At 36.9% G+C, this 230555-nt stretch overlaps 38 protein-coding genes, 1 non-coding gene and 2 pseudogenes across 52 annotated transcripts in view; 25 read left to right on the forward strand and 16 right to left on the reverse strand.

Annotated features, from left to right (window-relative positions):
• UKL2 (uridine kinase-like 2) overlaps window positions 1-1955 on the forward strand; it is a 3859-nt gene extending 1904 nt beyond the window's left edge. Inside the window, exons 8-14 of the mRNA XM_089600736.1 lie at window positions 25-108; window positions 213-273; window positions 720-780; window positions 962-1055; window positions 1146-1218; window positions 1322-1404; window positions 1494-1955. Of these exons, the coding sequence (XP_089456862.1) occupies window positions 25-108; window positions 213-273; window positions 720-780; window positions 962-1055; window positions 1146-1218; window positions 1322-1404; window positions 1494-1640 (603 nt within the window). The 3' untranslated portion in view covers window positions 1641-1955. The remainder of the gene's footprint in view (window positions 1-24; window positions 109-212; window positions 274-719; window positions 781-961; window positions 1056-1145; window positions 1219-1321; window positions 1405-1493) is intronic.
• A 150-nt stretch (window positions 1956-2105) lies between these two features.
• On the forward strand, window positions 2106-5539 carry LOC149406359 (S-adenosyl-L-methionine-dependent methyltransferases superfamily protein). Its single transcript, XM_089630840.1, has 15 exons — window positions 2106-2524; window positions 2617-2731; window positions 2806-2917; window positions 3021-3065; window positions 3147-3214; window positions 3326-3380; window positions 3462-3541; window positions 3677-3760; window positions 3867-3980; window positions 4080-4198; window positions 4292-4409; window positions 4524-4657; window positions 4757-4910; window positions 5050-5129; window positions 5211-5539. The coding sequence occupies exons 1-15, from the start codon at window positions 2121-2123 to the stop codon at window positions 5299-5301; spliced, it is 1773 nt and encodes a 590-aa protein (XP_089486966.1). The 5' UTR covers window positions 2106-2120; the 3' UTR covers window positions 5302-5539.
• CLC-B (chloride channel B) lies at window positions 5303-10615 on the reverse strand. Its single transcript, XM_089630734.1, has 7 exons — window positions 10202-10615; window positions 9890-10090; window positions 9626-9803; window positions 8406-8938; window positions 7328-7757; window positions 6018-6740; window positions 5303-5812 (listed from the first exon to the last, which is right to left on the reverse strand). The coding sequence occupies exons 1-7, from the start codon at window positions 10396-10398 to the stop codon at window positions 5711-5713; spliced, it is 2364 nt and encodes a 787-aa protein (XP_089486860.1). The 5' UTR covers window positions 10399-10615; the 3' UTR covers window positions 5303-5710.
• A 4353-nt stretch (window positions 10616-14968) lies between these two features.
• On the forward strand, window positions 14969-15040 carry TRNAH-GUG (transfer RNA histidin (anticodon GUG)). Its single transcript has one exon. It is a non-coding gene; the product is annotated as a tRNA-His (tRNA).
• A 453-nt stretch (window positions 15041-15493) lies between these two features.
• Window positions 15494-17445, reverse strand: GHS1 (Ribosomal protein S21 family protein). The gene is made up of 2 exons (XM_089600974.1): window positions 17024-17445; window positions 15494-15796 (listed from the first exon to the last, which is right to left on the reverse strand). The coding sequence occupies exons 1-2, from the start codon at window positions 17368-17370 to the stop codon at window positions 15676-15678; spliced, it is 468 nt and encodes a 155-aa protein (XP_089457100.1). The 5' UTR covers window positions 17371-17445; the 3' UTR covers window positions 15494-15675.
• Window positions 17446-25815: 8370 nt separating this feature from the next.
• Window positions 25816-29412, forward strand: LOC149406363 (Galactose oxidase/kelch repeat superfamily protein). Its single transcript, XM_089600853.1, has 2 exons — window positions 25816-26617; window positions 27885-29412. Exons 1-2 carry the CDS (start codon window positions 26112-26114, stop codon window positions 28438-28440), a joined length of 1062 nt encoding a protein of 353 aa, XP_089456979.1. The 5' UTR covers window positions 25816-26111; the 3' UTR covers window positions 28441-29412.
• Window positions 29413-36310: 6898 nt separating this feature from the next.
• Window positions 36311-39446, forward strand: LOC149406364 (SWI/SNF complex component SNF12 homolog). Of its 2 annotated transcripts, none has more exons than XM_089601228.1 (5): window positions 36311-36609; window positions 36692-36788; window positions 36867-37588; window positions 38060-38958; window positions 39052-39446. In XM_089601228.1, exons 3-5 carry the CDS (start codon window positions 36956-36958, stop codon window positions 39125-39127), a joined length of 1608 nt encoding a protein of 535 aa, XP_089457354.1. In that variant the 5' UTR covers window positions 36311-36609; window positions 36692-36788; window positions 36867-36955; the 3' UTR covers window positions 39128-39446. The 2 variants fall into 2 exon arrangements, with proteins under 2 accessions (XP_089457354.1, XP_089457388.1); XM_089601262.1 differs by having other exon boundaries at window positions 36880-37588.
• Window positions 39447-40499: 1053 nt separating this feature from the next.
• LOC149406365 (P-loop containing nucleoside triphosphate hydrolases superfamily protein) lies at window positions 40500-44845 on the forward strand. Of its 2 annotated transcripts, none has more exons than XM_089601084.1 (13): window positions 40500-40855; window positions 41452-41584; window positions 41701-42072; window positions 42204-42439; window positions 42584-42711; window positions 42796-42914; window positions 43010-43102; window positions 43352-43453; window positions 43767-43869; window positions 43965-44048; window positions 44138-44233; window positions 44350-44477; window positions 44586-44845. In XM_089601084.1, the coding sequence occupies exons 1-13, from the start codon at window positions 40560-40562 to the stop codon at window positions 44685-44687; spliced, it is 1992 nt and encodes a 663-aa protein (XP_089457210.1). In that variant the 5' UTR covers window positions 40500-40559; the 3' UTR covers window positions 44688-44845. The 2 variants fall into 2 exon arrangements, with proteins under 2 accessions (XP_089457210.1, XP_089457287.1); XM_089601161.1 differs by having other exon boundaries at window positions 41455-41584.
• Window positions 44846-44963: 118 nt separating this feature from the next.
• On the reverse strand, window positions 44964-47124 carry CYP94B2 (cytochrome P450, family 94, subfamily B, polypeptide 2). The gene has a single exon (XM_089601323.1). The coding sequence runs from the start codon at window positions 46903-46905 to the stop codon at window positions 45409-45411; it is 1497 nt and encodes a 498-aa protein (XP_089457449.1). The 5' UTR covers window positions 46906-47124; the 3' UTR covers window positions 44964-45408.
• A 6628-nt stretch (window positions 47125-53752) lies between these two features.
• Window positions 53753-59089, reverse strand: SOX (sulfite oxidase). Its single transcript, XM_089601383.1, has 12 exons — window positions 58889-59089; window positions 58615-58730; window positions 58477-58539; window positions 58350-58386; window positions 58155-58236; window positions 57770-57888; window positions 57586-57681; window positions 56604-56714; window positions 56408-56509; window positions 56097-56144; window positions 55463-55678; window positions 53753-54087 (listed from the first exon to the last, which is right to left on the reverse strand). The coding sequence occupies exons 1-12, from the start codon at window positions 58961-58963 to the stop codon at window positions 53971-53973; spliced, it is 1182 nt and encodes a 393-aa protein (XP_089457509.1). The 5' UTR covers window positions 58964-59089; the 3' UTR covers window positions 53753-53970.
• A 3595-nt stretch (window positions 59090-62684) lies between these two features.
• LOC149406368 (Emb:.1 protein, putative (Protein of unknown function, DUF642)) lies at window positions 62685-64853 on the forward strand. The gene is made up of 3 exons (XM_089601449.1): window positions 62685-63062; window positions 63177-63692; window positions 64129-64853. Exons 1-3 carry the CDS (start codon window positions 63002-63004, stop codon window positions 64731-64733), a joined length of 1182 nt encoding a protein of 393 aa, XP_089457575.1. The 5' UTR covers window positions 62685-63001; the 3' UTR covers window positions 64734-64853.
• Window positions 64854-65204: 351 nt separating this feature from the next.
• LOC149406369 (Peptidase family M48 family protein) lies at window positions 65205-67525 on the reverse strand. 3 transcript variants are annotated; one of them, XM_089601600.1, is made up of 9 exons: window positions 67205-67509; window positions 66977-67034; window positions 66736-66803; window positions 66453-66632; window positions 66281-66377; window positions 65987-66096; window positions 65733-65866; window positions 65472-65652; window positions 65205-65363 (listed from the first exon to the last, which is right to left on the reverse strand). In XM_089601600.1, the coding sequence occupies exons 1-8, from the start codon at window positions 67418-67420 to the stop codon at window positions 65520-65522; spliced, it is 996 nt and encodes a 331-aa protein (XP_089457726.1). In that variant the 5' UTR covers window positions 67421-67509; the 3' UTR covers window positions 65205-65363; window positions 65472-65519. The 3 variants fall into 3 exon arrangements, 2 of the variants coding, with proteins under 2 accessions (XP_089457726.1, XP_089457652.1); XM_089601526.1 differs by having other exon boundaries at window positions 65205-65368; window positions 67205-67507; XR_016293860.1 differs by lacking the exon at window positions 65205-65363 and having other exon boundaries at window positions 65513-65652; window positions 65733-65868; window positions 67205-67525.
• A 209-nt stretch (window positions 67526-67734) lies between these two features.
• Window positions 67735-69261, forward strand: LOC149406370 (transcription/mRNA export factor). Its single transcript, XM_089601847.1, has 5 exons — window positions 67735-67791; window positions 67879-67966; window positions 68080-68174; window positions 68581-68657; window positions 68940-69261. Coding segments are annotated over exons 1-5 (336 nt in total). The 5' UTR covers window positions 67735-67789; the 3' UTR covers window positions 69014-69261.
• A 2897-nt stretch (window positions 69262-72158) lies between these two features.
• Window positions 72159-73233, forward strand: LOC149406371 (uncharacterized). Its single transcript, XM_089612820.1, has one exon. The coding sequence runs from the start codon at window positions 72208-72210 to the stop codon at window positions 73231-73233; it is 1026 nt and encodes a 341-aa protein (XP_089468946.1). The 5' UTR covers window positions 72159-72207.
• A 787-nt stretch (window positions 73234-74020) lies between these two features.
• Window positions 74021-76957, reverse strand: LOC149406372 (DCD (Development and Cell Death) domain protein). The gene is made up of 6 exons (XM_089601740.1): window positions 76817-76957; window positions 75289-75884; window positions 75091-75191; window positions 74812-74895; window positions 74604-74714; window positions 74021-74502 (listed from the first exon to the last, which is right to left on the reverse strand). Exons 2-6 carry the CDS (start codon window positions 75860-75862, stop codon window positions 74455-74457), a joined length of 918 nt encoding a protein of 305 aa, XP_089457866.1. The 5' UTR covers window positions 75863-75884; window positions 76817-76957; the 3' UTR covers window positions 74021-74454.
• A 4230-nt stretch (window positions 76958-81187) lies between these two features.
• Window positions 81188-84649, reverse strand: LOC149406373 (U-box domain-containing protein 2-like). Of its 3 annotated transcripts, none has more exons than XM_089626235.1 (5): window positions 84441-84649; window positions 83715-83876; window positions 83084-83350; window positions 82466-82582; window positions 81188-81650 (listed from the first exon to the last, which is right to left on the reverse strand). In XM_089626235.1, exons 3-5 carry the CDS (start codon window positions 83123-83125, stop codon window positions 81408-81410), a joined length of 402 nt encoding a protein of 133 aa, XP_089482361.1. In that variant the 5' UTR covers window positions 83126-83350; window positions 83715-83876; window positions 84441-84649; the 3' UTR covers window positions 81188-81407. The 3 variants fall into 3 exon arrangements, with proteins under 3 accessions (XP_089482361.1, XP_089482352.1, XP_089482357.1); XM_089626226.1 differs by having other exon boundaries at window positions 83070-83350; XM_089626231.1 differs by having other exon boundaries at window positions 83070-83350; window positions 83867-83876; window positions 84441-84643.
• Window positions 84650-90752: 6103 nt separating this feature from the next.
• On the forward strand, window positions 90753-93139 carry TOM20-3 (translocase of outer membrane 20 kDa subunit 3). Its single transcript, XM_089602188.1, has 6 exons — window positions 90753-90976; window positions 91109-91187; window positions 91321-91490; window positions 91571-91618; window positions 92445-92534; window positions 92673-93139. Exons 1-6 carry the CDS (start codon window positions 90878-90880, stop codon window positions 92796-92798), a joined length of 612 nt encoding a protein of 203 aa, XP_089458314.1. The 5' UTR covers window positions 90753-90877; the 3' UTR covers window positions 92799-93139.
• Window positions 93140-93332: 193 nt separating this feature from the next.
• LOC149406375 (DHBP synthase RibB-like alpha/beta domain-containing protein) lies at window positions 93333-96364 on the forward strand. 2 transcript variants are annotated; one of them, XM_089602108.1, is made up of 11 exons: window positions 93333-93526; window positions 93629-93802; window positions 93882-93997; window positions 94097-94150; window positions 94239-94263; window positions 94639-94761; window positions 94858-95024; window positions 95216-95285; window positions 95455-95553; window positions 95756-95944; window positions 96037-96364. In XM_089602108.1, the coding sequence occupies exons 2-10, from the start codon at window positions 93746-93748 to the stop codon at window positions 95843-95845; spliced, it is 801 nt and encodes a 266-aa protein (XP_089458234.1). In that variant the 5' UTR covers window positions 93333-93526; window positions 93629-93745; the 3' UTR covers window positions 95846-95944; window positions 96037-96364. The 2 variants fall into 2 exon arrangements, with proteins under 2 accessions (XP_089458234.1, XP_089458163.1); XM_089602037.1 differs by lacking the exon at window positions 93333-93526 and having other exon boundaries at window positions 93551-93802.
• Window positions 96365-96634: 270 nt separating this feature from the next.
• On the forward strand, window positions 96635-102161 carry LOC149406376 (uncharacterized). Its single transcript, XM_089602269.1, has 14 exons — window positions 96635-97234; window positions 97524-97690; window positions 97859-98000; window positions 98079-98215; window positions 98313-98508; window positions 98598-98836; window positions 98916-99027; window positions 99108-99252; window positions 99337-99488; window positions 99609-99781; window positions 99864-100235; window positions 100316-100371; window positions 100481-100680; window positions 100993-102161. The coding sequence occupies exons 1-14, from the start codon at window positions 97165-97167 to the stop codon at window positions 102027-102029; spliced, it is 3198 nt and encodes a 1065-aa protein (XP_089458395.1). The 5' UTR covers window positions 96635-97164; the 3' UTR covers window positions 102030-102161.
• A 3581-nt stretch (window positions 102162-105742) lies between these two features.
• On the forward strand, window positions 105743-107116 carry TSO2 (Ferritin/ribonucleotide reductase-like family protein). Its single transcript, XM_089602374.1, has one exon. It carries the CDS (start codon window positions 105862-105864, stop codon window positions 106855-106857), a length of 996 nt encoding a protein of 331 aa, XP_089458500.1. The 5' UTR covers window positions 105743-105861; the 3' UTR covers window positions 106858-107116.
• A 142-nt stretch (window positions 107117-107258) lies between these two features.
• Window positions 107259-108785, forward strand: LOC149406378 (plant/protein). Its single transcript, XM_089602461.1, has 7 exons — window positions 107259-107464; window positions 107551-107591; window positions 107690-107747; window positions 107870-107963; window positions 108116-108200; window positions 108271-108336; window positions 108446-108785. Exons 1-7 carry the CDS (start codon window positions 107389-107391, stop codon window positions 108557-108559), a joined length of 534 nt encoding a protein of 177 aa, XP_089458587.1. The 5' UTR covers window positions 107259-107388; the 3' UTR covers window positions 108560-108785.
• A 1670-nt stretch (window positions 108786-110455) lies between these two features.
• LOC149406379 (melianol synthase CYP71BQ5-like) lies at window positions 110456-112212 on the forward strand. Its single transcript, XM_089626271.1, has 2 exons — window positions 110456-111343; window positions 111428-112212. The coding sequence occupies exons 1-2, from the start codon at window positions 110456-110458 to the stop codon at window positions 112046-112048; spliced, it is 1509 nt and encodes a 502-aa protein (XP_089482397.1). The 3' UTR covers window positions 112049-112212.
• Window positions 112213-113667: 1455 nt separating this feature from the next.
• On the forward strand, window positions 113668-115684 carry LOC149406380 (melianol synthase CYP71BQ17 pseudogene; annotated as a pseudogene).
• A 14540-nt stretch (window positions 115685-130224) lies between these two features.
• On the forward strand, window positions 130225-132265 carry LOC149406381 (melianol synthase CYP71BQ17 pseudogene; annotated as a pseudogene).
• Window positions 132266-133449: 1184 nt separating this feature from the next.
• On the forward strand, window positions 133450-136414 carry LOC149406382 (melianol synthase CYP71BQ5-like). The gene is made up of 4 exons (XM_089612910.1): window positions 133450-133667; window positions 134491-134542; window positions 134821-135600; window positions 135717-136414. Exons 1-4 carry the CDS (start codon window positions 133450-133452, stop codon window positions 136335-136337), a joined length of 1671 nt encoding a protein of 556 aa, XP_089469036.1. The 3' UTR covers window positions 136338-136414.
• A 1384-nt stretch (window positions 136415-137798) lies between these two features.
• On the reverse strand, window positions 137799-139072 carry LOC149406383 (arabinogalactan O-methyltransferase 1-like). Its single transcript, XM_089602562.1, has one exon. It carries the CDS (start codon window positions 138936-138938, stop codon window positions 138048-138050), a length of 891 nt encoding a protein of 296 aa, XP_089458688.1. The 5' UTR covers window positions 138939-139072; the 3' UTR covers window positions 137799-138047.
• A 717-nt stretch (window positions 139073-139789) lies between these two features.
• On the forward strand, window positions 139790-141250 carry RPL27 (ribosomal protein large subunit 27). The gene is made up of 3 exons (XM_089602668.1): window positions 139790-140186; window positions 140257-140358; window positions 140962-141250. The coding sequence occupies exons 1-3, from the start codon at window positions 139872-139874 to the stop codon at window positions 141139-141141; spliced, it is 597 nt and encodes a 198-aa protein (XP_089458794.1). The 5' UTR covers window positions 139790-139871; the 3' UTR covers window positions 141142-141250.
• Window positions 141251-143868: 2618 nt separating this feature from the next.
• Window positions 143869-144387, reverse strand: LOC149406385 (protein transport protein Sec61 subunit gamma-1-like). The gene is made up of 2 exons (XM_089627864.1): window positions 144246-144387; window positions 143869-144147 (listed from the first exon to the last, which is right to left on the reverse strand). The coding sequence occupies exons 1-2, from the start codon at window positions 144337-144339 to the stop codon at window positions 144035-144037; spliced, it is 207 nt and encodes a 68-aa protein (XP_089483990.1). The 5' UTR covers window positions 144340-144387; the 3' UTR covers window positions 143869-144034.
• Window positions 144388-146050: 1663 nt separating this feature from the next.
• LOC149406386 (nucleic acid binding / zinc ion binding protein) lies at window positions 146051-148195 on the reverse strand. The gene is made up of 4 exons (XM_089625917.1): window positions 147981-148195; window positions 147678-147742; window positions 147370-147568; window positions 146051-146671 (listed from the first exon to the last, which is right to left on the reverse strand). Exons 1-4 carry the CDS (start codon window positions 148101-148103, stop codon window positions 146321-146323), a joined length of 738 nt encoding a protein of 245 aa, XP_089482043.1. The 5' UTR covers window positions 148104-148195; the 3' UTR covers window positions 146051-146320.
• A 341-nt stretch (window positions 148196-148536) lies between these two features.
• LOC149406387 (large ribosomal subunit protein eL8y) lies at window positions 148537-150341 on the forward strand. The gene is made up of 7 exons (XM_089602780.1): window positions 148537-148670; window positions 148784-148825; window positions 148967-149168; window positions 149330-149499; window positions 149588-149716; window positions 149814-149906; window positions 149999-150341. Exons 1-7 carry the CDS (start codon window positions 148668-148670, stop codon window positions 150128-150130), a joined length of 771 nt encoding a protein of 256 aa, XP_089458906.1. The 5' UTR covers window positions 148537-148667; the 3' UTR covers window positions 150131-150341.
• Window positions 150342-151539: 1198 nt separating this feature from the next.
• LOC149406388 (cation/H(+) antiporter 15-like) lies at window positions 151540-154215 on the forward strand. The gene is made up of 3 exons (XM_089612921.1): window positions 151540-151797; window positions 151900-152898; window positions 152980-154215. The coding sequence occupies exons 1-3, from the start codon at window positions 151540-151542 to the stop codon at window positions 154213-154215; spliced, it is 2493 nt and encodes an 830-aa protein (XP_089469047.1).
• On the reverse strand, window positions 154106-156363 carry LOC149406389 (Tetratricopeptide repeat (TPR)-like superfamily protein). The gene is made up of 2 exons (XM_089602873.1): window positions 154646-156363; window positions 154106-154485 (listed from the first exon to the last, which is right to left on the reverse strand). The coding sequence occupies exons 1-2, from the start codon at window positions 156312-156314 to the stop codon at window positions 154250-154252; spliced, it is 1905 nt and encodes a 634-aa protein (XP_089458999.1). The 5' UTR covers window positions 156315-156363; the 3' UTR covers window positions 154106-154249.
• Window positions 156364-156764: 401 nt separating this feature from the next.
• Window positions 156765-161841, reverse strand: ACR6 (ACT domain repeat 6). 2 transcript variants are annotated; one of them, XM_089602982.1, is made up of 8 exons: window positions 161604-161841; window positions 161052-161097; window positions 160642-160756; window positions 160419-160486; window positions 159057-159325; window positions 158092-158389; window positions 157908-158012; window positions 156765-157381 (listed from the first exon to the last, which is right to left on the reverse strand). In XM_089602982.1, exons 1-8 carry the CDS (start codon window positions 161648-161650, stop codon window positions 157031-157033), a joined length of 1299 nt encoding a protein of 432 aa, XP_089459108.1. In that variant the 5' UTR covers window positions 161651-161841; the 3' UTR covers window positions 156765-157030. The 2 variants fall into 2 exon arrangements, with proteins under 2 accessions (XP_089459108.1, XP_089459186.1); XM_089603060.1 differs by having other exon boundaries at window positions 160642-160748; window positions 161604-161840.
• A 9498-nt stretch (window positions 161842-171339) lies between these two features.
• LOC149406391 (uncharacterized) lies at window positions 171340-173118 on the reverse strand. Its single transcript, XM_089603171.1, has 2 exons — window positions 171843-173118; window positions 171340-171741 (listed from the first exon to the last, which is right to left on the reverse strand). Exon 1 carries the CDS (start codon window positions 172812-172814, stop codon window positions 172035-172037), a length of 780 nt encoding a protein of 259 aa, XP_089459297.1. The 5' UTR covers window positions 172815-173118; the 3' UTR covers window positions 171340-171741; window positions 171843-172034.
• Window positions 173119-197772: 24654 nt separating this feature from the next.
• Window positions 197773-205846, reverse strand: ABCI11 (non-intrinsic ABC protein 14). Of its 6 annotated transcripts, XR_016294187.1 has the most exons (12): window positions 205728-205830; window positions 205598-205649; window positions 205414-205493; window positions 205146-205331; window positions 204619-204733; window positions 204436-204522; window positions 204286-204334; window positions 204060-204144; window positions 203620-203727; window positions 199605-199715; window positions 199459-199527; window positions 197773-198271 (listed from the first exon to the last, which is right to left on the reverse strand). XR_016294187.1 is itself a non-coding variant. In XM_089603628.1 (10 exons), exons 1-9 carry the CDS (start codon window positions 205805-205807, stop codon window positions 203649-203651), a joined length of 813 nt encoding a protein of 270 aa, XP_089459754.1. In that variant the 5' UTR covers window positions 205808-205830; the 3' UTR covers window positions 197773-198271; window positions 203620-203648. The 6 variants fall into 6 exon arrangements, 3 of the variants coding, with proteins under 3 accessions (XP_089459754.1, XP_089459680.1, XP_089459610.1); XR_016294217.1 differs by lacking the exon at window positions 199605-199715 and having other exon boundaries at window positions 205598-205643; window positions 205728-205846; XR_016294185.1 differs by lacking the exon at window positions 199605-199715.
• On the forward strand, window positions 200480-203125 carry LOC149406393 (regulator of nonsense transcript protein). Its single transcript, XM_089603288.1, has 5 exons — window positions 200480-200608; window positions 200695-200761; window positions 201315-202033; window positions 202375-202627; window positions 203062-203125. Exons 1-5 carry the CDS (start codon window positions 200603-200605, stop codon window positions 203079-203081), a joined length of 1065 nt encoding a protein of 354 aa, XP_089459414.1. The 5' UTR covers window positions 200480-200602; the 3' UTR covers window positions 203082-203125.
• Window positions 205847-205976: 130 nt separating the features above from the next.
• LOC149406394 (Pentatricopeptide repeat (PPR) superfamily protein) lies at window positions 205977-209322 on the forward strand. The gene is made up of 2 exons (XM_089625566.1): window positions 205977-207750; window positions 208453-209322. The coding sequence occupies exons 1-2, from the start codon at window positions 206000-206002 to the stop codon at window positions 209135-209137; spliced, it is 2436 nt and encodes an 811-aa protein (XP_089481692.1). The 5' UTR covers window positions 205977-205999; the 3' UTR covers window positions 209138-209322.
• Window positions 209323-210012: 690 nt separating this feature from the next.
• On the forward strand, window positions 210013-213732 carry LOC149406395 (RING/U-box superfamily protein). Its single transcript, XM_089603766.1, has 9 exons — window positions 210013-210285; window positions 210365-210399; window positions 210866-211795; window positions 212031-212119; window positions 212232-212334; window positions 212428-212532; window positions 212721-212844; window positions 212944-213138; window positions 213415-213732. Exons 1-9 carry the CDS (start codon window positions 210114-210116, stop codon window positions 213561-213563), a joined length of 1902 nt encoding a protein of 633 aa, XP_089459892.1. The 5' UTR covers window positions 210013-210113; the 3' UTR covers window positions 213564-213732.
• Window positions 213733-215185: 1453 nt separating this feature from the next.
• Window positions 215186-217865, forward strand: GEX1 (gamete expressed protein 1). The gene is made up of 5 exons (XM_089603909.1): window positions 215186-215907; window positions 216167-216754; window positions 216829-217142; window positions 217234-217381; window positions 217468-217865. The coding sequence occupies exons 1-5, from the start codon at window positions 215435-215437 to the stop codon at window positions 217715-217717; spliced, it is 1773 nt and encodes a 590-aa protein (XP_089460035.1). The 5' UTR covers window positions 215186-215434; the 3' UTR covers window positions 217718-217865.
• Window positions 217866-217908: 43 nt separating this feature from the next.
• LOC149406397 (Tetratricopeptide repeat (TPR)-like superfamily protein) lies at window positions 217909-219863 on the reverse strand. The gene has a single exon (XM_089603844.1). The coding sequence runs from the start codon at window positions 219842-219844 to the stop codon at window positions 217928-217930; it is 1917 nt and encodes a 638-aa protein (XP_089459970.1). The 5' UTR covers window positions 219845-219863; the 3' UTR covers window positions 217909-217927.
• Window positions 219864-219998: 135 nt separating this feature from the next.
• TSK (tetratricopeptide repeat (TPR)-containing protein) lies at window positions 219999-228031 on the reverse strand. Its single transcript, XM_089603958.1, has 20 exons — window positions 227635-228031; window positions 226449-227246; window positions 225736-225912; window positions 225487-225578; window positions 224767-224865; window positions 224224-224660; window positions 224078-224121; window positions 223860-223985; window positions 223528-223669; window positions 223048-223164; window positions 222857-222957; window positions 222553-222676; window positions 222332-222444; window positions 221983-222094; window positions 221764-221868; window positions 221616-221682; window positions 221402-221525; window positions 221117-221290; window positions 220741-220858; window positions 219999-220658 (listed from the first exon to the last, which is right to left on the reverse strand). The coding sequence occupies exons 1-20, from the start codon at window positions 227908-227910 to the stop codon at window positions 220231-220233; spliced, it is 3774 nt and encodes a 1257-aa protein (XP_089460084.1). The 5' UTR covers window positions 227911-228031; the 3' UTR covers window positions 219999-220230.
• Window positions 228032-230555: the final 2524 nt, after the last annotated feature.

Here is a 230555-nt window from a genome sequence, read left to right on the forward strand (position 1 = left end):
TATATTGGTTTTTGGATGTCACAGATAAGAGGCATGCACACACTGATTCGAGATATTGAAATATCAAAACATGATTTTGTATTCTACTCTGATCGACTGATCCGTCTGGTATACTCTCTTGTCTACTACACTTCGAATTGTTAGACATTTGTCGGTTAAGTGTTGGATCGTGTTAGGACGGTGTATGTATTAACTCGTTCTCTGACTCGCAGGTTGTGGAGCATGGGCTCGGCCATTTGCCATTCACCGAGAAACAAGTTTTGACTCCAACAGGTTTTCAAATTTGCCTATTCGCATATATCTTTTCCCTTCCCTTCGATTACATTTTAGTCCATTCTTTGTTTTGGGATTGGGAAAACGTTGTTTCCGTAAAGACCATGAGATTATAAGCAGCATCTTTTTGCTGGCCACACGCACAGTCTTTTGCCCTTTTTGACATGGATTATGTCATATAAAAGGAGTGATTGGGAAACGACAAAATTTGCTTTGCTCCTTTAAATGGTCTTTGTTTTGCTTCGTCATTGCTATTATTTTACCATATCATCTATATTTTTTTTCCCTAATGTAAGTGTCAAAGTACTGCCTTGACAAATTTTTTTATGCGAGGCATGGCTTTGCATTAAAAAAAATTATGGCTAGACTGATAAGTAAATATAATTCAAATATTGTTTTATTTATAACGGTTTTTTTTTTTTATTTTTTTTTTATTTTTTTTGTAGGTTCTTTATACTCGGGGGTTGATTTCTGCAAAAAATTGTGTGGGGTTTCAATTGTTCGAAGGTGAGCTTTGTGGCAGGTACCAATGATGTCAGTCTTATTAATCTAGACCAGGAACGTGATGATTTTACCTCAGACTTACCTTGTGCGACATCCACTTGTAACATCATCATAAAAAATTCAGGTGCTTTGACGTATGTTCTTCTCCTTAGCGATTTGATGATATTCTTGCTCATTGTATCAGCGGCGAGAGCATGGAAAACGCATTGCGTGCGTGTTGCAAGGGTATCAAAATTGGAAAAATCCTGATTCACCGTGATGGAGACAATGGGCAACAGGTAAGATAAAATTTGGGAGAAGACATTCAAGTTATTACTTTTCCTGTCTGAAGTAATTTGACGGATTTAGTAACTTCCAATCTATGCTAGCTTATATATGAGAAACTTCCCAACGATATTTCGGAACGCCATGTCCTGCTTCTTGATCCTGTTCTTGCCACAGGTAACTATTTTTACTCCTTTTTTTCCCCCTTTCCATTATCACTGTTTGATTGGAAAACCCTTCGACAAGTGAAAGCTCACCTTATATATTCATCCCTTTCAAGGTAATTCTGCCAACCAGGCCATCGATTTGCTCATCCAAAAAGGAGTTCCCGAATCTCACATTATCTTCCTCAACTTGATTTCTGTGAGTTTGTTACTCAAGGCCGGCTTCAGATACAATATGTTTTTTTTTTCCCATTGATTGTCATTGCTGATCCGAATATTGAACCTCAGGCACCCGAAGGAATACACTGTGTGAGCAAGCGATTCCCGACCTTGAAGATCGTGACTTCAGAGATCGACGACTCGTTGAATGAAGAGTTCCGAGTCATTCCTGGGTTGGGAGAGTTTGGAGACAGATATTTTGGCACTGATGATTGATCGAATTTCCGTTGGTAGGTCTAGAGAACAGTGTTGTGATTGGTTTCTTCCCTTGTCTCTTTTAAGTCGTGGCAAGTCAAAAATCACACAAGGCATGTGTCTACATGTTGTAATTTCTGCCACGCCTGGGTATATTAACTTTTCATTTTCAGTTCTAGTTTTTCATTGCGAAGTTAAGCTCGAACATGCCAAGTTCATAACAAGGATTTTAAATGTTGGCTATCCATGAATGGCTGATGATTCCAGTCTATGGAAATTCTGCGGAAATTCTTATGATGTCGAATTGAAACTTTTACCTGAATTATTTTAAATTTTTATTGATGCTTTTTCGTGAAATTTCTTTGTTGAAAAAAAAAAAAAAAAACGATTGTCGAAATAATTTCTGGTGACTATTTTTCGGTAAAACAATCAACGAAAGACAAATTTTGCAACATTGCCTCATTTTTATTTGCAAAATAAAAACGACATTATATACGCAAAATGAAACGACATTACAATAAAAACGACGACAAGATTCACAGACGACAGATATTACAGAGGCGACAGAGAAGGAAGCAAGAAATAAATAAAAAGAAAACCTGGGAAGAGATATTTGTTGTGCTTTATCCGTTCCCGCCACAAAGCACGGGAATGATTAGCGCCGGGAAAATGGGGGCTCTGTGTCTCCCTCTTCACCTCATTCGCTGCCACGCGCCTCCTTCTCCTCTCCGCACGCGCCGCCGAACTCCTCCGCCTCCTCCTCCTCCTTTTCTCCGTACTCGCCGCCGTTCTCCGCCTCCTCCGCCGCTCACCTCACCGCCTCCGATACCTTCTCTCTCGCCAAGCCCTAACTCCGACCAGCCTCCCCCGCCAAACTGCGCTCTCCACTGCCCTCACTTCCAATCGTGAGCTCTCTCTCTCTCTCTCTCTCTCTCTCTCTCTCTCTCTCTGTATGTATATGTGTATGTATTGAATGAATTGGATTCGGTTCATGTAGGTGCTCTGGATGTACGTACGAGTTCGATCTCCACCGACCTGTCATCGTCGACGATGCCACTGAGTTTTTCCTCAATCTCGGCCTCTCCGATTTCACCTTCGACTCTTGCAAATTGGTAAGTCTTTATTGAATGGCCTGAAGTTGTAGTTCTTTGAATTGAGCTGTTAGCTGGTTTTCGGTCAATAACAGTGGGGATGGAGGTGCCGAGCAAAACTAGCCGTTCGTGGATCCTCCGAAGATCCTTTGATTGGACTCTATCAAGAAGGCACTCACATTGCTGTTGATATTCCCGATTGCAAGGGTATTTTTCTTGTTCAAAATCATTGCTTTTTTTTTTCTTTATATCCAAATTTGTATTTCCGCGCACTGATTAGTGCTTGGCTTCTTTGTTTGTTGTGTATCAGCTCATCATCCTAATATCAATGCTGCCGTGGAATTGTTGAGAAGAGGTCAGCTTGTATGCTTCAAGAGTCTGTGTTTTTTTTGTGCTTATGGTTTTATGTGGTTTCGCTGATTATATAATATTTTAGGTATTAGAGAACTAGGCATTGAGCCTTATGATGAAGATGCGGGGACGGGTGATTTGCGATATGTTCAGGCAATGAAACCGATTTATATTTATAGAATAGTAATAAAAAGTAGGGTTCTTATATATTTATTTATTTATTTCATTATAACTAAACTGATTAAAGCTGTGTGTGGTTTTCAGATGGCTGTGACTACACACGATACCTCCATTACGGCGAACAAAAGATATATGAGTGGTTCTAACCTAACTTTATTCTTCTTCACTTGTTATTAATTTTATTTTTCATGTAAAAAATATATGTGGGTATATTTTCCAGGTAAAGTTCAGGTATCTCTAGTTTGGAACTCGAGGAACGAAACTTCTCCTAATTCAGAAAAGCTTCAGGCTTTGGCTAATGTGAGCAAGTAGATTTCTTTTTACCCCTCTTTAGGTTTTTTTTTTTTTTTTTTTTTTTTTTTTGTGTGTTCCTTTTTTGTAGTCTTTTGTAGTTTTGTTATCACATCATTAGCACTGAGAATTAGTTCTGCGCAGTTCTTATGGAAAAAAGGTGGGCGGTGGAACAATGATCATTTGATTCACTCTGTGTGGGCTAACTTTCAGACTTCCACCAACAATGTAAGCAGAGAGGTCAATCCTCGAGATGAAATCTCGAGAAAATGGGTATATAAATAATAAATATAAACTCCCTAGGCTTCATGTGCTAAATACTTTGTTGGTGCAGATAATATTCGGAAATAGGTGGAGACACCTCCTCGGAGAAGCAGACTTTTGGGAACATGTCGGAGGAATCGATATTTCTTTGGCTCCATCTAGTTTTGGTCAGGCAAACACACGGGTAAGAATAAAAATTCTTCTATCAAAACAGGCTAAATAAAATTATGTTTCTCAAAAGGCAATAGTCTAATTCCTCGGTTTCGATTCCACTGTTTTTCAGGCTTTCGACACCATGCTTCAGAAGTTGCAAAAATACGTTCCTCGTGGTTCAGCTGTTACGGATTTGTACGCAGGAGCTGGTGTGATTGGAGTTTCTTTAGCTGTTGCAAGAGACTGCAGGCATGGAAATGGATTTTTTTTAGAAGTCTCGATCGCTGCGATAACATGCACATAATTATATTACTATTAATTTTTGTTTTCATTATTTGACAGGTCCGTCAGATGTGTGGAGATCAACAAAGAGTCGAAGCTATCTTTTGAGAAGACAGTCGATCGGCTACCAAGCTCCATCCTAAGCAGCATCAGCTGGCATCTTGCTGACACTTCAAAGGTTTAACTTTGTCTTTGCACGTTTTGTCCGTCTCAAAATTTGTTATTTTATTTTTATTTCCAGAAGTCAATAATCTATTCTCACGATACAATCATTTGTTCCCGATTGAACCAGGAACCACTATCGTGGGTCAAAGGATCAGATGTGATCGTCGTTGATCCTCCTCGAAAGGGACTCGACCCATCTCTGATCGAGGCGTTGCGGAATATTAAATCTATAGAGCGTAAATCTCGATCGTCATTTGTAAGGTTGGAAAATTCATCGATCTCATATTATACTCAACGATCTATATTTACTTGTCGTGACTGTAGGAGATTAATTTATTTAATTTTTTTTTTCAACATCAGTCCATCGTCCAACGTCAAAGATGAAAAGAGGCCGTGGGTTTTACGTGCAAGAGAATCTACGGTTCATGTGGGAAGTAAACCAGATTCCGAGGATAGTGACACCGTGCCACAAACCCTCATCTACATAAGCTGTGGATGGGAAAGCTTCAAAGAGGTACTTCCATGGTCGAATTGGTCCCAATCCTATTTGATTGCTTTTCACGTTAGAATTATAATTTTTTATATAATTTTTTCACGTTAGAATTTTTTATATATTCTTTTATTAGCTAATGAGATTGATGATTATCCAACAGGATTGCAAGTCGTTGTTGGATAGCAAGGCGTGGAAATTGCATAAAGCTCACGGCTATAATTTCTTTCCTGGTACCCAAAGGTATAGAGAACACGAGTGTCTCACATGGCCTTTTATAAATCTGTTTCTTTTGAGTTACCTCATTTTGTTATTTTTTTGCAGCATCGAGGTTTTGGCCGTGTTTAAGAGGGTTGGAAGAGTAAGCTCTAATAAAAAGAAGTCAGGGAAGAAAAAGAAGAATAAACAACTATGAAGAATGCAAAGTGGATATTTAAATATATCATTAATATACGTTGTAGGGCTTCTTAAAAGAAAAAGAAAAAAAAAAAAAAAAAATAAGAAAAAAAATGATGTGATGTGAACCACCCGATGGGCATTTCTTCATTTGGTCGTCCTTCTGCCGAAGAAATGTCTGATCTTTGACCTAATTTTTGTGTAGAGAGAATAATTATATAAATTCCAGCAAAAAAAAAATGTAATATTTAAACGTAGTATGTTGGTGTCTTTTTTATGACATTTCATCTGGCTTTCTTACAAAAATCGAACGAAGTTCTCACACCATGTTTGCCTCTTATTCGCCTCTCTCGGGGGGTTCAAAAAACTCGTAAGAAAGAATAAAAAATGAGATATTTTCCGCTCCAAGAAAGCCGATGCCCATCGGCTTAGTGGCCTTTGCGCTTAGACTTTTCGAGATGAGGAAATGCGGACAAAATGTTGTAAGCACGCAAATCCTGCCTCGTCAAGATTCCGATCACCGGAGGCACCTAAAAACCCAGAACCCTTCAGGTCAGTCAAATGCATGTATTTTATATATACTACAAAGTAAATTCAGTATATAGTTGATTTTGTACCATTTTAGTCCTACAATGTTTATTATTTTTGAAGACTACAATTTTACAAAAATCAATAGTTTAGAGACGAAAATGTGAATTGCATGACCAAAAATTATAGACGTAAAGAGAGACTGACCCCGGCTGCTTGATATTTGGGGACGACGAGCAAATGTCGGAGTCCGACGGTCCTGAAGAGGACCATGGCTTTGGCCACGGACATGCTCTCCAAAACCGTGAAAGGCGTGGTGTTGGTGAGCGGATGAAGATCGACGTACATCTCCATCTGGTCCCTCGTGACTGTGACGTCCTCGATCGTCCCCGACCTCTCGGCCAAGTCGACCCACGTGAACTTCTCCTTCACTTCCCACTCCTCCGTTCTCCGCTTCTCCCTGAGGAACCACTTCTTCTGCAGGGCTTGGAGAAGATGAGTCCTCAGGACCAGCCCGTGAAGCTCCGTGGCCCCCATCGGGAGCCCCATCGGGGGGACTATCCCCTCGTCCACCACCGGGAACCCGTTGTGCGTCGTGTTCTTCAGAACCTCCACGAGCCGCGAAACCTTCTCGACCCCGTGGAGAGTCACCACGGGCGACTTCGCGTCGATCAGCTCCCCCACGGTCAGATTCCTCATGAACGGCTCCGGGTTCGCGTCCAAGAAAGGAAGGCCTTTCAGCTCGAGGATGATCTCGTAGATGCTCGGGTTGAAGCAGTCTCCCACGGTTTTCGAGATGAGGAGGACGATCATGGTTATCGGGAGTAACAGAAGGTTGTTGGTGAGTTCGAGGAAGATCACGCAGAGCGAGACCGTCATCCTCATCGACCCCGCCATGAGCGAGGCCGCCCCGAGGACAGCGTAAAGACCCTGCTCATCGTAAAGGTGCACAAACGTTAAACATTTACTTCTGATTTTCGGTCTGATGGGCAATTTTCTTAATAAAATGAAACTCTGGCTATAAACTTAAAATCCGAGTGATTGGCTAGTTGCAACAAATTCTTCTTGAGAAATTGCCTAATTTGCCACCAATTTCATAACATTTTCCCACTTTCCACCAAAACGCTATTTTTTTCCCAAAATGCCACCTCTATGTCAACAATGTTGACATCTAATAGTGAAGGACAAACATAGATGTCAACATTGTTGACATAGATGGTGGCATTTTGGAAAAAATTAGCATTTTGGTGGAAAATGAGAAAATGTTATGAAATTGGTGGCAAATTAGGCAATTTCTCATTCTTCTTCAGGTTAAAAATTCAAATTTTGACAAGAGGGGCTAGCTCAGTGGTAAGAAAAACTGAGAGAAAAGCAAAAGATAAAGAAGCCCGGGGATTGGTTAGTTGCAACGAATTCTTCTTCAAGTTTTTGGTTAAAAATTTAAATTTTGACAAGAGGGACTAGCTGAGTGGTAAGCAAAAATTAAGAAAAGCAATTCATCGGTTTGTTGGTATTACCTGGTCAATCTTGGTGTAGGATCCCATGGCCATGCCGAGGAGGCGGCCATAAGCGGAGCCTATGAGGATGATGGGAAGGAAAAGTCCGGAGGGGACGGCGATCCCGAAGGTGATGAGTCCCAAGACGCAGTAGAGGACGAAGAAGATGAGGAGAGAGAGGGTGTTGTACTCGTTGGCGGTGTTGGTGGAGAAGATGTTCCGCACGGCGTCGTCGTTGGTTGTGAGGAGCAGAGTTGCGAGGTCGTTGTAGTGCCCCGCCGGGCAGTTCAGCTGCTTGTAGTTTCCCGCCCGCCCGTTCGTGGGGCACGTCCCTTCCGCCAGAGACGGGTCGCAGGGCGTGCACGGTGCCATGAACGGCAGCCCGTACAGGCACACCGACGTGAATACCGACACCGACAGAGCCAGAATCAGCTTGTGGAGCTTTCCCTTCCTGCCCCCACACATACACATGCAGTATTAGAAAATGATGAAGAAAAAAAGGCAAAAGAAATTGCAATCTCATGGCTGAAGTAAGGCAGGTAATAATGGGTTGTTCTAGTAGTAAGGGCGATTATTCTTGTGATCATGTCGGTTCCCGGTTCGTTGGTTTTTTCTGGATGCAATAATTGGGGGCCACTGGGATAGTATCCCGGTTGATGATGTCAGAGCCTTGTGGATTTTAGTCAGGATTAAGGACACCACCGTTATTAAAAAAAAAAAGAAAAAAAAAAGGGTAATGGAAGAATGTATATGAATCGGTGTTTAAAATGCCGTGAAAATCTGAAATTTTGGCAAGACCGTTGAAAATCAGGCAAAAATCGGAAATTCTATCGAAAATTTGACGATTCATATTAATACAGAAAATAACCAAATTTCCATCGAAAACAAAAATAAAATTCAGTGAAATTTCAAATTTATTGTCTAGAACACATTTTAGTTATGTAGATGAATGGAGTCCGAAATTATATCATCGTGTATGATGCGTCGTTAAAGCGCGTCGAATAAACCTATTTTTCATCAGGTAGCAGCAATTGAAATCCAACATTAAAAAACACAAAGAGCTAGAGAGAGATGAGAGAAGTTGAGTTATATAGCTTACTGATTGATGAGGTTGTAGAGCCTTAGGACCTTGTGAAGCACATGATTATAGAGACTCCCCAAGAGACCCCCAAGGATCCCGATGAGCGCGACGGGGATGACATCCATTGCGTGGTACCTCACCGTGACATTACTCACATCAAACATGATAAGCCCGCCCCTCCCAAACAGCCCGCACTGCCCCGAGTTACAAATCTCGATGAACGCCCTGAGGATCACCACCACGACGGCCGTCCCGAAGAAGGAGCGCCAGAGCAGCGCGCTCCGCCACCACGTGGCGACCTCCTCGAGGGCGAAGAGGACGCCGCCCACGGGAGCTCGGAAGGCCGCGCACACGCCGGATGACGACCCGCACGTGATGAGGTCGCGCCGGTCTCTATCGTTGTTGAAGTACCTCAGCCACTTCCACTTTATCCGGTAGTTGTCGGGCCCGCCTTGCCCCAGCAGAGAGGCTATGCAGCTTCCGATGTGGACTAGAGGACCTTCTTTTCCCAGGTCCAGCCCCGCCGATACTGCCCCGATGCTCCCCACTATCTGCCCACAATCGATTGTGATCACGATCATCATGATCATGATCATCGGAGAATGTCAGTTTTCGTCGTGTGTTTCAGATTGCTATTTAGTCAACGTTTCGTATATATAATCACAGACTAATAATCCCCAAGACTTTTATGTAAATAATTTTGGTTGATTACTAAAATGCACAATTGACAGAACTCTAGTTATTATGCAAAACTTAAGTGAGTTTGCCATTGGGCTAGTTAGCTATTGAACTCTTTTCTTATTAAGACAAAAAAAAAAACTTAAATAGTTTCAAACAAGCTTTACTGTGTAAAGAAAGTGTATACGCTTATCGAAATTGGGTGATAAGCCAATAAATAAAACAATTTTTTTTTTTAATTTGAACATTATTTGCACATGCTTAACTGTGTGAAAATGAATAAATAAATAAGTTTTTTTTAAAAAAAAAAATATTAAAACAAGGCATTATTGTGTCGAAAAAAGAAACTATTGAGAAGCTGATAAAAACTCGTCTATTTCGAAGGGGGAAAAAAAAAATCTTTATCTAGTCGCCATGTTTGATTTGATCATTGTTTGAATTAACCTTGATTATTATTATTATTATTATTATTTTAATAAATAAGATCACGACACAAATAGTAAGTTGTGGTAATTATTATGTGGATAAGTGTAGAGGAAAAGGCAGAGAATGAAACAGACCTTGACGATCAACGTTGTGGCTCCGAACATATTGGGAGTGTCGATCCCGTTCAGGTAAGCCTTGATCTCCGGAATTCCCGGTCCCGCGGCGGTCGGAGCGAAGAACACGCACAGAACAGCCGCGACCAAAGTCAACAGAAAATTCGCCGCCGTGAAGTAGACCAATCCGATGATGTACCTGGAAAAAAAAAAGCCCCAAACATACTCTTCGTTAATCAAACTCGATTCAATTCAAATCTCAACTGATGAATTGTATTTATATACCTGCCATCGTCGATGAAAGAGAACACGGCGAGGAGCTTGTAACCGGCGATATTCTCGACGGCGAGGTTTATGAGCGTCGCGATTATTCCGGTCAACAGTCCGACGAGCGATGCCAAAGTCCATTTCAGGAATATGTACTGCAATACCTGGACTCTGGATCTGCTTCTCCAATCCTGCTTGAACAGATCGTTCTCGTTGATTCTGTGGTGTGACCACGCCAATCACGAAACGACACGTCAGAGAAAGAAAGAAACGACAACAGAGAAAGAGAGAAAGGAAAGAGATGAAATGAAGGACGATTCTTCTTCTTACTCGTAGTCCAAGCTCTCTATATGCGAAACTTTGGTGCCGATAATGGCGAGTGGATTCGAAGAGAGAGTTCGATTCCGCTTCAGGAGAAGAGGCTCTCTCAGATTGTTGTTGCTCTCTGGCTCTCTCTCTTCCAACTCTCCCTCTGCTTCCAATCCCGCCATTGTTGATTCCGAGCTCTGCTTCGGATCTTCATCCATTAATAATTTTGATTTACCTTTTTTTTTTTTAATGTGGTCGGAGAAAGAATAGTTGCTGCTGATTTTGGTGTCACTTTATTAACAATTAGAACAATGACAGTCTTTTTTTAAGAAAAAATATTTCAGAGAACTGTTGTTAAGAGCTCTGTGAGTATTTGTATGTAATATAATGACAAACGCGAATCAGAGAAAGCGCTTCCGTGTTTATTTTGTATTTTATTTTTAATATTTTACTTTACGTGTATTATTTGGTTGGAACATGAAAAATAGTGGCAATGATTGGTGGTAATATTTTAGAGGGTGCGAAATTACTTGAAGAACCAAATCTTTGGACTCGATTTGAGGGTAGTATTGGGAAAATACATGCTTGCATGATTGAGAGTCTCAGCGCATTTTTGTATTGAATTATACGTTAAAACTTTTACAACAAAATTTAGGGGTATGCATGTGAATATGTGATTCGTGAATCATATTATTCATGAGTGACTTTCTTCCTATGAAATTTTCTTTTTCTTTCTCGCATAATGGATTAGGCATATGAATTATTGATAATTTTTCTTTCAAATATATTATTATTGTAGAAATACAAAGGGTTGAATCTGACTGACATGGCCTCTCCTTGACTAAAAGTCTGGTTCATTGAGCATCAATTTTTTTATTTTTTTTTATTTTGGATATTCTCGACATTTGTGATTGTGAAGCGGAAATTTGAAAATGTCGTAGAAAAAACGTATATAATTTTATTCGGAAATGTGGTACAACACAGACTATAAGTAAGTACTTTTATTCTCTTTCAAATAATAGCTCGTAGTTTTTTGGGGTAAAACGTTAGGTAGTTTTGTTCATCTTCATCCAACAACTAAAACAATTTGTTATAGACGCAAAAAAAAAAAAAAAAAACCCTAAGAATTTATTAATTGATAAAAGAGTAAACCTACTTGCCTACCAATTTATCACGTGTTTAATACTTGTTTTGCCTTTCTTTTTTATTTCGTCTACACTGTGAGAACAATCGAAAAAGAAGAAAATAATCACCTGCATTGGATTTGGACCAAGTCATAAAAGATATGAACTTTTTAAATAATGCATTCACAATTCACAGGCAGGCGTTCACATGCCTGTTTATTACACCTTCCTTCTAGATCCAAATCGATCATTTAATTTTCCTACAAAAAGATATTGTTATTGATATGATAGTATGACGTTATGTAACTCAATCTCCGACTATAGCGGATAATATATTAATATGAATTTCCTTCAATTATTTCCTTTTTTATCTTTAGGAATTTAACAAATGTTATTAATTTAATACATTTACACCTAATCGGTGACTTTTGTGCTGATCCACAACATAATTTTTCTAATCACAATTTACTCTCGTTATGCCCATTTATTAATCTCGAAAGGAAAATACCAAATTTAATCTCATTTTTAATTGTGATTCCAAAAAATTAATAAATTCATGGACAACCCTTCAAGTTAATGCACACTCATATCGTATTATTATATTTCCATACCACTAAAATTCGATTTCACCATATTTATTGCAAATAGAAGTGACACTATTAATCAAATGTATATGATTCCGTCAAGATACGTGTGAGATTATCACTAGACTAAACTAGCTACGACACATGTTCTTGTTATTAAAACTGTTATTTTGTCTACAACTTTGGTTTGTGTAAAAAGGTAAAGAGATTTTCTTTTGTTAGTTAAATCACATTTGACCAAAATTTAGATGATGTGGTCCATAGACTCCATACTTAATATTTTATATATGCCATAATTAAAACGTGGTTTGTGGGTATTGTAAAAAATTAGTGGATAATTTTTTTTCAAGTTGGCATGAAATATTTATAATCTTGCTTACTTCTTGATTTTTGTAAGAGGTTAATTAGTTGATTATTTCATGGAGTTCATGTAGATTAAGAGTCGAATAGAAATCCTCTAAAAATTATGCTTATAAACGATGAATGGTAGCTTTGGTTCTATGGAACTACTTCCGGGCATTTTCACGTCAAATTTAGAGGAAGTTATAAGGATTTTTTCACCCAAATGAAATTTTGTGTAATTACAAATTTTGATGCCGCAAAACTCAAGAATTTTGTTATCATGGCCTTATTTCGTCCAATTCGGAACCACGAAAAAAACAGACATCCCAATATTTGCATGGCCAAATCTCGAGTAGAGAAACCCAAAATACAACTAAACAATTTGTGGGACAAATAACCCACCATTGAAATGTGTGAGCATAAAACCAGAAATACAAACATAACGTAAATAGAACGATGGAAATCAAACACAAACATCTTAATCTAAAAATACTAAACCCAACGTCTCCAAGCTCTTACTGAATTGTAACCACAAAATTATCCCTTCACCAAATCTGACTCGACATACGAAGCCAAACGATAATCCAGCCACGGTTGAGGAATCGGTCCACTGGAGATCGGTATCGTGCACAGCGACCAGATAAAAATAAAGGTTGTGAAGTAAAACTTAAAGGATGAGAGGAGAAGATATGGAACCATAATTTTACTTGCTGTAAACACGACCAAGTAATTTTTCCTAGTGTTTCAAAATGCACATGTCGAACCAACTATAGTACATTATTCGACAATAGTAATCTCGTATGTAAAACTATGAAAATCAATGGCACTATTTGTTTATAATTTATAAAATCAGCGACTAATTCTTTATCATAATTTGTATTTTTTTTATTGCACGACTTCTATTTAAATTAGATTATTCACTTGGGAAGATCTTTTTTATTTTATTAATAAAGTCCCTCTTTATTTGTTTGAAAGTAAAATTTATTTATTTTTTCATATTGTGTGTACGTAAAGGACAACTATTATTTTTCTTTTATGATTAAATAAGGTATATTCAAAGTGGTGAGTATTTCCACCCGCATCAATTCAATTTAAAGTTAATACTAAGAAAATCCTTTACTTTCTGTAACACATTATAATTTAAGGTTTTAACTTACGTTTTACGATCAGATTTTAATTAACAAAATATTAAGATAAAGGAAATATTTTATTGAATTGTACTACGAAGTAAGAACATAAGTATACATGCTGATACTCGGTAAATAAATTCTTTTTCTTTCTGCTTTGAGCACAAGGATGACAAATATGCGTCTACAATTTATTATTTATGTATCCAAAAATAGTTTTATTATTGATAGAAATAGAAAAAAAAAATATTAATTTGGTTGGACGTCGCTGGCTCAATCTTGTCTGACTTGAACAAATTGGAAGGGAGACTCCGCCAATTGCCATCTCCAGATAAGCACCGAATTTATTTATATATTTATTTGGAAACTCAGATAAGCTCCAGCACAGCAGGTCCATTAGATACGATGACACGTGTAATCATCCCAACGGCCTGACGGAGCCGATCCAACGGGTGAGAATACGTGCCTCTTGGAGCCCCTCAAAAGTCCACCTTATCCGCTATTTTAATCCGGAAAAAAAAAAAAAAATCCGCTATTTAAATTGTGATTAATTACTATAATAATCTCAGATCAATTGGGCCCCACTGAAATTGGCCCACATGTTGACGCCACGTGCGAAATGGTATGCCACGTGGCGAAACCAACGTGGTTTCGATCCACAGAGTGAAGAACGAATCCACGTCTTGGAAGCGTCCAGGGGTGTAAAAATCCGCCACTATAGATTTTGTCGGTATTTCCACGGTGGGACCCACGTGTCATGTATGTGATGGACCACCATGTGGATTGTCCATAGCCGTCTGATCAGAGGAAGATGATGTTAAATGGATTCAATAATTTCGACTAAACAAAGAAAAAAAAATATTTATATATTTATTTTGCTGATGCAATGCATTCACGTAGCAAAATCTTTAATATAAGGTTTGACGCAAAAAGGATGGGCATATCTTTATTGATGCATCAAGCTAAAACCTAAAATCATGTGACAAGTATTGTTTGTGCAGTTGGTTTTTTATTTATTTATTTAATATCAAAGTCGTTACCATGATACGACGGTGTGTAAAGTATTTGCTAGAAACTTCCAAGTTACAACCAAATTTTATCCAGCTTATAATTTTTTTAAAAATAAAAAGATAGTATTACTTCTTTTTATAAGAGAGTATGGAATGTTAATAAACTAAAAAGAATCACTTTCCCTTTGACATCACATTCCATAGTGTAGCCGTAAACTCACTTTACACGCAATGAATTAATGTATAAATGACGTTTTCACTCGTATATGATAATAGAATAATGACAGTGGAAAGTGGATCACCGCAATGAAGATAAATATTATAGAAAAATTAACAATTCACTAGCCGGAATAATTAATAATGATTAGGGTCCACAACAACATTAGACCCAAAAAAAAGTTTACAATTATATTATTCAAATAAAAACCCATCATCGCTAATTGCATTTCATTATTACTGGAAAGACTTTCTAGATACTCGTCCTAGAAAATCCCAGGGCCTTGGAGTAGAATCAAACTCGATCCAATTCGAGTATAATAAAATAGAAGATAATACGTAACATACATTATTTAAATATTTTAGTTACAGTACATAACATGTTGTGGCTGTAGTTTAGTGGTGAGAATTCCACGTTGTGGCCGTGGAGACCTGGGCTCGAATCCCAGCAGCCACACTTTTGATCTCTTTTTTTCTTTCTTTTTTAAAAGTTGCTTTCAGAGGAACATATTATACAGTTGGTGTATACATTTATAAAACACAATGCAGCGATTTTGGGTTCAAATATATGTATCTCATTCTTATTTTGACAGAGAGACTATGAAGAACGTTAAGAAGATATAATAGCCTTTTAGAGACCCACATTATTCTTATTTAATGGTAACTTGTCTCCTTCTAAGTGATAGAGAGAACATCTGATCTCATAGTGTCTTCGGTTTCTCAGAAAAAAAGCGAGAACGAGAGACGAGACTCTTTAATCGGCCTCTTAGGCAATTACTTGTATCAAACTTTTTACTGCTCGTGAATTTATTCGCCTCGCCGAACGGTCAAACTGTCTGAGATTATTGCAGGCAAATTACGGAGACAAAACATAGTTGAAGAACAAGAAGTAAAAAGTTCAAAAAAGGAGTCTAGGAATCGAGCCTTGTTATGAACACGTGGTATAACAAATACCGATAACTAAAAACAAAGCGGTGTTGCTGCGCTCAATCAATCTCACCAGAGAAAATAGATTACTAAAATGTTCATAAATTACAAGAAAAGAAAATAACTAACTTACAAAGACCTGAAAAAAGGCCCGGTGATGTGTGATCAGTAGGGAATTTTGCCTTGTGGGAGATCCCAGTTATCTTCATCATCTTCCCGTTTGCTCGAAGTGCTCGAAGACGCTGCCGCGCTCGTGTTCTGCTCCGCGAACTTCGGTGGTGGACGCCTTTATAACAAAACACCATAGTCACAAATACAACATAATATACAAAAATTATAATTTTTGGTTTCTGTCCACATATCCACACAATCATAGACACTCTTAATTCTTGATGATCCAACGTTATAATTATAAATGGACTTATAAACTAGCCAATAAAAACGATGGGCTTGGCAATATAGCCAAGGTTTCCAACGTTTTTTTTAATTGAAGAAATAATTGGATAATAAAAGAGCAAGTACAAAAATAAGTAATTATCCCCAGTATAGACTTGTACGATTCAATTCAAAATTTTGTTCGTTCGGGTTATGGCTACCTTGACAATTAACGGGTGTTTTCTTCTCCCAATTCGACCATAACATAACATAATCCGCAGAAATTATGATTTAGAAAGACAAATATACCCTTTCTAATGTTTGGCTCCAAACAAACGTGTGTATATATTCGATCAAAATTGAAAATTGTTCGTGGCCGGCTTCTAACTTGAGCTGATCGGTTTGGTTGTTCAAGTTTGATCTCTACGCCGACTCTCAAGTTCATTTCTTTTTTTTTTTTAAACTTCAATTTCTCTAATTTCTCTTTTGTTAAGGATTTTGATCTCTTAATTGAAGGTTTGTAACTTGTTTACAAGGTCACGAGCTACTCTTCACATGGTAAACTGGTTTTGACATGGGACATGTAATATTTACCACGATAACAGACCCTATATAAAGTTCAAACAAGCATCAATCCAAAAATAATGAGATCCGTCCCAAGACGAGCTACCATCTCGTCGGAGAAAACCCTTCCTCTCATACACATAATGAAAAAAGACATTCCAAATTATAAAGTCAAGAGTTACACCATTCATTACCAAAAGTCCCTGAGATGAAACCTTGTTCTACTTAACATCAAGAGCAATCATTTTATAAACCAAAAAAAGTAGGTAACTAGCCAATCATTTTTAGACTTAAAACTATACGATTCTATCAAATTTGCCCTCGAATAATATTTTTTTTTTTTTTCAAATTTGCCACCTTTGAAAGTAATTCTTGGCTGCGAATCCTAGAAATAATTTATGCCTCTCTACACATTGGAGCATTTATCCTTTTCGCTAACCCCCTTGGGTCAATACTTAATACGGTGTTGAACATAACATTATTAAAGTTGTGTGTAGATGTAGTGTATCTAAATAACAGAGTGTCTCTCTTGACATACAATAGACAGTAATAAGTAATCCATTGAAGAGTATACCTGCGACGGTTGCGTTTGGCGGCGTCGCGAGTCCTGCGCTTCTTCTCGTCCTGCTTGTTCTCGTGGTAGCGGCGGCGCTTGCACTCCTGGATCACGCCGGCGCGCATCACCTCTCGACGGAATCGGTTCATCAGCCGCTCCTCCGGCTCGTTGTCGTCGACCACCACCTGCACATTGTACGCCGATTTCGCGTACAGCGTGTTCGAGTTCGCCACCGACGGCCACATCACCGCCGTCGCCGACGCTTCGTTCGCGCACCGCACCGAGACTCTCGACGCAGGCGGCGGAGATTTCGCCGGAAGGAGGAAGGAGAGGAGGCTCGTCGTGAGCGGAGATGAGGCTGCCATTTTCAGAGGCTTGAGTTTTGTTTTAACGGATAGGCTCCGCTTTATCTCTCCCCTCTTTTCTTTATTGGAATTATATTTCTTCAATGGATAGGTTTGGGTTTGGGTTTGGGTCCGAGTCTCGTGGGTTTGAGTGAAATTGGCTTCTAAATATTTGATATATGCGCTTCATATCATTGATCAAATTACCCTGATAAAACATGCAATTTCTACATCAGAAAACGGGCTTTCGCTGTCCAAAGCATTTGGGCTTTTAATTCGTCAAGGCCCTATAAAAGAAAAAAAAAAAGTGTTTTTTTGGGACATTTCTACTAATAATTGTAGACTTATATATCTACAATTATTGTTGTTTGTAGATTTATAAATCTACAGTTTATGACAACTATATACTTTCATGTCTGCAGTTATTAGTAAAAGTGTCTAAAAGCATAGTTTGATTTACTTTAGTCCAAAGTATCAAAGTTTCTACTACTTGTAGTCATTTCCTATTGTTTTGTATTTTCGTGAGTGGGCTATTTTACTATTTTAGCGATTATTTCCTTCAACTTATTTATTATTTGTGAATAAAAAAAAAATTAGTGCGATACAACTAACATGTTACAATGCTTTAATCAATGAATTCATTCATTGAATAACATGACCGATTTATTTATTCATACTATCAAAGAACAAAATACGAAATAATATTTATTGCATTTCAACAATCTTATACACTAATTTCATATATATGATTCTCACAAATACAACAAGACTAGCCTTACATACACTAGTAAAAAATTAGGACCTCAACATTTCAAGATTGAGCTAAGTATGAATGTAATCTACAATTTATGACATAAAGACTTTTAGCATTTAAACGGTTTTTGTTTCGAGTAATTCTATGTCACTAATCTTATTCAATATATCAATTTGAGCTCTCTCTCTCTCTCTCTCTCTCTCTCTCTATCTCTCTCTCTGCTAGACATTAATAGCTCTGATAATTATCAATATTGAGATTCGATTATCTTTTGATCCTCAAGTTGCTGCCCATAGTCTTTTTAAACTACTTCACAAAAGTTGTCTTGCAAGTCAATACATGATTCATAATTATCAACATGAATACTTCAACTTTATGATTACTAATTCATCATAGTATACAAATGTCTAAATCAAACAGATTACAATAAGAGTCTTTATCACCCCCTTGTGTGCACAAATTCAACAAAATCGCACTTGACTCAACATAGATGTGAGTTATCCTTAACCCACAATCTTTCTAAATGACCGCCAAAGATTTTACTTCTTAATGAACTCGTATAATGTTATAGGAGTTATTCCGGATCTTCTTTCTTTAAAATAATGCAAGTTGATTCTTTCTTTAGGTCTTATCGGTGTTATTGTTAATGCAGTTGGCAAGGAGTTATTGTTGTTAGGGAATGGATATGCAAGGTTATCTACCGTCTATATCTTCTTTACTCCGCTTCTCCTATTTGAACTACCTCTCAAATGAGATGATACTTTTGTTATATGTGTTTGAAATGCGTGTAGCTTAGAATTTCCTTACAGTTAACCACAACCCCACTGTTATCATAATAAAATGTCAGGCTCGTCGACACTTGGAACAACTTCAAAATACTATATAAAATTTTCAAATCTATCAAGTTTTATTCAGAAGTGGCCACATACTGAGCTTCCATACATGATTGCTTGACACTTGTGTAAATCATAAATACACCGTTCAGGATGAATACATATCCCAAAGTAAATCTCATGTAATCATCATCAGCTTGAAAGTCAGAGTCGACATAGCTCATCATAGTCAAGTCACAACTAGAATATATTTAACCAAAGCCCTTATTTGTTCTAGTGATATTCAAACATTAAATTTCTTATTCTTCGAAGAGATTTAATACAGGTTAGATTGAAAATGGCTCACCACACTTACGACTCAACAAATATATGATTTCGTTCAAAGTACGTATGACATCCATGAGAGATCAATCGTCAAGCAATATTATCAATGTACCAAATTCTTAAAATTCAAGTAGCTAACGAGAGAAAATTAGAGTTGAGTATCAGAAACTAATGCTTTTGTCTACGAAGTCGATGATATACACAAACTGTGACTTATGCAATACCAAGCTTTTTTTATATAGTAAATTAATGTGTTATCGTAGGTCTAATTAGTTAATAATTTCTCTAATTAACTAAATATATAAACTATTATGTATATAAACCAACTTCTTTGTATGGCTATATAATGAAGCAACTTCAAATGTTCCATTCCATTGACAGTAAGAAAAAATGACAATACATATCACCTTATATGTGTAAAACATGTCCATGACTCGCGAATCCTAGAAGTTTTCTGTCTTTTTTTAGGCTTGTTGGTATTCGTTTGGATTTTTTTTTGGCCGTTACTACTTTATGGGGTCAAAATCCAATTAAATTAGAGTTATTGTTGTTGTAAACCGGTCTAAATGGTCGTACAAAGTCTTATATTGACTTTGTGATCATAGTTCGTTCAATTGTTTTAGCGTAATTAAGTAGTGGACATAGTCGGTCCAATATGAAAGAGATTGTACAATGCATTAAAGCGGAATTCAAACTTTTAGTCAAGTTCGTACGCAATAGTGGTTTTCTAATTCAAAGCATTAAACAAATTTAACTTTAAACCTTTGTTATGCAGTAATTTTTAGTAGAAAATTCATCATCTCGGGCCACTTGATGACACGTGAATAGCAACTAAAAAAAGTGGCAAAAATTAGGCATATAATTCTTTCACCGTGTGTTTAACCTATTACAAAACTAAAGTCAAGAAAAAGGGACAACCCATTTATAGTTCGTGCGTGGATAGGTTTACGCTCGACATTATGTTATTATAATAGGGGAAATGTACGTTTCTTGGACTAACTCGCTTAAAGTATTTAGAGAATCGTATTAAAGAAAATTAAGACAAATTTTTTAATTTTTATTTTACATGAACAACTAATCACACACAGGATATAACTAAAAATAACTCGAGCTCCCAACCTCGTCGTTTTCATCGACATCCCAACGCTCCTATCTCCACTTCGGATATGATGCCTTATTTTTTTGTGACGATCACTATTATTATTCAAGCACGTCCTCTCTTCTTCTTCTTTTTTCATTTTCGTCTTCATTTTTTTTTTGGTACTAGTATAATATTATTTTTATCAATAATACCAGTTGAAATAATGCATTGTATTTACAATTAATTATGGTACAATAGCAACATATGTATGAGAAGTATATCGTTGTCAATATCAATATTGTCATTTTGTCGAGAACTACACGCGGGGCTAAATTTGTCAAGAATATAGTGCAAATGATGAGTTGTTGATCAAAAGAGAGAAACACAATTATGTTATGGATGAAAAATGTGAACATTACCCTAAGGCATGTTAGAAAGGAAAAAGAAAAGAACTAAACTAAATATATTTTCTAATACAATATTTATCTCCAGTATTTCAAAGAAAATAAAAATAGATATATTTTCTAATACAATCGGCCAAATAAAATAAGATATCAGCTTCAGACATACTTCTAAAAATTAAATTTCTAAGTAACTAAATCACTAAAAGTTTGTGAATTGCTAAATAAACAACTTTTCGTTAATTTTAAATAAATTATCATTCGGATAATGTTTTATCATGTGAACAATTCACATGTTCCATATATATCTCTGTGTATTAGGTAAAATTGGGTATTCACATAAATTTGACCATGTTAATAAAAAAACATGACTATTTACTTACAATTAACGAAAAATTAGGTATATATCAATTATTTGAACTAAAAATCAAACGCAAAATTCAACAATTATTAATGAAGAGTTATATATTCTATTTTATTTTCAAATTTCTAAGTGAAAACATAAGTTTTAATATTAACATGTTTCTAATTTTTATTATTGTAAAAAAAAAAAAAAAAAACTCATCAATTTAAAAGATTTAAATTATATAAAAGCTCTAAAGGAACATTTTAAAACTCCTTAAAATAGTGGACCACATATAAAATATTAATTACAACAAGAGTTACCATAACATGTACGGACGTACCAATGGTAATTTTTTTTATCTTTTCAACTTTGTGGATATTGTGTTTTTAGGGGGACTTCTTTTGAATGAGATTTTTGAATGAGATCCGCACCCATAGAAATCACTCTGATCAAATATATGGCCGAACAAAAACTAGATTTATTGAAACTTAAAACAACAAGAGATAAGGAAGAAAAAAAGAAAAAGAAGCCCTTATTGGATACATTGACGGCGAAGAATCAATTAAACTCTATCGCTTATGACTCGGTTAGAACTAACTAAAGCAAATTCGAAGCTGGAGTCAAGAGCCCACTACTTCTCCAAATAAAAATTGGAGTTCGGTACCTAGGATAGCCTAGCGGTAATTCAACACCACCTCCTGTGTGGAGGTCGTGGGTTCAATCCCCACTGCAGTTAAGCTACCTTCAAAAAAAAAAATGGAGTTCTTAGGACCTTTACGGAGAAATCTAAACCCTAGGAGAGAGTTTTTCCTTCACCAAGTGTGGTTCTCTTTTCTTTTTGGTGGTCTTTCCCTTTTGTACTTTTCAACAATCCTTTTCTTTTTTAGTTTGAGTATATATATGAGCTGGTCTGATTTATAATTTATTGCATATATTTAAAAAAAAATTAATTGAGGATTAGTTACAATTTTTTTTATCGATCCTATTTTCTGGATTATAAATTTTAAATATGACACGTGCAATATATATAGTGAGATTATTCAAAAGGTTTGTTACGCGTGTCACAAATGCTATATATATATATATATATATATATATATATATATATATATATATATATATATAAAGGATATATAAAGGCAGTCATTTTCATCGTAGGGATGTGAAAGCTGGTAGATTGATAGACATGAGATTAGTGACACCCTAACAAGCTAATTAAGCCTACTATGAGCTTGAAATTATTAAACCAAACCGATCATATAAACCAAATCGCACTTTTTTTTTTTGAGAAATTGCCTCATTTGTTACCAATTTCATAACATTTTCCCACTTTCCACCAAAACACTAATTTGTCCCAAAATGCCACCGAGATGTCAACATTGTTGACATCTATGTCAACAATGTTGACATTTCATAGTGAAGGGAAAAAATAGATGTCAACATTGTTGACATAGATGGTGGTATTTTGGGACAAATTAGTGTTTTGGTGGAAAGTGGAAAAATGTTATGAAATTGGTGGCAAATGGGGCAATTTCTCTTTTTTAAAACGCTCATTCGATGAAGTTAGGGTTGTAACCAACCCAAACCGCAATTGTTTCGGGTTGGTTTAGTTTTTATAAACCTCTATCGGCCGTAAGAACAAGCACCGAAGGAAATAGAAAGAAAGCGTCGAAGTCCATTGGACGACTTCTTTGAAGTTTTTTATCGCCCTTCCACGGGTGCCGGATTACTTGATCGAAAGTCTCCCATGATACAACGACGGAACAAGACGAGCTATGCCCCACAAGACTCGACTTCGGCGAACTAGAATCATGGAGCCAAAAAATATCACCAGACTACAAAAGAAAACACACAATTTTAGATGGAGAGATGAGATCTTAGAAACTTTGATGGTTTCGGTGCTGGTGTGTTTTGATTGAGAGATGGACACTGCCTTTTATAGGCATTTCCATGAACGGCTCTGAACAAAACCGTTGCTCACTAATGCTCCATGAAGGCACCTTAACGACATTCAAATCAAAACATTTTGACATTAAACCATTCAGCCTTCACACGAGCCATTAAGGCTCGGTTACAAACAATAAACCGCTGCACTAAGTGCACGGTTACAACACCAATAATTAAATAATTTTTTTTATTAAAAAGGAAGGAAAAAATAAAGGGAAGGTCCAAGCCTATTCCGCCCGCCCAATTTGATGACGGTGGCGCGCGCGTGATTGACTTGGACTTGCCTAAACCTTTGATCCTCTACAAAATTGAGCCACCTTTGGTCTTCAATCATACACATAATATTAAATACTCTTTAATACTAATATTCCAATAAGAAGTCTTAAAATATTTATAGAAAACTCACTCTTTCATAGTCATTGCCCAGAAAGAAGCGAAAGAAAAGGCAAATCCACCACTACTAATCAGTACTGTGAATAATGGGCAAAAGAATTCTGGAAAAGAAAGTGTCGACAATAGGATGTTTTGTTTTTTATTTTTAACTTTCATTGGACTAGGGCATGACATATTCTTGTCATTGGATGGATATAAACTAATAAAAACAATATGACATTTTTTTAATTAGCTCCTTAATATTCTCGATTAGTACAACCTGAGTAGGACAGTTGTTAATGGTCTCCTTAAATATTAAGCCCAGTTGCTAGCTCTATATTCCAATATATTCTTGGTTTACTCGTTGGTGATTGTCTTAATCTTATTATTCTTAATTTTATATATATATATATATATATATATATATAATATAATATAATATAATAATATGTGTTTGCTTTTTCTGTGTAGACCAGCTCAAAAGCTTTTTTATGTTTTACATATTACGGCACATCTGATATTAAAAACAACAAAGATTTTTAGATGACTGATTACCAATGTATATTAGCGTCACATGATCATATATAGATTTCACACGATCAAAATCAGAGAGATCTGTTTGTCACTAATGACTAGTACATGTCATGTGTTTCCCATTTGATTAAAATAAAACTGTTCAATTAATTATTTGGACGCATAATTTTTTCCCTTTATTGATTTTTTTATTTTAATTTAAGCATAGAGATTGTTGATATATATTTATATACATAAGGATTAAATATGATTATAAATAATAACAAAAAAATACTAATTTCGAATAAGGATGTAACTGCCTTAAACAAATAAGAACTCATTCTTCAAATCTATAGAAGCAACTTGATGTGACATGATGTTATGAAATATCTAAGGTAGAATGCTAAAATTTAGTTGGGGGTTCTCGACTCGGTTATGCAAAAATGAAATGAGATATTTCGTGATATATAATAATTCACATTTCGCGTTCATTGCGAGTTTGCGACACGGGTCATAATCGTGAAACGAGGTTTGAAAAAAGTTGTTCAATTTTAAATTTAATCACTTAAATTTTAGTAAGCTTGAGAGAGCACTTAAATTAGACCAAAAAGTCTAATGAGCCTTGCATTGGACGTCCAATATATAGATTGGTGATTATAGAGTTGTTTTATTTAAAATATGGAGGTTGATATATTTATGGAATATAATAGATTATTTTATAAATTTGATTTGGTAAACAAAATATTTTATTTGATTAAAAATAGAATATATATTAGCTAATATATTTAAATCTAGGTACTTAGTATTTTACTTTATTCCAAGTTCCAACAAACATAATACGAAAAATATGATTTTTTTTTTCTCTAAGGATCATAAAAATGAAAACATAATATAATAAAATAAAGTTATTGCTTAAATATTTGATATTTTTGTTCTAGATTCTAAGATTTGAAAAAATGATTATACTTGGGGTAGAAGAAAAATTCGACTAATTTACTTGAGTTAACCTAATCACTCTCTCTCTCTCTCCACTTGAGATTTTTGAACTCTCTTTTTCTACAAACATAATTTATTGTTTCGACGAATCTCTCCTTAATTTAATTAAATCAAATAATTAGTTAGCTCACACGATAATCCAATTTAATTTAGTTAAAAGATAAATAAAAATTGTTTTACTTCGTTTTTTTTTTAATAAGCCTCAACAAACATATATACGAATAAATTATGTATACATATGTGAAGGGAAATAGTCTTCCAACGTGGCGTCTGATAATCATGCTAGTCAATAAAGTGGTTCCTACTACGAGGAAAAAAGAAAAAAGAAAAAAGAAAAAAAAAATATTCAATTACAAACAATTAATATTTTCCGATCCTGATTAGCGCGTTCTTTGTCACAAAAATCCAGATGATTAAACATGTTAGCTTGTCCAATACCCCCACATGCCGAGGGATTATTATATTCAGTGTCACAAAAATAAAATAAAAAAGTGAATAATTATAAAACGAGCTTGCTCTGGTATTATCGGTAGAGCTAGCGATTGTACTAGTGGTGTTGGTGGTGACGGTGATCCTAACATGTTAATATTAAATTAATGATATAATTAATAATATACGGCTTCAAAATCCGAGCTCCAGTACAAAAGCCAAGCATGGCTGTTTCTCTCTATGCCTTCAATTAGTCTTAAAATCGCTATTATTTATTATAAATAAAGTTTCTGATCATATATTATACTCCCTCTCTCTCTCTCTCTCTCTACATTTATTTAAATTTAATGGACTTCCTTTACGCTAATGCCTGTTAAATGTATTATATAATTATATAACCTTTTATATTTTTTCCTTTCTTTTTCTCTCTTGCTCTTTTCAATAACAACCATCTCCACCATCTTTACTGCTTTGCTTTGACTTTTACTCAGTCTGCATAATTAACAAAAACAAAAAAAAAATGTACATATTTAAGCATATATGCTTTTATTATTTCTTCTCTCTGTCTTTATCAAACCCTTGATGCAACAACACTTCCTTCTTCATTTTTCATCTCATTTCTGAGATTCCTATCATTACTGTTAGAAAGAGACGCTATATATATAGGTTCGTTAAACTTCCACTAAACTCTCTACTGACAACTTTTATATAAACAGATATATATATATATATATATATATAGATATAATATAACAGATCAAGAAATATGGATGAACGACCGGAGCTACTTGAAGAGTTAGAGGCGATGATAGTGGCGAGAGTGCCTCGGGCGGAGTACGGCCGTTTCTCCGTCGTCAACAGACGGTTCTGGTCCCTCATAAGGTCCGGCGACATCTACGAAATCCGGCGAGACGACGGGGTCCAAGAGCCGACGGTGTTCATGCTCGCCGCCGGAGCTCAGATGTGGTGGGCCTTTGACCGAAACTTCCGGCGACTCCGGAACCTTCCGGCGCTCCCCGCCGGAGAGCCCTTCCGGAACGGCGACAAGGAGACGCTCTGCGCCGGGACCGACTTGCTGGTCTCCGGCAAGGAAGACGACGGAGTTCCGGTCGTGTGGCGGTACAGCCTCGTCCAAGACCGGTGGCTCCGAGGGCCGTCGATGATCAACCCCCGCTCCATGTTCGCCGCCGCGGCTTCCGGCGACTTTGGTTATGTCGCCGGTGGGCTCCTCCAGGTCAACAATGAGACCCACAGCCTCAACTCCGCCGAAAGGTACGTATTATATTTAATACCATTTTTCTGATTAATTAATAGACAATATGCTCTTAAGATTGAACTAATGGGTATCTTGATGTTATTATTAGCTTTGAGGTTTTTTTTTTTTTTTTTTGTACTTCTCGTTTCAGAGAATAGGTCATCAATTATCTATTGTGTTATTGGTATTATACACACAATCATATATTATGAGATTCAAAAAAATAAACTAGGTCACTATCTATGATAATCTTTTTTCGAAGTGTTTACACAATTTCTTATTTCGTTTATGTCAATGTTACTAGTTTCGGATTAAACTTCCCGTGCTATTTGAAATCGAATGACATGATGAGTCAATTGTAATTACGGTTGTAATTGGAAAATTAGTTCTCATGTAATGATCTTAAAATGGGAAGATCACTGATATTCAACAGCACTGTGTCCCCCACGAAACCGTGGTGGGTCCCACCAACCTCAAAATCCTTTATCTATATATTACTCGTGTATTCTTAACAAAGTGTTTCTTATTGGTGTTTGTAAATCCTCTACCAATATGAGCTACTCTCTTATCAGAGTTTAGACCCAATAGTCATGTCCAGTTTTAATTTTAATACGTGTTCATTCCTAAGCTATAAATGAGGAGTCTTTTTTTTTTTTTTTTTTATCTGCAAATTCTGCCAATATGCTTCTTAATTACAATCATGCATAGGTACTAAAATGTCACCATCATCAACCATATATTTTCCAGGTACAACTCAAAGAGGCAGTATTACTACTGAAAATTATAACACTAATACAACCAAAAGAAATGAAAAGACTAAAATAACTTTATAATAAATATAATAATAATAAAAGCTAATCCTTTTTTGTTAAAACAAATTTTTGTTGTTGTACATATTTATCTGCAAATTCTGACTCCGTCTCTGGATGTCACTATATATCAACTATAAATTTTTCAGTTACATTACAACTCAAAGAGAAAGTATCACTTTTGAAAATTAAAACTTTACCCCTAATTTTTACACATTTTTCTTTTTTACATGCATACTCACATTTATAATTTCTTTTGGAAAAATAGTACCATAACCAGTTGAGCTTAGAAAATAGTCAAAATTTCAAATTTTCAGCGAGATAATCAAAGTTTGAAAATGTGATTAAATTTTTTGACGATATATACAAGCAATTTAGCTATAAACACTCTTTTTTTTTTTATTATTGTACATATATATATCTGACTGCAAATCCTGACTCTGTCTCTAAGTGTCGCTATCAACTGATTTTGCAGATATAACTCGAGGAGCGGGGAATGGGAGATTCTCCCGAGCATGCGGCGGAGGAGGCAGTACTGCTCGGGTTGCATCATGGACGGAAAATTCCTGGTGGTCGGGGGAAGGAACGCCGAGGACGGGCCCCTGACGTGCGGCGAGGCGTACGACGAGTCGAAGATGGCGTGGGAGCTCATCCCGGGCATCCTCGAGGCGGCCCCAACGACGACTCAGCGGTCGCCGCCCCTCGTCGCGGTGGTGGCCGACGAGCTCTACTCCCTCGAGGTCTCCACCAACCAGCTCAAGGCCTACTCCAAGGCCGAGCGGCGGTGGCGGAGCCTCGGGGCCGTCCCCGTGGCCGCCGGCTGGCTCGGCGGCTGGGGGATCGCCTTCAAGTCCCTCGGGGACGAGCTTCTCGTCATCGGCGGCAGCGAGAACGCCTTCGCGGGCCCCGGGATGATCTTCGCCTGCCGACCCGACCCCACCGGGGCCCACCCGCTCCACTGGAGGCAGCTTCAGTATGAGGGGGACCAACTTAACCGGGTCATTCTCAACTGCTCAGTCATGTTTGCTTAATTAGTAAAGTTTTTGGTTGGGGGTATGTGACTAATTAAGAATAATAAGGGAGGTGCATTTTTGGGTTAATTGAGTAACCTTTGTGGTGTACTGCAATGCAACTAATCAGATATCCTTTAAGGTATGTATATGTTGTTGTTGTTGTTGTTGTTGTATTAACAACTAAGATTTGTGGTAGGGAGAATGACACAAATATACCATGTGTTTTAGTGAAATGTCGAATTTAACTTTTGGTTTTCAAAAATGTCGAGTTCATACCCTCTGTTTAACTAAAATGATGAAATTATACCCTCTGTTTAACTAAAATGACGTAATTATACCATGAAATAGACAACAGCACCACGAATCTTCTTTTTATTGAATTTTCATTGACGTTGACTATAACATTTATATATAAACACCAATTATTTTTATTCATTCACGTCATATATGTAATTTATTTAAAAACTAAAAAATAAACAACAGTCTCTTAGTCGTGAAAAACACAAAAAGATGCAAATGGGTAAAAATCGACAGTTGGTAGTCATCAAAATCACAAATTCGAACATATAATCAAGGATTTAGAGTTGCAATTCGAACACGGAATGAAATAATCTATTGGGAGATATGAATTTTATTATTTAATTTTAATTTAAGACTAATTTTATTTCAAAACTGGGAATTTGAAAATTAGGGTACTGGTTTCGATTTGATACGGTTTTTCTTATATAAGAGTTAATATCAATCAAAGGGAGATTTGTGATACTGTTATCCATTTCAGGGTATAATTGCGTTATTTTAGTTAAACAGATGGTATAATTTCGTCATTTTAGTTAAACAGAATGTATGAACTCGACATTTTTGAAAACCAAAGGTTAAACTCGATATTTCACTAAAACACAGGGTATATATGTGTTATTTTCCTTTTGTGGTATGACTCCATATAATGCAATTTGCAACATTATATGTTTATACTTTATATTCGGGAACTCATTTTTGCAATATACCTACTATTTTTTATAGGATCTTTTTTTTTTTCTTTTTGTCACGTGTACTTTGAAAATTTGTCCATTGTGATCCTTTTAGATAGTTTTGTCAATTTATGGACAGATTTTCAAGTGTACCAGTGTCTCGCGAAATTTTCGTACGCAAGTGGAAACGACGAATTGAACTCAATAAAACAAAGGTGATTATCAACTAATTTGTAAAAAAAAAATAGACAAAGATAGAAATAAACACGGGTGAACGGATATGAGGAAGGCAAAGGTAACAAATTCGCTAAACTCTCTTATGGTCGGGATTCTTAGAATTACGCACTATTTTTCGGTTCTCTCTCTTCACTAATCACACACTCGTAAATTTATCGTTAAATCTATCTCGAACATCTAACAACCTATGTCAATACCGGATTTTTATCTCTCGATCTCAAACTCTAAAAATACGACAAACATTACAATCAAGAGTGTACACACGACTCCATAACATTCTAAGTATCTCTAGCTTAGGAATGTACTACGGTGAACTAATCATTATGCACGATTATCTAATTCTCTCTCGAGCAACTAAAACAATCCTAAAAATCACGAATGAGATCATGAATCTCAAACAAGCATTGAACACAACATTAATTCAAGCGATACAGAAGATGAACCTGAAAAATACTTCAATTAAATAAACAAAAAATTGGCTACGTAAGCCACCTAAACTATATGAATTGTAAATTAGCCAACCTTTGGTAAATAATTTGTAAATAGCCAACTTGCATACGTGGCAGCCTATTAACTACCTAAAATATATGTTTGGTTGTGTTAAATAAGGCTTTTATTAATCTGTTAATAAGTTTACTTGGCTATTTACAAGAAATTAACCAAAGGTGGGCTATATCTCAATCCACTATATCCGTGTGGCTATATAACTTAATAACCCTTAAATAAACACGAATCCACAGCCATATTCAAGTAAAACTAAGCCATCACCCTTAAGGTGTTCAGTTCATGGCGACGACTAGAACAGAAAAACAAAATAATTCCATAAAAAGCATAACAAAATAAATAAATATCAACGGGAGTTTCAAGGAATAAAGATAGAAGGAAGAACGTTAAATTCGCTGTTGTCAATCACGACGAACGATTGTCTTCTTCTCCGATTGCCTCTTCTCTCCAAACAAGCCAAACAAGAAAAGAAAAACTAAAATAAAATATAAGGTGTGCTTTTAGGTCACAAGAGTATATAGCCCTTTAAATTAGATCTAAAGGCTCAAAATTGCTTAAAATCGGGTAATTATCTTTTCTGCACTAGGAGTCAACGCGCCACAGTGAATGTTGTGAGTTTATGTGCTTTGTTTCCGGCTTTTGGTGTGGCGCGCTGAAGGGTTGATCAATGTTGACTTTCTCATATTTTTTTTCGTTTTGACTCCCGTTTTCTTCTAAATGACTCCCACGATGTACCGAAGTTCAATCAAACACCCAAAAACCTGAGATTCACTATGAAAACACCAAATAATCTCAAATATACTTGAGAGCTCGCTACATGCTCGAAAACGATAGATTTATACGTGCAAAATGCACTCATCGTAGTGACTTTAAATTTTAGAGGAAATAGCATATTCATGTAATTTTATTCTTAAAATTCGCATTTTTCTCATTTCAGATCCAAAATCAACCGATCTTAGTATTTCTCTTCAATTTTGAAGTCTACATACGTTTACTTTACCTTAAAAATAAGCTCGGTCACCGAATACTTAAATTTATATCTAAAAATTGATAACATTTAGTAAAATAGTCGCAAAAATGTCTAATTTTTTAAAGTGTATATACATCATCGTAAACAAAAAAGAAACATGAGAGGAGCTGTTAGAATTCGGGTGCCATCAGTATAAATAAACCCATATTTAATGTTTTATTTTTAATTATTGTTGATTAGTGAGAAAATTTGATCGAGTCGAGTCAACAACCGAAAACGACTATATCACTAAACAGTTGACTTTTGATCGAGATAAAGTAATTTAATATTGCATTGACTAGTAGGAACGCTGACCCTTGAGGCTTTTACACAAAACAGATGTATTATTGGTTCTGCAAATTTTTTATTTTTATTTTTTAGGAAGAAGAAAAAAATATATACAAGAGGCTCTTAAAAAAACGCAAACAAAATCTTTTAGTATGGTTATAAAGAGTCTTCAAATTGTATCACTAATGATAAAATGAAAGACTAATTAAGAAATTATGGGTTAAATAATAGTTGTATCCAAATTCAAAAAAAAAAAATAATAGTTGTATCCGAGAAGCACATGATAATTTGTAACCGTGGAAATGGGATTCTCTCTCTCTCTCTCTATATATATACATATATATATATGTATATATATATATATATATATATATATATATATATATATATGGTGAGTTAGCCAATTAGCTCAAAATCATACATCTTTTTGAAAAATAGTCCAAATTCGATTTAATTAAGAAAATAGTCCAAGACATCTAATTTGTCACCAGACTTCCAAAATTACTCGTATGCTCTAAAACACGCTCAAACACTCAAATGCCCAAAATTGCTCAAAACCAAAAACACGAAAACCCTAAAATCTCTCGTTCCATCGCACCGATTCACGCCGTCGCAGCTCGAAATGGTCTCCGCCAGCACGTTCGTCTTCATCTATGACGCCAATCTTCCGACGCAGCTTCAATTCCACCGTTCCGACATGTAAATTTCTAAACTCAAGCAAAATTAGTTAATTAATTAACTCGAGCGATTCACTAGATCTGATATTCGCACCGATTCACGCCGATTTGCTATAGCTTTCTCTGTATGGCTATTTATATGTATAAGTTAATTAATTAACTTACTGGTGATGTTAAGTTAATTAATTAATTAACTGATTGAATTAGGACTTAAGTTGAGTTTATGATTTTTCAGTGAATTGCTTGTTAAGTTAATTAATTAAATGATTGAATTGCTTGTTAGGTTAATTCTCTGCCATCCCGCTCGTCTTCGTCTTCGACGATTCGGAGGTCCAGGTTGACAGGACCACCAATAAACACTGCGGACATCGAATCTTTGTTGTTGATTTGCGACAACTAGGGATTTTGTTTCGTTGTTCGCAAATTTATTAATTTTGTTTTTGCTGTTTGGAATCAGTGATGGTGAAGACTCGGATCTGCACTAAATTAAATTAATTGAATAGAAAAATTAAAATTAACTTCGTAATAAATTCATTGGAAGAGTAAATTAAATTATCTACATATTAAATCAACTTAACTTTTCAGTAAGTTAAATTAACTGTAAAAGTAAATTATATTAACTTTTTTCAAAAGGGTATAATTGTATCTACAAAAATATGTGGGCTATTTTCTTAATAAAATAAAATTTGGTCTAAATCTTTAAAAGGAGGTAGAAGATTGGATAGTTCCGACAAATATATATATATATATATATATATAAGGGATGCATCCTAAATTGGAATATTAATTTAAATAAATAAAAAGTGTTAGCCCTGTAATTAGTGGAAGGACGGATTGACGTAAAGAAATGGTTAAAAAAACCAAGCCTTTCGAGCAACCTAATTGATTCCCTGCACCATCTAAGGCTTAATGGAAGAAAAAATAAAATGTCATATAATATTTAGTCACTTCTAGATGAACTTTAACATATGATGATGTCCATACTTTTTCTAAGGTTTAGTGTCATTTAGCACCGTAAATTACGGCAAGAGCGTCATAAGTCTACTTTTAATTCCGAATAGGAATAAAATTAATTAAAATTAGTCACATAACCAAAAAAAAAAAAAAAAAAAACCCTAGTCCTTGTGACAGATAGGATTACAATATTAGCATATATATATATATATATATATTAGTTATTATTATTATTATTATATTTGTTTAATATTATTTTCCTTTTTTTATTTTATTATATTAGGGTTATATATACCCAGACTATTGTATTTCTCTTCAATGCATTATCATTCAGACTATTTCATCTATTTTCGCAATCCCTAAATCTTCATGGTATCAGAGTCTTAAAATCGATTTTCCACATTCGTTCACCGTTAGATTGTCACAAAATTTTCACACAATGTTCGTGACACACATTCGCTTATTCTGAAGCGATAGACGAATCTAAATAATAGCAAATATCACTTGTATTGAGAATTGTTGGCAGCGATAGTTGCGTAAAAATACGATTTTTGGGGTTGCTTCTCTTCAAAGACACCAGAGCATTGACTTTGAAAGATGATATTTTCTCAATGCTCTCTCGTGATAATTTTTATGCTTAATCTATACGAGGACAATTTGGCGATGCTCATGTTTCAAATATTGCTCATTTAGTTGATATTGATTAGCTTGAAAGTGGTAAGGCCTCAATCAAATAAGTTATTTACAATGTTTGGGTGAGAGTCGTTGGAATTCTTACTTTAAATCAACTTTTAGTTTGATCAAGATGCGTACAACATATGAAATGTTATTAAACATCAACATTGGTGGAACTACTCATAATTAGCGAGGTGATGCAAGTTCAACTTATGAGACAATGAGTTCTTATTACTTTATCTTTATCATGTATCTAGTGAGAAAAATTATGAAAATGACTAGTATATTGTGTGATGCTTTGGAGCTTCAATCTCCATATATTTTAATAGAATGTAGTTTGTTTCATTAACTAAGTTACTCCTTTGGAAGCTTATAGGTGTATGGAACACTTCGATTGAAAATGTGAGATATTTTTTGTGGACGTGTAAATATGAAGTGCCTTTCCCTGATTGCAGTCCTCTTCGTGTTGCACGAAAGGGAATGGCTCGTTAAGAAAATGAAATCACAATATTATAAAGTTAATACTTTTGATACAATGATAGATTCACAATCGGAAGAATTGAACATCAATTTTTTTTTTTTTTAATAATAATGGCGGAGTTGATGATTTCTCATCTTTATATCCTAAAGAGATGTCTGCATCACTCAGATTCAGATTTGAAGATATATGTAAATTTGTTATTTCTGCATAGATTCGACTTCATAACATGAGATGACATTGCTATATATGAAACTCAAAAATTTCTTTTATGATTTATGTCAATAGTCTGTAAAAACAAGAAAATCAAAAATACTTTTTTTTGGTGTATAAAGAGACTACTCAAATTTATTCTCGCGCTTTTTGTTTCTAGTGTACGCTACTAATGAGCAATATTTCTTAAGACTTATGTTAATTTATGAATGTAAGGGGAAATACTAACAAGTAAGGATCTAAAATCAAGTATAAAATAAACACTACCACGCGTTACATGTATTTCCACTTGCAATATTTGTACTTTTAAGGGAACCAAATGATAATGAATTTTTTGGGTAAAGATTGGAGGGACTAAAATTAAATTTACTTGAAATTTGAATACATTTTAAACTTTTTTTTTTGTTGTCAAATTTATTATTAGGGAGAAAGCTAAGAGTCAACAATTACTAAACTTTTTCATAAAAACTCATAACTTAAAGACTATCAAAATATATAAATAAATCAGGAAAGAATAAATTAATATTTGATTATATAACAAAAAAGAGTGTGACTAAGAAGAAGAAAAAAAAAAAAAAGAAATAAATATTTATTAAAATAAATTATTATATAAGGGCTTCGATGATGTCCAATAAAACGAGGGGGTGGATTGGAGCTCCGCGGGAGGCGAGGACCTCATTGGAGTGTTTTGGGAGGAGAAAACCGAGACCACTTGAGTCGTTGGACGTCTTGAAAAAGAAAATGTGGTGTTAGGTATGTATTAGCAAGGATGACCTTGTTACGGTAGGTTCATTAAGGGCAAGAGACAATTTTGAAAATGAGGATGAGGTCGTTGATGGTGTCGCCCTTGTTGCTAAGCACAATGAGGTAGACGCGAGATAACACGTTCTCCAAAGACCTAAGCGTATACGGGTAACTCTAAATTGCGTGGAATTTTGATGGTGAGGTTAGAGATTCATGGTCGATTGCGAGGCGTGTTATGGATGTGGTAACTGTTTTTCACTGTGTATGCGAAATATACGGTTGGAAAGTACTAGGGCCGGGCAACCATTTCATTGACCCCGACTCTCCATAGCGATCTAGACGTAACAAGCTTGCAAGCTCGACTAAATGTAGGATCCAACGAATCTCTTATTAGCTTTGTTGAATGATAAGTCAGGGTAGTATAAGACTTTGAAGACACATGTAATGATGTTTCGAAAATCATCAATGGGGCGTAAAACTTATTTTGCAAAGAGGGATTAATTGAGAGTCTCGAGATTACAAAATTCAAGGGCACCCACCGTCCCCTTTACTCTTGCAAATGAAACTATTTTTTTTTAATTAGAGAAACCCCATCAGAGGTTAGCAATAAGAAAGTGGATTTTATGGATAATTTTTTTGAGCAGGCGAAAACAATTCATGACGAAATTGGGCTGGTCTGGACGATGAACTTGAAAATTTAACACGATAGATTATACTGTAAAAATTATTTCAACAAAACATGTGTAGAAATATGATATTTTCTTATAAACCTTTGAATGAAAATGACATTACGCAACCAATTTACGATACACGTCGAAATTTGGGTACTTATTTTTGTTAAAGATCGTTCGAACTTTTCCAAGACATTTGTTACTTTAGCACCTTGATATTCAAATATTGACTCGACGCATTTTCTCTACCCTTTTTAACCTTGAAAAAGCAACAACTGATTATATTTTTTTGAATCCATAATCATAATTGGTCATAAACAAATATGCTTATTTGTCTCATTTGTAATTATTCAAATAAAGTATATCCTGCCGTGTAAAAGAGATCAATTGTGTCCTTAAGAAAAGCTTTAAATATATATGTTCTTAATTAATTTTTTCATTAAGGATTTGTTAGCTATTTATTTATTATTATAATTATTATTATTATTTTGGAACAGAAAGAAGAATGGAAAAATGGGAGTCTTACTTAGGGGAATGCAATCGTTGCGCTGGGAGAAAAAGGAAGGGAAGATCAAAAGAACACTACAGCACACACACTCGTCGTTTTTTTGGATTTGAATCAGCCTCTTCAAAGCTCAAATCTTTCAAGACTCTTGAACCTCTTATAATTTTGAGACCTAGCATATCTCGCTCTCTTTCTCTCTCTCTCTCTCTATAAGAAAGCCAGACCGGTGAAGTATATCAGAACTCTTTCGCTTCCACGAATTAGGTATTCTTTTCAATCCATTAGATTTCTCTCTATCCCTCCCGATTTTCATTTCCCAATGTGTCTTCTGTTACTGTTTCGGTAGGGTTTCACGCCTTCCAACGGTGCACACGGCGATTTTCTCTTTTCGAACTCAAGTTTTCAAGCCTCGTCCTCTCAGCTACAGAGATCGATTCACCGAGGTTCGAATTTCGCGTCCTTACTTTCTGTTCCTCGGTTGACATTTCGTGAAAAGCTGCAAACTTATTTATAAAATTTAGGCTGTGAATGTAGGGGAATTACGAAGTGTTTCATAGTTAGAGAAAATTTTGGCATCTTTGTTTAAGAAACAGAATTGGGGGAAAGAGGTATGTCTGTGAATAACAACAATAACCAAGGGAAGAGCCTCGGAGGAGGCTCTTTCGGGAACGCTGGTATGGTACCTCAGAACATGGCTCAAAACCCTAACTACCCTCAGTCCCAAACCCAAGCTCAGATCGCGGCCGGGTTTCAGAACCAGTTTCAGCTGACCCAGGCTCAGGCCATAGCCCAAGCCCAGTCGAAAGCCCAGGCACACGCTCAGGTCCAGCACGTGTTCCAGGCCCAGCTTCAGGCCCAAGGTCTGGCTCTGAACCCGAGCCAGGCGATGGGGAACATGGGCTCGTCTCCGCAGGGCAGCCTGGGAATGAAGCGGGTCCCGCAGAAGCCCCCGGTGAGGCCGCCCGGATTCTCTCCGCAGAACATGATGTCGCCGGCGGCGAGGGCGATGGACCTCACCCCGGCCGCTCGCCGGAAAAAGCAGAAGCTCCCGGAGAAGCAGTTGCAGGACAAAGTGGCCGCCATCTTGCCCGAATCGGCTCTTTACACGCAGCTCCTCGAGTTCGAGTCCCGAGTCGACTCGGCTCTCAACCGGAAAAAGGTCGACATACAAGAGGCACTCAAAACCCCGCCTTGTATTCAGAAAACCCTCAGGATCTACGTCTTCAACACGTTCGCCAATCAGGTCTGTATAAAGCTTAAATTTTTTTGTTTATTTTAGAGTTTTTTTTTGTTTTTTTTTCTACCTTAGATTAACTAAAGAACAAGGTAGTGTGTTTTTATTTTTATTTTGGATTAAAAAAAAAGCAGATGATCAAGAGTCTTTTCTTGAATCGATCCTTTTTTCCTGGGGTATCTTTATTATTTTTGATATAATACGTTGTTTTTTTACTATATCGTACTATGTATCATTTGATAACCCAATATATAAGGTAGTGCATCATTATTTACTTTTTTGGATAAAAAAAAAAACAGATGATCAAGAGTCTTTATTTGAATCGTTTCTTTTCTTCTGGGGTATCTTATTATTGTTTTTGATATACGACATTGTTTTGACTATTTCGTTCTATGTATCATTTGATAACCCAATATATTTGGTCCCTTTTTTTGTGTTAAAAAGGAACTGACCATAATTGAACTGTATATTTATCTTTAGGTCCGAACGATCCCGACAAAGCCGAACACGGAGCCTCCGACCTGGACTCTCAAGATCGTCGGGCGGCTATTGGAAGATGGGGTCGATCCCGATCAGCCCGGCGCGGCGGCTCAGAAAACAAACCCGATGTACCCGAAATTCTCGGCTTTCTTCAAGAGAGTGACGATCTCGCTAGACCAGAGGCTCTACCCCGACAGCCACATAATCAGCTGGGAAAACGCGAGGGCTCCGGCGCCGCACGAGGGCTTCGAAGTGAAGCGAAAGGGGGACAAAGAATTCTCCGTCAACATACGGTTGGAGCTGAACTACGTCCCCGAAAAATTCAAGCTCTCTCAGGCGTTGATGGAGGTTTTGGGCGTCGAGGTCGATACTCGTCCGAGGATAATCGCCGCTGTATGGCAGTACGTTAAGGCTCGGAAGCTTCAGACCCCGAACGACCCGTCGTTCTTCATCTGCGACCCGCCTCTTCAGAAAGTCTTCGGCGAAGAGAAGATGAAATTCACGATGGTGTCGCAGAAGATCTCTCAGCACTTGTTCCCACCCCAGCCGATCCACTTGGAGCACAAGATCAAGCTCTCCGGGAACAGCCCGGTCGGGACGGCCTGTTACGACGTGCTCGTCGACGTGCCTTTCCCGATCCAGAGAGAACTCTCTGTTCTGTTGGCCAACGCCGAGAAGAGCAAGGAAATTGAGTCATGCGACGAGGCGATATGCGGAGCAATAAGGAAGATCCACGAGCATCGCCGGAGACGGGCCTTCTTCCTCGGATTCAGTCAGTCTCCGGTGGAGTTCGTCAACGCGCTGATCGATTCGCAGAGTAAAGATCTGAAGATGGTGGCCGGAGAAGGTAGCCGGAATGCTGAGAAGGAGCGCCGTGCAGAGTTCTTCAACCAGCCATGGTAATAATGTTTTCACCATGTGAGCTTTAACCCTTGGTAATGTTTCTTTTAACTATCACCTAATTGTATATATATTTTTGTTGAAAATATTAGGGTTGAAGATGCGGTTATTCGTTACTTGAACCGGAAGCCAATTACGGGAAGCGATGCTCCGCCGGGAAGCTTTTAAGGCAGATATGTGTCGCGAGATAGGGCAGAGAATTATGTTGTAGAAAATTTAAAAAAAAAAAAAAGATAGTTTGTTCTTGATCATGTTTAACAAGTCAAGTAATTTATTGCTCAAGTGTTGTGTTGGTTATGATTTGTGTACAAATTGAGAGAAAGTTAGTTATTTATATACATGTCTTGTCTATTGTGCAATTGTGCTTGACTTGTAATAGTCAATGTTGTATTCGGTTTCCTTTATAGACGCTAGATCATGTTGTGTACTTCATGTTTGGCTTCCACAGTTTTCGTTTTAGTGTAGTTAATTTCTTTCTTTCTTAGTTTTTTTATCTGTGGTATTGTCACGTTTGTATTACATTAATTTATGGAGTGGTTATTTTCTTTAAATAAACCAATAGGGAGGAATTACGTATGACACATTTCACTTTGGCATATTTTTTTAAATAAGTGTCCAATCTCTTGTACTTCCATATAAAAAAAAGCCATCAAAAGAAGGAAAAAAATGAGACCTAGGCATGATATGCAAGTTTTAAAGTTCTAGTACCTTTCTCTCAAAAAAAAAAAAGTCCTAGTACCTTTTTTCACAATCACAACATAATGGATTTAAGTGTTCAGTAAAATTGATTTTTCTAGTGTTTTGATTATTTTAACTAAAAAATTAAAAGCTATAATTTGTAGTTTTTATACGTAGTTTAGTTTTTGGTTTGTAGTTTATATCTCTTAACTTTTTTTTTCTCTTACATTAACCTTTAATTCTAATTATCTTTATATGTTTTTATCAAATAATTTTTTTGACGTCATCAAAATTTATAATTTATTTTTTACATTCTATAAACACTCACTTTAATATATTTTTTATGTACCAAAAAATATCTTCTTATTATTATTATTAATTATATTTTATATAAATAATTATTACTTATAAATATTAATATATATTTTATCAAACATTAAATCAGTTTTTGTTAACAGCTACAGCTATTTTACAATAGTTTACCAAACACTCATCTGTTTTTTAAAACAACAGTTTTTTCGTACAGCTATTCTAAAATCATTTTTTTTAAAAGCAAAGTTATGTCAAACACAGTCATATGCCTTCAAGTTTCAGTTTTTAAAGCAGTTTATGATAATTATAATATTTCTTGTCAAAAAAATGACACGATCAGAACAGTTCTAGATGTCTATTTACTTCATCATTTTTAACACCAGTTTTTTTTTTTTTTCCACATATTAAAATTCTTAAAAATGTTTGATAATAGTATTTCAAGTTGCTTATTCATAAGAAGTTGTCCAAAAGTTTGGGTTTGAAAGGAAAGGGCTTCCAACTTTTAAATGGCTACTACTAAAAAAAAAAATTAAAATTAAAAAAAATTAATAAATACACACACACACACACACACTTGACGTTCTGTACCATTTCGCGAAACAGAAGAAAAATGGCGGGAAAAGAGCAAGCGAGGCGGGACGGCGCGTCGACGGAGGCGGAAGAGGGCTGCTGGCGGAAGCAGGTGGACGACGACCTGAAGAGACTCCATTCCCTCCTCTTCGGCGCCGAAGCCGCCATCGAGAACCGTCACTTCTCCGCCGCCCACATTCTCGGCCTCCGACTCCTCGGATTCCTCCACTCTCGCTCTCTCTCTGACCTAGATTCCGCTTTTCTACGTCCTATCCGAAAACAAGCTCTCTCCGCCGTTGACTCCGCTCGCCGCTCTCTCATCCCCGACTCCGATCGGTTCGCTTCTTCCCTTCTCTCTCTCTCTCTCTCTCGAGCTGTAGCTTCATTTCTCAAGTCTTATTTTTACTTTCTATTTCGAACTGAGTTAATCTGCTTGAAATTGAGTTATATGTTTGCAATCATTGATGATATCTTGAATTTAGAATTATGAGCGTTTAGAATTACGGTGGCTTCGATTCTTCATCTCTCTTGAACTGTTCCTTAAATCAATTCGTTAGGTCTGTTGTTTTTCTTTTAGGACTAACAAATTCTGCTTGAATTTTCAAGATCTTGTTTGGAATCGTGGTAGCTTTGTTGACGATATCTTACATGTAGAAGCCTTATGTGTTACGAACAAGTCTAAGATCATTGATTAGCTTTAGATTTTTATGGAGTTTAAACATTTGATACACGAAAAAGAAAGATAGAGTTCTTCTTGCTATTGCAAAAGTAGAAGTGCTTTGAGTTAATGAACTATGATTCGAGATAAGTGCAGTGTCAATTTGGTAAGAGTTTCTGGCATTGTGTGCATTTGGAAATTGGATAAGGATCAGTTAAAGCTAGATCTTGACGGTGTTTGTATATCTCCTTGTATTAATTGCATTTTCTTTCAGAAGAGCATTCGAGCTTGCAAAAAAAGCTCCAGGATGCGTGTTTGGATCTAGAGGAGAGGACATTGATGTTGAGAAGATCAAGCAGTCAAAGTATTTCCGAGCTCTTCTTAATGGGGCAGCGATAAATGAATCGGTACACTTTTCACAGTTATCACACATTTTGCTTGTCTTTTTTTTTTTTTTTTTTTCCCTTCTTCTTCCTTTTATGATGATTCCATGGCTAAGCATGAGCATTTGTCTAGTACACAGGGTGGTCAATTTGAGAAGCCAGAAAACGTGAGAAATGGAGTGTCCACAACTAAGATTCAATCTAAACTGACATCACCAAGACACAACTTCACGAGGGAAAATAAAGGGTTAACCAAGAATTACTTTGCCTCTGGAAGTAATAGCAATGAGGAGTGCGTAATTGTTGAAAAGCCTCCCTCACATCATAATCAAATAAAAGGTCAAAGCTCTTCGTGCTTTCAAAAAATTGAAGAGGACAGATCTTATGGAACTTTGGTTGGAACAAAACGTGTGCATGTGGATATTCGTAGCCCAAACGTAAAATCCCCTTTAAATGTAGATGAAAATAATGATGCTTCTGGGAATGGATTTGTCACAGCAAGAGCGAAATTGGTACGACTAGCTCTTTTCTAAGTATTTTTTTAATGTTATGATTATGCGCTACTCTTTAGGTATATAAAGGTTCTGTTGACTCTTTGTACATGTTCCTTGGCCTAAATTTCTTTTGTGCACTTCATGGCTAGGAAATGGATGTAAGACAGAAAAAAGGGTTTTCTGGATCACCAAATACTTCAATCTCCCCACAGAGTGATTACAATGACTCAAGGGGCTCTGCTGGGAGATCGTACGGGATTCCACGCCGTGGTGTTCGTGGTAATTTTGTTCCGCCTATTAAATCCAATGGCGGAAACTCTGGCAACGTGACTTCACGAATTGGTGGAAAGAGTGACGACTCTCTAGAAGACTCGACAAAGAGATGGTAAGTGGTGTTGGACGAGAAGCTTTGATCTTATATTCTCACACAGCTCGTGGTCCTGTACTTTAAATATATATGCTGTTTATCCGTCCTTCATATAATTAGTATCAGTGAATTACTTAGCATATTTTAATATGTTGATTTTAGTCTGGAGTTGCTATGTGGTCCTGACGGTGAACTTCCAGAAAAATTAAGGAATTTGGAGCCTCGTCTTATTGAACATGTTAGCAATGAGATTATGGATAGGGATCCAAATGTTCGGTGGAATGATATTGGTAACATACGATTCTCCTCATTTCCTTCTAATTTGCTAGTTTCTCGAGATGTTATGGTTGACACCGTGATTCAATGTTTGCCAGCTGGTCTAGACCATGCTAAAAAATGTGTGACCGAAATGGTGATATGGCCTCTACTACGGCCTGACATATTTAAAGGTTGTCGTTCTCCCGGAAGAGGTCTTCTTCTTTTCGGGCCACCTGTACGTTTCTTCTTCTTTTTCCTTTTGTTTTTATATTTTGCTAACCGGTGGTATTATATGCATTGTGGATAACGTTGTGTCCTGTTGTAATTCAGGGAACAGGCAAAACAATGATTGGAAAAGCCATAGCTGGAGAGGCAAAAGCTACCTTCTTCTACATATCAGCCAGTTCACTGACAAGCAAGTGGGTACGTGCTGGTTTGTTTATGTTAGCCTTGGTACGTCATAGTTCTAAGACAAGATATCTAAAAGTATCGAATATAAAAAATAACTTGAGGTAATATCATGTATTTGAGTTGATTTCTATTATCTAATATGATATTAGCTGTTAAATTAGGCTTAATCCTGACTCAACAAGATGTTGTCGGTCTTGTCCAGAGTGACTGTTTAAACTTTGGAACCTGATTAAATTTTTTTCTCTTCAATCATGTTGGTAGATTGGAGAGGGCGAAAAGCTAGTTAGGGCGTTGTTTGGGGTTGCCAGCTGTCGTCAACCGGCTGTGATTTTTGTTGACGAAATCGATTCACTTCTCTCCCAGGTATGTTTTCTAAATAAATGTTGAAGGATCATATGTTATTCCTTGAGCGTTAAGTAATTTAACGTTGGAGACATCCTCTAAATGTGACGGATAACTATCAAGAAGTTCCAAATGTTCAACTATTTTTCACTACGCATCAAAATATGATGCTTGAAATTACTAGATTTCGTGCATTTCATTTTTTACTCTTTATTTTAAGATCATCCAAGAAAACGCTTGATTTTTTATTTTATTATTGTTTTTTATATGGCAGTTAATTTTTATTTTTTTTATTTTTTTATTTTTTTATTTTTTGTGCTTAATACTACTGCAGCGAAAGTCAGAAGGTGAGCATGAATCAAGTAGACGACTTAAAACACAATTTCTAATTGAAATGGAAGGCTTTGACAGTGGGAGCGAACAAATTTTGCTTATAGGTGATTCTGAACAATAATACAGTCTTCTTATAACCATGTCCTATTAAACTATGATAAACTTGATCAAAGTTTCATGAACGGGTTTATCAATCCAGGAGCGACAAATCGACCCCAAGAACTCGATGAAGCGGCTCGTAGACGACTTACGAAGAGGCTTTATATTCCGTTGCCTTCATCAGGTTGAAGTTTGTAACGGTTAATCTTAAAAATTAATTTTAGTGCTAAAAGAGAAAGTGAGGCTAATAAACAGATATTAATTGCAATTCAGAAGCAAGAGCGTGGATCATAGAAAATCTTCTGGAAAAGGATGGACTATTTAAACTTACAAAGGAGGACATTGATACCATTTGCAAATTAACGGCAGGTATGTCTAGTCGATGGGCAGTCTAAAATCTAATCAATGATATCATTTGCGGTATTATGTTAAATTAAAAAATAAATTAAAAAACTGATGTCTATTACTTTACTTTTTGCACTTAGGATATTCGGGATCAGACATGAATAATTTAGTGAAAGATGCGTCTATGGGACCACTGAGAGATGCTTTGAAACAAGGCATAGAGATTACAAAATTGGAGAAGGATGATATGCGACCTGTAACTCTTCGGGTAAGAAAACGCAAACACAAACAGATGCATTTAATTATATATATATATATATATATGTCAATTTTTGTAGCTGCTCTATTTTTAAGTACAATTCTTTTTAATGTACAGGACTTTGAACAAGCATTGCAAGAGGTTAGACCTTCCGTTTCTCTGAATGAACTTGGTACCTACGAGAACTGGAACAAGCAATTTGGAAGCTTGTCAATTTAAGGTTATATTTTATAGAACACAGACAAACAGGAAACGTGAAAAATGCAAAGATTAGAAAAATAATAAGGAAAGGAAAAGAAATGGAAACAGTAACTGACAGTTTGTTTGCAATTATCAATATGATTGATTGATATCGATCACCTCTTTTTATGGTAAAATATTACTATTATCTATTCAAAGCTGCCTGCTGGTAGCTTATAGAATAATTATTATTATAACATTAGGAAAAAAAATTGATAGATCTACCATCTGCGCAAATTGATTATGAAAGCTGAATAGGTACTCTTTTCTTTAGATAAAAAGAAATGGGCTATTAAACAAATAGCGTGTGACTATGATTAGTACTAACATACAATTTTTTTTTTTTGTTCACACTTTTAAGGAAACATGTGAGACTTACAATAGTTTCAAGCACGCATGTGCAATACCCTCGGACCATGATTTACAGAAAAACTTAATGTCACGGATTACGTCTTCAGTATTTGATTCGTTCCTTTATTATTAAGGCACGATCTCTTCGGGATCTTGCCTAATGATGATTATCATCATTTCCCTCGAGATTTCCTGGGGGAAAAATCATGTATATAAATTATACTGTGCGATTAATATACACATTTGATTCCTTTGACCTTTATACTACCCATCCAATGAGGCATGTGGCATGTTAAGCCCTCCCTAAAAACAAGTATTTAAATTTAGAGCCGTTGACTTTCACTTCAGCTCATTCCCTCCTTCTGACCGTGACCCTTAACCCGCCCGCCATGTGGGCCGTGAGGAGCGGAACGAAAACCGGCGGCTCCGATCGGACCGGCCTGATCTCGAACCGTCTGAGGATCGAAGCCACCACGAATTTCATCTGAATGAAAGCCATCTCTTTCCCGAGGCAGACCCTCGGACCGGCCTGGAAAATCGGAAACTTGAAGGGGCTCACCTTCTTCAGGGGACCTCTCTCCTTGTCCGGCTCGAGAAACCACCGGTCCGGCTTGAATTCGAGCCTGTCCTTCCCCCACAGAGCCTCCATTCTTCCCATTCCGTACGGAAAATAGGTCACCCTATCTCCGGCCCGGACTCGAGTCCGGTCCGGCAAGAGGTCGTCCTCGGCGGCGTGCTTCGAGTCCCAAGCCACGGGCGGGTAAAGCCTCATCGACTCGCAGAGGCAAGCCTTCAAAAGCTTCAGCTCCTTCAACGACTCGTAATCGAGCCTCCCATTTTCTCTCACCGCTCTGATCTCTTCGACGGCCTGTCTCTCCACTCCCGGGTGGCGCGACAGAGACCAGAGGAGCCACGTCATCGCCGCGGAAGTCGTGTCCCTCCCCGCCATTATGAAGCTGATCACCACGTCCCCGATCGCGTCCTCTCCGTGGCCCGCCGCGATCAGACGGGTCAGAAGATCCTGACTGTCGGTTTTTTTCGGGCCCGTCTTTCTCTCGCGGATCATCTCTCGGACGTGCTCTCGGACCTCCCTCACCGCGTCCCTGAGCCTCCTCTCTGACCCGACCCCGAGCCACCTCTTGACCTTCCACACCAGAAACAGAGGCTCCGAGCCGCGCCGAGCGCTTATCGCCGACGCGGCGTCGAAGGCCTTGGCCAAAGGAGAGAGCGGCGAAGAAGGGTCTAACGAGCACCGATCGATCCCGAGCGAGACCCGGCAAATCACGTTGAAAGCGAACCGCCGGAGCAAATCCTGCATGTCCACCACCGCGTGCCCTTCTTCTCCGGCTCCGGACAAAACCTCCATCAAAGGCAAAAGCTTGTTCTCCACTTCTTCCTCGAGAGTGCTCATTATATACTCCTTCAGCGACTTGGCGGCGAACTCGTGACTGAACAGCTTTCTCTGAGCGCACCAGAGCTCGCCGTCCACGTTGAATATCCCGAATCCGAGGAAGTCGCCGAGAATCTCGGTGAAAGGCCTTCCCTTAGGGAAGTTGTTGAAGTTGGTCTTCAATATGTACTCCACGTTCTTCGGGTTGGCTGTCACAACTGTTCTCCGGCCACCGAGCCGGTCAACCACGATCGTGTTGGTCTCCGACTCCGATAACAGACTGGTGTACCAGTCGAGCAACCGATGCCGGTTTCTGTAGAATGAAATCAGGCAGCCGAGAACGGGATAGCTTGTCGGACCGCCGGAGGAATTAGTGGTCCGGCGGAGAATCCGGCGAGTCAAGTAGAGAAGTAGGGATACGAGAGCCAGAAGCAGTGGCTGAAATAAGAGAGACATGTCGTGGAAGAAGCCTTTTTTTTTTCTCTTTACACGAGAGCAATGAAGTTTCTCTCTCAGTGGGTGATTTTATACTCACTCATTTTTGGCGTTTTATTATATGATTTTCAGAGGACTTAGACAAAATGTTGCAGCTATTTTTTTTTTTTGGGTTATTAAATTCTCTTCGAGACATTTCGTTGATTTAAATAGCTAAGTTGGCTACTTCTATGATAATGGGTCCATACATCAAAGATTTGCTTAATTTTGTATTTATATACACTTACTAATATTATATACATATATATATGTATATGTATATATAAAAGTGTGCAGTTGTTGTACATGTACACAAGTCGGTGCATTATTTTCCAGTCATGGAAGAACATGCTGTGCTAACTATTATATTGCTCCATTAATTATTCCTCCATGCATTTTGATTTGTGTGTTTTATTTTTCTTCCTGAAAAGGAGTTATAGATTCTTGATAATTGATCTCATGATCAATTACTTTTATTAACCGGTAATTGTCCCGAGCCCCTAGATTGGGGAACTGATGAATTCACAATCTTATATTTTCTTTAGTGTTTGATTGGTACTGATAGTCTTAATCACTGTTCTCGAGTGAACAGAGACTCCCCAAATAGAGGGGCCAAATTTGCACTTAAAAAAAAAAAATTGCACTTGTGAGAGTAGATTGAATGACCCGTACAGTTATGATGTCTCTTTTGTTATCCAATCTAATCAACCATCACAGGGTCCTTAGATTTAGTGCAACAAAAATAATTGAACAGATTTACTTGACCTCTGTTTATCAAAGCCAATTCAAAAGTCTAGAGAGAAGGATTATGTTTTGGAAGAATTTTCTTATGGGAAAATAACACATTTATACCCTGTGTTTTAGTGAAATATCAAGTTTAACCATCGGTTTTCAAAAATGTCGAGTTCATACCCTCTGTTTAACTAAAATGACGAAATTATACTCCATGTTTAACTAAAATGACGAAATTATACCCTGAAATAGACAACAGTGTCACGAATATTCTTTTTATTGACTTTTCATTGACGTTGACTATAATATGTATATATAAACACCAATTATCTTTATTCATTCGCGCCATATATGTAATTTATTTAAAAACTAAAAAATAAACAACAGTCTCTTAATCGTGAAGAACACAGAAAGAGGCAAATGGGTAAACATCGATAGTTGATAGTCATCAAAATCGCATATTCGAACAGAGAATCCAGAATTTAGAGTTACAATTCGAACACGGAATGAAGTCATTTCTTAGGAGGTATGAGTTTTATTATTTAATTTCAATTTAAGGCTATTTTTATTTCAAAATTGAGAATTTGGAAGTTAGGGCACTGATTTAGATTTGATTTGGTTTTTCTTATATAAGAGTTAATATCAATGAAAGGGAGATTTGTGACGCTGTTATTCATTTCAGGGTATAATTTCGTCATTTTAGTTAAACAGAGGGTATGAACTCGACATTTTTGAAAACTGAGGATTAAACTCGACATTTCACTAAAACACAGGGTATAAATGTGATATTTTCCCTTTTCTTATTGATCTCAAGTACTTCATTACAATCATGACTACACTTAATACCCTCGTTAACTTAGTTACAAATCTAACCCTGCAAGCTTAGCTAGTCAACAGAGGAGGAAGTGGAGTATGGTTCGCAGAGGTCCTTAGTGTTAGTGATTATTGTTCGGTCTCTATTGCGAAGTTTCACTACGTAAGTGCATGTATCGCTCAAATAATGAAGTATTTTGTAAGAATGATGGTTGAACCTACGAGTATTAAATTTATTGCTCACAACTCTAGAAAAATAATTAATTGAATATAAATTTAACGAGTCAATTAATTGCTAAAAAATTAAAATAAATAGAGAATGAATAAAAAAAGATTATATAATGCGAGAAAAATAGGAATCATGATTTCACAACGGACTAGCTATGACTATCCCTAATTCAACTATTCATGCACCGATTCTATGTTGCTAGCCAAATTCGCATTAAACTAATCATTAATTTCTCCAGAATTGTTAACAATTCTAATCAATTATCACAATATTATCTCTCAGTCTCATGTCCTATCAGAATAATCAAAAGTATTAAGAAAGATAATTAATTGGCTACATCAAAATAGAATTTTTTTACAACCATGGATCATCCATGATGATTATAACAAAAGCGTGATAATTTTTTATATCCGGGTATATAAACAATCTTAGAAATACTAAACAATGGTAGCTAAGCATGAAATATACGCTTTAAGCATATTTAAAATCAAGCAAACATAATTGGAAATATGACAAAAAAAAATTAAATTAACAAATCATCGAAGGAAACATCGATCCATAGTAGCCTCAATAAAACTTTGTTCATAATAAATAAATAAATAAAACAATAACAAAAAAAAAAACTCATAATTAAAATTAAAAGAGAATTGAAGAAGAAGACGAGTAGTTGAAGAATATGTAGAACAACCCTCCTAGCTCTCCAACAAGCCAAACAAACTAAAAAAATAATATAAATATGTTAAAACTAATTATTGAATTCAAATTTATAGCATCAGGGTGTGTTTTCACTTTTCAGAGCAATATAGACCTTGAATGTGTTCTTACATTTAGTTAAAAAAAAAAAAAAATTATAAACTTTCAAATTTTCACAAGCTCGCCATGTTCAATTAGTAGCCTTGTGCGCCACGTAACATTTTTCGAAGCTCGGCTCATTAGCCATATTGCGCTAATGCGACTTCTCATCGGGTGCGGCGTGACATGGCCGATGCGCACCGCGCAAGGCTAGGTGCGCAAAGGTGTGACGCCGGGAGATTTTGAGTGTGGCAATAATGCTTGGCCTCTTGTGGCACGTTGTCGCTATTGTGTCAAAAATAAGTTGCGACACTCCGAAATGACTTTGGGACGTAAAAAAAAAATGGTGCCTCGCCTCAAAGTTGTCTGTGCCACGGCAGTTCCATCTTGTATCGCGTCAAATGTGCCTTAACGCGTACTGATAGTTGAACAGACCATAACTTCTTTCTCAAATCAGACGTTTGACATTTGAAAATAAATAATTGTTAAAAAGCTTATTAAAAGCTCCATTTAATTATGCAAATAAATAATTTCGAATCCTTCATTTAGAGCATCGAAATCATATAAGATGACACATCTTTGCTCGTTTTACTTAAATTTGTCCGGAAAGGTTCTTAAGCGTGTTTAGTTAATCCGTTTTGTTCCATTAAGCTCGAAAAGCTATAATCTTGCTAAAATATGAAAAACTAAGAAAATTACTAAAAAGAACATCATAAACACCTAACAACTTACTTCGCTTCAAGTTTAAAATCACATAATAAGTGAGTATATAACGCACTTAGAAAAATCAAAGAGAAAAGAGAATGTTTGAGTGATCGTAATCCTTGATAATCTTGTTAGTAGGTAGAATCACTCCCCAAGCAAAATGTAAGACATTATTTTGTTGGAATACAGGTAAGATTTCCCGTCTCAATTTTTTTATGTCAATTATTTATGTGAAATTTGGAGCTACGAGACTGTATTTTTAATGCTAGTATATTATCTATTATCTGCGTGCAGTCTTACCAAACGAAGAGAATATTAAGTATCAATAATATAATAAACATAATTAATAAAGTTGATGATAAAATAAATGCAAGACAAAGTAAAAATATATTTTTATCAGAAGGTTAGATTTATTTAATATTAGTTTTTTTGTAATTGAAAACGTAATTTGTTTTCATTCACCCTTTCTAAAAAAAAAAAAGCTAGCAACTAGCTGCTGGTGGATCTGCTATGGTCAGTCAACCGCCTCTACCATCCACTAAGTTTTTATTTATTAATTTACTGTTGCTTTCTAATATAGCATGTGATCAAATGAAATTGAAAATAGAATGAATTTATCTCTATTATTGATAAATATTAAATAACAAATATATAAAGTATAAACTGGCAGTCGCTTTCCCATCAAGGTCGACAAAGTTCACTTGTACAAAGTACAAAACATGTCCATCTCACGACAAATTGAAACTAGCAAGACTCAAAACACTTTTTTTTTTTTTGCTAGATAACAAATGTTAACATATAAATCTTCGTTAGATTAATTTTATAATTAATTGAGTAATCAAACTACCAAAATTTAAAAATTTGTTAAATAGCCAATATTTTATAAGTTTGAAGTAAATAGTCATTATTGTGATGTGATATTGTTTGAACATTTTTAAAATTTTATTTATGTTTTTAAGGTCTAATGATTATTGATAATTATTAAAGAATATTTACAATTATTAATGTTTTTTTTTTGCTTTGTTAATAAAAACTGGTGATTATTTACTTAAAATTTATCAAAGATTGGCTATATGACAAAATTTAAGTTTTTATATGGCTATATATTTAGAGAGCTCTTAATTTTACGGCTGAATTAGTTTTAATATTTAATTGACTTTTAAACTTATCACATCATACTATAATCACAGTTTAATTTAAACATAAATTTATGTGGCTGAGTGATGAGTTTGTTTAATGCACACTTATATATATATATATATATATATATATATATATATATATATATATATATATATATATGTAGTATCCTCTGTGGCAGTACATCATATTAGCTTATTTTAAGTTTCAACCCCGTGAAATTTGCTATATATCATTGTCCCGGTGTGGTTGGCTTTGAGAATGACAATCGAAGTACTTCTTATATTAGTTCTCACCAAACGACAACAAAATAAAATGTATTTTAATATTATGTTGGAATCGGATTTAGATAATTACACGTCGACAAACAGTATTATTATTACTACTAATACAGTAATCATCATAAATAAAATAAAATAAACAGACTCGACTACGAATATATATGCAATATAATATTTGGTGAATAACCTTTTTTTTTTTGCTTAAAATATATGGGGAGTGACTTGAAGAATAAAAAATATTGGTGTACTGTACACTTATGATATATTATAGAGATGGCATCATTGTATACGTAAGCAAAATAAAAACATATAGCCCCTGTTTGGTTAACTTTTCTGTTTTTGTTTTCTGTTTTCTGATTCTAAATTCTAGAAAACAGTTTTAGAAAAACTGTTTGGTTATAAATTCAGAAAACAGATTTAGAATCATGTTTCTATTTTCTTTGAAATTTGTTTAGAAAACAGAAAACAATGAAAAGTTGTTTTCTGTTTTATCTCTATACAATTGAATGGAAAACATAACCAAACAACATTTAAAATATTCTGAAACATAATTCTAAATCTGTTTTTTAAATTTAAAAATTAGAATCAGAAAACAGAATTTAAAAACAGAAAACGAGTTTAGAAAACTAAACCAAACGGCCCCATAGATTACATATTATAATAATACTATTACATAGAGAAAAACACAAACAAAAATCACCAGGGCCTACGCATTAAGTTCATCACGTCTGCTTCTTTTAGTTCTTTACCCCTCAAATACATATATATATATATATATAAGACAGGTGTCTTTTCCGATACAAATTGTCGTTGAGTCTTCAGACTGTGATCCACCACATATATAGAGTTTAATAAAGAAATAGAATCAATTTCCGCAATATTTGTGTCCTATTGTTTAAGGCTCATCCCCGCCCACGGAAATGTGCTAAAATCAAATGAAAAAATAATATGAAATCCGTTTGTGATTGCTATTATCATTTTTTTTCTTCTAGAGTGTACGATTACAAAGTGTATGGTAGTAGCAGTACTAGTAGATGAATGGTGAGCAATGGGAACACACGCAATATTTTTTCATATAATATGAATTGATTGGTTGAAGAAAGACGGTAACTTTGACGGATAATTTCAGTGATTCGCCAAGGATTTGATTGACAATTTTATTATTATTCACCGCATTAGAAAATTAATTTCATGCGAACTATACGAGAGAATTACACCTATCAGCGCAATAGATATGTTTATATGAAATCATGATTATGATCAATTGATGATACGATCAATTGACTTTCTCGGCCACACACCACAATGCGTGAAAGTGCTTTCTAGAATAATGGAGGATAATGAAACTTTGAACTGAGCTGACGCGGAAAGTCGCAATATATCATCACATTTCTTCTTTTGGTATAATTTATAAAACAAAAAATTGGCTACGTAAGCCACCTGAACTATAGTAATTGTAAATTAGCCAACCTTTGATAAATAATTTGTAAATAACCAACTTGCATACGTGGCAGCCTATTAACTACCTAAAATATATGTTTGGTTGTGTTAAATAAGACATTTATTAATCTGTTAATAAGTTTACTTGACTATTTACAAGAAATTAACCAAAGGTGAGCTGTATCTCAATCCACTATATCCGTGTGACTATATAACTTAATAACCCTTTATAAAAAGTTGACTGCCAACAATTTAACACGCGCGTCAATGATATTTGGGTTGCCAGTTGTGAATTTGTGGATAAAAAAAGAGAAGGTGAGTGAACTTGCCGAAAATAGCTCATGAAATTGCCATTTTTAAAACGGAGTTGACAAAATATATTACAAAACTTATTTTGTGCTCGTATTAAAAAAGGACAGTGTCTGGGATATCCTATAACCCTAACCCCTCATAGCATCTTTATTCTACACTTCACTTGAAAACACCCCGTGACAAATTACCCACCAACCAACCATAGAAATATCAAAATTGTCAATTAATTGCACTTGCAAATTTTTATAAATGGACATTCGATAAATAAATAAATTAAAGTATTCCTAAATATATTTAAAATAAAAATAAAAAAACACATTTTCCGACAGTAATGATCCATAATAAGTTCAAAGACCCCACGAATGGCCTACGAGTCTCGATAGGGTTCATTCTGAATCTGAACGAGAAAACATGGCTAAATACTTGGGATTCAAAGCAAACCCATATACATGATATATGGAGTTACGGACACACAACACAGAGATATGATTCAAGCCTGTTCTGAAACTGAAACACAACGATTGAATATTCTCATTATTATCTTGTCTCTTTAATCTCTTATTATAAATGTGTTTGAAGTTTGTTCAGTACTACTCTCTATCTCTACATGTTGGAGTGACCAACTGTGACTTGAACTCGATGCCATGACGTGTTCAGTATTCCTCTTAAATTCCAAACGTCTTCAACATTTTCAGGCTGAACATTTGCTGCTGAATCAACCTGTAGAATAAAATTAACAAGTTGAAAAAAAAAAAAAAAAATTGAGTGGGAGAGTTGTAAATAGAAAATGGTAGTTCCAAAAGTCGTATTGTAAATATGAATAAAAAAAGCTGGTGGGCGATGATGAATAATTAAAAAAAATTATGGCACGTGTGACGACCAAAAGTAGTGGGTGAGTTTCAAACTTCAAGACCTCGTGGGGTTACAAGAGACTTTATATATATCTTCACACAATGAGAACTGTCTTGGTTTATTTGTTTCAAGTTGCACTTATTTTTAACATAACTTGCAATATGACAAACTTTACACTACATAGACAGACGAGACGAGTAACCTTATCTTATCTAAGATCTCATCCACAACTTGATTCAAGCGGATATATAATAATTGCCAATGGAACAGTATAACGAGAGCTAGGCATATAACTTATTTAGATCCCCCTATATTAAAATTCTAGCCTAATTATCTAATAAATAAAAAAAATTGCTTAAATAGCCTATATTTTTTATGTTTGAATAATCAAATCATAATTTAGATTGAAAGCAATTATTTGTTTATTTCACACCTGTTTCTTTTTTTTTTTAATTATTATATTTTAAGTATTAACTACAGTCTATACTAATTTTTTAACGTACGACAAGAAAACGTGGCCATATGAAAACGTTCCACACCCTGGCTGGCTCGTTAAATGTAGAAGATTCTTTGTTGAAGCACTAGAAAACAAATCTCTAACCACTCGCGTAGTATGATACAAGGAACTAAGCGGAATTGTTTTCAAAATGATGGTTGTTCCTATCCAACTAATCCATCAATAAAATAAATATTATGACGCCACGTGACAATTGACATTATCATAATTTAGCGACTTAATACTATAATTGTAATAAGAACCAACATTTTGTAAGCCTGTGCTGCGACCTGCCTGAGACACTTTTTTTCCCATTTATACTAAGGACTAATTCTTTATACGAAAAGAGATCATTGTAATTGTTTCCATTTACCAACCTCACGTTTAGTAGCTTCTTCTTTTCTTTTCTATTTTATTTTATTTTATATGTTTATCTTCTTTTTTTTTAATAACCGTGGTGTCCGGGTTAGACCCGACTAAAATCCACGAATATTTTATTTGTTTATCTTATTTAATCGTTTTAAGCAAGCATGAATATTTCATTCTCAGGTTTACTGGTTCAAAACCTACTACATTCACTGAACTAATATTTATCATATCTCTACGCTTCTTACTGATGAACACATGTATTGGTCTTACTTTGTTCTCTTTTAGAATATATAATATACATGACATAATTTTATGATAATATCAACTTAGTTGTACTTGTATTAATAATATAATAAGAAGAGGAAAAGATAAACGTACAGCTTTTGCTATGATCTGAGTGCTGTGTTGGACATGGGCTGTGGCTTCAAAGAGAACCCAGGCCCACTTATCGCTGCTTTCTTCGTCGGACACGTATGGAAGCCCAATCTTCTGGTATCTCGAGGCCTCGACCCAAGTCTTCCCGCCATCAAAAGACACATCTACCCTTTCGATTCCACGCCCGCCTCCAGCTACGGCGTACCCACTAACTGTTATCTGTTTGAAAATCGATGTATATATCATATATTTTATAACTCCGGGAAAATAATGTTAGGACTTTTTAGCTCATATAGTACCTTAACTGCTATGCGAGTGGCATTTTGTTCCCTAAACTGATTTTTGAGCAAAGTGGTTCTAAATCTAAAGATTTTGTAGCATTTTAGGTTTTTTTTTTTAAGATAAAACAAGTTATTTAAGTTTGTAAATATGTTTTAAGTTGTTTAAATATATTCTTTTGAAAGCACTTAAATGCTACAAACTATTGAGTTTGATGACCACTTTGCTCAAAAAAACAGTTTTTAGGAAAAAAAAAAAATAGTTCAGGGACTATTTGCACTGAAAACCCCAATTTTTTTTCACTTTTGATGTAAAGGATAAAATTAGAGCCGCCAAAAAATTTAGTTTTGAGACCAACCTTTCCCGGCTTGACCGAATTGGTATCCTCTAAAGAGCATATGACGCACTGCCAATAGAAATATTACCGGTCAGAATACAGAGAGAGTGAATAAAAGAACAATTATTTGGAAACTTTATTTCATACTAATCATGTTGCTTTTTTTTTTCCTGAAAGAAATCTCCTTAGTGTGAAGATTGATCTACATCCCAAAGCAAACTAATACTTTATCGACAAGAGAGATTAGCTTCCTCATAAATACTCATACTCCAATTATGACAGATCGATTACCATATCACAATAAACCAACAAGAACCGAATGCAAATTATACCTGCACAGGCATATCCATTTGTGGCCGCCTTGTAGACCAATTAATGTTATCCCAATTCACTGATGGTGGAAACATTTTGTAATCTTTTTGCATAAAGAAACCCTGCGTGAATGCAAGAAGGCTCGATCACATACAACTATGTGCCAATAAGGAATTAATAAATCTATCTTTCTAATATATGTACATATTTCTGAACCTGACATTCTTCAGCTACTACTTCTATAGACTCAAGCCATTTGACAGAGCGTGCACCAATAACACCAGGGACAACAACGCGCAGCGGATAACCATGATCCCTATTGATAGTCTTTAGCAAAAAAAAAAAAAAAAATCAGTAATTTGTGCTTGACAATTATGTTGTGAAGAAGCCTATATCAGTAAAAGAAGCAAAGTAAAATTTAGGGTAGTGGACTTTATTTTAATCGTGTGACAATATTAGTGGTTTTTACTTTCCAAGTTTTATTTTTGCCCATGCTAAAAAAAAATTATAAAATATTTTAAAAAAAAACTTAATTTACTAGTACCTTAGCACATGAATAGCTCAAAATCGCGATTACATAGTGAACAGATGAACGGGAAGAATAATAGTGAGAACAGAAGATATATTGGACATAAGACTAGTCACAAGGTGGAGATTGGGGCAAGGACTTGTCACCCACCTCATCCATAACCATACTAAACTAGCAATCTATATTCTATATTACATATGAGCTTTTCTTCAGGTGGGCACTGTTATCTTAAGATTTAAGGGGTGAGAGTGTTCGTAATAAGTAGCAGTTAGTAACGTGGTAATTTTAGCATAATCAGTAATATGTGAGTCTCTCTCTAAACAGAATTTAGAAATAATCATTTGTGAGGAAACAGATTGGATGCAAAGCTAGGCTGTTGGGAGAGTTCCGGGTCTCTTGAATGCCCGTTTATTTTGTGATTCTATCATGTTATCGAAGAAATTCAAGGGTCTTATCATGTTAGTGTCCTTATATCCAAAGAGCCTTCATTACTTAACGTAGGAGGAAAAAAAGTAGCTGTTTTTTTTTTCTTTCTTTCAAAGCGCAGCGGGAGAATCCAAGGAACACAGTAGTACAAATTTACAGCGCATATTGTGCTTGGGATTAAATATATGACAGTGAACTAGAGCTACAAAGCTTCCCAGCATTTTTTGAGAGAGCATTGATTACCTCTCCATTCATCTCGTAAGCAAGTAAAACATCTGCTTCGGGATTCGTAGCCTGAATCAGCGGAATAGAAGCCTTGTACGGACCTCCATTTTCCTCCTGCACTTGTAAATATCAGAGAGAAAATTCATCTATAGAACAAAAATGAAGCACAGAACAGTAATGGAAAGGAAGGACATGAGTGTACCTTACACCTGTCGACACTCACAAACTCAACATGTTTGCCTCCAAACTTACTCGAACTCGACAACTTTGGTACGCCAAGGAGTTCAAGTACGTCGGCCAATCTAGCCCCGCCCCAAACAGCTGTTAAGGATGGCGAGAGTGAAAATTCTCAACAAACAATAGATTGAACTTATATAATCAAATTGTTACTATCAAAACCAATGCTTATTATTCCTTTGAAAAGATAGGAAAGATAAATATGCCTAACTCAGACATACACTTTGATTAAGTTTCATATATCACTGAATGGTCAGAAATATGCGTCAATTCGTGACCAAAAATTCATCCCTTGGTATTAATTTAGTTCTCCTTCACTAATTCCACTAAGCAAAGCAAAGAAAACTGACCATTTCCTATAGCAGAAACATCCCAACCAACGCCCTTCACAGTTCTGGTTTTGCTCATAGCTGTTCTTCTATTACCTGCACACTGTACAACCATTCCTACAATGATCACCGTGTTTACTAGGTTATATAAATGCATTTGGAGAATATTAAGACAGTCTTAATTAAGAGCCAATATTGCCAAGTAACAGAACAAGCCTGCAATGTAGCCGCAACTTCATACTTGGGAAGCGTCCTATTAAACAAAATCAAAGTACGAATAAAAAATAATGATTAAGAAAGAAAAACAGGAAGAAGAAAAAAAAAAGGACTTTCAGACTCTGACCTAATATCTTTCATGGACAAATTGATTGGTTTATCAACCAAACCGGAGATTGAGACTGTGTATCTGATTGCACATCACCAGAGACTCAAGAAATCAGACAGAAATAAGAGGAAAAAGAGCAAATACGAAGTTTTGTACCTTTGAATGTCATCGACGATGGGAATCGGACCGTGGTTTCTCTTGTAGAACAAATCCACGGGAGTCACGTACGATTGAAACAGAAGCGATCGCGGTGGCTCTGCGTTGAAAGGTTCCTAAACACCAATACACACACAAACATAAACACATACAGAAGAAACACATTTATTCCTATTCAGACGAATTTCAAGCAAGCTTCGATTTCAAGAAAAAAAAAAAAAAAAAAAAAAAAAAAAAAAAAAAAAAAAAAAAAACATTGACTGTTCAAGCTTGCCTTGGAATTGATTTGGAGACATGGATGGCGTGACGGTTCTTTCGAGTAATCGGAGGGACCTCGTAGACCCGGCATTCTCGAAGCTTCTCTTGTTCTTCTTCGATTCCGATACGATCGAACCAGAGAAAAAGAGGGGTGTGGAAATGGAAGGTGACAGAAAAAAAAAAAAAAAAAAAAGACAAAATCCCAAAAGCCTCGTTCTTCTCGTCGCCTTAAAAAAAAAAAAAAAAATTAACATTATTTTTTTTTATTTTCCAATTCTATATTTGTGATTTTAAGATAAAGACAAAAACGAGTGGTTTTTCATTTCATCAGTGGAAAAAGCCTAGTCACTTGACACTTCATGGACTAGAGTTTAGACCAAAAGTTTTTCCTACGAAGTACAGTCACTCGCTTCATAGCGGTGCATGATCATAACGGATATTTGGACAATAAATAATATTTTAAAAAATTACAATACATACATATGTTGCCAGTGAAATTAATCGGTTTAGCATACAAATAAAAATTGTTTGATTTTCTCCTAATGAATTCTGATACTTATAAATATTATTAGTATGTTAAAAATCATTTAATATCATTTAAAACATTTACACTTAGAGAGTAATTTTGATATTAATTTGTAAATTATAATTTTTAGAGTAATTTTGATATTGATTCATAAATATTGTACTTTCACGAAATTAATTTTGATATCATTTAGATATTAATTTGAAAATTAAAAAAAAAAATACAAATTACATTATCAAACAGAGTACAAAGTAAAAACCAAGATTATATAAGGGACCATTATATAACATAGGATAGAAGTTAAAATCTAATACATTACCATATACATTGCAACGATTTAAAAAAAAAAAAAAAATCATATGCATAGCAACGGTTTTTTTTTAACTAATAAGAATACATAGATTAAGGAAAAGCCACACTACTAAAATGAGGAGTTTCTTTCTTCATGCATGAGGACACCAAAAAAATCCCACATCGGTGAAGGACAAAGAGATAAACAATGTGGAGTTAGTATAAATACGATGTGTGAGGGCGTGGAAAAAGCATCTTGCGCTTGTGGCAATGAAGCAGCTAGCAGGTACTAAATGGGGCACTTGTGGCAATTGTTGTTACGACGTGGGTAGAGGAAAACTAACTGCTTGATATTGGCCTGCTTTGTTCTAATTTGTATTAGCTCTATAATGCTGCTATTATTGATTAATGATTCATGAATAATCAGGATGGTTCTCATCTTGTTGAAGGCTTCAATGAAATTTTGGCTGAAGAACTTCCTAATGCATAGATTAAGAACAAAAAGAAGGAGGCAAAAAAGAAGAAGAAGAAGAAACTTCCGAGTGAAGAAGGAAATGGTTGTAAGCACAATTTAAACGATACTAATCAACCAAGATCTTAGAACTAGATGATTTTCACAAAACATTAAAGATCAAGAAAGCCTACTTCGATCCATGACGAGAGCGACAACGGTGGCAGAATCACCGGAATTGATTTCTGACTCTTGACCTTTAGACTTGAGAGTTTTCTTGTGATGACTCAGGAAAACTGCGTAATAGGTTGAGAGAGGATCAATCTCTAGAGTTAGCTTTATATAGACTCACCATCAGGGTATAAAGGGAAGTTACCTTTTATTTATTAACCAATAGTATTTATCTTATTTATTATTAAACTAATGGGTATTAATATACTTGGGCCATAATTGTTTCACACGTACAAAACCCACGTACTGGGCTTACAAAACAATTGGGTCTAACATTGTCCCACTTGGCCAATGTGTCGTTATATACCCCGCAGTTTAAGAATAAAACATAATTGCGCGTAGTATAAGATAAATCCATCATAATATCGGTTACATCATAAAGTCATTATCAAGCATGATAACTAATAAGGATCATAGCGGTTGTACATCAATTTATCGACATAGTCCCTTCATGTATCACAATACTAGATTCACACTCAATAAGACACATAATAAGGTATTCATTAGCGGTCCGAATCTTGATCATATAATACATTCATGTATATACTAATCATAATAGAAAACAAGATTCATTACTTCATATCAGAAACAAAATAAACGAGCTCAAAGTGTCAATCACATAAAACATAAAAAAAAATAACATCAAAGGATCCCCATTCTTTCGACATGTTCAGTAAATGTCTTTGGAGACAATCATTTCGTTTATGGATCTGCTACCATAAGCTTTGTGCTAATGTGCTCGATTGAAACCCTTTGTTTCTCAACTTCTTCTTTAACGGCAAAGTATTTTATCTCCATATGCTTAGCACCCTTCGAATACTTGTCGTTCTTAGCGATAGTGTTGACAATTCCAAGCCCCGAAATAAAGTTCTGCAGCCATAATCCATGAACCATAGTCTCAAAGCATGCTACGAACTCAGATTCCATAGTGGATGCAGCAATGACAGTATGCTTCGCACTCTTCCATGAAATTGCTCATTCGGCTAAAAGGAACATATAGCCAAAAGTGGACTTTCTGGAATCCACGCATCCGGCATAATCTGAATCTTAATATCCTATCACCTAGAGGTGATCAGATCTTTTATAAGTGAGTATACGATCATTCGTTCCTTGCAGATACCTCAGTACTTTCTTTGCAGCTTTCCAATGATCTATTCCTGGATTACTTTGATACCTGCCCAGCATTCCGACAGCAAAACTGATGTTTGGCCTGGTACAAGTCTGTGCGTACATCAAGCTTCCAATAATAGATGCATAAGGAATTTGTTTCATCTGTTTGCGTTCCAATTCATTCTTTGGACATTGATTGAGACTAAATTTATCTCCCTTCTGAATTGGAACAGCACCTGCAGAGCGTTTGTCCATTTTGAATCTCTCAATAACTTTATTAATGTATGCTTTCTGAGACAATTCAACCATCCTTGTGATCTATCACGAGATATCTCTATTCCGATCGCATAGGATGCATCACCCATATCTTTCATTTCAAAGTTCTTAGAGAGAAACTCATTGGTTTGACGTAATAAACCAAGATCATTAGTTGCAAGCAAGATGTCGTCAACATACAAAACCAAAATTATAAACTTACTCCCACTTATCTTAAGATATATACATCGGTCAACGATGTTTTCTTTAAATCCTAAAGATGTGACGGTATCATTGAACTTGAGACATCATTGTCGGGAAGCTTGTTTAACTCCATATATTGACTTCTTCAATTTACACACTATATATTCCTTTCCGTCAACCACAAAACCTTCAAGCTGATCCATGAACGCTTCTTCATCTAAATTCTAGTTCAGAAAAGCAGTTTTTACATCTATTTGATAGAACTCTAAATCATAATGAGCTACCACAGTCATAACAATCCTCAAAGAGTCTTTTAAAAACAGGTGATATTAGCTCCATCGATTCCTCCCACGTGGCTCCGCCACTATTTATAGTCCATCTTAGTACGAGCGTAAAGATGAAACAATATGGGTTAAGGCAATTTGAGGGTTCGGCCGGAAAAGTTGACCAAGAAACAAGTCGGTCTTGACTTTTTGGAAAGGCATAACTTGGTCAAGTTAATGCTTCGATACAACTTTGAGCACCCAAATAAACGGACTGAAACAAGTTGAAGCGTCTTCTAGCCAAAACAAAAACAAAAACAAAAAACAAAAAAGTTGAAGTGTTGGTTGTACATCAAGGCTAGAATAGGAATTTCGCACGTGTTTGATATTAGTACTACTAGTATAGTACTTCCTGGTTAGTAGGTATCCTAATTTTGTTTCTGTATTACAGTATATAGATATATATTATAACTTATAAGTATATCAGGCTGATAATGTATGTATCAGCGAAGCCGTCGAGTCAAATTTTTTTATCAATTTTTTTTCTGGGTTTGTCTGTTACATATATCTCGATGCGAAATCATGTTTTAGATTTATAATTTTTAGCTTCTTCTTCAACACCATCGCATTATTCTACACGTTGGACACTCCTCTGCAAACTGCGAGAAGTCAACGCACATACACCACATACATATAAGAAAAAACAACGTATATTCATTCCATTCAAGTAAAAAAAAAAAAAAAAGCTTCAAGCTGCTCTTTTTCCACCCAAACAAAAGAAAAGAAAAGAAAAGAAAAATGTCAACCCAACTCCTCGCTCTCCTTCTTCTCTCAATCGCTTCAGTCTCTGCAGCAATAGGTGATAATAATAATAAAAATAAATAAATAAATATTCACACTTTAATTCACTTCAGGAACCCTCTCAGACACAATAAATCCATATCATTTTTTTTTTATTTTGTTGCCGTTGCAGATCTTAAGAACTCGGACTTCGAGTCGCCGCCGTCGAATCTCCCCGTAAACTCGACGTCTTCTCCGTCCATCGCTCTCTCAGTGAAGAACAACAACACGATTCCCGGTTGGAGTTTCGACGGAAACGTCAGGTACGTGAGTCTCTCCGGCCAAGGACACGGCATTGAATTAGGCGAGGACGGGAAGATCAACCAGACCTTTTTGGCCGGAGACGATTTCTCTGACCACCTTCTGACCTTCACTCTTGGCGTCTCCGGCGAGAACTGCTCTGCGGTGGCCGAGCTGGTGGTCTCGGCGCCGGACAGCAACGGAACGTACTCTTTCAAGAAGGGTTACGGGAAAGAGGGTCGCCAAGTGTACGGGCATTTCCTCGGAACGTGGGGCCAGGGAGAGCCGGTCAACCTTGTCATTAGCAGCAATGACAGCCATACGCCCGAATCCGATCCGGCTAAAGTCTGTTGGCCGGTCGTCGACCAGCTTCGTCTCAAAACCGCGCCAAAGCTAGAGCTCTCTGACGGTAAATATATATATATATATATATATATATATATATATATATATATCTATATCTATCTTATTACTTTCTGATGAGAATCGTCAAGAGACCTGGAACTCTCTTGAATACCATTTTTACCGAAATGTCGGCGGTTGATGGGAATTCCCATGTAAAATTTATAAAGTCGATTTGAAAATCGACGTAATGTTGCTGTAATTTCGGGTTTCCGTCAATTTTAATTCAGCATCTGGGCAATTTTCGATAACAAAATGAAAATATCTACACTCGGTAGCCGGTAGGAGAACCAAATCTTTAAACCTTGATTTCAACCTCTGCTTATAGACTCGCAACTTTGATTACTAATGATATTTCTTACCCTTAAGAACCTAGCTATTTAGTCAGTTATATATCAAGAGTCAAAACATCTCACCTGGTGGTACTTGTTCGAGTCATGCAGGGAATGCGCTGCTGAATGAAGGGTTTGAATCGGGCCCGGAGTTTCCGAGCAACTCTACCGAAGGAATATTGCTCGACTCGACTGCGAGTCCCATCCAATCCCCGCTGCTCGACTGGTCCGTTTCGGGCACCGTTCGGTACATCGACTCCGACCACTTCTTCGTCCCCGAAGGCAAATACGCCGTCGAGCTCGTCTCGGGAGTCTCGGCCGGGATTCAGACCGCGGTCCCGATCACTGCCGGGTCGGCCTGCGTTCTCTCGTTCAAGATCGGAGACGCAAACGACTCGTGCGTTGGAGATTTCGTCGTCGGAGCTCAGGCCGGACCGATGGGTCGGAACTTCACTCTGACGAGTGACGGGACGGGCTCGGCCAAGAACTTCTCGATGCCGTTCACGGCTGAATCGACCACGACCACGGTCGGTTTCGTGAGCTACACGGCAATCCAGACAAAAGACGGGATTCTGTGCGGTCCGGTGATCGATGACGTGTTTCTGAGTGGCAGCGAGTCTCCAGGCTCCGGTGGGACCAAGAAATCTGTTGGGGTTAGAACAGATACGCAAGTGAAGTTTCTGGTTTCTCTACTTTTGTTATCCTTTATATGGTGAGAGAAATTTTTGTTGTAGAGCGTCTGATTTTTCTGCTCTGAGGATTTATATGGATTGTTGGGTTAATTATAACCGATAGATCTGTTGCAAGGATGTCACTTTAATAAGAGAGTATTTTTATCCTTCGCATTCACATTCAATAATTTTAGTGAATCACTAAGAAATGGCATCCAAAAACATCTAACTATGCGATATCAAAGCATGTCATGCTTTTAATGGCTGTTTCTGTATGTCATTACACAGGAGTATGTACGACCCTACTTGAACAGAAACCCAAACCTGGTGTGGACGATTCATGACCGTCCGATCAGAGTCGGATTAACGGTTACTTGATCACCTGGTGGTCATATATTGTAGGGGATCGTTTCAAAAAAATCGCATGTGCTCAAACGCATCCATAATAATCACAAGGAAAGCTAATCATAATCAATCAGATATACTTGTGGGTGTAAACAGGATTTTATGGAACTATTGAGACCAAATACATGTATATTGATTCTTGAATTACTATATCACTCCCGAGAAGAGTGTAATTTCACATGACTGGCACGACCCAACCAGCCATCTTCCCGAATCCGATCACAGTATAAGCCTACTTACTATGTTGCATTTTCTACCAGCGCAGTCGTTCTACACTAAAAAAAGAAAAAGAAAAAAAAAAAAAGCCCAAGTAAATACAGAAGTCGTGAAGGGAAAACAAAATGTATTATTAGGTATGGGTTAGAACTTTAAACTCACCTTCTGGAGCGAAGCTTTAGTATCATCATTCACTTTACAATCTTTTAGTCAAGAATTCACAGCACTGGTCTGTACGGCGCGTTTGAGGAGATATCTATAGTCGTGACTCCGAGACCATTCATCGATTTCCCGAGCACGAAGAACGGGCAGCGGGTGCGAAAGCTGCCTCGTTTGAGCGTTCCTGAATGGCCACAAATAATTTTTGAGTGATCAGATCGGTGTGTTAATGGTGTGATGGTTGTACGCTTTAGTGATAATTACCTTATGTACCACCCAACTGGGCTCGACGAAGCTTTGTCGTAAGAACGAGCTTGTTCCAGAAACGCATCCACGTTGAGTTGGTCGGCCATGGATGGGCAACCCCCAGCTAACTTCATCAGCACAGAGACGACAATCTCTTGTGGCAGCGTAACATAATCAATATCAGATAATCGAAATCAAGACAATGCAAACGTATATTACAGGTTGAGTTCCATGATTTTGTTTTACAGACATACATATATGTGTATATATACCTTGGGGTCTTGGGCCACAAGAAGAGCAGCACGGTCACAAGTCAACTCCGCTGCTCGAAGCCAGCGGAGTAACTGCTCTTCTAAAGTCTGAGCTATCAATGTACCAAGCCCTGAAAACCAACCAGCAGTGATATAAAGACTCGATTTTCATTTGAGAGCAAGTATAGTGAATTGAAAGAGTAATACTCACTTGCTCAGTAAAGCTAGTGGTATTTAATCAAAGAATCGGTTAAATACCTGCCTCGGAAATAAATATAACAAACATTTGGTTTTCCTAGAAAACAAACCTCGTACCTGGTACAGAATGAGCTCCGAGAGTGACAATATTCGCAAAAGTGAGCCAAACACCATGGTCGCATTTCAGATGACCCAACTCATGAGCCAAAACAGCCTGCTTGAAAAACATACCAATTAGCTTTCAACAAAATAAACACACACAAAAAAGCAAAAACAAAACAAAAATAACCTGCAACTCCTTTCGGGTCAAAAGCTCGACAAGGCTAGTGTGGACCACAACAAATGGCTTTTTTCCACTTATGGCTAAAGTATAGGCATTTGGTACGGGGCTTTGCCGAAGGTATAGATCGGGAGGCTCAATATTCAATATCGTAGCTGCTTCGATCATTAACGCGTGTATTTCCGGTAGCTGATGATTCAAATAAAGATAAAGATGTGAGCCAAGAACAGCATATTCGAATTCCAAATGGTCATATAGACGACTATATTTCTTTGATCAGTAAAAAAAAAACCTGATTTTTTGAAACCAGGACCGAAGTTCCTATGTTCTCGAGAAGCATGACTTGTTCGGTAACCGACCCTGCAACGCATAATTGAAGAATATTTTCAGTACACAAGAAAACTGCCTAAATTTATCTTCACATACATGACTAAGTACATATGAATATCCTGACAAATATGTATATGAAGGGCAACAAATTTCAACCACATTAACGTACAGTTCATCTGAACAAAGGAACGTAAATTTGTTACCTAGTAAAGCCTTTCCAAGTTCATTTAACCCCGGAATGGCTCTTAAAATAAGTGTGTTCTGCGCAAGAAAAGAGAAGATTGTGTTAATTGAGAAAGAGCTATCTTTAATCAATCAAGTCGCATTAAAAACAAATAAATTTCCTTCTTCAGGCGTGTCATTTCTTTAAATTACCAAAAACCAAGAACGCAATTCTAAATCAAACAAACAAGCGGTGTCAAATATAAAACCTGCTTATCGAGAGGGTGACGAAAATCGTCGGCGTCAAGATCGCGAAACGCAACGGAGGTCGCTCTGCAAACGAAACGCTCACTCGTCTGACTCTTCCAGGTCTTCGTGGACGACGATCGGAGCCTCAATTTACCTGCACCGGCTGAGCTAAAGCCGGCGAGATTATGAATATTCAAGCCAGCGGAGAAGAAAGACGGCACGGCAATGGAGGCCATGGAAGGAGAGGGAAATTCTTCTCTGAGGTTACGAGATTCGCGGTTCGCAACTGAAATACGTTGCCTTGACTATTTATTTATTTATTTTATTTTATTATTATTTGGATTTTTGAGGCCATAGACCGTACTACTCATGGTGGTCCTTTACCGCCATTTCGTTTTCCGTTCTAGTGCGTGTAAAGGTTAAACACGTCATTTCACTCAAATGGAAACGACATTTTGTTTTATGGGGAAAACGACATTGTTTTTGGAAGAAAACGACATGTCGTATGATAGAAAGCGTCGTCGTCATCTCTGCTCTTTGTTTTATTTCCCATCCCAAATTCACTTCGCAAACTCGCAGTTTGGAGTTCCAGCTTTCACAAAGACATGTAATACGTCGAATTCCAATGATTTTCTTTATTCAATTGATTTTATTATATTTTTTCTTTAATTTATTTTCAATATGAAATTCGAAGGAGGAAATCGGTGAATCGTCCTCCAACACCAGATGTCGCGGAAGATCAAGAGAAAGAGCCCACTCTTCAAGAGCTCATCAACATCAAGGTTGGTTTTTTTTTTTTTAATTTCTTTTTGGATTGATTGATTGTATTTATTCTTCTTGTCTTTCCTTTTCGAAGCTTTTGAGTAAAATATATTCAGTGTGGCGTTTGGTACAGTTGATTGAGAGTGGAGAGAAAGAGAGATTAATGGAGCTTTTAAGGGAAAGGCTTATAGAATGTGGCTGGAAAGATGAGATGAAATCTCTTTGCAGGTTATATTTCTTTTCCTTCAATTTTTTCTTTTTCTTTTTTTTTTTTTTTTTTTTTTTTTTGCTGCTTCCCCAAATTAAAGAAAAATCTGAAGAAAAAAAAAAGCCTGTTAATCATCATGTGTTGTTGTAGACTTGTAGGACTTTCTCAAGATAAAACTTGAAGAAGATGAGAGTTCTTATGTAAAGGAATCTCTGTAACCATGATGTTTACTTTATCTATGTCAAGCAATTGTCTTTACCTTAGTGCAAGTTTGTAGTTAAATTCATTGATGGTGTTTAGCAGCTTTTCTAACAATATCATTGATAGTTTGCAATCAGATTTTAGAATGAAAATCTTCATGATTTTTCATGGGAAATAATAATACCCCAAAGAAAAAACTAATGCTGTTATTCTTTTGAATCATAGGCAGTTTATAAAGAAAAAAGGAAGGACCAACGTTACGGTGGACGATCTTGTACACGTCATCACCCCAAAGGGCAGAGGTAAACGGAAACTATGTCTTCATTAAAATCAAAATTAAAAAAAAATTAATAATAATCACTCTTGTTAGTTGAAATGCTGAACAAAATCTTTCTCTCTTTCTTTTTTTTCCGTCAAAACTTGTTAAGTCCATCGAGATCATCCTTTTTGTATATTGGTGGGAAACTTAGTCAAAGGATGTTTGTGGTGGTTTTTCTTACCTTATATGTGTTTTTTTTTTCCTTTGTTGTCTTTATTGCTCCTCATATTGCTTATGATATGGCTTTGAATATGTTCCTGTGTAGCTTCGATCCCGGATTCTGTAAAAGCCGAGCTTTTGCAAAAGATTCATACTTTTCTTGTCACCGCGGCGGTCTGAGAAAGCATCGCATTGCCTTAGCTTCTGCTTCATAAAATTGTGTTTTACTTTTGTTATAATTAGCTATGCTTGTTACTGCTTCTTGTGTAAAAGTAACAGAAAAATAATTTACTGCTTTGTATTCCAAAATGTCAAACAGTCTTTGGAAGATCATATGATTCTTCTTTGCTGTCTACATTCTCGTCTCGTGTTTGTTTGTATTGGCTCGGCCATTCGCTCCAAGAGAATAAAAAATTCAATGCACAACATATATTTGAATCCAAATTATTTAACTCCATAAAAAAAATTAATAAAATAAAATAAAAAGAAAAATTGTTTAATGCTCGCCAGCCTTGCTTTTATCCTTCTGTTTAAATTTAAGCGTCTGTCGAATAAATACGGGCGCTCTAGCACATAAAATTTGCTATATGATTTATGTTTCGTTCATCTTTTTTTGTTAATTAACCATTCAAACAATGTAAAATAAAATAAAAAGACTCTTTTTTCCCAAACCTATATATTCCCGCCTACTGTTTCACCTTTTTTTAAAATAATTATTATTGACCAGTTGATGTAATCGCTAAAAACAAGAAAATAAAAATCAGCAAACCATATTATTTACTTATTTCACTATTTACATTGGTTTGTTGATTTTTTCCATAAGTAAAGGAATCATTTATTTATTTAGTTATTACGTTTATTTAAGAGAAAATTGTGTATATAAACCACTATTTACACAAGACAAGACGCATACACTATATTATGGAGACGTAACATGAGTTTGACTATTTTTATAATACTTGAATAATTAGGCTATAAGTTTAAATGAAAGTAGTCATTGGCTAGTTATAACCATTTTTTTTTCTTTATTTATGGTTATATTTCTTTAGTATCGATACTTGTAACATTTTAAACAATTTGACGATTATATTTTGCAGAATAACGATTTTTTTTTTTTTTGCATATTAACGACTATTAACGTGTATTTTATGAGCATTTTTGCACTCACTATTGATCGTAGGTTTTTTTTTTCCCAAATTATCATACTTAAATTGCTTACATATACGCTGTTAATATAGGAATTCAAGAATTAACAGTTAATATTACTTTTATTATTAGCAGATAAAATAATACACAACATTTTATAAATATCTTTACTTTTATTAACTATGACTTACAACTATTAACGTATGAACGTAAGTTTTATCATCTACTTGATTTTCTTTACTGGTATCATCATCTTTGCGCCTTTTTCTTCACATATCACCACATATATTTTGTTTACTGTACATAATTATGTTGTTAGTATATATTCACGTGCAAAAAAAAAGCCATAAATTTCATGTTAATGTTATGATTCTGCATGGTTTTCTTCACACGTGTTATCTTCTTTTTCGCTTTATTAACTACTATTAACACACTTAGAAAAACAAAAGAAGACTTTATAGTTAATAGTAGTTAATAATATGTCTGGTAAACTAAAACAAAACTCATGGACAAAACGATGTTCTTGAATTCTAAATTTTTTAATTAATAAAACTGGAATACATGTTTCGACCAAAGAAAAACAAGAATAAATCATAATTATCAATGCAAAAGTCAACACCTTGATCGAAACCGCCGAGATAGAAATATGCCTTGAAAATAGTCATGAACTCACCTGGAAATATAGAAGATCGAAAGTGGCCAAACAAAAACGTGAACCGATAGAAAAGAAAAATTGTTTTTAAACATAAACATAAAAGGTGCTTTAAGGCTCTGCTTCAAAAAAGTTGAAAAGAAAAATAAATTAGCCTTGATTAATTAAATAATAACTAATTTCTACAAATTTGGAAAGAAATCAACTGATTGATATTAATTGATCAATCTTAAATTTTTGTTTAAATTTTGAAATTCAAACCGTGCAAATTATTCAAAAAAGTTGTAGAACACATACAAAGGCCACATTTGTAATTTTACAAGGCTATTTATGATGCACCCTAAATCAAATGGCTAATTTACTTTACATATTAAAATAAATAATTAACGAATTAGTCATATTTATACTTTTAAATTACTATTTAACGTTTTGGTAAATAATCAATTTTTAATACGATTACAATTATTTATAACTATTTTCCACTATTGTCACTACAACAAACAGTGGTAACAATCACAATTTTTATTCTCGGCTTGTCGTGGCTAATTAGCCGCGACTTTTGATGATACAGCCGCGACTTATCGTGGCTGTTGCTATTTTCATCTTTTCATATAAGTGGACTTTTTCTCGCGCTCATTATTTGGTATTTTTGTATAGCCACGACAATTACACGACAATAGCCAGAATTAAAACATGTTTTAACTATTTTAATGTGCGAATTAAAACATATTTTTAACTATTTTACAATTGTTAGTTACAATTATTTATAATTGATTACACAAAAATTAACTATTTACCAAATATTTACTCAACGCAACTAAATAGTAAATCATGCATGTAAATATGACTATATATCTACTAACCCATATTAAAATGTTGGTTAATACAAACGTTGGCTAAATAATTTACGTACGCTATTAAAAATACTTGTTTTTTAATTTGTCCAAAAAAGAAGAAAACTACCAAATATACGCAGAGGTGTAGACCGTGTAATAAAATCAAATAGGGAAAGTGAATCAATCTTCAAACAACCATATCAATTTAAGATCATCACTTCACTTATTTCGGAAACAAAAGTTGTCTTAATTAAAAACCTTAAATCTACTAACACACACCCATTCTCATTCTTCTTCCTTTTCGTTGTTCACCATCTTCTTCGCGCATATATTTCCGCGGCATAATTACGCATTACGAGATTTTCCTTTATCACCAGAATCCACATTTTCCTATTGTGACTACAAACAAAGCACATCAAACAAACAGGTCTCTCGGTGCCCTAAATTTAAGAAAAAAGAAGAACAGGAAGAAAAAAAAAAGCGTAAGAACTTCAATCTCTATTTGATCTTCGCTTTTGATTCTTTGTTCGGCTTCGTTGACCTATATGCCTTTGCATTTCTATTTTCTGCTGTGGGGTTTTTGCATTCATATATATGTGCCACGGAAATAAAATAAGATACCATTTTCCTTTCTTCATATATAGTTCATACCACGCATTACAAGATTTTCAATTCTCTTCTATTCTTTTTTTTTTTTTGTTCGATCATATATCTTTTTTTTTTATATTCTTGATAGGGATATGGGACGCGGAAAACTGCCTCTGCGGCTGATAGAGAAAGAGAGGGCTCGGAGAATAACTTGCGCGAAAAGAAAGAAGGGATTAGCGAAGAAAGCTTACGAGCTAAGCACTCTCTGCGACATCAGAGTCTGCCTCGTCATCCACGATCCCGACGCCGCCGACGGAAATTGCCTGAAAACCTTCCCGGAGAATCTCGGCGAAGTCCACCAGATCGTCGACGATTACTTCTCCGTCAAGGCCAAGAACCCTTCCAACTCGAAGCGCGACAAAACGCTCGCCGATTTCTACTCCGAGCGAATCGCCAAGCTCCGAAACGACGCCGAGAGAGTCTCGTCCCGCGGCGACCCTGTGTGGGACCCGAGGATCGACGACTTCAGTCGCGAAGAGCTCTCGGAGCTTCTCGCTCGCCTGGATCGGAAAATCGACGAGGTCTCCAAGATCAAGGCTGATCGAGAGATGATCAGGAACTTCGACGGCGGTGATTTGAAGAAAGCCACGGTGGTCGCCGAAAATAATGACGGCGCTGAGCCTCATCACCATCACCATCAAGGCTCTTTCTCATCCAACGGTGGTAGTTCCGTTCTGGCGATGTTTGATCATGATCACCAAGCTACGCCGTTCGATGTGAATCAATGGTCGACGACCGCGATGAACTACACTCGGCTTCTAGAAGCGCCGGACTTGTGCGGCTTCGACGCCGTTTTTGAATCTACCTCCGCCGCGGCGCTCGCGAATAATAGTATTATGAATAATAATCAAATAAATCATAATATTAGTGATGGTATTAATGGTAATTACCATTATCATAATGTCGATCACGGGGCCGCGGCGGCTTTGTATCCGATGTATCAGAATGCGTGGTTGTACGGTGGTGGTGGTGGATCGTCTTCTCAGTATTACCGGCCGGGGCAATTCTACCACGGACCGGCCATGTTTGAGTACTCCGGCGGGTCTCAAGAGGACCTCAAGGTTTTCGGAAACCCGAGTCATTTAGGGTTTTTCGGAAAGCCGGGGTCTGGGGTTTAATTTAATTAAGTTTTTATCTCTTAATTTTAAATTTTTTTTTTTTTTTTTTTTTTGCCATTATGTTTTGATGGAACAATAAGTCATGCGAATCCATCGACTTCTTTGTGTTATCGATTCATTTAGCTTTTTTTTTATATAATTATTATTGAAATGTTTTGTTTCAAGAAACGTTATGTGATATTTCAATCTTTGATTGAAGTCTCTCGATTTTTACTTTTCTTTTTCTGTCATGTTTTGTTACTGTTTGGCTGTGCGTTAGTGAGGAGGTACTGTTTGGCGGTGTTCAAAAGTATTATTTTGTCAATGTGACGTGACAATAATACAGGGATATTATTAGACACATTGCAAGCAATTGAGGAAACTTCTCTCGTCTTGAGGAAAAAAAAAAAAAAAAAAAAGATGCTTCTTTCGCTGCTATATTATGGCTGCCTTTTTTATTTATTTTACTTGGTATTGTTGCCATATTTTGATAGACCAAAAACTAAGCTAAAAAAATATAATTCCTTCTCTGTCATGACTCACGACTCATGAGTCATGAGCAGCACATTAGCACGTGGAAATTGATATTAAATTCGGTTATTAACTCGTCGACGTGAATGTTTTTCCTCTGATAAGAATGGCATTAATGTTGTAAATTACTCGAATATGTCTTGATTTATATAAAAGGCCACATTTATTACATAGACTGCTATCTTTTTTTTTTCTTTTCTTTTTTGTCACATTCGTTACGATACGCGGCTAACTTTTAAACCATACAAGCTCAAAATAGAAAAATTATACCGCAAAAGAGACAAATAACATAGAAATTACATAGATAACCATCCAAGGACTTGGTTTAATACAAACACTTCAAGGCCTTCGAAGACCTTCCAAGGCCAACACACACGGCTATCACGTTTCTCTAACAGCATATTGGTGGGTCTATTTTTTATCCACACTTACACATATATAATTATAATTATCATATAATTTATAATAATATTGCCCTTTAAAATACAACTACACACACACGCTCACAAAGTTTCTCAAGAGACTCATCAGCAGCAAAGAGTAGTTATTATTAACCAGGCTCACTCTTTTATATTAAAACCTACTCAAACAAAGATATTTCTCTACCCACGCAGATTTCACCTTCACAAGCTTGCGCTGTATGGAAAATCTGACAATGGCATAAACAAAAACCTACACAGTTGACCAGCTTTCAAAGTCAACGCTTCAGCTTTACGCTGCAGTTCCGGCTTGCTCGCACAGGTCCAACAGATCCAAGGTCTGCAAAGACAATCGAAAATTATAAATAAATTAAAATTTAAAAAAAAATTAAAAAAAAAACATCTCAGCTCCTTCGAGAACTTGATTTCAACCAATAATACCTCCGGGACTGAGAGCTCGAGGCGGAACTTGGGACCGTCGTAGTGATGTAAGACCGGCCTGAAAGAGTCTTCTTCCAGGGCCTTGCAAACTTTTCGGATACGAATCCTTACCTGTTTTCAATAGCAAAGGAAACAAATCGGGGTCAGATAATTCACTCGTATAAAATAATGTTGTCTTCTTTTTATGTTTTTAATTTATGAATTGTACCTGAGCGGGAAACCTCGACTCGCCTTTGCATTTCTTATCTTCCCAGGCAGTTGGGTCGATGTTTGACCCTCCAAAACTAGCTGCCTGTGGAAAAACCCATAAACAAGATCGGCTAATCAGATATTATAAAATCCAGTTGCAAGTAAAAGGGAAAGAAACATGTGATGAAACATTGAGATGAAAGTAGAGAATCATAAAACCAAGAAAAGAGAACAGCATTATATACCCAATGAACCATTAGCAAGTGAGCTTCAACGAATGAATAGTTTCGGAACAAACCTCAAAAATTCCATGCAATTGGTGAGTGGTGTAGTTGTAGAGAAACAGAGGCAATCCCGGGGTAATTGCCCGAACGGAATCCCTATACCTTGGAGGCAAACCTACAAAACTCAATGCAAAAGATACAATAAACAAAAACTGAAGCAACCAAGCAAAGTGAGCTACGAGAGACGAGAATTATGTTTTTTTTTTTTTTACCAAACAACTGTCTTTTCAGATCTTCCTGCATTGTGTCGTTGTTGCAGACAAAGATATAGCCTCCGAGGACTTCGTTTCTCGGGAGAGTCTCTGTGGCCGGCAAGGTCTTGAACCTCTTGTCCACCGCGGCGTTCCCGTTCCCATTCTCAGCACTGTTATTGTTGTTGTTGTTGTTGTTATTCACGCCGCCATTGTTGAACTCCTTGTTCTTCGCCGCGGCGAGATTCGCGTTGTTGCTCTTCGGGTACACGGCGTTGTTCATGTTGTTGTACATGCCGTTCCTCAGCGAGGCCTTGACCGCGTTTTCGCTCATCATTTTGGCGTCCAAGGCAAGCGCGTTGAAGTTGAGGATTTCGCACCTATTGTCTTCTTGGAATCCGAACTTGTTGTTCATCATCATCATCGGCGGCGGTCTCGGCTCGTACGGGCCTTTTGAGAGGTCTAGGTTGTTCATTCGCTCGGATTTCGTGCGGGTTTGCTCGGCCAATTTCGAAGCGGCCAACGACCACTGGTGATCCTCCGAGGCTTTCGATTGGCCGCGGAGCTGATCGCCTAATTGCCAAAAGCTGTCCATCTTAACGAAAAATACCTATGACCTTTGACAAGACAAAACAAAAACCCATATCAAGATTTGTTAATTATGAAACTCTAGGACCAGCAGGATTTCGTTTTGAAGATTCACTAGCTTTTTTGACACAGATTTTATTTTTTTGGTTGTTTTTCCATGAAAAGCTTTGTGAGATTTTCTTTCCCATAAAAATAGAGAATTGATTTTCTACACGCTTGTATCATTTCATTAATAATCCCGTAATGCAATGATGACCAATATATTTCGTGTTTAAAGGTGAAATTTGATATTTTCCAAAGGGGTTCTCAGAAATGTGTGTTTTTTTTACCGTCTCGGCATGCAATTGATTCAGAAATCAAAATAATATCAATAGTAAACTCATTTCTTTTCTTCTCTTTTTTTTCAGCAGTCCAACATAGACAAAATAGGGGACAAAGAACAAAAATTTCAAGGAATATAAAGTCAACGCAGGTTTACGGTTTTTGATTTTCTCTTTAAAATAAAAATAATTAAAAAAAAAACACGGTAAATCAACTCCTTTCTAAACTGATTAATTACCACCACTATTCCAAATCTGAGTCTAAAGCTGAACAAATCAGCCGGAAAAACAAATCCACCAATTTAAATCAAAGATTTAAAGCACGCAATTTGAACAAACCAAAGACATCCAACCAACCAACAAAAATCGAACATTCAAAATCATAAAAAAAAAAAAAAAAAAAAAAAAAAAAAAAAAAATTAAAAATATATACATAAAGAAGTTCACAAAGCTGAGAATTTGCCAGAAAAATAAAAGGCGAAATAAGCAAAGAAGAGAGCTTCAATTACAAGCCCTAGCCAAAGTAACGACCAAATCTAAGGAATTGAATGTCCTAAAATTTGTGCAGATTTACCAGACCTAGATATTGGGAGAGAGAGAGAGAGAGAGAGAGAGAGAGAGAGAGAGAGAGAGAGTGGTACCTTCTATCTGCTGTTTGGCTGTGAAACCCGAAAGACACGACAGAGAAACAAACATCTGCTGGATTTTTCTCCCGTTTTATAGTCCTATATTCCGGAAATACCCTCGTCAGATTTTTGTATTTACTTTGTTCTGCCCCTCTCGAGTTTACAACTTTATTTTTTGTGTTCGACTTCGGTGACTACACAAGTACAGCTGGCAAAGTTTTTGGCATTTTTGTTTGGGTTCGAAAAAAAAAATTATATATATATGCCTCATTTTAGTAAATTTATAATATTTAGTGTGTGTTTGATTTAAACTTCGAGATAGTAAGCAATGTTGACCTATTTATAGAAAATGTATTACTTCAGAGTTCAGACAAAAAAAATTATGACAAATGTATGATTATCACTCGAAGACAAATAAAATTGATGAGTTCATAACTAAAATTTGTCATTAACAACATATTGAAAGTTCAAATTTGTGCAAGAATCAAGTGTTAATAAAAAAATATTCTCATGTGTATAAATTAATATATGAAGGAAAATTTTAAAAGTGTCAATATTTAAATATTTTAATTGATAGTATCAATACGTGTCAAACTTTAATTATTTTGCTTACAAATCTAAAATTATCTATTTGACTAGTTTTTTAAGAGTTAAAATATTATATTTTCTTATCAATTACTTTTGAACACTATATTGTGTAAGATGTTAATTGTCAATTCTAATTACTTTTTCAAGTCTAGTTCTCTTTATTGGTTAATTTGTGTTGTTTTTTTTAACAATATCATTAATTATGTAGAAGTTTATCTCCACTGCAAACTTTGTATTCACTCCTCATTAATATCATCAATAATACAGTTTTCGTTCTAAAAAAAATTATCAAATAATTAGTTTTATTTATAACATCAAATTAATTATTTTAATATTATACAACTAAGACATATAATAACAACTCTTTATGGGGCGTTAGCATGAGCTTGTGTCACATCGCGAGTCTCTGCGACGCATCGAAATGTCACATGATGTTTCAACGGGTCATAACTTCTTGCTCAAGGCAAGGTACTCCAATGTAACCATTACATATATAATTCTAACGTCTTATTGATTTCATTCATTATATTTATATCAAATCTTGCAAACAAAATTGGTATTTATTATGATCGTGAATCTTATGTTCCTGCTTTTATATTCTCTACTTAGATGCCACCAAAATTGCCCTCTGCAAAATATAAAGGCAAATCGAGCTAATAGCAGTACGTATTACTCTAGAATGCTAGTAACTTATTGTAATTGTATTTCTCACTCGCTCTTTCTTTTTTTTTTTTTAACGAGATTTTGAATTTTTGTATTGTAATTTAAGTTTCTTAAGAAATAGGTAAAATATTCTTAGTGAGGAGGCATTTTAATTAAAATCAAAAGATAAAGAATGCTCGAGTTACCAAACACATATCACTTTAGCCACTTCGGTTTAAATTTTGTTTCGAATAGTCAACTCAACACATAATATAAACCAATTAATTCAAATAATCAATTTTATTTGTTTACTATAGCAATTTTTAAAAAAAAAAAACGAAAGTGGCCTGTCCAACTCAAAGCAGCCGGTTAATTGTATCTGTATTCATATTATTATTTTGTACGGGAAGAATACTGGACATATTTTTGTCTCTTAGTTGGGTGTATCACTTTTTTAAAAAAAAGCATGTTCACTACTTTGAGCTTTAATGGTGGTGTTAGATTTTATTTATCTATTATGATTATTATTCTTGCCTGAATAATTTGATACTTTCATCATTTTAAATAATTGTTTATAAGTAACTCAATTATAACTTTAGCAAGTACAACTCACTCCTTCGGCACCACAAGAAAGAACAACTCACACTAAATGAATAGTAGGTTTGTTTTTTGGAAGCTATCGATTGTATGGTCATGGATAACATTTTTAATACTTGAATTCCTTAATCACTTAACAATATGCTTTTTAGATCGACCCGTTTAGATAATGCTTGCAAGAATAAACAGCTAACACATATACTATTCTTTAATAAATATGTTGTCTATATCGTCTTAACTTGTTTCTTTTCAAAAATTGGGATACTCATGTTTCAGTTTTTAACTTATAAATAGATATACAACGGATATATATATATATATATATATATATATATATATATTGATAAAAACAAAATAATTTAATATATTTTAAAACAAAAGGAAAATTCAAAATTTTCTCAAAATAAGATGAAAAGTGGATCACACAACTGCACGTTTTGTATAATACGAAGCACAAAAATCGTACGAAATTTCACTTTGTCTAAGCTTGGTAACGAAAAAAAACCATAGCGTCAAGTGCATATCGAGAAGTATCTAAAGAGAAAAATGCGATGATTGGAGAATTGTCTCGCTTTGAACCAAACAAGAGACGAAATAATTCTATTATCAACGACATACGCAATGATCTTATAATCAATAACCGACACAATGGTGATGAAGATGAAGTGTACAAGGGTGACGAAAATGACGGACACAACAATGACGGAGATGACGGACACAATGGTGACGAAGATGAAGAATTTGTGGACCCCGATGAATATGAAGAATGTTAAAATGTACGTGAAAGTTGATGGGTGTTGTGCAGTGATTTGAATGTGGCAGATTACGGCTTACAAGAGTAGACACTCTTGTTCGCACGTGGTTTGAACAGAGGGTCATCGAGTAGCTGCACCATAAAATAATTGGTCATGTCTTTAATATAAAGTATTCTATTAGCTCTTTGGCTGAGTATTACACTCATAACGTCAGAGAGGAAGTTAAGACACTATGAAGTGTTGACATATCGTACGAGAAGGCTTGAATATCTAGAGAGAAGGCTATTGGGTGCGTGAGTGATATATGCCTCAACAATTTTATAAGAAGTTAATGTCTTGGTTATACATGTTGTAGCAAAATAATCCACATGAGTTTAAATCCATGCGAAAACTTTGAATCCGCGTCAACCACTGTCAAAACTCGTCGGAGCACCTCGTAGTCCATCATAGCCCATCGGATTCTGTCGAAAAAATGAACTAGAGTGAGAGAGAGGAAGACCGAGTGAGTGAGGGAGAGAGACAGTAAAAATGAGAGGAAAAAATAAGAAAAAAACATGTATTTATTGGATTTAAAGCGTATTTTTTCTCCATTTTTGAGATAAAAATATAGTTTTAGATATTTTTTAAATCAATTGGTGTAGTCTTGATATTTTGCCACATGAAGTCCACTTTATCAATTTCTCTTATTAGTAACATGGACGTGATGGATAACATGTAGTATAATATAAAATATAATTGCTTCATAATTCATTATTTTAAATTTGGGATATTATAATCTGATACATCACCTAGTTTATGCATCACTTATATTATATTAGATTCATCTAATTCAATGTCCGACGGGCCAATGCACATGGTTGCCATGATTTAAGTTTTGCATAATTTGTTTATTTCACAATTAAATAAAAGAACAAATAAATACTGTAGAGACCATCCACAGCTTGACGAATTTGAAAAGATAATATTTTATTTACATTATAATAATTTGCTATAGTTATTATTTTGATATTAAAATTGTACACATACATTATATTTATTTAAATTTTTCTCATGACTTCTTCAAATTATATATATATATATATATATATATATATATATATATTTCAAAAAACCTGATTTCTTCTTGTGTTTTTTCTTGATTCGTTTCGTATTTAATTTTGTATTCACATTATATATCTCGGATAAGATCTCGCAAATTGTACGTACGAATCCATACGTTTAAACTTTGCTAAAGCCTGACTTACTTTGAAATTGAGCCTCAAATTATCGTTGAGAGATCCAAATTGCAATGAGTAATAATAATTATAATTTGCAAAATGTTAAATTGAAAAGCAACTGGAAATGGTTGTTCCCTATATAGCCATAGTTAAACATGTGAATCTTATATTAGTTACGATTTCGTTAATAGTGGGTAAATAACCATTCCCGTTATTTAACAAATAGTAATTGACTTATTAGCCCCTATTACACACACTAGTACAAAAAATAGCATTGGGTGCGATTTTTTTCGCACCTAAAAGTCAAAAGTCGCACCCAATGACACCTTTAGGTGCGACTTTAGGTGCGACTTTTCCGCACCCAAAAGTCCGCACCTAAAGGTCTTTGGGTGCGGAAAAGTCGCACCCAAAAGTCATGACTTTCGGGTGCGACATTTAGGTGCGACTTTCCGCACCTAAAGTCGCACCCAAAAGTCACCAAGAAATGATGCTTTAGACGTCACTCTATTATAAAGTGACTTTAAATCTTTGAAAAACGTAATTATTATCAATGCTTTAGTTGTCACCTGATTTAAAAGTGACTTCGATTCTTAATTTATTTATAAAAATAAAAAGAAATTAAATACATGCACACAAACACCAACCGAGCCACAAAACACTACAGAATCATCAAACTAATCTAAAAAATTAAAAGCCCCAAATCATAATTCCTCAACCCTAATTTTTTTCCAATTTTCGGCCAAAAATTCAAACACACGCTTAAAATTCCCAGCTTTAAAACCTTGTTTTCAAAAATTCATAACTCAATCAAATCCATTCGATAAACTCAACTTCGTTCGTGTTTTCTGACTGCTCTGCATTCTCCTTCACCTTTTCCAGCGCCACAGCTTCGATAAGAATATCCTGGTTTGACCTCAAGCCCAGGCTCTCTGCAATTGTCACCAGGATTTCTGAGCCAACTCCACCATCGTCCACTTGATCTTGTGCAGCATCTCTAAAGAGAGTAGACATTTGCTCATATCCCAGATGCCTAATTTTCTGCACACAGTGCTGCAACCAAACAAGCAAAGTTAGGCAGCCTAAATTACCATCCTATCGGTGGTTCTAATACAACTTAATGCTTGTGAACTATCCAGAAATTTGTTTAACAATCAAATAGATGTCTTGAGTTTTAAGACGTGCCTAGGATAAGCAAGCATAAGCCTAAAAGTAAGCCATGAACTAACCTAACACAAAACTATTTAGAATTAATAACAGACCGTAAACTCTAGGGAGTAAATTATATAGGACAACATAACATAAAAGAAAGTCATATTCATGAGGAGAACGAGGTTCTAAGTATAAGCATCATTAACCTCGGAAGATAAATTCGAACTAGTCATGATCAATTCGAAGTAGAGTGAATGATGCATCAACAAAAAGAGTGAACACGGTCACAATAGATGAGAAGTCTGAATCCTGAAACCTTTAGATTTCGGGTCATTGTTTCATAGGAGTAGCCCATGGTCATGGATATCAAACTTACTGATGATATTATTATATAATTGCTACTAAAGTTCATTTCATTTTCCATAATTATTATTATTACTAGCACATTTTTAACGCTGACACCCTTTTCCCTAAGCTACCATTATTATTAGTAAAGCTGATATCCTATTTCATAAGCTACTACTATGAAACTAGCTATGTGTAATCGAGGATACCTTTCATTAAGAAGAAATATTCTACATTTTTTTAGTCCACATATTGCAGAACCTCAAGTTATAAGATGCTTTTTCTCTCATTGTAACATTATGAAATACTAGAGGTAAATACCAATAACCAATGGATATAACGATAATGATAACAAAGTTCTTGTTTGGTACCTCAAGAGACGTAGAATCTAATCCATCAGGAAGACCTTGATCAGAAGACTTAAGAAGCAGCAAGATATCCAAGGCTGCCGTCTGAATCTTAGATACAAGTACTTCACTTTGCAGTACCTGAAAAAACATTCAAAGAAATGAGCTTATAAGCCTTATACAGTTGCTTGAATTGAAGATTTATCACCCTCATATATGTATATATATATATATATATATATATATATATATATTGATACAATAATAACAAAATGTTCTACAACTACTAAATTAGTAAAGCCACGAGTGGATAGGATTCCATTATTCAGTACATGCACCTTGTTTAACAATTTTTTACCTGAACTAGACCCCAACAAGACCCAAAACTATTAGTTGCCATAAGCAATCTTAAGCATTTCCCACTGATTTTTTTTAATTATTTCCATTTCTTGTGACCTTGGAAATCTGGAAATCGGCAGAATCGATTATAAAAATCTATTCTAAACAACAAACAATCACAAGAATACTCACAGATCAAGGTCATTAAACAAAAGAAAATTGCTTCACAATTTTTTTTAAAGAAAAAACGGGTAAAGAAAATTGCTTCACATGAAACCTTGTTACTTACAAAATAAACTTTACTTGACAATTGCTGCAAGTTTTCAAACTGTTCCTTAAGATCATCAATAAAGCAACCTAGATCCTCAAACGTGTTTTTGAGATCTTCGCCGGAAGCTACTTCCGAGTCAATAATTGTATCAAGTACTGGTTTCAATAACTTCAATATCTCTTCTGCCCCGTGGTAATACTTCAGAACTGGTTCTGAGTTTATATTATCACATGAAGCTAAACAGAAAAAAGAGGAGATGTTACTGAGAAGTGCCTTTAAGATCGATATCTTCATTGCACCTGTGCAAATCAATCAAAGACATTAAATTGGTCCCATTAACATAATGGATGGTAGCCAAGAAAGAAAACAAGTGTTTATGGATTCAAGAAATGTGAATAGCAGGAAAGAAAGGATCAACCTTAATGTATTCAATATGTTAATTAAAAATGAAATAAAATCAAAGAGGTTGACTGAATTAGTATTGAACCAAAGAGTCACTTGTGCTAAGATACAATATAAATTATATAATGTCCGATTCCTCCCTAACACTCTACTGAAAATAAATATCATAAAAGCAAAGTACGATTTCCTAACATATATTTTTCCTGGTAAAGAACTCCATAACCATGCCACGGGGTTATAAGACAAAGTACGAGACAATACCTTCTTCCGCAAAAACCAATAACTTCAAAAATCAAGGCAATCTTCCCAACATTTCTTATGCTTGAGAACACGAAGTTATCCGATAAAATACTGGACCCTAACTAAGAATCAACACAAGCTCGAAATAAGCAGGTAGAGCTATCAGTTTTCACCTCAGAAGTCCTGCACAAACAGGTCCAACATATCAATCATTAAGTTGCAAAACCTATATTATTTCCAAAATATACATCACATATCTTCTTAGAAATATACAGGCCAACGTATTCAATACAAAGCTGAGAAAAAACTAAAGCTATTTAATTTATTACCAAAAACGACAGTGAAAGATGAGTAAATTTCGTTCCCGAACTCATATTATCCTGGCGGCTACAAGATTGTTAATTACTATCGATAATACACATATACTATACACACAGTTTTTATATAATCCAAGAAAATTTAGATTAAGGCACGCCAAGATTGGCAAAGACAATCTAAAACCATGATAACAACTTAAGCTTGAAGAAAACATTTTTTTGACGCACAACAAAATGAATACGAAAGACAAAAAGCTACTAAGAAAAAAAAATGGAAATCAATCATATCCATAACCACAAGAATCATCACCGAAATCCATTCCAAAACATAACCAAACCATCAAACTCAATTAAAATAAAAAAAACCCCCAAATTCCTAAAACGAACCCTAGAATCCGAATTAAGAAGTGGGGAAGAAGATTTTCTTTACCTTGCTTCCCGAATTCCAGTCTCCTCGGCGCCGTCTCCCTCTTTTCTCGGCGTCCTCGGCGTGCTCGCGGCGGCGCTCGCTCCTTCTCGGCCGCGCGCGCGAGGTGATGCTCGGTCTCGGTGGCTGCTGTCGGCCGCCCGTCCTCTCCCTCGGTGGCTCTCCTTCTCAGTCTCGCTTTCTCGCTCCCCCTCAATCTCTCTTTCTCTCTCAATCTCTCTTTCTCTCTCTCGGCCACTCAGCCTCTTCTTCTTCTTTTCTTTTCTCTTCTTCTCTTTCCTTTCTCTTCTTCTTCTAATGAGATAGACTTTGGCAGAGTAAGTAAAAACAGGGAACGAAATTTTAGAAGTGAAATAGGAGGGAACAAAATCCCGCTTAATTTTCCAAATGTTTTGGACTTTTGGGTGCGACTTTGTCGCACCTAAAGGTATGATAAGCTTTTGGGTGCGACTTTTCGCACCCAAATTTAAAAAAAATTAGCGAAATTTTTTGGTTATTTCAGTGACATTTGGGTGCGAAAAGTCGCACCCAAAAGTAATTTTTGGTGCGACTTTTAGGTGCGAAAAGTCGCACCCAAAAGTCATCCGCACCGAAAAACTGTATTTGTAGTAGTGACATAAATTTCAGTTTCCTATATTAAAACATCGTTAAATTTGATTAAATATATTTATTGATTTAATTAATATTAATTAGTTGATTTCTTTCCAAATTGTCCTCTCTCATTGTTTTTGTTGATCATTTTCATAAAAAGTTTGTTTCAAATCCTTCTTATTTTCTTTTCAATGTGTTTTTAGTTTCTTAAGTATTTTTTGTCCGTATCCTATCACCGACTATTAAAAATTATTCGTATATTTATAATGTTTATTTTTTTCAATTATTAACATGATTTATTTAGACTACTTGCTTAATTTTTAGATAATTTTATTTAAACTTTACTATAAAAAAGTTTAATTTTATAAACTATGTGCCTAACTTTTTTTAAAAAATTTGCACTTAATGCCCTAATAAATATTAGGTTGACCATGCCCCTATCATAATAATTACACGTCGTACAAACATGTACACGTAAGGTAGCAAACCAAATCCAAAGAAGGCACGTCTTACGTTCATAATTAACCACATTACCATTTAGAGCATCTTTAATGGTTTAGCTAAATGTATTAGCTCCATTTACCACATAGATTTTTCTAGAGCTAAATAGATAAACAATTAGCTCTAATAAGCTAACTTGCTTAGCTAAATCAATAGCCAATATGTAAAACAATGGTTAAGCAACTAGCTAAACACTTTTAATATTTACTAGCAAATCCCTAAATTTGTTAAGCCATAAACCATTAAAGATGCTACCGTAATATGTATTGCTAGTGGTTATACAATTAGTGAACTGATACAACTAATTTGCAACTAGCTGTGTAGAAGTTCAATTTTTTTTTTCTTGTAATTTGATTTGGAGCGTCTAATTTAGATTTGTTGTCATACGGACCAAAACAAGTGATGGATTGGTGTCATCCAAAAACAAAATCCTTGCTTTTTCTATATTTGACTCTATCTGCCGCCATTCACACATTATTTGCTCGTCTTCTTTCATTTTTTTTCCTCACGCCATTTAAATTTTGAATCACAAAATACCACCACAACATAAATTTGAATTCAAATTCGTTTACATATATTTTTTAATTATTTTTATCATATTACAAAGTATCAAGAAGTCACACCGAAAAGCATCATTTGGGTTGTTCCTAATCAAAATTATAGGTTATTACTCTTATCAACTTATCAAGAAGTCACTACGAAATTTTTATTTACCTCACACAAATATTTTTACCAAAAAGTCTAATTTTTACAAGTTTATCATTTAATGTGAACGACTGTCAACAATGACGACGAAGACGTCATCAAATTGATCGAGGACGATGTCACTATTTGGATTTAGAATTACTTTTAGAGTGACTCTATTTTTTTATGTTCTTATAGGCATTGGCAATGAACACTTTGTTATCATAGTTCACGGATGCAATATATATTGCTTGGTAATTTGAGCCATAATAATCTCGTGCCTTATGGAACACTTCTTTTCCTTCACAAGACTCGGCTTTACAAATAATAATAATAATAAGACAACAAAACACGAGAAACTTGATAGCAAATCGCTTTCTTGACAAGCTACAACGTCCATATCCATTGTTTTCTAAGAGGGAAAATGTCCACAATTATATCATTTTGATAAAAAAAAATAAAAAAAATCAAGAAAAATAAATTCGATACGAGATGTTCATGAACCATGACCAATATATATCATCTATAGATTATGCTAAAGCTATACACCATTATATACTTTATTCTTTAGTCTTTTATCTTTATTTTTGTCCCTTTTGCACCAACAAACTTGCGATGTTGATTTTATATCAATCAATAGCATCGTTTTAAATACGGTGGGTGAGTATGGTTGCCTTGTGGTATTGGTTGTGGAATAATTAATATCATTTTGGTTTTCAATATTTTCAAGTAAAGGCCATCAGTTTGCTGACACGTGCAACATTAAACACATTCGATTCACTATAATCACTGACGGAACTAGAATTTGTAGCCGAGAAGAAGAGGGCAAATTTGATTAAATTTTGTTTAAATTTTTTTTAAGAGGCGAGTAAGATAAAATATAGGGCACTGTAGCGAAATAGTCAAAATGAAACTATGAAATTTATTTTTAGCATATGCTTCACAATTTTTAGGGAAATAGCCAACAGACTTATGTGGCAATAATTAAGGTATGATTTGCCCTTATTTATTAACAAATTCGTCACTTTCTCTCTCTTATTTTTTTCAAATAATTTTTTTTACATCAAAACTTCAAAAATTCGTATTTTTCTCATACGAACTCGAAATTGAGTGATTTCAGATCCTACAAATTCGTGGCGTCGAGATCTTCAAAAATAGATCCATTGTGTTTGATGAAAAATCATGTTTAATACCATAGATGTAGAAAAATCACGTTACTACCTTAAATATGGAAATAACTAGAAATTTTTGAAATTATAAAAAAAAAATGGAAACGTAACTATGATGCATTAAACATAATTTTTCATCAAACACAATGGATCTATTTTTGAAGATCTCGACGCCACGAATTTGTAGGATCTGAAATCACTCAATTTCGAGTTCGTATGAGAAAGATACGAATTTTTGAAGTTTTGATGGTAAAAAAATTATTTGAAAAAAATAGGAGAGAGAAAGTGACGAATTTGTTAATAAATAAGGGCAAATCATACCTTAATTATTGCCACATAAGCCATTTGGCTATATCCCTAAAAATTGTTAAACATAAGCTAGATCCAAAATCACATGTTTAAAGTGGCCTAGTTACTTACAAATCTCTAAAATATATTAAAGAATGATAAATATGAAAAATTATATAATTTTGAGCTAAAATTATATATTTTAATTTTGGGTTAAAAATATAAAATATTATGTAAAATATTTAATTTTTAAAAATTTAGGAGTAAAATTTAATTTTAAAAATTTAGAGGGGCATTGCCCCATCTTGGGCCTAAACTACCTCCACCCTTGACTATAATCTGTTTTTAGTATGTGTTGATCAGTAACCTAAAAATAATACATGTATATTTAGTGTCAAAATAATACATTAATGTTATGTTGTATAATATGTGATTAATCGATCATCAGAAAACACATATGAGTTTCTGAGAATTATGATCAGATCACTAATTGTTTGTGATTGGGAATTTAGCGATATTTACTTATATTTTCACACATATAATATAAATTTTGGACACACTAATTACTAAACTCACGTCTCTTTACCAAAATCAATTTTTTTTTACAATTCTATTACTAAAATTAAGAGATATAATTATTTATTTACAAAAATATTTTCGTGACAGTTTTTAAAATTCGTGATCGATCAATCACAAAATTTTAAAATCGTCGCGAAATAGATAATTTCGTGACCGAACTGTCACAAAAATTTTGTATTTCGTGACCGATGTATCACGAAATTACTAAGATATTAAAGTCTTTGCACAACTCATTTATAATAATAGAACTGTCAAGTTTTTGGTTTCAGTTTGATTTTGGTAAATTGACAAAAATTTAGTAATATTTGTATCAAAATTCTAATTATATTCATGTTTGTAAGTCTTGTGGAGAACTCTCTCTCTCTCTCTCTCTCTCTCTCTCTCTCTCTCTCTCTCTATTTGTTGAATGCTCATGGAAGCAAGGTTAGATATATGAAAAATATGGGAAAAAAATCGTTTGAAAAATATGGGAATTCGTTTGAAGATTTATTGACATCTTTGTCTTTTTATTGATAAAGATGTTAATAAATTTTCAAAGAATTTCTCGTAATCGTTTTAAGATTTATTGACATATTTTTCAATAAAAATACAAAGATGTCAATAAATCTTCAAACGATTTTTCAAACAAATTTTTTTCCCATATTTAAAAAAAATAAAAATGTAATGTCGACGGTATCAATAAACCAAATAGATTATTAGTCAGATTAATGTCAACAATGTCAAAGCCAAAATAATGCCCAAAAAATTGAAAAAATAATATCTCAATTTAATACAGACTATATAATACAACGAAACTTTTGAAGTTTTATATAGCTACCGACAAGGACCGCGACGCGCTCGTGTCGGTCTTGTGCCCTGACGATATCAACAATATGATGTAAGAGTTCGAGAAGATGACGGTGGTCAAAATCATTTGGAAGCACAATTACAAATGACACACCCTACTTGTATACGCATGGTTTAACCCATGTACCACTATGCTTGACATATATTGAAATTTTCACCAATTATTGCATAAAAAGAGTATAATCGGGATATTAATTTTCTATTATAAGCGTTTAAAATTACTTTTTAAAGATCAAGATTTATTGATATCTTGTCTTTTTATTGACAAAGATGTCAATAACTCTTCAAATGATTTTTCCAGAATCGTTTGAAGATTTATTGACATAATTATCAATAAAAAGACAACGATGTCAATAAATCTTCAATGATTTCTCAAATTTCCCAGAATTTTTATTCAGATTTTTCAGAATTCCCATAATCGTTTTTTTTTTTTTTTTTTTTTTTTTTCAGTTCAAAGACCACATACAAGATAATGAAAAAAAAATGCTAGTAGAGCGAAAAAAAATTCTCCAATGAAAACTTCTAAATCATAGTGAACGAAAAAGAGAACAAACTTTGCTTTCGTGAGCATTCATCAACTCAAAAACATAAATAAAACTCAGCCACGCAAGAGAGATAAGAGAATGAAATGATAAATGAGCGAGAAAAAAGAGTAAAAGAGTCGTTATATATATATATATATATATATATTTTTTTTTTGAGGAAACGTGGTCGGTGCCACGAAATAACATAAAAGCCCTCACGTATGGCGGAAGAAAACCGTGGTTACAAAGATAAGAATGAAACAGAAACCAACGGAAAGAGAACAGGAAAAGCTCAAACAACAAGGCCCTAGGAGGCCGTGCGGGACCGCAACTCACGATCATCAGCTTTAATGGCCTCTTCCGAACAAGGCGGGACTAAACCCAGCCAGGTCGAAGACGAGTGATGGTTAACCGCATAGCGCGCTAGATTATGCGCAGCAACATTACAAAGACGAGAAATATGCAAAATGCGAAAAACCTCAAGCTCCCTCACCTCTCTGAAGATGTGGTGTAAGATCGTTCCAAGCTCTGTCGCAGGCGTCACGCCTTCATTGATCTAAAAGAGTCGTTATATATAGAATGACAAGTCTTAATTTTAGATTAATTTGACGTATTAAATTTTTATCTAAAAATAGTGAAGCGGTCGTAATTTAGGAACGATATCTGAAAACAAAGTGGGATCCATTACTGTGTCTATACTCTATATACCCAATTGTTGGGTTTCCTAAACACATCAGCAAACCATGTATAAGAAGGAAAGTCCACAAATATCGCATTTAAAGATGCTGATTCACCACATACCTCAGAATTTCAACATTTCATAAATAGTTCATTAGTTTACCGTTTAATTTTTTTTTCTAAATGAAACTGCAAGAAAATATAAAAAAAAAAAAAATTAAGTTAAATAAAATTGTTCATAAAAATCAAGTATAATCGACATAAAATTAGATAGTAAAATAAAAGAGTAGATAACAAATAAAAAATATTCTAACATTATAAATAAATCAATTTTTTTTTGGCCATTTATGAAAATTAAATTCTCTCATAAAAGTATTCATTTTTATTTTAATTGGTACATTCGTTTCAATTCGGATCGGGGCATGTAACTCCGCTTTACCTGCCGTATTAGTTAAAGAGCCGTATCAACGTAACTAACCAAACACTAATCTCTCCGTCGCAATATTTATCATCTCTCTCTTCCTCGTCTCTTCTAAGACAAAACCCTAGAATCCCGAACCAGGCTTAGAGAAGAACATACATGGATTTACAGCAGAGCGACTTCGATCGTCTTCTCTTCTTCGAGCACGCTCGCAAGACCTCCGAAGCTACATACGCCAAGAACCCTCTCGACGCCGACGTTCGTCTCTCTCTCTCGATCAAGTTTCTCTGCTTATTAGGGTTTTAAAATCCATTTCTCAGGATCGCGATGATAGAAGAATAATATGTCAGTCTTTTTCTTATTCAGTTGCTCTTTGTTTCGATTTGACAGAACTTGACGCGATGGGCAGGAGCTCTGTTAGAGCTTTCTCAGTTTCAGAGCGTCCCTGAATCCAAGAAGATGATTCAAGGTGTCTTTAAACTTTAAACACGATTAGGCAGGGAGATGTTCACGCTTTTGAATCGATGTTGTTGAACATTTCGTTTTTATGCAAATTTCCATGTTATATGATTACTTTGAGATGGATTTTGAATACTGTGTAGATGCTATTTCGAAGCTGGAAGAGGCATTAGCGGTGAATCCAAAGAAACATGATGCTCTTTGGTGCCTTGGAAATGCTCACACCTCTTTTGCGTTTCTGACTCCGGATATAGACGAGGCTAAGGATTACTTTGAGAGGTCCGGAGAGTACTTTCAACAAGCAGTTGATGAGGTAATAATCGCTCTTCTGCGAAGTGTTGATATTTTTTAACACTGAAGATGCGAGTAATGGGTTTATTTTTGATGCAACAGGAACCGGGGAATGAACTATATCTCAAGTCTTTGGAAGTGGCCGCGAAGGTACAAAACGAACTCCTTAGCTCTTAATTCTCTTAGAAATACTTGTGCCTTTTTCCGTTGAAGATTGTTAGTTGGAATCATAAGATGGGAAAATAGAAGCAAGATGAAAATGAAATTTTGATTGACTTGTATGTTCATCTTTGTGTCAAGTTGCTGAATGTTCTTCTTACTAGCTGGTAAATAGGTAGAGACAGACACCAATATAAGAGTCGCCTGAAATTAGTATGGTTTTTGTTTCTACGACTCTTGAAAGACTATGGTTTTTGTTTCAGAAATGGGGTCTTCAATATAAGAGTCACCTGAAATTAGTATGGTTCCAATTACCTCAACTTGGATGCCAGAAAAGAATCTTAAAAGATGGTTCTCTTGTGCCTAGGTTTTTTTGTTTGTTTGTTTATAACTTAGTGTTTCTCTCAGCTTCTCGTCGTCATAGGCAATATAGGTTGAAATCGAGGAATAGCCACACAGACTGTTTGGAATATTGGGTTAATTTCACCTACTTGGCTAAACATACTCGTGGCGGAATATGCTGTGTGTGTGTGAATTTGTCAATCTATTTGATCTCCAACCACACAACTACTTGCCTTGGTTTAAAAAATTGCTCGAAAAACTGTGGCTTCACGAGCTCTGTATATGGGCCGAGTCTCTAATTGACCACGAATTTCCCAATATTCCAAGAAACGAATAGGTATTCTATCGCTGACCAGAGCTCAAACATTATAAACAAGTGTAAATCACGAGTGGCTTGTTGTCTTCGAATGCACTGTGCAAGCTTGTGAGCTTTTATTTATAAGTTGGACTAATTCGTCGCGGTGCTGATTTCCAGGCCCCGGATTTGCACGCAGAAATTCACAAGCGTGGTTTCGGCCAACAGGCCTCGGGAGGTTCAGGGCCTTCCTCTTCATCTAGCACCAAGGTAACTCCACTTAAACCATACTCTTAGGTCACTCTACTCAGCGTGAGTGTGTGACAGAACTAAATCCCGAGAGTACTAACTTACCAATTGACATTTGAACCTGCCTAACATTCATGCACTTTTTTTTTTTTTTTTCAGACTGCAAAGAAAAACAAGAACAGCGACTTAAAGTACGATATATTCGGGTGGGTAATCCTTGCAGTTGGGATTGTTGCTTGGGTAGGCTTTGCCAAATCAAATGTTCCCTCGCCGCCGCCTCGATAATTCCGATGGCTTGTTCATGATTGTCTTTGCCAACTTTGGAATGCAAGCCGAGAATTTTGGGGATTAAGCATACTCATCCTGCGCGATTTCAGCTAGTGCGTGTAGATTTGAGAACCACCGTTGGTCTAGTTTTTTGTTCCTTTACTTGAAAGTTATGCCTACTTTTAAATAAGGAGGATTTTTTCTACCATCTTAGATATTGGTTTTTCCGGTGGGGTTACATACAATTATTCATAAGATATTAAAAAGTTCCAAATTATCTCTTGGGGAAATCTATCAACACTTTGTATATTCATCTAAATTCAGAGGGCAAATTCGGATGATATATTTTGTTCAAGTAATCCTAGTTACCAGATTTTTCACGACTACAAATCAGAATCAGAATGGGAAATTCGAATTCTCTCAACACCTCGTATCAGGAAAATCTCGCGAGCTATTTGAGATTATTTTATATTCTTATTACGTAAACTTTGCATTTGCCAGAGGAATTACCACTAGAGTATATTATCTTTTGCGTATAGTTATTTTTAGGCGACAAATGCTTGAAATAAGTTCATGAAAAATGAAAATTGAGGTGTTATAAGAATTACTTTTGAATATGAGGTAACAAAGTAGTTGCTCTAAGTTGAGCCGTATGGACTTGGCAAAAAGCCCAATTTGACTCAAGCCAGTAGATTCCAGTAGCAGCGGCGTGGAATATTCTTGTAGATTATGGTAACAACGAAAAGGTAACTACAAATATCTGGCGTAATTATCTTCTTCTTCTTCTTCTTCATTATTTCTTAAGAGAAAAACCAACTAATTAAAAGACTATGGAGAGCAAATTGCAGTGTTGCAACGAGGCACTGTCAGTCTCGTCCTTATGCACGCTCTCCACGCGCCGCCTCGGCCCGCAAAGAAGCACCCTATCGCCGCCGCAGAGGAGTCGTCGTTTTCAGGTCCTGGCCATGGCCGCGAAGAGAAGCCCCAAGCGCCTCAAGTACGCGACTCCAAGGTTCAGCAAGGTTAGAGATTGACACGTGTCTCTGCTTTGTCTGTTCCGATCTTCTTCTCCTTCTCAGTGAATTCGAAATGCGGTTTCAGGAAGGCGAGTTGGTGTACGTGGAGGTCGATCCATCAGGAGCGGACACGTGGAAGTTGGAGCCGATCGTCAATCTTCTCAAAGATGGAGCTGTGGGAGTCATTCCTACCGATACCGTGTATGTACCGAATCATTTCTCTCTCGCTCTCGTTCTTCTGATTCCTTTCCCTTTAATCTCACTTTCGTATCCAAAATCTCGTATTCGATGTTTCTGTAGATACGCATTGGTCTGCGATTTGAGGAATCCCTCCGCAATCGAGCGGCTTCGAAGGTAAATAAACTCCTCACTCATCGTTACATTTTTTTTTTGGGTATATTTCGACACTGATGTTTGGTTATTTATGCTTTTCAAATTGCAGAATAAAAAACATTGAACCTCTCAAGGTAATGGATGCAAATATGGCTTCTTATTTTCTTTCATGTTGCTTAGGTTAGTAATCAAGACAAGAGATGATCAATCGTGCATTTTATTGTTTTTCCTATTGCATACTAGGTTTGAATTACAGGAAGCTTCAGTGTTATAATTTACGATAGTGGTGGTAAATATATAGAGAGAATTGAGAAAACTAACAAAGCAGATTTTAGTTAACTATTCCTAATAGACAAGTGCCTCAAATGAGGAGATAGTTCGAGCAAGTTCCTGGTAAAATAAAAATACTCTAACTGATACAACATATCAAGGAAATCTCTGACTATCTCATATAATAATAATAATAAAACATATACATATATATATATATATATATATAATATTTGCAGCCACTAAGCATTTTGTGCCACTCGTTTCGGGACATAGATACGTATACGACGGGGTTCCCTCGTGGCGATGGCCAAGGCCACGCCAACTTGTTCCGTTCTGTGAAGCAATGCTTACCTGGCCCGGTGAGTTTTTAAATTTATTAATTATTTTATGTGCTCCATTAGATTGATAGTAAGAACTTAAGTCGTTTTCATTTTTTTTTTTCCTTTCTCTTCCAGTACACGTTCATTCTAACGGCGAGCAAAGAATTGCCTAAACAGTGCATAAAGTTCGGTACAACAAATACAAAATACGCATCGAGGAAACATGTAGGTATTCGTATGCCTGATGATGCTATATGTCAGGCGATACTCGAGAAGATGTACGCTCCGCTGATCTCTACAAGGTAGGTTCCAATAAACTCATATTATACATACATTTTTTCTAAATAGTAAAAGGGTATGAATCGAAATATAGTCTTTGCAGCCAAACTTACCAGAACCCATGGTTATGTACCTTATTAACTCATCATTAATGAATGAAATTATAGTAGTTCATCGTGTTTCTCATTTATTATGTTACACGTTCTTCTGCCAGTGTGAAGTGCACCAAGGAGAATGTCTGGATTCTAGATCCGGTAATAATAGCAGACACTTATGGACCAGAGGTACGTATCGCATATAATGAAATTGTTGAATTCAAATTTCGTGACTATTGCCTAGGTAAATGTTCTGTATTATCCTACTCTTCACGGGCTTCCCGGAAAAGAAAAACAAGCTTCATAGTTGGTATTTGTGCTGTAATCTCTTCATGTTTTGTGTTTGAACGTCAATCAGGGTCTTGATTTTGTGGTCGATGGTGGGTTGAGAGTGGCTGATCCGTCAACCGTGGTTGACATGACAGTGAATCCTCCAAAAATCATACGGCAAGGAAAGGTAAAAAAAAAAGCAATTTACAAATGACGTTGGCGTAAATAAAAAATAGAATATGCACCGGTTCTTTCAGTGGGGACTGATATTTCATTTCCAGAGATAACTAAACCCATATTTATGACCAGCGAGTCACTGACTGAACTATGGTTTTAGTGTCTTTGCTCGATAAACATTTCTGCTATTAACCATGATCGTATCTTTTCAGGGACTGAAACTTCCATGGATGATTGAGGAAGATTCCAACGACCTTGATGAGGAAACGGAAAGATCACCGCCTCTCCCTCTGCCTGTTTGAAGTAGCTCTTCATTTTGGAGGTGTACTGATAAGACCCGGGCTAGTAAAGAATACACATCACCAATATTTTTTTTATAAACACAGTTAACAATTCCAGAGGTGAACCAATCTATCCTTTTATACTGAATAATAACAATTAATAAAATAATATATTACTAATTTACCCTCTCGGGTCTAACATGTACATACAGAGACCGATCGAGACATATTGCTTCCGAAAACGTGGTAATCTCTCCATATGTAGAGTCTTATTGTGCAGGTTGGGTTTCTCGTCATAGGAAAGAAAGTGATCTTCTTGATAAACCAATTTCTGTTGTTGTATATATAGCCCATAAAAGTAATTTATATGGGCTTTGTTTTAATTTTACTGTGGTTTGTGAAACGTTATCTTGTATGATGTCGTTTGTTGGTTTTGTGTGGAGTCTATTGTGTTTGGACCTGGAGTGTGTGTATGTCATGTAAATATTTTTCATTTTTATCATATGTTGGATGATTTTTTAAAAAAATATTTATTCACTACATTCCTCTCGATAAGTACGGTATATTTGACGTTATTCTTCGACGGTAACAGAATTCTCAACGGTGCAGTTTTCTTTTTCCTTCTCTGAATTTCACGGAATTCCTCTTGCTTACTCTCGGGTACCAGTAAAATTTGAGTACCGAAAAGATAAAGGTAACGATATTTCGATCACTGAGTCTCCCATGAATTTTACACCTAGTTTTTATTTACATAAATATTTTAAATGGCTATTTGGTTACATGATGAATAAGCTATTTGCATGTTTCTTTTCTTCAATTTTGACCGTAGTCCTTGGTAGTTGATTACTTGATTTTTGACGTTTTCTTTACTGATGTGTTGCGTATAAATTAAGGTAAATGTTTTGACTAAAAAAAGGAGATGAATGGACATGCATTCATGCATAGAAGAATCGGGCAATTTGGTTGGATTACTTGCGTCACTGAGCTGTCTCATTCGTCATCCATTTCAGTGTTGGGCTTCGTGTCCAACGCTCTACTACAGCAACGGCATTCATTGAAAGCCATTGGGAAAAATAAAAAGACAGAGAAAGTAACATATATAGAACGAAACATAAACCAAATTATTCATTTGGTGGTCGTCATTCAGGCGTGTCACTTAAAAGAAATGATACAACGTAATGCAGACTGTTAATAAGCGTAGTTAATTGTTATTGATTTGCTCAGGTTAGAAAGTAAATTGAATCTTTGGGGTGAGAAAAAAAAACCCAAATAAAGAAAGAGGGTGATTTTTTTTTTTTTTTTTTAAAGATGAAAGAGTGAATTACAGCTAGGTTGGGAAGATGGTAGTTAATGAAGAGATTGTATTTGTGAACGTCTTTGGAGAAAGCAGTTATGAGACTGACATGAAAGGTTGGTTTGGTGGTTGTAGTGACCTTTTTTTTCTCTCTCTCTCTCTATTGCTCTTCAACCTTATACACTACATTTAATGCTCACTCGTTTCACTCACTCTTCTAAGTTCTAACCCTTTTTTGCCTTTTCGCTGCTCACCAGAACTAGTTCAAAAAAAACCCAATTGCATTCTTTAATTTGTTGTTTTTTAATAATAAAAAACATGTGACGTTCAAGTTAGTCCCTTGGTAGTGTTGTGACTCTGCAATGGAGTTACTCAAGCTTCTCCTAATATATCTCTACCTTGCAGTGGTTTTTGTGCATGTAACGAGGCTCGTTGAGTCAACGGTCCTCGTTCGTTTCGACAAAACTCCTCGAATAAGATCAAGGCACTCTCACGCAACTTTCCGGTACTCGTTTGAGACTCTGGATGGTTCAAATGCATGCCAAAACGTTACTTGTTCGATTCACTGTCAGGTAATGTAATGTGTGTACTACTTTTCCTCTTTTAGCTCGTTGTTTAATGGCATTTAATTTGCGTTAGCAAACAATGTAGGTGATTTTTAGGTGTTTAATAAGCACTTGAAAATTCGTAGGTATGTTGAACTTTTAATGAGTCCCCATATTAACCTGAATATTATACAGCTTGATGGCCAAGCCTTAAGCTCATGTCCACCTGGATTTCTGATTCTGAAGAACCTAACTGTTAACCGTGACCATGTATTTCTTCTTAATGTAACGACTTCGAACGGAGACACTAACTCATCGGCTTATTCTTGGTTCATTGGTGAGAATCTTTGTAGATCACAGCTTCGTAACAGAAACGAGACTCTTTTAGCTGAGATCTTTGTGAATCTTATTGCAGATACTATACCACCAACTGCAACAATCGTCTGCGAACAGAACTACACTAATGCTAAACAAATATCTATTGACATTGTCTTCAACGAAGCTTGCAACGGACACGGCGGTTTCAAGTGTGAAACTTCATCGGATTGTGATGTAAGCGAGTTCAAAATAACATTTTGGTAATTTTGTACAAGTTTTTCGAACAACATTGTTTTTTTTATCGAAATTTTAAATTTTTAAATATTTATAGGTGATAATCAGAGGTCCAGGGCGAATAAACTCTTTCCACATTCTTAGGCCTACCATTCATTACAGGCTCGGAGTTGATCTTTCCTCGGCAAGCATGCTTGGACGAGTTGTGATTGCTATGGCGGATAATATTTGTACAGATCGAGCCGGAAATAATTTTACAAGATCAAATACCTCCTATATAATTATTCACATTGGTGAGACTTCGATTAATCTTATTGTTTATTTATTTATATACTTACTTCTAATCTAGATATAGCAGCTCATAGTCTGGTTACTCATCCAGATAGAAGGCCAGTGCGGGTCGATTTCTGGTCTGCCGTTCCTTCTTATGAACTTATGATTAATGGGGGTCTGAGAACTGTACTTGCGACCAATAAAGTCGAAGACTTGAAGTTCTTCTTGGAATTCACCGCTCCCATAATAAATTCCACAGAGCAAGTTTTAAGTGCTCTGCAAGTGGACAAGAATAGTTTGGTACCAATTGGTAGTAGAAATCAAGGGAGTCGTCGGTTTGCTTTCGAAGTACGTGTTTTGCTTGTTTCTTGTTTTACTATTATATAACTTGTGTATCAAGGCATTGACTATTTTGCATAATTTGTAGCTCAATGTCACATCAAGAACTGAAATCATCACAGTTGAACTACGAACTGATATACTATATGGCAAGACAGGATCTCCGGTCTCATTTGTCTCACCCGTTACATTTCTTTACGGTAAATAGGAGGCCAATTCACCAATATTATTTTTACGCTTAGGTCCGGTTTTTGGATATTTATGATCTTTTCTCGTTTAGATTCCTTGAAACCTGGTGTAAGATTGAGTACAAGCTCTCCAAATGTTACGAAGGAGACAGAGATCAATGTGATTGCCGAGTTCACTAAGCCAGTTTTCGGATTCGAAGCTTCCATGGTAGAAGTGACCGGGGGTCGAATATCAAGGCAGGTGCTTTTTTGTGTCCCTTTATCTCTTTGCTCGACTAGAACATGTCGAGACTCGAAATGTGATTTTTTTTTCCCATGCAGGTTTAAGGAGCTTTCAAGAGCTCTATACTCGATGAGTGTCGTGGCAATGACTCGTGACACAGGGTCTGTATCGGTTACCATTCCTGAAGGGATATTGAGTGATATTTCGGGAAATTTAAATTTGGCTTCAAACCAACTTGAAGTGAGGCATTGTACGGAAAATAAATGACCCTCTTAATCTTTTATTGTTTTTTTATTATTTAAATTCTTTCTGGTTATGATTATAATTTGGATTTAATGAAGGTGGTTTTTTCCTTTGCTTCTGACTGTAGATTCAACGCCTTCACCGTCAATCGCATTACACTCCTTTGTGACCGCGGGACTATTGGCAACATCATTAGCAACGGCTATTCTCTCACTTTCATTTGCGAATCTCGGGGCTATAGACACTCTTGCGTCAGGGAGTACCAATATACTTGTTTCTGATCCCTCCATGAATCTTCATGTAAGATTTTGAAGTTTGGAAGTATCGAAATCCACATGGGCGAATTCGTAGATTTTTAAATATTCGATTAGTTTTTGTTCAGGGCATGGTTGGGCATCTTCAAGTGTTTGTCCTCTCAGACTGGATTTCAGTCAACCAACCGATCGAATATTCTGAGACCGCAAAAGGTCTCAGATGGATTATACCTCATCAAAAGCTTCCATGGAAAAACAATAACGCTTCTTCACTCTGGCCAAACCATGTTTACGTGATGAACAAGAAGTTTAGCAAACAATTGTTGTCAACTAAGATAGTTGGCAATCAGACTTACCCTTGCTCAACAAACATTTCTTGTGCAAGATCAGAGAACTTTGTACCAAATCCCGGTGTGTTTCTTGGACAGTACAACATAAGCATGACAAAGGTTCCGTACGGACAAGCTCTCGACACTGAAGAATATTTCATGTATTTCCTTGTGAGTATTGACTTCTATGTTTTAATAAAGAGATTCAGGTTGAAGATTATATTTGTAAAAATGAAGAATATATCTTGTAGAGAGGCGAACCATTATCAGCCAGCGACGTTGTCAAGAGAATAGAGAATTACAATGGGTAAGTAGTTAGCTAGTTACACAATTTACCTTGGCTAAAAAACTTAGGCCTTCCAAGAAATTGTTAATGTTTTTTTGTTTTTGTTTTCTTCTTTGGTTTTGGTGTAAAGATGGCGAGACTTGGAGATGAACTTGTTCTGGCTCTCCGCGGGATGTGGCGCTCTAGTTCTCACGCACCTTCTGTTATTACTTATCCTGAAATGGCGAATCGGAACAGTCCATGAAATACTCTCAGTCCCTCGATTCGAGATATTTCTTCTGATTCTCGCTCTGCCTTGTATCGCTCAATCATCGGCATTTGTGATAAGAGGTAAATATATCTAGTTTTCCAACCTGAATGCGTTTGACCGGGCCCGAAAATTCATCGGTGCGACAAATCTGATTTTATGTTCACAAAATTTTGTCTAGGATTGTTGTCATTTCCCTTTGGTGTGTTTGTACTCATTCAAATGGTAAAACAGTTTTTTTTTCGACATAGTGAATTTCTCTCATCTGCATGTGATTTTTTCTCACGTAAACATGTGCGTTCTTGTTTTCGTATTTTATTGCTTTGCTGTTATCAGCGTATAAAACTTACTCTATCGGCGCTCCTTATTTGAAATCGCCGGTCCCAATAAAACAGGTGGTACGATCGGAGGAATCATCATTGGATCGTTGTTATTGGCCATCCCTGCAGCTTTTATTCTATCGACCTGCCTTTTTCTCGCGATGGCGATATTCTCCGCGAATCTGGCTCAGTACAGAGAGGTCAAACACGTCGCCTCAGACAGCGAAACCCCGTGGTACTCTAAGCTCTTGTGGCTCTTCACGGCGAAACCCGTCTCGGGAAAGTGGTTCTTCAGAGGAGAAGGCCTTCCTTTGTCTCGTTTCGGGATTCTCTTCGAGGCTCTGAAAGGCCCTCCGATCTTCGTCCTCCCCGGAGAAACCGAGACTCTCGCTTCTTCTTCTTCTTATTCTTCTTCCAAAGCGAGATTGTTGGGCTGCGTTAGATCTTCGTACATTGTCGTGGATCTCGCGAGAAGGGTTTGCTTGGGAATCATCGCCGGAGAAGAATCAAGCCGAGCCGTTTATCTAGCCCTGTCTATCACATCGGCGCAGCTCGCGTATCTGATCGTCTTCAAACCGTACATCAACAGACGAGTCCACGCCGTCGAGTTCATCTCTCTCTCGTGCGAGGTCGCGTTTTTCAGCCTCGCGATCGGCGCGAACAAACCCGGCTTCATTATGTTGGGCCTTCTCTTCGTCACCTTCGTTTCTCACATCGTCAACGAATGGTACGCGATGATATCTTCGCTACTAAGACTATCACATCCTAGCAAGAACTCTCTGAAGGACGGATTGAAGGTCGCGGCAAAAGGCTTCGTTCTTCCGTTCCTTCCGAGGGATCGCTGGCCTGAATTACCTGAAACGGCCCCGGAAAAGGAGATGCTGAGACGGAGAGGTCGGAGAGACCCGATAAGCGCTATGAGCTCGACGGTCGTACCGGTGCTCAGTCCAGGCTCGCCCGGCCTAAAAGCGGGGCCCACGTTCCCGGAGAGAAGCGCCGGAGAGAAGAGGAGCGAGATGAAGAAGCTGAGAGCGTTGGCGAGAGCGAGCTTCTCGGGGGACTCGAGCAACGTTAAAGAAGCTGGCACTAGCTACGGCGAGTATCGCCGGTGATCATCGATATCTATGTCTTTAAAGGGGGTTTATGAGTTACTAATTTCGAGTAGTTTGAAACAGTTAGATTCAGAATGTTATTCAGACAGTTCAATTTATTTGTAAATGCTAATTTTGATGCCAGTTTAGATTTGTTTGTGCCCGCTTTTAATATTTTGGTTCTCTCTAAAACTTGCTGCAAAGTTCAAATTGACAGAAGAAAATAACAAGAAGCTGGATAAAGAATGAGAGGTATGAGATGGAAAGAGGGAGGAGAGAGATTTATGACTCCTTTTTAGATGAGCTTTATTGGGGGGGGTCTTTTAACGGCTCTTATTCCGGCGGAAAAGCCTATACATAAAGTAAATGTCGTATTGTCGTATTCATTGAAGGAAACGACATGATATATAGTACACAAACGACATCTTACTTCATGTACTACTATTTTGGGAAATGGACAATGTTGCCCCATTTTTTTGAGTTTTAGAAATCCGTGATCTATTTCAAATTAATTTTCAGATCAATTTCTCTTTTTCGCATAAAGTTGTATATAAATGAAAAAAAATATCATATGTCTCCCCTATGTTTTATTGAAATGCGGCGTTTATTCTCACATTTTTTGGAATTATTAGAAGTTTCTCTTACCATTTCTATTTATCTAAATTATATACATTAAAAGGATTCACTTATCAAAACCGTCCCTTGTCACTTTTCAGATTTAATTTTTTGAAAAGGCTAAAATTCCCTCACTTTAAATGTTAAAATTAGTATTGATAAAAAAAAATGATATAAAATATAAAATAAAAAAGAAAACCGTGTCCAACATATTTTCTTTCAAACCTGTGCAAGATTATTTCATACTTTTTAATTAATATTATTCCTTACACTTAAAGTGGGGGCATTTTGGCTTTTTCAAAAAATTAAATCTGAAAAAGTAGATAAAATTTTATAAAAATGGAGGGTTTTGATAGGTAAATATGTTTCAAGGTAAATAATTCATATTGATAGAAATGTGAAAGGACACTTTTGATATTTTTAGAAACTATAAAAATAGACACTGCATTTTGATAAAACGCAGGGGAGATATAATATTTTCTCTATATAAATCTAGAACATTATTTTGAAATTTTTTTATGAAAAGGAACATATAACCTATCATTTTTACTACTAATTTTACGTGTAAATTTATACATTCATGTATAAATTTCATAAATATCTCACTTGAAGATGGCGGCTCTCTAAAAACTTTAAATAAAAAAAACTCATAAATACCCAGCTTTTTTAATTTTATACGATTTTGCCGATATTTTTAATGAAACTTTGAGAAATTGACTAAAAAAGTTAAATGAAACTATAACATAAAACATATTCTAATAAAAATGAGAAGCGAGGTATAATAAAAAAAAAATTAATTTAGATTGCTCGGATAAATTTTCACTATATAATGGCATGCTCGTTTAATTAAGCAAGGTTGTCTAGAATGACAATGAATTTCTTGAAATACTTTATCAAGTTTTGTTTTTCGGGGTGTTTTAGTTGTTGATGGCCGTTTTTTTATTCTCCGCATAAGATATATATTTACCTGTTATGCTTTTTTATTGTAGAATTAGGTGTTTTAAATTTTATAATTAGGGTTTAAATTATGTATCTTTATGATTCCGAGTTAGAGTTAATTATTAATTAAATTAAATTAATCTAATTATTAAAATTAATTATATAATTGTCCTTAGAACTAATTATATAATTCTTTGTTTAATTTAGTTGTTAATGAGGTGGCCTTCAAACCAATAGGTTATGCTTGTGTGTATCAAAACGAAAATATATTATGTTTAGGTGAGATGAATGTTATTGAGTATTCTAGGTTATGTGAATTTAAAATAACGACTCATTTCCCGAGATCCAAATCCCGGACTATTAACTTTATAATATATCACAAGCTCAAGCTCAAGCTCAAGCTGCGCATCGGACGGTATCGGAAGATCCGTGCCCGCCGGCGACCATTTCCGACTCAAGACGGACGGAAATATTCCGAGCCTTCAAGACGGCACTTCCGTGCTCACGGAACGCGGATTTCCGTCGACCGGGGTTGAACTTATCGGAAGGACGAGCTTCCAACCTCGTTAATGGCAGAGGAGATCTGGGCCGTTGGATTTTACATCCTACGGCCCAGATTTAAAAAAAAAAAAAAAAAAACCCAAACCTGTTTACCAGGTTTACTTCCGTCTGTACCATGCCGAGTTCCATCACCTGTTCGGAAGGAACACTTCCGTCTGCCAGCTCACGGAAATCGGTACTCCCACGAGGCGCAATGGAGACACGGAATACCGTCCTTCCGTGTTTCTCCCGTCCGAAAGCGCAGCTTGAGCTCAAGCCAAGCGTTCCGAAGCTAGAATGTCTTATTTCCAAACTCGGCCTAGTACTTTTTGAGCTCCGATGTCTTATTCATAAGGTCAAATAAGCAATCAAAGATGAGCTCTTAATCGTGAAAATCATCTCTAGCCTCAATACATGATAATGCCGAAGAGGTCACATGTTAAGCATTGGTTGGAGAAGACCTATTCGAGATTGACTTATCTTCTGCAATACACAATAAGTCGAGGACTTGAAGACCATATAAATTGAAGCATTGTTCTCATTGAAAAAGGCATCTAAATTTCTTATATACATTTCACTTATTCGATTACTATATAACAAGCTCTCGGGTTCAATATTGCATTGTTCTTGATCATTATCAATAAAATCGTTACATATTCTCATTTTTTTGCTACCTTATTATACTTATTGCTAATGCTATTATCATATAATATTTCATGAGTCCTTGATTAAAACTTAGACGAGAATTCGTGATCTATGATAAAAAATATAACAATAAATAATAATTCGTGATTAAAGATGTCAGTCTCACGCCAACAGATGCCAGATGCCACATTTAAAGTCTAGCAAATTAAGGATAAACTTTTGAGAATTTTATTTTTGAATTTGAGGTATACCAAAAATCCGCAGTCTTTGTTAACAAACATCGATGAGACAAGCATTAATGGAAAAATAAAATATCCCACTTGTATACGGAGATGTGTGTTGTAATTGTCATTGTCGTTTTTTTTGGCATTAGATGAGAGTCATGAGACAAACATTAAGTAAAAAAAAGTAAAAAATATCTAAGGAAAGGGTCTGGTGGGACCACAAATTATATATTTATTGCTAAGACTATAGGACCACCATAAAATCTGGCTCCTAAAGTATTACCCACCCATTAATGTTAACAATTTTTTTTTGAATAAATTATTAATGTTATTTACTAGTGTACAATATATTAATTTATTTCCTTTCTCTTACAATTTTTATTACCGTATATATATTTATTTTTTTGAATATTGATTAACAAAATAGAAGGTAGAAGAAACTCCTAAAGAAAAAATGAAAAAAAAAGAAGGAACATAAACATTAATATACTCGAGTTAAAAAAAGAAAAGAAAAGAAAGATAAGGTTTGAAATAACGCGCGGCTTAGCCAGTTGCCCAGTTGTTATTTTAATTATACTTATTACATTAAATTTTAAAAAAGGCGCAGAGCAGAGCTTCCCTCGCAAGCTTCGTCCCAAATATTTCAAAAACCCGCCATTTCCGACGCGAATTTCCGAAAACACCCTTATTGTGCCCTGCAAGCTTTCAGAGAAAATTTCAAAAGACCCGCTCTGTCTAAAAATTCAAAAAACTCCCTCTCTTCTATAAATACAAACACTCTGTTCTTCCTAATTCTCATATCTTCATCCAAATCCCCAAAATCAAAACTATCACCACAAAGCACATCTGATTCAAATTCAATACACATATACATACATACATACCCAAAAATGCCTGTCTACCAGGAAGAGCCTCTTCTCGCTCCGAACCCTGACCGGTTCTGTATGTTTCCGATCCAGTACCCGGAGATCTGGGAGATGTACAAGAAAGCCGAAGCGTCGTTCTGGACCGCCGAGGAAGTCGATCTCTCTCAGGACATTCGTCAGTTCGAATCCCTGACCGCCGACGAGAAGCACTTCCTCACTCACGTCCTGGCCTTCTTCGCCGCCTCCGACGGAATCGTCCTCGAGAATCTCGCTGTCAGGTTCATGAAGGAAATCCAGGTCGCCGAAGCTAGAGCCTTCTACGGATTCCAGATCGCGATCGAGAACATCCACTCCGAGATGTACAGCCTCCTCTTGCAGTCCTACGTCAGAGACCCAGCCGAGAGGTCTCGCCTCTTCCGCGCCGTCGAGACCGTCCCGTGCGTCGCCGCGAAGGCTCAGTGGGCTCTCCGGTGGATCGACAGCACCGCCGACTCGTTCGCCGAGAGGATCGTCGCGTTCGCTTGCGTCGAGGGGATCTTCTTCTCCGGAAGCTTCTGCGCGATCTTCTGGCTCAAGAAGCGCGGTCTCATGCCCGGTCTCACCTTCTCCAACGAGCTGATCTCTCGCGACGAAGGTCTCCACTGCGATTTCGCGTGCCTTCTCTACTCTCTCCTCCGCCACCGACTCTCCGAGGAGCGCGTGAAAGCGATCGTCCACGAGGCGGTTCTGATCGAGAAGGAGTTCGTCTGCGACGCGCTTCCGTGTGCCCTAGTCGGAATGAACGCCGATCTGATGTCGGAGTACATCGAGTTCGTCGCCGATCGGCTCATCCTCGCCCTGGGCTGCACCAAGGCCTACAACGCACAGAATCCATTCGATTGGATGGAACTAATTTCGCTTCAGGGAAAGACTAACTTCTTTGAGAAGAGAGTCGGAGAGTACCAGAAAGCTTCGGTCATGTCAAGCATCAACAACGCCGACGGTGGAAACCACGTCTTCAAGATGGACGAGGACTTTTAATTCCTATTTTCTCAGTCTCTCTCTCTCTATATATATACTTTTAGCGCTGTGATTTTTTTTTTTCTAATTAGTTTTTTTTTATTTTATTTTTATTTTTTTAGTTTCGTTTCATTTGTGCAATTTGTTTTTGGTCACTTTTGTTTTGTTGTGTAATAATATGTCTTGTTCTTTCTTAAATTTCTGTGGTAAGACTTTGATGAAATTTTATGATTTTATCTCCCATGGAATAAAGGATAGAACTTAAATGAGATTGGTCTGATCTTTTAATCTTTTATGAGAACGAAAATGAAAGGAAAGAGGGAACATTGCACGGTGTTCAAGCCTACGCCTCGATTTAACAAAAGGCTTGTATTTATCTTCGCCATTTTCTTTTGTTTTTATCTATTATTTTGTGTTCCCAAAAAATAAGTAAAAAAATAAATTTAAGGGTAAAAGAAATCACCTTAAGCGTATTGGACCGAACAACAATTTCTGTATATAATCCATGATTATGAGATTAGGTTTAGGAAATTAAGTGCGTTTGGGGGTGAAATGGCTGTTGCAATGATATCCAGAGAAGAGTTGCTAAATCTCTTCACTCGCTTCTCTTCCCTCGTCTCTCAACCCGGTTTGTGTCGTTTGTCTGTAATTTTTAGTATTATTTTGGTACTTTCGTTGATTATTTGGCGTACTGGGTTTGTTCATGGTTCTCAGAAACGAAAAAGAGAATCTCGGACGCTGTTGTAAACGAACAGGTGATTTCTATCGCTCTGTTTATTATTGAACATTATTAATGGTTTGTTGAACGAAAAGAATAAAAAAGTCAGAAACTTGATTAATGATTTGCTGACAGGAATCTGTGGCTGTCACCACTGCTGTTAAGGAAGAGATATTTTTGGAGATGGGAATCGGTAACAAATAAAAAATTGTTAATCAGATTAAGAATGTTCGTGTTCAATTTGATCTCTATTAGTACAATAATACAATTTGATGTCTAACTTGATTCAGAAGCTTGAACTTTCATTTACTGCAGATCCGGGCTTTGGGCTTTCGTGCCTCGAAAAGGTGAATCCATTTTACCAGAACGATCGGGAATTGATGGTTCAGTTCTATAAATTTGTTGCAATGTGAGCCTTCTATCCAATTATTGAGAATGGTCATGAATTTTTTACGTCTCTGATTATGAAGCTTGACATCGCATGAATGCTTTGCTCGTATGTTAACTCGAGAGTCAAAAGTTTTAAAGGTTTCTGTGAATACTAATGGTGATGTGTAACAGGGAAGAGATGACTTGCGATGAAGCTCAGCTTGAATCCGATGAATTTTCCGAAAGAAGGCAGAGCCAACACGCTCTTCAAGAACAGGTATAGAGTTTGGAAGTCCTTAACATTTCATGTTGGCGTTTCGTTGAATGAGTGAATCTTTGTTCTTTAGCAACTCGAGATGCTAAAGCTCATGCGCAAGTTTGCCCTTGATGATCAATCCGCAATTCTTGAGAAGGTTAGTCCTTTTCAGTGTCTAGTAGCGCATAAAATGAAAATATTATTATTCAAACATCGGAAACTTTAATCTGATATCTGAAGAAAGGTTTCCTTATTTTCATTTACAGTTGCGTAAGCAGATGGAAAACGGAAACTTTGAGACCGAGGTTTCAGTTTTGTCATCAGAGCAAATCCAAGAAATTGTTAAGCGAAGGGTTTCGCCTTTATATGAACCAAGGTAGATTGATCTCTTCCAAATTGTCAGAGGTTAGGTATCAGATTCTTATACTGTTCTGACTGTCTAATCCATTTTGTACCATGTATGTTCATGTGGAAGATTAGGGTTTTTTTTTTCTGCTTTCAATTTGTCGAAATGCAATGACAGAAATTGATATGAATATATTGCGTGAAATAAATCTTAATTGTTGTAATTCATTAGTGATTATTTGTAATGCTGCCTTAGAAACTTTATCAGTAGCATATGATTAAGCTCAAGATAGTGCTAGTTTGTTTGTTTTTTTTGTTTTTGTTTTTTTTTTCTTCACTAAATAGATTAAAACACAAGGAGAAAAAGTTAAAAAAAAATCCAATTCGTGGAATCTTTTGAGCCTAGACCTACTGTTACTATTGATTCCCACAGCTATATTTTCGCCTCCTTTAACATCACCAACAAGAATCTTGCCAGCCAAGTTATCTTCGACGATCTTTGCTATGATCCTCCTCACCGGCCTAATACTATAGCTCGAATTAATCCTTATTTCATCACATTCTTAAAATTTTGATGCAATCAAAATTCTTCTCTTATTTCATCAGATACTGTGCCTGCTCATTTTTTTTTTTGCTAAAACTGTCACCATGCTTAATCTAGTACTGGAAGCACAGAATCAAACACTTCGAAAAGGAGGCTTTCTATTCTACGGACGGGTTTCATGAACTGTCCACTTGTGTTAGGATTACTAGAGTCCCAATAATCCTATCTTATAAATAACGATTGTTAAAGCAAAGAATAAAAATAACACACCGGGTAATACTTTTATAGCGGTCAAGCTCGATGTGAGCGGCGAGCCTCCATTTCTCTGCTGCAGATTTCACTACCAAGAAAAAAAAAAGAAGAGAAATATCACACAAGTTTGAGTAAAATCCTCATACCCACCAAGAATATTGACGTCCCAAAAAATATAAACTAGGACGATGAAGAACATAGATAAATAAAAATTCCAAAAATCCCCTTCAAAGCCTTAGTTTCTTATAGTCCGATTAGTTCCCGAAAATTATAACCTTATATACATTTGTGGGTCAAAAGGAAATCAGAAGTTAGTTTCCTAAATTTATTTCCGTCAGTTTAGTCTGTCTAACAGTAATGTAAGAGAGAGTGAAAAATTATTGGGGAACTTTGTTGGTTGGTCTAGTTTTAAAAGTCAGTCAAGTACTACTGCAAGACAACACCAACCAACAAAAGTATGCTAAATTTCAATTAATATCTCCTTTTCAAGCAATGAATTCATTGTCTCTACACAACGCCGATATTTTCTTCAGCGTTGGGTCATTTATCCTGTAATTAACACACAAAAGCTAAGTCAGATAGCTCATTGCCTTTGGTGAGCAGAATTATTGACCCTTCACTTCCTTTCAACTTGCTCAATAATTAATTTGTCGGCCTTTCTTCTAACTGATTCAACCCAGTTTAAAGAATACAGCTGCGAAAATCCATTTACTCATCATTTGAGCCTGTTAGTTTCTGCTTGTTTTTTTTTTCCCTTCCAATCGCAGGATCAAACTTACCCTGAGCAAACAAAAGCAGTAAGTAGTAAATTAATTAGTAACAAAACATTGCTTTATCTCTCGTGTAACACATTGTTTCTTTTAAAGTAATGTAACACATTAAATGATCAAGATAAAATGCTTAATCTCCTGCACAACCATGGGTTTCACTTTCTACTATGCAAGTTTTGCATTTAATATTTGCTACAAAAATACATATCAACATTTATATTTCTGTGTCCCGTACTAATCCTTATCATACCAAGATGTACCAATTAATGCTTACATCGTTCGAGATATTTCAAAAAGCCATATAATGCAGTGAAACTTCACCGAGCTCACCATTGCCAACAGTTGAGCTTCTTTGATAAATCAATATGTCTCTGATCCTCCAATTTTTAAACTTTCCCACTTTCATTTCCGTTTCTCTCGTAACCTTTCTCGCCATTAATCTATGGAGAAAATCCCGTGCTCCCCGTCTCAAGTTGCCTCCGGGGCCTCGAAAACTGCCGATCATAGGAAACTTGCATCAATTGGCCGGTCAACTACCGCACTGTCGGTTGACTAATTTGGCCAAGCAATACGGACCGTTGATGCATCTTCAACTCGGAGAGATACCGGCGGTCGTGATCTCTTCGCCGGAAATAGCCCGAGCAGCACTGACGACTCACGACATGATCTTCGCGGACCGGCCTAAGCTTTTGGCCGCCGAAATCATGTCCTACAACTACTTGGCCTTCGGTTTCACGCCTTACGGGGATTACTGGAGGCAAATGAGGAAGATATGCATTACCGAGATCTTGAGCCCTAAGCGCGTCCGCGGATTCAGTTCCGTCCGCGAAGGAGAGGCCTGGAATTTGATCCGATCGTTGAGCCGATCTCAAGCGAGCCTTCCCGTCAATCTCAGCGAGAAGCTTTTCTCGTTCACGAACAACGTGAGTTCGAGGGCGGTTTTCGGGAAGAGGTTCAAGGGCCACGACGAGTTATTGTCGCTCGCCAAGGAAGCGAGGAAGTTCACCGGAGGTTTCGGGGTAGCCGATCTTTTCCCGTCGCTCGGGACGTTTCTCGGTTACACCACCGGCTTGATACCGGCGCTGAAAAGGCTTCACAAGAAGCTCGACAGAGTCATCGGCGACGCCATCGACGACCATAGAGAAAGGCAGATTCGAGGCGATGACGACGTCGTCGATATTCTCCTGAAAGTCGCCGAGCGTGGACAAGCGAACTTGGAGATCACGACCGCTCACATCAAGGCCATCGCTACGGTATAGTATCTGTGAAAAAGTATCATGAAGTTTCATCTCAAAATTATCAGGTGTCTGATATTGTTACGAGTATTGTTGTTTTAGGACATGTTCTCGGGAGGGAGCGAGACTTCGTCGGGTACGATAGAGTGGGCGATGACAGAGCTGGTGAGGAATCCGAGAGCGATGAAGAAGGCTCAAGCGGAGCTAAGGGAAGCCCTGAAAGGAAAGAGTAAGGTCGAAGAGAAAGACATCGAAGGACTCGTTTATCTGAGAGCCGTCGTGAAAGAGACTCTTCGAACCCACCCTCCGGCCACCTTGTTCGCCAGGGAATCGAGGGAACGGTGCGAAATAGCTGGCTACGAAATTCCCGCGAAAACAAAGGTGGTCGTGAACGCGTGGGCGATCGGGAGAGACCCCGGTTATTGGACCGAAGCCGAGCGTTTCGAGCCCGAGAGGTTCTTGGAGGGTCGCGACATCGATTTTCACGGGACGAGCTTCGAGTACGTTCCGTTCGGCGGAGGAAGGAGGGTTTGTCCGGGAATTTCTTTCGCTCTCTCCACCGTTGAGCTTGCTCTCTCTCAATTGCTCTACCATTTCGACTGGGAGATCCCGAATGGAGGCAAACCCGAAGAGCTCGATGCCACTGAGCTGTTCGGATTGACTTGCCGGAGAAAGAACGACTTGTGTTTGATTCCCGTGGTTCGGATTCCTTTCCAGAATTAATCAGTCTCAGATTGTAGGGATTGATTCCATATCAAGTTAAATAAATGTGTAGCAGACTGTTTCCCTTTTGGTTAATTTTTTTTTCTTCTTCCATATGATGCGCAAAAGATGAATTCAGTCTTATTCTTAATTTTACATGTCAGAAAACAAAGCTTGTTTTTCTCTAGAAATTGTGTGACGTGCTCTATCAGATATAGCTGTATTCATTTGATGATGGAACAGTATTGCAATTTTCTTAAAAAATCATATCGGTAATGTTAATCTCTTACGCTCCATACTGTTCATTAACTCATTCCGTCACATTGGCAGTATTAAACAACTGAGGGTGATGAAATAAGTTCAAATAAAGTACGAGCAATTATAAATGACATATCCAACAATCTGATCAAAGTGGGTAGTTCCTCTGAAAAAGACAATAATAGACAAGAAAATGATTAAGTCAATTGCGCAGACAGAGACGGAGAAAAGCTCCATTATTAGAGGAGACTAATATGTATTATATGTATTTTCATGTCCTGATTGAACCAACAAGTCTCTTGTGGTCCAAGATTTGCCATCTTGATCGTGGACATGGAATAAATTGGTACATAGCTTGAATGACTGACTTGATGAAAATAAAGAGAGACGACATTTTTCTTGCCAAATTCTCTGACACAGTTTTAACGGAGAGAGAGAGAGGAGATCCGTTATAAGGAGGACAAATGTGGAGAGACATCGACGAATCAAGTCTCTAAACATTTCATGGAACCCAAAAGCGACCAAGGTCTCTGATATAAAGGTGTGATTGTACGCCTTGTTCATGTCGATTTTGATGACAACATGAGACAACCTTTACATGTTTACAAATATTGAGCGTCTGTAGAAATTGTTATCTATCAATAATCCACATACATGACACAAAGGCGGATTGGAACAGAGAGAGAGACGAGAGCTTGGGATGAAGTACACGGAGGCGAATTGTGACCAAGAACAACACAATTTTGTAACCGAAATTACACAAACTAGCCTATGAGAGAACACAACGATGTCTATGAAAAACCTTTTGAAATCCATTCCCCAGAGACTTCTCTTGATCTCGTCCTCATCAGCCGGATATTGTCCACATCCTCGCGTTCCTTTGGGATAGAGGAAAAGTGAACAAGTACATTAACTGATTATCATTAAACCTGTATTAATATTTCATTACTGCAATTTTAGAAACCTGTTGTATATTGGTAAATTAGTGTTATATATTGGTGTTCATCAAATAAATCAAGTGTATAGCAAATCGTTACCCATTTGGTCAAACTTGTAAGAGAAACATAAAGAAAGTTTGTTTAAATCTTTTAGCAATATGGATCTTCATCTCTGTAACTCTTATCTTTTCTACGTATTAAATGATCAAGATAAAGCATCAAGATAAAATACTTATCTCCTGCACAGCCATGGGCTTTTGCACGTTCTACTAGATAAGTTCTGATATTTATCAAGAATTGATGTTTCAGTATTACACAATTGATGCTTTCAACTTTGCAACGGTTTCCCAACTCCCAAGCAATTTTATATAAGCCAAAACTACAGCAAACTAATCATTCTAAATTCACAAAGTCCCAAGCCTTGTTCTTGTTTGATCCGCCCATATGTCTCTGAATATGATCCTCCAATTTCTCAGCTTTCAAACACTGATTTTTGCTTCTCTCATAACCTTTCTAGCCATTAGCTATCTATGGAAGAAAAGCTCCCAAGCTGCCCATAGTCGTCGTACCTTCAAATTGCCTCCGGGGCCTCGAAAGCTTCCGATCATCGGAAACTTGCACCAGTTGGCCGGTCAACTACCCCATCGCCGGTTGACCGAGTTGGCCAAGCAATACGGACCGTTGATGCATCTTCAGCTCGGAGAAATACCGGTAATCGTGATCTCTTCCCCGGAAATGGCCCGAGCCGCGATGACGACTCACGACGCGAGCTTCGCGGACCGGGCTAAGCTTTTGGCCGCCGATATCATGTCCTACAACTACTCGGCGCTCGCTTTCACGCCGTACGGAGATCATTGGAGGCAAATGAGGAAGATATGCGTCACCGAGATCTTGAGCACCAAACGCGTCCGCGGATTCAGGTCCGTCCGCGAAGAGGAGGTCTGGAATCTGATCGGGTCGCTGACGAGCCGATCGTCTCGAGCGAGCCTACCACCCGTCAATCTCAGCGAGAGGCTATTCTCGCTCACGAACGACGTCGCTTCGAGGGCGGTTTTCGGGAAGAGGTTCAAGGGCCAAGGCGAGCTTTTGTCGCTCGCCAAGGAGGCGAGGAAGTTCACCGGAGGTTTCGCTGCGGCCGATCTTTTCCCGTCGCTCGGGACATTTCTCGGTTACACCACCGGCTTGATACCGGCGCTGAAGAGGCTCCACGGGAAGCTCGACAGAGTCATCGAGGACGTCATCGATGATCACAGAGCCATGTTGACGCGCGACGATGATGACATCATCGATATTCTCCTGAGAATCGCGGAGCCTGGAGAAACGCAGTTTCGGTTTACGACCAATCACATCAAGGCTGTTGCTATGGTACGTAAATCGATTCGGTTTGAGTTTATACTTCGCGACGTAAGCATAAGTTGAACTATATTCTTAATTGGTAAACTATAATCTAAAGAGTAGCCATTCGGCATATAAAGTAGGGTCCAGTGGCTATCTAGCCATATAAAACCGTTAGAAATTTCTAAATGGCCAATGTTTCGTTAATTTTTGGTAAATAACCACGTAAATCTATTCACGTAGAGTTTATTTATAGTAAATATGTGTTAAATAACGTTGGTTACGTCATATATTTGGCTATTTACGAAACATTTATGACTATTTACGAAAAATTCACAAAACGTTGGCTAAAATGCAAATGCTTATGCTTTTGTGGCTTACATCGCTAAATATCTGTATAAAATATAAATCAACAATCCACACAAAATATTTAATTTTTTAAGTCCTTGACAATGGATTTCGTTTTGAGCCGACATTGTTTTGAATAACGTTGTTGTTTGATCAGGACATGCTGTCGGGAGGGAGCGAGACATCGTCAGCGACGATAGAGTGGGCGATGACAGAGCTGGTGAGGAATCCGAGAGCGATGAATAAGGCTCAAGTAGAGATAAGGGAAGTCCTCAAAGGGAAGAGAAAAGTCGAAGAGAGAGACATCGAAGGACTCGTTTATCTGAGAGCCGTCGTGAAAGAGACTCTCAGGATCCACCCTCCCGGGACCTTGATCCCCAGGGAATCGAGAGAGCAATGCGAAATAGCTGGTTACAAAATTCCCGCCAAAACAAAAGTGGTCGTGAACGCGTGGGCGATCGGGAGAGACCCCAATTATTGGACCGAGGCCGAGAGTTTTTTGCCCGAGAGGTTCTTGGAGGGTCGCGAAATCGATTTTCACGGGACGGTCTTTGAGTACATTCCGTTCGGCGGAGGAAGGAGGGTTTGTCCGGGCATTTCGTTCGCTCTCTCCACCGTTGAGCTTGCTCTCTCTCAATTGCTCTACCATTTCGACTGGGAGATCCCGAATGGAGGCAAACCCGAAGAACTCGATGCCACGGAGTTGTTTGGATTGACTTGCCGGAGAAAGAACGACTTGTGTTTGATTCCAGTGATTCGAATTCCTTTCCAGAATTAATTAGCCTCAGATTTTTTTTATCCAGCATTGATATACAGTTGATGCTTTCAAATTTTAGTATTGCAACGATTTCCCAAGCCATTTTATTTTTATACAGCCAAACCTAAGTGAACCTATAACCGTTCCAAAAATAAACAAGCTTGTTTGATCCTCCAATTTCTCAACTTTCCCACTTTGATTTCTGTTTCTCTCATAACCTTTCTTGCCATTAAGTATCAATAGAGCCTAGCAAAAAAAAAAAAGAGTTATCTATAGAAGAAAAAAAATCCCAAGCCCATCTTTAGTTGACCGATTTGGCCGAGCAATATGGACCGTCGATGTCTCTTCAGATCGAAGAGATACCATTAGTCCCAAGTCTTAATTGTTTTCTAAATACATAGGTATCTTCCCCATATATATGATGGTCCCAAACCAATAATAAAATCAATTAGACATTACAAGCTATGAAAACTTTATCTTTTCTCTCTAATTTGATCCCAAGTTGATTTTACTATTTTTCTTATCTGACTTACACCCGTAGTTCTTCCCCTCTTCCTCTTTGAATTTTACTTGTTTATGTAAACCCGAATCAAAGGCATAATTAAAATTAATAATATATAGCATATTTAATTATAATATATTTTAAAGGTAATTTAAAATCTTTATATTATGATATGTATAAAATAATATATTATTTTAACAACTATAACAAATTAGTTGAGTTTGCCAAATTATATTAATATACATATTATATGTTGCCAAATATATATCATATATTAAAGGACAAGGGATTTAGCCAAATTGAAACATAAAAATTGCAATGTAGCCATAGTTTGATTAATTTATAATAATTAGTCAAAATATGTTAATATCTTACTTAAATACTCTTAATTATATATTTTCATTATTTTTAAAGTATAATAATTAAGATCCCACAAATTTAGTAACCGTTTCATTAAAAATCATCATAAATTAACAAAAAAATAAAACAAAAAATCGTCACTCTTCATTAACAAAAAAAATAAAAATTCGAGAATAAAAAATTCACCACGTCAGCCTAATGACTTTTTTTTAAACAATGAAATGTTGGCTTAAATAAAATTTACACGTTTGACCAAGTGGTTTACTTGATGACAATTCTCATATAATATATACTAATGAAAGAGATTTGTAACATAATAGTCACATAATGGGGGGTTTTAAAAAAATAATCAAATTATTAATTTATTTAGGGAAATAGCCAACATTAATCAGAATCCCAATAATGCATTTTCCCCAAATCAACATCTTCTTCTCCAACCCGCAGGTGACTTCACAATTCACAGATCATTTTTAATGAAGAAGTCCGAGAATCTCAACACGTCCCTGTCCGTCGAGACGTTTCCGAGGTAGATCTTCCTCGACGAAGCCGAGGGAGGGCTGAGGAGGCGGATCTGGATCTTCTCCGGTGAGATCGAATCTGACAGCGTCGAAGTCAATCTCGATGCCGTTCAAGTCTTTGAAGGCCGAGAGAGACGACGTTGGAGCTCTGGAGTTGCAGATTTCAATTTGATAGAGTTGTTAGGGTTGAGGACGATGAATATGTCATTGCAGAAGAATATAATTGGTATATTGTATTGTTGGGTTTGACTGTTTGAGTTTGTATTTTCCCAATTAAACTCATAGTTAGACTATTATTTTAAAAGTGGGGCCTAATATAAACTAGATAGCTTGTCCGCCCTTAATAAAACATAATCATTATAAATAATTATAACGTGCACATACTATTGAAGCCTAGCTCACACGTGTAATCTGAATGGCTTATTTATTTGTTTTTTTTTTAAGGCAGCTTTGCTGCAGTGGGGAATGAACCCACGATCTCCACACATGAAGTGGTGTGAAATTATCACTAGGCTATCCTAAGTACCACGGCTTATTTATTTGTTAGGCAGCTGATTAGGCTGACCTCTTGTATTAATATACTTGATGTACGCAAACAGATTAGGTAATGAATAATCAGCTCATTACAATAAACTCACCTCTCTCTCTCTCTCTCTCTCTCTCTCTCTCTCTCTCGTTTACTCTCTGAATTTTGAAACATACATACACGTAGAGGTTATAACTTGTCCTGGAAAATATTTTAAAATATACAGGTTAATGTGTACACATACGTACGTGAATCTATAAGAAAATATAAAGATTTTATTTGAATGAATTTTAGTGTTTTTTTTACACTATCTATTAGAAGTCTAAAACAGTCAGTTAGTCTGAGTTATGTAAATATATGTGTGTGTGTATATATATATATATATATATATATATATATAATTTAGTATGAAAGAAAAATCCCACAAGAGCAACAATTTGAGAGAGTTTTTCACATTGGATGAATTACAAATGTCAGGATTTATTATTACAACTCATACCTTACATTAGCATTAAGTTATCCTTAATATTTTTTTTATGCGTTGGGCATCATTCTATATGTACTTCCTTCGTACTAAACAAGCTGTTGCCCTAAAATCAGCCGCATTTGTCAAAGACTCAATAAAATTTTTCTGGCACAAGCATTTAGCGAAAAATAAATATCTTGATCTCCTTTGATCTATAACAGTTAGTGCTTTCATCATCGTCAGCCAGACTCTATATATATATATATATATATATATATATATATATATATAAACGAGAAACCCATTGAGCAAACCATTCTAAAAGAGTAGACAAATCCCAACTCCTTCACAAATATGTCAATGATAATCCTCAGATTTCTCAACTTTCCCACTTTGATATCTGTTTCTATCATAATCTTTCTCACTACAAATGTTGGATTATACAACCCACTTTCTACAACGCTTAACATAAGCGTTGTAGAAACTAGGGATTCTACAACGCTTAACATAAGCGTTGTAGAAACTTAGTGTTTCTACAACGCTTATGACTACGCGTTGTAGAATCTAGGTGTTTCTACAACGCTTTTGGATAAACGTTGTAGAATCTGGGTGATTCTACAACGCTTTTGTAAAGCGTTGTAGAAGAACTTAAATTTCAGATTTCCCACAACGTTAACACTATCCGTTGTAGAACCGTCGCCGCGGCGAAAACTTTCTACAACGCAAGTTAAAAGCGTTGTAGAAGGATGGACCTCGCCGCGGCACGATTTAAACCTCGCCGCGGCGAAGCATTCTACAACGCTTTTTATAAGCGTTGTAGAATACAGTCGCCGCGGCGATGGTCATCTCTCGCCGCGGCGAGATTATGTCGCCGCGGCTGGAAATATAATCCGCCGCGGCGAGAAGGATACCGTGGCCCAGCAGTTTTTTATGAAACTGCCTCGCCGCGGTGATGAAGGACTCCCGCCGCGGCGAGAGGATCCTACAACGGTTATAAAATCCGTTGTAGGACCTTCTCGCCGCGGCGAAGACATATTCCCGCCGCGGCGAGGTTTTTAGGTTTTCACTATATAAACCCATTTTCAGTTTTTTTTTTTCTCATTCTCCTCAAAATACAAACGCGAGACAAACTATTTCGGCCGAGTCTGTCTTCATTTTCTCTTCCAAATTCCCTCGCCACGTCCTCGCCGCCCCGATTTCTCGCCGTCGCCTTGTCCTCGCCGCCATTCTCGCTCGCCACATCCTCGCCATCATTCTCGCTCGCCAAGTCCTCGCCGCCCAATTTTCTCGCGCCTCTCTCTCTCTCGCCACCTCTCACTCTCTCTTTAAAGGTATGATTTTCTAAGTTTTTAAGGTGGTTATTGATTTAATTTCGTGTTGTTGATATGGATTTCGTGTTTTTGAATATGGATTTCATGTTATTTCCCCGAGTTGCATGTTGTTGTTATTGATTTAACAAAATTAGGGTTATTGATTTAAGGTGGTTATTGATTTAACAAAATTAGGGTTTTTTATTTTATTATGAATGAATTTGAGTTAGAATTTGTGTTAGAATGAATTTGAGTTAAAATTTGTGTTAGAATGAATTTGAGTTATAATTTGTGTTAGAATGAATTTGAGTTAGAATTTGTGTTAGAATGAATTTGAGTTCGAATTTGTGTTAGAATGAATTTGAGTTAGAATTTGTGTTAGAATGGAATTGTTTATGAATTTGATATTGTTATGTTTAAATGAAGTTGGAATTGATATAGAATTTGTGATTGTTGTGACATTGTTAGTATTTAAAATGGTTATGTTGATTGTAGATGTCGAGATTGAATTTTTTATGATTATGCTTTGTGAAGGTGAAAAATGGTTCGAACAAAAAATCCGGCAGGCGCCACGGCTCCGGGCACTTCCAAAGGTCCTAGTAAAAGTAAAGGTAAGCGAGCTCGTCAATCATCCCCTGAAGCAGATTATAACACAAGTATCTTCACTAGCAAGGCCGCGGAGGATCGTTACGACAAAATCTCGTCGCGCAGTGTGATCCGTGAGCGGGGATTCAATGTGAGCTCTAACACCGATATAGGAGTGTCAATCCGCAACAGTATTCAAGGTCATGACTGGGTGAAGTATTGTGCCGTTCCCGAGTTCGAGGCGAACTTAAACTTCGTGTACGAATTCTACGCAAACTTACCAGATCACAATGGAGATGTTGTGACGGTCCGAGGTAGACCGGTCGATGTGAGCGTCGAAGCGATCAACGATTTGCTTGGGACCCCAGATGTGCCTTTCGAGAATGAAGACTATCGGGAATGGTTGAGAACTTGCAGCCACAAGGAGATGGCGAGGTTGCTGTGCATTCCAGGAGAGGATTGGGTCCTTGAAAAAGGGAAAATGGTACTCAAGCGTGACCAACTCACCAGGATTGCTAAAGCTTGGATTTACTTTGTTTGCGCTCGCCTCTATCCGATCAAGCACTTCACCACTCTTGACGAGGGTCGTATCCAGGTGTTGTTTTGCATCATAAAAGGTCATTATATCAACGTCGGTCGATTCATCTACAATTGGATGAAGAGTCTAGACTATACTAATGAACGACACGGTTTGCCATATCCGTCGATCATTACCGGCCTTTGTACAAATGCGGGGGTAGGACGCTCGAAAAGGGATACGATCAAGGGTCATATGGGGCCTATTACGAATAACATCATCGATCGCTACAAGATTAGGGAGGAACCACAAACGGAGGAAGCGGAGGAAGAAGATGAGGAAGGGGAAGAGGGACCACCAGTCAACGAGCCTCGATTGTTCTTACCATCACTCCGGTAGTCGACCCCGCCACCATCGACTACATAACTCAATGCTCCAACTATCTCGTCGGCGGGTTCCAACACACGCAACAGTACATGCACCAACAAGCGGAGTATGACGCCTCTCACATCAACCAACTGAACGATCTCTACTCTCGGTAGGACATCAACCAAGAGAACTAGGTGTTATTTCCTCCATATCCTCAATACTCCGATTATCCGTACCCACCACCAAAGTGGCCACCGCATATGGCACCTCCTCAATATCCGGCGCACTCACCACCACCACCACCACCGAATGACGACTAAACCAACAACACCAACTTTAAATTTTAAATTTAAGACTCGCTTGGTTTGTTTAAGCTTCATTTTAAATTTAAATTAAGACTCATGGTTTGTTTATGTTTATGGTTATGTTTAAGACTCGTGTTTTAGTTAATGTGTGTTTGAGACTTGATTAATATTTAAAGATTGTGAAATCTGAATGTGTGATGGTTTTTTATTTGAATGATAATTTTTCTGTTGAAAACCAGGTTTAAAATGGGAAAGAAAGTGAAAATATGTAGGCTGAGGTGATTATATTCTAATCTCGCCGCGGCGACTTAGAAATTTCGCAGCGGCGTAAAACGTTCGCCGCGGCGTGTTTTCTACCTCGCCGCGGCGAGGCATTCTACAACGCTTTTCAAAGCGTTGTAGAAAGTCTTCGCCGCGGCGAAAAGTACACATCGCCGCGGCGAGAAACATACCGAGAGCATGCATATTTGAAAACATAACCTCGCCGCGGCGACATGATTTTCTCGCCGTGGCATGTTTATCTCGCCGCGGCGAAAAGTAAACATCGCCGCGGCGAGAAACTTACCGAGAGCATGCATTTTTGAAAACATAACCTCGCCGCGGCGGCATATTTTTCTCGCCGCGGCGACAACATGTCGCCGCGGCGCAAATACAACATCGCCGCGGCGAGAAACTTACCGAGAGCCTTCATATTTGAGAACATATCCTCGCCACGGCGACATAATTTTCTCGCCGTGGCAAGTTTCTCTCGCCGCGGCGACATTACATAATCGCCGCGGCGAGATGTCCTACAACGCTTATTAAGCGTTGTAGAAACTTTTCGCCGCGGCAGACAACATACATAGCCGCGGCAAGAGTCTAGAAATGATATTGTAAATTTAAACACTATAGAAATGTTGTCCATAAGAGAATAACATAAAATCCAAAATGAAAATACATTGTTAACTGTTCTAAATCAAACAAAAATAGGATCTATATCCTTACGAAGTAGATGAGAAACATCGTCATCATCAAAATCATCCATCTCTTGATCAATAGGATGTAATCCCGATGTGAACGGTGGAATGCTAGACATGTCTTCGTCTTCTTCATCATTACCATTTCTCGCTTTCATATGAACTACTAACGATAACTCTGGATTGGCTGGATCCGAAACATAAAACACTTGAATTGCTTGCGAAGCCAAAATAAATGAATCATTCTCGTAGCCAATCCGTCTAAAGTCGACAACTGTAACTCCGTCATTATCAACTTTAACATGATTATTATCTGCCCATTTGCACTTGAATAAAGCGACTCGCAACCCGCAATAATCAAGTTCCCAAATGTCTTCAATGTATCCATAATAGTTCATAAAAGCATGTTTTGGATTCTTATCTTTGGCCGACGAAACATGTAATGCTTCGGCAAACAATGTAACACCACTATTTTGAACGGGATGCTTGTTGTCTCTCTCTCTTGTGTAAAATGTAAAACCATTAACAGACCAAGCAGTGTACCTTGTAACCATTGAGGAAGGCCCGCCAGATAGTTTACTCAATGTAGAAGAATGTCCTGCCTCTTTAAATAATCGTTTTCCAAGCCAGTTCTGAAACAAACGGTTGTGCTCTTCTTGTAACCATTTTTCATTTCTGCCTTTCTTTGGATTATTCACTCTCAACTCATTCAAATGAATATCCACAAATGGCGTGACCTCAGAAACGTTGTGTAGCACATGGAGACCGGCTTGCTGCCATTCTTTTCGGTTGACACTCGAATAGGTACCTATAACTAAAAACATACTTCAACAAGAATGCATCATAATTTAAAGTAACAAATAAAGTGTCAAAAAAATACCTGTAGATAGAGCTTTTGAATCAAAATTGGTGTTTTTTGGTACCCCAATTTCATCTGCTTTAGCTAAATACTCAGAACAAAACTTAACCGACTCTTCTGCTATGTAATTTTCAACTATGCTTTCTTCGGGCCTATTGTAGTTCTTCACGTAGCTTTTCAACACTTTCATGTAACGTTCGATTGGATACATCCACCGTAAAAATACGGGCCCGCATAATTTCACTTCACGTACCAAGTGGACGGTTAAATGAACCATGATGTCGAAAAACGAAGGTGGAAAGAACTTTTCGAGCAAGCAGAGAGTTTTCACCAATTCTGACTGCATTAAATCTAGGCGAGTAGGATCGATGACCTTCGAGCAAATTGAGTTAAAGAATACACATATCTTTGATATTGCGAATCTCACATCTTTTGGCACGATTCCTCGCAAAGCAAGAGGCAACATTTGTTGTAGCAGTACATGACAATCGTGAGTCTTCATTCCAATAAGTCTCAAATCTTTCAAAGACACGAACCTCTTATAGTTTGATGAATGACCATCAGGGACTTTAATAGAAGCAAACCAGGTACACAACTTCTTCTTCTCCTTTCGATCACACACATTTTTCTCGATGTGCATAACATCCAGACAATGCCGAACGTAGTGTGACTTCCAATAAGGAAGGTCGTAGAAAATCGATTTCTTCTTCCAAGGATTCTCTTTGAAGGATTCTTTAGTACTAGCACTCCGCTTTCTTTTCCCAAGCACTTCATTGACGTTTTTAACCATCTCATAGACATCTTCACCAGACAAAATTCTAGGAGGCGGTCGTTCTTCTGTATTTCCATCAAATGCCTGTTTCAACCTTCTATATGAGTGATCTCTTGGTAAAAATCTTCTATGACCAAGAAAAACGGTCTTCTTACCATGCTTCAACCTGATGGAAGATGTGTCTTTCATGCAAATCGGACAACCAATCGAGCATTTCACAGAGTATCCTGACAAGTTTCCATAGGCAGGAAAGTCGTTAATAGTCCACATTAACATTGCCCTTAAGTTGAACGAATCTCCACGGTAAGCGTCTTTGACTTCTATCCCTTTCTCCCATAACATCTTCAAATCATCGACCAACGGTGCCAAATAAACATCGATATCATTTCCTGGTTGATTTGGTCCTGAAATCAGAAGCGTTAACATCAAGAACTTTCTCTTCATACATAGCTTTGGAGGGAGATTGTAGTTCACGAGTATAACCGGCCAAACACTATATTTACTGCTCATCATGCTGAACGGGTTCATACCATCAGACGCTAGACCAAGGCGCAAATTTCGAGTATTAACACTGAAATCCGTATACTCTAAATCAAAGGATTTCCATTGTGAAGCATCAGCAGGATGTCTCAACATACCATCATCGATACGCTTTTCGGAATGCCAAACCATGTTCTTCGCGTGTTTGACACTATTAAACATTCGACGGAAGCGCGGCATTGGAGGAATGTACCATAATGACTGAAATATATTTAAAGAAAATCAATAATTGATAATGAATATGAGCTACATGTATTTCTTAATCAAATAATGAAAATGTACGTACCTTGACTGGAACTCCTTTAACCCCATTACATGGAATTTTACCCTTCTTCCACCTTGACTCTTTGCACGTCAGACATTCATTCAGATCTTCATACTCATGTCTATATAAAACACAATCATTTGGGCACGCATGAAATTTCTCGTACTTCATGCCTAATGTGCCCAAAGTCTTCTTCGCTTCATACATACTTAAAGGAACTTTATTATCTTCCGGAAATGCTTCTTTTAGTGTTTCCAATAATAGAGTAAAACTAGTGTTTGTCCAACCGCCCGACGCCTTTAAATGAAATAATGTAACTAGAAACGACAACTTCGAAAAGCTTGTACACCCTTCATATAATGGTGTCTCCGCATCATTCATCATGGACTCAAACAATTCCGGTCGCTCAACAAAATCATCCTCCAAATCGTTCATCATTCCGCACATATCATCAATATCATCTTCAACATCATTGTTATCCTCGTTTACCGTAGAACGAAAAACCTCACCATGGTAGTACCATCTTTGATACGAGGTCATTATTCCATATACAAATAAATGGGTTCGAACGACATCAATCGAAAAATGTCTATGATTTCCACATTGAATACAAGGACAACGCATAGATTTCACATCTACCATGTTCTCTCTAGCAAAATCACAAAACTCATCTACACCTTTACGATATATCTCGTTTAATCTATTCTCCCACATCCACTTTCTCATCTTCATAGAAAACCCTAATTATATAAAAAAATAACTCATTCTAATTAGTAAACTATCAAGATAACAACATTTGGAGCAAATTAAAGAAGAACTTACTAGATTTGGATGTGTAGATGAGACTTGTAAATGAGAACGCAGTAGAATGAGTCGAAATGGTGCTGGAAATATTTTTCGAGAGGTTATGAGAGTTCTAAGTGAAAAAAAAGAGAAATGAGAATATATATCATCAGCCTCGTGTTTCTCGCCGCGGCGAACATATGAATTCGCCGCGGCTACGACTTTCTACAACGGTAGTTAACATAACTGTAACTCCGTCAATCCGTCTAAAGTCGACAACTGTAACTCCGTCATTATCAACTTTAACATGATTATTATCTGTCCATTTGCACTTGAATAAAGCGACTCACAACCCGCAATAATCAAGTTCCCAAATGTCTTCAATGTATCCATAATAGTTCATAAAAGCATGTTTTGGATTCTTATCTTTGGCCGACGAAACATGTAATGCTTCGGCAAACAATGTAACACCACTATTTTGAACGAGATGCTTGTTGTCTCTCTCTCTTGTGTAAAATGTAAAACCATTAACAGACCAAGCAGTGCACCTTGTAACCATTGAGGAAGGCCCGCCAGATAGTTTACTCAATGTAAAAGAATGTCCTGCCTCTTTAAATAATCGTTTTCCAAGCCAGTTCTGAAACAAACGGTTGTGCTCTTCTTGTAACCCTTTTTCATTTCTGCCTTTCTTTGGATTATTCACTCTCAACTCATTCAAATGAATATCCACAAATGGCGTAACCTCAGAAACGTTGTGTAGCACATGGAGACCGGCTTGTTGCCATTCTTTTCGGTTGACACTCGAATAGGTACCTATAAATAAAAACATACTTAAACAAGAACGCCTCGTGTTTCTCGCCGCGGCGAACATATGACTTCGCCGCGGCTACGACTTTCTACAACGGTTAACATAACCGTTGTAGAAACAACTCGCCGCGGCGGACATTACACGTCGCCGCGGCGACATCCAACCAATAAATTCCCGCCGCGGCGATGTACAAACGTTGCAACGGCGATGTTTATTCGCCGCGGCGGGAAATAGATTTCGCCGCGGCGCAAAACTTACCGAGAGGATGCTTATTTGAAATTCTGTTCTCGCCGCGGCGAGATATATTTCTCGCCGCGGCGTAATTTTCTGGGTTTGTCTCGCTGCGGCGGACTTTACACGTCGCCGCGGCGAGAGTTCTACAACGCTTCTTATAAGCGTTGTAGAAACAACTCGCCGCGGCGAGAATTACACTTCGCCGCGGCGAGGGTTGTAGAAGCCTTTTAAAACAAAAATTTTTCATGTTTTTTAAACTTCCCGCCTATTTTTCAGACTTAAGCGTTTTTTTTCCCATATTTGTCATTCATATTTCATTCTCTTCTACTCCTCCATTCTTCTTCTTCTCTCCCCGCCCCTCTCTCTCACCTTCTCTTTCTCGCCGTCCTTCTCTCTCCGCCCCTCTCCCTCTCTTCTCGCCGTCCTTCTCTCTCCGCCCCCCTCTCTCTCTTCTCGCCGTCCCTCTCTCTCCGGCCCTCACCCTCTCTTCTCTCCGCCCCTCTCTCTCCGGCCCTCACCCTCTCTTTTCCCCGCCCATCTCTCTCCGGTCCTCACTCTCACTCCTCATAGCCTCCGCCTCACCGTGACCCCGCCTCCACCTCGCCCTTGCCCCGCCTCCACCTCACCTTGACCCCGCCTCCACCTCGCCTCTCGCTCGCCACGTCCTCGCCTCGACCGGGTATGTTATTTCCTAACTTTTTTTGAATTTAATTTGATTTATGTTATTATTTAGTTAGAATTTGGTATTTATTTGAAGTTAGGAAGAATTTGTATTGGATTTTAGTATATTGGATTTGAATTCGTTTTATTTGAGTTTGATATTGATTTGAAGTTGTATTTGAGTTGGAATCGGATTGGATTTGAGTTAGAAATTGAGATTATGTTTTGAATTTTGTATATTAGATTCCATGTCGTCCACTACTACTACTTCTAGCGGTAGTGGTAAAAGAAAAATTAGAAGACAACTAGCGATTAACTCCGATGAACAAGGAAAACGAAGAAACACTCTTATGGGTCGGGTTAATAAGGCTAAAACACTTGGTAAAAAAATCCCGGTACAATTTGATGATAAAGGGCAACCAATGGGTAAAGAGGGTGATGAGTTGTCGAGTTACTTTGGCGTGTTAACAAGAGAACATGTTCCACTTTCGATGCGTGATTGGAGATGTAAAGACAACGCCCAAATTAAAGAACGGATTTGGAACGAAATGCAAGAAGGATTTACGATTCCTATCGAACAAAAACACGATTGCCTTATGAGAGTCGGAGAAGCGGCAAGGTTATTTCGTCATGAGATATACAACGATCTACTCAAAGACATAATCAACGAACCAATCGCCTTAAAGAGACCGGCTTGTATTTTGAAATTCTATACAAGTATCACCGAAGAAGATTGGATAGCATTTGTTGAGTATAGACGAACCGAAATGTTCAAACAAACATCGGAACATGGGAAATCAAATATCGGAAAAAGTGTGTACAAATCTCGAACGGGCCGAAATGGATATCGAAAGCTTGATCAAGAAAAGGTTAGATTCTTTTTTTTTCTTTTAGTTATTCCAAATGTTGCAATTATTTTTTAATTTATTATAAAATTACTTCTTACTAGCATGACGAAACGGGAGAATGGCCTACGAAAGAGGAACTTTGGATTGACTCACGAATGAAAGACGTAGATAACTACAAGGATGAGAAAGACAAATTGATGGGAGAAAAATCGTAAGTTCTTTACCTTTGTTATAACAATTAACCTTGTAATTTTATTTTCAAATAATTTTATGTGTAGAAAACGTTATCACAAAAAGCATCGCAAGGGACATGGTTGCCGGAATCGGGAAAGAGCGTTTTGCAAGAAGCTTTGGGAACGTCGCGAGTTTGCGGTCAATCCAAACACACGTCGCGTTTTAAGTACTTTGTTCCTCCAACGCCCAACGAAGAAGTAATGAAGATGCGTCGAAAAATGAGCGAGTTAAAGTCTTTGGTGATGAAGGCCTTCGGTGGAAATGGTAGCATTAATGTTGGAGATGCTAATGTCGAGTCGCCTAGTGTCGAGCGTGTGGAAGAGAATCTCAACGCGAAGGTTGTTGATGATAAAGAGATGACAAATGTTGAAGAACACGTCAATGAAGCGGTCTCTTTAGGTATGTTTATTTTTTTTATCTATTTATTAATAAAGATAAATGTTTTGGTATTAAGTTATTGATAATATTCTTGATTCGCTTAGAACACGACGATGTTGATGATCGTCCGAAGATCGATCCTATCATTGTTGATGATCGTCCGAAGATCGATCCTATTGTTGTGGAAAAACCCAATAGTGTTCGTGCTAGTTGCTCATTGAATCCAACCACCCCGGTGACACCGACTTCGGATGAAAGCCTCGAGTGTCTTCTTTTCATAGATGATGTTGTGAAAAGAGGCACGATTCATGTTGCAAATGGGCGAGCATACGTAAATGGGAGCGTCGTTCACTCTTTACCTTTGGAGGAAGGAAATGTACGTGTGACCGTTTTGGGGGTTTTGATTAAAAAAGAAAAATTGCCAATTCCCACCGAAGAAGCTCAAACCATTGAAGATGCAATAGGAGGATTTGTCTCTTGGCCGAAGAGATTGATCGAAGTGGACACGGGAATAGAGAGTCGCGGTCCGGTTCTCAAACAACTCTCAAAGCTCGGTTTAGAGAGTGAACCTAGCATCGATGATACTAAGAAGATTCCGTACAAGGTGATTAATCCAAAGTTTCGATTGCTCGCTCAACATGCCAACAAAGTAATGTTACCCGAAGGGGATGTGATTATGGTCAATGTTAGTCCAAGTCTCGCGGCTACCCCGATTCCGGTGTCATTTGAAGATGTTTCCGACTTTTTGCAATACTTGGAAATTGGCGCGGGGAGCATAACGGTCTATATGGAGTAAGTGTTTTCTTTGTATGCGTTTTTAATATAAATATTCAATATTTAGTGTTTTGATCAATCAAATACTTGTTTGTCATAACTATCTACGCTCGAGGCTAGAAAAAGCGAAGAAGAGTCGAGACTATTGTTTTATAAATCCGGGCTTAAGTTCGTACATCGAAAACAACGACGAGGACGCTTATTTGTCAAAAAGAGTCAAGGACGTTCGAAACATGGTACGGAAATGCAAATTTGGTGAACTAGCTTTGATGCCGTACAATAAAGGTGCGCATTGGATGCTCGTTGTCCTCGACCCTTGGAGAGATAGTGCTATGTTCTTCGACCCGTTAAGAAATAAAATTCCAATCGATTTAACTCGATTGATAAAAAGGTAATATTTTGATTTTTTTTAACTATTTTTATTATAAATCATTGTAGAGGTTTTTTCTCTTATGATTTCCGTGTTATAGGGTTTTTGTGGATTTCAAGCTCGAACACCAAAACGCCCATAATAACGGACAGTCAACGTACATCAAGGCTTGGAAAGCTCCGAGACAAACCGGAAACACGGAATGCGGGTATTTTGTTATTTCTTATATGCGCGATATAGTCGTAAGAGGTGTAGGAAAATTAGAAACTAAGAAAAACTATACAAAAGAGGATTTAGAGAGAGTTAGGGAAGAATGGGTAACTTATGTACAAACATTTATTAATTGTGATGATTAGTTAGTTTTTATATTCAATTTTGGATTGGTTTTAGATGTAAATATTTCTTTTGAATGTTTTGAAGATGTATATATTATTTTTTGGATTGAAGGTTATTTTAGGTGCCATATTTTTTAAACCGGGTTTAGTACGTGTAAAAAATGATTTCAGGTTCAAAATAAAGCCTTCGCCGCGGCGACTTAGAAATTTCGCCGCGGCGTATAACGTTCGCCGCGGCGAAAAATAAGAGTCGCCGCGGCAAAAAAGATACCGAGAGCACATTATTCATGCATCAAAAACTTGCCGCAGCGATGTTTTAGTTTCGCCGCGGCGATATACACCTCGCCGAGGCGAAACTTAAACGTCGCCGCGGCGGGTTTTTAAAAAAATATTCAGAAAACTTCTACAACGGATTTTTACCCTCGCCGCGGCGTAGAACCTACGTCGCCGCTGCGTGAATCTCGCCGCGGCGAAGTATAATTTTAGCCGCGGCGAAAACATTCTACAACGGATCTTCAATCCGTTGTAGAATCATGTCGCCGCGGCGCGGAACGTACTTCGCCGCGGCGCGGAACGTACTTCGCCGCGGCACACAACTCGCCGCGGCGACGTATTATTTCCGCCGCTGCGACATGATTCTACAACGGATTGAAGATCCGTTGTAGAATTCTCGCCGCGGCGAGAAATATACGTCGCCGCGGCGAGTAGTTTGAAAACATTTAAAAATTACACAATGGATTCAAACCGTTGTAGAAGCTTCTCCAACGCTTAAATATCTGTTGTAGAAGCTTAGTTTCTACAACGGATCATTAAGCGTTGTAGAGAGCTATTGGATTCTACAACGGATTTTTAAGCGTTGTAGAAGCTTCTACAACGCAGGATTCTACAACGCTTAATAAGCGTTGTAGAAACATTCTACAACTGTTTTGAAGCGTTGTAGAATCCTAGTTTTGTAGTAGTGGCCATTACCCATGTACGGAAAAAATCCCAAGCGCACAAGTTGCCTCCGGGGCCTTGGAAACTGCCTATCATTGGAAACTTGCACCAGATGGCCGGTCAACTACCTCATCGTCGGTTGACCGATTTAGCAAAGAAACACGGTCCGGTGATGCATCTTCAGCTCGGAGAAGTACCGGTGCTCGTGATTTCTTCTCCAGAAATGGCCCGAGCGGCGGTAACAACTCACGACCTGTGTTTCGCGGACCGGCCTAAGATTTTGGCCGCTGATATGCTATCCTACAATGACTTGGTGTTCGCTTTCACGCCGTACGGAGATTATTGGAGGAAAATGAGGAAGATCTGTGTCACCGAAATCTTGAGCCCGAGACGCGTCCGAGGGTTCAGGTGTATTCGCGAAGAAGAGGTCTGGAATCTGATCGGATCGCTGAGCCAATCCAAAGAGAGGCTTCCTGTCAATCTCAGCGAGAGGTCTTCTCGTTCTCAAACGATGTGAGCTCTAGAGCGATTTTCGGGACGAAGATAAAGGGTCAAGACGAGTTGTTGTCGCTTGCCAAGGAAGCGAGGAAGTTCACTGGAGGCTTCGCGATGGCTGATCTTTTCCCTTCTCTCGGGACGTTTCTCGGTTACTCCACCGGTTTGATACCGGCGATAAAGAGTCTTCACAAGAGGCTAGACGGAGTCTTCGACGAGGTCATCAACGTTCACATCACAGAGCGGACACGCGGCGATGATGACATCATTGACATTCTCATGAAAGTCTCCGAATCGGGAAAGACTGACCTGGAGATCACAATCGACCACATCAAAGCTATTGCCATGGTAGACTCTCTGTGAGAGTCTGAGTATCATGAAATTTCATCTCAAAATCACCTGATCTAACAGTATTAACATTGTTGTTGTTTAATTAAGGACATGTTTTCGGGAGGGAGTGAGAACTCCTCAGCAGCATTAGAGTGGGCAATGACAGAGCTGGTGAGGAATCCGAGAGCGATGAAAAAGGCTCAAGCCGAGCTGAGGGGAGCCCTGAAAGGAAAAAGTAAGATCGAAGAGAAGGACATCGAAGGACTCGATTATTTGAGAGCCGTTGTGAAAGAGACTTCGCGGATCCACCCTCCGAGAACCTTGATCCCAAGGGAATCGAGGGAACGGTGCGAGATATTAGGTTACGAAATTCCCGCCAAAACAAAAGTGGTCGTGAACGCGTGGGCGATCGGGAGAGACCCCGAATATTGGACTGAAGCCGAGAGTTTCAAGCCGGAGAGATTCTTGGAAGGTCACACCATTGAGTTTCAGTCCCATATATTTTTGGGATGGATTAGTAATATGGTAAAACGTAATATGGTCTTCCATACCGAATTAAATAAATGAGTGGTCAAGTTTTTTTTTTTTGTTTTTTTTTTGTAACCTGTCAAATTATGAATTCAGCTTTATATTACATATAATAAATTCAATTTCGTGAAATTTTTTATTTTATTTTATTTTTCTGAATTTTTTTAAGAAAAAATAAGTGATTAGACCCTAAACACAATTAGTATTCATTCGTACCGATTTTTTTATTTTATCATAAAGATAAAAATATTTTCAAAAAACTTTAAATGCATTTTTTTCAAACCTAAATATTTTTGTACATATCTTTATATATTTATTCTGTCGGACTAAAATATATTAATTATTCTGCAACAACAATATATTGCTTATATATATATATATCTACTTTTTATGATTATATTCTTACTTGAAGCGATGAGGCCTCGGGTAATTCAAGACTCTCCCTCTCGTGTTTATTGTTTTTTTTTTTTTTTTTTTATCAGAAAGAACTCTCTCTCTCTCTCTCTCTCATGTTAACAGTAATGTATATCGCTTGCTCCATTTCGGTCAATAATTTGTCTCATTCTCTCTTTCTCTCCGTCGTTAACAGTAATGTATACTTGCTCCATTTCGGTCAATTTTATTTGTCTCATTCTGGACGTCAGACAAAAGTATTTTTTTTTTTTTTGAAACTGGAAAAGTATTCAAATAAGTGTGCTATAAAAAAAAGGGTAATTAAGCTAAATAGCCTCCTGAAAATAGCCAATTTATTTTTAGCCAACGTTCTGTAAATAAGTGGTAAATAGCCCGGATGATTTATTAACAGCCAAAATTTGACTAGACTACCCTTTTCTTTTTCCCGCCCAGTTTCTATCAGCTTAGTCAACGTAATCAGCTCAAATATTTCGTTATTAATGCTCGCGAAAGTTAAGGAAGTAATTAAAACCGCCCACATTAATACTTTCCATAAAAAAAAAGAAGAACAAAAAAAAAAAACGCGAGAACGCAGCTGCCCAAATTTGAACCGAAATTAAAATCCAACCCATTTATTTACAAACAAAATCGAAACCCAGACAAGAAAGCATCAAAAACAGCGACGAAGAAATTGGACGAACCGAGGTTAGTAAATAAATCGAATACCTAGAATCGTATTGTTCTTCTTTTTTAATTTTCTTTGCATGGTTAAAAAACCGTCTCCTTCATCTCCTTCTCCTATCTTCTTTTTCATTCCTTGCGCGCCATCAATGGCCGAGACCAAGCACCACCCGCGCGTGTTCCAGCCGAGAAAACGAGGACAGCCACGAGCCGCCAAGGATGCCGGACTGAGAGGAGACACCGGGAAACGACGCAGAGAGCACCGGAGAGTTGATTTCACGACCACCACTAATAATCACGACCACCATCATGTCACCACCGCCGTCAAAGCGTCACTTCGTCCTCGTCTCCGCGATCTGCGTCCAAGGTCCCAATCTGCGACAACAGTTTTTTTTTTTTTTGGTTGGTGTTCATAGAAAACATATTTACAGTATATTCGTGTAAATAAGAAGCCTATTTACAGTATATTCATTGTAAATACAAAAACATATTTACAGTATATTCATTGTAAATAAGAAGCATATTTACAGTATATTTGAACTGGAAAAAAATTCTGGAAATATTTTGAGCACGAAAATTCTGGAAATTATGAATATATGGAAGACAAAATAATAAATATAAATGAAGAATATATTTACAGAGTTTAACCACGAAAATAGATACTAATTACCTAAAGTCAACGCTAAAAACTTCCAAAAACATAACAATAAATGGGCTATTAATTATTAACAGATTTTCAGAATATATTTTGTAACAAAAATTAGAAACTAATTTCCTAAAAATATGCGTTCATAAATAACTACATGCACGAATTCAAATTTAAAATTTTGAATCAAAACTTTCTACAATCTCGCCAACTTGAATATTGAATAATTAAAACTTGCCGAATTTTTTTTCAAATTTCAAACAAAAGAATTGCCTAAAAAGAATTAACAAAATCGGTCAAATAAGGGCAAATAAGTAAAAAAAATCCTTCTTAAATGAGTTGCCACGTAATCATCTAGGCTATTTACAGCATATTAACGAAAGGTTGGCCAATTTTAAATTGCTACACGTTACGTGGCTTAAGCAGCCAATTTTTTGTAAAAAAAAAACCCTCAAAGAAACTACTAGCAATTTGGTCAAAGACTCGACCAATTCTTCTTGATCATGAACATGGGCAAAACGATAATATATATTTTTTTGTCATAACTATCTTCGTATCTCTGGCAGAAGCATGTGCTATACGTTCCACCACACAAGGTATGCATTTGATGTATAACAAATAAATTTATTGATCTCCATATTAATACTTCATACCAAGTTGTACGCAATTGATGCTTCCATTATCGTCAACCACTATATATAGCCGATAACTTCATTGAACGAACCATTCAAAAAGTAGCAGACAAATCCCAAATTTCACCAATATGTCTATGCTAATATTCCTCCCATTTCTCAGTTTTCCCGCTTTGATTTCTGTTTTCCTCATAACTCTTATCACCATTAATTATGTATGGAAAAAATCCCATGCCCGCAAGTTGCCTCCGGGGCCTCGTAAACTGCCTATCATCGGAAACTTGCACCAGTTGGCCGGTCAACTACCTCACCGACGGTTGACTGATTTGGCTAAGAAATACGGTCCGGTGATGCATCTTCAGCTGGGAGAGATACCGGTGGTTGTTATTTCTTCTCCGGAGACTGCCCGAGCGGCGGTCACGACTCACGACATGTGCTTCGCAGACCGGCCTAAACTTTTGGCGGCCGGTATCATGTCCTACAACTACTTGGCGTTCGCTTTCACGCCTTATGGAGATTATTGGAGGCAAATGAGAAAGATATGCGTCACGGAGATCTTGAGCTCCAAGCGCGTCCGCGGATTCAGGTGCATCCGCGAAGAAGAGGTTTGGAATATGATCGGATCACTGAGCCGATCTCACGTGAGCCTTCCCGTCAATCTTAGCGAGAAGCTTTTCTCTCTTACAAACGATGTGAGTTCAAGAGCGGTTTTTGGGAAGAAGTTCAAGGGCCAAGACGAGTTGTTGTCGCTCGCTAAGGAAGCAAGGAAGTTCACCGGAGGTTTTGCGTTAGCTGATCTTTTTCCATCCCTTGAGACGTTTCTCGGCTACTCCACCGGTCTGATACCGGCGATGATGAGGCTTCATAAAAAGCTTGACAAAGTCTTCGAAGATGCCATCAACGATCATAAAGCAGCGCCGAAGCGTAGCGAGGATGACATCATCGATATTCTCTTGAAAGTGGCCGAGCTTGGACAGACTGACTTGGAGATCAAGACTGATCACATCAAGGCTATTGCCATGGTACACTATCAGTCAAAGTATCATGAAGTTTCATCTCAAAACCTACTGATACTTTTCAATATTTCATCGATCATAATATTATTAAACATTGGTTGTTGATGTTGTTGTTGTTTCAGGACATGTTCTCAGGAGGTAGTGAGAACTCATCGGCTACGATAGAGTGGGCATTGACGGAGCTTATGAGAAATCCTAAAGCGATGAAGAAGGCTCAATCCGAGCTAAGAGAAGCCTTGAAAGGAAAGAGTAAGATCGAAGAGAAGGACATCGAAGGGATGAGTTATCTGAGAGCCGTCGTGAAAGAAGCTATGCGGACCCACCCTCCGGGGACCTTGTTCCCAAGGGAATCGAGGGAACGTTGTGTAATAGCTGGTTATGAAATTCCCGCCAAAACGAAAGTGGTCGTGAACGTGTGGGCAATTGCGAGGGATCCCAATTATTGGACCGAAGCGGAGTCCTTCAAGCCAGAGAGATTCTTGGAGGGTCCCGAAATCAATTTCCAAGGAACGAGCTTTGGGTATCTTCCGTTCGGGGGAGGGAGGAGGGTTTGTCCCGGTATTTCGTTTGCTATTACCAAAGTTGAGCTCGCTCTTTCTCAATTGCTCTACCATTTTGACTGGGAGATCCTGAATGGAGGCAAACCCGAAGAATTCGATGACACGGAGTTCTTTGGGTTGACATCCCGGAGAAAGAATGACTTGTGGTTGATTCCTCGGATCCGAATTCCTTTCAAGAATTAATCAATCATCCTTCAGAAATTTGATTGATAGCAATATGTGATGTTAATGCAATGGTGTTCCAATCCAAATAAAATAAATGTGTGGCAAGTTGTTTTTCCTTTTAATTAGGTGGAAGAAAATCGAATTAAGGTGACAGAGATAAGAGCTAATATGGCCTTAGGGCATCTGCAGCTCGGCTCAACTGTTAGGCTAGTTAGGCACAATGGCCTACGTCCTCATAAATTTAAAAAAATTAATGCCCCATTTAAGACCAAAATATTTGACTTTGGATATCAGAATAAGATACTTTAAATAGTGAATAAACAAAATTCAAAGCCAAAATATGAAAGAAATGTACAATATAAGTAAAATTATACATGGAAAAGGAAAGAAATTAAAACGACGGCCCAATGGGCTGATTTCTTGTATATAACCCTCGGTAATAGCCTATCCCAAGAGTGTGACAATTTCTTGTATCTAAGATAATTTAGTCATATTTGTCTGAATATTAATTTATTTCTAATGCAATCTGTTTGACAATTTGTTTTTTTTTTATTATTTATTTATGATTTTATTAGGTTATGTAATTCATTTTTAGGTTTGTTCGTAATGAAGATTCATACTTTTAAATTGTTTTGTGCTAGTCTATCACATTAAAATTAATTTTATACCATAAATTCTAGTTAGATCATAGTCTCTTACCATAAAAATGGCTGCAGCCTGCATGCGCAGCAGCACCAACTATGAGAAATCCAAATTATTTTGTTTTAAAATTATATATTTATAGATAAAAAAATATATAAATGTGTCACCGCGCCGATGCGAATGCTTGACTTTTCAATTTTCATCTTTGACTTTGTTCAAAATGTGTCGTTTTGCTCCGTTTTGATTCCCGGGAGCTCTAAAATACCTCCAATATCGTCCCGACACTTGATTACGCACCCAAAACTTGAAATCACTATAAAAACCTCGAAATAACCGTCAAACACGCTTAAGGAGTAGCTAGATTCAACCCGAAAGAGAACGGATTCGTACGTATAAAACGCATTCATCAAACGTAAATTGATGTAGTATTGGCTCGCTAATCCAGATTTGCTTTCTTGGATGGGAAGAGAGCGACTATTTTATGATACGGTATATAACTTATCCATTGGCAAGTGGCTCAGCTCTCTTGCTATGGGCGAGTTGCCCACGAGGAGGCCCATAGGAGATCGTGTGAGCGAAAAGGCTTCTCGCCGAGAGCAAGAAGGGCTTGGATTTCGTCCTTCTACCAGCTCGTTTCTGAAAGGACCCTTTCGCTGGAACGCTTTGGGCTCTCTCGAGAGAGGCTATGAATGTTGGTTCTTTCTTTCCCCGTACAAAAAAAATTGGAGGGCACAGTGTGAATAGTGGAAATTTAAACTTTTGCTATTCATTAACTGAAAAATACAAAAACAGAGCGAACTTATAATAAAAGTAATTTTATTACGAGGCTACCGACTTTAAAAAAGATCCAAAAAGTGGTTTAAAATTTAAATATCAAGCCAAGCAATGTCGTTTTTCATGTTTACCACTCTTTCTGTAAGGAAAGTTTTTCTTTTACAGTAATAATAATGAGAAGGAAATAATAACGAAAGTTAAATGTCAAGCTCGACCGGTCAGCAAATCATCTGACACGTGGCATGGCTTGAGTGAAACATATATGATGACTTAAGAGTACAGTCTCTTGGGTCAACTCGTGAATAGATGAACTCAGTCGGAGCAAAAACTAGTTGCGGCGGCGGAGGAAACGTTGGACGCCGGAGGAATTTCAAAGTGCCACAACCTCCCAACCGCCTTCACTCTGTACTTCTCGCACAGAAACTCCAACGCGTAGAGCCGCTCCACGCGCCGATTCACGTCGTGGAGGAACACGTGAGTCACGCCGCCGCTCCTCCGCCCACGCGCCATCACCGCCGCCGAGTAGATCGCCGCCATCCTTCCCGGAGCCGACGGAAACCAACCGCGCGGCGCGTCGACCATGATCAGGTCCCAATCGCGGTCGTACGCCTCGTCGGGAAGCTCGGTGAGCGCGAGCGGGCATCGGCTCAGCCGGCTCAGCGGCGCCGCCGAGGGTAAACAGTCAGGAACCGATTTGTACGACTTGATCAGATCGTCGGCCTCGGAAAGGCGCGTGGGGTACTTGACGGCGCGTGCGTCGAGGATCGGCGATCGGCTCTTGACGGCGCGTAGCCACTCCGGATCCTCTTCTAGAAACATCGTGTTTCCCCTGGGGTTGAGGCTGTGCCACATCAGCGAGTCTCGCCCGACGCCGTAGACGAGGAAGTTCGACGGCGAAGCCGATTTCAGAACCTCGAACGTAACCCTAACCTCCGCGTTCGACTGCTGAGGGATCTCCTTCGTCGTCGCGTAGTGGAGAATCGCCAGAAGCTGCGACGGCGTCGTTTCGTACTCCGCCGCCACCGCCGCGTCGATCTTCAGCGCCGAGGACGACGGAGAGCAGAACAGAGCCGCTCTGTCTCCGCCGAAGGAGATCGTGACGAAGACCAGAGTCGCCGCCGCAATCACGGCGACGGCGAGTTTGTTCCGGCCGATGAGACTTCCGGCGGACTTCGTCTTGACGTCGTCGTCCTTTTTGGTCATTTTTAGAGGGAGAGAGAGACAGAGGATTCAAAATTGAAACAATCCCTACCACAGATATGTAAATACAGAGAGAGAGAATTTGGGTGTAAATATATACTGTGTCGTTATGTGGGTTATGATATGAATGTATTTGAACTTGAATACATATTTATTATTTATTTATAATGAAGAGTACGTGGCTTTAGATTAATATTATTTTATTTACTGTGAGTTGACGATGATTGATCGTTCACAAACATGCCGATAGTGAAGGACTTGGACATCTTTTTAATACGATATCGTATTTGGGAGCCGACAGTCACGGCGAGAGTAATTGCAACGAAAGTTCATTGAAATCAATTCAACGTTAAAGTGACAAATGAAATTCAAGTTTTTGTTGTTGTTATATTTTCCAATGAACGTGTATAAAACTTGGAATCCAATCAAACTTTTCATCAATGATGGTTATTGATCTAGTGAAATAATCATATGATTATATAATACTATTATTTTTCTTTCTTGAAACAGATGGAGGATAGATACATGCTATCATATAAGTATAATAAGATAATCATTCACAAATAATTAAATAAATATCGTAATCAACCGACTCGTTATACTTGCATTAAAAAAATTATTATCCTACACACGTTCTCCCGATTTCCCGAGCACTAGAAAATAATTTGATACGACTTTTGATTAAGATTAGGTACCTTGTAGTGCAGTACATCTACACGTGTCGTAGCCCATGTGGAATCGACACAAATTACAAAAAGGGCCGAGAGTTTCAAATATGGGCCGCCAAAAAAGCCCATCTCAGGCCCAGATAGAGATTTGATTCAAGAACCACCACTCTCTTTTGCTGACGTGTGAAAACACACACACACAGTGTTGTTATTTCTTATCTCGCTTAGGATAACAGAGCTAAGAAGAAGAAGAAGAAGAAGAGAGAAAATGGCGAGCGTGACGATGAGTGTTAACCTGGTCGGGGCTTTCAAAGGGTTGTCGATTAGTTCGGGATATTCTTCTTCTTCTTCTTCTTCGTGTTCGTTCTTGAGAGGGGATTTGGGTTCTTTGGCGGTGGGTCCGAAACTTTCGTTTGTTTGCCCTAAGCAAGTATTGCCGTTGACGATTGAGAGCGCTCACAAGAAAGGAGCGGGAAGTACGAAGAACGGCCGTGACTCGCCGGGACAGAGACTCGGCGTCAAGATCTTCGGCGACCAGCTCGCCAAGCCCGGCTCCATCATTATCCGCCAGCGTGGCACCAAGGTCCGTCCGTACGCTCTCTCTATTTCTCTCTCTATGACTTGACTTCCTTTGCTTTTGTTTTTGTTCTCAGTTCCACCCGGGTAAGAACGTGGGAATCGGAAAAGACCACACGATCTTCTCGCTGATTGATGGGCTTGTCAAGTTTGAGAAATTCGGACCAGACAGAAAGAAGGTTTGAGTTTCTGTGCCTGAGTATTCATATTCAAATTGAGAATTTAGAACAGAAAGAGAAAGGAAATTAGTATTTTTTTTTTTTTTTGAAGAATAAATTAGCAAAGGTTAATAAAGGGCGATTCTTGGGACTTTGTCAGTCCGCGGTTCGATTATCTCTTTGACCTAATAATTAGGCTATTGAACTCTGTTAGGGCTCGTGAATTTTAGTTGGGTCTAACCTTGAATGAAAATTAGAGGTCATAAGTTACATATCTCATTCTCAATTAGTTTTGAGATTGAAATTTGATGACCGTTCATGATGATATGTTAGAAATACTACGGAAAAAAAAAAAAAAAACTAAAACAAGGTTCATAAAAGATAACAGGTTACTTATCTCATTGTGAATTTGTCTTGAGATACAAAATATCAGACATCACTCAGAAGGATTCGGGTTAAGCTCTGTGGAAATTCGATTTAGGAGTGAAGAGCTATACAACGCGATTGCTTTATTGATTAATTCTCATTCAATCAGTAAAGGCCGTTATACCGGCATTTGAATATTCTGTTAGTATCCGAGGGCGTATCGGCGTGGTAACGGTGTATGTGCGTGTTTTTTGGCAGATAAGTGTGTACCCGAGAGAAATACAACCCGAGAACCCGAACAGCTACAGAGTGAGAAAGAGAGAGAATTTCAAGCTGCAGAGAGAGCGAAAGAAGGCAAGAAAAGCGAACTATGTTATTCCTCAGCCTCAGCTTCTTATCGCCCAAGACCCTGAGCAATCCCAAAACCCACTTTGTTGATCGTCGTGATTTTTTTTTTGCTTGTATGTAGACCCAACTCTTTTTTTGTAACTTTGGAATTTTCACTCTCTTTATTCAGATGAATATATCATGATCATGTTTCTAATCATCGACGTTAAAATAAAAACAAACAAAAAAAAAAAATTGTTTCTAATCGTGCTGTGATTTTGTTAGATTCAAATATATTTTTCCCAGAAAAAAAGCTACTGATTCAATTCAATGGTAAACGAACTAACTGAATCACCCCAATATTCACTCCGTCTTTGAGCATCTTTTCACTCTCAACTGACTGGCGATTTTTAGTTGTACGATTATTCTCGGGTTTCTAGCGCTACGGAAAGAACAAAAATTGACCATGATTAATATGAAAACTTATTTTCCACAAGAACAAAAAACAAGCATGTAATATTCAGTGTTTCCGGTTGAGAGTGAAACGATACTCAAAGATACTTCTTTACCATGTAATATATGTACTGCCATTTTCATGAACATTCCACATAAGAGCTGTTGGATTACAACCTTGTGGGCATGTATTTCATACTAAATATATAAGCTGTATTCGAGAGATGAAACAAGAATAAGAGAGAGACCAAACAGGAAGTAAAACAAAAGGGTCTTTCGAGTTCAGGTTTAGATTCTATGCACTTCAGTAGTGTGAGGGACTTTTGAGATTGGAATCTCAGGTTTAGACTCTGTGAGATCAAATTGAGTCCGTCAAAAACACGGAGTTTCCGACGAGAATACCGATAAATAATACTTTTAACCAAAGTGTTTATTGTTTATGTTTAAGCTCTGTTTGGCAGACCATCTAAGTTACACTTTCCAGTCTCTATTGTCCATAAAATCTGGCCGTTTAAACTGATGTTCAAAAAGTGACGTAAAAAAACAAACAAAAGAAACAATTCAAACGGAAAATAAATAAATTAGCATTTGGTAACTGTTCATCTAAATTCTATATAATTATTAGATAGTTTATTAATAGTGATATTATTTTAGTTAAAGATATTAAAACATTTAAATTTCAAATTTGTATCCAATTAGGCCACATCAAACTTATTGTTTTTACAAAAAATTAGCAAAATAACCAACTTAAACATTTGAGTTTAGCAAAATAGCCAACGTTTCGTAAATGTCAGCTAAATAGCGACTACATTTTATAAACAAGTGTAATTTTACAAAAATACCCATAAAATAAATAAGTTCAAAACTTTTTTAGGTATTTATGGGTATTTTTTTAAATATACGCTGGTAAATAAGCGTAAATAAAATGCAGTGGTTATTTACCTATGATTTACAAAACGTTGGCTATTTTGCAAAAGCAAACGTTGAAATTTGCTATATACCCAATGGACTCTTGTTTTTAATTATAGCAAACGTTTAGAAAGTTTTAAACAAATAGCCAAAATGATGACTTGACAATTGAATAAGCTTGTTGAAACGCTTGATACGAGTTTGTTTTCTTTTTTAATTAAATTTTTTTTTTTTTGTAGTTAGAGGTACGTTTATTAATTACTTTTTTTTTTCTTCAGAGGTTAGTCATTGGTGATCATAAGCAATTATTTGAATTATGATGCTATTTTTCAGTGTTTAGTCCTCTCTCTCTCTCTCACGATAAAAAAAATTGCGTTGTTTCCGATTTCAAGGGTTTAAAAACCAGAGCAGCTATTGTTACATCATCGCCGCCGGTGAAAGTGAGAGACCACACGTGGGATTTATGAACCGCGTTCTAGTTATTCCGTAGTAAATTTATGTTAATTCCTCTTAACTGTGTAGTCTGTGAAAATAATTGGAAATATTTGAAAATAAATGGAAATAGGCCTGCGTATTTTTTATAGGGTAATTTAGCAAAATAACCAACTTAAACGTTGAGAATTGCTAAATAGTCAAGGTTTGGTAAATAGTAGATAAATAGCTATTTTTATATATTTACAAACGTAAATATCAAGTAAATAGCCACTGCCATATTAAGCCACGTCATCATATATGACTATTTACTTAATATTTACCAAACCTTGGCTATTTAGCAATATCAAACGTTTAAGTTGGCTATTTTTCTAATTTTTTGTTTTTTATATTGTTGCAAAAATTTTCAAGGCACAAAAGTCTTTCTAATTACTTAATAAATATTAACAAATACTATTTATGCGCACTCCCAAACATATCAACGAAGCTAAAAAAAAAAAAAAAGAAGGATATCTTTGTTTCTAGTATATCAACACATATATGTACACCCAACTGTAAATGTGTTTTTTGCTGTTTTTGAAACTTGAAATTTTCACTCTTATTCGGAGATGAATCATACATATATATATGATGATCATGTTTTTAGTTATGCATTGTTACACTGTGATCTTATCAGGCATGACAACTTAAAAATAGAAGGTCATTAATATGGTTTAAGCTCTCAATGACGTAACTGTTGAAATCATGTAACTAAGCTATATGGCTTAATTATTCAAAAGTTGCATGCGAGCGAGCGAGAGAGAGAGAGAGAGAGAGAGAGAGAGAGAGAGAGAGAGAGAAATCAAACAGGAACTATAAAAAAAAGGATTCAGAGTGTATTTGTATAACTGCTGATTTCTAATCACACAACTATCTATTAATATAATTATCCTCAGGTCTCTAAGCTAACACAGTAGAATGGAACACGGTAAGATGACATAGCATTGTATAATGAAAAAAAAAAAAAATCGACAACTATCGTATATGATGAACCACTACAAATAATGAAAAGCAAATTATGTCATCGTGTTGATATCAAAACAAGGATCAACTCATCATCGATTTTAGTTGTATTATGAATCGCAGAAAAGAAAATAATTAACCTCGATTTAAGAGGCTACCTAAGAAGAAGAAAAAAAAAAGAGAACTAATACTATCTACTAATTACGAATTAAGCTCCGATGATGATGCTGTTGACGACGATAAAGACGCCCTTCACAGCGCACCCCAAAACACCCAGCACCAAGAACCCTATCGCCGTTGGGACCGCCGTTTTCCTAAACTCTGTGAATCCGAAAACAAAATTAAATTAGAAATCAGATTTTGTTGCCGGGGATTTTTTTTTTTTTTGCATGAATTGAATTCGAGAGAATTTTCTCTACCATTGAAGTCAGGCTTTTCGCAGCGCTTCATGAAACGAACGCTGTCTCTCGCGAAGACTCTGAGAGGATTTAATACCAAGTCTATGGCTTCCATGTTTCTTCTTCTCTAACTCTTTAAGTTGATTTGTTTGAAGTTTTGAACTAAAAAGCTTATAGTTTTTTTTTTACTATAACAAGCTTATATATAGTGCCAATATCGGTTTCTTTAATCACAAGTGACAAATATACACTCGGTTATTCCTAATCCTACTTCCTGTGAATTTGTTCTGGCGAATGTCGTTTTAAAATTTGGAATATATATATATTTTGATTGTTGACATTCTCAAGAATATCTTAATAGGAATTTAAAATATCGATGGCTGTTTAAAATCGTTTCAAAATATTCTTTTATTTTAAATTGTAAATATTTATTGAAGAATATTTTCCTTATAAATTAAACAGTAAAAATAAACAAAGTTAAATATAGCCCGAAACTGTAAACAATTCTTAAAAAACTCTATAAACATTAAAAAAAAATGATTGTTTACAACTTGAATATTATAGTGATTAATACCCTATCCGTCGTGTATAACGCCATCGAGGACAATGTATTATTCCATCCACCTTGCATTAACAAGTCTTGAGGTGATTCTCTCTTGATGAGACCATAGCCATCGCTCATCGAAAATAGAAGTACGTGGAAGAAAAAAAGAAGGCCCGACCAATATGATAAAGAAGGAAGAGGAAAAATAGGTGCTCGATCCATAATTCCTTCATTATTGACCTTCCCGGTTGTCAACCTTCTTGTCGAGAAGGAAGAATGGCCATGTTGGATTGTTTGATAGCAATATGCTCGAGGTAGACCTCAACCTCGCTATTCACTCTTTCCATGTGTGACCGTGCTTCAAAACCGGTGATCCGAAAACAACGTCGGCGTGATCTCAGAGCTTCTATTAGCATATTTGATCTCGACACATTGAAGGTCTCCAAAATGTTTGGGAGAAAAGAGTATGCATAGACTTTACTAACTCTAAACAAAACATGTCCGATAGATTACTTCACGGTGCAAAGCATATTAAGCGATCAATAATATAATTTGGTTCGAGCAATTCAGCCTTGGATGCATACTCTGGGTACAATTGTCTACTCATGGCCCAAATATCTCTTTCGAAAAGAGGACGAAGTCTCATACTAACATAAATGCACTCACATCAGTTTGAGGTCGTGATTTCGAGTACAATATGAACGAATTTCCTCTTAAAGATTACAAAAACATACTTGTCTTTGCTTTTTGCTTTTTGGACCTAAAATACCACGACGGAAAACAATTTAATTTTTTTGAACCTCATTTATATCCTCAAATCTCTTTCATCTATCTCATTTTGTTCCGAATCACTTCGAAAAATCCAATAATCACATTCGAAATCCATTTTCGCATTAAAAAGTGGATATATATTTTTCTTCATATTTTTGGATAAGTTTTAGTGCATGTAAATATTATCGAAGAACAAAGTGAAATAAAATTTCACGGAAATCCTTCATAAAGCATTACAGTCTATCGGAATCCATCGGAGTATATCACAAAAAAAAAAAAATACAACTCTTTTTATTATAGAATCTGATGATTTCTACTTTGTTCTTCACTAATATATTTACCTGCATAAAAAAAATCACAAAATATAAATAAATGATTTTGAACGCATTTAAATTTCACATTTTGTTCGAAAAATGATTTTAAAATTGAAAATTAAAATCTGAATGAAAAATATGTAAAAACACTGAGAGTAAAAATGGAGGTAAAGAAAAAAAAAAGAATGTGAAATATCAAGGATTAAAAGTAACAATTTATATATTTGATACAGGTTTAGGTTACTATTTTTGTTTATGTTTTTTTTTTCTTCGGTACTACTGTTGAAAGCAGTATCCATCTATTACTATCTATATGGAATTTAGTTTTCTTCAAGTTCTGCTGCAAAAGAGAGTACAAGTTCTCCAAGATCCATCATCTCCCACGGGCTTCTAATTTTTATCCCTTTCCACATTAAATTGCATTACACACCAAGATTTCTAGCGACTGAACATATTGGACAGTTGAGTCAGTCGGGTCTCTTGTCGCGTTGAACGGCTCGTGGGACGAACGACAAGCCGCGAGCTTTGCGGCGACCAAAAGAGACAGCCGAGGGAGACGAGTCAGAAGTGGTTAGCTTGGACACGGCAGAGACGAGACCTTCCATGGCATCGTCGCATTTGCTCTCGACTTCCATAGCCGAAGAAGATCCATCGTCGGATTGTCTGTGCCGTGTGTGCTTTAGGCGGTGTTTCTTGGAGGGACGGGACGTTTTGAAGAACTCGAACGAGGTCGGAAACTTGTGCTTGTCCACCAGATGTTGATGACGGCTTTTGTAGCTCTTGAATTTCAGACCACACTCTTCGAGCAGGCATTCGTACTGAAACACCACACCAGAGAGCCAAATATTAACACATTTATGCCTTGTTTTAGGCCGTGAAGATGAATAATCGAAACGTGAACTTTATTTTCTGCAGGAAACAGCGTGAAAAATCGAAATTCGAGGGGGAAAATTTCATGTGCTCATTCTGACTGATAATTTTTCGATTTTTCTAAAAGCACATCCAGATATAAATGTGAAAATATTTTTCACTCGCAGCTTCTTCTTCAAAATTTAAGTTTTTGAAAAGTAAAATCCGTGTTCCTGAGGAATGTTTAACGCTAAATACACACATTTATGCCTTATTTTGCCTGATGAAAGACTAAAACGTAAAAAAGAGTGAAGAATCAAAATTCAAGGGAAATCGCGTGTACGAGTTCTTTCCCACTGTTAATTTTCAGTTTATCTAAGGTGTAGTTTCTTTTTTCATCATCGTAATTTCATCTTCAAATTTTCAATTTTTTTTTCAATAAATAAAATCCAGTTCCAAACAAATGGTTGACACCAAAACACAGGCATCCAAGCCTTCTTTGGGATGATGAAAGTTTATTTCCCTCGGAAAAGGAGAACGAGAAAACAAAATTTTAAGGGAAATGACATGCGAGCTGAGTACTTTCTTTCCATTAAATTTTCATCTGTTATTTAATCATAGAAAAATGCATAAATCTTTAATGAGATCATAAGTGAAAATGAGGTACCACTTCATAGCCTCGCGCGAGTTTGGCCTGAAAGAACGAGTCATGCGATTCGGAAATGTGAAGGCCAAGTAGTCTCGATGTCGGAAAAACCCTCGAGCAAATCGAACACGAAGCCGTGTGACGAGCATTGTAATGATCTTCGAACTCCTCCAACGAACCCAATCGCGAATCACAGCCAGCAATGGGACAACAAATAGCCCTGCCAAATAAACCAAAACTACCCAATTGAAAAAAACACTAAAGCGCTATCAATTATTTTCTTTATGTGCTTGAATCAGTAAAGTTAGCAAGAGTGTGACCGACCGTACCGGAAATCTTCATTCATAAAGTTCCGAACATAGTGCTTTTCGTCTTCGGTTACTTCAAGAGCAACCTGAAAAACTAGAACAGTTTCATCAGAAAGTTAACGAGATTTCGAATTCTGATGATCGAAATTGGAAAACAACCTATTTCCAAACTGACAACATTCACAAAGGCCTAGCTTATCTCATTTCAAAAACTCACACCTATGATCTGACTATTTAACCTAACAGAAGTTCTTCCAAACGGACCATAAAAAAGTCAGTACCACAAGTTTTAGATTTTAAATTGCGATCGATTCAAGTTCAGACCTGTTTGGCGAGAAGCTCTCGCTCGATGTTTCCAGAAGAAAAGAACGGAGATTCTGGCTTGAATTTACGACAGAGTGGTTTCCAGTACGGAAACTCTGATTGACTCTCCACCTCCATTGCCATGGCTCACCACCACACCGTACTCCAAGAATGTTCTTCTTCTCCTTCTCCGTCCACCTTGCAGTTTGAATTACCATTAGTTTCGACTGGGCTTTCAGGAGATAAAAGGCCCAATTCTCAAGGAATTTTATTGTCTTAAGTGTTGTCTTAGTGTCGTTTTTATTCTTAGTGTCGTTTTATTTATTTTATTGTAAGTGTTGTCTTAGTGTCGTTTTTATTAATCGTCGTAAGTGTTGTCGTTTTTATTCTTAGTGTCGTTTTATTTTATTGTTATAAGTGTTGTCTTAGTGTCGTTTATATTTTATTGTCGTAAGTGTTGTATTAGTGTCGTTTTTATTCGTAGTGTCGTTTTTATTATTGTCGTAAGTGTTAGTGTTGTTTTTATTTTTATTGTTCTTTTTAAATGCTAACTGGGTTGGTTAAACAAAGTGAGTCGATTTTTCTTATTGGGCTTAGTAATGAGGTGTTTTTGAAAGCCCAGCCTTCGTGGCAGTCTCAGTTTATATAGTTCTTCTAGGGTTTAAGATTCATCTTCCTCAGTCGTCATCTTCTTCAGGCGTATCAAAAATGGTGAGTTCGACGGCCGTTGCCGAGTTAAGGCGTGTTCATTTTCCGATTAGCTATACTTTGACTCTGTTCTGACTGTGTTGGTTTGCGTTTTGTGTATGTTTGGCGATCCGTAGGCTCCGAAGAAGGTCGTGAAGGGGTTGGCGAAGAAGAAGACGGTAATTAAAACTCCACTTTTTTGTTTACATTTAGTTTAGGCATTTGATAGAAAAATAAAGCATTACTTGATTTAGCCTTGATTCGATTCGCGAAGAGGAAAGTTGAGATGTTTTGAGTGATTGTTTGTTTGGGAAAAACAGGAGAAAGTGGTGAACCCACTGTTTGAGAAGAGACCGAAGCAATTCGGGATCGGAGGAGCGTTGCCGCCGAAGAGAGATCTGACTCGGTTCGTGAAATGGCCCAAGGTTGTCCAAATCCAGAGGAAGCGCCGTATCCTCAAGCAGAGGCTCAAGGTCCCTCCGGCTTTGAACCAGTTCACCAAGACCCTCGACAAGAACCTAGGTACCGCCATTCTCACTCACTCATTCATTCATTCTCTTCTTATACACCTTGAAATGTCAATTTATGTTTCGTATCTCCAATTGGTTTCCCTTTCTCTGATATCCGAACCTTGGTATCACCATTCCTGCTCTGAATGATCAATTCAATAAATGAATGGACAGCAACGAACCTGTTCAAGATGCTGCTAAAGTACAGGCCAGAGGACAAGCCTGAGAAGAAAGACAGGCTTTTGAAGAGAGCTCAGGCCGAGTCTGAGGGAAAGACTTCTGAGGGAAAGAAGCCCATCATCGTCAAGTACGGCCTCAACCACGTCACCTACCTCATTGAGCAGGTTTCTATTCCATCACCGTCACTGTCACCGTCCTCTTTTGATAATGTGGGAAATGATTTTGAATTGTGTTTTACTTGCTCTGATGCAGAACAAGGCTCAACTCGTAGTTATTGCCCACGATGTCGACCCGATCGAGTTGGTTGTGTGGCTTCCGGCTCTCTGCAGGAAGATGGAAATCCCTTACTGCATTGTCAAGGGCAAATCCCGTCTTGGATCGGTAATTTCTTCATTTTCCATATCATAGATATGGTCTTTTAAATTTATCATCTTTTTTCGTATGTTCAATAAGACTCGATGCTTTGGTGTTCATTCAGATTGTGCACAAGAAGAATGCTTCAGTGTTGTGCTTGACGACAGTGAAGAACGAGGACAAATTGGAGTTCAGCAAGATCCTCGAGGCCATCAAGGTATAAATAACACGATCATTATGTGTTAATGCTAAAGTGTCAATATTTACAAGCTGTTTGGGGGTCTGATTCGAGTCTGTTGGTATTTTCAGGCGAACTTCAACGACAAATACGACGAGTACAGGAAGAAGTGGGGCGGTGGAATAATGGGATCGAAATCGCAGGCCAAAACCAAGGCCAAAGAGAAGCTCCTCGCCAAGGAAGCTGCTCAAAGGATGAATTAGGTTTTGTCGTTTTGAGTCTCTAGCGTTTAAGTTAAGATTTTCATTCTTCAAGCTTCATTGACGATCTGGAGAAGAAGGTTTTTTGTTTTCTTTTTTTTTTTTCTTTTTAATTTTGTATTCAGCGTTTTATGAGAAGAGTTGTAACTTTTTGTGTGAGACCAATAGTGGCGTTGCAAATTCAAGTTGAAATTATGATACATTCCTTTCGAGATCTCTCATTTTACTAATGTTTGTCAATGGTATTACGTCCACTGAAAATATGTGTTTTTAAGGAAAAATTATGGCCGATAAAATTATAATGTAAGACAGTTGCACTAGCATGGTTAACTACACTAAACTAACATAAAATCATAGCTCGGTTGTATGTACCAAGTTTCGGGACATTATAAATCATTACTTAAATGCTTCTATTAAGCAAACAAATAACTTGTAAATGTTCCTCCAGAGTCCAGACTAATATTTTATTTAGATTATTTTCTCGCTTTTTAATGCCGCTGACTCCCTCGGATTTTACCCTCTGATGATGTTAGATGAACACGCTTGTAATCAATTTTTTTTTTTTTTTTTTTCATTTCTATTATTGAAGAACCTATTGAATTTGATCAAAGTTAACAAGAACTCTTTCGATCAACGAGTTGCTATTGCCCTTGAATTAGATTAATTTCAATGAAATGATACTATTTGCTACTTAGCCGGCCTAGAAAACTAAATTTTCTATGAAATTCCATATGTTTATCATTGATGATAGTGTGAAATAAAATAAAAATGTTTGATTTTTTTTTTCTTTCAGAAAATGATTCCACAGTGTATCTATGGATGACCGATAGAGTTAAGAAGAGAGAAAAGTAAAAGAATAATAAAAAAAAAAGTATTTGAAATGAGATATATTAGTCTAAATGGATATTTTATCTATTAATATGGCAAATGTCTATATTTTAAAATGTGTAAATGAAAAGTTTTATTTATTTATTTATAATTTAGAATGAAATTTCTCTTTCTGCATACCTTTTAGAAGGCCTGTTCCGTGATTAGAAACGGCCATTCGTTTTGAAAACAAGTCAAAGTAGCAGAAATAGAAGCCCCCCTCCCACATGCTCGATTACAGTGCTCAAATATAGACGCAGTTTGAGGAAAAAAAGGTCTTCATTACTTGAATTAACACGCATTTTATTTCAACATACTTTATTTAAGGAATAATAAAGAAACCAAAAAATACATAAAACATTTGCCTAAATTTTCGTAGTCCTCTCAAACTATGTCACCTATTATTGGATGGCTAGTATTTGACAACTCAACGACCATTGCATAACAAACTGCTCTTCTAAAAAAAAATATCACCTATAATTTCCATACTCTCTTTCTTGCTCTCTCTCTATCTCTCTTTCGCCTCTGTTTGCATTGGCATTGCCATGGGGTCTCGGATCATGGAGCCGTATGACGCGGCGGATTTCGCCGAAACCATACTATCGCATGGCTTCGAAAACGTCACCAAAGTGTGCGCTTCTATGAACAGAATTCACGCCCGCGGCTCGGCCTTAGATTCGAATCCCCTCACTTTCGCTCTCCCTCTTCTTCTCGCTCAGTTCTCTCTCGCCTCAACGTCGACCCTCTTCTCCGCGCTCCTCCTCAAGCCTCTCGGTCAACCCTTATTCGCCGCTCAAATGTTAGTAAGTAAACTCGCCAAACCGCCCCTCTCTCTCTCTCTCTCTCTCTCTCTCTCTCTCTCTCTCTCTCTCGTAGTAATTCTTTGATGATATCACCGTCACCAGGGCGGTATAATCATAGGACCCTCGGCTCTCGGCAAATTCGAAGCGTACTTGGACGCCATGTTTCCTCTGCGGAGCCTCGTGATGCTCGACCTCCTCTCATCGATGGCCTTCATGATGTACATCTTCCTCGTGGGAGTGGAACTCGACACGACGATCGTGACGAGGATCAACAAGCGAGCGGTCGTGACCGGGATCGTCTCCGCGGTGGTGCCGTTGGGCCTCACCGAGGCCTTCTCTCTCGCCTTGGTGAAGAGCATCTACATCGACCCGGAGCTGATAAGGAAGATCCCGATCGCGGCCCAGGTCCAGTCGGCTCTGGCGGTCCCGACCATAGCCCACCTCCTCGAGGAGCTCAAGATGACCAACTCCGAGCTCGGGAGGACGGCGATGCGATCCTCGCTCGTGAGCGGGATGTTCGGCTTCGCCGCGACCTTCTCGATCGTCCTCGCCGGAGAGTCGCTCCAAGACAAGTCCATCATGATCACGACAGTCTCCTCGGGGCTCATCTTCACCGCCGCGATCGTGTTCGCGCTCCGGCCCGTGATTATGTGCATGATGCGGAGGTTTCCCGCGGGAGGCCCGATGACCCGCGATCACTTCATCGCTCTCGCTCTGATCGTCTTGCTCGCCGGGTTTTGTAGCCACGTCGCGGGGCTTCACCTCTACTACGGCCCGTTCGTGCTCGGGTTGATCATGCCCGTGGACCCCGCCGTGGCGGCCGTGCTCAAGGAGAAGCTCGGCTCGGCCGTGAAGTGGATCCTCTTGCCGTTCTTCTTCTTGAAGAACGGCTTGGTCGTGGACGTCTTCTCCGTCAAGCTGAAGAATTACGCAATCTTGCAAGCCGTTGCGCTCGTCGCGGCTCTCGGGAAGTTCGGAGGAGCCTTTGCCACGTTCGTTTACTACAAAACGCCGACCGTCGACGCAGCCGTTCTCGGCCTTTTAATGGTCGCGCAAGGCCTCTTCGAGCTCGGCATATTTAAGATGATGAAGAAAACTTATGTAAGAAAAAAAAAAAAACCATTATTTTCTGATCACCCGACATTATGGTTTATGTTTTTATTTTTTGGGAGGGATGTGCAGGTGATTGACAACGAAGCGTTTGTTATAATGTGCATATCGATGCTCCTAATCACGGGTTTGGTCGTACCTATCATAAAGTGGCTCTACGACCCTTCGAGGATGTTCATGGTTTACAAGAGACGAACGGTGACGAGTTCGAGGCCGGATTCTGAGCTACGTTTGTTGATATGCCTCCACGGGGAAGACCAAGTTCCGACGGCGATTAACTTCCTCGAGACGTTAAACCCGACTTCAGAGACTCCTCTCTCCGTCTTTGTCCTTCACCTCGTAGAGCAGCTCGGCCTCGAGAAACCCCATCTCGTCCCCTACAAGGCCGTCGACCAGCTGTCTTCCCAAGCGGGTCCCTCGGAGGCCATCGTCAAGGCGTTCAAGAGCCACGAGCAGAGCAAACCGGGGCTTGTATCGGTCTCGGCGTTCACCGGGACAACCCTGGCCGCGAAAATGCACGACTACGCTTGTTCCCTCGCGATCGACGAGAGGATCTCCATGGTCGTGGTCCCATACAGCAGGAGATTCCACCCGAGAAAGACCCGCCACAAGGCCGCGGCGGTGATGAACAAGAGCCTCGTGGAGAGGTCTCCTTGCTCGGTCGGAATCCTGGTCGACCGCGGGCTCTTGAAGTCGGCTCGCCCGGCCCCGAGCGTGGGCGCTTGGTCTCCGTTCCGAGTCGGGGTCGTGTTCTTGGGCGGGGAAGACGACAGAGAGGCTCTGGCGATCGGGGAGCTGATGGCCGAGCACCCGAGCATCCGACTCACGATGACTAGGCTCCTCGTGAGCGGAAACGTCGCCGGAAACGACACCCGGGCGAGGCGGCTCGACAACGAGGCGCTGAGCGCGTTCAGGCAATCCATGGCGGGAAACTCTCACGTGACGTACATCGAAGAGGTCGTGACCGACTGGTCGGGGACCGTGGCGGTGATCCGTTCGATGGAGAGGAAGTACGAGCTGGTCTTGGTCGGAAGAGCTCACGACAGACAGTCTCCTCTCTTGTCGGGCCTCGTGGAGCTCAGAGAGAACGCGGAGCTGGGAGCGATCGGTCAGATCCTGATCTCGCCGGATTTCAGGGACAAAGCCACGGTCTTGGTGGTGCAACAACAGAACAGCGCGCCAATGGACGGTAACGCGAGTCCCAGGCAAAGCCTCGGATCAAAAATCTCTAAAATGTACGACCAGAGCGGCGAAGCGTCGTTTCAATCGAAAAGCCCGATCAGAGGAGATGACAAGTCCAAAAGGTAAAATTGCTAGTTTTTTTCTGTCTCGTTGTTTTTCTTCAATTCGCTGACCGAAGAATTGATTCCAGTTGGGAGGACGACGATAGCGATGACAGCTCGTCGGATATAACTTGCATCATTAAGGGCGACGCTTCTCGGAGCCATCTCACGTGCCCGATGGCGATCGAGACCTCTGAAGAATCGGCTAAGAATTTCAGCAACATGAGATGGGTGTACGAACCTGTTACACCGCAATCGAATTGGCAGAGCGACTGCGAAGCAGCAGCGAAGAGACCTGCACTGAGTACGGAGTTCTTAGATTTCCAGGGGAATTGTAACAAAGCCAGTCGGTTATACTAACAAGAATAAATGTAGAGAACTAATTTCACCAAGATTGTAAAGTTTTTTTTGACAAACTTATGAATGAACGAATCAATCAAAAAAATCGTACGCACCTTCTTTGCATAGATAAAGAATGTATGTGTTCAACACGTTTCGGCCGAGAGACAAGTCCTGTTTCAGTGCCTTGTCCAACACTTCGAACGCATCTTCCGTCTTTTTCTCTTGGCAGAGCCCGCGAAGAAGACTCGTGTAAGTCGCGTAATCCGGCGCAACGCCTTTCTCGAACATGTGGCTGAACAGTCTCTGAGCCTCCTCGATCTGACCCACTTCCGATAGCTTTCCGATGAGAGTGTTGTAGGTCTTCAGATCTCCGCCGCCGAATCCGGCTGCGAACATCTCGTCCCACAGCCTCTTGGCCGGCCTCAGAAGATCGTCTCTGCAACAAGCTTCCATGAGAGAATTGTACGAGGTCACGTCCGGGCCAAACCCTTTCCTCTTCATCTCCCGGAGAACCCCGTACGCCTCTCGTAACTTCCCGGCCCCGCACAGGAACGAGACCATCACGTTGTAGCTCTCCAAGTCCTTGAAGTATTCGCGAGATGACAGTAATCGGAAAATCTCCGAGAGCTCGTCGATCTTCCGGTGCCTAATCAGGTTGCTACTCAAGTTGCTCAACGTCAAAAGCGTCGGGAATCGCTCATGGCCGACCATGAATCGGAAGAACACGAGCGCGGATTCAGGGTCGATGGACGAGACTGACCCAATAAGAACGTTGAGGACTTCAGGTTCGATCGGGAAGTTTCCGTGGACGATCACTTCGCCCACTTCTTTCGCTTCTAAGACTCGCTTTTCGGAGACTAATTGCAAGATGAACTCTTTATAGTCTCCGCTCCTCGGAGCCACACCGAGCTTCCTCTTCCTTTTCAGAACCTGCTCAGTCTCGACCACGTCCCCGGCTGATCGAAACGCTTCGGTGACAACCCTGTACGCCATGAAATCGGGTTTACAGTTTCTACTCCGAAGCTCGTCGAGGGCGGAAAAAGCCTCGGAGACCCTCGAAGCCTTGCAGAGGCCATGAACGACCAAGAGCGCGACTATCGAGCCATTGATCTCGGAATCGCACCCTCTGACCTCGTCCAACAGAGCCAAAACGACGCTCATCTCGACGCTACCGCACAACCTCCACACGAAGACGCCGAAACCAAGAGTGTTCAGAAGGACTCCTCTCTGAGACATTTCGTCGAGCACTTTCCGAGCGTGGTCGAAATGGCCATCGGAAGCCAAAGCGGCCAAGAGAGAGTTACATATCTCAGGTCCTATATCTCCGACCACGGAACTAAGCTCTCGGAAGACGAAGAAAGCGCTCATTGACTTCCTTCGAGCAATAAGCGAAGCGATCACGGAGCCATAAACCGAAGGGTGAAGCGAAACTCTCTGCGCTCTGGCTTCCCTGAGAAGAGCATCGACGGCGTTGAAGTGGCGGGAAGAGGAAAGAGAGTTGAGAATCGACTGGTAGGAAATGGAAGTGTGAGCGAAGCCTGGTTGCTGAGACGCCCATTTGAAGAAGCCGAGGGCGAGCGAGTGGTGACTCAGTAGGAAAGGGTCGATGACTCGGGCGACGAGCGAGGGAGTGAGTGAGTTGCGGCAACCGAGTTGGTGGAGCGTCTTCTCCACGGAAGGACTCCATGAACGAGTCGGACTTGACGCCATTATCAGAGCCCGGCTTATCCGAGTCGCTAACTCACCCGCCGGAGAAGAAGAAGAAGAAGAGCCAAATTTCATCACGTTCACGCTGGAGCTAAAAAAAAGCACTGCTTTTCCACATAAAATTGTCGTCTTGGATGTTTGGTCTCCTAATTTCTGTTTAATCATCAAAATAACTAAAATACTACTTTTGAATTTGAAACATTGCTTATCAATCAAGTCTCGAAAATGTTTTTACTGTCGTTTATTTACTCCTTTATCTTTCTATGTTGGCTGATTTTACGAGTCGGGAGATTTTCATTTCATCTAAATATTTGTCAGAACCTCTGTCTTCCTAATCTTCGTCAATATAATCAAGACCAAAGTTTGTTCGAATTATAATCAATTCTAATCAGGATAGTTTCTTTTAAATTAAAAAAAAAGGTCTTACTTATTTTGAAATACACAATGTTGGTAGTAATTAGATATTGGTTTCAATTTCAACTCTCATGTAATACAATATACATATTTATAAATTATTCTTACTTGCATTATATAACATAAATACACATGTATTCGATTTCATTGATTTTTTTTTTTAAAGCGTCTATACAATTTGGTTGACCCAAAGTATTATACATATTATATACAAACAATGTACAAGTTTACAGGCCTAAATGACTTTACATATTCCTGTACAAAAACACCCACCCAGTTTCTTTCTTCTTTCTTCTTTCTTCTTTCTTCTTTCTTCTTTCTTCTATACAATACACTATATTATATACACACACATGAAGTTATGAGACAAGTTTGATTCAAGAATAGGATCTGATGAGGCTGTTGAAGGTGTGAAGCCTGAAGAGACTCCCGAAGAAATAGCTAATGGTGGTCGAGGACTGAGGCGGCGGCGGCGGAGAAGGACAAGCGTGGTCTTTGACAGCCTGCAAAACGATGTCCGGTCCCATCTCTCTCCCCATCGACTCGATGGTCTTCGGGTCCACCGCTTTCCCCGTCACGTCAGTCACGTAGAAACTGTCGTCCACTCTCCGCTCTCTCGTCGAGATCTCCGCTCTCTTTATCGTCAAGCTGTTCTCCCGAAATATCCTCGTTATCTCCGATAGAAGACCCACCCGATCCCCGTCGCTGCAAACCCGTAGCTTCACGCCCTGACGAAACAAAACCCAAGATTCGCCGTCTTAAACTTAATTTTTGATAATTAGCCAACATTTTGTTGATTTTACATAATAGCCATTCATAGAAATTAGAGAAATTGCCTCGTTTGCCACCAATTTCATAACATTTTTCCACTTTCCATCAAATGACTAATTTGACCCAAAATGCCACCATCTATGTCAACAATGTTGACATCTATTTTTGCCCTTCACTATTAGATGTCAACATTGTGCCAAATTAGTCTTGGTGGAAAGTGGGAAAATGTTATGAAATTTGTGGCAAATGAGGCAATTTCTCTAGAAATTAAGCGGCTATATTTGAAACGTCGACTAAACAGCAATATTAACGTTTCAAGTGGCCTAGTTGTAACTTCGATAAAACTAACATGAATAGAGCACACAAATAAGGTCACGTGAGTCGTACGTTTAATATTCCGACCAACGAATTCAAAATTCCGCGACTTTTTTTTTTTTTTTTTCAAAGGATGATAATAAGATCATGCAAAGAGGAGAAACTAACCTCCGAACCACGTCTCTCTATGGCTGCTTCGAGACACCGAGTGACGCGCTCTCGTTCTGCTTCCGTGCTTATCGGAAGGCCGTCCTCGTGTCTGATGTAAAACTCCTACATCATTCATTCATTCATACATGGATTAGTACATACATATATACAGATAGGTGTACATACATATATACACACGTACCTGATAAGCGTTGGTTATTTCGGTGCTGACCATGCCGTGAAAGACGACGTAATGCATGTCGGTGAGAGTGCAAACGATGTCGTAGAGCAGCTTAGGGCGGTCCTTCGACCTCATCGTGATCAACGTGTACTCTTTCTGGCTGCAGTTCCCGACAATCACCTCCGGCCTCGACTCCGCGGCTCCAGCGCATCTCTCGAAGTCCCTCTCCGCCGACATTATTTGGTGGAGCCGCCGCCCGGCTCGGGCCGCCCCGGCCCGAGACACCGCCGTACCCCTCAGCACGTTGCGTAAAAGCTCCCTGATACGACGACACCCATTAACACAAGGGTAAAACCGTAAAACGTGCTTTACGGGAATTATGAATGATGAAAGTGATTGTTTGTGCCATTTTTTCTCACAAGCTGTCTCCAAGTTACAACTAGTATTCATTATTGTTATACAACCTCGAACTGTGTTTGGCATAGCTTTGCTTTTAAAAAAAAAAACGCTTAAGATTCTGCTTTTAAAAAAACTGTATTTTCCAAAGCTACGAAAATCTAGGTTTTCCATTTTCTTCTATGTTTTGCAAAAGCATTGTTCAACTTTTACTAAAAGCTATTTTTACCATACACTTTAAAACGGTTGAGCTTTTAGAAAAAGCTAAAAGCAGGCTTAATAAGCTAAAGCCAAACACAGCCAAAATCTTAAAACTCCGCTTCGAAATTTCAGTAAAAAAAATAAATTATAAAATTTCAGTCGATACAAGAAGAGCAGTCGGAAGTCCAAAGAGAGTCGGACATAACGATAATAGATTCACGAGCAAGCGTCTGTGTTCCATCTCACAATTCTTCTTGAAAATCAACCAAAGATCCAAAATAGTATTCATTTTTCTATATAATAATTAAACATTTCAACCTCTGGATCAGAAAGGAGTACAACTATTTTTCACAATTTGACATGAAAAGAGAGCGTTATAATAATAATACCTGATGGTGCTGAGGCGGGCGGGGTCGGCGATGGGTTTTCCGGTGGAGTCATCGGTGACGTGGACCACGGCGGCGGCTTTGGCGTTGTGGGTCCAGACCTCGGCGTTGGCCACGTTGCAGCGAAGGTCGGCCAGCACAGCGCAGACCTCAGAGAGGAGGCCCGGCCGGTCCGTGCCCGACAGCTCCACCACCGTGTGCTCCTCCCACGGCTTCACGCCCACCGTCTCCCGAACGCCGCCCCTCATTTCCTCGTCGTCGCTCTCCAGCCTCTGCCACACACGACAAACCATAACATATGAAATATATATATATATATATATATATATATATATATCACTATATAAAATGGGTCTTTTAGCTATATAGCCATTTGACTTATAGCGTTTTGTATAGTAGCCGACTTTTTGTAAATTTTCTGTAAATACCAACCTCAACTTATTTACGACACTCAAAAAGACCCAAAAAAAAAAAAAAAAAAACCCAAAATATGCGGGAAAGTTTTCGAGTATTTTTGTCTTTTTGAGTGCCGTAAATAAGTTGAGGTGGCTATTTACAAAAAATTTACGAAATGTTGGTTATCTAGCAATTCTTAGACTTTCGGTGGCTTATTTGGCTAATTTTTTTATATACAAAATCCGAGAACAACGTCAAGAATAACAAAATTCGAAACTTGGGCACGCCGTTGATCTTGTTCACTGTTTGTATTTCATAAATATTTATTTTTACAGTATTTTTCTTGTTGTTTACAGTTTCATTTAGCTTTTTTTTTTTTTTCTCTGTTTACAGTTTCAATTAGAATACAAGGAAAATTGTCTAAAGAAAAATGGATGGTTTGAAAATACGTCATATTTCAAACGAAGTATTTGTGTAACTATCCCAATTTTCTTGATACTACGGTGGCTACTTGGGGGGGGAAAAAAACGGGTGTTTAGTGAGAATAAATTTTTTTTGGCTTTAATAGTTCAAAATTAAAATGTTCATTGGCCTATAAGGGTACAATCCCCTAAACCGAGCATAAATTCGGTTTTTTTGTTCTTCCCCATACTTATATTTGAAGTGGCTAAAAACTTTACACTTGCCTTCAATCACACACATATAAAGTTGCAAATGAGTTTAAGATCGGTTAATCTAAACCAAAAAAAATTATGGTTAACCGAGATAAACCGAGCATTGTGATTTTACATCCAAGAGCCAATCATCCTAATCGAAATTTTCAAGCAACATTTTTGTTTAAAATACAGAATACAAAAACTAACTCACTTACCTCTTGAATATATTTCAAGACTTGCTTATCTCTGATCATCGAAATTTTCAAGCAACATTTTTGTTTAAAATACAGAATACAAAAACTAACTCACTTACCTCTTGAATATATTTCAAGACTTGCTTATCTCTGATCTTTTTGCCGTCATGGTCAATCACGTTGAAAACTGACAAAAGAAAATTCAAGATAAAAAAAACTCAGCACAAAAATGTATAGAAAGGAGTGTTGGCTACATATATATATATATATATATATATATATATATATATATATATATGGAAAATGACAGTGAAGAAGAAGAAGTGTTGAAGAACTTATTACCATCCATGAACCAGCCTCCATCAGAGCAGATATATGCTTTTTTTATTGTGAGGTTTACATCGGCGAGGACTTGAACAACGGCCATTAAAGTTCCATGCTTGTTGACACTGTCCACCTAATAGTGATTCAATATGATATCCTCAAACACTTTTAATTCATTTATATGGGACAAAAGAAAGCAGGGTTGACTCAGAACAAGAGTCTTATAATATCTATGTACTCGTGATATAGTTCGTCGACTTGAAAAAAAATCAATTAAAAAAAATGGTATCACAAGCTAATGACCCAGTCTCATGTCTCATCATTTTCTGAATTATATTCTTTACAGGGACAGAAAAAAAAAAAAAAAAAAAAAAAAAAAAAAAAAACCAACAACAACGCACACAACATTTTATGAAGATCAATATTACCTGAATAACTGTAGCATCTTCACAAGTATCGTTATCTATCACGACTCTGCAAGAGCACAAGAAAATTAGATCGAGAAAATTAATAACAGTTTTCATTTTCATTTTTTTTTTATTAACTGGGAAACCATAAAGAAAAGAACTAATCGTGAGTTAATTCTAGCTATACTAATCTTCTATAACATGGTTTAATTAAGCCCATAGAAAATAGTAAGAATCATAGTGGCTAAATATTTGGGAAAAAAAATAATTGGGGCAACGGAATAATTAATTAAGATAGACTACTTATTCCCTGGACTTTTCAAGGGAAAAGAGAACGAACTCTAATTCCTCAGAAATGAAAAAGCCATCTTCATAAACATGCAATATTGACTTGAACAGTACGAACTCTTAACTAAAAATTTCGATTACCAAAAAAAAGAAAAAAAAAAACCCTTGTGTGAAACAGAACCAGTCAAAAGCAAAGCGAAATTCTTGGTAGTTTGTAACTTCCAAAAAAAAAAAACAAAACCCAGAAAACCCAAAATTAGGTGTAAGAGAGAAAAAAAATTGTACCTTGGTGGGTTCAGCCTCCTGATGAGCTTCGCATATTCGTCGTCCATATTTATTTCGATTTTTATTTGATCGCGATCAAATTATAGCGATAGCCCAGAAGAAGAAATTTTAGAGATTTTTTTTTAAGAGACCAAACAAAAAGTAGTGAAACCCGGTTGAAACTTGAAAGTGTTATTTGAAGGATGGCTCTTCCAATATCCAAGGAATAAATAAATGGATAGAGAGACCGAGAATAAATTCATTTATAATTAATGAAGAAACAAGTAGAGCGTGCCCTAATAAAGTAACCAACCGTTTAATATGAGCATATTCTTATTATTATTATTATTATTACTATTACCCGCGAGTTCTTCAAACTGCTCCGCGACGTGGCATCTTGTGACTGGTTGCTGTACCAACTAAGCTGTCGTTTTGGGGTATTTGTGCAAATTATGTAGAATACAGAGGGTGTAAAGTTAAAAGTTGTTTGGGGTTAGGATTAGACGGCGGCTTAACGGAGAGACGGTCGGTCCGTACGAACGGAGTATCGAAGCGTGACGTGAGAGGTAGATGACGTGGCAGGTGCAGCACACGTGTTGAGTCAGTTTGGTCGGAACCTTGCCGGTATATTTGGCGGCAATGCCAGCGTGATCTACCACGTTATTCAAATGACTCTTAATTGTTTTCCTTCCACCTTCCTAATAGTTTGTCTGATATCATGCTAATAAATAAGATTTCGAATTCCTTTAAAATATATATATGGGAATTGATTTTCAGCCCGATTCACGATTCCAAACGATCCATTCACGTGTTGACACGTGGCAACAAACTGCCACGTGTCAACACGTGAATGGATCGTTTGGAATCGTGAATCGGACCGTATAGCATTGCTCTATATATATATATATATATATATATATATATATATATATATATATATATATATACACGATTTCAAGTATAAAAATATCGACATAAGTATCACGCGATCGACTCTCGAATTAAAATTCTAACAAAATGAAATTAATTAATGATTAGCGATCAGGATATAACACTGAGTCTGAGATATTGTTCATAGAATATAATAATGAGAAAGAAAAAAATTAGGGGAAAAAAATAGTGCCTCTAACGTCTAACCAATTTACATATGGAAATTTTTTTATTCTTTCTGAACTTGTTAACCGTCAAAATATTAGTTGTATACCATATAATATAAAAGGTCATCAACTAATTAATTAACTATTCATAAAATATAATAGTGAAAAAAATTTAGGGAAAAATATACTGCGTCAATTTAATGTGGAAATTTTTTTTATTCTTTCTGCAGTTGTTAACCCTCAACATATTAGTTGTATACTAAATAATAGGAAATGTCATCAAGTAATTAATTAATGTAAGAGTTATAACATAATTTAAATTTAGAACAACCTTTCATTAAAACGAGCTTACTAAATCAGCCGCTTACAACAAGCTCAATATATATAAATAAATAAATATATATATATATATATATATATATATATATTTTAAAGTCAAACATTATGGTTAAATATGAAAAGCTTCTTGAGCAAGAGAATGAACATCTGGTTCTCTTCACGAGGCACCAAACGACACAAACTACCATCATTGTTATAGGTGAAGATTTTATAAATGTCCAAAATTACATCTCCAAAGAGTGTCGGAGGATGAGAACCATTGACAATGACGAGAATCGTTCACCGTCTTCATTGTCGATAATCTAATGTTTGCAATCTCATCCACGGCGAGGTCATAAGTTAGTCACAAAGGGCAGTCATTCTCTCATTACGGTACACTCTACCACTGTCAATACACGAAGTGCCGATTATTACCTCGTACGAACTATTCCAAAGTATTTTCGCTCAAACCAGAGTCGACACTATTGAAAGGGATCGAGGCATCAACATTTAAATTAACATTTCCAGAGTTTGGAGTTTTTCATATAGTTGTGTCCCAAATTCAATCTTTTTTTGCAAAGTATTTGTCTTTTATCTCATTGCATGATATTTAAAAATGTACTCACCTACTAATTGAGATTTTCGTTGGGCTTCATTTTTATCTCACAAAATTGTCAAACATATCCCATAAAAATAGCACGCCCATCGCCAAAAAAGTGAATGCAGTTTTCGAAGACAAACTCATCTATTTTCTTGTAGCCAACATCTCGTAATCGATTTACAAACTTTTCTTGCTCGACGACACTATTGAAGCATGATACGAAATCTCAAAACCAATTACATAACAAAAATTTCCTGTTACGTTTTATTTTATGGTTCGTGGTAGCATTATAAACATATGGTTTATTATGCAACTTTATAAGGTATATTTCTTGTTTTCATATATAATTATTTCAAATATTTTTTGACAGAATTGAATTGATTGTCAAAATAATTTAGACAATTGTATGTCTAGAAAATTTGGACTTTTTATCGTTTCGTTTCATCATTATATATAAACTTATATATATGCTAGAATGACGTGATATTTGTGAAGAAATTATTAATGAGACAATCCCAAAACTATATATTTTGTATAACTAATATATGATAAAATATTTTAGTAGCCGGAGAAAAATCAACAAGATAACATTATTTAACACCTTAATTTTGAGATCGAGTAAACAAAAAATGCTAAGGAGTTTAAGACCACATACTCACGGCACCACCAAATTGATAACGATATATAAAAGTTTAGATGGAATTATTAACTTTTTGAAATTAATCAGTAGTGTTGAATTTTAACTGGGTCATTTGTGTGTTGATAACATACTAATGATTAATTAATTATTGCTATTTATTTGTGCTTTTTATGCATTTGATTTATGTTGTCTATTAGTGTAAAAATGTCAAACCAAATACATTCGATTTTGAAGTTCTTTTATTGAAAAAAGGGAACGAGATATATCTTTCGAAACTGATAAAGTGGGTCAGCTGTTGTAATTTTGATTGGTTATGTGTGAATCGGTAACACCTTAACAAATTGCAATAGAATGATGGATGTAATATATATAATTATATCATATCTTAATCTTTGCCAGATATGGATGATAGAAAAGCCAAGAACGTGGAGTTTCCAAAGCAACTAATTATACAGAAGATATCTATAAATCAGTCTTTTCCGATAAATAAATAATAAAAAAATCTATAAATCAGTCTCGAATATCAACAAAAACTCTTATATAAATTCATTTATTATAAAAAAATCGTACAAATAAATCAGGGCAAGTCCCTTAATTAGAACAGCTGAGGAATGATTGCTAGTTTTTCGGTACCTTCCAAAGTTTGAAATATCGTTTATCTTTATCGTTATCGTGTCGGTACTCATATTTAATAAGTATATCTTTTATCGCAAGAGTTTATCGTGAATTTTTCGGGAAAGAAATCGATAGATTTAGAATTACGGTAAACCCCGATTTTTATGAAATTTTTAGCTGGGTCATATCGATTTTTTGCATCACGTGATTTTCTATCGGTATCGGCACGATAAATCTCGATTTTATAGATAATTTATGATTTTATACGTTTCGCTATCGAGATCAGACGATAAGCAATATACCGTACGGTAACTCACCGATTACTCCAATAACTCAAAATTTGTTACAATCTATTTAAGTTCATTAAATGTTGATGTTGATTATCCCTGAAATATCGGCACGTGTCAGATATACAGAAGGACCATAATCCAGCTCTTATTTTAAGTGGGAATAAATTAGAAAAGAGGGCCTTAAGCTGCATGCTGATTTTTCAAACTTAATTCTCTAAATATCTATCAATTTTTGTAATCTGACCATTAAATACGGACTATATATTATTTTTGTTAGCTTAATTGACTTGTGTTTATGGTTTTTAACTGTTTATGATTTTATTAAAAATATTGTTTACAATCTTATTTAAATACAAATTATTTACGGTTTCAGTTAAAAAAAATAATAACTTGAATGAACTCATACATACCACTGGTGCACTTGGGTCGTGGTGGGTCACACATGTGGGCCCAACGACTTAAAGTCCATGTAGATATTTATTTTTAAGGCCCAAGTCGGTGTAAAATGAGATTCTGACGCACAAATGTGATTATGACATTATCACTTTTTAGATACAAATAATATGCTCAATTATCATTTATAATGGATGCCTCTTATAGGTCTCTCACACACGTTACTAGGTGCAGATTAGAATCACCTAAAGTTTTGGATTTTATTTTTTCTCTAAACAATACTCACTAATGATTTGACATGAGGAATTAGAATTTTGGTTATGAATTTTTGCGAGGAAAAATAACGTGTTAAACTATACATTTGGCAAAATGAAACAAATACACCACCTCTCTTTTCTATATTTTGAGCATGGAATACAATGATTTAACTACAATATTAAAAAAAAAAAAAAGCTTCATTAGATATATAACCATATTTACAGTTTCACATTACATTACTATATAACGTTTCGTAAATCTTATATAAATAGACACGTCTATGTATTTACACACGTAAAATGACTAAAATACCCTATTAAAATTCTTGCTAAAAATTCTCTAGATTTGAATCTGTTGACTTTTTACAATTATTAACGAATCGCAATGACTCAACCCAACGACTCCAAGTTTCCGTCCCTTGGAATCTTCGCATGCATGGTGAGCTTAATCAGGCGAGGAATGGACATTTTTATTTACGAACATTTTTTGCAATTAATATTTGAATTTGTTGACTATTTACGATATATTGTTTTTTTTTATTGCAAAATGAACAAATATTTACACTATTATGTACAACTATTTATAACTGATTACAACTATTTACAAAAATTTACAACTAATTACAGACGACGCAAAACTCCCTAGGGAGATCAATGAGCCTATACTGCCCTGACCTCGTCGGATCCCGCAGTCCTCGTCCTCGGCCTCGTCGGATACCGCAAGACAACCAACTTCTTTGAACAAAATTAGCAACTTCTTTAGTGGATCCTAACGATTATTTGTTGTTTATGTTGTCGTTGTATATATTCAATTTGTAACCGTTAATTTCTCTAATCTTCTCGATCATTTTTAGTGGTTATTAGACTTTAATTTATGGTCATATTTATTTTTTATTCGGCATAATTCTGACTATATTTTCGTATTGTTTAGTGGCAGCTCGATATAAATCTGATATTTCTCTCAACAGATTGTAAATTTTCCCCTTATAACATAACTATAAGCCTTGGAATTTTTTATTTTTTATTTTTCAATTTTAGCATATGGATTGGAGAGTAATAGTACACTTTATTCCATGATTTGGTTACGCAGATGAGTCATCTTAGATGACATAGTTATTATATTGTTATTCTATGCTTTTGTTATTTTTCCAGTCCAGCTTGTATTTATAATGTCTTCAATGGCGTTTCTTAACGTCGAAGTTCGAACCTAATTAGTTGAATAAGAATACCTTCCATTAAATGTGATGCCTTTACAATATGTGCCATGATGTATCTATGGGAAATGCTTTTATTTTTTATTTTTATTTTTTATATGTAAACACAAAATTTAACCATGACAATGTTTGTAGGCTGTACTTCTGGATAAAATAGTATACAAATGTGGCAACTAAAGAGGAATATATGTATTGAGTCTCGACAAAAGAGATCGTTGATTTTATGGAAGGGATATATTTTTTATATAGGTATACTAGGTCTCTCAAAATCTCTCGCATTTAAAACTCTTGAATTAATTGGCATGCGACAGTTTGGTTTATAAAATAAAATAAAAAATCAATATAGGATTTTAAAAGTACTTAACTGATATTTGACTGTATAATTTAAAAAGGCTGTTTGGATAAGCATTGAAAACTATTGGCTGATATCTTATAATTTTTTTTTCCTGTGGAATATGTAACTATGTGCATGCATTTTATTTAAGTCTCTTCCAAAGGAGACCATGCAAATAATTGAAGCTGTTTGATGAAAGCTTGTCAGCGGAAAGTAAAGAAAGAAGAAAAAGAGAACAAATGAGAATTTAATTTAGCAGAAGCAATTTTCAGTTGGTTTTTAAGGGATAGTCTTGGATGATAAATTTGAGACCATTCCAGTTGTGTAATGTGACCGGTGGTGGGTCATTCATATTATAATTTATTATTTCGTAGCTTTATAAACCTCGCTGGATTTTATCTCCATTTGAAAATGAAATTATGTGTACGACACATCATATGTTTCAACAAAATTATTGGTGCTTCATAGTTCATACCTAACTTTCATTATGATCCAGCCAAAAACATAACTATTCATGAACCTACCACAAACTATTATTTTCATAGATGAAAAGTTATTGTATTTTTTTCTTCTTCAATATTTTAGTTAATTCGGGACTAAAACAAAAATGTCACCATAAATGACACATCTTAAAATAAAGATAAGACGGGGTGTGAAATTAGATGCATTGAAAGTTTGAGGGCAGAGAAGACACAAATGAATTTTTTTTTTTTTTTAGTTAGAATTCAACGTTGGATGACTAGAAAAGTCCATAGATTCGGCGCTTTTTTTTTTTTTTTTTTTTTTCAAGTAGAATCAGAATGTGCTGCACAACCAAACTCTCCACGTTCCAAAAAAAAAAAAAAAAAGATTATAATAAAATAAACTCTCCACTAGTTCAAGGTCAAGCAATACACACCGTTCACTATAAAGTTCAAACTCCCTTGTAATGCTGGGCTATAAGATCATAGCTACACAGAGCTGACCTTTGTGTTTTTGAGATTTGAATACGCAATGATGATTCAGATTAAAAAAATACACAATGATGATGACGTAATTGTATTAATAATCACGTTATGTATGCATATCTATCAACAAACGGTTTGTGATATATGACGATAGTGTTATTTAGAACTCAAGAACCAAAAGCTTAGTGCTTAAATCATCATCACACACGCACACACGCATTGAAGTACAAAATCCAATACGAGACTATGTAACAGATTAGCTAATTTACTACCCGAGAGAATTACTCTAACAAGTTTGGCAAATTGAATATAATGTCATTGAAAATATGATTAATCTCAAAGACATGCAAAGCATATAACAATTGAAATAAAACAAGTATTGATAACGGAAAAAGCGAAAAAAAAAGAAGTTAGGATTACGACTTCATTCGGATTGACAATGGTGATTATCGTTTAAAAACAATGTTCTTGTCTCGTTTATTAAATTATTAGTCAAATTCATGTGATAATCATGGATAATCTCTCTAAAGTCGCCAACGAATCTAACTATTTGTTGAATTATTACCTCTCAATCTCAAACCATATTAGAACAAATGACATCAATAAACACAAAAAATTCAAGGCTACACAAAAATTCATATATATATATATATATATATATATATATATATATATATATATATATATATATATATATAAGCTAGATCATCTTAATGTGTCGACTTGAACTAAATTCGAATATCTGGATTGTAGAGTAATTTTCAGGGTGATTTGGGTAATCCAAGTTTATCCAAATGTCAAAATAGGCTCCACACCACCACACTTTAACGCAGTTCACTTTTGTCAAATCTCGTGCGACTTCCATAAGGCTTAACGCGCATGTTGAATTGGTCAAGTGTTGGGGAATTCATGTGATCCCAACGACAAAATGACGCGCATCTGCTTGATCACGAAGCGCTCTAATGGCACTATAGCGCGGTGTGGCACATTTTGGTTGCTATGGCATGTATTGGCACCTTCAAGTAATGATCTTTAGCAAGTAGTGATGCAAAATGTCTCGTGTTATCATGATATCCCTCCATTGAGTTCCAAACGCTCGAATCTCACAAAGAACCTAATGATAACTACAAAAAGAAAATCAAGAAACTCAAGAATAACCTTTGATTCGAAGTTAAAAGTGTATAGTCAGTGTGTATAAAATACACTTATCAGGCTGGTGCTATACAACGTCAAACGATAATGTGAATAAACCTTGTAAATTGTAGTCGAACTTATCTCTCTCTATGGATTATATATATATACATATGTATATACATATATGCAGTGACGGAGCCAGTATAGGCCCAGCAGGTGCTTAAGCCCCAGCTCAAAAAAAAATTTGCACTTTTTGCCCATTTTTAAAAAAAATTACATTTTTTTCCCTTGAAAATTTATACTTTTGGCCCAATTTTTATAAATTTTTTACAATCAAGCCCCCCCTGAATTTTTTTTTTCAAATTAGCCCCCCCTGATGGGCTTTTCTGGCTCCGTCACTGCATATATGTGTGATGATAATTGAAATAACATAATCTTAGAAAGTTTAAAACATAAGAAAAATATAAAGGCAGGCATGACGTTTACTTATTGGGCCTAGCTCACGCCGATAGGGATATCATAGTACCCAATATGGTGGTGGGCCCAATTATTTTAGGAACTTTTGAGTATCGGAGCCCAACTCCTTAAAATAGCAAACTCATTTTTTTTTTTTTCTGTTTTTTGGTACCACAAGTTGGAAAGTACAAGCGAGGGAAGTCCAAGGTTGATCCCTACAATTTATTAGTCAATTACTATTAATAGTTTGATGACTGGGTTGGTAAATCTTTGAGCACTCATCAACAATCGCTCACATCCCAAAATTCAATCAACTTTCGATTCGTGGCTCCACATGTTTCTAACATAATCAAACATTTGAATTTACTAAGAAAAGTAAAAAAGAAAAACTATTTATTATATTCTGAATTAGATACGCTTTTCAGGCTATCCGCGTTCCTCTGCATAATTGACTGCTCATAATACATATAATATGTTTTTTTGGAAGCTTATGGTAAGACTGAATAACATTTGTTAGTGAAAAAGAGACAGCCAACCCTTGTTGACATATTGAGAGAAAGAAAGAAAAATAAGAAAGGATTAGTCAACTTTTTACATGAGAGTGCTCTGAGTCTGAGATGTTCTTTTCAGTCATCACTATCATTGATGGCGATACAAAGCTAAACGACTGAGATATGTCCATCTACTTCACATATAATTTTTTGCTTATTTGTGTTAAAGCACATATTTCTGAAGCCTTTTTCTTTATATATATGATTTCAGAGTAAAGGATTGCCTTGGCTCTCTCTCTTTCTATCTATTCAAATAACAATAGTACTGAATCAGAAGCAAGAGGGGCATGTAAATCAGATTCTTGATCAGATTCAGATCAGATATCGTTTCGATCTGAAGAATCCGATAGACCAGCAAAGTGTGAAGACCAGTATCTTGAGGGTACAAGATTCAAAAAACTCAAAAGCCTGTAACTTGGAAAGACCAAAAGATTATATTAAGCTCACTGTCTGTTTGGAACAAGGAAAATGCAAGCGAAAAAGAAAATAGAAAAAAAAAATAAAACAGGAGGGAAAATCAAAACTATATGTCGTGTTTGGAAGCCGTGAAAAATAGAAGATAATGAAGAAGGGAAAGCGAGAAAACATACACAAACGCGGATGGATAGATTTCATTTTCCTCTCAATTTCCCATGGAAAATGAAATCCTCTTATTAATTATACTTTTTCCCTTAACTTCTGATTTCCCTCCAACCGAATAACACAAGGAAAATAGGAGAGATTCCATTTTTTATTTTCCTCCTATTTTACGAGTTCCAAACAAAGCCTCATAGAACAAGAATGAATCGGAAGCGAGCGAAGACAAAGCAAAATTCTTAATTACATATAGTTTTTGTCAGTCCTTCAATTTCAATCCCACAAATTGCAAATAAATATACAAGAAAAAAAAATGGGGGCATTACTAAGCGAATCAAACAAAGCCAAAGAAAAATTTGACGAGAATTGGCATAAGAAGCAGAGACAATTGGTGTGTTTAGATGCCTAACAGATACATCAGTTTGTAAGGTTTGAGAGTCATTTACTGAGATACGAAATAGAGGTTCATCTTTTGAAATGCAGTGCAAAGTTCAGTGCAAGAAGACAATCACAATTTTCTAAACCACACAAAGCCTGGTTATCAATAAGAGTTTTGGTATTATATTTTCCCTGTAAAATAGTATCCACAATGAACAAGAAATATCTCACAAACAAATATTGATGATAATTGTAAAGATGACCATACGCTATACAGCGCTTAACTAACACACCTCTGAATCCAACCATGACGATATTGATGATAAATTAATAGCGATATCGCAGTCCAAGATTCTACCTGCAAGTACAAAAAACAAAAAAAAGTTCAACATTGTTGTTTGTTCATAAACCATAAACAAATGAAGGTGAAGAAGAAAAAAAGAAAAAAAAGAACCACACCTTGGAGACGATAAACCAGTCCAAGTCCAATCCATTCCATTGCTATATTGAATTCCTATCTCAACTCAACTCAACTCGGCTATATAATTTCTCTACTTATACAACAAGCACATCCAAGAAATTTAAAAAGAGAAAAGAAAAAAAGGAAAAAAAATAAAATTTGCGGAGTCTCTCTCTCAGTTACTCACTGAGTCACTGACTCGGAGCCGAGGGCTGAGACTGAGAGTCGTCTTTGGGAGCGGAAGAAGAAGGCGAAGCCACGGCGGAAGAGAGGTGGTGATGGTGATTATGTTGGCTTTGGAGAAGCTGTTGCTGGTGAAATCGCTGAGCCATCTGTTGGTGATACATCTGAGTCAAAACTCCCATGTCCTGCGATAACCCTAGCTCCAATCCCGGATACTGCTGGTGGTGGTGATTCCCGCCGCCGGCGAGAATCGAGGTGAAGCTCATCCCGCCGCCGCCGAGCGCCGACGCCGAGTTCGCGAGGTCCATCGCGAATCCGCCGCCGCCGTGGTGGTGCGGCGGCTGCGGGGCCCACAGAGGCCCGGCGGAGGCGAGCGCCGAGGCCGGGACGGTCCCCGAGCCGGTGGCGGCGATTATCGAGGGCTCGGCCTGGTGGAGGAGCCACTGGATGGTCTCGCCGTCGGACTTGTGACCTAGCTCCCGAGTCAGCTGGAAAATTCTGGCGGCGCACAGCGCCGGCATCCGTATCCGCCGTCCTCGGCCGTCGACCTTCGTGTGACGGTCCTTGTTGGACGCTCTCTTCGGCGCTAGTTGCTGCTTCTTCGCCGCCGAGATTTCCTCGCCGGTGTTGTTGTTGTTGTTGTTCTTGTCCGCGATCACTATCTGAAACTCCTTGATTTCTTCGCCGGATTTCTCTGTTTCACCGCCGATTACCACGGGGCTGTTGTTTTGTTGACTCAAAAACATGACTTGTTGATTTTGTTGTTGATGCTGCTTCGGAGCTTCCATTATCGGCGCTGCGAAAGCCAAGGTTAAGGTTTTGGTGGTGGTGGTGGAGAGTGTGAATGATTGAGAAGAGAATAATTAAAAAAAAAATAAAAGAATTTTGAAATTGGAAAAAAAAAAAGGAAAAAGTACTAGACTTTCTTCTTCAATGGAATTCACTGTTTTTTTTTTTTTTAGGCCAAGCAAAAGACAAAACAATAGCCAATCTCAATCTGAAACTCAATCTATATTATTATTCACTCTTGTGTAACCTCATTTGTCAAAAACACACTACAAAGGATATTTCAATTTCATCTCACCTTCTCTTTTTAATTTTTATTCCGTTTATTATATTTTATAAATGAATGGTAATTATAGGCACTTTTTTAAAATTTACTGTATTACTGTAGCTATGGTAGTTGGACTTGGTTTCGTTTTGACCATAATAAAGAAAAGAAAAGAAAGCAGCTTTAACTGCCAATTCTTTTCACCTTCTTTCTTTCTTCATCTTCACTACCATGGAGGCATGGAATAATAATTGTGTTGCAACAATATATCCAGCCATGTTTCTATATGCTGTTATTAGTCCCAACACATCAAAATTATAGTTAATATATCTTTCTTTAGTAATGATGATAGGCATTTCTTCTCTTCTCTTGTAAGCGAACTCAAGCCAAGCGCTGCTGAACTGGGCTCCCTGGAAACCTGACACGTGGTCGTTTGTGAATGGCTTGCTTCTAATTCACTCTCCGCTATCTAGGCAATGGGCTACTCATCCTTCTCAATCCAGATGGTCAATAATCATACCTTGAATAACTGAAATTGATGGCCTTCATAATTTAATATTATTATTTTAATTTTCAATTTGGATTTGGATTTGGATTTGCTTTCTCTTGATCTTTCTGGTTTTTTGGAGATAAAAATTGAGAGATGATATCTAGGTGGGACCTTTTGGAAGTGATGATGATGTTAGCTTATTAAGAGTTTCTGACGACAATTTCATGGGCCATATGAAATCTAACTTCCCGTAGGAATTTTTGCTTTGTTGGATTTGTTTTTGTACAATTAGGGTAACCCCATTCCACATGTAGGAACCAAGAGGATATATGACCATTTTTTTTCATTTTTTTTTCAAGTTTTTTTTTTCTTATTTTGTACGAGCTTCCTTATATCCCGGGACAACTGAAATAAAAGTCCAAACTTGCTTAGGCAGTTAGGCATGGTAACGTATATTGATAGGAATTGAAATTTCAACAGAAACAAATTTATTGTACATATATTGATGTCCAAGCAAAGCATTTGACAATGACAATTGGAAAAAAAAAAATTATTAGAATTTTATTAAATTATTATTGTTGGTGATAAAGTAATAAAATGTGAAAGTCAATTTATTTTTATCGATTTTAAATTGCTCGATGCAATATGATATTATCGAACAAAAGATGTCTAAGCTCACGGCTCCAAAGACGGAGCCTCATGAGACTGAAGGGGGCATACCACTTCCCTTTGATTTTTTTTTATATTTAATTTTTAACGAGTGTTTTTTTTTCCGCGTCAAATGTGTATTTAGTTGTTACATCCAAAATTAGATTGTTTTTCTACATCCTTGAATGATCTTTTTCTCATATGCTCCCTCTTAAAAATAATTATGTACATTATTTTTATATTTTGTAATCTTTCTTATTTTGCGCCTCTTGAATAAAATTTATGGCTCAGCTATTGCATAGCTTTACTCGTAACCTCAATCTTGACCCTCGGTCCGTTGCTTGCGTACGTCGTCATGACATGTTCCCTCTTAGCATTTGCAAAATTCGTTAACTTTGAATGTGAAATTGCAAATGGATTCCTATAATTAATTTACAACGACGCGGATTCATCTCTTTCAGTTCATCCTTCCCGATCGAAGAGTATCATAAAACTTACCACCACAAATCATTACCTTCTTAGGGATTCACCTTCAAAGGAAGTCATAGAGACCATGTTAAAGAGCTATTTAGTCCGACCATGTCGCTAATGTTCAACCATTTTTTCACTTCTCTACACATTATTTTTCAATAATTTTGTCATACACCCTTGAATGAGTGATTGAAGTGTGTACTCGACGAAAACACTTTCCGAAATCTGATATTCACATAATTATTCTCTTTTATTGGTCTCCTTTGGAATATTGTGGGGGAAGTATCACAGTCATATGTAAGCGAGTTTTCATCAACAAACACTCTTGAGATTATAAATTTATAGGTAATATATTATGGATCAAGCATATAATTTATCAGAGAACTAGAAGATGGCACTTGTCAAGGATAACTAAAACAGAATAGTTGCTAACAAAAAAATAAAAAATAAAAAACCTCCGAATAGTTTGGCTAGATACCCATAATTAATATCTAAAGAAAAAAGCTAAGAAACCCCTTAAATTACTCCAATGATAAAGATGCTCTTAATTTTAATACGAAATCCATTCTCATTTTAGCTCTGAAAACGATATTCTGTGCCTCTAATGTCAAAGCATTTGTTCCGTAATACATAAATATTATATGCTGAGGTAGGTGAGTGTGTGTGCATGATTTGTACCATTACACACTCACATATTTCAATATAGATATTAAAGTACCGATTCATATATAGTTGAACTTAAAGTGCTTAATTATAAATAAAATAATCAATAGCCGACGATTGCAAAACCTTTTTTACTTTGCGCTAAATAATATTCCACTTGAATACAACACATGTTTGGTTAAAAATTGAACAACAGACTTGGCACCAGATGGACCTATATATATTAGGTGTCTACATATAATTGCTTGAGGGTACGTATATCTATATATATGATATGATTCATATATAAAGGCAAGTATTTGCACTAAAAAAGTATTTGCCCTATGGTCTATCACCATATGTATATCCTTTTATTGTTGAATATATCACAGGTGAAATAAGGATTAAGAAATTCCAACGGATTATAGTATATCTTCATATGAAATTAAAAGAGCAAAGGTACTAATAATAGGAGCTAGATTCCTAAATATATTCACATATATATAATAGACATATAGCGTACAAATAACTATGAATAAAATAGGACGGTCTACAGAATATTACAGGGCAAGTGGATGGTTTCATATCAATCCGGGCAGCGGTAGGTAATGTTACCATTAAAGTGCCTTCCGATGCCTAACGCAAATGGCACTTCCCTTAAGCTATTGGAAGGCTTCCGATGCTTAACGGTAGTGGAGCTCAATGAAAGTTAATATTTCCGCTAATTTATGTTAACTTATTATAAAAAATTGAAAAATCAATTTTAAATAGTAAATGAAAGAGATTAAAATGTAAAACTTTTAAAATAAGGGGTTAATATGTAAATTGAATTGCATCTTTATTAATCATTATAAAAAAAAAAAAAGTAAAAACATTACAACAAGATTATGATAAAAACATTACAACAAAATTACACATCATGAATAATCATGTTTTTAAATTTTATATCAAAATCATCAATAAGATCAATGTTCACAAATGTTTCTTGACCACGTTCTTCATGTTTACACCAATCTTTGTAAACGGTCAAAGCCTCGACCATTTCGGGTTACAAGCTCTGTCTTCGATCGTCGATGTTACTAAATGCGGATTCGGATGAAACCTTGGAACCAGGATCAAATGTACATATTGGGCCATCTTGGACATCATTGGGAACATGTTTTCGTGTTGACTCCACCATGCCAGCAAGTTGAGGTCGTCTTGGTTCATGGAGGCGAATTGTTGAGAGTTGTACAACGTGATCTCGTCGTGTTCAGGTGTCTCTCGAGAGGTGTTGGGATGTGGTGACGATCTTGGAGACGAACCCCCACCTCGTACAAAACACCACATTTCATGATACATTGCTTTGCTCGTTGATGCGTTTCAGGGTGGACTCGGCTCGGGAAGATATGCAATTTATCCTTGGTAATGCCTGAAAAATGAGTAAAACTATTTCACGATCCTTTGATGATTGTGTGCAACATAATCTTCGCCACTAGTGTGTTTTAAATATTGTAAAAATGTAAGATAACCTCCAAATTTCATTCGAGAGCCTAAAATGCATGCAAAATCATATAAGAACGGAATCTTTCTTATACCTCAATACTTTGCAAACTTTTTTCTCATAGATTCTACACACGGTCAAAATATTTCAAAGTGTGCGCTATCATGAAGATGCTCGGTAATTTTTTGTAATAGTATGGATTGCTAAATAATATGTGGGTATGTACATGGCTGACAATGCACATGTTTCATCGTAAAAAACGTGAAAAAATTAAAAAAAAAAAAAAAAAAAAAAAAAAAAAAAGTGTTAGCCACTTCGCTCTCTATTTTGGTTATGTTATGGCCTCCGTTTATGTTCACATATTCTCTATTAAATTGGACATAACCTTCCGGCAAGAATGTATCCAACATTAAAAATGTGGAGTTCCACCTAATCATGACATCGATGTGAAAGGTCATCTCGTCAAGATCGTTAAATAAAAAACGCATCTTTAGTTCGTCTACTATCGTGTTGGAACTGTCTATCCAAACTATGGCTTCTCTAATCTTAGTAATATATTCTTCAAAATGTACAAACCTAGTTTTCACTAGAAGGTTAATGATAAGAGTATAACACATATTTGGTGTAAAATGGATTCTTGACTAGGTATCCTAAATCGTAAACCTCTAATCACGGTGTTGTTGTTTGTGGCGTTGTCAAGGGTTATGAAAATTATTCTCTCATGTATGTTCCATTCCTCTATAATTTCTAGAAGGATTACTAAGATGACATATGTGGTGTGACTACCTTCTACTCTCTTAACAGCTATGACCAGCTTGTTTAAGTTTCAAAACACATCTATGTATGAACTACAACACTTATGTAGTCCATTTTTCGGTTTCCTGACCAAACATCAGACGTCAGCGGAACATTAAACCTAGCAGACATGAAGCAAGCTTTAAGTGTCTCTTTGTCTATGTGAAAAAATTTCAGAATTATATAATATATAGAGAATTGTTGTTTACAGAGAGAATGTAGGTAATAGATTATTTGTAGAGAGAATTGTAAAGAATAGATTGAGAATGTTGTGAAAATTAATTAAAATTGTGTGTATTTATAGTGATTGACTGAAGAGAGATGAAAGTGTAAAAAAAATTCATTTTCGAGCTCAAATGGTAAAAAAAAATCGGCCGCTTTTTTCCAGTCATTTATTGCTCAAACGGTTAAAAAATCAATGGCTGAAATAAAATATGAAATAAACAACATCAACATTCACTGACTCACTTCAGCAACGGAAATAAACGGAATTAAATGCTTCTGTGGTCCCACTTCTGCACCGCTTCATACGCGGAAGTGAAACTGTCGCTCCCAACAAAATGGATTAGCGGTAGCCAACAGAAACCAAACATGTGTTAGTTATCAGTGGCTTTCATTAAATATCGTCCGCATGCCCAGGATGAGTCACAAATAATTGTATTAAATTTATCTTTTTATTTTAAGTTAATGCATCCCAAAATATTTTACACTTCAAATAATAATTACCATTTTCAATATTTTTATACCAAAGTGTAGAACTTTTTCTCCAAAAAACTAATAATTTTTTTATGAACCAATTACTGTTTCAAATTTTTATTAATGCTAATATTGGATGAGAACGGTACGTGGTTCGACCTTGACCTGAACCTTGTAATCTGTAATGTGGGTCAAAAGCTGCTAGAATTTCCAAACTTGACTACTTGTTATATTTTTCAATTGCTACATAAAATTTGATTTTTGTATTTATTATTTGAGAAAAATGAAATGTGAACTAGAGGAGGAACACGAAAGAGATTTTGTGTTTAATTGTATGCATATACCATTTGTTTTGTATGTTAAGCCATTTTTTTGGATTAACACCTGTGGACACATGGCGTGAGCGGATTTGGGCACGTGTCTTTGGATCCGTGGGATTGAGAGTGTGGTGGTGAAATATTCCTCTTATCGAGTGAAGAATATGATAATCAATTTCTCATGCTCTTGGACACTTTTCTAGAGAGAATAATCTGGATTGGTAGCCTTTGTTTATGAGAAAGAGTGACTTTTTCTTCTCTTACTCTAGAGAGAATGGAAGTAGATTGTTCCTCTTTTTTGTATGATATTGTATGAGTGGATTTTCTAAGGTATTTATAGTGAGGTGATGAGAGCTGGGATAGATTCTTCATCTACCAAGGTCATCCTTCCGAGTCTGAGGCCGAGGCCAGCCCTGTCCTGTTGTTGTCAAGGCAGGCATCCTTTTGCTATCGTCAAGGCAAGCCTTCCTTATTGAGGTCAAGGCAGGCTTCCCTCTTGTTGAGATTTGGGAGGGTCGCCTTTTGCCAAGATGAAATAGGGGTCACCTTCTGTCGAGATAGGGGGGAGGGGGAAGAGGGGTCGCCCTTTGCCGAGGTAAAGGGCATGCCTCACTTGCTGAGATGGAAGGAAGGTTCCCTTTTGCTGACGTAAAGACAATCATCCATTGTTGAGATGGAAGGGTTGTTGAGATGGAAGGGGGGTGGGTTGCATTTGCTGAGGTAAGGGCAAGCCTCCCTTGTTGAGACGGAGGAGGGGTTGCATTTTGCTGGGGTAAAGGCAAGTCTCACTTATTGAGATGGAAGAGGGTTGCCTTTTGCTGACATAAAGGCAAGTCTCCCTTGTTGAGATGGGAATGAGGGGTTGCCTTTTGCTAAGGTAAAGACAAGCCTCCTTGTTGAGATGGAAATGAGGTTGTCATTTGCTGAGATGAATGCAAGTATCTCTCCATCCTTCAGCCATTTGATCAAGTCTTTGGGCTTTCCACTTTGGTTTTTGGGCCGGGCACGCCTTGCTTCTTCATTTTTTTGGTTGGGCTTGAATGTTTCTCGGATAAAAGAAAATCTCTCATAACAATGTACTCAATGAGCCGTGGATGTTAATTGTGTATATTCAAGTACTACTTATATATTAGAGAAAATATAATCTTGTCTCTCTACTTATAGATACCTATACATATATGCATATATACATATTATATATATATATATATATATATATAAGTTTTTGGCCCTAACACTCAAATTACTATTCATGCTACGGTAAAAAAAAAAATAGAAAAAAAAAGAAGAGTTTGACCCTAGACACAAATACTATTCATTCGTACCGATTTTTTTTTAAATCAGAAAGATAAAAATGTCTGCAAAAAACTTTAAATTCGTTCTTTCAAACTTATATATTTTTGAACATATTTTTATATATTTATTTTTCCAAATTAAAATATATTAATTATTTTACTGTAACACGCTGAACATATTGCATACTGCTTATATATATACTCATGTTAAGAATCCAAGGTAAGAATGCATGAAGCAGCTCACTAAAAACGAGTGATAATTATATCGCGAGGACGTATATATAGGTAGTATATACATATGCGTCTCTCAAGTCTCAAATCTCAACTTACTAGCTAGATTTCATGAAATTCATATATATTTTATTCTAATTATTCAATATATACATATTGTCCATATACAATATTCTACACGAGTCCAACAATAAGTTGATTATATTAATTAAGCTAAGAATATAGATATGTATCCCAATCGCATACATGTGAAATTTCCCATGTCATGGGTCATGGCACACAAAAAATATAAATATGCGATAAGCTAGCAAGTAATGAGATATAAATAAAGTTCTTAGTCGACGTGTAACAAAGATGTGTGAGTTTGTTTGTTTTTATTTTTATCGGTCATAAGTTCTCATTGCTTTAGACTTTTGAAAAATCAAAAGTTTGCAATTGGGTATCATCATCAATCATTTAGTTAACTTGTCCACTTCTTTTCTTTTCTTTTTTACCATTGAAGAAAATTAAAGGAGAATAAGACGCAGCGAGAGAGAGAAGCTCATTATAATTTGTAATATATATGCGAAAGTCACTCCTAATGATAACTGAGATCAGCACCGATTCCCACGACCAATTTCTTTGAGATAGGGTTTGAAACTTTTAATAAATGAGATATCTGTATTGTATATGTATATGTTTGAGTATGTATATATATCAAAGTGGATAAAAAAAATCATTCATTCTTAAAGAAAATAGACACAAATTTAAAAAATTAAATAATATCTTTTTCTTTTTTCTTTTAAAAATCACGGTTAATTTTGAATCTATCGAGTATTAAAAATAATTTTTTATTGGTGCCAAAAAAATCTTCTCATCAAAGTATTCATATTATTACTAAACTTATTAAAATAAAAGTCTAGATCACGGGTTATGTATTTTTTAGACGGATTATGTATTTTATTAGAATTTATGAAAAGAGAGAATACATAGACCTTTATTTAATTTATAAAGATTATTATCATTAATTTTAGTATGAATTGGATTTGTATTCAAATTTCTTGTTTAACCTAGTTTGATTTTGGAATGTAATTGCTAGTATAAAGAAAAGTACTTTAGGTAGAGGAGGGTTTCTAATCTAATCAAATATCGAATCTAGATAGTCAAAGTTAATTAGTTACGCTTTTGTGGTTGGCAGTAATGGCAAAATGTGATTGAATAGGTAGTCACAAGTGCTTCCCAACGTGGAGACAAAGGAGGTCCTTCTTTCAAACCTATTTGTTGAAATTTCACTCATTCTCTTCATCACATCACATGAATTTCAAACCCTTTTGTATTTTATTAAAATCTTTTACGCAACATCATTCCTCGTTCATATATACATATATATTTGTACAACTTCCATAGCAATCTCTCTCTCTCTCTCAATCAAATTTAAACACCCTTCTTTAAGTGTGTTTCGAGGAAATCGTTAAGAAGACTACGTATTCGATAAGAGATAAGGTATTGGGATATATCTATATATATATATATATATATATATATATATATATATATATATATATATATATTACTAATCAATCTTCAAACTATCAACACGTTTCTCTACTCTATAACATCCCCATCTGAAATAACGAAGAGACTATGACATCATGATGTTAATTATTTTGCTGACATAAATAGTTTTTATTAGCTTCATTGGATGATAATTACTAACGTCAACCATAATGACAATTAAACTGGCTGTAATATATGCTTCTTAGTGATCACCTAATCTGCAAAACCGTCACATATTTGGTGTAATTTCCTTTGAGAATTCATCAAGAATTTCCTCCACTTTGCGAGAGCTTTTTAATAAAAAATTTGTGATACCATCCACATTAAAAATAAAAAATAAATAAATTGACGCAAAACAATTCTTATCTGTTTCTTTGAGGTTTTCCCTTTTACATTGTCTAATTGGCCGAAAGAAGTTAATGTTAGTTCAATCTCCAACTATATCCACATCAAACAACTTTGTGCATTGCGCTTCAACGAGCCCACTAAATCTCATGAAAAATATAGATTTTTGTACTATTACTGTATGAAGTTATAATCGATATGTAGTGTTGGTTCAACAAATTTTGAGGCCTTATACAAAAATTTACAGTATAGGGCTTCAAATAATATTTTGATTTTAAAAATAGAAATATTAATATTTAACATTAAAATTATACACTGAAAAATAATAAAATATGTATTTTATATCATAAATATAATAATAATAATAACAATATATAATAATTGATGTAAGACTTGTCCTCTTTTCTAGATAGGTAATTGGGTCTTGAATCCTAATTTCTTAGCCCAATCTTGCAAAATTTGGCCTATCGAGCCTTACGAATGACATTAATGATTTTCATCAGCGACCGCTGATGTATATCAGTGTTCTACCAAAGACCATCAGATCTAATCCACCGTGTTTAATAATGCGGCATCTATTGCTTTGAGTTGTCAAAAATTCACGTGTATCTCTTTGTTTTACTATTTATTACTTATTTATATCTTACAAATTATTTATGTATCAAATTTCTCCCTTTTTCTAAATTTCATCGGCTTTTTGCATAATATTATTATGAAGTAACCCTTATTGAATTCTTTAATAATCTAATCTTTTATTTCTCATGTTATTATATATTAAAAAAAAAGTTGAACGTCTAAAACAAAGGACGACTATTTTCAGAGGAATAACACAACTGAAAAATTATTATCACTTCAAAAGTTATATCCACTCAAAATCATCTTCAATTGTGTTATTCATCTAAAAATAGTCGTCTTTTATCTGAGAGTTTTAGTTTTTTTTGTCAATACATAACAAATGAGAAATTATGGATTAGATTATTAAAGAATTGATTAAGAGATTATTAAAGGATTAGATTATCAAAAAGTACTAAGAGAAATTTATATTAAGGGAGATATTTTGTACAATGATGTTTAAGGAATAATATATGATAAACAATAACGCGAATGGATACACGTGATATTTTTGAAAACCCAAAAAAATAGTCACCGCATTTCAATTAATTATATGACAAGTATATGCTATTTTCGTGTATAAAGTCGTTTGTATTATATATTAGCTCTCTTAATTGAGTGGCCAGACTCCATTAGTAGGCATATGCCCACTCGTCATTTCATTGGAGCCGAATCTCGAATTTTGACATGTTAAGTACTTTTTCTTATTGCACGCCGTCAAAACTTATATAGATTAAATTACGTAAAAATTGTGTGAAATAATATATAAGGGTAAATAATTCTCACTTTATTCATGTAATATTTCACATTGAAGATTCTCATAAGTTGAAAAGAGAGCAAAAATTTGAAACTCCAATTCGTAGTCCTCGTAAGCAATAAGCAATTCGTAGTCCAATAACATATGAAAATGATGAGCTTGATCAATTCTTTTTCGTTTGTTTGCCGAGTCATTTGTGCTCGAGCTTACTTATTGGTGTGAAAATTTCTCTCTACACACACATCGCATGTGCATGGGTGTCGTCAAGTAACAAACGTACTTATAGCACGAATTATCAATCCCACGAGGACTAAATGATTTGAAATCTAGAATCAACTAATTTCTTTTGAATTTGAATATAAAAATAATAACAATAAAAGTTGATTTTTTTAATTGTATTGTGAGAAATAGTAATAAACAAATGCTAAAGGATGTTTTAAACAAATATGATAAAAGCAAGGAACATGACTTCGTTGGGTCAAATAAGTGGTTGGTTATTGGGCTCACGTGTAGATCGACTTAGAACGGGAAACTTAGTCTCAACCCTCGAATTTATCCCCTAATCTCTCCCGAGTCTTTAGGGACCTATTTGGTTGGCGAACTTACACCTCTTAGCTTAGGTTCTATTAAAACAAACAACCGCATTACACCCGGGATTCAAACAACTACACCAATCCTTTAGTCTTTTTATAGATCTAGGTAGATTTGTGACGTGAAGAATAGAGCTCGCATGTTTATTACCTCTCGGTTTCAAAACTTGCCTAGAGATTCACTAATTAGTAAGCTACTCTAAGTAGAGATGACACACACTCACATTTCCATAGATTTTTTCTTCTTTCCCTCATGAAAAACACTTTATTCCTAAGACTATGAATCAACCATCATCTAATTACCAACTACATCATGTACCTCTAAAGATCTAGCTACTCATGATTGAAATTAAGCAAAGCAAAATGACAATAAGCAAAAGCAAGAGAACTAGAGAGTAAAGATACATGGTATTCAAAAGCAAAAATAAAAATATACTATATTCAATATCCAAAATCAAGATTTAATTCCAACGATACTCAAATGGACATAAAAACAAGATCAAATATAAATCAACAATGATCCAAACTCAAATCCAAGATCCAAAACTCAAGAACACTAAGAACAATCAAGAAACTTAGAAAACAATTAAAGAGTTCTACAAAGATGGAAACAAAGTAAGAGTAGAGTCAAATGGATAATAAAGAGTAAGGTTGATGATGAGGATAAGGATGGTTGTCACTTCCACTTCCACTTCTTCTTCTTCTTCTTCACTTCAAGAGCTCTCCAATAGCTTTTGCTCTAAGAAAAATGCGTCTCTTGATCACAAACTCTAGAATATTGTGTAATGTATGAGACAATCATCAACTTAGACCCTATAACGACCTTATGGCATCTGATATCATATTTTCGGAGCAAATGAGGCCCTTGGATGGGATCCAAGAGCTGAGATTAGCTCTTGGACGAGCTCATTAAAAAATTGCCTGCGTCACATTGCACGTCGCGCATGGGCTTGAGCGCGTCACTCTCTGGTTCTGCGCGATGTGTGGAGATTTGTGAGGCCAACGTGCTAGGATCAGAGATCTTTGGTGACACTTGTGCGACGCGTCCTTGGTCTGGCGCGCCGCGTTCCTCTTAAATCCTATAGCACGTCGCACTCTGAGTCATGCGCGACGCGCGAGGCTGTTGTTGACTTTTATTCAACTTTGACTTTGACTTCCCGTGGCCGTTTCTTTGCATTTCAGCTCCGATTTTTCTCGTTTTTGCAACATAACCCTCTCTTACTCTCTTGGACCTGAAAACTATCAAAAACTACCAAATAACCTAAGAACAAGTGTTGATTCTCGTATTAAAAGATAGAGATAAGTGTGAATGAATCGCACTTATCACTTATTCGAATTTAAACAAAAAAACATATAAAAAAAAAAACTTCGAGCTTTGCGGCTAAAAAACAAACAAAGAGAAAAGTAAAAACAAAAATAATTAGATCCAATGAAGTAAGCATTTTCATATAACTGCCCCGAAAGAATAAATAATGTCCCTTTTAATTTTATATATGAAAACACTATTATAGTTTTTTTTTGTTAATAAAAACATTTATATAGTTAAAAAAAAGCATAATTTGATGAAAAAACATGCATAGTTAAGAATTTGGTCTTTCCCTTGTAATTTGTATCAATGAAAAAACAATTAATAATTTAGAAAAGTTTAAAAGGTAATAAATGTATATTATGTACTTCCCTCTTTTAATTCTTATAGATTTTTGGATATTATATTTTATGTGACGTAATAATTTGCTTTCTACCTTTACACATACTAAAGGTGTTCTAGCAACATGAACACGTTAAAGCGGAAGCGAAAAGGATCGGTTTACCTCCAGCCATTGTTGTGGTTTTCCGGCGAGCTCGGGACTCCGATTCCGGCGAGAATTTTGTGGTTCTTCTAGGCTCTTACTCTCTCTCTTAGATGGTGTTAGTTTCTGAAATGAATGAGCGAGCCTAGGGACCTCAAAATCGTTTATAATCCATTCTCATAACCATCAATGAGAAATATTACGTTATAATGAACGTAATCAATTTGCTTAATCTTGGCTCTTAATTGTGCGTTATATTTGGTCGAAAACCGTTTGTATATGGACCATATTAATGGAGAGATTATTTCCATTGATAACAAACTCAAAAATGGAAATATTCTTATATTCTCCCACTTGGTCCATATAACGAAGCACTCACATTAAAGAAACGCAATATATGAATCATGGCGATAGGTTCTCTATGAGCGATTATTATCTTCCATGTATTACGATATACTAAGTCTCTCAATTCAATAGCCCTCTTATTCTTTAGTGAATAAACCATATGTTTATTCCAGGTCCACTTAAACGATATTTCTCAATAATGAATGTGCACAACTATATGAGAAAATATCTAACTTAATTAGAGTTTATAAAAAAAATAAATGTACCTCATAGTAAGGATTACATCATGTAACCAGATACCATGATTTCTAAATGATCCTTGAATTTCTTTAGTGGCATGCCTTTAGTCAAGGATCGGTAATCATTAACTCAGTGCTAATGTGTTAGATGACCATTTTATCATCTTTAACACGTTCTCTAATGACTAGATACTTAATGTCGATGTGTTTGCTTCGACTTCACTTTTACTAGTCATAAAACAACAGCTGAATTGTCAAGGTACAACTTTAGTGGCCTAGAAATAGAGTCGACAACTCTAAGCCCATATTTGAAACTCTTCAACCAAACACCGTGTGATGTAGCTTCAAAACAAGATACGAACTCAGTCTCCATAGTGGAAGTAGCAGTCAATGTCTGCTTTTTGCTTCTCCAAGACACGGCTCCGCCGGCTAGCATAAAAACTTATCCTGAAGTGGATTTTCTCGAATCCATGCAGCCAGCGTAGTCAGCATCAGAGTAGCCAACCACCTCCAATTCATCGGTCCGTCTTAATATAAGCATGTAGTCATTTATTCCTTGAAGGTATCTCATAACCTTCTTTGCAGCTTTCCAATGGTCAAGACCTGGGTTACTCTGATATCTACCCAATACTCCAACAACATATGCAATGTCAGGTCTGGTACAAACCTGAGCATACATAAGGCTTCCTACAGCGGAAGCATATGGAATATTCTTCATTTGTTCCCTCTCAAGGTCATTTTTCGGACATTGGTCCAAACTGAATTTATCACCCTTTACAATGGGTGCTACACTTGGTGAACAATCTTTCATCCGAAATCTCTCAAGAACTTTATTGATATAGGTCTCTTGAGACAAACCCAAAATGCCTCGTGATCTTTCCCTATGGATCTTAATGCCAATAACATAAGATGCTTCACCCATATCTTTCATATCAAAGTTCTTTGAAAGAAATTGTTTCACCTCATACAGCATTCCATTATCATTAGTCGCTAGCAGAATATCATCCACCTATAAAACAAGAAAACATATCTTACTCCCACTAACCTTCTGGTATATACATTGATCCATGACATTCTCTTCGAAACCGAAAGAAGTTATAACATCATGAAATTTTAAATACCATTGGCGGGAGGCTTGTTTTAAACCGTAAATGGATTTATTAAGCTTGCAGACTAAATGCTCACGATCACTAGAGGAGAATCCTTCAGGTTGTTTCATAAGGAAGGCAGTTTTCACATCCATCTGATGTAACTCAAGAACAAAATGAGCTACTAATGTCATAATTGTGCGAAGAGAATCTTTCTTTGAAACAGGAGAAAATGTATCCGTGTAGTCGATTCCTTCTCTTTGAGTAAACCCTTAGGCTACAAGTCTTGCCTTATGTCTCTCGATGTTGCCTTGTGAGTCTTTCTTTGTTTTAAAGACCCATTTGCATCTAATGGCTTTTACACCATTAGGCAACTCGACAAGATCCCAGACTTGATTAGTTTCCATAGAGCTCATTTCCTTAATCATGGCATTGTGCCGTAAGTTAGATTCTTTAGAACTTACAGCTTGTGAAAACATTTCAGGATCATTCTCGGCTCCAATGTTGCAGTCCGTCTCTTGTAGATATACTTCATAATCACTAGGGATTGCTGATCTTCTAACTCTAGTAGATCTTCTTAATATTGCTTCACCATTCTCTTCATGATCTTGTTGTTCAATAGGTAGTTCAACATGATCTTGATCAGCAACTTGATCTAAATGATCAGCATTATTAGCTTGTGGAACTTCAATAGCTGGTTGTCGTACACACGATTGATCTTGAGGAGTGTGTACGATAATCAATCTATCACTTGAATTAGAAGGTTGAGCTTCATTGTGATCCATTGCAGACACTAAGTCATGCAATTGGTCACTCTCACTAATCAAGTCATTCTCAAGAAATTTTGCGTTTCTTGATTCCACAATCCTAGTATTGTGAGATGGACAGTAGAATCTATAACCTTTAGACTTCTCGGCATATCCAATGAAATACCAACTTATAGTCCTAGGGTCTAGTTTCTTTTCTTGTGGATTATAAATTCTCACTTCAGACGGGCATCCCCAAACGCGTATATGTCGCAAACTGGGTTTCCAACCTTTGAATAACTCAAATGGCGTTTTTAAAACAGCCTTGGTTGGAACTCGGTTTAATATATACACAGCCGTTTTTAGTGCTTCAGTCCACAAGAATTGAGGAAGTTTTGTTTTACTCCTCATACTTCTCACCATGTCCATTAAAGTTCGGTTTCTTCTTTCTGAAACACCATTCTGGTCCGGAGTACCATGCATAGTGTACTGGGCAACAATCCCATGTTCTTGAAGAAACTTCGCAAATGGCCCAGGTGCTTGTCCATTCTCAGTATATCTACCATAATACTCACCTCCTCTATCTGATCTCACAATCTTAATTTGTTTACCACATTGTTTCTCTACTTCAGCCTTGAAAACTTTAAAGGCGTCTAAAGCTTCATCCTTAGAACGAAGTAAATAGAGATACATATATCGTGAGAAATCATCTATGAAAGTGATAAAGTATTTTGGACTACTTGCATCCATGTCAGGACAACAAATATTTGTATGCATGATTTCTAACAATTCAGTACTTCTCTTTGCACCATTTTTAGACTTGTTGGTTTGCTTTTCTTTATGCAATCCACACATGTCTCAAAGTCTGTAAAATCAAGAGCACTAAGTACTCCCTCATTCACTACCCTTTTAATTCTAAAAATTGGAGATATGTCCCAATCTCCGGTGCCACAATAGAGAAGAATTTTCATTCATAATACAACGCTTCAACCCAGCAGTGACATTCATGGAGTAATGAGCAATGTTAGTTTGTAATGTAATGGAATAAAGACCCTCAGACAATGTACCATGACCACTAACTTCAGATTTATTAAATAAGGTTAAACCTTTATCCGAAAAAGTGAAATTCATAACCATAGGGCACAAGCCTTGAAATTAAAATTAAATTCCTTGAAAACTAAGAACGTAAAAAGTCTTTTCCAAACGCAAAACAAAACCACTGCTTAACACCAAATTTCAAGAACCAATAGCCTCCACATGTGAGCTCATCCTGCTCTGTCTGAATGGATGTATTGCTCACTTCTTACCGGCTTTCGTAGGTTTTGAAACTCTGCAAGGTAATTGAAACATGGATTGTAGAACCATAGTCAATCCACCAAGTATTATGACCAGCATTTGTTAGATTTAATTTATGACATACAAACTAAAGTTAAACACCCTTTTATCAGTCATACCTTTTGAACATAGGGCACTCTTTCTTTATGTGTCCCTTCTGATTGCAAAAGAAACACTTTGCCCTTTTCTTAATGTTCTTATTGACCTTTTGATCTTTAAGGGTTTCTGGCATGTCAACTTCCAAGGCCTTTGTTAGAGATGCAATATACGTCATGCGCGCGATAAGGGCATTTGTAAAATCTTTGTGTGAAGTGACAGAAACTTGGTCTATTGCCTTCAACAAAAGACCAATTGCTTCATATTGCTCAAGGGAAGCCCCAATCCCAGCAGATATTTTGTTCCTTATGAGCCCGATGCAGAGGCGATTAAAACGCTCCCACTTTTCATAAAGAACAACCTGATCTGGGGTACTCACGTGAGTAATTGTGGGTGGCTTTAGCTTCATAACTTCATTTAGCATATCCATCCATCCTAAATGAAGGATAAGCCCCTTATTGTCACTATCCACATCAGAGTAACTAACAGGTTGACGAGCTGCAATTTACATAAATTAGACATATGCTTATTAAAATTTTGTTTTGAATAAAATTACTATATCATGATTTACCAATGCAAAACATGTGTTACTCAATGAATCTAGAGACATAAAACTTGCCTGTGGGCTAAAGTTCTAATTCAATTAGATTCACACGATTATGATAAAACTGTCAAACTATGTTCATTTTCCTAATACCTGTGGGTTAATTAGGAAATATAATTTGATATTTTATCCTAATTAATCATACAAATATTACAAAATTCCTGTGGGTAGATTTCATAATATAGCATATGATTAATCACAATTATTATTTTAATGTGATTTAATTCTAAATATACAATCTAAATTAATTAAAGATGCTGTGGCTATTCTTTAATTAATTAAGACCATATAAATCACAAACAATAATAAAGACTAAAAAAAAAAAATAATATTGTGCTAGTCATTGCTAAATGTTATATGCATATTATAAAATAATAATAATAAACCGTCATATAACTTCTTAATTATTCTAACACAATATAAATTTAAAACTAAATATTTGCATACAGATTCTAAATAATGCAAATAAAATTAATAAACATGCATCAACTTTATTTACTTTCATTACAGTATATATCACCCAAATATATACACAATAAATAAATAGGCACGAATATTTAACAATGCAAATGTAATTCAATCATCATTGCTTATTCTTCTGACTCATATAAGAATAAAATAAAATAACAACACATGACTAAATATATGCATTGTCCTTGTATAGACAATAATATAATGTATGCATATTAATGGCAATAACGTCGGAGGTCAGATCTAATAAATAGGCTTTTGTAAATGAGCCAAATGAATAAGATCAGGCCCATTAAAGAATCAGCCCAAGACATGCTGAAAAGAAAAATGACAGCTTGAACAAAACGACATGACGGAAGAAAAACGACCAAAAATTCGAAACGACAAAAACGACGCCAAATTTTAAACTACATGTCGTTTTTCATCGTCTTCAACCTCTAGATGGGTTATTACGACCCGGTTGTGACCCGTTTAAAGATCCGACTCGTTTTCACTCATTTCAACACCAAATTGAGTGATTCAAAAGCCAAAAGAATCACAAAACAATTTTCTCAAAGATTTCCATAATAATATTAACATTTCGACGTTAAAAAACGCAAAACATAAACACACAAGAATATGGAAAATTTCAAAAACAAGGTAGAGGTTATGTGGGGCTCTGATACCAAATGTAAGATATTTTTACACATACTAAAGGTGTTCTAGCAACATGAACACGTTAAAGCGGAAGCGAAAAGGATCGGTTTACCTCCAGCCATTGTTGTGGTTTTCCGGCGAGCTCGGGACTCCGATTCCGGCGAGAATTTTGTGGTTCTTCTAGGCTCTTACTCTCTCTCTTAGATGGTGGACATGACTGTTAAGATCAATCAAAATTCTCTTCTAAAAAAAAGGATCAATCAGATTAAAAAAAAAACGATTATAGAATAAAATATTATATTGTTTAAAAATAGCAATGGTAGTTCCTACTTCCTGTACCACACAATAAATAGAGCCACACGCTCCAATCAGAGAGTTTCAAATTACAATAAAGCCAGAATCTCTAACCGATCCAATGCCTCACTGCTTTTGATAAGATATTGTCCTCATCACCATGTCAAATCTCATAATGAGACATCCTTGTCTTTCACCTTTATTTATCAAGAATACACTCTGAACTCTTGGTCGATTAACAATGTGCACCATCAACTTTGATTTTCAACAAAAAATACTCTGAACTATCATTTTTCTTGATTTTTGCCCATTCCGTCAAAATTTAGCAGTTATCATCCATGAGATACGCACGTTTTAGTCACATATTACCTCAATTAAGGGTAGAATAGTATTTTGTAGTATATTGAATTAATTTTTAATTTTTTTATATAAATTAACTCTCTCTCTCTCTCTCTCTCTCTCTCTCTCTCTCCTGACACATACACTAACAAATCCATTGAAGAAGCATTTCTTCTAACAGATCGATCTGCAGAGTTGAATATTTGACATGTTCAGAGAAAAGCAACTTCATACTCAATCCAAGTAACTTGATGAGTTTATTTTTAAATACATAATGATTTACAGAATTTAGATTTGGATATTTGGGAGCTCCAAGTAATTCGATAGACCCATGGCTCTCCTAACACAATCTCAACCTGATTGTTCAAAGCCTTTTCTGATCATTCTCTTCTATTAAAGACAACTATCCACTGATAATTACAATCACCCCACACCCAAAATCTTATCAATTGCTAAGGTCAAACGTTTACCACAATAATATCCTTTTAGACAAGGCTCAAACCAACCAAAAGAATGCCAGAGATATCAGATGAAAGAAAATTGAGAATATTGTTGACAAAACCCAGTAAAAAAAATTACTATTCATAAAATGGTGCCTATATTTACATGAGGCCGGAGTTCTCACATGACCCGATGCCACCTCGGACTTCTGCGAAGAAGCTCGTCTTCGAAAATTATCCAAAGGACTTCATTCCTCAGATGCATAGGCAGAGTCGAGCTTGGTTTCTCTTTCTCTCTCTCTCTCTCTCTCTCTCTCTCTCTCTCTCTCTCTCTCTCTCTCTCTCTCTCCTGACACATACACTAACAAATCAATACACACATAAACCCATTTTGTTCCCACCAGCTTCGGTCCCAAACCAGAGACCCATTTCCACGGTGGAGACTCAAGCTCTCTCTCTTCGGAAGCGACAGCTCAGCCTCTCCTATTTCGCCTTACTGATTCTGGACGGGTTTATCTCCAACTCTCTCATGGCCATTTCCATGGCCGTCTCTGCTTTAGAGCTCGAGCTCGAGAGGTACACCGATTCCGAGCAGGGCTTTACTCTTCTAAAGCCCTCTTCACGGAGCACTGTTTTTTTCCTTTTTCTTTGTCGCTGAATTTGAACATAATCACACCATCAAGATAGATTCATAGTCGATTTTTTTTTTTCGTTCTATAAATTGTTTGAAAACCAAGCATATGTGAGATACAATCTACAGAAAAACCAGAGAGAGAGAAAGAGTTAAGGAGGCCCCAATATTAAACAAAAAAAGAGTCTCCTCGAAGGACCACCGAGCCACTGTGGCGGACCTCCATAAACCTGTGGGGCCCGAGGTCGTCTCTGTCATAATCGACCAACAGCGTGATCTACGAGGACGGCTTCGCCGCCCGGGTCATTTCACGTCCCTCGCTCAAAAGCGGGAAGGACTCCGAGAAGGTCCACGTGTACCTCGCCAGAGATAGGTCCGACAGGAACATCGCTCACAAAGTCACCGTCAGAGCGCTAGAGTGCGGGATCGAAAGTTTTGGGTAACATTCTTCTGAACCCGATGTTCAAGGGAAAAGAACGAATCAAGTCGAAGTTTGTTTGGACGGGAAGTATTTTTTGACCCTCGTCGATCGGGATTGGTATTGCACAGAACACTAAAAACAATGAAGAAGAAGAAGAAGAAGAAATGGCATCGAGAGAGTGATAGATAGATTTTTCTTTTTCTGTAAAATTTTTAATTTATTAAAATAAATAATAATAATAATAATAATAATAATAATAATAATAATAATAATAATAATAATAATAAGTGAGGGTATTTTGATAATTGCTATTTTAAGTCACATGTGACTTTCACGTCAGCATACTTTTGACGGAGTGAGATAAAAATTGACGGAAGGGGCAACGCTGCAACAAAACGAGAATTCAGACATTGATTTTGTAGAAAATTGAAATTGAGGGGGTTGTTTGTGACTCGACCTAAAGTTTAGGGGGGATTTTTGTAAATTAATCTTATTATTATTTTAAACTATTTGTGTTTTTTTCTCTCCAATTCTTCGTTAGGATTTACATTCACGATTTATAATTAATGACTTTGTAAAGTTGGCTGTAGGTTAAGTTAACTGATCAATGTTATCATCGATCAGGCTTTACAATCGACAGTGAAAATGAAAACTGAAAGACTTTTTTTTTTTTTTTTTTTTTTTTTTACGTAATTATCGCACTGTTATTTGCCCCATCGAGCGATTGATATGTCATATTATTTTTGTGAGTGTGTATGGCAAGCAATCGCATGAATGTCACGTCTCAGTCATGTATGAATTGCTTCATTATAGACGAACTTCTTTGCATCTTCATTTCACTTTCACATTGACGTGGAGATTCTAATTTGTGATATCCTCCCACACCACTTAAATTATTTATTCACTTTTTTTTAAGCATTGAACTCAATATAAAGTTATAAACAATAACATCACTTCAGATTTATATTCTATCTTTTATTTGTATAAACTGAATTGCTAACCCCAGAATCACTAACATTATATATACAGAAATTTAACGATATAAGTCAAATAAGCGTTTGCGTTTTAGCTAACATTTTATAATTTTTTCGTAAATAGTTAAAATATTTGGTATATAACCAAAAATATGACGTAACTAATGTTATTTACATATATTTATTAGAAATTTTCTTTGAGATTTTTATTATTTTGATAATGTAAATAGAAGGACTCCATTGATTCTAGAATTTAGACCTAACCATTAATAGTGAAGCGATAGGAACGACAGAACCTTTGAGTGCATAAGATTCTCTTCCAAACGAATTTTACTGATTCACGTGGCTATTTACAAAAAATTAACGAAACATTGACTCATTGAAATTTTTTAATATTTCATATGGCTAGATAGACATTAGACCCTTATATATAATTAATTGAGTAATTAAGTCACTGAAATTTAGAGATTTTATAGATAATTAACATTTTGTAAATTTTATATAAATAGTTATAATATGGCTAGAGATTTTCTAAAGCTGAGACCCGATGCGTTGTATAACATTAATGTTGTAAATCAATGGTGCAACATTAAAACATTCGCCACTTATTTTATTATAAGGCAAATATTTTCACCAAAATTTATTAAATAATATTCGCAGCTAAGATATACTCAAGAAATCAAATAAAGTTGCAACATTTCAATACTCTTTAAATTCTCTATTACGCCGCTTAAAAAAATAATAACGGTAAATTTAATTAATTTTAGTGAAATTAATGCTATTATTTATTTTCTTTTAGTCTGTGACTCCAATATATATGATCTAGGTTTAAATTTAATAATGATTAAAACTAATACTTGATTTATGAGAAGCCTTCAAATCATAAACATTGTATTTTAAAATTTCAAAATTATTGGTCTCCTATCACCATCATTACAACCGGTTGATGACTAATTAATTAAATTGTTTCCAAAGAATTGATAATTATATCAATTTTGTAGAAAATTGAAAAGTAATGAAATGAAGTGTAAACACACACACACACACACACACACACACACACACACACACACACACACACACACACTATTGGAAAAGAAAGAAAATTGAAAATGAAAGTGTAAAATTATAGAAAAGCAGCCACATGTATATCACATATTATTGGAGTACACATGCCACACCAATATTGGATTCAAGTGGCAAAAGAAATGTGTTCATATATAACCACCATGATCGCCTAAAGAAGAATGTAAAATGGCAAAAGAAATTTGAGCCATTTTATCTATCTGTTGCATATAAAATCTCTCTCCAGATCACCTCTCTCTATTACATATAAAATATCTCTACGATTCGAGATCTTATCCTTACACAAACACTATCGATGTGCACACTGATTTGAGCGTTAGAATGGCTGAGAGGAACAACCTGAGTGCCTCTATATAATTTACTGCTTTTTTTTTTTTTTTTTTTTTCCCATCACAAATATAACAAAGCCTTATCGATCGCCTGGCTACGATTACAAGAAATACGGCCTTAATTAATGATTATTTCATGGTGTTTACCGGAATTTTGTCCATACCGATCACATTTCGTACATATATAAAAGTAAGGGATAAATCGAATCTTGATGATAAATTAAACTAATTAAGGTTTGCCTTTTGTTATTATATTAATAGGTGTTTTGATTAAGGAATGCCCTAGAGAATTAGCATAGCCATAGGAGAACATTTTTTTTTTGTTTGCTTTTAATATTGTCTGTAACTACCATCACTTATCATGTTCGTCATTATTTAATTTCCATCTACCAGATACATTATATAAAGCAAAGGAATTAATGAGTGAGATTAGTACTAGCCTCGTCCATAATGATCCTTATTTTGAATACAAACTGTGACGTGTGTACATAAATTTAATTGTCGCCACGTGTTTCCGTGAGGAGTTGTAAAAAGAAACATTAGTCATGATAATTTATGGTTAATTAGCAATAGCTAGATATATAGTACGTAAATATTGTTTGACAACACAAAAGGAAACCATTGTAAGGAAAACCCTAACTTGGAGAGGAAGGCATATCGGATGAGAGTAAATGGGATCATCTGATTCTGATGATTGAGCTTCTTTGTCCGCAACACTATAACATTCTGTTACCATTCATAATGGAGGGAATATATAAGATATGTATATGTATGGGCTTTTAGTAGTACTAGGCCAGATATTATTATGGTTCTGTATTATTAGTGTCACGAGAATGGTGCCACGTGTTTTATCATCTGACCGTTTCGTTTCGTTTTAGGTCTCGGAACAATTCTTTAAGGAGTGGGTGTGTCTTGGGACGAGAAGTGATCAGAGTCAATTCAAAATGTTTGAAACTTGAAGCTGATTATGATGAAATGATGATAAGGCAATCAATCGAAATGGGCTTTCTTCTCAAAGCTGGCAGGCCCAAAAAGAGCCCAACCCATTCACAATAATTTCGGAAAAGTGACAGGAATACCGTTTTCAAAAAAGGGCAAGATATCTAAAAATAGTAAATATTTTAAATATTTTTTTAAGTGCAGCAATTTTTCAAACATTAAACAATCATTTTCGTTATATAAAAAAAAGTAAATGATAAACGTAATAAAAATAGAGCCCAAAACAGTATTTAATTTATAAAAGATATTTTCGTCTTAAAACTTTTAAATACATTATTCTTGGTAGCTTTACAATAGCATTATCACAAATAATTTTTATTTTATTTTCTAATTTTCTGGAAGAAAAGAAAAACACTTCGCTCATATTACAATATATTTTCAAATAATTAGGTAAATATGCATATTTACACTTTCACATTGCTATATAACTATATTTTCGTAAATGCTAGATAAATGACCACAAACATGATGTGACATTCTTGGTTTTCCATTTCATTATATAAAATAGTAGGATATTTACGTCATTTTACGCGTGTAAATGCATGGACGTTGTCGTTTATCTAATATTTATGAATATTAATTATATAGCAATGTGAAAGTGTAAATATGATTATATAAATTGACCATATTTTTTTTTGTTACTAAATAATTGTCTGAGAGAAGTCTTCAGGTTTGGCTGGTGAACGCTTTTATGTAAATGACGAATTTATGAAGGTTTTTATTTTAATGGAGCCAGTGATATTTTTTTTTCTTTCGAAAATTTGAATTATACATTATACACAAAACCCTTGCCGACGTTCCGTCCTGATTTCAATCATTATAGACTTATTTACATAACTTTTAAAAAGAGTAAACTTAATATGACCTACTAGGATTCTTTGTGCCCCATAAAAACCCCATAATGGGCGAGTAGTGATTTTTTATTTTTTATTTTTTATTTTTTTATGGATAGAGGTGAATGGAATCTAATCTCTTTGGTTCAGTCCCTAAAATCCATCCAAGTAACTTCGGACATAAAGCAGTAATAGTAGTTTTTTTTTTTTTTTTTTTTTTTTTTTTTTTTTTTGAATCAGAAACTAATTCATAAATAATAATAGAGTTGTACAATAATGTTAACTGTTTTCGCGTCTTTCAAAAATTACAGCCTCTCTCTTTTCAGGTAAATCAGAGGAGTCCACATGACAATCATACTATACTCGGAGGTCACCTTTTTTTTTCAGAGTTCCTTTATGATTCACCAAAATAGAAAACACAAAAAAAAAAAAAAAAAAATTGAAATTCTAAGCTGACATACTCATTTTTGGATTACACTGCTAGAAGTATATTTTATGACCATAATAATGCTGAATAATAGAGTTAGGATTAGGGTGTACTGAGTTATGAGAGGACACTGTCCCACAAGCTATCAAAAGGAAGCACAATCCTGCATTAGATACACACCAGGGTTTGCTATTAGTTTTAAATCATATCTAAATTCATAACAATAATGTAGCATAATGCATATCAAAAGATAACAATAATGAAGCTTAGTGTGTAAATCAACGGCGACAACAATCACTATACAGACGAAGATTAGGACGTGCAATGTCTCATCATGGCACTCCAAATAATAATGAAATCAGCTTCTCAAAAAATAGGAATGGAAAAAGAATAATGAAATCAGGAAATTTCCTTGGTATATTAGGACAATAGAAACGTGACGAGAAGCCACACGGGTTGAGAGCCATGTGGAAATGACAATTGCCACCATCCGATAATGGATTCCTCGGGGATCGATCGATCGAAGGTGACAGACAGTTTGACTGACACTGCCCTAAACTATCCACAATCATATTCCCAAGGATGAAATTCTGATTAGAGTTTTTGGGTATAAACTTCAAAAAGTGTCTACTTTCTTAATGTAATTTAGCTGCTTGTTTTTTAGTGCCTAAATAAACACCCAAACCAGTTTCACTATTTTTTTTATTTTTATTTTTTATTTTTATCAATTTGACAGATTAGGGAAGGCATGTCTCTCACCAAACTATATCTCCTTAAATTATAGTGGTCTTCATTCGTCTCTGAAAGCTCATCTATATTTTCCTAATACCCTTTTACTCTCCTTTACAAGTTATAAAAGGAAAGGAAAGAAGAAGAGAAAACATAAACCAACCAACAAGTGGAGTCGAGACGCGGGTCTCTCAACTTGGTGTTAATATACACAAACAAATACATAAGGAAAATCAGGGGATGAATTTAGACAGCACTGACTGTGCATAGGTACTGTACTTTTACTCTACCTAAGACCGACTGACACATTATTCACCATCCGTGCATGGCCTTTTTTAGTTATCTGGGAGAAGAGAGACAGCAACAATCCCACTAGGGGAAAAGGAGAGAAAAAATGGGGGGTCTATTGGGAATAGGAAAATGGCTTCAAGTGAGTTTTGTCCCAAAGCTTATAAAGCATATTCGTCCGTTATCATTCATTTCTATGCGTGTGGGGTATTATTGCACAAAAAATCAGACTACCTACGTGTCTCTCCCTATCCGATCCATTCAAAAGCAACTGCAAAATGTAGCTTTTGGAGCTACTAGACTGTAGAAACAGAAATTGCATAAAAATAGTACCTTGTGTATCATGAAGCTGGGAGGCAAAAAAAAAAGCAAAGCATACGCTAGAAGCACTTGAGATATTTCCTGCATGGAAAAATATTGAATCACGTAACGGTTTTTAGAAAAATATTAAGAGCATAGACGCTCAAAAAGAGGTTTACGCTAGTTTCAAGTTCCGGATTAGCTAAGATGATCTAGTGACATATGTTATGCCATTCTAAGGGTTGTTGTCAGCTTAAGCATACAAAAAGCGCATTGAAGAGAAACGTAATCTGCACAATGACATCAAAATCATTATGGAATGTGATTGAGGGTTAAGTTACACTTGTAACACTAGCGCAAAGATTAGGATATTTCACAGAAGCAAAGTGGGAGCTAGTGAACCTGATAAAGATGTTTTTGATAAGTGATCTTACCCTACTAAAACCATTCCCTACCATAACTTTCTAAGACACGTACTTGATATTCAGAGTCCTTAAACTGTAAAATGCATCAAATAAAAATATACAAAAAAAATTGACCAACTTGGGAACCTCGACACGCAACAATAACTGAGGACATAGGATAATGTGATATGCTGTCACTCTTGTAATCATTTCTGATAGAAACTAAACAGGGATACGAAACCGGCTAAGTCCCTACATTATTTCTTACTGTTAATGTCTGTCCCTGAGGAATTCAAGCACTTATATGCAACTTGCTGCTCAAATTTTTATCAGGTGTGAGACATTTTGTATCCACGTGTAGTGTGTCTATCATTTGATAAATCATTATACATGCACATCATGATGGAAGTTATTAGTTAGAAACATACCTGAGTCACCTACTCCAAGCATGCAAGTATACGCGTAATATTCATGAGAACAACTAGTGGGTCTTTAAACCACTTACTTATGTTTACGTGATTTGATATCGAAAAGAACAGCCAACCACAATCTTGTATCTTTCTAAATGTTTTTCTCTTCTTGCAATATCTAAGATCCTTTCAGCGACCAGTGACTTACAACTCACCAATAGCCACCAAGAGAAGATCGTCATCCTTTTAGCAATTCCAACTTCTCCTTTAACAATGCGACTTCAATCGCACATATAAAACCACCCCTGGTTTCATTAATATTTTTGCCAACTTAAGCAACCGATAGCAGCCAAAGAGATCAAAATGAAGGTGAGTCCAGACTCTTTATGAGACTTACAACATTGAAACAATAGTTTCCAATCCTGTCAATTAATATATGTGTTCCATGATTTCAGATGCTGGAGTGGATACACGACAGATTTCGGCATAATAACATAAAGCCTTTCAAGGATCTGAATATTGGTATTCCTTCTACCGCCCTTATCTTAAGTAATTATGCATGTGTTTGCATGCAAAAAAAAAAAAAAAAAAAAGCCCGACCCAAATCTATCCACTAACAACGAGATTCTACCGCTATAATCAGTCGACCTTTTGCAGACCACCCTAAAGCAAAAAAGTAAAAACATGTTTCACCTAAAATCAAGGAGAACATGGTTGCCTAATGTGGTTAGACCTATACACTTCTTTTAGGAAATAGGTTTCCAACTCATCACAACTCTACAAACAAAGTTCTTCTTCTTCTTCTTCTTCTTCAAAAATAAAAAAATAAAAAAATAAAAAAAAACTCCACAAACAAAGAAGAGGTCATAATAGCTGTACTAGGAAAATAGTTTAACACAACCCACAGTTAAAACCGTGGATCGACTTTGGTGCAACCAATAAGTTAGTTTAATCATCCTTTTCCATATCAGGACCTCATGAACTAGCAATGATTGTGTTCTTCTCATACGTGAGAATAGGTTCTAGCACCAAATTTTCTTGACTCATCTCTTATTCTTTAATGAACTATCCACAGGGAGCTCTTGCATTCGGTTTTCAGCGCAAGCTTCTCTTGATGACCAAGAGCCCTACAGAAAGCCAAGCTTTGGATCCCTCAAGGGATTTTCTGAATCCGAAGCAAGCAGAGACAACGAAGCTTCTGATGCAATCTCTGAACTCTTTCATGGGTTTCTCACCATCGGAACTCTTGGTTCAGATGCAAGCATCAACGAACCAGCAACACCAACATTTGCTACGCCGCTGGCGAACATCACCGACGGAATGATAAAGGTGACAGAGAATGAGTTGAAACTCATCAATTACGAGCTAGAGAAGTTCCTTGAGGCTGAGGGCAAAGAAGAAGGGTTTGAGGAATCGTCAGCAAGGAACAGCGATGTTAGCATCATCAGCCTTGGTGGAAAAGTAATGGCGAAAGCTGAAGATGAAGATTATTGGAAGAATCTGGTTTGTCCACTCCAAGGATACCTATTGGGGTCTTCAATTGACCTCCCAGAAGCAAAGAACGAAGAGAAGGCATCACTTGGAGAGCTGTTTCATGATACAGAAGTAGCAGTTGAAAACACGAACAAACATAAGTCAGCTATGCGTTTCGTGAAAGCAATCATGAAAAAGGTTTGTCCTTCCTCAAAGAGCTCACTCCAAGCTGCTTCTGATGCCAAACGGTGTTACATTTCAGAGCGGAAAGAACTCCGTAGCACAACCGATCCAGTTTCGAACAAGAAGAAACTCCATAAGGTAAACCTCACTGACTAAATATGCGCTCCTGATGATCACATTCCTATTTTCAAACCACCTATTATTTTATGGCAAAATCCCGACACAAACCTGAAAATATCTAAGCTTGATCCCCTTTTTTGTATTCTTTTATTTTGTATTACTGGTCCACCCCCCGAACCCTACAATTTTTAGAAGGAAACACTAGTAAATTACCTGGTGCTTCCCTAGGCTTCATACGAGCGAACTATTTTCCCTGACGATTACTATTAGTGAAAGTATATATGTTGTCTTTCCATACACTAGAAAAACTAAATGAAATCTCCCCGTTCAAGAATTTACTCTTAGTACCTGGCATACAGGTCTTGCGTATGTTTCGCAGAAAAATCCATCCCGAGCCTTCTATGGGAGAAAGAGAATCCGATGGGGTCAAGAAATGCATGGCTAAGAACACACCCAAAGAAGGTGGAGATATCAAAAGGGTCCCGAAAGGGTCCACGTCAATGGACGGAATCCAGAATTGCGGGAACAAAATGAATCCGCTTCAACTTGGAAACATGAACCGCAACAATCTTAAAGGACATGGGGAGCATTGGATCAAAATCGATGAAGACTGTAAGTAATACTTTACACTTTCTTACAAAAATGTTAATTACGTTGAAGTCACGTCATGGATATTTAACCAACAACTAATTCATTGCCCATCAAATCAATAACTAGTTTATATGGGAGAATTTACTAAGCTAACTATGATATGACTAGATTATTAGCCAAACGTAATACTTTTGTGTCCAAGAACTCAATAAACTAATAAAACGATTGTAGAGAAATCTTAAGATTAATATTTTATTAGGACTACTAAACAATTACTTGGTTCTTTTTTTTAATTAATAAAAAAATTCTTTTTTTAATTAATAAAAAAAAACTATTATAAATGTTAACTTATCCTAATTAAAAATTATTTAAGGATTCATTTACAAAGATGAAAGAGGAGCATGATATTATTTTGACTTAACAAACTAAACTTGTGTCTACCATTGCATTTGTAGATTTGGTGCTAGAGCTCTAGCGACAGAACCTGAAAGCGATGGAGCTCGATCTTACTCCTTGTTAATATTGTGTTCCATGTTATCATCATATTGTGTTATTGTTGTGAGGGATTTTGGTGATCATGAATCAAACAGAATCTTTAAAACAGATATTCTGATGTTGTATTTTCGGTGTGATCTTAAGTTATGCAAGGTTTTTAAGTATCCTCTATAAAGGACTTATCAGCACATTTTCTCTCGATTATTGATTCATCCATAGTCTAATAATAGCATGCTCGAATTTTGGAACATCAATTCTCTACAGCAAGGTTCAAAAACAAAGAAACAGGCAATCCAAAACAGCTGACATGATAGATCTACAACATTTTAGGTACCTAAAATAAAATCTAAAGTGCCAGAATCCATTTCAAGTACTAGATAATACTAATACATCGTTGAAAATCGTTGGACATAAGAAGTAATCATGAAATATATGATTTTATCACTTCCTGTCAATATATTTTACTTTCAACTTCAAAATGGATTCAGAAATTCGTATACACAAAGTACTAATCGCACCTGGGTCAAATCTCATGACAGTTCTGAAATTAAACTGGTAAAGTCTCCTCCTTAAGAAACCCGCCCATTTCCATGGCCCATGATCGATCGACTAAAGCAGCTAATTCTCTGTAAATCACAACAGACACTTTATCAGCAGAAACCTAAATAGATCGATCGACATTTCTTTATGATGCAAAAAAGAAAAAAGAAAATAGGAAATAGAAAGTTATGGAGCATTCGCAAGGTTTACACTGGAATCGACAGAGCACGAGCGTATTGAATGACTAGGAAAATCAACCATTGTGCTAATGAAATACAATTTATTATTTACTTTATCGATTTCTGAAAACTCATCTCACCAATCAGTAATCAAAAGCTAATTCAGTAGCAGCAGCAATAAACTAATGAGCGAGCAATAGAAAGAGCTTGATACGACTAGATAGGGTGTAAGGACTGACTTAAGGTCGTGGCTGACAACAAGGATAGTCAGTTTTTTCTTCAGATGCTTTAGAAGCTTCACTACATCTGCACGTGCTTTCCAATCTGTAATCAAAGCAACAACAAAAATTTATGACACAAAAATGTTGAACTGGATACGAAAAATTAATCCTGAATCAGAAGCAACAGTTGGTAGTGCTAAGGATGCGACTCGTCTAGGAAAATAATTATTAAAAAAATTCATACCAAGACCAGCAAGAGGTTCATCCAGTATCAACAAATCTGGCATTTGTACCTGAAAGATAATCCAAAATGACAAATACATTACTCAATTTGATTGAAAGCATTCTCATGTGTGGAAAAATTTACGAGCTTTTTTTGTAGAGATGTCCTTACCAATTGAATGGCCAATGCGAGACGACGCTTGTAACCTCCACTAAGAGATTGAGGATCTTTATCCAATTGAATTCCATTCAAACCTACCTGTACTTGGATTCACACAGAAATTTAAGAACTATGAAATTTATTATCCTAAGAGGTGCAAAAAGTAATAGGTGATACTAGATAGAGTATATTTACCCAGTTAATTGCTTGTTGCAGTCTCAAAGCAAGTTGCTCCTTCAACTGTGGATCACTTTTTTGCCTTGGCCACCCAAATGTGACTTCATCAAGCACATTATCGGCAACAAAATACCTAGCTTGAAAACACATGTTATTAGTAATATTACACAGCCAAACAAGCTACGCTTGTTATAACTTTTGAGCAACATGTACACAAAAATCCAGAATCAGAATACTTAAGTCAAATGATGATTTGGTAAATTCAGTGCATGTCAGCTGGCTGATTCAGTGAAAACAATTCAGTATTCAAAAGTTTCCTATAGATAGAACAACCCTAAGGAAATTCTACATGGATTCCCAAAGAAAAGCAATGATGGAATACAAAGAACCAGAAAGAGTGTTGTTCAAGCGACGAGACGATCAAAGCATCAACATAAGATCTAATCATCGCCAATTGTATCTTAAACGCTAACAGTTCCAATTCATGTGAGGCAAAACTATAAAATAAAAAATAAATAAAAAATAAAAAATTGTGATTTTAGTACCTCTCTGGAAACTGAAAGACAATGCCGACTCTTTCGGAGCGTAAAGGTTCGGGAACGCAGCTCGGGCTTCCATCGTCACGATATCTCTGGATGCAAATCGATCCCGAAGTTGGTTCACTTAACCCAGCGAGAATCTGCAACAGTGTGGTTTTTCCGCTGCCACTCCGCCCAAAAATCAACCCGAAGCTGCGACGGCAAAGCATAAAAAAATGGTTAATCAAACAGAGAAGCTCTCCTCTGAAATGAAGAAGCAAAACGCAAAACGTACTTTTTCTCGCGAAGTGAAAAGCTCACTGAGTTTAGGAGACTGAGCTGTGTCCCCGGTGGCCGATAGCTCAAATCCCTGACCTTATTATCAGCAAAGAGATTCAACAATTGAAAATTTCTACATGGAGGCAAACGATTTAACATCAGATAAGGCTATACTCTAAGAATCTACCAGTGAAACTTACTTCGAAGCAAGAATAGTCGCATTTGGCTGTTGAAGCCTGGTATTTTCTGAAACTACAAAATTCGAATTCAAACACCAATAGAGACAGAGATAGAGAGATGTGAATGAAACTCATGGAAACGCCAGCTTGCCTTGGGATGGCTTTTGGCCGTAGCGGTTTTATCGGTCTCCAAGGAATGAGGAATGAGGAACCGGAAACGATGGTCGCCATTGCTAGGCGTTGCTTTGCTGAGCTTTGACAAAACGATGGAGAGAAAAATGTATTTGACTTAACATAAAAACGACATGTCGTCTTGTTAACTTTTCTTTTTCTATGAAAAATTGAAAATACTAAAACCTCTCTCTAAGCAAACCGAATACAACTTTCGCGGGCTCGACTGAACTGAATCTGAATGGACAGTCTATGAATACGATGACCCCTCGGAGAGCGAACGTGGTTCATAAGCTCGCCGCTCTCCAATCTTCCGTTGACGCGCGTCTCGTGAAGACGGGGTTCAATCCCGACACGTGTCGGTCAAACTTCAAGGCCCTGGAAGCCGTACGACGAGGCGACTTGCCTCACGCGCGCAAGCTGTTCGACGAAATGCCACACAAGAACATGGTGACGAAAAACCTCATGATCTCCAGCTACGCGAAGCAGGGAAACATCCTCCTCGCGAGACACGTGTTCGACGGCATGACGGAGCGCACGGCCGTATCGTGGACCATCCTCATCACCGCCTACGCTCACCGCCGCGAGTTCAGCCGAGCTTTCAGCCTCTTCGTCGAAATGCAAAGCTTCGGGACACGAGCGGATCACGTGACCTTCACGTCTCTCTTGTCGGCGTGCCCTGACCTTGACTCCGCCGCCGGAGAGATCCTTCAGCTCCACGGCCACGTCATCAAATCGGGATGCGATTCCGCTCTCACCGTCTGCAATTCCTTGATCGACTCCTACTCCAAAACGCGCCGCCTTGAATTCGCTCGCCAGGTGTTCGACGAAATGCCCCAGAGAGACCCTGTCACGTTCAACGCGTTGATCTCGGGGTACTCGAAGTACGGATTCAACGGAGAAGCAGCGAAACTCTTCCTGGATATGCAACGCTCTGGTTGTAACCCCTCGGATTTCACCTTCGCGGCGATCCTCTCCGCCGGGATCGGCCTCTACGACGTGGCGTTCGGGGAGCAAGTTCACGCCTCGGCGACGAAGACCGGTTTCCTCCGAAACGTCTTCGTCGGAAACGCGTTGCTGGATTTCTACTCGAAGCACGACCGCGTCGCCGGAGCGAGGCGGCACTTCGACGAGATGCCGGAGCTGGACTGCGTCTCCTACAACATAGTGATCTCTGGCCACGCCTGGGAAGGAGAGCTCAAAGAAGCGACGAAAATCTTCCGAGATCTAGAGCTCACTAGCTTCGACCGAACCCAGTTTCCGTACGCGACGATGCTGAGCCTGGCCGGGTCGGCTTCGAACGCGGAGATGGGCCGCCAGATTCACTCTCGAACCCTCGTCCTGAGTTCAGCGGAGACTCCGGTCGGGAACGCCCTCGTCGACATGTACGCGAAATGCGGCAAGTTCGAGGAGGCCGCGAGGGCGTTTTCGGGATTAACCAACAAAAGCACGGTCTCGTGGACCGCTCTCATCTCGGGGCTCACGCGGAACGGGCTCCACGAAGAAGCCGCGTCGACTTTCAACGAGATGCGGAGACACGGGTCGAGCCCCGACCAAGCCACGTTCGCGACCGCGCTCAGAGCCGCCGCCAGCCTGGCGTCGGCCCGGCTCGGGAGGCAGTTCCACTCGGCTCTCGTCCCGTCGGGCCTCGGGTCCAACGTCTTCTGCGGGAGCGCCCTCGTGGACATGTACGCGAAGTGCGGGTCCGTCTCCGACGCGGCTCGGACTTTCGGGGAGGTTCCGGTGAAGAACGCGGTGACGTGGAACGCGATGGTCGCGGCGTACGCCCAGAACGGGGACTCCGAGGGAGCTTTCGGGTCGTTTCAGGAGATGGTGCGGTCGGGCCTCGAACCGGACTCGGTCAGCTTCCTCGCCGTCCTGACCGCCAGCAGCCACTGCGGCCTCGTCGAGAAGGGGAAACAGTACTTCGAATCGATGACATCGATTTACAATATCGTCCCGAAGAGAGAGCACTACGCGGCCATGATCGACGTCCTGTGCAGGTAAACATAACTCCAAAATTTATGGCTTTCAACCCAAAAAAAAATGAAGGGGCTGAGTATGTACAAGTTCAATTTGAGGGTCTATATATGTGTATAGTCGTATGAAAATTTATGTTTTGTCATAGCGTAGATTTTAAGTAAGTAGTCACGGGATTTTATTAACGAAACCGAAAAGATATTAATAATTATAAATATTCGTTAATAATTGTAAAAAATCATTAGACTCCAAAGGCATAAATGAAATTGTAAAAATGTCCAAACAATGCCACATTAGCATAATGATTATTTGCTTAAAATTTACTAAAAATTAGCTATTCAGCTAACCTCCAAATTTTAGTAGCTTAGTTACTCAATTAATTGTTTTTTCTTTTATACTTGATTTTTTTTTCATTAACCACCGTTACTATAAAATGTACTTTGTATCAGAACTCAGAAGAAGGTCTTTATCAGTGTCAAAAGAAGAATCTCGTCGAGATATTCGGTCTAGATTATGTTGCATTTTTTTTTCTTAAGAATTTATGAGGAGAGAAAATAGACATTTATTTCATTCATAGAAGCTGCGATTATCAACTTTATTATCCGAATTTCTTGAAAAAGAAATCCATTTTTATTTAGAAAAAAACCAAGCTCTTAGTTGACCTTAACCGAAAATTTAATGTTAAAAGGTTGGAAGTTAATCGGCATTCGGATGTTTATGCGTAGGAACGGGAGGTTTGAAGAGGCGGAGCGTTTGATAGTGGAGATGCCGTTCGAGGCGGACGAGATCGTGTGGTCGTCGGTGCTGAACGCGTGTCGCATCCACAAGAATCGGACGGTGGCGGAGAGGGCGGCGGAGCGGCTCTTCGCGATCCCGGAGCTGAGAGACGGGTCGGCCTACGTGGCGATGTCCAACATACACGCGGCCGCAGGGGATTGGGAGGGCGCGAGGGAGGCGAAGAGGGCGATGAGGGAGCGAGGGGCCCGCAAAGCGGCGGCCCTGAGCTGGGTCGAGATCGGCCGCGGCGGCGGGGTCCACGTGTTCGCGTCGAACGATCGGACGCACCCTCGGATGGGCGAGATCGAGCGCGAGCTCGGGCGGCTCGGGGCGGAGATGGAGAGGCGGGGGTACAGGGCTGATACGGCGGGGTGCACCCTACACGATGAGGACGAGGGGTCGAGGGCGGAGTCTCTGAGGTACCACAGCGAACGGCTGGCGATCGCGTTCGCGATCGTTTCGACGCCGCCGGGGACGCCGATCGTGGTGATGAAGAATCTGAGGGCTTGTACGGATTGCCATTCCGCGATCAAGCTCATCTCGGATATCGTCGCGAGAGATATCACCGTCCGAGACTCGTCTAGGTTCCATCATTTTAAGGGAGGTCTCTGCTCTTGCGGAGATTACTGGTGATGATGTGCAAATAAATTAAAAATTGAGGATTCCTTGTGTATATAGTTACTTGTGTTCCAAGTCATTTGTATTAAGTACATAGAATCAAATTCTTGGGATAGAGAGGGAACAGCGAGAGGTAGAAAATAAGATGGGGGAATATTTATGAGATTTAACGTCCAGTTCATAGATTTCATGAGTGAGGTCGGGTATTAATGTCTAATGATTTTTTAATAATTGTTTAATATTTTTTTATACAACAAAATTAAGTAATTTCTGGGATGTGTTTGTGTGGTTCTAGAAATAGATACTTATATTTGTCCAACCCCATATTTATAAATATCTTATCTTGTATCATTGACTATTTATAAAGCACTTCCTAAAAAAAATTAAGTAATTAACAAATTGCTATAAAATCAATGTTTCGTAAATATTAGCTAAATAGCCATAAAGATGACGTGATATTCCTAATTTGTTCTTACATTGAAATAAAAAAAGGTGAGTATTTACATCAAGTTTTTACATGTGTAAATATATGGACATGACTATTTATTATTTAAAATTTACGAAACGTTGATTATATAGTAACGTGAAACTGTAAAGATAACTATTTACTTAATGGAGTTTTTTATAAGGATAAATTGTTTGATAATTAAATTCAAGTCGAGGCTTCTTTAAAAATAAATAATAAAAAATCGATACAAAGAAAATTACAATTAGTATTTATTTGCTTTGCTTGTGTATCTTAGATAATAGATACGGTAGAATCTGTATCCTTTAGAAATTTAAATATAATAATAATAATATAAAAATCCAGGCTCGTGCGGGAGGTAGAAGCGAGCGTGTGAAGAGGCGGTGCAGTAGTAGCAATAGAAGCTCTTATTAAACTCTTTTTTTTTTTTTTTTTTGTTGGGATTGTGAAGAATCGTGAAAGTAAAGGTTGTGGTTCTGTTTTGGGAGTTGATTCGATTCGCCGTGAATTCATCCACAAATTTTGATGTCCATATCTCCCATCGAAGCCCAACGACTGAATCCGCCTTCTTCGTCTTCTTCTCCGACTGTAAACCCTAATTCCCAATATGGACATGGACATGAGAGTTCCATCTCTCCGTCTCAATTCCAGTCTCTTCATATCTCCGATTCCGACCATGACACGCCCAATAACTCTGGTATACTCGCAATTTCTCGATTTTTGAGACTTTTTTGGTGCTTAAATTTTTATTTTTTTATTTTTATTTTTTTTTGCAGCCACATTGGTTTCAGCTGAACCACATTCCCAACAGGTGAGTGATTTTCACTCATGTCTTACAGTTCAATGGTTTTAAGGTCCTATTTGTTTGCTAGGTAGTTAGTCTAAGTAAGTATAAAAGCAATGTTGAAGATTGCGTTTGATAGTGCTTATATTGTAATGAGACCTAAGCAATGAAATATAATTAGTTTCAAATTTTCCAATTGTTGCTAGTTAGTAGGTCCGATTGCGTTTTTAGTACTAATTGAATCTAATGAGGTAGTAGCTATGAAATATAGATTAGTTTTAAAATTCTCTTTTTCACTAGGCAAGTCTAAGTGTAATGAGACCTAAGCCAGGAAATATGAATTAGTTTCAAAGTTTCCAACTATTCCCTGTTAGTAGGTCAAAGTGCGTCTTTATAGTAGTACTAATTGAAGCAATTAAATTTAAATTAGTTTGCTTGAACGGTGATTATTATATGATATGAATCGACTCAACTTACTTGATGATCGGAACAGGTGAGGAAAAAAAGAGGCCAAGTTACGAGTGGAAACCATCTCCTGAACTTCCATTACGATCCAATTCAGAGGCCTCACCAGCCCGGAAGAGGTCGCCCGAGTCCTGCTCCGAGGCACCACCGAAAGCTCAGGCCGTACAACAAAGACCTCTTTCTTCAGGCCAACTACAAGTTCGTGGTGTTGGACTCGGCGAACCATGGACCCGAATCCTTGGACCCGGACAAGATGTTGCAGTGGGACCAGATCATATGTCTCAGATACTCATCTCCCTCGGCCGTGATATGCCCTGTTTGTCTCGAACCCCCTCTCTGTGCCCAGATCACCTCGTGTGGCCACATCTTCTGTTTCCCTTGCATTCTCCGCTACTTGCTGATGGGAGAAGAGGACAAGAAAGGCGAGTCCTGGAAAAAGTGCCCTCTGTGCTTTGTCATGATATCGCCCAAGGATCTGTACACCGTCTTCATCGAGAGTGTCGGTCACTACGGCATCGGAGACCGGCTCGAATTCTCGCTTCTGACCCGGCAGAAGGACTCGAACTCCGCGCTCCGTAGGAACGAAAACCGCGCCGCCGGTGAGATTTACGACCCGTTTTCGAAGTTTACGTTTACTTCGGACGTTGACCTGTCGGTGAGGAAAGCGATGGCTGACCTGGATGGTTGGATAGCGAAGGCCGATTCGGGGCTCGTCGACGATTTGGAGAGGCTTCCGTACGTGTGCGCGGCGATGGAGCATTTGGAACAAAGGAAGAAGTATTGGGATCAGCACCGTATGTCATACTCGAATGCCGTTCCTGGTGATTCTAATGCTGGTGAATCGCTAGAGAGCCAGGATAAATCGCTATCCTCTCCGTACGATGAAATCAAGCGTACTCATGGGAGTCCAAAGGGCAGTGTAGAGTCGAAGGAGAATGAGCTCTACAGTTTCTATCAGGTGACTCAATGATTATAGCCCGAGTCCTTTGATGCCAATAAATATCCACTTGTTTATTTTGCATTCCAATCCTTGGGTGCATACTTTTTGTTAGTTGGCTTGAAGAAATAACTTCAGTACTTGTTATCTAAAACCTACGAGAATCTCACGTGAAGTCGTGCCATGGTTGAAGAGATGATCATAGTGCAAGTTTTGTAAGTCTATTACTTATTCGTTGGCTCTTTCTGTTTTTCAGGCAGCTGATGGTCAGCACATCATTCTTCACCCATTGAACATGAAGTGTCTTTTGCATCATTTTGGAAGCCACGGTCTTTTACCTGACAGGTTTTTCCGAAATAGCCCTTCTGGTCGTAACTTTTTGGAAAGTTTCTTTTCGAACCAAAAATTTGGAGACATTTAGTAATTGCTTCACGCGTTGATAATATTATTATTGCAGAATCTCTGGAAAGATTTTCCAGTTAGAGGCTGTGACTCAGTCAGAAGCCATAAGAAGACGGTTTCGCTACTTGAGCCATTTTTCTTTAACTACATCGTTTCAGGTAATAATCTGCCGGATCATTTTGTGAATTTATAGTCATATTCCATTTGAGAAGTTTCGTGTCTAATGGTTATATGGATTTCTTTTTTCTCAGCTGTGTGAAATCGATTTGAGCGAGTTGCTACCTCCCGATGCCTTGCTTCCATTCATGGACGAAATAAAGACACGTGAAAAGCAAAGAAAGCAAGCTGCTCGAAAGGTATGCTTAGCTAGCAATGCATGTCAAACTTATATAAACGATAACTTTCGGAACTTTGCTATCAAGGATGCAATAATGTTTTTCTTCATTAATTTGCTAGTCTTTTCTATTCTACACAAGAAATAATCACTTAAATAAATTTTAAGCTTTGAGGGGTGCGTTTAACATACGCCATGTCATTTTTCTAGGAGCTAAAAGAGAAAATCAAAGCCGAAGCTGCAATGGATGTTCAAAATATAATGCCTACACTTCCCGGTTTTCAGCAATCATATCACGGTGAAACCCCTGCTTTCTCCATAGACGACTTTGAAGGTAAAACTAAAACAGTTCGATCCGTTAAATTATATATTTTCAAGTTTGCGAATTCGCATATGTTCGTTCTGCCCTTTAATGTGGTAAGAACTTGTTCAGCTTTGGGAAGTTCAAACCCATCCACAGCAACGACGACAAGCTCTTCTGCGGTAGTTGGAGAACGAAAACTATTCTCGAGTGTTACAAGGCTTGGGTTTGCCGCGGGGCACGATTCCCCCAGTTTTAAAAATGACCAAAACAACCCTAACTCTCGGAATGACACTCAAACGAGAATTGAGTCTTCAGGAGCAACGGGTCAGTTAGTTTAGCTTTAGCTTGTTGAGATGATATCCTGAATTATAAATATAAAATAAATATACATATAATTTAAATTACATGTTTATAAATAGGGTCCATTAGATATATAGCTTTATTTACAGTTTTGGTTTGCCATTTAGCCAATCTTTAGTAAGTTTTTGGTAAATAGTCATGACCAAATATTTACACGTGTAAATTGACTGAAAAACTCTATCAAAACGCTGACTATTTACCTAAAATTTACGTGTAACTTACAAAACGTTGGTTGTGCAGGTTCTGGGAACTTAGGCACGGCGTCGTTTGCGAATGTAATATCGAGAAGCAAAGTTGTGGGTGAAGCAACGAAAGCTATTGATTCGGGTAAGAAGGGGAAGAAGCAAACTCGCCTTCTTCTCTCAAACTCCGGTGGTCGGCGCTATTAATTAGGATTCATGCCATGAGCTTTGAGACTATTTTCTTTCTCAATAAAATGACTCACGAGATAGATGATCAATCAGATTAATTTAAATTACAGCTTTGTTAATATTATGTTGGGAAAATAATACATATATATCGTGTGTTTTCGTGAAATGTCGAGTTTAATTTTTGGTTTTCAAAAATGTCAAGTTCATACTATCTGTTTAGCTAAAATGACAAAATTGTACCTTGAAATGGATAATAGTATTACGAATCTCTATTTCATTGATGTTAACTCTTATATAAGAAAAATCGAATCAAATCCAAACTACTACCTTAATTTCCAAATTCCTAATCTTGAAATAAAAAATAGCTTTAAATCGAAATTAAATAATAAAATTCATATCTCTCAAGAGATGATTTCATTCCGTGTTCGAATTGCAACTCTGAATTTTAGATTTTTTGTTCAAATCTGTAATTTTGATGACTATTTAAGTGTCGACTTTTACTCATTGTTTTTTTCTGTGTTCTCCATGATTCAGAGATTGTTGTTTGTTTTTTCGTTTTTAAATAAATTATATATATGACGTGAATGAATAAAAATAATTGATATTTACATATAAATATCATAGTCAATGTCTATGAAAAATCAATAAAAAGTCAATACAAAAAATATTTGTGACACTGTAATTTATGTTAATATATAATTTCGTCATTTTAATTAAACAAAAGGGATGAACTTGATATTTTTTGAAAATCAAAAGTTAAACTCAGATATTTCACTAAAATACAGTATATATATATATATATATATATATATATATATATATATATTATTTTCTTTTTTAATGTTTGTTTATCAATGTCTTTTATATTTATATTATTATGAGGTACTTTGAGTAGTGATGATGATGACGATGATGAACAAAGCTAAAAGCTTAAGAACGATTATCACTTTTTTATATATATAATTTTCATAATTTATGACCAACTTTTCTTATAACAAAATCTTCTATAACAATTATAAAAATAAAATAAAAATCTTCTGTTACAAGAGGACATGTTAACTTCTTGGGAAAGTCTCATAAAGACAAAGTCCAAATTCCATGTTCTAAAGTTTAGCCCTTTTTGTTTTTTTTAATCATTGAGACTTAGATTTTTGCTTTAGCAGGAATCCTAGATTTATATTCATTAAAAATAAATAAATAAATAAACAAACTATATTCTCAAAGGCAAATATCATTAACCCTAGATAGGGAAGGAAATATACTTTTTCTAAGGAAGGAAGAAAAAGATCAGAGTGATGGAGAGTGAAACCCCTCACATCGTTCAGACTATTCGATCCAGTCCTTCAAACAAGCTTTCGATCTTCGAATCGGAATTTTGAATCGGCTCGAGGCTCTACTATAATAATATTGATGCAAAAAAAAAATGTATATAGTAAAATATTTACGAGCCATATATATATGTTAAATGATATATATATATATATATATATATAATACGAAAAATCCCGATAATAAATATGCTAAAAAACACATTAAAAAAATATGCTAAAAAGAACACGTATAAAAAGACGATATATATAATACCAAACATCCCGATATTAAATACACAACTATTGAAAACATATCTCATCTCATCAATGCATAACAGACAAAACACACATAGAATACAAAGGAAACTATCAAACTTGGCTAACAAGAAACAGTTACTGTTTGATAAAAGGAAACCAACACACACTTAAAAAAATAGAACGTAACGTTTGCTGATATTCCTTATTCTCTCTGAAAAAAAGAAAGAAAGGAAAGGATAAAAAAAATAAAAACTTGTCTTTAACGCATAAATAACAACTATTCACATTCCCCTGTCACAAAAAAAAAAAAAAAAAAAAAAAATGGATTATCATCATCATAATCTTCTGTTTGTTTTGACTATTTTGTTGTCATGTTCAAACTCTGAGTCATGGACATGGTTCTCTTCGTCTTCTTCTTCCTCTTCTCAGTCAACCTCCGAAGAGTCTCCAACGACTCGTGACGGTTCGTTCTCCATAGAAGCTTTCAACGACCAGAAGGCAATCAGGCTTGTGGAGAACGCGAAAAACGGTTTGGCGGGAATGAGTCCTTGCTGGCAAAGCGCTTATCGGCGCCTCTTTTCCGGTTGCTCCGCCAGCCTGGCGGTCGACGAGAAGAGGTCGAGATTCGCTTGGCATCTCAGCGATTGCTTTCAGAGAGACTCAGGAAGGCCTTCTTTCCCAGTCTGCCACGAGAATTCTCCGATGAACAAGTGCCTCAAATCCCTCGGCGACCACGACCACAAAGTCTATCTCGAGTTCTACCTCGAAACCAATTCCATTTGCAATCAATTACAGTTCAGTATCTCAATTTCTCCTTCTTCTTTTCTTTTCTTTTTCTTTCGTTGTCGAACTAATTTTCCGTTTCATCTATATAGCGTTGGAAGAAAGAAAGAAAAAAAAATCAAACATTTCAGCGTTTATCGATTTATATAGCAAAAAGTTCAAAAGCAATTTGTGTACGGAAAAATAACAATTACGAATAGTCTCTGTCAAGTGGTTAATCAAATAGTGACAAATGTTTTTTTTTTTTTTTTTTTTTTTTTGCTTTTCTAGAGCTCATACGTTCAAGCACGAGACGGAGAGGCTCGTGAACGAACTGAAGAACTCGGCGCACAACGCGGAAGAGAAGTTGGAGATCATCGGAGAGCGAACGGAGAATCTGTTGCAGAGTTCGAATCAGATACACGACTCGCTCGGCTCGATCGATCTGCGAACTCAGCGAGCGGCGGAGGTGGCCGTGGAAGTCGGAGACCGAGTCGAAGCCGTGTTGATGCGCTCCGGTGAAGTCTACGAGCAGGCTCTGAGAATCGCGCACTCTCAGGGCGAGCTTGAAGAAGGACAAGCGGAGATGAAGAAGAGCTTGGTTGAAGGGCTTTCGACGGTTCAGGACTCGTACGGACACCTGAGCAGAGAGGTCGGTCATTTGAGGAGCGAGGCGGCGGAGATCGAGAAGGAGATCGGAAGAGTCGGAGACGCCATGTCGTCGAAGATGAACCACCTTCAGAGCAAGGCCGACCAGATCGGAATCGTCGCCGGTGCTTCGCTTGACAAACAGCAACAGCTTTTGGAAGGCCAAACGACCGCCATTAAAGATGTTCAGTTCTTGACTCGGTTTCAATCCCAAGCCCTAGAGGAGAGCAGGTAAAAGAAATATTAAAAAAAAAAAAAAAATTGAATTTTCTTTCTGATTCCTGTTTTTTTTTTTTTTGGTGCAGGAGTACTCTGCAAAAGTTGGTAGAGTACGGACATAAGCAACAAGAAGAGCTGTTCCAAAGGCAAACAAAGCTTCAAGAACTTCATGATCACTTAATGGATAAGTCGAAATCAATCTTGGCAGCTCAGGAGTCGTTCGAGTCGAAGCAAGCCACGATGTTCGTCGCGTTGGAAAAGCTCTTTGCTCTGCAATCCGCAATGGTGCTCGAGTCTCGGTTGATCAAAGCCTTTCTCATCTACTCCATGATGATCTTCGTGATATATATGTTCACAAGCACTAAGCAGACTTACAGTATCAGACCGTGGCTCTATATCGGTGAGTGACCGGGGTTCGAAATTTGTTTCATTATTTCTGTTTTAGTAACGGATCTCGAAAGCTAATGATTCCGTTTTTTTTTTCTTCGTAGGATTATGTGCGACGTTATGCGTAGAGGTCGTGATTCTTCGATTCACGGCATTCGAAATTGAACAACAATCTTGCGCTATCAGTGTTCTAAGATCGTCATTTGCAGTGCTTGCTTTGCTTCAGATCATACATTCTATTGCCACATACAGGTAAGCGAGATTTTCAGACAAAATCAGTATGAATAAAATTTGGGTCAATTTTTGCAAAGATGTCATTTATTTATTTTTTTTTGCAGGGATTACGAGGTGCTGAATCATCAAATGTTGCAGACGTTGATGGAGAAGGTCAATTTCATGGAAAGGCGAGAGATGTGTATAGAATCCGATTCTGAAATTAGTTGGCCTTCTTGGATCGAACACGAATTACCGGAAGACGTGAACGAATCCACAGATCCCGACTACCGGATTGAACAAGTTTGCGAGAATTCAATGTCAACCACTTCAAGTTCAAGAAGATACAATCTTCGAAAACGCAACCGTCCTTGATAATTTATGCAACATAATTTATTTACATATTTGTATTGTTATAATGTCAACTTAATTAGACTTTTTTTGTTTTTGTTTATTATATAACAAACAAGCTATATGTAAGTTGGAAAATACGTTTCACATTTTCTTAAGGCGATAATATATCTTAAAAGATAATTTAAATGTCACAAAATCAATTGTTTGAGGACCTGTTTTGCTCACTAAATGTTACCAGTAATCTTTACAAGAGCACTTTCCTCCTCGGAAATGGTGGAACCGATTCGTGTCTCTCACGATTATCGCTCTCTGCGCGACTTTAGAGACGTGTTTCATCCAAGAGTGGCAATCATCACAGACCCGGAGATTCTTCGTGACCCTTATCGGTACTCCCTTGGGAGCGTTAATGAGCGCAAAAACCGTGGCGATTCTCTCGCTATGACCGCAAACCCAAGACTCTTTCGTGTCCTCTCCCACGTCGTGAAGGACCACGCTCGTGTCGGGTCTATACCCTTCCTTGTCCAATCCCCGCCTCAGCTTCTTCGAGACCTCTTCGAACTCCGGCGAGTTTCGGAACTCGAAACTGCCTCCGGCCACGAATGTGTGGATTCCGTCCCGAATCTGGATCCAGCTACACCCGGGCGATTTCTTTATCCCGTTCCGTTCCATTGTCTCTCTGACCTTTTTCACGCCCTCCCACAAACCCTTGTCCGCGTAGATGTTCGAGAGCATCACGTAATTCCCGGGATTCCGCGGCTCGAGCTCGAACAAGTGGCTCGCGGCGAGCTCTCCGAGCGTCACGTCGCCGTGGAGCCGGGACGAGTTGAGCAACGAACCCCAGACCGAGCTCCCGGGTTTCATCGGCATGGTTTCGACCACTCTCAGGGCTTCCTTTATCCGACCCGCTCTTCCCAATATATCGACGAGACAAGCGTAGTGCTCGATCGCCGGTTTAACCCCGTGAACCGATCTCATCTCGTCGAAGAGGGTTTTCCCTTTTTCGGTTAAGCCCGCGTGGCTGAACCCCGACAAGAGTGCGATGAAGGTCACTCCGTCAGGGTTGACCATCGAGTCAAACAACTCCGTTGCTTCTTCCATGAGACCGTTCACACAGTACCCGTTGATCATGGTGTTCCACGAGATCGAGTCTTTGTACCGCGTCTCGTCGAAGACTCTCCGGCAATAATCGATCTCTCCGCACTTCGCGTACATGTCGAGGAGTGAGTTTATCGATGGAAGATCGGGTCTTTCGTCGGATTTCACCATTTGAGCGTGTATCTCTTTCCCGACCATCAGCGCGGTCGATCGAGCACAAGCGGATAGAACAGAAGTGAGCGTGACCCAACTGAACCTCGTTCCTTCCCTCTGCATCTTCCGGAAAGCCTCCAACGCCTCGAATATCAGATCCCGAGCGACAGAGTTTGAGATCAGCGAGTTCCAAGACGCCGCGTTTCGTTGCGGCATTTCGTCGAACAGGTTATGCGCATCCCCGGAGCTTCCACACTGGAGATACAGCCCCAACAGGGCGTTACTCGCCACCTGATCCAGAGCTTCCTCGCGCTTCAGAATCTGAGCGTGGACAGCCCGGCCGAGCCGGAGATCGCGAAGCTTGGCGGCGGCTTTCAGCGCCATCGAGAACGAGAAATTCCCGGGCCGGACCGATTGGGACAACATCTCGGAGTAAAGAGCCAGAGCTCGGTCGGAAGATCCGTTCTTGGAGTAACCGATTGCCATTGCGACCCAAACAGATTCGTCGCTAGCGAGGCCTTCGTCGCGGAAGACGGAGCGAGCCTCATCGAGCCGCCCGCAGACGGAGTAGAGAGTGATGAGCTTGCTTCGGATCTTTGGATCGGATATCAAGTTCTCGCCGGAGTTTCTGAGGTGGTGGTGGAGCCTCCGACCAAGAGATAGAGACTTTTTGGAGATGCAAGCGTGGAGGAGGAGAAAATAGGCCTCGGCGTCGCATCGGAGATCGGACGGCTGAGATTCGATCAGGCGAAGGGCGTGATCGACGTTGCCGGAGCTGGCGAGAGATTTGAGGGCGGTTGAGTTGGGAGAGATGGGTTTGACTCTCTTATCGCTGGGATTCGATGTTGCGGTTATTGCCGTTAAAACGGTTGTATTTGACAACGAAAACGCGGGAATCATTTTTTTTTTCCTTTTGTTCTTCTTTACTGAATAATGCTTATTTATGGTCGCTTTATTTTTTCTTATCTGATTTTTTTTAGAACAGTGTTTTTTTTTTTTACCCATTTCATTGGTTGGTCTTGTTTGTGTCTTTCTTTTGTCGTCTCATAGAAGAAAAAAAAATCTGCCTTAAGAGATAAAGGAACTAAAAAATGGTTGCTAATTGCAATTACCAATTTTTTATTACTTTTTTTATACTGTATAATAAAAGTATAAAACTAACAAAAAAAATGCTACTAAAAGAAAAGAAAAAAAAAGTTCTGTAAAACAGTCGATGATTCTGGATGAATAATTAGCAACACCTATACAGACTGTTTCTAATTAAATAAAAAAAATACAGTGATAAATTAATCCTTTTTACAGCATGGTTTGATGCAACATTTTCTTCCTTTTGTCACCAAATGAATTGTACGGCCTTTAACATGACGGTACGACGACGGACATGGCCGTGAACCAGACCACACGCTCCACATCGTCTCCGCAGCTTTTGCCGAGAAACCATTGTTGCTGAGATCAAGTAGTTGCAACGATTCGGCTTTACCAATCGCAGCGAAAATTTCCGAATGGGATTGGGTTTCGCGAGAGCAAGTGTTTTTTTGCGATGAGCTGTCACAAGTGTCCTCGATCACGGACGCTTCAACTCTGACGGGATCTTCTTCTTCTTCTTCTTCGCTGTCGGCGACCTCAAGCTGGTCTAACTCCTGTTGACCGGGGTTGACTTTGTTATCCATGTCGGTATTATCGGCAAGGTTGAGGTCTTCGAGAGATTTATTTTCTGACGGAGACACGACGAGTGAGTTTCGGAAAGTTGTTTGATCGACAGTAAATTGTTCTGTGAGAGTTGGAAGTTTTCAAACCTGAGAGAGCTTGGAGTATTTGTAAAATTCCACCGAGGCCGAGCTGGCACTTTTCTAGGACCAACACTTTTAGGCAACATTGAGGTTTCGAAAGCAGCGAGGATAATGCATTCACGCCCTGCTTCACACACAAGTTACCACAATTGAATTTCTGAAGATATTAATTGATCACTACCTATAGCTCAAGTAAAATTGGGTTGCACCATAATTTCTCAAAAACAATATGTCAAATAAAAAGAAGCTTTTTTCCTCATTTTGGTTGTAAACTGCCCCATATTAGTAATATAATACAGTATATATTTTTATTTTATAAAAATATAATTAATAAAATAATAAAAAAAAAGTCTTTATTTTTATTATTATTATTATAAATAACCTCTTGCCCGAAGGAATTTCCTGCAAGGTTGAGCTCAAGAATGCTACAAAGATTAGACGTGTGAGCATTTAGTCCGACAATGTAATCCGATGTGAGGTTGCAACATGAGAGGTCAAGTTTCACACACTCCTCAGCCCGATCAGACAGAGTCTCAGTAATTCGTGTTGCAGATTCCTGCAGAGACCAGCCATGAGTATAAATAATATATATATATATATATATAATATAAATATTGCTGCATCATATAATAGTTTCATATTATAGAGTAAATCTGATTCTGCTTACATTTCCGATACCAGTCTCACCAAGCATCAATGATGAAAAACACGAGCTTTTTTTAGAAAAATCGCACAAGCCATCAACTACGGCCTTGCTTAGCTTCAACCCATTTAGACTCAATTTCGAAAATCTGCAAATTAACACAAAAATACAGACTTTTCAGTTCGCTGAATAGGTTTTAGATAGAAGAAACGAGAATGTGGTTGGTATCTGTCAAGACCTTTTGAGAGTGGAAAGCTTGAGCAGTAAGTTAACAATGGCACCTGATGTAATAGGGTTGTTATGTCCTGAAATAGAATATAGATGATCAACCTGTAGACATAAGGGTGTATATACAGCACTATCAGAAAACAAGAAAGCTAACTTACCGATGTATAAATGTTCGAGTACTGATTCAGAATCCAAGCCATCAAAAACTTTCAGTATCGTTCTTGTTGTTATAGAGCATCCGTCTATGTGCAAGCTACAAAGGTCTGTAAGCAAAGTAATTTCTCGTTCAAGATACAAAAAGATTATGAAGAAGATGAGCCTATGGGCTTGAAGAAAAACTGAAATTACCAGAACAGGAAGAAAAAAAAAAGCTCTACCTCGGCATTTCTTCAGTATTATAGAAATACAAGACGCTGAAGAGTCAGTGATACGGTTTCCAGATATGTTGAGGACTTCCAATCGAGAAAACAGCGAGGGACACTCACATATCTGGAAAGCAACATAAAATGCCATTATGAGGTTTTTCAAAACACTGAAAAAAGGTTATGCAATATGATACTGAAACGAAATTCTGATTACAAAATTTCAGTCACTTAACGATATTTTAGAATCAAGTTAAAAAAACGAAGCAACCTATTTATGGAATGTGGTGGTAGTATCTGGGTATCAATACTTGATAAGGTAAAAAAAAGAGGAACAGAATCTAATTAACCCTAATGGACAGACCTGAATCAGTGCAGTTGGGCCAAATAGATTGCAATGCAAATCCAATGTCAACCCACCATATTTTTGGCTCGAAGAAGTAAATACTTGTTGCAACTTTTCCATTGTTCCGTTTCCTGGTATTATAGAGATTAATTTTACTCAAATCTTTGCTTTTAAAACTAGAACGTGTTTAAAAAGGAAAAAATAAAAATAAAGGACTGTATTAGATGTCTCTAACTTACCTAATAAATTGTGAGAAAGATCAAGCATTGCAAATGTTTTGTGGGCATATAAGGCATTGAGCAATGGAGTTACGGACAAATCTTGTAATTCGCAGTTAGATATATTGATCTCATCATCTGAAACCTGCCAACCAAATAAACGGGAAAGTTATGAACCCATCATGAATTTTACGAGCTGGTCATACATATTGCAATTCAAAACATTACTTAGATACGAGCAACTTGAAGTTTGAATGGAAAACATGATTTTAAAAAATCATCAAGAACACCCTTTTAATTATTCTGTTTCTCAAATAACGATTACCTCCAAATCATATAATTTCTTCAGCAACTTCATATTGGGCGTCTCAAGTTGCTCGTTGCAGCCATCAATGTAGTGTTTTATCAAGCGCCGCTGAACCCACCCTATGTCAATCAAACGGAGATACTGAGACCTTTTAATTTAGAATGGAAAAAAATAGATTAAATCATAGAAGAAATAGTAGTGATACTAACCATCTACAGAAGCTTCAACCATGGCCTTTTCCATATCGCCCTTGAGAGTTCCAAATGTTTCCAATGATTCTATTACTCTATCACCACATTTTATGTGATCGATTATGGGAAGCAGACCTAGAGAAGAAAATTTTCAGTGTAAGTAAAACAAAGACTTTCTTTAACTCACATTGGGAAAAAAAATTCATCAAGGAAACTACCATTAGATAAAGAGCAGCAAAGCAAAAGGAATCACAATACTAGTTCGTGAGTTTAAAAATCATTTTAAAAAATCAAAGATTGGGAGCTGTCAGACATATGCTAACTGATGATCTTTCAACAACACAGTGTACACATATGTCCTTTTGTTGGGATATGAAATCTAAATGACTGACTTCCCAGTTCAGTCTAACATTTTTAATGCTCACTTGACTCCGAGAACTAAAATGGCAATCGCACATTAAACATTTAAGTGTTGATGGCTCAGAATATACTACCTACCAGCTGATCTTTTCTCTTCCACGAGTTGCAAGTAGTATAAGCATGCCAATTCAGCTTTCACGCACTCAATACTCAGAGCATCACTGGAAAACAAACTTGCTTTCACACGTATCAGCTCGTTGTCAATCTTGATTGTAATGAACTGCCAACAAGCACACAACACACCAACAATTAGTAAATTTTAAAGAACGACAAGATAACAAAAGAAGCACTTACCCACAAATTTCTAGATACTTAATAAAGTCTTTGTTTTCCCTAAAAGGATATATATGTACGTGTGTGTGTGTGTGTGTGTGTGTGTATATATATATATATATATGAGAAGCACTCACATCGTGTTCCATAGAACTTGCAGATTCGAAAGGCTTTCCATTTTGAGTGGCGCCATTGGAACTTTCTTCAACGTGAGATGAGGCGTAGACCCTAGTTTCCGATTTGGAAGCAATCACTGAATCATCCTGAGAAAAATGCAGTGTTTAAGTTTCCTTTTCTCGTTTGGAACTTATGAACAAACACAACTGTGAACCAGTGGTCCGAGACAATCTGTTACCTGAATCACACAAACAGGGCTTGCTGTATTTCTTCCATTCTTAACTGCGTCAAGTAAATTATAAGTCAATCACCCATTTCAAACCAGTATCTTTTTTCCGAGCTGAATATTATTACATCAGTTGTGTTGTGACTATGAACACCTACATTCATCTGATGTCCCAACATCTTCGACTGGGTTGCTCTGAGTTGTACCTTTCAAGCCCCCTGTTTCAGCACATATCTCATCCTCGCTGTCAGAAAGAACTATACGAGCACGTTTATACCCAACAGTTCTATTACTCGAAGCTGATTTAGACAAGTTCTTTGGTGAAGATGCAAAAGCATTTTTGTCCTGTCCTCCATACTTAGGTCTTAGTCTGGATGAGCTTCTGCTGGAGTTAAGAAACGGGGTTGGTGGTGAATCATCACTTACTTCTACACGGGCCATGCTCTCTGTTGAGCCACATGTATCGGGTTTTTCTTCTGATATATTAAAGTTTCCTTCTGAGTCAGTTTCAGAACAGCAACTTGTTTCCACATTGTGTTTTGCATACTGTGTGTCCTTGGACTGTTTCAACTTATCTATCTCCAGCTGCAATATCCTACATGACATTATACAAACCGTTTCTTCAATACAGAAAGACAGAAGCTTTAGTATTATGAAACCTGAGTTTGACCTTCTCCATCAAAATGGTAAAAATAAATTACCTGGCCTCGTCATCATTAGCAAATCTTATCAAGTGACAGTATTGCATGTTCTCTAGTGCTGAAAGTTGTATAGAGGGAAGTTTAGCTTCTACAGCAATTCTGCAATAGATAGTACCAAGTAAAAACCATTAAAAAGGCGACAGAAAAGGGAAATATATAATTACAAGATAAGGACTTGAACTAAACTTTATAGCCAAAACTCTTGGTTATTTACCAAGTTAGTTTGGGATGGAACCACCAAACTACATAGGAGGAAACCATGGGCATGAAAGCTCAACTAATGCTTCAGTTTAGAGTTATTACTATTTATAGAAAGCACGAATATTGTGTTTAGATTATTTATTTAATGTGTATTTATATTTAATATTTAGATTCCTTATCTGTAATGGTTTATGTAGCTTTTTTTTAGGTGTTTGCCATTGATGGACGAATAAAAAATATTTCCTTTGTTTCGTTTGAGAAATGCCTAAACTGGAATTCAGGTTTTTTTACTGTCTCATTAAAATCTTGTAAATCGTTGATGTCAAACAGCATATGATAGGAACTCCGGTCATTCTGATGTTTTCTAAAGAAAAAGGTGTTCTTTACAATCAGAGCTTCATGTAAGTATCCAACAAGTTATGATAAGCTTAGGCTTGAATTAAATACAAGCCAATGCCTCAACAGATGTAATCTAAGCTTATAGGTAAGAGTTAAGAGAAAATATTATCATAAACAGACCTGTAGCTTTCTTCGTATGCTTCTAATGCGTTTTGCCAATCGCCGTTGCTATCCAAAACATTCCCAATTTCAATTTTTGTCCTAGCCTGCTCCTAAAGTATTACTAAACCGTAGTCAAAATCCGCACAAAGACATCAAGGAACACACATAATAACAGCTTCAAAAAATCATGTATATGCAAAACGAAGTGATTGAACATGGAGCATATAAGACAGTTTACTATTTTTTTTTATTTTTTCTAACATTTACCTCAAGGTTGCCAATCAACTGGTAAATATCCCAACTCTTATGATACCATTTACTAGCTTTTCGAAAATTCCTGAGATTACTGTAGGCTTCTCCAAGAATTAAATATGATTCGCTCAACTTCTCTTTGTCGCAAAGTTCAGCTGTTATTTTCTTCTTTCTTTTTCCCAGCTCACGAAGCTACGAATACAATTTGGAAGAGGATTCAAGTCAACACAAAAATGCACAAGAACAAAAATATCTCAAGCAGTATTCATTTACGATGGCTTCTCTGTGATGTGCAAGAAACCGCTTTCACAATAAGGAACTAACTTTTTGTGGAATACACACAGAGAACAGCAATGTAGATGAGTACATTATCGTCTTACATGAGTTTCTTTATATGCATATAATTACCATGTGTTTTGAGAAAATTCCCCTGTAGTTCATGTTTCTCTTTATTTTTTTATTTTTTTATTTTCTTCTATTAACTGACACTAGTAAGTCTTATTCGAGAAATAATTCGATCAGTGATCTAGAACCACTCTTCATTCGGTCATTTTTATTCTCTCTACTTTTGCCTTTAAGGAATACATGTATTCTATTCAAATCTTAGGAAAACCCATGAAGCATAAGAGAGCATACTAGCAGACAAAGAGAACTACATCGTGTCAGAACTGTTTTCTAGAACGAATGTCATTGTCTACAAAGTAAAAGGCAACAAAAACAAACCGCACCTTTGGCCAAAACTCGATTGTTCGTGTTTTCTCGATTAAATCATCAAGAAAAGCATTTAGCTGAAGCATGCACTTCCTTTCTTCAGGCTTTCCACTTGCATTGGCCACATCTCTCGTTAGCTTCTTGAGGTTCTGCTCTTCTTTCTTTATATCATTCATTATAATATTAGCTTCTTTTGCACTCTCAGCATTTGTGTCAATTTCTTCAAGCAAAGATTCGTTGCCCTCCATCATTCTGGCTAGAATGGAAGCTTTTCGGTAACACTCAAGCGCTTCGGTGTACTTGAAAGTCTTATAATTCAACAAGCCATAATTATTGTATCCCTTTGCCTCACCATTACAATGCCCAATTCTATTGCATATCTTAATGTCTTCTTGCAAGTGCCTCTTCGCCTTGTCCCACATCCTCAAATTCATATAAACAACTCCGATATTGTGATGAAGCCGCGTGCGAGTCGGATCGTTCTCCGGAAACTCTTCTTCGATGCAGATCTCTATTCCTTCCGCGAGGATTTTCTTCGCCTCCTCGTAATTATCGAGATCCATCTCGAGCATCCCCATGTTGTTATGCGCGTCGATGTATTCCCTGAGGAAATCGCCATCATGCGTCGGTGGATTCTCCTTCAGAGCTCTCGCGAGCTTCAGCGCGATCTTGAAATGCTTTTTAGCGCTCGTCACCGAGCTGTGATCGTCTTTATTTTGTAAAAGCATATCGTGGTAAGTACGGCCTAGCTGCGTGTTTGCCCTCTGCTGCTCCACTAGATTATCCCCTTCCTTTGCAAGCTCTAAATGCTTTTTCTGTTCCCGAAAAAAGAAACTCGAATTAAAAGTCATAGCGGAAACGCAAAAAATAGGGTGTCTTTTTCTCAACAACAGAACAGACTATCAAATGAGCTCAATTTAAGCATACAACGAAACTAGTAAAATCACAGTACACCAGTCCCAATGGAAGCTTAATCTAAGAAATCCGATACCAAACTTCTGACTTTACACACAGATGAAATGATTAAGACTTCTCAATTGAGCTTGACCTCACATAAGCATCATAGCGATCTATATATACTTCGTATCAAAGCCCAATCAGAAAGCCTAATTACATGAAAATTCCCGGTAAAACCGAAAACCTAAACGCAAATTAATCGACAGTCGGAACTGAAAATCAAAAAAACAAAATCAGATCTTTTACTTGATAGATGAGCGCGTTTCGGAAATCCTTGAGAAGAAGATAGGCCTCGCCGACGGACTGGCAAGATGCGAAACACTGCCTGGGAGACAAGTAATCGAAGGAGATTCTGTAGTCGATTCGGAGCCATTTGAGAGCGTTGGCGTACTCGCCTCTGCTCTTGTACAAGTTTCCGATCACATTCGCCCACCGAGCCTCCTCCGCGCGGTTTCCCTCCTCCGCCGCCGTTCGATACGCCCTCTTCGCGTCGCTCAGCTCCTTCGCATCGTCCCGACCCATTTCTTGACCTTTAATTTTTTTTTTTTTTTAGGCAAATGCGATTTTTTTTTTTTTTTTTTGGGTGAGATTTGATGAGTATTGTCAGTGTAGGAGGGAGGGTTTAGCGGGTTTTATTATTTTGATCCTTTTTTTTATCTTTGAATTTTTGGAGGGCTTCATTATTTTCCCGCCGGATGTTTTATTTTCGGTCCCGGGGTGAGAGTCCAAGGCTAATATTTTTTATTTTTAGAAATAAACTTTTATTTTCCGTCTTAGCGGGTTGAACAACACTTAAATTTAATTTGCTGACATGTTTTAATTTTCATAAATAAATTATACCTAAAATTTCATATACATCAAATGATACGCTAATATGAACAATGAAATATACATATATGTTTATAGCATAGAAGCAACTGTATTTATAATAAAAACTTTTACGACATTTTAGCGATAAAATACAAAAATAGTTACCAACAAAAAGTTCACAATAATTTTATTTTTATGTATGAACAATAAAGTAGACATAGTACATGTGAACTTGTATTTTGTGACACGTTTGATGCGAATTGATGGCATATAATATAGGGTTATTAGCAGCAAAAATACTCAAATAAAAAACTATTTGATGCACTTTAATTTTCGGTCTTTAAAAATTGTGAGGATAATACTCATTGTTGAAAAATTGTATCTCTGTTACTACTTCAGCCGTTAAAGTTAAAGAAGCGACACGTGGCGGCTTTATTATTTTTTTCAGCCTTAATTTTTTTTTTTTGTCTTTTATTTTTTTCTCCCTCTCATCAATATATTTTGTATAATTTTTTTATGTATATTATAATCATAATTACTAATAGTATATTATAATATATCCATAACATATTTGAGTATATTTTATTATATTATATATATATATATATATATATATATATATATATTATTGGAAAAACTAAGTGGTATTAATATCATTCGTAGATTTTATAAGTTATTGTTTGATATATAATACACTTTTGTAATTTAACATAACAATATATATTAGGGCTATGTTGCTAACTAGCCCAATCAACCTACTAATATTAACAAAATAGCCAAAATTTAATTTAATTAAGGGAATAGCACATATTTTGTACACTACCTAAATTACCCTTGACATCCCACTCACCCAACCCAACTCCACTCTCTCTCTCTCATGATGTCGTCTACTTCTCCGACTATCTCTCCGCCGGTGAACGACACGTCTCTGTAGCTTCCGGAGGCGTCGGCCACGTCGAACGCGACTCAGAAGATTCCGTTGTCTCCGCCGCCGCAAACGACGGTAACGGTTGACTCGTCGTCTCCACCGACTCAAACGACGATGTCGGTAGATTTTCCACCGATTTTGTTGATTCATTGTAAATTCGCTAATCAGTTAATTTAATTAACTGACTATTGAGTTAGGTTAATTAATTAACTTATTGGTTGAATATTAGCTTATGTTCTGATTTTTTTGGGAGTAAAGTTAATTTGCTAAATGATTGAATTAGGAATTATGTTAATTAATTGAATGTTTTTAATATCAATTTACTTAAATTCTTATTTTTGTAATTTTTTGTGAATTTCAAATCTTCCGCGAATCAGTTAATTAATTAACCTAACTCACTCCAGTACGTTAATTAATTAATTGATTCGTGAAGAAAGTGAGAGCATTATGGTCTGAGCAAAAAATATGGGTTATTTGCTTAATAAAATGAAACTTGGGTTATTATCTCGATAAGAATAGCAAACTTGACTAGTTACAACAAATTTCACTATATATTATTATTATAAATATAAAAAACTTTTCTTACTTTCTATTTCTCTATATATTTTTTTAATTTCTTTTTATCAAAATTTAACTTCAACTTTTATTTACCTATATTTTTTTTGTCCATAATACTTATAAGAAATCTGACAGATAGGAAAACATGCAATATTTTGAAAAACTTTAAAGCATAAAAGAGTTTTTTTTTCTACCTTTTGTTACTTAAAAAAACTAAAAGTCGCCACGTGGCGGTATCTGGATGAAAGTGGGAGAAATGTTCTCTTTATTATCTATGTTATAGAAATTTGAATAAATTTATCTAAAAAGTGTGGATAAATTGCCATATATAAATACAAATAGGAGAAATAAGGCTCATTCAGTTTCTTAGGGCTATGCGTGCATTTAAAGTTGAAATCGTTAAGAATTTGGTTTAATAACGTTAAAATTTGTAATGGTAAAATATTGAGATATCAACGGTTTTATATAAATGTTAATATGGTATTTTGTTCTCCTACATATACCTTCTCAATATAATTGAATTTACAATATTCAAAATCCACAAAAAAAGGTCTCCTATTTATATCTTTATAATATAATTGATTTTACAATATTCGAAGTTATAAAAAAAATGATTAAAAGTTCAAGAGAAAAAAAGTACAGAGAGATATCGAAGAAAATAAAGTTTTTTTTTAAGATATGCATCTTCAGCGAACCCGATTTATATTTTTTTTATTATTATTTTTATTAATTTTTGTTTTTCATTTGTTTTAAAATTTTACTTTATAAAAATTGTTCGTCCAAATTTGTTTTTATAATTTTTGTCAACATATATTAATATTTAGTAAAAGTTATAATTAGTCGAAAAAATACCATATGAAAAATAAAAATA

Source organism: Urtica dioica, chromosome 1, assembly GCF_054948205.1.
Source record: "Urtica dioica subsp. dioica isolate 48M chromosome 1, U.dioica_male_clone48M_v1_H2, whole genome shotgun sequence".
NCBI lineage: Eukaryota > Viridiplantae > Streptophyta > Magnoliopsida > Rosales > Urticaceae > Urtica > Urtica dioica.

Coding starts and splice junctions, on each gene's coding strand:
- GHS1 (XM_089600974.1), bottom strand. CDS start 17,370: ATGGCAGCCTCATCTCCGCTCACGACGAGCCTCCTCTCCTTCCTCCTT. Junction 15,797..17,023: donor GCCAAACGCAACCGTCGCAG/GTATACTCTTCA, acceptor TTTGTTATAAAG/GCGTCCACCACCGAAGTTCG.
- LOC149406364 (XM_089601228.1), top strand. CDS start 36,956: ATGTCTGTGAATAACAACAATAACCAAGGGAAGAGCCTCGGAGGAGGC. Junction 37,589..38,059: donor TCAACACGTTCGCCAATCAG/GTCTGTATAAAG, acceptor ATTTATCTTTAG/GTCCGAACGATCCCGACAAA. Junction 38,959..39,051: donor GAGTTCTTCAACCAGCCATG/GTAATAATGTTT, acceptor TGAAAATATTAG/GGTTGAAGATGCGGTTATTC.
- TOM20-3 (XM_089602188.1), top strand. CDS start 90,878: ATGGATTTACAGCAGAGCGACTTCGATCGTCTTCTCTTCTTCGAGCAC. Junction 90,977..91,108: donor AGAACCCTCTCGACGCCGAC/GTTCGTCTCTCT, acceptor TCGATTTGACAG/AACTTGACGCGATGGGCAGG. Junction 91,619..92,444: donor CTTTGGAAGTGGCCGCGAAG/GTACAAAACGAA, acceptor GCTGATTTCCAG/GCCCCGGATTTGCACGCAGA.
- LOC149406363 (XM_089600853.1), top strand. CDS start 26,112: ATGGATGAACGACCGGAGCTACTTGAAGAGTTAGAGGCGATGATAGTG. Junction 26,618..27,884: donor AGCCTCAACTCCGCCGAAAG/GTACGTATTATA, acceptor CTGATTTTGCAG/ATATAACTCGAGGAGCGGGG.
- GEX1 (XM_089603909.1), top strand. CDS start 215,435: ATGGATTATCATCATCATAATCTTCTGTTTGTTTTGACTATTTTGTTG. Junction 215,908..216,166: donor TCCATTTGCAATCAATTACA/GTTCAGTATCTC, acceptor TTGCTTTTCTAG/AGCTCATACGTTCAAGCACG. Junction 217,143..217,233: donor CAGACCGTGGCTCTATATCG/GTGAGTGACCGG, acceptor TTTTCTTCGTAG/GATTATGTGCGACGTTATGC.
- LOC149406365 (XM_089601084.1), top strand. CDS start 40,560: ATGGCGGGAAAAGAGCAAGCGAGGCGGGACGGCGCGTCGACGGAGGCG. Junction 41,585..41,700: donor GGGCAGCGATAAATGAATCG/GTACACTTTTCA, acceptor TCTAGTACACAG/GGTGGTCAATTTGAGAAGCC. Junction 44,478..44,585: donor TGCGACCTGTAACTCTTCGG/GTAAGAAAACGC, acceptor TTTAATGTACAG/GACTTTGAACAAGCATTGCA.
- LOC149406385 (XM_089627864.1), bottom strand. CDS start 144,339: ATGGAAGCCATAGACTTGGTATTAAATCCTCTCAGAGTCTTCGCGAGA. Junction 144,148..144,245: donor CGAAAAGCCTGACTTCAATG/GTAGAGAAAATT, acceptor TCGGATTCACAG/AGTTTAGGAAAACGGCGGTC.
- LOC149406359 (XM_089630840.1), top strand. CDS start 2,121: ATGAAACGACATTACAATAAAAACGACGACAAGATTCACAGACGACAG. Junction 3,761..3,866: donor TTCAGACTTCCACCAACAAT/GTAAGCAGAGAG, acceptor TTGTTGGTGCAG/ATAATATTCGGAAATAGGTG. Junction 5,130..5,210: donor TTCTTTCCTGGTACCCAAAG/GTATAGAGAACA, acceptor ATTTTTTTGCAG/CATCGAGGTTTTGGCCGTGT.
- LOC149406383 (XM_089602562.1), bottom strand. CDS start 138,938: ATGACCAAAAAGGACGACGACGTCAAGACGAAGTCCGCCGGAAGTCTC.
- LOC149406369 (XM_089601600.1), bottom strand. CDS start 67,420: ATGGCCTCCATTGCCGTGCCGTCTTTCTTCTCCGCTGGCTTGAATATT. Junction 67,035..67,204: donor GTCACCCTCTCGATAAGCAG/GTTTTATATTTG, acceptor TTTCTTGCGCAG/AACACACTTATTTTAAGAGC. Junction 66,804..66,976: donor ACTTGGAAAGGCTTTACTAG/GTAACAAATTTA, acceptor TATGCGTTGCAG/GGTCGGTTACCGAACAAGTC.
- LOC149406370 (XM_089601847.1), top strand. Junction 68,175..68,580: donor GAGATGAAATCTCTTTGCAG/GTTATATTTCTT, acceptor TTTGAATCATAG/GCAGTTTATAAAGAAAAAAG. Junction 68,658..68,939: donor CATCACCCCAAAGGGCAGAG/GTAAACGGAAAC, acceptor GTTCCTGTGTAG/CTTCGATCCCGGATTCTGTA.
- LOC149406386 (XM_089625917.1), bottom strand. CDS start 148,103: ATGGCAATGGAGGTGGAGAGTCAATCAGAGTTTCCGTACTGGAAACCA. Junction 147,743..147,980: donor GAGAGCTTCTCGCCAAACAG/GTCTGAACTTGA, acceptor CTAGTTTTTCAG/GTTGCTCTTGAAGTAACCGA. Junction 146,672..147,369: donor TCGCGCGAGGCTATGAAGTG/GTACCTCATTTT, acceptor GTGGTGTTTCAG/TACGAATGCCTGCTCGAAGA.
- LOC149406388 (XM_089612921.1), top strand. CDS start 151,540: ATGGGGTCTCGGATCATGGAGCCGTATGACGCGGCGGATTTCGCCGAA. Junction 151,798..151,899: donor TATTCGCCGCTCAAATGTTA/GTAAGTAAACTC, acceptor CACCGTCACCAG/GGCGGTATAATCATAGGACC. Junction 152,899..152,979: donor AGATGATGAAGAAAACTTAT/GTAAGAAAAAAA, acceptor AGGGATGTGCAG/GTGATTGACAACGAAGCGTT.
- TSK (XM_089603958.1), bottom strand. CDS start 227,910: ATGGGTCGGGACGATGCGAAGGAGCTGAGCGACGCGAAGAGGGCGTAT. Junction 224,866..225,486: donor GCATACGAAGAAAGCTACAG/GTCTGTTTATGA, acceptor TATCTATTGCAG/AATTGCTGTAGAAGCTAAAC. Junction 224,661..224,766: donor GCTAATGATGACGAGGCCAG/GTAATTTATTTT, acceptor AATGTCATGTAG/GATATTGCAGCTGGAGATAG.
- LOC149406394 (XM_089625566.1), top strand. CDS start 206,000: ATGAATACGATGACCCCTCGGAGAGCGAACGTGGTTCATAAGCTCGCC. Junction 207,751..208,452: donor ATGATCGACGTCCTGTGCAG/GTAAACATAACT, acceptor GTTTATGCGTAG/GAACGGGAGGTTTGAAGAGG.
- LOC149406387 (XM_089602780.1), top strand. Junction 148,826..148,966: donor GGTTGGCGAAGAAGAAGACG/GTAATTAAAACT, acceptor TGGGAAAAACAG/GAGAAAGTGGTGAACCCACT. Junction 149,169..149,329: donor GACCCTCGACAAGAACCTAG/GTACCGCCATTC, acceptor ATGAATGGACAG/CAACGAACCTGTTCAAGATG.
- LOC149406371 (XM_089612820.1), top strand. CDS start 72,208: ATGGGACGCGGAAAACTGCCTCTGCGGCTGATAGAGAAAGAGAGGGCT.
- LOC149406391 (XM_089603171.1), bottom strand. CDS start 172,814: ATGGAAGCTCCGAAGCAGCATCAACAACAAAATCAACAAGTCATGTTT.
- LOC149406395 (XM_089603766.1), top strand. CDS start 210,114: ATGTCCATATCTCCCATCGAAGCCCAACGACTGAATCCGCCTTCTTCG. Junction 211,796..212,030: donor AGCTCTACAGTTTCTATCAG/GTGACTCAATGA, acceptor TCTGTTTTTCAG/GCAGCTGATGGTCAGCACAT. Junction 213,139..213,414: donor TGAGTCTTCAGGAGCAACGG/GTCAGTTAGTTT, acceptor TTGGTTGTGCAG/GTTCTGGGAACTTAGGCACG.
- LOC149406378 (XM_089602461.1), top strand. CDS start 107,389: ATGGCTGTTGCAATGATATCCAGAGAAGAGTTGCTAAATCTCTTCACT. Junction 107,465..107,550: donor TTCCCTCGTCTCTCAACCCG/GTTTGTGTCGTT, acceptor CATGGTTCTCAG/AAACGAAAAAGAGAATCTCG. Junction 108,201..108,270: donor AACACGCTCTTCAAGAACAG/GTATAGAGTTTG, acceptor TTTGTTCTTTAG/CAACTCGAGATGCTAAAGCT.
- CLC-B (XM_089630734.1), bottom strand. CDS start 10,398: ATGGATGAAGATCCGAAGCAGAGCTCGGAATCAACAATGGCGGGATTG. Junction 9,804..9,889: donor TCTTTCATCGACGATGGCAG/GTATATAAATAC, acceptor TTTTTTTTCCAG/GTACATCATCGGATTGGTCT. Junction 6,741..7,327: donor CCTACACCAAGATTGACCAG/GTAATACCAACA, acceptor TACGATGAGCAG/GGTCTTTACGCTGTCCTCGG.
- LOC149406397 (XM_089603844.1), bottom strand. CDS start 219,844: ATGATTCCCGCGTTTTCGTTGTCAAATACAACCGTTTTAACGGCAATA.
- TSO2 (XM_089602374.1), top strand. CDS start 105,862: ATGCCTGTCTACCAGGAAGAGCCTCTTCTCGCTCCGAACCCTGACCGG.
- LOC149406372 (XM_089601740.1), bottom strand. CDS start 75,862: ATGGACAGCTTTTGGCAATTAGGCGATCAGCTCCGCGGCCAATCGAAA. Junction 75,192..75,288: donor TCTGAAAAGACAGTTGTTTG/GTAAAAAAAAAA, acceptor TGAGTTTTGTAG/GTTTGCCTCCAAGGTATAGG. Junction 74,715..74,811: donor AGTCGAGGTTTCCCGCTCAG/GTACAATTCATA, acceptor TATTGAAAACAG/GTAAGGATTCGTATCCGAAA.
- LOC149406373 (XM_089626226.1), bottom strand. CDS start 83,345: ATGAAGATATCGATCTTAAAGGCACTTCTCAGTAACATCTCCTCTTTT. Junction 82,583..83,069: donor TGTCAAGTAAAGTTTATTTT/GTAAGTAACAAG, acceptor ATGTTTTTTCAG/GTACTGCAAAGTGAAGTACT. Junction 81,651..82,465: donor TAGATTCTACGTCTCTTGAG/GTACCAAACAAG, acceptor GTTTGGTTGCAG/CACTGTGTGCAGAAAATTAG.
- LOC149406389 (XM_089602873.1), bottom strand. CDS start 156,314: ATGAAATTTGGCTCTTCTTCTTCTTCTTCTCCGGCGGGTGAGTTAGCG. Junction 154,486..154,645: donor TCTTTATCTATGCAAAGAAG/GTGCGTACGATT, acceptor TACTCAGTGCAG/GTCTCTTCGCTGCTGCTTCG.
- LOC149406382 (XM_089612910.1), top strand. CDS start 133,450: ATGGCCGAGACCAAGCACCACCCGCGCGTGTTCCAGCCGAGAAAACGA. Junction 133,668..134,490: donor CTCCGCGATCTGCGTCCAAG/GTCCCAATCTGC, acceptor TTTTTTGTCATA/ACTATCTTCGTATCTCTGGC. Junction 134,543..134,820: donor TATACGTTCCACCACACAAG/GTATGCATTTGA, acceptor CATGCCCGCAAG/TTGCCTCCGGGGCCTCGTAA.
- RPL27 (XM_089602668.1), top strand. CDS start 139,872: ATGGCGAGCGTGACGATGAGTGTTAACCTGGTCGGGGCTTTCAAAGGG. Junction 140,187..140,256: donor TCCGCCAGCGTGGCACCAAG/GTCCGTCCGTAC, acceptor TTTTGTTCTCAG/TTCCACCCGGGTAAGAACGT. Junction 140,359..140,961: donor TCGGACCAGACAGAAAGAAG/GTTTGAGTTTCT, acceptor GTTTTTTGGCAG/ATAAGTGTGTACCCGAGAGA.
- LOC149406393 (XM_089603288.1), top strand. Junction 200,762..201,314: donor TTTCAAGGATCTGAATATTG/GTATTCCTTCTA, acceptor AACTATCCACAG/GGAGCTCTTGCATTCGGTTT. Junction 202,034..202,374: donor ACAAGAAGAAACTCCATAAG/GTAAACCTCACT, acceptor CCTGGCATACAG/GTCTTGCGTATGTTTCGCAG.
- ABCI11 (XM_089603628.1), bottom strand. CDS start 205,807: ATGGCGACCATCGTTTCCGGTTCCTCATTCCTCATTCCTTGGAGACCG. Junction 205,494..205,597: donor GCGACTATTCTTGCTTCGAA/GTAAGTTTCACT, acceptor GCTGATAATAAG/GTCAGGGATTTGAGCTATCG. Junction 203,728..204,059: donor GTTGTCAGCCACGACCTTAA/GTCAGTCCTTAC, acceptor TGTGATTTACAG/AGAATTAGCTGCTTTAGTCG.
- LOC149406375 (XM_089602037.1), top strand. CDS start 93,611: ATGGAGAGCAAATTGCAGTGTTGCAACGAGGCACTGTCAGTCTCGTCC. Junction 93,803..93,881: donor CGACTCCAAGGTTCAGCAAG/GTTAGAGATTGA, acceptor ATGCGGTTTCAG/GAAGGCGAGTTGGTGTACGT. Junction 94,762..94,857: donor AGCAATGCTTACCTGGCCCG/GTGAGTTTTTAA, acceptor TTTCTCTTCCAG/TACACGTTCATTCTAACGGC.
- CYP94B2 (XM_089601323.1), bottom strand. CDS start 46,905: ATGTCTCTCTTATTTCAGCCACTGCTTCTGGCTCTCGTATCCCTACTT.
- SOX (XM_089601383.1), bottom strand. CDS start 58,963: ATGCCGGGTCTACGAGGTCCCTCCGATTACTCGAAAGAACCGTCACGC. Junction 56,715..57,585: donor CTTACGAGATGAATGGAGAG/GTAATCAATGCT, acceptor TTTTTGCTAAAG/ACTATCAATAGGGATCATGG. Junction 54,088..55,462: donor CTCAGATCATAGCAAAAGCT/GTACGTTTATCT, acceptor TTTATTCTACAG/GTTGATTCAGCAGCAAATGT.
- LOC149406376 (XM_089602269.1), top strand. CDS start 97,165: ATGGTAGTTAATGAAGAGATTGTATTTGTGAACGTCTTTGGAGAAAGC. Junction 98,216..98,312: donor AAACTTCATCGGATTGTGAT/GTAAGCGAGTTC, acceptor AAATATTTATAG/GTGATAATCAGAGGTCCAGG. Junction 100,372..100,480: donor AGAATAGAGAATTACAATGG/GTAAGTAGTTAG, acceptor TTTGGTGTAAAG/ATGGCGAGACTTGGAGATGA.
- LOC149406368 (XM_089601449.1), top strand. CDS start 63,002: ATGTCAACCCAACTCCTCGCTCTCCTTCTTCTCTCAATCGCTTCAGTC. Junction 63,063..63,176: donor TTCAGTCTCTGCAGCAATAG/GTGATAATAATA, acceptor TTGCCGTTGCAG/ATCTTAAGAACTCGGACTTC. Junction 63,693..64,128: donor AAAGCTAGAGCTCTCTGACG/GTAAATATATAT, acceptor CGAGTCATGCAG/GGAATGCGCTGCTGAATGAA.
- ACR6 (XM_089602982.1), bottom strand. CDS start 161,650: ATGGACGACGAATATGCGAAGCTCATCAGGAGGCTGAACCCACCAAG. Junction 160,487..160,641: donor TGGAGGCTGGTTCATGGATG/GTAATAAGTTCT, acceptor TTCTTTTGTCAG/TTTTCAACGTGATTGACCAT. Junction 158,013..158,091: donor AAATAACCAACGCTTATCAG/GTACGTGTGTAT, acceptor TGAATGATGTAG/GAGTTTTACATCAGACACGA.
- LOC149406379 (XM_089626271.1), top strand. CDS start 110,456: ATGTCTCTGATCCTCCAATTTTTAAACTTTCCCACTTTCATTTCCGTT. Junction 111,344..111,427: donor ACATCAAGGCCATCGCTACG/GTATAGTATCTG, acceptor TTGTTGTTTTAG/GACATGTTCTCGGGAGGGAG.